Raw genomic sequence first — 288,358 nt, forward strand, 5'->3', positions numbered from 1 at the left:
GTAAGTTGCTAGAAGGTATTCTGAGAGACAGGATCTACAAGCATTTAGAGAGGCAAGGACTGATTCGGGGCAGTCAGCATGGCTTTGTGCGTGGAAAATCATGTCTCACAAATTTGATTGAGTTTTTTGAGGGCGTGACCAAGAAGGTAGATGAGGGCAGTGCAGTAGACGTTGTCTACATGGACTTTAGCAAAGCCTTTGACAAGGTACCGCATGGTAGGTTGTTGCAGAAGGTTAAAGCTCACGGGATCCAGGGTGAGGTTGCCAATTGGATTCAAAATTGGCTGGACGACAGAAGGGTGGTTGTAGAGGGTTGTTTTTCAAACTGGAGGCCTGTGACCAGTGGTGTGCCTCAGGGATCGGTGCTGGGTCCACTGTTATTTGTGATTTATATTAATGATTTGGATGAGAATTTAGGAGGCATGGTTAGTAAGTTTGCAGATGACACCAAGATTGGTGGCACAGTGGATAGTGAAGAAGGTTATCTAGGATTGCAACGGGATCTTGATCAATTAGGCCAGTGGGCCGACGAATGGCAGATGGAGTTTAATTTAGATAAATGTGAGGTGATGCATTTTGGCAGATCGAATCAGGCCAGGACCTACTCAGTTAATGGTATGGCGTTGGGGAGAGTTATAGAACAAAGAGATCTAGGAGTACAGGTTCATAGCTCCTTGAAGGTGGAGTTGCAGGTGGACAGGGTGGTGAAGAAGGCATTCGGCATGCTTGGTTTCATTGGTCAGAACATTGAATACAGGAGTTGGGACGTCTTGTTGAAGTTGTACAAGACATTGGTACGGCCACACTTGGAATACTGTGTGCAGTTCTGGTCACCCTATTATAGAAAGGATATTATTAAACTGGAAAGAGTGCAGAAAAGATTTACTAGGATGTTGCCGGGACTTGATGGTTTGAGTTATAAGGAGAGGCTGGATAGACTGGGACTTTTTTCCTTGGAGCGTAGGAGGCTTAGGGGTGAACTTATAGAGGTCTATAAAATAATGAGGGGCATTGATAAGGTAGATAGTCAACATCTTTTCCCAAAGGTAGGGGAGTCTAAAACTAGAGGGCATAGGTTTAAGGTGAGAGGGGAGAGATTCAGAAGGGCCCAGAGGAGCAATTTCTTCACTTAGAGGGTAGTGAGTGTCTGGAATGGGCTGCCAGAGGTAGTAGTAGAGGCGGGTACAATTGTGTCTTTTAAAAAACATTTAGATAGTTACATGGGTAAGATGGGTATAGAGGGTTATGGGCCAAGTGCGGGCAACTGGGACTTGCTTAATGGTAAAAACTGGGCGGCATGGACTGGTTGGGCCGAAGGACCTGTTTCCATGCTGTAAACTTCTATGAACAACGATCCCATCCGCCCACCAACCCCCAAACCTCAGCCCACATGTTTACATAAACAAATGACAAAAAGGAATCAGGGATTACCCATTGTCACCCTTAATCTACACAGCCCCCCCCCCCCTCCAACTAATGTTCGATGTTATCCAGTTCTTGAAAGTGCATAATAAATAGTGCCCATGACTTGTAGAACCTCTCCGAGCTTCCCCTCAGTTCGAACTTAACCTTCTCAAGGGTCAAGTATTCCAACAGGTCCCCCCGCCACGGCAGGGCACTGGGTGGAGAGGCTGCTCTCCATCCCAGCAGGATCCGCCTTCGGGCGATCAACGAGGCGAAGGCTATGATATCTGCCTCCACTCCTGTTTCCAACCCTGGCTGGTCCGACACCCCGAATATGGCCACCTGGGGACCTGGGTCCAGTTTCACACGCACCACCTTGGAAATTACCCTAAACACCTCCTTCCAGTACTCCCCTAGCTTTGGACAGGACTAAAACATATGAACGTGATTCGCGGGCACCCCCCCCCCCCCCCCGCAACGCTCACACACATCCTCTACTCCTTCACAAAATCGGCTCATCCTCGCCCTCGTGAGGTGCGCTCTATATACCACCTTCAGTTGTATCAGCCCCAACCTCGCACATGAGGTGGAGGCATTCACTCTCCGGAGCACCTCACACCAGACCCCCTCCTCTATAACCTCTCCCAGCTCTTCCTCACACTTTGCTTTGATCCCTTCCAGTGGTGCCTTATCCTCTTCCAGAATAGCTCCGTACACTGCTGACACTGCCCCCTTCTCCAATACCCTTGTCAGCAACACCTCCTCCAGCAATGTGGAGGCCGGTTCCTCTGGGAAGGTCTGTCTCTCCTTCCTGGCAAAATCCCGAACCTGCATGTACCTAAACCCTTCTCCCTGCTCCAGCCCATACTTCGCTTCCAGCTCCCTCAAGCCTGCAAACCGACCCCGAAGAAACAAATCTTTTAGCGTCTTAATCCCCTTCTCTTCCCATTTCCGAAAACTTCCATCCCACCTCCCTGGCTCAAATCTGTGGCTCCCCCGAATCGGCATTTCCCTTGACCCTAAACCCAACCCGAAGTGTTGGCGAAACTGCCTCCAGATTTTCAATGAAGCTATTATTACCGGACTCCCTGAATATTTCCCCGGAGCTATCGGGAGCGGCGCTGTTGCAAGTGCCTTCAGCCCCGACCCCCTGCACAAACTCTCCTCCATTCTGACCCACTGAGAATCCACCCCTCTGACCCAGCTCCGCATTTTCTCCACATTCGCCGCCCAGTAGTAGTACAACAGGTTCGGGAGACCCAAACCCCCTGCCTGCCTTCCCCTCTGTAGCAGCACCTTTCTCACTCTGGCCACCTTCCCTCCCCATATGAATGAGGTCATCCTTCCCTCAATCTCCCTGAAAAAAGACTTTGGCAGGAAAATCGGTAGGCATTGAAAAATAAACAGGAAATGCGGCAACACATTAATTTTAACCGCCTGTACCTGACCTGCCAGTGACAGAGGAAGGCCGTCCCACCTTGCCAGATCGGCTTTCACTCTCCCCACCAAACTAGTGATGTTGTACCTGCGAAGCCTCCCCCACTCCCGGGCAACCTGCACCTCTAGATACCTAAAATGAGACCCTGCTCTACGGAATGGCAGCCCCCCCACCCCTGCCCCCACGCCCGGCCGAGACAACACAAAGTACTCACTCTTGTCCAGGTTCAACTTGTACCCCGAGAAAGACCCAAATACCCGCAGTAGCTCCAATATTCCTCCTATCGACGCACTCGGCTCCGACACATACAGCAGCAAGTCGTCGGCATATAAGGACACCCTATGCTCTATATCCCCCGCACTATTCCTTCCATGCTCCCGAACTTCTCAATACGATGGCCAACGGCTCACTCGCAAGTGCAAACAGCAGGGGCGACATACGACATCCCTGTCTCGTCCCACGGTGGAGAGAGAAATATCTCGAACTGATATTATTTGTGCGGACACTCGCCTTCGGTTCCTTATATAATAGCTTTACCGAGTTCACAAACCTTAGTCCAATCCCAAACCGCTCCAGCACTGCCATCAGGTACCCCCATTCTACCCGATCAAACGCCTTCTCGGCGTCGAATGCCACAACTACCTCTGTTTCCTTTCTTTCCGCCGGTGCCATAACAACGTTTAAAACCCTCCTAATGTTCGAAAACAGTTGCCTCCCTTTCACGAACCCCGCCTGATCCTCCCCTATCACCTTCGGGAGGCACTCCTCCAGCCTTCCCGCCAGTACCATCGCCAACACTTTTACGTTGTACACTTTTATGTTGTTCCTCTGTTTAAGAAGGGTAGCAAGGATAATCCCGGGAATTACAGGCCGGTGAGCCTTACTTCAGTGGTAGGGAAATTACTGGAGAGAATTCTTCGAGACACGATCTACTCCCATTTGGAAGCAAATGGACGTATTAGTGAGAGGCAGCACGGTTTTGTGAAGGGGAGGTCGTGTCTCACTAACTTGATAGAGTTTTTCGAGGAGGTCACTAAGATGATTGATGCAGGTAGGGCAGTGGATGTTGTCTATATGGACTTCAGTAAGGCCTTTGACAAGGTCCCTCATGGTAGACTAGTACAAAAGGTGAAGTCACACGGGATCAGGGGTGAGCTGGCAAGGTGGATACAGAACTGGCTAGGCCATAGAAGGCAGAGAGTAGCAATGGAAGGATGCTTTTCTAATTGGAGGGCTGTGACCAGTGGTGTTCCACAGGGATCAGTGCTGGGACCTTTGCTCTTTGTAGTACATATAAATGATTTGGAGGAAAATGTAACTGGTCTGATTAGTAAGTTTGCAGACGACACAAAGGTTGGTGGAATTGCGGATAGCGATGAGGACTGTCGGAGGATACAGCAGGATTTAGATTGTTTGGAGACTTGGGCGGAGAGATGGCAGATGGAGTTTAATCCGGACAAATGTGAGGTAATGCATTTTGGAAGGTCTAATGCAGGTAGGGAATATACAGTGAATGGTAGAACCCTCAAGTGTATTGAAAGTCAAAGAGATCTAGGAGTACAGGTCCACAGGTCCACAGGGCAACACAGGTGGAGAAGGTAGTCAAGAAGGCATACGGCATGCTTGCCTTCATTGGCCGGGGCATTGAGTATAAGAATTGGCAAGTCATGTTGCAGCTGTATAGAACCTTAGTTAGGCCACACTTGGAGTATAGTGTTCAATTCTGGTCGCCACACTACCAGAAGGATGTGGAGGCTTTAGAGAGGGTGCAGACGAGATTTACCAGAATGTTGCCTGGTATGGACGGCATTAGCTATGAGGAGCGGTTGAATAAACTCGGTTTGTTCTCACTGGAACGAAGGAGGTTGAGGGGAGACCTGATAGAGGTCTACAAAATTATGAGGGGCATAGACAGAGTGGATAGTCAGAGGCTTTTCCCCAGGGTAGAGGGGTCAATTACTAGGGGGCATAGGTTTAAGGTGAGAGGGGCAAGGTTTCGAGTAGATGTACGAGGCAAGTTTTTTACGCAGAGGGTAGTGGGTGCCTGGAACTCGCTACCGGAGGAGGTGGTGGAAGCAGGGACGATAGTGACATTTAAGGGGCATCTTGACAAATACATGAATAGGATGGGAATAGAGGGATACGGACCCAGGAAGTGTAGAAGATTGTAGTTTAGTTAGGCAGCATGGTCGGCACTGGCTTGGAGGGCCGAAGGGCATGTTCCTGTGCTGTACATTTCTTTGTTCTTTGTACGTCCACATTCAGAAGTGATATGGGCCGATACGACCCACACTCCGTCGGATCCTTAACTTTTTTTAGTAACAGGGAAATCGATGCCTACCCCAAGGTTTGCGGCAACACCCCCTTCCCTATCGCCTCCTCAAACATCCTCACCATCAGGGGTGCCAACCTATCCTTAAATTTTTCATAATATTCCACCGGAAACCCATCCGGCCCTGCCACCTTCCCCGACTGCATCCTCCCAATCGCATCCTTTATCTCCTGCTCCACTATTGCTTCTTCTAATGTAGCCCTGTCCCCCTCCCCTAGCCTCGGGTACTCCAACGCATCTAGAAATTCCTGCATCTCACGGTCTCCTCCGAGTGGCTCTGACTTGTACAACCTCTCATAAAACTCCTCAAAAACTTTGTTAATCAGCACTGGGGCCACCACCAACTTCCCTGCCCTATCCTTCACCTGAAGAATTTCCCTTGCCGCTGCCTCCCTCCGGAGCTGACCTGCTAACATACGCCCCTTATCTCCATGTTCATAAACTGCACCCCTTGCTCGTCTGAGTTGGCGCACCGCCTTCCTGGTGGACAGTCGGTCGAAGCTCGCCTGTAGTCCCTTCCTTTTTTCCAGCTTCGCCGGGTCCCCATCCTATCTACCTCCAACATCTCATCTATTACCCTCTGCCGCTCCAACCTCTCCTCCTTATCCACCCTGGCCTTAAACAAAATTACCTCACCTCTCACTACCGCCTTTAGAGCCTCCCAGATGATTGCCTTCGACACCTCACCCGTACAATTGAAACCTACATATTCCTTAATTACCTTTTCAATTTTCTCACAGAATACTTGGTTCCCCAAAAGCCCCACATCCAGTTTCCACCCCGGTCTCTGCACTACCCCCTTCTCCAGCACCATATCCATCCAATGTGGAGCGTGATCTGACACTGCAATTGCAGAGTATTCCGACCCCTTGACTCCAGCCAGCAAAGCCTTCCCCACAACAAAAAAGTCGATCCGCGAGTATACCTCATGGACCGCTGAGAAAAACGAATACTCCCGTTTCCTTGGGTGCAGGAACCTCCAAGGGTCCACCCCTCCCATTTCCACCATTAGCCCAGCCAGCGCCTTCGCCCCCCCTGATGGGACCAGCGAGCGCGGCAGTGATCTGTCCAACCTTGGCTCCTGCACCAGGTTCCAGTCCCCCCAACAATCAGCTCCTGCGTGTCTAAGTCGGGAATAGCCCCAAACACCTTCCTCGCGAATCCCACATCGTCCCAATTGGGACCGTATACACTTAACAGCGTCACTAATCTCCACTGCAATGCCCCTGTCACAATCACATATCTACCCCCCTGATCTGCCACCACCTTCTCCATCTGAAAGTGTACCCTTTTGCTGACCAGCACCGCTACCCCTCGAGCCCTTCCATCAAATCCAGAGTGAAACACTTGGCTAACCCAGCCCTTTTTAAGTCTCACCTGGTCCTTCACCCTCAAGTGAGTCTCCTGCAGCATTGCTACATCGGCTTTCAAACTTTTAAGATGTGCAAGCACTCTTGACCTCTTGACCGGACCTCCTAGTCCTCTCACGTTCCACGTGATTATCCTTACTGGGGGTCTCTCACCCCCCCCACCTTTCTTATCCACCATCACCATACCACCGGGCCCTGCCCCATAAGCCTGACCCGCCCCTGTCCATTGTTAACATCGAACCCCTTTCCCCCCTCCCAAGAACCCCCCCTACAAAAACATCGCCCAACATCCCTCCCCCCACCCCCTCTTGCTCGCCTCGTAGGCCCATTGAAGCCTGCTATCTCGGCTCCAACGTCCGCAGTCCTCCTCTCACCTCACCCACGTTCACTAACTGACTCTAGTTAGCTAGCGCGGGAGGCTCCCCCCCGCCAATACCTCTCGGCCCCTTCCGCCCAGTCCCAGAGAAAGAAACACCAAAACAAACCCAATAATCCAACCCCTACAATTCACTAACATAACATTTAACCGTCGCAACACAGAACGCCATTAACTTGAACTCTGTAACAATGCAAAGAGAAGTAAATTTCAATACAAATCAGTAAAAAGAAAGTTGTAACATTTGTACATTTTCCAGCCACTCAAACACAGTCCACAGTCTCGCTTCCAGTTCCGCTCTTCACGTCTGTCCCAAGCCTTCTGCCCTCACGAACGCCTCAGCCGCCTCCGCTGTCTCAAAATAAAAGTCTTTGGCTTTATATGTTACTCTCAACTTCGCCGGGTACACCACACCAAATCGCACCCTCTTCTTGTACAAAGCCGCCTTCACTTGCCCAAACGCCTCTCGTCTTTTTGCCAACTCCACCGTCCAGTCCTGGTAGATCCGAACCGCAGTACCATCCCACAGCACCTCACGCTTCTGCTTCGCCCAGCTTAATACTTTCTCCTTCATGCAAAACTTATGGAAGCAGATAATTACTGCCCTTGGCAGCTCGTTCACTTTGGGCTTCGGCCTTAATGACCGATGAGCTCGGTCTAGCTCGTACAGGGTGGGGTTCTCACCCCCCCCCATCAGCTCCGCCAACTTCCTAGCGAAGTATTGCGTTGGCCTTGGGCCCTCTGTCCCTTCGGGCAAGCCCACAATTCTCAAATTGTGCCGCCTTGAGCAGTTTTCCAAGTCTTCCAGCTTTGCTCGGAGCCCTCTGTTAACCTCCACCACCCTCCGCAGCTCATCCCCCATCCAGGTGACCTGGTCGCTGTGTCGTGTCACGGCCTCCTCCACCTCCTTCATCTTCTTGCCCTGCTCTTTCACCTCGGCCAATGCCTTTGCCACCTCCACCCTGATCAGGCCGATTGCCTCCTCCAACAATGACCTCACCACGACCACCATCTCTTTCCTCAGGATCTCCATGTGCCTCACCAAACGTTTTTCCAGCTCCACCACCATCACCTCGGTCATCTTCTCCACCGTAAGTAGTGCGGCCCGCCTTGCAGTTCGACTTCCGCCATCCTGTCAACACTTTTGCTTTTGCTCGTCTTCTCCTTCGGCGGCGAACCCGCGTTTCCTCCTTTCTTTGACGCTGCTTTTCGCATCTTTTAGCGGCTTATTGTTTTTTTATCTTTTTCCTTTCTCCTCTCTCCCCCTTCACCCTCCTGTCCTCATCAATCTGACATTCTTCTTTTTTGAAAAAAAAAACTTTTACCAAACTTCCATAAATCTTCTTTCTTTCTCCTCTACATTCACCTGGGACCAGGCTTCAACCTTCTTCTTCCTAGGTGGGAGCCATCCGATGTGGAGCACCCTCCCTACATGGCGCTCGGGCCTGCCGCCTCGACCTCTTCGAAGCTCCGCCCCCGCTGCCCTGACCTGCCGGGCCCGTCACCTCAGCCCCCGCTACCCGACACCCGCGCGGGGTTCTTCGCCGGCTTTTAAACCGGCCCCGCTGGCTGCTCGTGGCGGCCCCAAAGGCCAACAATAGTCGGGGGGTGCGTGAAGGCTCAGGGATTTCCCCGAAATCGGCGCGAATCGCGGCCACCGGCGGGAGCTCTTTTTTTTGCGGCTGCCCTGCTCGCCCACCCCACCAGAAGCCCCAGGTAGCATTTTAACCAGGCAATTCCACACACAGTAGATGTACAGCCACTGTCCAATGAAGCACAATTGAAGGATTCTGCAACCAACACCCTCATTACCGGCATAAAACTGCTTGTTAATAGGACAATGTCTTCTCTCTGAACACTATCTTTTTCCTCTTCTGACTCTTCAATGTCATGTGTCGCTTCAAATACTCTATCATAACGTTTTGGACAGTTGAAGACATAATGGTATTGAGAGTCACATCGAAAACATCGATTTATCATGCCCCGTGCATTTCAGGGGTTCATCTTCCTATTGTAAGTTCTAACTGGGTTTCTGTCTTGATAATTTCCTTGTCTCGATCTCCTGCTATAGACTTGGGCCCTGTTTGTAGCCGTACAATTTGGCCATCCTGTTAGTACCACCATTACACGTGAGAACACCACCCACCAGGTATGTGATACATACTTGTGTGATTTGGCCAATGTTGTCTATCTCGTACGCTGCAGGAAAGGATGTCCCGAAGCGTGGTACATTGGCGAGACCATGCAGACCCTGCGACAACGGATGAACCGACATTGCGCGACAAACGCCAGGCAGGAATGTTCCCTTCCAGTCGGGGAACACTTCAGCAGTCAAGAGCATTCAGCCTCTGATCTTTGGGTAAGCGTTCTCCAAGGCCTACAGGACGCGTGACAATGCAGAATCGCCGAGCAGAAACTTATAGCCAAGTTCCGCACACAGGAGTACGGCCTCAACAGGGACCTTGAATTCATGTCGCATTACATTCACCCCCCACCATCTGGCCTGGGCTTGCAAAATCCTACCAACTGTCCTGGCTTGAGACAATTCATACCTCTTTAACTTGTGATTATCCCTCTCTCCAGTTGCTCCGTTTGGACCTGTGAAGACTTAATTACCTGCAAAGACTCGCATTCAAAGTATCGTCTTGCATCTTTGACTTTGTCTATATATATGTTTCTGGAACCTACCTCTTCATTCACCTGAGCTCCGAAAGCTAGTGATTCGAAACAAACCTGTTGGACTTTAACCTGGTGTTGCAAGACTTCTTACCACTTACAATGGGGGAAATCACGAGAATTTAAAAAATCTCCTTTCTGTTTATAGAAGGGTGGAGAGTGGGGAAATCAGGGCAGTTTAAATTAACAAACCCTCCTGTCCGTGACACATCAACTTTCTAAATTGCAGGGAATACACCACCCTTTGTGCAATCTTGTAATTTACCAGCTATCCAGGTATCTGACTTCAATGTCCAGCACCAAGAGCGGCTGGGTATCATCATTACTGACCAAGCTGGCCAAGTCCGAAAGGACTTGTCTGTCAGACTGGGCCTGTGTCAGGTGGTGAGAGAACTAATACAATGGGAAAATCTATGTGACCTTGTCTTCTACTTGTAGCAGATACATTTGTCCATGATAACATTATTCAAAGCGACTACTGCACAACAATGTGGAGACAAAGTCCCATCTTTACAAGCTAAAACCCTTCATCATATTGTGTGTTAAATGCAATCAATTCAGAACAAATCTAGCAGCTTAAAACATGAGATGTTGCAGCCATCAGCAGCAGCATTGTATTCCACCATAATGTACCATGACCCGTCCATCTCTCATTCTAACATTCCCATCAACACATAAGACCAAGCGTTGGCCCTTTTAGGGTTGATCCGTTGCGGACCACATGGTCCGTCCATAGCCTATGGGGACAGAGGGCTCGAACCTGAGCTTATCGGATGTCAGGAAGCAGACCCAGGTAGTGAGGTATCATCAGAGTAAGCCTGGGAACAGAGGGAACAGTTCTGTGTTGGAGTTGTGTTAATCTGTAATATAAAGTTCTTCCTTTGTCAATAAATCACTGCTGTGATTTAATACTGCCTCATCATATTACCCCGCGCTACAACACCAGTGCTGGAGGGCATAACAGGAGCAGCAGCAGGTGTACCTTAAAATGAGGTGTCAACCTGGTGAAACTACATAAAGGACCTACCTCAGTACAAAAGACACGGTCAATGCATTTACAAACATATTCCTGGGATTTCCACTATCACTGGTGTTAGTCTTCAGCCAGTTCAATTCACTTCTTTTGGTACTGCATCAAGAAATGGCTGAAGGCATTTCAGGCTATGATAATATGCAATATTATCAATATTCCAGCAATAATACTGAAGAAGGGGCGAAATAGTGGCTCCGTAGTTATCACTGCTGTCTCACAGCACCAGGGACCCGAGAACAATTTTGGCCTTGGTTGACTGTCAGTGGAGTTTGCACTTTCTCCCCGTGTCTGCGAGGGTTTCCTCCCGGTGCTCTGATTTCCATCCAAAGATGTGCAGGTTAGGTGGATTGGCCATGATAAATGACCCCTTAGTGTCGAGAAATGTGTAGGTTAGGTTGTGCGGACAGGCAGGGTGCTCTTTCAGTGGGTCGGGGCAGCCTTAATGGGTCGAATGGCCTCCTTCAGCACTAGAGGGATTCTGTGGATTCCTGCTCCAGAATTTCCCGTGCCCCTAGCTAAGCTGTTCCAGTACAGTTACAACACTGTAACTGTAACAGGCACGTCCTGTACACAACAAGCAGGACAAATCCAACCTGGCTCATCAGTCTACTCTTGATCATGAGTAAAGTGATGGAAGGGGGGGGTGGGTAGCTTTGTCAGTACAAGATGGAATAAGCAAAAAATGATCTTCTATCAGAAGATGTAGAATCAATGAGTGGAGGTAAGAAATAACAAGGGAAAGAAATCATTGGTGGAAGTGATCCTTAGGCTGCCTAATAGTAGCTGTACTGTAGGATGGAGAATAAAGCAGGAAATAATAAGGGCACGTAAAAAAAGCAGTATTTTAATCATGGGTGACTAATCGTCATGTAGATTGGGAAAATCGGGTAGCCATGAGGAAGAATTCATAGAGTGTATTCAGGACAGTTTCCTAGAACAATATGTTGTGCTTCCAAACAGGAATTAGGATATTTTGATAATGTTTAATAATAATAATAATCCTTATTGTCACAACTGTGCTTACATTAACACTGCAATAAAGTGTAGCCACCTGGGTTGGCCAATTCCCGATGTAAAATGGAGAACAGCAAAGGCTGAAGGGAAATTCAGCCAACACAGGCAGAAACTAGCAGGTGCAAGTTTACTGTGTATTAGACTCTGCAAAAGCCCAGACAGCATCGATACCAGCAACCATCTGCACAATAATGTAGCGGCCAACTACATACTAATAAGCGATCCCCGGGAACAATCGAAACATTTAAGTTAAACAAAGCCAAGCCAGACTCCTCGGCGCCAGCAGGAGCCAACACAAACGAGGTTAACGGACACCTAAAGACCGCCCATCGATCAGGGAACCGCTCCAGTATTGGAGAAATCAAACCAAGCGATTGGAACAAAGTCCAATCACTTGAAACCAGGTACGGGGTCTGCCCCGAAAGGCAGAAAGCCCCTGGGGACTATAAAACAAGCCCCCAAGTTCAAATCGTCCTTCTTGACAGTGTCACTCAGCAATGCGAACCAACCCTTGACAGTGACCTGTTCAGCTGCCGCCAAAAGTCTCAAGTCAATGCTCGCTACGAGATAGGCGCTCCTAGCTACCAGTCCATACCAGCTTTTGAATCCCTCAGACTCAGAACCCGAACGAAAGGCCATTTGTTCCCCTGACCTGGTGGGCCAGCCCAAAGCTAAGTATAGGCCTGTTAGTTATAGAAGTAGTGTTTATGCATGAGTAGATTTGACTGTGTGTAAATAAATGTGCTTTGATTTGAATCTTACTAATTGGTGTATTGAGTTATTGATCATTACTTGAACTTGAACCTCATGGCGGTATCGTAAAGATACCTGGCGACCCTAGAGCAAAGGTTATAAAACAGAGGCAATTGAAACAACCAAAAGTTAGCAACAGAAGTTACTGTGAAAAGCCCCTAGTCGCCACATTCCAGCGCCTGTTCGGGTACACTGAGGGAGAATTCAGAATCTCCAAATTACCTGATAGCACGTCTTTCGGGACTTGTGGGAGGAAACCGCACGCTGAGGAAACCCACACAGATACGGGGAGAATGTGCAGACTCCGCAGACAGTGACCCAAGCCGGGAATCGAAGCTGGGACCCTGGCACTGTGAAGCCATTGTGCTAACCACTATGCTACCGCGCTGCCTAATGAGGCAGATTTAACAAACAACCTCAGAGTAAAAGATCCCTTGGGGAGCACTGACCATAACATGGGAGAATTTAGCATTCAGTTTGAGCGTGAGAAGCTTGGGTCAGAAACAACTGTGCTGAACTTAAATGTGGGTAATTACAAAAGAATGAGGAAGAATGTGTTAAGTAATGGGTTAACAGACATGTAATTAGTTGTCTCATTTATGTTAAGTATCCATTAATTGACACAGATATGTAAAGGGGCTTCGGGTGGCCTCTGCCAGGTAATGCAGAGTTAAGAGTTTTGTGCAAAAGCTGTTGGAATGAAATAAATGTGTGTTTGTGAAAAGGAACAGAACTTTAGACTCTTCATATCACAGCAACTAAAACGTCTAGCAATTGGTAACAGAGGATGGTTGATGTGTAAATGTGAAGGGTTGAAAGATACAACTTTTCCAGATCAAACCAAGGAGTGAGTGAAAAATAAAAAAGGGATATATGGCTAAACCGAGGATAAAGATGGCTGGATATGACTATCCTCCCTTATTTTCTGAAAGGGAATCATACGACCAATGGAGAAGTGCAGTACAAAGAACAAAGAAATGTACAGCACAGGAACAGGCCCTTCGGCCCTCCAAGCCCGTGCCAACCATGCTGCCCGACTAAACTACAATCTTCTACACTTCCTGGGTCCGTATCCCTCTATTCCCATCCTATTCATGTATTTGTCAAGATGCCCCTGAAATGTCTCTATCGTCCCTGCTTCCACCACCTCCTCCGGTAGCGAGTTCCAGGCACACACTACCCTCTGCGTAAAAAACTTGCCTCGTACATCTACTCTAAACCTTGCCCCTCTCACCTTAAACCTATGCCCCCTAGTAATTGACCCCTCTACTCCGGGGAAAAGTCTCTGACTATCCACTCTGTCTATGCCCCTCATAATTTTGTAGACCTCTATCAGGTCGCCCCTCAACCTCCTTCGTTCCAGTGAGAACAAACCGAGTTTATTCAACCGCTCCTCATAGCTAATGCCCTCCATACCAGGCAACATTCTGGTAAATCTCTTCTGCACCCTCTCTAAAGCCTCCACATCCTTCTGGTAGTGTGGCGACCAGAATTGAACACTATACTCCAAGTGTGGCCTAACTAAGGTTCTATACAGCTGCAACATGACTTGCCAATTCTTATACTCAATGCTCCGGCCAATGAAGGCAAGCATGCCGTATGCCTTCTTGACTACCTTCTCCACCTGTGTTGCCCCTTTCAGTGACCTGTGGACCTGTACTCCTAGATCTCTTTGACTTTCAATACTCTTGAGGGTTCTACCATTCACTGTATATTCCCTACCTGCATTAGACCGTCCAAAATGCATTACCTCACATTTGTCCGGATTAAACTCCAGCTGCCATCTCTCCGCCCAAGTCTCCAAACAATCTAAATCCTGCTGTATCCTCTGACACACCTCATCGCTATCCGCAATTCCACCAACCTTTGTGTCATCTGCAAACTTACTAATCAGACCAGTTACATTTTCCTCCAAATCATTTATATGTACTACAAAGAGCAAAGGTCCCAGCACTGATCCCTGTGGAACACCACTGGTCGCAGCCCTCCAATTAGAAAAGCATCCTTCCATTGCTATTCTCTGCCTTCTATGACCTAGCCAGTTCTGTATCCACCTTGCCAGCTCACCCCTGATCCCATGTGACTTCACCTTTTGTACTAGTCTACCATGAGGGACCTTGTCAAAGGCCTTACTGAAGTCCATATCGACAACATCCATGCCCTACCTGCATCAATCATCTTAGTGACCTCCTCGAAAAACTCTATCAAGTTAGTGAGACACGACCTCCCCTTCACAAAACCATGCTGCCTCTCACTAATACGTCCATTTGCTTCCAAATGGGAGTAGATCCTGTCTCGAAGAATTCTCTCCAGTAATTTCCCTACCACTGAAGTAAGGCTCACCGGCCTGTAGTTCCCTGGATTATCCTTGCTACCCTTCTTAAACAGAGGAACAACATTGGCTATTCTCCAGTCCTCCGTGACATCCCCTGAAGACAGTGAGGATCCAAAGATTTCTGTCAAGGCCTCAGCAATTTCCTTAGTTATGTGGACTAAGGTAACTGCTTTGGGAAAGAGAAAACAAGGTATGGCATTGGCTCTTTCTCTACCATATGGCAGTAAAATCTGAAACAAAGTGCTTTCTGAGCTGGAATTGGAAGAGTTAGACTCAGAAGAAGGTCTGGAGACTTTATTACATTATATGGATAAGATTTATAAGAAAGATGACTTGTTAAGTGCGTATGAAACATGGTCGGATTTTGATAAGTTCCGGAAAATGGAGGATATCTCATGGAAGACTATATAATGGAATTTGGCAGACTATATAAAAGGCTGCAGAAACACAATCTGGAATTTCCACAGTCTGTGTTGGCCTTTAAATTACTTGACTGTGCTAGAGTGAGCACCATGGATAGGCTCCTGATTTTGACAGGAGTTTACTGATAAGGATAGCTTATTCGAACAGATGACAAAAGCTTTAAAGAAGTTTCTGGGGAAACATTCGATTCCGATGGCTCTCATGACCCAAATAGGTCAGCCTGCAATAAAGCAGAATATGGAAGATACACTACTAACAGGATGACGAAATCGGATGGCCACGAACAGGGTTCAAGACTATAGAAGGAGACCGAGACAAGGAAATTATGAAGACAGAAACCCAGTTAGAGCCTACAATAGGAAGATGAACCCCAGAAATGCACGGGGCATGATAAATCGATGTTTTCGATGTGACTCTCAATCCCATTATGCTTTCAACTGTCCAACTCGTTATGATAGAGTGTTTGAAGTGACACATGACACAGCAGAGTCAGAAGAGGAAAAAGATAGTGACCAGAAAGAAGGCATTGTTCTATTGACAAGCAGTTTTACGCTGGGAATGAGGGTGTTGGTTGCAGAATCCTTCAACTGTGCTGTACTGGACAGTGGCTGCACATCTACTGTGTGTGGAATTGACTGGTTAAAATGTTACCTGGACTCTTTGAATGCTGAAAATCGTAACAAGGTTAAGGAATTTGAAAGTTCCACAAGTTTCAAGTTTGGGGATGATAATACTCTGAAGTCACTGAAAAGAGTGGTGATCCCTTGCAATAATGCCGGAGTGAATCATTTCATTAGCACGGATGTTATATCAAGTGAGATACCTTTGCTTCCGAGCAGACCGTTGATGAAGAAAGCACACATGAAACTGGATATGGAACAGGATAAAGCAACAGTTTTAGGAAAGACGGTGGACTTACAATTTACTTAGTCGGGACACTATTGTATTCCATTACTGACAAATAATATTTCAAGTAGAGTGGTTAAGGATGTGTTAATGGCAGTTGAAAATGGGACTTTAACTGATAAAAAGCTTGTGGTATTAAAACTGCCTAGGTAATTTGCACATCCGTCTCCTCGGAGGCTGAAAAATTTGTTAAAGGATGCAGGGGTAAGGGATGGCGACTATACTAAACTGATAGAACAGGTTAGTGACTGCTGTGAAGTTTGTAGGAAGTACAGAAGGACACCAGCACGACTGATAGTAACCCTACCTTTGGCCAGGGATTTTAACAACATTGTGGCCATGGACCTTAAGATCTGGGATAAAGCAAATAATATATTTATTTTGCATTTTGTAGATTTAGCAACCAGATTTAGTCAATCAACGATTGTACGAAGTAAAGAAAAGAGAGCAATTCTGGATCAAATCGTGGAAAAATGGATAGGGACAGGAATGGATCCACCGGCAAAATTCCTTACGGACAATGGGGGAGAATTTGCTAATGATGAGTTTAGGAATATGTGTGAAAACATGTATATCAGAGTTATGAATACGGCTGCAGAAAGCCCATTTAGTAATGGTGTCTGTGAAAGAAATCATGCTGTCATCGATGACATGCCTCAGAAAATTTTGGCAGATCGACCAAATTGCAGGCTAAATTCAGCTTTAGCAGGGGCAGTACATGCAAAGAATTCATTGCAGATGGTTGGGGGCTATAGTCCTTATCAATTCGTGTTTGGCAGAAATCCTAAAATTCCGTCCATTTTGGATGACCAGCCTCCAGCTTGGGAGGGGACTACAATTAGCTCTGGTTTTGCTGAACATTTAAATGCATTACATAGCAGTAGAAAAGCTTTTTTGGAAGATGAAGTCTCTGAAAGAATTCGCAGAGCTTTAAGACATAATGTACGGTCATCAGATGCCATTTTTCAGCAAGGAGGCATGATATACTATAAGAGAGACAATTCTAATGAATGGAAAGGCCCAGGGAAGATCATAGGCATAGATGGCAAAACGATTATTTTGCAACATGGCAATCCAACTGTTCGGGTACATTCATCAAGGATAATGGATACAGATTACAAATTTTCAAATTTAGACAGAGCAGACAGACATGACGAGGAACCAGAGTCATCTGGTACGCATGCGTTACAGAACTATGAGGACCAATTACCTGATATAGACAGGGTTTCTGTGGAGGAACACAACACTTCTGATGAATTAGAACAGGCCATTTTTCCGAAAGGGCAACTGCCAAACGTTGGTACAAAAGTGACATACTTGCCTGAAGGGTCTAGTCAATGGAAGGATGCAACTGTTATTAGTAGAGCAGGGAAACATTGGTTGAATGTACAGCATACAGGGAAAGGAGTCAAGACAATGGATTGGGAAAACGAAGTTCAAAAATGGAGGGCACAGACACGCAGCGCCAGTTCAGATAGTACATCGGATAATGAACAGGTCCGCAGGAAAAGGTCGAGAACTATTGAAAGGACATCCCACAGCAGAAGGGAAAGATCAAGCAGTAGCAGTACAGAATGAGATACCAGGCGGGAGAGGGGACGTAGTTTATCAAGATCTCAGAACATGAGTAAGACTACAAATACGAATAGGAGTAGAAGCCCACATGAACGTGAGATTTTGGTGGCTTCAAATAAATTAGATGAAAAAGTTATCAAAGAAGCTAAACTGCAAGAATTGCATAGTTGGAGTGAATTTGGGGTATACACAGAAGTACCGGATAGGGGACAAAGAGCTCTATCCCACAGATGGATTTGCACGGAAAAGGTTCTTCCGGATGGAACTTATAAGGCAAAGGCCAGGCTTGTGGCAAGGGGATTTAAAGAAAGCTTAGAAGATCAGGATTTAAGGGTAGATTCACCTACAGCAGGAAAGGTTAATTTTAAAGATCTTCTTGGCTCTATTAGCCACAAAGGCATGGGAATGCAAATCTATAGTTATAAAAGCTGCCTTTTTGCAGGGGCATCAGCTCCAGAGAGACATTTTTCTCCATCCTCCTAAAGAAGCAGCTAACACAGAAGGGGTATTCTGGAAGTTGAACAAATGTGAATATGGATTAAATGATTAGAGTCTGGTATTTTTCGGTAAGGTCAGTTTTGTTAAAGTTAGGCTGTTGCCAGTTGAAAGCAGATCCTGCAATGTTTTACTGGCACTATAGAGGAAATCTTTCTGGCATTTTTATGATGCATGTCGATGATTTTTTGTGGGGTGGGACTAGTGATTTTGAAGCTGTTGTAATCTCTGGTTTGAGGAAAGAATTCAGAGTTGGAAGTCAGGCTTCCAGTGCATTTAAATATATTGGACTGGAAATTGGACAGACTAAGTTAGGGGCAACTTTACGTCAGCAATCTTATTTAGAAAGCATCAGCCCAATAGCAATTAGTTGTGGCCGAGTTTCACAAAAAGATGCAATGGTTTCAAAGATAGAAAAAGAGCAACTGCGAAGTTTAATTGGGCAACTGAACTGGTTAGGTAGACACTAGACCGGACGTGAGTTTTGATGTCTTAGAATTGAGTACAAAAATGAATGATCCCAAAGTGGAAGACATAATAAGAGCAAATAAAGCATTGGCCAAACTAAAAATGCAAGAGTGTGTTTTGAAGTTCCCGGTTTTAGGTGACCTTAGGCACTTGAAACTCATAGTTTATAGTGATGCGTCCTACCCAAATGTATGTGATTGGGTTTCAAGTGCAGGAAGTTTTATAATTTTCCTTTGGGGGAACAATGGTAAATGTTGCCCGCTTGTGTGGAAAACAAAGAAAATAAGGAGAGTGGTAAAAAGCACTTTGACTGCTGAGATGTTAAGCCTTGTAGAGGCGGGGGATATGGCTTTTTATGTAAGTCAGATATTGACAAGAAATTTGGGGATTTGGGTAATATACCTATTGCCTATCACATTGACAATAAATCCCTGTGGGAAAATGTGCTCTCTACAAAAAGTGTCAATGAAAAGAGGTTACGGATAGACATCGCAAGTTTGAAGCAGATGTTGGACAGAGGGGAAATAACAAAAATTAAATGGGTCGACAGGAGCTATCAACTATCAGAGAGGGGCTAGTTCACAGAAACTTTTGGATATTGTTAATGAAGGGCGCTTGTTTCAGTGACTGTTTTTTTCTTTTCTTTCTCGTCCAAAAAAAAGGGGGGGAAATCATCTGTGTGTTTTTGAGTTTCTTGAAATGTTGTTTTCACCTAATTATTATTTTTTTCTCCAAGGAAGGGGAGAATGTTAAGTAATGGGATAAGAGAAATGCAATTAGTTGTCTCATTTATGTTAAGTATCCATTAATTGACACTGATATGCAAAGGGGCAAAGCTAGTGTTTGAAACAAACCTGTTGGACTTTAACCTGGTGTTGTAAGACCTCTTACTGTGCTCACCCCAGTCCAACGCCGGCATCTCCACATCATTCAGGTGGCCTCTGCCAGGTGATGTACAGTTAAGAGTTTTGTGCAAAGGCTGTTGAATGAAATAAATGTGTGTTTGTGAAAAAGGAACAGAACTTTAGACTCTTCATATCACAGCAACTAAAACTTCCAACAGAATTGGCTGGAGTGGACTGGGAAAGGGGTTTAGCAGGAAAGATGGTTGAAAATAGTTCATGACTCACAACAAAAATATATCCCAGTGAGGAAGAAGGATTTGAGGAAGGGGATAAATCAACCATAGTTACCAAGTCAGATGTCTTACAACACCAGGTTAAAGTCCAACAGGTTTGTTTCAAACAGTGCTCCGAAAGCTAGTGTTTGAAACAAACCTGTTGGACTTTAACCTGGTGTGTTGTAAGACTTCTTACTGTGCTCACCCCAGTCCAATGCCGGCATCTCCACATCACAGTTAACCAAGGAAGTGAAGGTCAGTATTAAACTGAAAGAAAACACAAAGAATGTGGCAAAGATTAGCTATAAATCAGAATATTGAGAAAGTTTCAAAAACCAACAAAAGATGACCAAAATAATAATAAAACAGAGACGATAAACTACCAAGAATTATAAAAATGAACAGCAAGAGTTTCTTTAAATATATAAAAAGGAAGAGAGAGGCCAATGTAACAAAGGCCCCTGAGAGATGAGACTGGGGAAATAATAATGAGAAACCAGGAAATGGCAAATGAGTAAAACAAATACTTTGCGTCAGTCTTCACAGTGGAAGACACTAATAACATTGCAAAAATAAATAATCATGAGGCAGAAGAGTGGGGGGGGGGGGGAGGAAATAAAAAACACTCATTAGGGAAAAAAGTACTAAGGAAGCTAATGGGGCTAAAGGCTGATATGTCGCCTGGATCTGATGGGTTGCATCCCAGGATATTAAATCATAGATTATCATAGAATTTACAGTGCAACCTACTGCTGAGGAGGGCGGAGGGGAGCTTTCGGTATCTGGGGATCCAGATAGCCAGGAGTTGGGGGACCCTACATAAACTGAATCTGACGAGGTTGGTGGTGCAAATGGAGGATTTCAAAAGATGGGACATATTACCGCTCTCGCTGGCGGGTAGAGTGCAGTCGGTCAAAATGGTGGTCCTTCCGAGCTTTCTGTTTGTGTTTCAGTGCCTTCCCATCGTGATCACTAAGGCCTTTTTTAAGAGAGTAGGCAAGAGTATTATGGGGTTTGTGTGGGCGAATAAGACCCCGAGAGTAAGGAGAGGGTTCCTGGAACGCAGTAGGGACCGAGGAGGGTTGGCGCTGCCAAACCTGGGGAGCTACTACTGGGCAGCAAATGTGGCGATGATCCGCAAGTGGGTTATGGAGGGAGAAGGGGCGGCATGGAAGAGGATGGAGATGGCGTCCTGTAAAGGAACGAGCCTGGGGGCGTTGGTGACGGCACCGCTGCCGCTCTCGCTGACAAAGTATACCACGAGCCCGGTGGTGGCGGCAACGCGAAGGATCTGGGGCCAGTGGAGACGGCACCGGGGTGCAATGGGAGCATCGGTGTGGTCCCCGATCAGGGGTAACCACCGGTTTGTCCCGGGGAAGATGGACGGGGGGTTCCAGAGCTGGCATCGGGCGGGGATTGGAAGAATGGGGGACCTGTTCATCGACGGGATGTTTGCGAGCCTAGGGGCACTGGAGGAGAAGTTCGAGATACCCCCGGGAAATGCCTTTAGATATATGCAGGTGAGGGCTTTTGTGAGGCGACAGGTGAGGGAATTCCCGTTGCTCCCGGCACAAGAAGTTCAAGATAGGGTGATCTCAGGTGTATGGGTCGGGGAGGGCAAGGTGTCGGAAATACACCAGGAGTTGAAAGAGGGGGAAGCGCTGGTAGAAGAGTTGAAGGGTAAATAGGAGGAGGTGCTGGGGGAGGAGATCAAGGAAGGTCTGTGGGCTGATGCCCTAGGTACGGTTAATTCCTCCTCCTCGTGTGCCAGGCTCAGCCTGATACAATTTAAGGTGGTCCACAGAGCGCACTTGACGGGGGCGAGGTTGAGTCGGTTCTTTGGGGTAGAGGACAGATGTGGAAGGTGCTCAGGGAGCCCGGCGAACCATGTCCATATGTTTTGGTCATGCCCAGCACTGGAGGGGTTCTGGAGAGGAGTGGCGGGAGCAATATCTCAGGTGGTGAAAGTCCGGGTCAAGCCAAGCTGGGGGCTAGCAATATTTGGAGTAGTGGACGAACCGGGAGTGCAGGAGGCGAAAGAGGCTGGCATTCTGGCCTTTGCGTCCCTAGTAGCCCGGCGAAGGATCTTGCTAATGTGGAAGGAGGCGAAGCCCCCCCAGCCAGGAGGCCTGGATAAATGATATGGCTGGGTTCATAAAGTTGGAGAGGATTAAGTTCGCCTTGAGAGGGTCTGCGCAGGGGTTCTACAGGCGGTGGCAACCGTTCCTAGACTATCTCGCGGAGTGTTAGAGGAAGGTCGGTCAGCAGCAGCAGAAACCTTGGGGGGGGGGGTGGAGGGGACGTCCTGGGAGGTGGGGAGTGGAGAAAGGGGGGACTGCCTGGGAGGGTGGATGAGCAAGAGATAACATGAAGGTTTGGGGAAACTGGCACGTGCGGGAGAGAGCCAGTGTATAAAGCTGTGTAAATATATCATTTTGCCATGTATATATCTTGCTCTGCGCGATTTCTCGTTTTTTTTGTTACGAGGCGGGGGGGGGGTTATTGTTTGTAAGGGAGAAAAATTGTGTTAAAAAACTTTAATAAATATATTTAAAAAAAAAAAAGAATTTACAGTGCAGAAGGAGGCCATTCGGCCCGTCGAGTCTGCACCGGCTCTTGGAAAGAGCACCCTACCCAAGGTCAACACCTCCACCCTATCCCCATAACCCAGCAACCCCACCCAACACTAAGGGCAATTTTGGACACTAAGGGCAATTTATCATGGCCAATCCACCTAACCTGCACATCTTTAGACTGTGGGAGGAAACCGGAGCACCCGGAGGTAACCCACGCACACACAGGGAGGATGTGCAGACTCCGCACAGACAGTGACCCAACCGGAATCGAACCTGGGACCCTGGAGCTGTGAAGCAATTGTGCTATCCACAATGCTACCGTAGCTGCAGAGATAGTGGATGTCCTGGTCGTAATCTTCCAAGAATTCTTAAATTCTGGAAAAGTCCCAGAGGATTGGAAAACTGCCAAAAACTCCCTTTATTCAAAATAGAATGGAGACAAAAGACATGTAAGGATAGGCCAGTCAGCTTAACGTCTGTCATTGGGAAAGTGTTAGAAACAATTATAAAGGATGAAATAGCAGAGCATTTTGAAATACACAATAGAAATGTAGCACCATCGATCACACACGAGGCAAGACGTAAAGAACTTCAATCGAGGCTTTATTGAGCAGACTTGTTCAGACTTGTTCCCCAGCAGCTCAGTCACAGAATGCAGCTGCGGGGTTTAACCCAGGTTCTTACACCCCGCCTATCTGGGTGGAGCCCAGTAGGCGGCAGATCCAATCGGGACCCAGCATCTGTCCCCCAATAGCTCCTCGGAATTATTACCCCTAATACATACCACCACAATAAACAAACAGAGTCAGCATGGCTTCATGAAGGGGAATTCATGCCTGACAAATTATTAGAATTCTTTGAGGTGGTAATGGGCAGGATAACGAGGAACCAGTAGATGTAATATACTTGGATTTCCAAAAAGTAGTACCACACAAAAGGCTACTTAATACGGTAAGAGCGCATGGTGTTGGGGGTAGTACATTAGCATGGGTGGAGATTTAGCTAATTGATAGAAGACAGAGAGTTGGGAAAAGAGGGCATTTTCAGAATGGAAACCTGTAACTAGTGGAGTGCCACAGGGATCCGAGATGGAGCCACCATAATTTACAATAGAAATGAGTTGTACAAGGGAAGTGAATGCACTATTGCCAAGTACGCAGATGACACAAGAGTAGGTGGGAAGGCAATTGGTGAGGATGACACACAGAGTCTACAGAAAAATATAGACAGGTTAGGTGACTGGGAAAAAATGTGGCTGATGTAATATAATGTAGGAAAATGTGAAGTTATGCACTTTGGTAGGAAGAATAAAGGAGCTGAAATGGAGAAAGACTGCAGATAGCTGCAGAACAGAGGATTTGAGGGTTCTTGTGCATAAGCCACAGAAAGCAAGCATTCAAGCTCAATAGGCAATTGACAAGGCAAATGGAATGTCGGCCTTTATTTCAAAGGGAATGGAGTATAAAAATAAGGAAGTCTTGCTAAAACTATACTAATAATCTTTATTGCCACAAGTAGGCTCACATTAACACTGCAATGAAATTACTGTGAAAAGCCCCTAGTCGCCACATTCCGGCGCCTGTTCGGGTACACAGAGGGAGAATTCAGAATGTCCAATTCACCTAACAGCACCTCTTTCGGGACTTGTGGGAGGAAACCGGAGCACCCAGAGAAAGCCCGCGCAGACACGGGGAGAATGTGCAGACTCCGCACAGACAGTGACCCAAACCGGGAATCGAACCCTGGACCCTGGAGCTGTGAAGTAACAGTGCTACCCACTGTGCTACCGTGCTGCCCTATACAAGGCATGAGTTAGACCACACCTGGAATATTGTGAACAGTTTTGATCCTCTAATCTACGGAAAGATATACTAGCATTACAGGTAGTCCAGACAAGGTTCACCAGATTGATCCCAGGTATGGAGAGATTTTCTTATGAGGAAAGGTTGAGTGGATTGGGCCTGTCCTTTCATTGGAGTTTAAAAGAGTGAGCGGCAACCTTATTGAGACATATTTCAGCCACTTAAAATGGCCAACTCCCGATTCAAAATGGCGAACGGCAAAGGCTGATGGGAAAGTCAGCCAACAAGACAAAAACCAGCAGCTGCAGGTTGGCTGTGTATTTACCTCTGGAAAGGCCAGACAATATCGATACCAGCAACCATCAGCATAACAAAACAACAGCCATATGCATACTAATGAGCAATCCCCGGGAAAAATAAGCAACACTTAGACACACAAAGCAAAACCAGACTCTTCGCCGCCAGCAGGAACCTACACAAAAGGAGGTGAACGAGCACCTCAAGACCGACCATCGATCAGGGAACCGCTCCAGCATTGGAGAAAATCGAACCAAGCGATTGGGACAAAGTCCAATCACTAGGGACCAGGTAAAGGGTCCGCCCCGAAAGGCGGGAAGACCCTGGGGACTATAAGAATTGAGCCCCAAGTTCAAATCGCTCTCTTCTTCTCCACCTCTTCGCTCTCTTCACGCTCTTCTTCCTGCCCGGGTCACCCAGCAACAACGAACCAACATTGACCATGACCGGAGCAGTGAAGATCAAAATCGTAAGTCTTAATTCAACGCTCGCTACGAGATAAGCGCTCCTAGCTACCAATCCGTACCAACTTCGAATCCCGCAGGCTCAGAACCCGAACGAAAGGCCATTTGTTTCCCTGACCTGGTGGGCCAGTCCAAAGTTAAGTTTAGGCCTGTTAGTTGTAGAAGTAGCTTAGACGTAGAATTTGTGCATGAGTAGCGATTACTGTGTATAATAAATGTGCTTTGATTTAAATCTTACTAATCGGTGTATTGGATTATTGATCATTACTCAGACTTGAACCTCGTGGCGGTATCATAAAGATACCTGGCGACGCGAGAGCAAAGGTAATAAAACAGAGCAATTGAACTAAGGCAAAATCAGCAACAATATAGACTTCTCAGGAGGCTTGACAAGGTTAAATGCTGAGAGGTTGTTTCCCCTTGTGGGAGAGTCTAGGGCCAGAAGACATAACTTCAGAGTAAGTAATTGCATGAAAAAATAGGACTTTGGTATTTTAAAACAAAACTTTATTCTGAATACAATATTAAACTCTTCAACTTCACAGCTGAAAAGAACAGCTTACAATTATCCCTTAATACTACCACTCAATTCCCCATTAAACAACTAGAAAAGAAACATGCAGCTCTCAATCCAGTTTAGAACATAGAACATAGAACAGTACAGCACAGAACAGGCCCTTCGGCCATCAATGTTTTGCCGAGCTTTGTCTGAAACCAAGATCAAGCTATCTCACTCCCTGTCATTGTGGTGTGCTCCATGTGCCTATCCAATAACCGCTTGAAAGTTCCTAAAGTGTCCGACTCCACTATCACAGCAGGCAGTCCATTCCATGCCCTAACCACTCTCTGAGTAAAGAACCTACCTCGGACATCCCTCCTATATCTCCCACCCTGAACCTTATAGTTATGCCCCCTTGTAACAGCTACATCCACCCGAGGAAATAGTCTCTGAACGTCCACTCTATCTATCCCTCTCATCATCTTATAAACCTCTATTAAGTCGCCTCTCACCCTCCTCCGCTCAAAGAGAAAAGCCCTAGCTCCCTCAATTGATTGAGCTCCCTCTTGATTTCTCGAGGAATTAAGGGCTATGGAGAGAGAGCGGGTAAATGGAGTTGAAATCAGCCATGATTGAATGGTGGAGTGGACTCAATGGGCTGAATGGCCTTACTTCCGCTCCTATGTCTTATGGTCTCAATCTTTCCTCATAAGACCTACCCTCCAAACCAGGCAACATCCTGGTAAATTTCCTTTGCACCCTTTCCAATGCTTCCACATCCTTCCTGTAGTGAGGAACTGCACATAATATTCCAAGTGTGGTCTCACCAGGGTCATGTACAGTTGCAGCATAACCCCATGGCTCTTAAACTCAAGCCCCCTGTTAATAAACGCTAACACACTATTGGCCTTCTTCACGGCTTTATCCACTTGAGTGGCAACCTTCAGAGATCTGTGGACATGAACCCCAAGATCTCTCTGTTCCTCCACATTCCTCAGAACCCTGCCATTGACCCTGTAATCCACATTCAAATTTTTCCTACCAAAATGAATCACCTCGCACTTATCAGGGTTAAACTCCATCTGCCATTTTCCGGCCCAGCTCTGCATCCCATCAATGTCTCTTTGCAGCCTACAACAGCCCTCCACCTCATCCACTACTCCACCTCATCCACTACTCCACCAATCTTGGTGTCATCAGCAAATTTACTGACCCACCCTTCAGCCCCCTCCTCCAAGTCATTGATAAAAATCACAAATAGCAGAGGACCCAGCACTGATCCCTGTGGTATTCCGCTGGTAACTGGTCTCCAGTCTGAAAATTTTCCATCCACCACCACCCTCTGTCTTCTATGTGATAGACAGTTACTTATCCAATTGGCCAAATTCCCTTTTATCCTACACCTCCTTACTTTCTTCATGAGCCGACCATGGGGAACCTTATCAAACGCCTTACTAAAATCCATGTATACGACATCAACTGCTCTACCTTCATCTACACTTAGTTACCTCCTCAAAGAATTCAATCAAATTTGTGAGGCAAGATTTACCCTTCACGAATCCATGTTGACTATCCCGGATTAAGCTGCATCTTTCCAAATGGTCAAAACCAGCTTAAAACCATCAGAGCGTAAAGGAATACTTGCTTTGCAGATTTGGGCCCCGGTTAGCACCCATGGTGGCTCTGGCTGAATATCTTCAAATAGGTGCTTCAAGTGGGTTGTTTCAGCCTCTTCGTTGTCTTCAGGCAAGACTGCTCTGCTGTAAAATATTATTATTCTTTTTTAAACTATCCTACTGGGAAAGAAAACTTCCTTTACTTGTGGTCTAAAAAGAACAAGGGCTGCCAAATCAGATTTTGACTCTTCTCTCCAAAAGCTTTTTCAAAATTTCTCTCTCTCTGAGCTCCACCCAGCACTGATATTATCTCCCCAAGGTGAAAACAAATGAACTTTCCAGGGCATGAAAGCATGCTAACTCCCAGGGACTGTCCCCAGTCAAACCACAGTGTATTAGCCCAGACTGAAAGTGCATTCCTCTATCAATCTCACCTTCTGACTGCGAAAAGCTCCTACCACCTGCAAAACAGAATCCTTAAAAAAAAATGACCACTGCAGTCAATCACACGCTAACCCCAGGTTTGTAACCCTTAAATTGGCAACACATTTATAATCCAATTTTCCTAAAATCCTCCATTTGTCACTTCTGTCAGAGGGTAGTGAATCTGTGCAATCCTTTACCGCAGAGAGCTGTAGAGGCTGGGTCGTTGACTATGTTCAAGGTTGAGATAAGACAGATTTTTAATCAGTAAGGGAATTAAGGGTTATGGGGATAGGGTGGGAAAATAGAGTTGAGAATGATTATATCAAATCAGCCATGGTCTCATTGAACAGCGGAGCAGTCTCAATGGACCGAATAGTCTACTTCTGCTGCTATGTTTCATGGTCTGATCAACAATGCTGTCCAGGACATGCAGGTTCAAGACTTTGCCAGAAAGGAGATACAGAGCTTCCCAGTAGAGCCGGCTTCCACATTGCTGGCAGAGGTGCTGATGACAGGGGGACGAGAGAAGGGGGTAGTATCGGCGGTTTACGGGGCTATTCTGTTGTGAGGTGCTCTGGAGGGTGTACGCCTCCACCTCGTGTGCGAGGTTGGGGCTAAGACAGCTGAAGGTGGTATATGGAGCACACCTTATGAGGGCGAGGATGAGCCGGCTCTTTGAGGGGGTACACGTTGCGGGGGGGGGGGGGGGGGGGGCCCACAAACTATGTTTTGGTCCTGTCCAAAGCTGGAGGATCACTGGAAGGAGGTTTTTAGGGTAATCTCTAAAGTGGTGCACGTGAAACTGCACCTGGGCCCCCAGGATGCCATATTCGGGGTGTGGAACCAGCAGGGATTGGAAACAGGTGCGGAGGCAGATGTTGTAGCCTTCGCCTCGTTGGTCGCCTGAATGCGGATCCTGTTAGGGTGGAGATTAATCTCTCCACCCTGTACCCTGGCATGGCGGGGGGGGACTTGCTGGAATTCCTGACTGTTTAGAAGGTCAAATTTGAATTGAGGGGAAGGATGGATCCGTTCTACAATTCATGGGGGTTATTCATTATGCACTTTCGAGAATTGGATGACATTGAAGTGGAGGAGTGGGACAGTATGTGTTAATGGTGACTCTGGGTGATTCCTGATTCCTCTTTGTCATTTGTTTATGTTAACATGCAAGCTAATGTCTGGGGTTTGGTGGGAGGATGGGATTGTTGTTATTGATGTGGGGATTGACATTACATTCGTTACTGATTATTGTTTATTGTTGGGTGTAAATTTGGGAGAAAAAGTGAAAAAGGAGAATAAAAATATTTTTTAAAACAATGCTGTCTAGGAACACTGGCTCAGTAATAACTTGCTCACGGATGCTCAGTTTGGGTGCGGCCAGAATCACTCAGCTCGTGACCTCATTACAGCCTTGGTTCAAAGACGGACAGAGAGCGGTATTCTAGAGGTGAGAGTAACTGACCTGGACAGCATGGCAGCAATTGATAGAATGTGGATCCAGGAGCCAGCAGAAATTGGAGTGTGTGAGGGTTGTCCATGTTGTCTGTCCTGATGATAACATCTCCATTGCAGCCAAGGTCACAGGGCTGTGCTCCCACTCAACCTTCCCCATCACTGCTCCTTTACAACTTTGATGTGGAGATGCCGGCGTTGGACTGGGGTGAGCACAGTACGCAGTCTTACAACACCAGGTTAAAGTCCAACAGGTTTGTTTCGATGTCACTAGTTTTTGGAGCGCTGCTCCTTCCTCAGGAGAATCCCCTAGCATCACCTGAGGAAGGAGCAGCGCTCCGAAATCTAGTGACATCGAAACAAACCTGTTGGACTTTAACCTGGTGTTGTAAGACTACCTTTACAGCTTGCACAGGCAGGATGGGCCGAATGGCCGCCTTCCAGACTCTGGAGGAAACCACACATCGTAACGTGACAGGAGTGCGGTTCGCTGTCTCCACCATCCCTGTTGCTGGGGGCGGGCCCGCGGTTACTAGGGGCGGGCCCGCGGTTACTAGGGGCGAGCCCAGCATCCCTGTTGCTCGAGGCGGGCCCACCGTCCCTGTTGCTAGGGGCCGGCCGGCTGTCACTAGGGGTGGGCGCACTATCCCTGTTGCTAGGGGCCGGCTCGCTGTTGCTAGGGGCGAGCCCGCAGTTATTGGGGTGGGTCCACCAACCCAGTTACTCGGAGTGGGTCCGGGTTTACCAGGGGCGGGTCCGGGTTTACCAGGAGTGGGTCCGGGGTTACTAGGGGCGGGTCCGCGGTTGCTAGGGGCAGGTCCGGAGTTACCAGGAGCGGGTCGGGGTTACTCGGGGCGGGTCCGCGGTTGCTAGGGGCAGGTCCGGAGTTACCAGGAGTGGGTCCGGGGTTACTAGGGGCGGGTCCGCGGTTGCTAGGGGCGGGTCCGCGGTTGCTAGGGGCAGGTCCGGAGTTACCAGGAGCGGGTCGGGGTTACTCGGGGCGGGCCCGCGGTTGCTAGGGGCGGGTCCGGAGTTACCAGGAGCGGGTCCGGAGTTACCAGGAGCGGGTCCGGGGTGACTCGGGGCGGGCCCGCGGTTGCTAGGGGCGGGTCCGGGGTGACTCGGGGCGGGCCCCCGGTTGCTAGGGGTGGGCCCCCGGTTGCTAGGGCCCACCATCTCTGTCACTCGGGGCCAGTCCGCTAACCCTGTGGGCAGGTCCGGGGTTACACGGGGCGAACGCACCATCCCCCCCCCCCCCCAGGGGCTCAGGCTCGGCGCTCCGACAGGATGGTCGCGGCTCTGGTTCGGGCCTCCCGGGCTGTGCTCGGCGCCGCGCTGCTGATCGGGATCCTCAGAGCGGCGGAGGGAAGAGAACTGAAATTCGTCAACCTGGTGAGAGAGAGAGAGAGAGAGAGAGAGAGTGTGTGTGTGAGAGAGAGAGAGAGAGAGAGTGTGTGTGAGAGAGAGAGAGAGAGAGAGAGTGTGTGTGAGAGAGAGTGAGAGTGTGTGTGTGTGAGAGAGAGAGAGAGAGAGAGAGAGTGTGTGTGAGAGAGAGAGAGAGAGTGTGTGAGAGAGAGAGAGAGAGAGTGTGTGAGAGAGAGAGAGAGAGAGTGTGTGTGAGAGAGAGAGAGAGAGAGAGTGTGTGTGTGAGAGAGAGAGAGAGAGAGAGTGTGTGTGAGAGAGAGAGAGAGAGAGAGAGTGTGTGTGAGAGAGAGTGAGAGTGTGTGTGTGTGAGAGAGAGAGAGAGAGAGAGAGTGTGTGAGAGAGAGAGAGAGAGAGAGTGTGTGTGAGAGAGAGAGAGAGAGTGTGTGAGAGAGAGAGAGAGAGAGTGTGTGTGAGAGAGAGAGAGAGAGAGAGAGTGTGTGTGAGAGAGAGAGAGAGTGTGTGTGTGTGTGTGTGTGTGAGAGAGAATACTTCTGTAAAGCCTTTGACAAGGTGCCTCATGGCACTGGTACAAAAGGTGAAGTTACACAGGATCAGGTGACGTGATAAGATGGATACAGCACTGGTTCGGTCACAAGGCAAAGGCTAGCAGTCGAAAGGTGTTTTTCTGAATGGAAGATTGTGACTAATGGTGTTGTTGCATTGTTTTCTGGATAAAGAGAAGATTCTTAGGTGGGCAAAGGAGATGAGAGAATGTACCTGGGAAGGAAAAATGGTGCATATAGGGGTGGCTATCTGGAATTACGTGGAGCAGAATAAGACTTGGGAGGTTACTGCCTACACGTTGAAGGCGGTGGTAAAGACAGAGTTGATTTCGATCCGGGCACACAAGCGGAGAGTGGAGCGTGCTGAGAGGTTGAGGTTGGCGGAGGCCGTTCTGAGGGTTGACCGCAGGGACTTGTGGATGCTTGAGAAGGTGCTGTTGAAGGGAGAAACAGTAGCTCCAGATGGAGTTTGGACTGTTACCACGGGAAAAGCGGTGGGGAGGCTGCGCAAGGTCAGGGGGGCAGGATACTCCTGGGGCGAAAGCCAGTAGGATACTTGCGCATCAGTTGAGGAGGCAGGCAGTGGCGAGGGAAATTGGGAGGATGAGAGATATGGCCGATGTATGAGAGATGGTAGCGGAGCCGGAGGAAGTGAATGCCCCCCCACCCGCCCCTCTGTTGTCTCAGGCTTCGATATCACTCATTTGAAGGACCCGGAGCGTAGTCGGTTGTTCCGCCCGATCTCGCTGTTGGATGTAGATGCAATGGTGTTTGCGAAGGTACTGACGACGTGGATAGAGGAACTTGTGCCAGTGGTGATAGGTGAGGATCACACGGGGTTTGTGAAAGGGCAGCAACTGTCGACGAATGTCCGGAGGTTACTGAATGTCAATATGATGCCCTCAGAGGGGCAAGAAATGGAACTGGTTGTGGCGATGGATGCAGAGAATACTTTTGGGTATAATTATTTGAGGTTCTGGGCCGGTTGGGTTTGGGCAGGGATTCGTGGACAGTGTTCGTCTGTTGTATAAGGTGCCGAAGGCAACTGTTTGGACTAACGAGGCCAGTTCCGAGTATTTTGGATTACATCAGGGGACAAGGCAGGGGTGTCCACTCTCCCTGCTGTCCTTTGTCCTGGCGATTAAGCAGGGGAGGCCAGCAAACCATGTTCATATGTTTTTGGTGTATCCGAGGTCGGGGGGGGGGGGGGGGGTTTATGGACAGGGTTTGCAGATATAATGTCGCAGACTTTGGGGGTAACAGTACCTCCGAGTTGGTGGTGGTGATATTTGGAGTGTTGGAGGATCCGGGAATGCAAGTGGGAAGAGAGGCCGATGTATTGGCCTTTGCCTCCCTGATAACCCAGAGCCGGATTGTGTTGTGCTGGCCGGACGTGGAGCTGCCGGGCGCAGGGTTATGGGTGTGCGATTTGGCAGAGTTCCAGCAAAGTCAAGTTTGCCATCAGAAGTGCAGGGGAGGGGTTCACCTCGATGTGTACGCTGTTCATCGGCTTCTTTTAGGAGTTTGAGTCATCCGGGGAGGGGGGAGTGGAATTAATTTTCAATTTGGGCTGGGGGTGGTCTTGGTTAAAAATTAAAAAAGGGGGAGGAGGCATGTGCTGGGGTGGTAGTGGGGAGGGGCAGATTGTTCGGGGTGGGGGGGGTGTAAGGATGTTTTGGCTGTTTGCTATTGCCCCGGTTGGATTTTGTGTTGTTTCTTTTTTGTTATGCATATATTTGAAAATGTCTCAAATAAAAGGTTTTTCAAAGAAAAGAAAAATCAGATTTATAATCTGTAATGGAATTCAGGGTTATGCGGGAAAGTGGAGTTGAGGATTATATCTGATCAGCCATGAACTTGTTGAATGGTGGATTGATTGATTGATTTATTTATTGTCACATGTACCGAAGTACAGTGAAAAGTATTTTTCTGCGGCCAAGGAAACGTCTCTTGTATGTACACAGTAGACACAAAAAAAGTAGATAGTTACAGTGAATGTGAAAAAGTACACAGTACATCAATAAATAAGTAATTAGTTACAGTTTGGAACAAGGGCAAAATAACAAAGCAAATACAACATTAGCAAGAGCAGCATAGGGTGTCGTGAATAATGTCTTGCAGGGAACAGATCAGTCCGAGGGAGAGTCGTTGAGGCGTCTCGTAACTGGGAAAGAAGCTATTCCTAAGTCTGGATCTTCAGACTTCTGTATCTTCTGCCTAATGGCAGGTTCTGGAAGAGGCAAAGCCTGGGTGGGAAGGGTCTCCCTATGCTGTCTGCCTCCCTGAGGCAGTGGGAAGTGTAGACAGAATAAATGGGAGGGTGGCAAGCTTGTGTGATGCATTGGGCTGAGTTCACCACACTGCAGTTTCTTGCGATCATGGGCCGAGCAGTTGCCATATCAAGCTGTGATGCAGCCGATAGGATGCTCTCTATGGCACATCTGTAAAAGTTTGTGAGAGTCGATGCAGACATGCCGAATTTCTTTAGCTCTGTAGGAAGTAGAGGCGTTGTTGGGCTTTCTGAACTATTGCATCAACATAAAACTGCTGGCCTTTCCGCTGCTGCCGCCACGGGGGGTACAGGATAGAGTAGTTTCCGGCACCTTGGTGGGAGAGGGGAAAGTATCGAATATTTACCAGGAGCTTTTGGAGGCAGAGGAAACTTTGGTGGAGGAGCTTAAGGGCAAGTGGGAGGACGAGCTAGGAGAAGAAATAGAGGTGTGGCTATGGGCGGATGCCCTAAGCAGAGTTAATACCACCACATCAAGCGCCAGGCTTAGCCTGATACAATTTAAGGTAATCCACCGGGCACACATGACAGCAGCTAGGATGAGTAAGTTCTTCGGGGTTGAGGAGAGGTGTGCGGGAAGCTCAGCAAATCATGTCCACATGTTTTGGGCATGCCCGAAGCTTAAGAGGGTTTTGGCAGGGTTTTGCTAAGGTAATGTCCACGGTGCTAAAAACACGGGTGGTGCCGAGTCCGGAGGTAGTGATCTTTGGAGCGTCGGAAGACCTGGGAGTTCGGGGGGTGAAAGAGGCCGATGTCTTGGCTTTTACCTCCCTGGTAGCCTGGAGACGGATCTTGTTAATGTGGAGGGACTCGAAACCCCCGGGTGTGGAGACCTGGGTGAGTGACATGGCTGGGTTTCTCAGTCTCTAGAAAATAAAGTTTGCTTTAAGAAGGTCAATGTTAGGGTTCACCCGGAGGTGACAACCGTTCGTCGACTCTTTCGGGGGAATATAAAATGTCAGCAGATGCAGTATTGCGGGGGGGGGGGGCGATTGTTGTTGTATGGTTGAGGTGTGTGAAGATTGGGCTGTGGGGGGGAAATGTTTATTTTACCATGTTGATGTCATTGTTTATGTTACTGTTATAAAATTTTTCAAATACCTCAATAAAATATTATTTTAAAAAACTGTTGTATCAACGTGAGTGGACCAGGACAGTCTATTGGTGAAGTGATTCCCCCAGGATCTTAAAGCTATCGACCATCTCCACTTCGGAGCCATTGATGTAGACAGGGGCGTGTGTCATACTATGCTTCCTGAAGTCGATGATCAGTTCCTTGATTTTGTTGACATTGTGAGAGGTTGTTTTCAGTACACCATACAACAAAGCATTGAGCAGAGTTGATGGGCTGAACGGCAAGTTCAGGAGCTTGAGTGATCTGGTGACCAGAGCGTCAGAATAAGGACAAATCATAAGCCTTTGAGAAGCAGTCTTTGAGGGGATGCAATGCTACTGAGAGGGAAGGATGGGGACGGGAAAGACCAATACGTAAGGTGATATGTGGAGGCTTTCTTATCGCAGAAACAAGTCCAGAATCGAGCAATCAAATGACCCGAACGTCGGAGAATAGAACATAAGAACTAGGAGCAGGAGTAGGCCATTTGGTCCCTTGAGCCTGCTCTACCATTCAATATGATCATGGCTGATCTCCTCTAACCCTCAACCCCACTTGCCTGCCCACTACCCATAACGCTTCAACCCATTACTAATAAAAATCTGTCTGTCTCCTCAAACTTGTTGGGTTCCGGTGTCCACAGCACACTAGGGTAGAAAATCCAACAGACTCACGACCCTTTGAGTGAAGTAATTCTTCCTCATTTTTGTTTAAAACCTGCCACCCTTTAGCCTAAAACGATGGTGTGGGATTCTCCCATAGTGCGGAGTGTCAACACCGTCGCGTTTTACGACGGCGTGAACGGGCCGCTGCCAGGAGTAATTCTGGCCCCTACAGGGGCCCAGCACGGCGCTGGGGTGGTTCACTCCGCTCCAGCTGCCGATCCCGGCGTGAACTGTGCGCCGCGGGATCCGCGCATGCGCGGTGGCGCCTCCTTCAACGCGCCGGCCCCGATGCAACATGGCACAGGAGTACAAGGGCCGTAGTGAAAGAGGCCGGGGGACAGAGAGGCCGGCCCACCACCCGACCCTTGCACGCAGAGTTCCCGCCGACTGCCAGCAGCTGTGGACGGCGGCAGTGGGACTCCGCGTTTAACTGCAGTCACGTGGCCCATCCTGGGCCGACAATCGGCGGACCAGCCGCGTAGAGCGACCAGCGCTGCGCCAAACACGCTGGCGCTAATGGCGCCGATTCTCCGCTCTGCGGAGAATCGCGTGCCGGTGTCGGGGTGGAGTGGCCCGGTCGCGGAGATTCTCTGGTCTGGCCGCCCGGGCTGAGAGAATCCCACCCATGGCCTCTCGTTCTAGAATGTCCAACAAAGGGAAAAATCCGCTCTACATCTACCCTTTAGCATCTTCTATGCCTCAATTACATCTCCTCTCATTCTTCTAAACCTCAGTGAGTATTGGTCTGAACAGCTCATTCGTTCTTCATAAAGCAAGCGGAGAATGTGCAAACTCCACACAGACAGTGACCCGGGGCAGGGATCGAACCAGGGTCCTCAGTGCCGTAGGCAACAGTGTTAACCACTGTGCCACCATGCCTTCCTTCCCTGGAATCGATCTAGTGAACTGTAGCCCCTTTTTCTTCTTGGAAATATGGCCAAGTAACTGTAGCCTGATGGGAAGTGTGGCCAAGTAACAGCCTCCTCTGCCCCTATTGCATTTACGTCCTTCCTCAAGTCAGGGGACAAAAACTGCACAGTACTCCAGAACCAAGGACATTCCTATTACTGAACAAAAGGGATCATTCCTGAACAAAGATAGGATTACTGTCGACCAGACTGGAGAAAGACCAGGAAAGTGATGAGAATTATAAAGGGGCAGAAAATATTCAGTTCGTCAGCAATAGGCGTGATCAAGACGAGGGAGAAATTGGGGAAGTGGTGTCTCGAGACTGCAAAGTGTTGAAATTGTGATCTTGTGATTGTTTGTGGTTTACCATTTTGAAACGGGAGGGAAAGATGCTTGGCTCAGGGTGACTGAGAGAAGCAACTGTGTGAGGAAAGTTTTTGGGCTTAAAGTAATCCAAGGCTCCAGTATACATGGTTTGCATTGAAGGTATTGCTGCTGGAAATGTGAGGAAATTGCAGCGTTCGAAGATTAATCCTGGAGAGAAAGAAACACAACATGGCATACAGCAGACTCCCAAGGGAGTTCAGCATCAACATCACAAGTGAACTACCACAGAGGGACAAAAAACAGAAAATACTGGACAATCTCAGCAGGTCTGACAGCATCTGTGGAGAGTAAAGAAAGCTAACATTTTGAGTCTGGATGATTTTGTCAAAGCTAGAAAGAACTGGTAATGGGGTCAGATTTTCATAAATGCTGTCAGACCTGCTGACATTGTCCAATATTTTCTCTTTCAGATTCCAGCAACTGCAGTAATTTGCTTTTACCATACAGAGACTTTGGGTTTGCTTGCCGCAATGACAATGACCTCGCAGATGCAGATCTCAGTACTTTGTGGTCGTGCCCAAGTGGAGTACTTTCTGACTGATTGCGACACCCAGCAACTGAAATGAGCCCCAGGGATTAAATACATGCTGTCCCTGTTGGTGCTTTGCAGTGAACCAACGGAGATTGATGTGGTGTTCGCAGAGAGCAGGAAGAATTGGAGGTCTGAATAGATCCCGCGTGGTATTCATTCCAGCTGCCATTTAAAGAAAGAGATTGAATCCGTGTGGGGGGTGTTTAAAAAAAGATTTTCAAGAATTATTGCAAAACAAATGGGGGTACAGAGGAAAGAATTAGCAGTTTTGGGGGTCTCCACTCTTTAAAAAAAATAAATTTAGAGAACCCAATTAATTTTTTCCAAATAAGGGGCAATTTAGTGTGGCCAATCCACCTACCCTGCACATTTTTGGGTTGAGGGGGCGAAACCCACGCAAACACTGGGAGAATGTGCAAACTCCACACGGTCAGTGACCCAGAGCCGGGATCGAACCTGGGACCTTGGCGCCTTGAGGCAGCAATGCTAACCACTGCACCACAGTGCTGCCCGGGTCTCTCCACTCATAAAAGAGAAGACTTCTGGCAGACTTGTAGAGGTGTTGAACGGTTTTGATGAAGTGGTTCTGATGGATTGGATATGGAGAGAATGTTTCCTCTTGTGAGGAAGAGCAGGAGTGGAGGCTGCCAATCTAAGATACTGACTCAGAAATCTGACAGGGAGTTCAGAAAAGACAAGTTAATCCAGAGAGTGGTGACACGACACTTATGACATGGAGTTTTTCAACCTCCAGATCAGGATCAGTTGTTTGAGAGGATTCTGTGCTCATTGAGAAATTCCAATGCTGTGAATTATTCTTCAGTTTGAAGTTTACTGACTTTCCAGCAAGTGCCCCCCGCCCCCATGCTAACCCTTCGATAATGCGGCGTGACCACTCCACCAGTGCCAGGCTCGCTTAGTATGACCTCCCCACCAGTGCCACACTCGCTGAGTACTCGCCCTCCCCACCAGTGCCACACTCGCTGAGTACTCGCCCTCCCCACCAGTGCCACACTCGCGGAGTACTCGGCCTCCCCACCAGTGCCGTACTCGCTGAGTACTCGCCCTCCCCACCAGTGCCAAACTCGCTGAGTACTCGGCCTCCCCACCAGTGCCACACTCGCTGAGTACTCGCCCTCCCCACCAGTGCCGTACTCGCGGAGTACTCGCCCTCCCCACCAGTGCCACACTCGCGGAGTACTCGCCCTCCCCACCAGTGCCACACTCGCTGAGTACTCGCCCTCCCCACCAGTGCCACACTCGCTGAGTACTCGCCCTCCCCACCAGTGCCACACTCGCGGAGTACTCGCCCTCCCCACCAGTGCCGTACTCGCGGAGTACTCGCCCTCCCCACCAGTGCCGTACTCGCGGAGTACTCGCCCTCCCCACCAGTGCCGTACTCGCGGAGTACTCGCCCTCCCCACCAGTGCCACACTCGCTGAGTACTCGCCCTCCCCACCAGTGCCGTACTCGCGGAGTACTCGCCCTCCCCACCAGTGCCGTACTCGCGGAGTACTCGCCCTCCCCACCAGTGCCGTACTCGCTGAGTACTCGCCCTCCCCACCAGTGCCGTACTCGCGGAGTACTCGCCCTCCCCACCAGTGCCGTACTCGCGGAGTACTCGCCCTCCCACCGCTGCCACACACGCGGAGTACTCGCCCTCCCCACCAGTGCCGTACTCGCGGAGTACTCGCCCTCCCCACCAGTGCCACACTCGCTGAGTACTCGCCCTCCCCACCAGTGCCACACTCGCTGAGTACTCGCCCTCCCCACCAGTGCCGTACTCGCGGAGTACTCGCGCACCCCACCAGTGCCGTACTCGCGGAGTACTCGCCCTCCCCACCAGTGCCACACTCGCTGAGTACTCGCCCTCCCCACCAGTGCCGTACTCGCGGAGTACTCGCCCTCCCCACCAGTGCCGTACTCGCGGAGTACTCGCCCTCCCCACCAGTGCCGTACTCGCTGAGTACTCGCCCTCCCCACCACTGCCACACTCGCGGAGTACTCGCCCTCCCCACCAGTGCCGTACTCGCGGAGTACTCGCCCTCCCACCGCTGCCACACACGCGGAGTACTCGCCCTCCCCACCAGTGCCGTACTCGCGGAGTACTCGCCCTCCCCACCAGTGCCGTACTCGCGGAGTACTCGCCCTCCCACCGCTGCCACACACGCGGAGTACTCGCCCTCCCCACCAGTGCCGTACTCGCGGAGTACTCGCCCTCCCCACCAGTGCCGTACTCGCGGAGTACTCGCCCTCCCCACCAGTGCCGTACTCGCTGAGTACTCGCCCTCCCCACCACTGCCACACTCGCGGAGTACTCGCCCTCCCCACCAGTGCCGTACTCGCGGAGTACTCGCCCTCCCACCGCTGCCACACACGCGGAGTACTCGCCCTCCCCACCAGTGCCGTACTCGCGGAGTACTCGCCCTCCCCACCAGTGCCACACTCGCTGAGTACTCGCCCTCCCCACCAGTGCCACACTCGCTGAGTACTCGCCCTCCCCACCAGTGCCGTACTCGCGGAGTACTCGCCCTCCCCACCAGTGCCGTACTCGCGGAGTACTCGCCCTCCCCACCAGTGCCACACTCGCTGAGTACTCGCCCTCCCCACCAGTGCCGTACTCGCGGAGTACTCGCCCTCCCCACCAGTGCCGTACTCGCGGAGTACTCGCCCTCCCCACCAGTGCCGTACTCGCTGAGTACTCGCCCTCCCCACCACTGCCACACTCGCGGAGTACTCGCCCTCCCCACCAGTGCCGTACTCGCGGAGTACTCGCCCTCCCACCGCTGCCACACACGCGGAGTACTCGCCCTCCCCACCAGTGCCGTACTCGCGGAGTACTCGCCCTCCCCACCAGTGCCACACTCGCTGAGTACTCGCCCTCCCCACCAGTGCCACACTCGCTGAGTACTCGCCCTCCCCACCAGTGCCATACTCGCGGAGTACTCGCGCACCCCACCAGTGCCGTACTCGCCCTCCCCACCAGTGCCGTACTCGCGGAGTACTCGCCCTCCCCACCAGTGCCGTACTCGCGGAGTACTCGCCCTCCCCACCAGTGCCACACTCGCGGAGTACTCGCCCTCCCCACCAGTGCCGTACTCGCCCTCCCCACCAGTGCCAAACTCGCTGAGTACTCTCCCTCCCCACCAGTGCCGTACTCGCGGAGCACTCGCCCTCCCCACCAGTGCCGTATTCGCCCTCCCCACCAGCGCCACAGTCGCTGAGTACTCTCCCTCCCCACCAGTGCCACACTCGCTGAGTACTCGCCCTCCCCACCAGTGCCGTACTCGCGGAGTACTCGCCCTCCCCACCAGTGCCGTACCCGCCCTCCCCAACTGTGCCACACTCGCTGAGTACTCGCCCTCCCCACCAGTGCCACACTCGCTGAGTACTCGCCCTCCCCACCAGTGCCACACTCGCTGAGTACTCTCCCTCCCCACCAGTGCCACACTCGCTGAGTACTCGCCCTCCCCACCAGTGCCGTACTCGCGGAGTACTCGCCCTCCCCACCAGTGCCGTACTCGCCCTCCCCACCAGTGCCAAACTCGCTGAGTACTCGCCCTCCCCACCAGTGCCACACTCGCTGAGTACTCGCCCTCCCCACCAGTGCCGTACTCGCGGAGTACTCGCCTTCCCCACCAGTGCCGTACTCGCGGAGTACTCACCCTCCCCACCAGTGCCACACTCGCGGAGTACTCGCCCTCCCCACCAGTGCCACACTCGCTGAGTACTCGCCCACCCCACCAGTGCCGTACACGCGGAGTACTCGTCCTCCCACCAGCGACACACTCGCTGAGTACTCGCCCTCCCCACCAGTGCCGTACCCGCGGAGTACTCGCCCTCCCCACCAGTGCCGTACTCGCGGAGTACTCGCCCTCCCCACCAGTGCCACACTCGCTGAGTACTCGCCCACCCCACCAGTGCCGTACTCGCGGAGTACTCGTCCTCCCACCAGTGCCGTACTCGCGGAGTACTCGCCCTCCCCACCAGTGCCACACTCGCGGAGTACTCGCCCTCCCACCGCTGCCACACACGCGGAGTACTCGCCCTCCCCACCAGTGCCGTACTCGCGGAGTACTCGTCCTCCCCACCAGTGCCACACTCGCGGAGTACTCGTCCTCCCCACCAGTACCCTACTCTTGAAGTACTCGCCCTCCCCACCAGTGCCGTACTCGCGGAGTACTCGCCCTCCCCACCAGTGCCGTACTCGCGGAGTACTCGCCCTCCCCACCAGTGCCACACTCGCGGAGTACTCGCCCTCCCCACCAGTGCCACACTCGCTGAGTACTCGCCCACCCCACCAGTGCCGTACTCGCGGAGTACTCGTCCTCCCACCAGTGCCGTACTCGCGGAGTACTCGCCCTCCCCACCAGTGCCACCCTCGCGGAGTACTCGCCCTCCCACCGCTGCCACACACGCGGAGTACTCGCACTCCCCACCAGTGCCGTACTCGCGGAGTACTCGTCCTCCCCACCAGTGCCACACTCGCGGAGTACTCGTCCTCCCCACCAGTACCCTACTCTTGAAGTACTCGCACTCCCCACCAGTGCCGTACTCGCGGAGTACTCGCCCTCCCCACCAGTGCCACACTCGCTGAGTACTCGCCCTCCCCACCAGTGCCCTACTCTTGAAGTACTCGCCCTCCCCACCAGTGCCGTACTCACTGAGTACTCGCCCTCCCCACCAGTGCCGTACTCGCTGAGTACTCGCCCTCCCCACCAGTGCCGTATTCGCTGAGTACTCGCCCTCCCCACCAGTGCCACACTCGCTGAGTACTCGCCCTCCCCACCAGTGCCGTACTCGCGGAGCACTCGCCCTCCCCACCAGTGCCGTACTCGCGGAGTACTCGCCCTCCCCACCAGTGCCGTACTCGCGGATTACTCGCCCTCCCCACCAGTGCCACACTCGCGGAGTACTCGCCCTCCCCACCAGTGCCACACTCGCGGAGTACTCGCCCTCCCCACCAGTGCCGTTCTCGCCCTACCCACCAGTGCCGCACTCGCGGAGTACTCGCCCTCCCCACCAGTGCCACACTCGCTGAGTACTCGCCCTCCCCACCAGTGCCGTATTCGCGGAGTACTCGCCCTCCCCACCAGTGCCGTACTCGCTGAGTACTCGCCCTCCCCACCAGTGCCGTACTCGCGGAGTACTCGCCCTCCCCACCAGTGCCGTACTCGCGGAGTACTCGCCCTCCCCACCAGTGCCGTACTCGCGGAGTACTCGCCCTCCCCACCAGTGCCGTACTCGCCCTCCCCACCAGTGCCGTACTCGTGGAGTACTCGCCCTCCCCACCAGTGCCGTACTCGCGGAGTACTCGCCCTCCCCACCAGTGCCGTACTCGCGGAGTACTCGCCCTCCCCACCAGTGCCGTACTCGCGGAGTACTCGCCCTCCCTACCAGTGCCCTACTCTTGAAGTACTCGCCCTCCCCACCAGTGCCGTACTCGCGGAGTACTCGCCCTCCCCACCAGTGCCGTACTCGCGGAGTACTCGCCCTCCCCACCAGTGCCACACTCGCTGAGTACTCGCCCTCCCCACCAGTGCCACACTCGTGGAGTACTCGCCCTCCCCACCAGTGCCACACTCGCTGAGTACTCGCCCTCCCCACCAGTGCCACACTCGCGGAGTACTCGCCCTCCCCACCAGTGCCGTACTCGCGGAGTACTCGCCCTCCCCACCAGTGCCGTACTCGCCCTCCCCACCAGTGCCGTACTCGTGGAGTACTCGCCCTCCCCACCAGTGCCGTACTCGCGGAGTACTCGCCCTCCCCACCAGTGCCGTTCTCGCCCTCCCCACCAGTGCCGTACTCGCGGAGTACTCTCCCTCCCCACCAGTGCCGTACTCGCGGAGTACTCGCCCTCCCCACCAATGCTGCGATCTTGACCAATTGGGCCAGTGGGCCGATGAATGGCAGATGGAGATTAGGTACATAGGTACATGGAACATTCAGTGCAGAAGGAGGGCATTCAGCCCATCGAGTCTGCACCGACCCACTTAAGTCCTCACTTCCACCCCATTCCCGTAACCCCTGCTAACATTTTTAGTCACTAAGGGCAATTTATCATGGCCAGTCCACCTAATCTGCACGTCTTTGGACTGTGGGAGGAAACCGGAGCACATGGAGGAAACCACGTACGGCCACACCATGCATGCGCGGTGGCGCAGCGAACGTACTGACGCTACAACGTGCGGCAACTGTGCCTCCGCCCACTTAAAACGGCAATGCCCTGCCAAATCCCGACACTGCCTGAGATGTGGCAAATTTGGACACTATGCTGCTTTATGCAGATCAGCTCGGCCTACCAATTTGTATCGCTCCAGCCAGACTCGCAGGAATGTCCAGGCCATTCAACCCACGGTCACCGAGTCCGATGCGGACCTACTACCCGATATTGACACCGAAGCAAAGAATCCAGCCTCTATTGGTATACAGCATCGATCCAGACGATGAGTGATCATAGATTATCATAGAATTTACAGTGCTGAAGGAGGCCATTCGGCCCATCGAGTCTGCACCGGCTCTTGGAAAGAGCACCCTACCCAAGGTCAACACCTCCACCCTATCCCCATAACCCAGTGACCCCAGCCAACATGAAGGGCAATTGTGGTTACTAAGGGCAATTTATCATGGCCAATCCACCTAACCTGCACATCTTTGGACTGTGGGAGGAAACCGGAGCACCCGGAGGAAACCCACGCACACACGGGGAGGATGTGCAGACTCCGCACAGACAGTGACCCAAGCTGGAATCGAACCTGGGACCCTGGAGCTGTAAAGCAATTGTGCTATCCACTATGCTACCGTGCTGCCCGGTCCCAAATATTAGTGTAGAAGATTGTAGTTTAGTCGGGCAGCATGGTCGGCACGGGCTTGGAGGGCCGAAGGGCCTGTTCCTGTGCTGTACATTTCTTTGTTTGTTTGATTCCGCCTGGACACTGGTGTCTCCGCCAATCTCATTCTGACCTCCAAAGCCTTTGTGTCAAACGAGCCATCCTCCCATCAGCCTGCCTGCTATTAGATTATAACGCCAGCGGCTCGTGTCAGCTCGAAGTGACGCACAAGTCACGCAAAACCATTCCTCCCTTTGAAATCGTGGGCTCCTCAAAAGCCTCACTGCTTGGCGCAAGCTGTTGAACCTAGTTCAGAGAGTTCACTCTCTCTCTCTTCTGCTGACGTGTCTGCCTTTCAGGACACCGACTTCAGGGCGCAGCTCAACGCCATTATCAACCAGTACCACGAAGTCTTCGAGGGCATGGGCACGCTCCCGTACACCTTCAAGATTTTATTAAAACCGAATGCCACACCTGTGGTGCTCGCACCTCGCAGGGTCCCAGCACCCCTTAAGGACCGCCTCAAGCAGCAGCTGCAGGACCTCCAGAACCAAGTAGTGATTTCCAAAGTCACGGAACCGACCGACTGTGTCAGTTCCATGGTATGTGTAAAAAAAGCCTTCCGGCGAATTGAGAATTTGCATTGATCCCAAGGATCTAAATCGCAATATCATGAGGGAGCATTATCCAATTCCCAAGCGCGAAGAGCTCACATGTGAGATGGCTCACGCCAAGCTCTTCACCAAACTCGACGCCTCAAAAGGATTCTGGCAAATCCAGCTCGATAAATCCAACAGGAAACTTTGCACATTTAATACCCCCTTTGGCAGATATTGTTACAACAGGATGCCGTTCGGGATCATATCTGCATCAGAAGTGTTCCATAGGATTATGGAACAAATGATGGAAGGCATTGAAGGTGTTCGCGTCTATGTCGATGACATAATCAATTGGTCCACCACCCCGCTTGTTAGTCACCTCCAGCGCGTATTCAGACGCATACATGAGCATGGCCTCCGCCTCAACAGGGCCAAATGCTCTTTTGGTCAGACGGAACTCAAGTTCCTCGGGGACCACATCTCCCAATTGGGTGTGCAGCCGGATGCGGACAAGGTAGCTGCCATCACAGCTACGAAAACACCAGAGGCCAAGAAGGTGGTCCTCCGATTTCTGGGCATGGTCAAATTTTTAGGGAAATTTATCCCTCATACCATGGCTCTCAGGAACCTGGTCAGGAAGACAACAGACTTCCAATGGCTCCCTGCGCACGAGCGCAAATGGAGAGAACTCCAAGCAAAACTGACCACGGCCCCGGTCTTGGCTTTCTTTGATTCAGCAAAGGAGACCAAAATTTCGACCGATGCCAGTCAATCCGGCGTTGGGCAGTGCTCCTTCAACGTAACGAGGCCTCATCATGGTCCCCCGTTGCATATGTGTCACGTGCGATGACCCCCACGGAGCAGCGCTACACACAGATAGAAAAGGAGTGCCTGGGCCTTCTGACCGGTATGGTTAAGTTTCACGATTATGTCTACGGACTTCCTCAATTCACCGTCGAGACCGACCATCGCCCGCTGGTCAAGATAATACAGAGAGACTTGAACGATATGACGCCTCGTCTCCAGCATATTCTTCTCAAGCTCCGGCGATATGACTTCCAGCTGGTATACACCCCAGGCAAAGACCTCATCATTGCTGACGCTCTCTCCAGGGCAGTCAACACTCCATGTGACCCAGCGGGATTTGTCTGCCAGGTTGATGCCCATGTGGCATTCGCGGCCTCCAATCTACTTGCCACGGATGAACGCCTCGTCCAAATTTGCCGCGAGACGGCGGCTGACCCCTTGCTACAGCGTGTCATGCGCCACCTAACGGACGGATGGCTCAAGGGCCAATGCCCTCAGTTCTATAATATCAGAGATGATCTGGCGGTAATAGACGGGGTTCTTCGAAAACTGGACTGCATTGTCATCCCGCATAGCATGCGGCAACTTGTCCTGGAACAACTACACGAGGGCCACATTGGCGTGGAAAAGTGCCGCCGACGGGCACGAGAGGCAGTGTACTTGCCCGGCATTAATGTGGACATAGCCAACACAATGCTCAACTGCCCCACTTGTCAGCGCTTCCAGCTGGCCCAACCACGTGAGACCCTGCAGCCCCATGAGTTGGTCACGTCACCATGGACCAAGGTGGGCATCGACCTGTTCCACGCGCTGGGTAGAGACCATGTCCTGATCGTGGACTACTTTTTGAATTACCCGGAGGTGATACGGTTGTACAACATCACCTCGTCTGCCGTCATTCGTGTATGTAAAGAAACATTTGCTCGACACGGTATCCCGCTCACAGTTATGTCGGACAATGGCCCCTGCTTCGCCAGCCAGGAATGGTCCAACTTTGCCAGGCGTTACAATTTTGCCCATGTGACATCCAGTCCCCTGTACCTCCAATCCAACGGCAAAGCGGAGAAGGGAGTACATATAGTCAAACGGCTGCTATGCAAGGCTGCCGATGCTGGGTCCGATTTCCACCTTGCCTTGCTGGCCTCTCGCTCCGCCCCGCTGTCCACTGGCCTGTCGCCAGCCCAGTTACTCATGGGTCGTGCCCTGAGGTCGACGGTGCCGTCCATCCATGTCCCAGACCTCGACCACGTTCCGATCCTTCGCCGGATGCAGCTGTCTCGTGCACAGCACAAGGCGGCTCATGACTTCAGTGCAGCTGATCTCCCTGCTCTGGCTCCAGATGACAACGTCCGCGTCCATATTCCGGAAGGGGGCGAGTCTGCGACCGCTGTTGTCCTTCGGCAGGTGGCCCCCCGCTCGTTCCTGGTTCGTCTGCCGGATGGCTCTATTCTGTGCCCCAATCGACGCGTCCTTCGTCTCGTTCCACGCTCGCCACATGATCCTCCACTGTCGCCTCGCCCACCTGCTCACCCTGCCACGGACTATGCAGAGCTCCCTGTCACTCTGCCTCCCCCTGACTCTGACGCAGTCCAGCCCGCTCCTGAACCGGCGGCCCTCGACCCACCCTTGAGGTGGCCAACCAGAATTCGTCGCCCACCTCAGAGACTTAATTTATGAACTTTGTGGACTTATAGACTCTCTGAATTGTTTTGTTGCTTTGATCGTTTCCCTAGTTTGTATATAGTGTTGATCTCGTTATTCTGCTTACTGCTTCTCTGCACCAGGCACCTTCCCATGTAAATAGCTGAGTTCTCATGTAATTAGTCCTGTAAATATGTCTTCTCAGCCCACACGTAGTTAGGAACATTCTCACTATACATTATTTATTACCACACACATACATTCTTTTATAAAATGTCATGATATACACAGTATATCATGGTGCAGATACACACTCGCTGATGGACACACAGCAAGACCAATCAACACCATAGCCAATCACCAGTTAGAGCACACGCACTATAAAGACAGGGAGATCAGAGTTCCCGCTCATTCGGGATGCAGCCTCCTTCAAGGACAGAGCTTACAGCACAGGTCCTCACCATGTGCTGAGTGCATAGACCGGTTCGGACAGGCATAGGTCTTTAGTTTAATCTAACATCGTGTTGACCCACAGTGAAAGTATGTTCAACAGTTTCTAACTTAATAAAATAGTGTTGCTCTATTTTAAGTGTTAGTGGCCTGTATGTGTTCCACGGATCCAGAGCACCCAACACATCACTATCCACTTGCGCTACTGTGCTGCCCCCGAATTTAATTTGTATAAATGTGAGGTGATGCATTTTGGTGGATCAAATCAGGGCAGGACCTATTCAGTTAATGGTAGGGTGTTGGGGAGAATTATAGAACAAAGAGATCCAGGAGTACGGGTGAAGAAAGCTTTTGGCATGCTTGTTTTCATTGATCAGACCATTGAATACAGGAGTTGGGACATCTTGCTGAAGTTGTACAAGACATTAGTAAGGCCACACATGGAATTCTGTGTTCAGTTCTGGTCACCCTATTATAGAAAGGATATTGTTAAACTAGAAAGAGTGCAGAAAAGATTTACTAGGATGCTACCAGGACTTGATGGTCTGAGCTAAAAAGAGAGACAGGGACATTTTTCCCAGGAGCATAGGAGGCATGGGGTGATCTTCTAGAGGTCTATAAAATAATGAGGAACATCGATAAAGTAGATAATCAATGGCCCCTCACCGAGGCCGAGCAGAGGGTCGTGGAGGATGGCCGGCCGCCCAGAGGGAAAGAGAGGTCGCCGAGGCGGAGTGCGGCCACGAGCATGGAAATGAGATCCCGCTGAGTTGCGGTTCCCCGTGACACGTCTGTCGGTTCCCCCCCCCCCCCCCCCCCCCCCCCAAACCACCTTCACCCACCCACCACCCTCACTCCCACATCACACCACCCTCAGTGAGCTGAGCAGTGACGCTGAGAGCAGCTCGGACACCAGCCCGTCGTCCGAGACCCGGGACACCCCGGAGCTCGAGTCCGGGGATGACACTGATTTCCCATCACAGCTTCTCCAACACCCACCACCATCTCGGAGACACTCACCTCGGTTGGGCACTTTAGTGAAGAGGCTCCTGGGACACTCTGGTGCGCACCACACAGTTCATCTGGTGCAGCAGGTTGAGAGAGGTACACCCGAGGGGGTGGACGGTCGGAGGATGGGCCGAACCCAGGGACTGGCTGCTTTCCAGACGGGTCCTGGGCTATTAGAACATACAGCCCCAACAAGAATGGAGATGCAGTCGCAGAGCCAGGGACTACATGAGGGGATAACGGTGAGCATCCAGCACCTGCAGGTGGAAGAGTCCAACCAGCAGCAGGAGGTGGTGCCGGCCATGCGTGCCACCCAGGCTAACACTGCATGGGTGGCGTCCGCGGTGGAGGAATTGGGGCGAGGGTTTCAGACATGGATCAGCATGTCCAAGGCCTGGGCATCTGTGCAGGCACTGGCCGGGCCCAGGACAGGGTTGCCGCCTCACAGGCAGCCACGTGCCAGAGCCACCTGGACACTGCTGCGGCGCTCCTCAGCATGGCCCAGTCACAGCGGGCCATGGCTGGGAACGTAGGCGGCATTGCCCAGGCGCTGGCCGACGTGGCTCATACACAGCGGATGGTGGCCCAGTCCCAGAGGGAGATGGCGCAGTCACTGACTGATATGACAGCACAGTTGCAGCGTGATGTGGCGCAGTCCCAGACGGTGATGGTCCACTCCCCCAGCCGACCGTCCCCACCGCTGTCACCCCAGGGATTCGATGGGACTGTGTGATGGAATGGGCAGCTCGCATGTAGGGATCACCCAGGAGGATTATCGAAAGTGCTACCGTGGGCAGGAGTTAGATGATGTTATACGGTGCAGAGCACCAGAACTAATCGCAGAGAGGGTTGCCATCATCCTCCATGCCATGGACCAGACGTGCTGTTCCTCCCAACCCAGGACCCCACCCCGTAGTGGGGAAGGGAAGGGTTGGGATCTTTATCCCACTCTGATCCTCTGACCTACTTTCCTAAATCTAAACAGTGTCTCAAATTATCTGCTCTCGAGGGAATCTCCAGCAATCATTTAAAAAAAAGTCTCCTTTTTCACATTTTCTCCTGTATTTACACCCATCAACAATAAACAATAATCAGCAACAGATATGTCAATCCCCATAACACTCTCATCCTCCCACCAACCCCCAAATATCAGCCCGCATGTTCACATAAACAAATGACAAAAAGGAATCCGGAATTACCCATAGTCACCCTTAATCTACACAACCCCCCTCTTTCCCCCCCCCCCCCCCGCCCAACTGATGTTCGATGTTATCCAGTTCTTGAAAGTGCATAATAAATAGTGCCCATGACTTGGCACTAACCCCTCCGAGCTTCCCCTCAGTTCGAACTTGACCTTCTCAAGGGTCACGTAATCCAACAGGTCCCCCCGCCAAGCCAGGGCACTGGGTGGAGAGGCTGCTCTCCATCCCAGCAGGATCCGCCTTCGGGCGATCAACGAGGCGAAGGCTATGATATCTGTGACCGCACCCGTTTCCAACCCTGGCTGGTCCGACACCCTGAATATGGCCTCCCGGGGACCCGGGTCCAATTTCACACGCACCACCTTGGAAATTACCCTAAACACCTCCTTCCAGTACTCCCCTAGCTTTGGACAGGACCAAAACATATGAACGTGATTAGCGGGGCCCCCCTGCAACGCTCACACACATCCTCTACTCCTTAAAAAAATCGGCTCATCCTCGCCCTCGTGAGGTGCGCTCTATATACCACCTTCAGCTGTATCAGCCCCAACCTCGCACATGAGGTGGAGGCATTCGTCCTCACACCAGACCCCCCCCCCCTCTATAACCTCTCCCAGCTCTTCCTCCCACTTTGCTTTGATCCCTTCCAGTGGTGCCTTATCCTCTTCCAAAATAGCTCTGTACACCGCTGACTCTGCCCCCTTCTCCAGTCCCCTTGTCGTTAGCACCTCCTCCAGCAAGGTGGAGGCCGGTTCCTCTGGGAAGCTTCTGTATCTCCTTCCTGGCAAAATCCCGAACCTGCATGTACCTAAACACTTCTCCCTGCTCCAACCCATACTTCGCTTCCAGCTCCCTCAATTCTGCAAACCGACCCCGAAGAAACAAATCTTTTAGTGTCTTAATCCCCTTATCTTCCCATTTCCGAAAACTTCCATCCCACCTCCCTGGCTCAAATCTGTGGTTCCCCCGAATCGGCATTTCCCTTGACCCTGCCCCCAACCCGAAGTGTTGGCGAAACTGCCTCCAGATTTTCAATTATTATTACAGGACTCCCTGAGTATTTCCCCGGAGCTATCGGGAGCAGCGTTGTTGCTAGTGCTTTCAGCCCCGACCCCCTGCACAAACTCTCCTCCATTCTGACCCACTGGAAATCAGCCCCTCTGACCTTCTCCACATAGTAGTAGTTCAACAGGTTCGGGAGACCCAAACCCCCTGCCTGCCTTCCCCTCTGTAGCAGCACCTGGCCACCTTCCCTCCCCATATGAACGGGTATTCCTTCCCTCAATCTCCCTGAAAAAAGACTTTGGCAGGAAAATCGGTAGGTATTGAAAAATAAACAGAAATCGCGGCAACACATTCATTTTAACCGCCTGTACCCGACCTGCCAGTGACAGAGGAAGGCCGTCCCACCTTGCCAGATCGGCTTTCACTCTCCCCACCAAACTAGTGATGTTGTACCTGCGAAGCCTCCCCCACTCCCGGGTAACCTGCACCCCCAGATACCTAAAATGAGACCTTGCTCTACGGAATGGCAGCCCCCCCACCCCTGCCTCCACACCCGGCCGAGACAACACAAAGCACTCACTCTTGTCCAGGTTCAGCTTGTACCCCGAGAAAGACCCAAATACCCGCAGTAGCTCCAATATTCCTCCTATCGATGCACTCGGTTCCGACACATACAGCAGCAAGTCGTCGGCATATAAGGACACCCTATTCTCTATCCCCCTGCCCCCCCCCGCGATATTCCTTTCCATGCTCCCGAACTTCTCAATACGATGGCCAACGGCTCACTCGCAAGTGCAAACAGCAGGGGCGACATAGGACATCCCTGTCTCGTCCCAGGGTGGGGAGAAAAGTATCTCGAACAGATATTGTTTGTGCGGACACTCGCCTTCGGCTCCTCATATAATAGCTTTACCCAGTTCACAAACCTTGGTCCAATCCCAAACTGCTCCAGCACTGCCATCAGGTACCCCCATTCTACCCGATCAAACACCTTCTCTGTTTCCTTCCCTTCCGCTGGTGCCATAACGACGTTCAAAACCCTCCTAATGTTCGAAAACAGCTGCCTCCCTTTCACGAACCCCGTCTGATCCTCCCCTATCACCTTCGGGAGGCACTCCTCCAGCCTTCCCGCCAGTACCATCGCCAACACTTTTGCGTCCACATTCAGAAGTGATATGGGCCGATACGACCCACACTCCGTCGGATCCTTATCTTTTTTTCGCAACAGTGAAATCGATGCCTGCCCCAAGGTTTGCGGCAATACCCCCTTCCCTATTGCCTCTTCAAACATCCCCACCATCAGGGGTGCCAGCCTATCCTTGAATTTTTTATAGTATTCCACCTTAAAACCCATCCGGCCCTGCCACCTTCCCCGACTGCATCCTCCCAATCGCATGCGTTATCTCCTGCTCCACAATTGCTCCTTCTAATGTAGCCCTGTCCCCCTCCCCTAGCCTCGGGTACTCCAACCCATCTAGAAATTCCTGCATCTCACGGTCTCCCCCGGGTGGCTCTGACTTGTAAAACTCTCATAAAACTCCTCAAAAACCTTGCTAATCAGCACTGGAGCCACCACCAACTTCCTTGCCCTATCCCTCACCTGAAGAATTTCCCTTGCCGCTGCCTCCCTCCGGAGCTGACCGCCTTATCTCCATGTTCATAAACTGAACCCCTTGCTCATCTCAGTTGGCGCACCACTTTCCTGGTGGACAGGAAGCTCGCCTGTAGTTCCTTCCTCTTTTCCAGCTTCGCTGGGTCCCCATCTTCTGCATACCTCCTATCTACCGCCAACATCTCATCTATTACCCTCTGCCGCTCCAACCTCTCCTCCTTATCCACCCTGGCGTTAAACGAAATTACCTCACCCCTCACCACCGCCTTTAAAGCCTTCCAGGCAACTGCCTTCGACACCTCACCCGTACAATTGAAACCTACATATTCCTTAATTACCTTTTCAATTTTCTCACAGAACACTTGGTTCCCCAAAAGCCCCACATCCAGGGCAGCACGGTAGCCTTGTGGATAGCACAATTGCTTCACAGCTCCAGGGTCCCAGGTTCGATTCTGGCTTGGGTCACTGTCTGTGCGGAGTCTGCACATCCTCCCCGTGTGTGCGTGGGTTTCCTCCGGGTGCTCCGGTTTCCTCCCACAGTCCAAAGATGTGCGGGTTAGGTGGATTGGCCATGATAAATTGCCCTTAGTGTCCAAAATTGCCCTTAGTGTTGGGTGGGGTTACTGGGTTATGGGGATAGGGTGGCGATGTTGACCTTGGGTAGGGTGCTCTTTCCAAGAGCCGGTGCAGACTCGATGGGCTGAATGGCCTCCTTCTGCTCTGTAAATTCTATGATTTAAAAAATCCAGTTTCCACCCCGGTCTCTGCACTACCCCCTTCTCCAGCACCATATCCACCCAATGTGGAGCGTGATCTGACCCTGCAATTGCAGAGTATTCCGACCCCTTGACTCCAGCCAGCAAAGCCTTTTCCACCACAAAAAAGTCGATCCGCGAGCTTATGGACCGCTGAGAAAAACTCAGTACTCCCGTTCCCTTGGGTGCAGGAACCTCCAAAGGTTCACCCCTCCCATTTCCACCATTAGCCCAGCCAGCGCCTTCGCCCCCCCCGATGGGACCAGCGAGCGCGGCCGTGATCTGTCCAACCTTGGCTCCTGCACCAAGTTCCAGTCCCCCCCCCCACAATCAGCTCATGCGTGTCCAAGTCAGGAATGGCCCCAAGCACCTTCCTCGCGAATCCCACATCGTCCCAATTGTGACCGTATACACTTAACATTGCCTCTAACCTTCCCGCCCCTGCCACAATCACATATCTACCCCCCTGAAATGCCACCACCTTCTCCATCTGGAAGCGTACCCTTTTGCTGACCAACACTGCTACCCCTCGAGCCCATCCATCAAATCCGGAGTGAAACACTTGGCTAACCCAGCCCTTTTTAAGTCTCACCTGGTCCTTCACCCTCAAGTGAGTCTCCTGCAGCATTGCTACATCGGCTTTTAAACTTTTAAGATGCGCAAGCACCCTTGACCTCTTGACCGGACCTCCTAACCCTCTCACGTTCTACGTGACCATCCTTACTGGGGGTCTCTCAACCCCACCACCTTTCTTATCCACCATCACCATACCACCGGGCCCTGCCCCATAAGCCTGACCCGCCCCTGTCCATTGTTAACATCGAACCCCCCCTACAAAAACATCCCCCAACCACCTTCCCCCCCCCCCTTGCTCGCCTCGTAGGCCCATTGAAGCCTGCTATCCAGGCTCCAACGTCCGCAGCTCTCCTCTCACCTCACCCCCGTTCACTAGCTGACTTTAGTTAGCTAGCGTGGGTGGCTCCCCCCGCCAAGACATCTCGCCCCCTTCCACCCAGTCCCAGGGAAAGAAACACCAAAACAAACCCAACAATCCAACCCCTACAATTCACTAACATAACATTTACCCGTCGCAACACAGAACGCCAATCAACCCACCATTAACTTGAACTCTGTAACAATGCAAAGAGAAGTAAATTGCAATACAAATCAGTAAAAAGAAAGTTGTAAGATTTATGCATATTCCAGCTGCTCAAACACAGTCCACAATCTCGCTTCCAGTTCCGCTCTTCACGTCTATCCCAAGCCTTATGCCCTCACGAACGTCTCAGCCGCCTCCGCTGTCTCAAAATAAAAGTCTTTGGCGTTATATGTTACTCAGCTTCGCCGGGTACACCATACCAAATCGCACCCCCTTCTTGTACAAAGCCGCCTTCACTCGCCCAAACGCCGCTCGTTTTTTTTGCGAACTCCACCGTCAAGTCCTGGTAGATCCCACAGCACCTCACGCTTCTGCTTCACCCAGCTTAATACCGTCTCCTTCATGCAAAACTTATGGAAGCAGACAATTACTGCCCTTGGCGGCTCGTTCACTTTGGGCTTCGGCCTTAATGACCGATGAGCTTGGTCTAGCTCGTACAGGTTGGGGCTCTCACCCTCCCCCATCAGCTCCGCCAACTCCTTCGCAAAGTTTTGCATTGGCCTTGGGCCCTCTGTCCCTTCGGGCAAGCCCACAATTCTCAAATAGTGCCGCCTTGAGCGGTTTTCCAAGTCTTTGAGCTTTGCCCAGAGTCCTCTGTTAACCTCCACCACCCTCCGCAGCTCGTCCCCCATCGAGGTGACCCGGTCGCTGTGTCATGACACGGCCTCCTCCACTTCCTTCATCTTCTCGCCCTGCTCTCTCACCTCGGCCAATGCCTTTGCCACCGCCACCCTCACCGGGCCGATTGCCTCCTCCACCAATGACTTCAACGCGACCGCTGTCTCCTTCCTCAAGGCCTCAGTGTGCCTCGCAAACTGTTTTTCCAGTTTGAAGATCACCTCAGTCATCTTCTCCACCGTAAGTAGTGCGGCCCTGCCTTGCAGTTCGACTTCCGCCATCCTGTCAACACTTTTGCTCGTCTTCTCCTTCAGCGGCGAACCCGCGTTTCCTCCTTTCTTCGATGCTGCTCTTCGCATCCTTTAGCGGCTTATTGTTTTTTATCTTCTTTCTTTTCTCCTCTCTTCCCCCTTCACCCTCCTGTCCTTTATCAATCTGACTTATTCTTTTTTTGAAAAAAAAATACGGGGAGAGAAAAAAACTTTTACCAAACTTCCGTAAACCTTCTTTCTTTCTCCTCTGCATTCACCCAGAGCTCCCCTGGGACCAGGCTTCAGCCTTCTTTCTTCCTCCTAGGTGGGAGCCATCCGACGTGGAGCACCCTCCCTACATAGTGCCCTGGCCTCGGGCCTGCCGCCTCGGCCTCCTCCTAGCTCCGCCCCCGCTGCTCTGACCTCGACATCGCGCTGGGCCCAGCGCCTCAGCCCCCGCCGCTCGACACCCGCGTGGGGTTCTTCGCCGGTTTTTAAACCGGCCCCGCTGGCTGCTCGTGACGGCCCCAAAGGCCGACGATAATCGGGTGGTGTGTGAAGACTCGGGGATTTCCCCGAAATCGCCGCGAATCGCGGCCACCGACGGGAGCTCTTGTTGCTGCGGCCGCCCTGCTCGCCCACGCCACTGGAAGCCGGAATCTCCAGCAATCATGACAAAATACCATTAGTCCTCTCTTTGTACGCACATACATGGTTGGAATGAATGGTGATCTCATTCATGACATCTTTTTTTTAATTAAATATTTTATTGAAAATTTTTGGTCAACCAACACAGTACATTGTGCATCCTTTACACAATATTATAACAACACAAATAACAATGACCTATTTTATAAACAAGAAATGAATAAATAATAAATAACAAAAATGAAAACTAGCCCTAATTGGCAACTGCCTTGTCACAAGTAACACTCTCCAAAAATATAATTTAACAGTCCAATATATAATTATCTGTAGCAATGACCTATACATACTATACAGTATATATTAACAACCCTGAGAGTCCTTCTGGTTCCTCCTCCCTCCCCGATCCTGGGCTGCTGCTGCTGCCTTCTTTTTTCCATTCCGTCTATCTTTCTGCGAGGTATTCGACGAACGGTTGCCACCGCCTGGTGAACCCTTGAGCCGACCCCCTTAGGACGAACTTAATCCGCTCTAGCTTTATAAACCCCGCCATGTAATTTATCCAGGTCTCCACCCCCGGGGGCTTGGCTTCTTTCCACATTAGCAATATCCTGCGCCGGGCTACTAGGGACGCAAAGGCCAAAACATCGGCCTCTCTCGCCTCCTGCACTCCCGGCTCTTGTGCAACCCCAAATATAGCCAACCCCCAGCTTGGTTCGACCCGGACCCCCACTACTTTTGAAAGCACCTTTGTCACCCCCATCTAAAACCCCTGTAGTGCCGGGCATGACCAAAACATATGGGTATGATTCGCTGGGCTTCTCGAGCACCTCGCACACCTATCCTCCACCCCAAAAAATTTACTGAGCCGTGCTCCAGTCATATGCGCCCTGTGTAATACCTTAAACTGAATCAGGCTTAGCCTGGCACACGAGGACGACGAGTTTACCCTGCTTAGGGCATCTGCCCACAGCCCCTCCTCGATCTCCTCCCCCAGCTCTTCTTCCCATTTCCCTTTTAGTTCATCTACCATAGTCTCCCCTTCGTCCCTCATTTCCCTATATATATCTGACACCTTACCATCCCCCACCCATGTCTTTGAGATCACTCTGTCCTGCACCTCTTGTGTCGGGAGCTGCGGGAATTCCCTCACCTGTTGCCTCGCAAAAGCCCTCAGTTGCATATACCTGAATGCATTCCCTTGGGGCAACCCATATTTCTCGGTCAGCGCTCCCAGACTCGCGAACTTCCCATCCACAAACAGATCTTTCAGTTGCGTTATTCCTGCTCTTTGCCACATTCCATATCCCCCATCCATTCCCCCCGGGGCAAACCTATGATTGTTTCTTATCGGGGACCCCCCCAAGGCTCCAGTCTTTCCCCTATGCCGTCTCCACTGTCCCCAAATCTTCAGTGTAGCCACCACCACCGGGCTTGTGGTGTAGTTCCTCGGTGAGAACGGCAATGGGGCTGTCACCATAGCCTGTAGGCTAGTCCCCCTACAGGACGCCCTCTCTAATCTCTTCCACGCCGCTCCCTCCTCCTCTCCCATCCACTTACTCACCATTGAAATATTAGCGGCCCAATAATACTCACTTAGGCTCGGTAGTGCCAGCTCCCCCCTATCCCTGCTACGCTGTAAGAATCCCTTCCTCACTCTCGGGGTCTTCCCGGCCCACACAAAACCCATGATGCTCTTTTCAATCCTTTTAAAAAAAGCCTTCGTGATCACCACCGGGAGGCACTGAAACACAAAGAGGAATCTCGGGAGGACCACCATCTTAACCGCCTGCACCCTCCCTGCCAGTGACAGGGATACCATATCCCATCTCTTGAAATCCTCCTCCATCTGTTCCACCAACCGCGTTAAATTTAACCTATGCAATGTGCCCCAATTCTTAGCTATCTGGATCCCCAGGTAACGAAAGTCCCTTGTTACCTTCCTCAACGGTAGGTCCTCTATTTCTCTACTCTGCTCCCCTGGGTGCACCACAAACAACTCACTTTTCCCCATGTTCAATTTATACCCTGGAAAATCCCCAAACTCCCCAAGTATCCGCATTATTTCTGGCATCCCCTCCGCCGGGTCTGCCACGTATAGTAGCAAATCGTCCGCATACAAAGATACCTGGTGTTCTTCTCCTCCCCTAAGTACTCCCCTCCACTTCTTGGAACCCCTCAACACTATCGCCAGGGGCTCAATCGCCAGTGCAAACAATAATGGGGACAGAGGGCATCCCTGCCTTGTCCCTCTATGGAGCCGAAAATATGCAGATCCCCGTCCATTCGTGACCACGCTCGCCACTGGGGCCCTATACAACAGCTGCACCCATCTAACATACCCCTCTCCAAAACCAAATCTCCTCAACACCTCCCACAAATAATCCCACTCCACTCTATCAAATGCTTTCTCGGCATCCATCGCCACTACTATCTCCGTTTCTCCCTCTGGTGGGGCCATCATCATTACCCCTCACAACCTCCGTATATTCGTGTTCAGCTGTCTCCCCTTCACAAACCTAGTTTGGTCCTCGTGGACCACCCCCGGGACACATTCCTCTATTCTCATTGCCATTACCTTGGCCAGGATCTTGGCATCTACATTTAGGAGGGAAATAGGTCTATAGGACCCGCATTGTAGCGGGTCCTTTTCCTTCTTTAAGAGAAGCGATATCGTTGCTTCAGACATAGTCGGGGGCAGTTGTCCCCTTTCCTTTGCCTCATTAAAGGTCCTCGTCAGTACCGGGGCGAGCAAGTCCACATATTTTCTATAGAGTTCGACTGGGAATCCATCCGGTCCCGGGGCCTTTCCCGCCTGCATGCTCCTAATTCCTTTCACCACTTCTTCTACCTCGATCTGTGCTCCCAGTCCCACCCTTTCCTGCTCTTCCACCTTGGGAAATTCCAGCCGATCCAAGAAGCCCATCATTCTCTCCCTCCCATCCGGGGGTTGAGCTTCATATAATTTATAAAATGTCTTGAACACTCCATTCACTCTCTCCGCTCCCCGCTCCATCTCTCCTTCCTCATCCCTCACTCCCCCTATTTCCCTCGCTGCTCCCCTTTTCCTCAATTGGTGTGACAGCAACCTGCTCGCCTTCTCCCCATATTCGTACTGTACACCCTGTGCCTTCCTCCATTGTGCCTCTGCAGTGCCCGTAGTCAGCAAGTCAAATTCTACATGTAGCCTTTGCCTTTCCCTGTACAGTCCCTCCTCCGGTGCTTCCGCATATTGTCTGTCCACCCTCAAAAGTTCTTGCAGCAACCGCTCCCGTTCCTTACTCTCCTGCTTCCCTTTATGTGCCCTTATTGATATCAGCTCCCCTCTAACCACCGCCTTCAACGCCTCCCAGACCACTCCCACCTGGACCTCCCCATTATCATTGAGTTCCAAGTACTTTTCAATGCACCCCCTCACCCTTAGACACACCCCCTCATCTGCCATTAGTCCCATGTCCATTCTCCAGGGTGGGCGCCCTCCTGTTTCCTCCCCTATCTCCAAGTCCACCCAGTGTGGAGCGTGATCCGAAATGGCTATAGCCGTATACTCCGTTCCCCTCACCTTCGGGATCAATGCCCTACCCAGCACAAAAAAGTCTATTCGCGAGTAGACTTTATGGACATAGGAGAAAAACGAGAACTCCTTACTCCTAGGTCTGCTAAATCTCCACGGGTCTACACCTCCCATCTGCTCCATAAAATCTTTAAGTACCTTGGCTGCTGCCGGCCTCCTTCCAGTCCTGGACTTCGACCTATCCAGCCCTGGTTCCAACACCGTATTAAAATCTCCCCCCATTATCAGCTTTCCCATCTCTAGGTCCGGAATGCGTCCTAGCATCCGCCTCATAAAATTGGCATCATCCCAGTTCGGGGCATATACGTTTACCAAAACCACCGTCTCCCCCTGTCGTTTGCCACTCACCATCACGTATCTGCCCCCGTTATCCGCCACTATAGTCTTTGCCTCGAACATTACCCGCTTCCCCACTAATATAGCCACCCCCCTGTTTTTCGCATCTAGCCCCGAATGGAACACCTGCCCCACCCATCCTTTGCGTAGCCTAACCTGGTCTATCAGTTTCAGGTGCGTTTCCTGTAACATAACCACATCTGCCTTAAGTTTCTTAAGGTGTGCGAGTACCCGTGCCCTCTTTATCGGCCCGTTCAGCCCTCTCACGTTCCACGTGATCAGCCGAGTTGGGGGCTTCCTACCCCCCCCCCCTTGTCGATTAGCCATCACCTTTTTCCAGCTCCTCACCCGGTTCCCACGCAGCTGTATCTCCCCCAGGCGGTGCCCCCCCGCCCATCCTCCCCCATACCAGCTCCCCCCTCTCCCCAGCAGCAGCAACCCAGTAATTCCCCCCTCCCACCCCCCCCCCCCCCCCCGCTAGATCCCCCGCTAGCGTAATTACTCCCCCCATGTTGCTCCCAGAAGTCAGCAAACTCTGGCCGACCTCGGCTTCCCCCCGTGACCTCGGCTCGCACCGTGCGACGCCCCCTCCTTCCTGCTTCTCTATTCCCGCCATGATTATCATAGCGCGGGAACCAAGCCCGCGCTTCTCCCTTGGCCCCGCCCCCAATGGCCAACGCCCCATCTCCTCCACCTCCCCTCCTCCCCCATCACCACCTGTGGGAGAGAGAAAAGTTACCACATCGCAGGATTAGTACGTAAAACTCCTCTTTCCCCCCTTTTTAACCCCCCTCTTTGCCCCCCACATTCGCCCTACCACTTTGTTCAAACGTTCTTTTTAATAGCCCACTCATTCCAGTTTTTCTTCCGCAATAAAAGTCCACGCTTCATCCGCCGTCTCAAAGTAGTGGTGCCTCCCTCGATCTGTGACCCACAGTCTTGCCGGTTGCAGCATTCCTAATTTTATCTTCTTTTTATGAAGCACCGCCTTGGCCCGATTAAAGCTCGCCCTCCTTCTCGCCACCTCCGCACTCCAGTCTTGATAAACGCGGATCACCGCGTTCTCCCATTTACTACTCCGAGTTTTCTTCGCCCATCTAAGGACCATTTCTCTATCCTTAAAACGGAGGAATCTCACCACTATGGCTCTGGGAATTTCTCCTGCTCTCGGTCCTCGCGCCATCACTCGGTATGCTCCCTCCACCTCCAACGGACCCGCCGGGGCCTCCGCTCCCATTAACGAGTGCAGCATCGTGCTCACATATGCCCCGACGTCCGCTCCCTCCACACCTTCAGGAAGACCAAGAATCCTCAGGTTGTTCCTCCTTGCGTTGTTTTCCAGTGCCTCCAACCTTTCCACACATCGTTTCTGATGTGCCTCCTGCGTCTCCGTCTTCACCACCAGGCCCTGTATGTCGTCCTCATTCTCGGCTGCCTTTGCCTTCACGACCCGAAGCTCCCGCTCCTGGGTCTTTTGTTCCTCCTTTAGCCCTTCGATCGCCTGTAGTATCGGGGCCAACAGCTCTTTCTTCATTTCCTTTTTGATCTCTTCCACACAGCATTTCAAGAACTTTTGTTGTTCAGGGCCCCATGTTAAACTGCCACCTTCCGACGCCATCTTGGTTTTTGCTTGCCTTCCTTGCTGCTGTTCTAAAGGATCCACTGCAATCCGGCCACTTTCTCCTCCTTTTTCCATCCGTATCCAGGGGGGATTCCCTTCTGGTTTACCACACATTGTTTTTAGCCGTCAAAATTGCCGTTGGGGCTCCTATCAAGAGCTCAAAAGTCCGTTTCACCGGGAGCTGCCGAAACGTGCGACTCAGCTGGTCATCGCCGCACCCGGAAGTCCCCATTCATGACATCTTAATTGCACCTTTTGCAGACCGAGTCTGTATGTATAATAAACCAGGATTTAAAAAGTATTTCTGCAACAGATATATAAAATGCAATCTATTTTAAAAATGTCGACATTCGTCACAAGGGGACATGGTAACCAGCAGGAGGTTTCCATGTCCATGTTTGAGCTGGTACCATGTGACATATTGGAGTCTGGAGTCAATGTTGAGGATTTCCAGGGCAGTCTTTCCTGACTGTATACAACTGTGCTGCCACTCTGCTGCATTCAATACAGTGCCACACAACAGACTTGTGAGAAAAGTTATAGCTCAAATAAATGGGACAGTCGCAATGTAGATACAAGATTGGCTGAATAATAGAAAGCAAAGGTCAATGTATATTTTTCAGGCTGGAGGAATGTTTGGGAGTGGCGCTCCACAGCGGTCGGGATTGGGACCCTTGCTTTTCCTGACATATAAAAATAATCTTTATTCTTACAAGTAGGCTTACATTAACACTGCAATGAGGTTACTGTGAAAAGCCCCAAGTCACCACATTCCGGCGCTTGTTCAGGTACACAGAGGGAGAATTCAGAATGTCCAAATTACCTAACAGCTTGTCTTTCGGGACTTCTGGGAGGAAACCGGAGCACCCGGAGGAAACCCACATAGACACGGGGAGAATGTGCAGACTTCGCACAGATAGTGTCCCAAGCCGGGAATCAAACTTGGGACCCTGGCGCTGTGAAGCCACAGTGCTAACCACTGTGCTACTGTGCTGCCCATACCTGTATAGATCATATTAATGATCTACATCTTGGTGTGCAGGACATAATTTCAAAGTTTCCGGATGACACAAAACCTGAAAGTATTGTAACCTGTGAGGACAGTGTAGAACTTCAAAAGGACATAGATTAGCTTGTGAAGTGGGCAGATAGATGAGTTCAATCAAGTGTGAGGTGATGCATTGATAGACCAAATAAAATAAGGAGTAAAATTCTAAAGGAAATGCAGGAATAGAGGGACCTGGGTGTAGATGTGCAGAGATTATTGAAGGTGGCAGGACAGGTGGGGAGAGCAGTTAACTGGGCTTTATTAATAGGGGCATAGAGTACAAGAGCAAGGAGGTTATACTGAACTTATACAAGATACTAGTTGGACCTCAGCTGGAATATTGTGCACAGTTCTGGGCTCCACACTGCAGGAAGGATGTGAATACATTGGAGAGAGTGGGGAAGAGGTTTACACGAAAGGTTCCAGGGATGAGAAACCTAGTTATGAGGATAGATTGGAGAGATTGGGACTGTTCTCCTTGGAGAGAAGAAGGCTAAGAGGAGATTTGATAGAGATGTTCAAAATCATGAGGGGGCTGGACAGAGTAAATGGGGAGAAACTGTTCCTGCTTGTGAAAAGGATCGAGAACGAGAGGACACCGATTTAAAGTGATTTACAAAAGAAGCAAATGTGATGTGAGAAAAAACTTTTTCACACAGCGAGTGGTTTGGGTCTGGAATGTGCTGCCTGGAAGTGTGGTGGAGGCAGATTCAATCGAGGTATTTAAGAGGGAATTAGATGTTTATTTGAATAGAAACAATATGCAGGGGCACGGGGAAAAAGCAGGAGAATGACAAAGTCATGATGGTTGTTTGGAGAGCTGGTAAAGACATAATGGGCTGAATGGCCTTCTTCTGCACCGTAACAATCGTGTGATTCTGTGACCATCCTGCTGGTTGGACCGTACATACCCAGGGATGGTGATGGTGGTGTCTGGGACATTGTCTGTGCGGTATGATTCAGTGTGTATGACCAGTCTGTGAGACAGCTCTCCCAATTTTGACACAAGCCACAAGATGTCAGTAAGGAGGCCTGCGCAGGCCTAAAAGACTTTAGGGAAACAGATGGGTTTTACGACAATTGGCAATAGTTTCATGGTTCCTATTTCCAGATTAGCTTTATATTCCAGACTTGCAAATGGAACTTAAATTCCACAAGCTGCCCCAGTGGGCCTTGAACCTTGTACCCAGAGCATTTGCCTGAATCTGATCGTTATTAGTTCATTGAATTTGCTACTATGCCACCACCTGCCCTCTGTGTCTTTCCCTCTCTGTGCCCATCTTTGAATGGAATGGGGCAGGCTCGGGGCCTATCCAGGTTATCTGCACTGTTCCTACTCCTGTTTCCTGGGTTTTACTTCCTCCAATCAGGTTTCTGGTTCTGCCACTGCACTGAAACAGTCCTGATCAAAGTCACAAAAGACGTTCAATGTGACTGTGATCATGGCAAATTATCTTGTTCCCCCATGATATTTCTGTGACCTTTTGACATGGTTAATCACGGCCCCCTCCTCCATTAGGACGATCCCTCATCCGGTTCCAACTGATTTCGGATGTAGCTAGGAAATATCTACAATGATTTTGATATTTGTATTCCCAGGTTTATCGCCATGGAGACCGATCACCTATCACTGGATACCCAACGGATCCGTATACAGAAAAGGATTGGCCCCAAGGTTACGGGCAGCTTACCCAGGTCAGTGGTTTTGAGCATTCTCTTGCAGCCAGTCCGGATGAAATGATCAGTCGAACACCTTGTTACTTTAGCATGTTTATTTCTTGGCGCCGGAGCTAGGACCACTGTGTCGCTCAAGAGTCACAATAGCAAGCCAAAGTCAATACATCTAACAGCAGTTCTTATACAGTTTTTGGCTCATTTCTGAGGGCAGCTCCCTCGCATTCCTATTTGTGCTCTCAGCTCAATTATAATTCAGCCCCCCTCAATTATAATTATCTTTAAGCCTAGTGCACCCATTCCCAAGGCCGTTACTGCAATTTGTCTGGTTCAAAAACAACCTTGTTATCAGAAGCCTTTGACAGCCTATCTTGACATTCCTCAGCTTGCTATCAGAAGCCTGTAAAGGCCTGTCTTGACATTTCTTCACACAAAGCTTTACCTAACATTTTGTTTTTCCCATAAAGTTCCAATCCATCTTGAGCCAAACTCTCATTTATCGATCATCAGCCAAACTCTCATTTATCGATCATCAGCCAAACTCTCATTCCCCCCTTTTATCATTTCATAACCTCGAATCCATAGTCCATCGTCTCAATCTCTCCCATTCTATTTGCATTTCGATCATTTCCTCATATTCCTCTGCACTTTCTTTCACATCCATTAACTCTTCAAGGCGCACTTCATGTTGCTGCATTAACTGTTGAGAAATTACTGCTGCACTGACACTTTTACACAAGCATTTCATCAGGAAGCTAAGCATCATTATTACAAGTATTACAACGATCAGGATTATCAATCCATGCACTAGGGAAGACCCCCATGATCTGGCAAACAACCAATCTAACCATCCATCTCTTGATATTTCATGCAGCTTCTTAACCTCTGTGCGGATATGATCCACGAGGTGGGTGATGTTCTCCGAACTATCGGGGATGTAGGTGCAACATTCCGAACCTATCATGGCACAAGTCCCACCTTTGTTTGCAAGGAGGTAATCGAGGGCCATTCGGTTTTGTAGGGCTACGGTTCTTATTTCCACCATTTCATTATTTATCTCAGTCAATGCTTCAGTGGTGTCGTTTGCTACCTCTTCCAGGATTTTTGCTATCTTCCTTATTTCCTTTATTGCAAGAGCTACCCCGATAGGGGGAAGCAGGATCCCAAAGAATCGCTGCGTTTCGGTTATTGCTCTCTTTTGCCGCTTCAGGTGAGGGTGATTCCTTAAACTAGTGAGATGGTGCACGTAGGGAACAACGTATCCCAAATAACAGGATCCCGTCCAATTCTCTGGTAACCAGGGGTAAGCCTTGTGGCCACGAATAAAATACATCCCATTGTATGAAGTGCGTTTGTCCACATCAAACCCTTGGGCCATCAGGGAGTACTTGAAGGTACCTGTCCCATTTGCGTATGGGACGTCCAGTGTACACCCATAAAACTGAGGAGACGTATATATGGGATAGACCTCGGATACCACAAATCTGTGCTCGCATTGACTAGCACCTACAAATATCCCTTTAACTACATTCCTTACCAAACATTTTGTTCCCAGTGGTCTTCCCATGTTGGTGGTATTAGTGAGGGTAAGAAACGGAGGCTGGTGGGATTTGTTATAACTTGGTTGGTACCACATCTCAAAGGTGTTCATTGGATAGCCCCCCTCTTTCCAAGGTCTTGGGGATATGGGGAGAAACAATAAACTAGAAGCTGCCGATTTCCGTGGCGTGAGAGCAGCTGGTTAGTCAGTTTCAGCGGGAGCATTGCGGAAGGAGGGTGCTGGGAGGTAAGTCAACCTTTAAAAGCACTTCTCTTTGCAGGGGCAGGCCAGTCGATTTTGGTGGCGTGAGAGCAGCTGGTTAGTCAGTTTCAGCGGGAGCATTGCGGAAGGAGGGTGCTGGGAGGTAAGTCAACCTTTAAAAGCACTTCTCTTTGCAGGGGCAGGCCAGTCGATTTCGGTGGCGTGAGAGCAGCTGGTTAGTCAGTTTCAGCGGGAGCATTGCTGAAGGAGGGTGCTGGGAGGTAAGTCAACCTTTAAAAGCACTGCTCTTTGCAGGGGCAGGCCAGTCGATTTCGGTGGCGTGAGAGCAGCTGGTTAGTCAGTTTCAGCGGGAGCATTGCGGAAGGAGGGTGCTGGGAGGTAAGTCAACCTTTAAAAGCACTTCTCTTTGCAGGGGCAGGCCAGTCGATTTCAGTGGCGTGAGAGCAGCTGGTTAGTCAGTTTCAGCGGGAGCATTGCTGAAGGAGGGTGCTGGGAGGTAAGTCAACCTTTAAAAGCACTTCTCTTTGCAGGGGCAGGCCAGTCGATTTCGGTGGCGTGAGAGCAGCTGGTTAGTCAGTTTCAGCGGGAGCATTGCGGAAGGAGGGTGCTGGGAGGTAAGTCAACCTTTAAAAGCACTTCTCTTTGCAGGGGCAGGCCAGTCGATTTCAGTGGCGTGAGAGCAGCTGGTTAGTCAGTTTCAGCGGGAGCATTGCGGAAGGAGGGTGCTGGGAGGTAAGTCAACCTTTAAAAGCACTTCTCTTTGCAGGGGTAGGCCAGTCGATTTCGGTGGCGTGAGAGCAGCTGGTTAGTCAGTTTCAGCGGGAGCATTGCGGAAGGAGGGTGCTGGGAGGTAAGTCAACCTTTAAAAGCACTTCTCTTTGCAGGGGCAGGCCAGTCGATTTCGGTGGCGTGAGAGCAGCTGGTTAGTCAGTTTCAGCGGGAGCATTGCTGAAGGAGGGTGCTGGGAGGTAAGTCAACCTTTAAAAGCACTTCTCTTTGCAGGGGCAGGCCAGTCGATTTTGGTGGCGTGAGAGCAGCTGGTTAGTCAGTTTCAGCGGGAGCATTGCGGAAGGAGGGTGCTGGGAGGTAAGTCAACCTTTAAAAGCACTTCTCTTTGCAGGGGCAGGCCAGTCGATTTCGGTGGCGTGAGAGCAGCTGGTTAGTCAGTTTCAGCGGGAGCATTGCGGAAGGAGGGTGCTGGGAGGTAAGTCAACCTTTAAAAGCACTTCTCTTTGCAGGGGCAGGCCAGTCGATTTTGGTGGCGTGAGAGCAGCTGGTTAGTCAGTTTCAGCGGGAGCATTGCGGAAGGAGGGTGCTGGGAGGTAAGTCAACCTTTAAAAGCACTTCTCTTTGCAGGGGCAGGCCAGTCGATTTCGGTGGCGTGAGAGCAGCTGGTTAGTCAGTTTCAGCGGGAGCATTGCTGAAGGAGGGTGCTGGGAGGTAAGTCAACCTTTAAAAGCACTTCTCTTTGCAGGGGCAGGCCAGTCGATTTCGGTGGCGTGAGAGCAGCTGGTTAGTCAGTTTCAGCGGGAGCATTGCGGAAGGAGGGTGCTGGGAGGTAAGTCAACCTTTAAAAGCACTTCTCTTTGCAGGGGCAGGCCAGTCGATTTCGGTGGCGTGAGAGCAGCTGGTTAGTCAGTTTCAGCGGGAGCATTGCGGAAGGAGGGTGCTGGGAGGTAAGTCAACCTTTAAAAGCACTTCTCTTTGCAGGGGCAGGCCAGTCGATTTCGGTGGCGTGAGAGCAGCTGGTTAGTCAGTTTCAGCGGGAGCATTGCGGAAGGAGGGTGCTGGGAGGTAAGTCAACCTTTAAAAGCACTTCTCTTTGCAGGGGCAGGCCAGTCGATTTCGGTGGCGTGAGAGCAGCTGGTTAGTCAGTTTCAGCGGGAGCATTGCGGAAGGAGGGTGCTGGGAGGTAAGTCAACCTTTAAAAGCACTTCTCTTTGCAGGGGCAGGCCAGTCGATTTCGGTGGCATGAGAGCAGCTGGTTAGTCAGTTTCAGCGGGAGCATTGCGGAAGGAGGGTGCTGGGAGGTAAGTCAACCTTTAAAAGCACTTCTCTTTGCAGGGGCAGGCCAGTCGATTTCGGTGGCGTGAGAGCAGCTGGTTAGTCAGTTTCAGCGGGAGCATTGCGGAAGGAGGGTGCTGGGAGGTAAGTCAACCTTTAAAAGCACTTCTCTTTGCAGGGGCAGGCCAGTCGATTTCGGTGGCGTGAGAGCAGCTGGTTAGTCAGTTTCAGCGGTAGCATTGCTGAAGGAGGGTGCTGGGAGGTAAGTCAACCTTTAAAAGCACTTCTCTTTGCAGGGGCAGGCCAGTCGATTTCGGTGGCGTGAGAGCAGCTGGTTAGTCAGTTTCAGCGGGAGCATTGCGGAAGGAAGGTGCTGGGAGGTAAGTCAACCTTTAAAAGCACTTCTCTTTGCAGGGGCAGGCCAGTCGATTTCGGTGGCGTGAGAGCAGCTGGTTAGTCAGTTTCAGCGGGAGCATTGCGGAAGGAGGGTGCTGGGAGGTAAGTCAACCTTTAAAAGCACTTCTCTTTGCAGGGGCAGGCCAGTCGATTTCGGCGGCGTGAGAGCAGCTGGTTAGTCAGTTTCAGCGGGAGCATTGCGGAAGGAGGGTGCTGGGAGGTAAGTCAACCTTTAAAAGCACTTCTCTTTGCAGGGGCAGGCCAGTCGATTTCGGTGGCGTGAGAGCAGCTGGTTAGTCAGTTTCAGCGGGAGCATTGCGGAAGGAGGGTGCTGGGAGGTAAGTCAACCTTTAAAAGCACTTCTCTTTGCAGGGGCAGGCCAGTCGATTTCGGTGGCGTGAGAGCAGCTGGTTAGTCAGTTTCAGCGGGAGCATTGCGGAAGGAGGGTGCTGGGAGGTAAGTCAACCTTTAAAAGCACTTCTCTTTGCAGGGGCAGGCCAGTCGATTTCGGCGGCGTGAGAGCAGCTGGTTAGTCAGTTTCAGCGGGAGCATTGCGGAAGGAGGGTGCTGGGAGGTAAGTCAACCTTTAAAAGCACTTCTCTTTGCAGGGGCAGGCCAGTCGATTTCGGTGGCGTGAGAGCAGCTGGTTAGTCAGTTTCAGCGGGAGCATTGCTGAAGGAGGGTGCTGGGAGGTAAGTCAACCTTTAAAAGCACTTCTCTTTGCAGGGGCAGGCCAGTCGATTTCGGTGGCGTGAGAGCAGCTGGTTAGTCAGTTTCAGCGGGAGCATTGCGGAAGGAGGGTGCTGGGAGGTAAGTCAACCTTTAAAAGCACTTCTCTTTGCAGGGGCAGGCCAGTCGATTTCGGTGGCGTGAGAGCAGCTGGTTAGTCAGTTTCAGCGGGAGCATTGCGGAAGGAGGGTGCTGGGAGGTAAGTCAACCTTTAAAAGCACTTCTCTTTGCAGGGGCAGGCCAGTCAATTTCGGCGGCGTGAGAGCAGCTGGTGAGAGGTGAGTCAGTTTCAGCAGGAGCTGAGACTTTTTCTCTTTTCTTTAAATTAGTTTTTTAGGCGGGATCAGGAAGTCGACCCGCGGACGTCTGGGAAGACCCTCCCCAATAAATTCTGGTGGAGAGGAAACCCGAGACACTACACGTGTAGTGTCTCCCACCCGCCCTCCTCCTCTAACCTAATAATAAAACCCATTGGTCTGAGGTAAGTACCATATTTTTATTATATTATTATTATTTTTTATAAAAATTTAATTTTGTTGTTAGCTAGATCTTGGTAGAAAGTTAGAGGAATGGCAGGGAAGGGAGTACAATGTTCCTCCTGCAGGATGTTTGAGGTGAGGGATGCAGTTAGTGTCCCTGCTGATTTTACCTGCAGGAAGTGCTGCCATCTCCAGCTCCTCCAAGACCGAGTTAGGGAACTGGAGCTGGAGTTGGAAGAACTTCGGATCATTCGGGAGGCAGAAGGGGTCATAGATAGCAGCTTCAGGGAATTAGTTACACCAAAGATTGGAGATAGGTGGGTAACTGTAAGAGGGACTGGGAAAAAACAGTCAGTGCAGGGATCCCCTGCGGTCGTTCCCCTGAGAAACAAGTATACCGCTTTGGATACTTGTGGGGGGGACGGACTTACCAGGGGTAAGCCATGGGGTACGGGCCTCTGGCACGGAGTCTGTCCCTGTTGCTCAGAAGGGAAGGGGGGAGAGGAGCAGAGCATTAGTAATTGGGGACTCTATAGTCAGGGGCACAGATAGGAGATTTTGTGGGAGCGTGAGAGACTCGCGTTTGGTATGTTGCCTCCCAGGTGCAAGGGTACGTGATGTCTCGGATCGTGTTTTCCGGGTCCTTAGGGGGGAGGGGGAGCAGCCCCAAGTCGTGGTCCACATTGGCACCAACGACATAGGTAGGAAAGGGGACAAGGATGTCAGGCAGGCTTTCAGGGAGCTAGGATGGAAGCTCAGAACTAGAACAAACAGAGTTGTTATCTCTGGGTTGTTGCCCGTGCCACGTGATAGTGAGATGAGGAATAGGGAGAGAGAGCATTTAAACACGTGGCTACAGGGATGGTGCAGGCGGGAGGGTTTCAGATTTTTGGATAACTGGGGCTCTTTCTGGGGAAGGTGGGACCTCTACAGACAGGATGGTCTACATCTGAACCTGAGGGGCACAAATATCCTGGGGGGGAGATTTGTTGGTGCTCTTTGGGGGGGTTTAAACTAATGCAGCAGGGGCATGGGAACCTGGATTGTAGTTTTAGGGTAAGGGAGAATGAGAGTATAGAGGTCAGGAGCACAGATTTGACGTCGCAGGAGGGGGCCAGCGTTCAGGTAGGTGGTTTGAAGTGTGTCTACTTCAATGCCAGGAGTATACGAAACAAGGTAGGGGAACTGGCAGCGTGGGTTGGTACCTGGGACTTCGATGTTGTGGCCATTTCGGAGACATGGATAGAGCAGGGACAGGAATGGATGTTGCAGGTTCCGGGGTTTAGGTGTTTTAGTAAGCTCAGAGAAGGAGGCAAAAGAGGGGGAGGTGTGGCGCTGCTAGTCAAGAGCAGTATTACGGTGGCGGAGAGGATGCTAGATGGGGACTCTTCTTCCGAGGTAGTATTGGCTGAAGTTAGAAACAGGAAAGGAGAGGTCACCCTGTTGGGAGTTTTTTATAGGCCTCCTAATAGTTCTAGGGATGTAGAGGAAAGGATGGCGAAGATGATTCTGGATATGAGCGAAAGTAACAGGGTAGTTATTATGGGAGACTTTAACTTTCCAAATATTGACTGGAAAAGATATAGTTCGAGTACAATAGATGGGTCGTTTTTTGTACAGTGTGTGCAGGAGGGTTTCCTGAAACAATATGTTGACAGGCCAACAAGAGGCGAGGCCACGTTGGATTTGGTTTTGGGTAATGAACCAGGCCAGGTGTTGGATTTGGAGGTAGGAGAGCACTTTGGGGACAGTGACCACAATTCGGTGACGTTTACGTTAATGATGGAAAGGGATAAGTATACACCGCAGGGCAAGAGTTATAGCTGGGGGAAGGGCAATTATGATGCCATTAGACGTGACTTGGGGGGGATAAGGTGGAGAAGTAGGCTGCAAGTGTTGGGCACACTGGATAAGTGGGGCTTGTTCAAGGATCAGCTACTGCGTGTTCTTGATAAGTATGTACCGGTCAGACAGGGAGGAAGGCGTCGAGTGAGGGAACCGTGGTTTACCAGGGAAGTGGAATCTCTTGTTAAGAGGAAGAAGGAGGCCTATGTGAAGATGAAGTGTGAAGTTTCGGTTGGGGCGATGGATAGTTACAAGGTAGCGAGGAAGGATCTAAAGAGAGAGCTAAGACGAGCAAGGAGGGGACATGTGAAGTATTTGGCAGGAAGGATCAAGGAAAACCCAAAAGCTTTCTATCGGTATGTCAGGAATAAGCGAATGACTAGGGAAAGAGTAGGACCAGTCAAGGACAGGGATGGGAAATTGTGTGTGGAGTCTGAAGAGATAGGCGAGATACTAAATGAATATTTTTCGTCAGTATTCACTCAGGAAAAAGATAATGTTGTGGAGGAGAATGCTGAGCCCCAGGCTAATAGAATAGATGGCATTGAGGTACGTAGGGAAGAGGTGTTGGCAATTCTGGACAGGCTGAAAATAGATAAGTCCCCGGGACCTGATGGGATTTATCCTAGGATTCTATGGGAGGCCAGGGAAGAGATTGCTGGACCTTTGGCTTTGATTTTTATGTCATCATTGGCTACAGGAATAGTGCCAGAGGACTGGAGGACAGCAAATGTGGTCCCTTTGTTCAAAAAGGGGAGCAGAGACAACCCCGGCAACTATAGACCGGTGAGCCTCACGTCTGTAGTGGGTAAAGTCTTGGAGGGGATTATAAGGGACAAGATTTATAATCATCTAGATAGGAATGATATGATCAGGGATAGTCAGCATGGCTTTGTGAAGGGTAGGTCATGCCTCACAAACCTTATTGAGTTCTTTGAGAAGGTGACTGAACAGGTAGACGAGGGTAGAGCAGTTGATGTGGTGTATATGGATTTCAGCAAAGCGTTTGATAAGGTTCCCCACGGTAGGCTATTGCAAAAAATACGGAGGCTGGGGATTAAGGGTGATTTAGAGATGTGGATCAGAAATTGGCTAGCTGAAAGAAGACAGAGGGTGGTGGTTGATGGGAAATGTTCAGAATGGAGTACAGTCACAAGTGGAGTACCACAAGGATCTGTTCTGGGGCCGTTGCTGTTTGTCATTTTTATCAATGACCTAGAGGAAGGCACAGAAGGGTGGGTGAGTAAATTTGCAGATGATACTAAAGTCGGTGGTGTTGTCGATAGTGTGGAAGGATGTAGCAGGTTACAGAGGGATATAGATAAGCTGCAGAGCTGGGCTGAGAGGTGGCAAATGGAGTTTAATGTAGAGAAGTGTGAGGTGATTCACTTTGGAAGGAATAACAGGAATGCGGAATATTTGGCTAATGGTAAAGTTCTTGAAAGTGTGGCTGAGCAGAGGGATCTAGGTGTCCATGTACATAGATCCCTGAAAGTTGCCACCCAGGTTGATAGGGTTGTGAAGAAGGCCTATGGAGTGTTGGCCTTTATTGGTAGAGGGATTGAGTTCCGGAGTCGGGAGGTCATGTTGCAGCTGTACAGAACTCTGGTCCGGCCGCATTTGGAGTATTGCGTACAGTTCTGGTCACCGCATTATAGGAAGGACGTGGAGGCTTTGGAGCGGGTGCAGAGGAGATTTACCAGGATGTTGCCTGGTATGGAGGGAAAATCTTATGAGGAAAGGCTGACGGACTTGAGGTTGTTTTCGTTGGAGAGAAGAAGGTTAAGAGGAGACTTAATAGAGGCATACAAAATGATCAGGGGGTTGGATAGGGTGGACAGTGAGAGCCTTCTCCCGCGGATGGATATGGCTGGCACGAGGGGACATAACTTTAAACTGAGGGGTAATAGATATAGGACAGAGGTCAGAGGTAGGTTCTTTACGCAAAGAGTAGTGAGGCCGTGGAATGCCCTACCTGCTACAGTAGTGAACTCGCCAACATTGAGGGCATTTAAAAGTTTATTGGATAAACATATGGATGATAATGGCATAGTGTAGGTTAGATGGCTTTTGTTTCGGTGCAACATCGTGGGCCGAAGGGCCTGTACTGCGCTGTATTGTTCTATGTTCTATGTTCTGCCCCGCCATCTGGGTGTCTTACCATAGATGCAATTCTTATAGTCCTGTGGGATTGACAAGTACCATCCTGGTAAATATACCATTCTACTGTTTCTGACAGGTTACGGAAAACAGGTCTGAGGGGGATCCCTCCCTTAGCATGGGTCGGGATATGTGTACATACCCAGCAACCAGAAACATTCATATCCTTTGCGTACACATATGACATATACAAATGAGTGTTCACATGCAGTTCTCATTTAGCCCGGGATAGTTGCTTCTGCAAGTCACATTGTAACAGCATTGTCCTGTCTTTGTGCCTGCATCCATAATGCCATTTGCAGGCATGCTGGTCGCAGGAGAGGCGATGCCGGTGTGTCGTATCCAAGGGCCGGTTTTGGCCCTTCCGCAGGAACTGAGCTGCACATCGGTCAACGGGCATCATGGTCCATGATATCCTTTGCAGGTTTCGGTTAGCGCAATGCAGGGTGTCCCCTTGGCAAAGGTGTCTCCTTCGCTGGGGCTGACCGACCTTTCGTATAGTTTCTCCTTCCAGGATTATGAGACCGACCAAGGTCAGAGCGACAAGAACGATATTCATGACCACAATTCAACTTTATCGTCCCCCTAGAACTTAAGAAAAAGAGTTAGTCTCTATTGCATTGCTACACTCTTACAATGGTGAATGTGAATCCAAGCATTTCGGCCTTCCACTTTCACGGCTGTGGGGTAGTTAGGAGAACCTGAAACGGTCCTTCCCATCGCGGCTCCAGCCCTTTCCGAACCCAGTTCCGGATCATAACGTACTCGCCTGGGTGAATGGTGACAGTACTGGATAAAGGGGGTACTTCCCCACGGGCTGCTCGGACCCGCGAGTGGAGATCCTTTAAAGCCTTTGTTAGAGCTATAACGTAATTGGCCATTTCCGTGGTCATGTGGTGAAAGTTGACATCTTTTGGTTTGTCCTGATCCCATGGAGTGTGAAAAGGCCTTCCGTACAATACCTCAGCAGGGCTTGATCGAGTTTTTCCTGCGGGTGTAGCGCGAATTTTAAAAAGGGCAATGGGTAATAGTTTGAGCCAGGTAGCGCCTGTCTCAGCCTGTAATTTGGCTAGTTTGGTTTTCAATGTCTGGTTGGCGCGCTCCACCATTCCTGCTACTTGTGGCCTATATGCACAGTGCAACTGTTGTTTTATGCCCAGCTGAGCACAGAATTCTTTGTTAATCTGTCCCACAAAATGAGGTCCATTATCAGATCTTAATCGATATGGAATCCCAAATCTAGGAACAATTTCTCGCATCAAAACTTTTACTACTGCGGAAGCTTTGTTATCTACAGTGGGGTAAGCTTCTATCCATTTGCTAAATACATCAACAATAACCAATACATGTTTATAACATTGGCATCTTTCCAACTCAATGTAATCCATCTGGAGTGTCTCAAAAGGACCTTCCGGTAGCGGGGTTTTACCCATTTCACAGGGTATTGCTTTACCAGGATTATACTGCTGACATACTAGGCAATGACTGCTAATGTTTTGTGCTATATCTTGCAGTCTTGGGTGCCACCATGTTTTAAGCAATACATCACCCGTAGCTCGCGCACCACAATGAGTTGCAAAGTGAACACATTCAGTAACCCAGGCTGCCAATGCATCGGGCATACAAGTCTGCCCTGCCGGGGTGACCCACAATTTGTTTGCAGAATCATAACAACATCCCAATTCTTCCCATAGTCTGTTTACACAGCCAGGAGCATCCTCCTATAATTTAATGACGTCAGTGATGGTCGGCATTGGCTTTTCAGAGGGAGACTGACCCTTAGAGCATTTAGTCTGGCTCATCATTTTGGGGACCACCATGCCTTTTCAGCGAGAAGCCTCTTTTGCCTGATGGTCTGCCTGCCTATTGCCCACATCCACTAAAGTTTTTCCATTTGTATGTGCTGCACATTTTATAACCGCAGTCTGTTTTGGAAGCATTAGAGCTTGTAATACTTGTGTAACTAATTGTTTAGGAGATATCTGAGTCCCTGCTGACATCAGAAATCCCCTGTTTTTCCATAATTGGCCAAAATCGTGTGTGACCCCAAAGGCATACCGGGAATCAGTGTAGATATTTACAATTTTATCTTTCCCTAATACACAGGCTTGAATAAGTGCAAAAAGTTCAGCCTGTTGGGTGGAAAAGGGAATTTCGAATGCTGCTGCTTCAAGCGTTTCTCCTTGTTGGTTAACAATTGCATACCCTGATAATCTATCCCCCCTTTCACCGATGGATGAACTACCATCGGTGAATAGGTCTAGATCAGCATTTGGTATTGGTGAATCAGCTTGTTGCCGAATAAGATTCTGTATAAGTGCCTCTAGTGAATTCTACAGGGATAGTCAAGAACTGTCAACTTAAGAGAACTGTCATTATTCTGAATATTGCTTTATTAATTTTAAGAAACCAACATATCTTGCTAGTAGTGCCTTCTTTAATAGAATCGACGAATTCATCTACAGAAAACCTATATGTTTAATAAGTTATTGTGTTTGATATTTTAAAATAAATGTTTAGAATTAGCCTGGAAATTAAAACTTCAAACAATGGAAGCTGGTTTTACAAAAACCAAAACAACTCAGATTAAAAAGAACAGATCATTCAAGGACACCTGATAACGTGAATTTGGAAGCAATCCAACTTTTACTCCCAGTCCATTTGAGTGGCAAATATTTAAAAAAAAAAAGTTTGGAGATGCGAATGGCATCATTCCAAGCTATACGCCTCTTTTTGTCTCTGCAAGAAAATTAACCCTTTCAACAAGCTTTTGTGTATAATCCAGAAGATGTCAAATTGCAGAATGTTGTACTTTCATTCCCAATAACTCTAAAGAAGTGAAAGATTTGGCATTACATATCCAAAAAGAAATCAAAAACTTGATCCACCCCAATTTATCTTCCAACTGTACCCCCAATCGATGAATTTGAGCTGAAATACTATTATTAAAATGTTACTGATCAATCAACTGTTTGACTGTATTATATTGTATAATTTATTAATACTGAATCAGTAGTATCAAATTTGATTAATTTATTAATTATAATAATTATTTTGAAATGCCTGGTTGTTGGGCCCCGGGGGTTGGCAGGGTTGTTTGCTATATTGGAAACTTGCCGGACGGGAAACTGACACTGCGGCTGATAATCGTCTGGGTAATCGGAAATCCACCTCTAGTGCCCCCTCTTTTCCCGGGACTAACTCTTGCTTCATCTGTGGGAATTGATTAGCATGGGTTTTAGAACGAGTGCGAGTCGCCGGACCTCCTTGCGACAGTGGAGGTGGTGATAGTGGCGGGGGGAGCGGTGGATAAAGGGCTTGAATGTACACATCTTTAATGTAATTTCTAACATGGTCACACCAGAGGAATAAAGAGTTTTTTTTGTCTGAAACATCATTTGTTTTAGAACAGTTTAAACTACAATCAGAACCCTGGGAATGTAAGGTGGAGGCGGTCGTAGTGCGGTGTAACGGTCAGTCATCCCCTATCGTGCCAATTTTCAGGGTCATCCTCATCATCTCCCTCGGTCAAGGCAAGGCCGGCCATTTGTCCGTACGGACTAGGTTGCGATTGCGGCGGCTTGGACCCAGGAGATCGTGCCCGTTTTTTATGGGCGCACTCCTTTTTTTGGACTTCCGCAGTTTTAACAATTCCGCCCTCGGTTAATTCTATCCCCAATTTTAAAGCATTTGCCTGCCAACTGGCTAATAGAGATGCATCTTTTAGTTTTTGGCAATATTCACGCCATAGGACAATCAGCTTTTTTGCCGTCGAACTTCGATTATGTTGCCAAATAAGTTGCTGTGCCCCTCGAACAGTAGGCAGATCTATCGGTCCTCCTAGAGGCCACTGTTCTTTCCCTAGGTTTTTATGCAATTCTCCCGACAGCTGTCGCAATTGTTTAGAATGTTCCGGATACTGTTCACAAAGAGTTTGAAGCGCGCTTCCACTATCAGCTGTGCTATCTAAAGTATTACCCATTGTCTCCTATCCTCGGATGATCCTTGTGGTTTCCTATTTAATTTTGGTAGCGATCCTAAATCGCCTATTCAATCAAGAATTTAAACGGGGTTATCCTGCCCCATTGCCCAATCAAAAGGCTAAATCAAACTGTCTGAAAGTGATTTTTAGAAGGTCAAAGTCTGGAAATGAAACATGAAAGGAGAGAGAGAGAGAGGGGACTGATTTAAACAGTCTGACAGGGAATCAAAGACAGAACTAACAGACAGACAGACTCAGAGAATTAAAGGCAGAACTAACAGATTTAAGAAATTGTTTGAGTGTTCCGACAGGACACGCAACGGTCAAGCCCTGTTTATTATGTTTCCTTTAGGTGATATCCGCACCCTCATTTAAATTTTATCATATATAATTTGGACAGAGTTATCCGTTCTCCGTAATATTCAATCTGATCAACCCGAAGTGTCGAACAAGTCTAGACGCCGGTTGATATACTTATTTATCGAAAACCACCTTTTATCACGAAGGTATTAGGCAACCCTAAGGATCATCATCACTCATTTACCTACCCAGAGATTTAAGGAGCCCTGGTATTCCAACTCGGACTATTTTGGGGAAGGACTCTAACCCCCCAAGGTTTCCAACCCGGTTCTTTAGGAAGGATTTTAACCTCCCAGGGACTCCAACCCGGACTGTTTAGGAAGATTCTCGAATTCTCTTATTCTCTTCCTTGATTCCTTTCCAAGGAACTTTATTCTCTTATTCTCTTCTCTTTTTCTCTTTTTCTCTTTTTCTCTTCCCTGATTCCTTTCCAGGGAACTCTAACACCAACCCGTCTTCGTAACGGGTTCGCCGGACTGCTTTGATTTCGTCAGAGTCTCCACCGAAACCGAACAGCAGGGCGTGGCCACACTCGGGACAGCAGAGGGGGAAACCAAAGTGGTAACAAGGGTACTCACGTTTGGTGCGCAATTCCCTCCTCAGCATCCGAATGCGATCAGTCTGTTACGCTGTCAGGTTCCAGGAAGGCTCCTGTGAAATCCCACTTCTGACACCAAATGAGGATTCTCTTGCAGCCAGTCCGGATGAAATGATCAGTCGAACACCTTGTTACTTTAGCATGTTTATTTCTTGGCGCCGGAGCTAGGACCACTGTGTCTCTCAAGAGTCACAATAGCAAGCCAAAGTCAATACATCTAACAGCAGTTCTTATACAGTTTTTGGCTCATTTCTGAGGGCAGCTCCCTCACATTCCTATCTGTGCTCTCAGCTCAATTATAATTCAGCCCCCCTCAATTATAATTATCTTTAAGCCTAGTGCACCCATTCCCAAGGCCGTTACTGCAATTTGTCTGGTTCAAAAACAACCTTGTTATCAGAAGCCTTTGACAGCCTATCTTGACATTCCTCAGCTTGCTATCAGAAGCCTGTGACGACCTGTCTTGACATTTCTTCACACAAAGCTTTACCTAACATTTTGTTTTTCCCATAAAGTTCCAATCCATCTTGAGCCAAACTCTCATTTATCGATCATCAGCCAAACTCTCAGTTTCTGCCTCTCGGCCTTGCCTCTGCCACTCACCCACCTCTCTCTCTCACACACATACGCACACACACACACAAATACTGTGGGGGGTGGGATAGGTGGAGCACTGCAGAGTATCTTGGCTGGGAGTCGAGTGGTTCTGTATAGATTCTGTTTTGTTCCTGTTTTTCGTGTTTGTAATGTTAAATGAGCTGTAAGATCGCCACCTCAGCTGTCTGCATTTCAAAGGATCGTGGAAACATAAAATCATACAGTACAGAAGAGGCCATCCGGCCTTTCAAGCTAACACATTTGTTCCAGTGAAATGCCTTTACTTGATATTTGAGGTCATGCTGGACAGCTACTTGCTACACTCTTTTCTGAACTCAAATTGCTGATCGCTAAACCCTCTATTTTCTGTCCTGAAGTTGGGGGATTTCCCCAAGTGCCATTCCCCCAACCGCTTTGCTCAACAAGTGACAATGCTGGTTTTGTGAGGCTGAGGGGTTTAAATCTACATCCCTTTCGACTTGAGTAATTCAGCCCAGTGTATTACTACATCCCCTCCGACTGAATATTACAACCCAGTGTAATACTACATCCCCTGCGACTGAGTGTTACAGCCCAGTGTAATACTACACCCCTCTGACTGAATGTTACAGCCCAGTGTAATACTACACCCCCTCTGACTGAATATTACAGTCCAGTGTGTCATGTGAGAGTACTTTTAAGACATGGATGTTTAAGCAATGTACCTTTAAGAAAACCGTGATGTCAGAGAGTGGGTGGGGCTGAGGTCAGGTCAGCCATTTTGCAGTTTAATTTTGCAGGTTTTTAGTTTCAGTTTAAAAAGCAGTGTGGTGTGTTTCCAGAGAGCTGCAAGTTTTGAAAAGAGCTGGAGTTGCTGTGATGTCTGCCATAAAAGACCATCTCTGGATCATTTGGGTGATTTAAAGTCACCTGATGTGATTTTGTTTAAAGGTGTTAAGTCTTTTGGAAGTTTGAAGGAACATTTTAAGGAATTATTTACTGTTGCAATATTTTCTGCGTTATCTTTGAAGTAAGGGGTGTTAAGAGATCCAATGTTTATTTCAGATAAATTGAGTTCATGGAATAAACAGTGTTTTGTATTTAAAAACCCACGTGTCCATAATTATAATCTCACACCGAGGGAAAAGCCGTGTGCTCGGAAAAGCAACAAATACATTAAAGGGAAAGGTTGGTTGAACTTCATGATACATTTTGGGGTTCCGAAAACGCCTCGCCCGTAACAATTGGGGGCTCGAGGGGGATAAAAGTCTTATCTATTAGATTGGCTTTTGTGAACTTAAAGACAGTGAAGGATTGTTGCTTTTCCGGTGTGATATTTTAGTTTAAGTGGGGAGTGTGTTGTGAACAATGGCTCTTTCAGAGGCTCAGAGGTTTTTGGGGGTGGAGAATGTCACACGTAGTACTTTACGGACAGAAACAAAAAGCAGACAGTTAGATTTGACAAGAACATTGCAGTTACCATTACCTGACAAAATGCGAAAAGATGAGGTAATTATGCCGGTGGTTAAGCATTTAAAGTTGCCTGAGATAGAGTTTGACTCATTGAAAAATGGCAAAAATTCAGTTGCAAATTAAACAAATGGAAAATGAGAAAGAATTAAAGCGGCTGGAATACGAGAGTGAGAGAGAGGAAAAAGAAAGAGAAAGAGAGAGAGAGGAAAGCGAGAGAGAGGAAAAAGAAAAGGAGAGCGAAGAAAGGAGAAAGAAAGAATAGCAGGGAAAGGGGCAGCACGGTAGCATAGTGGATAGCACAATTGCTTCATAGCTCCAGGGTCCCAGGTTCGATTCCCGGCTTGGGTCACTGTCTGTGCGGAGTTTGCACGTCCTCCCCGTGTGTGCGTGGGTTTCCTCCGGGTGCTCCGGTTTCCTCCCACAGTCCAAAGATGTGCAGGTTAGGTGGATTGGCCATGTTAAATTGTCCTTAGTGTCCAAAATTGCCCTTCGTGTTGGGTGGGGTTACTGGGTTATGGGGACAGGGTGGAGGTGTGGGCTTGGGTAGGGTAGTCTTTCCAAGAGCCGGTGCAGACTCGATGGGCCGAATGGCCTCCTTCTGCACTGTAAATTCTATGAAATAAGAAGACTATGAAATAGCTCAAGCAGAACAAAAAGAAAAAGAAAGGGAGATACAGATCAGGGAGAAAGATAAAGAGAGGGAGTTTGAACTTCAGAAAATGGCCACGAAATATGACAATCAGTTAAAATTGGCAGACATAAAGGGAAACATACAGTTGGGTGATAATGATGGGGATAGTGAGAAAGAGCGTCATAGTCGAAGGCTTGGTGGGAATCTATTTAAATATGTCCAAGCATTGCCAAGGTTTGACGAAAAGGAAGTGGAAGCCTTTTTAATTTCATTTGAGAAGGTAGCTAAACAAATGAAATGGCCACAGGACGTGTGGGTGTTACTGATTCAAACAAAGCTGGTAGGTAGAGCTAGTGAAGTCTTTGCATCACTACCGGAGGAGGTATCTGGAACATATGAGGAGGTGAAGAAATCCATCTTCAGTGCATATGAGTTAGTGCCTGAAGCATACAGACAAAGGTTTAGAAATTTAAGGAAATGATTTGGTCAAACATACATGGAGTTTGAAAGGCTCAAACAGAGTAATTTTGATAGGTGGATAAGGGCTTTGAAAATAGACCAAACGTATGAAGCTCTCAGAGAAATTATACTTTTGGAGGAGTTTAAAAATTCAATTCCTGATGCCGTGAGAACTCATGTCGAAGAACAGAGGGTTAAAACTGCGAGATTAGCAGCGGAAATGGCAGATGATTATGAATTAGTTCATAAATCAAAGATTGGTTCCGACATCCGTTTCAGCCGGTGAGGGATAAAAACTGGGGACATGAGAAATACTCAAGTGGTAAAGGTAAAGGTGATCTGATGGGAGACAATAAAGAGAGTGTACCTCCAGATTAAAAAATAAATCCAGGAGGGTGGAAAAGAAATGAAAAGTTTCAAATGTTTTCACTGCAATAAACTAGGCCATGTAAAGTCAGTGTTGGTGGTTGAAGAAAAGCACTGGGAAGGCTGATGTGGTAAAACAGGATAAGACAGTGGGGTTTGTTAAAGTGGTAAAGGAAAGCCCAAGGGAAGCGAAGGAGGTGCAAACGATTGTACAGCCTGTTCAAGAAGTAATTGTTAAGAAGGTGCCAGATGTCTTTAAATAATTTACTTGTGTGGGTAAAGTTTACTCGTGTATCAGGAGGAGCAGGTAACAAAGTCACAATTTTAAGAGATACAGGGGCTAGTCAATCTTTAATGGTAAGAGATGAGGAATTATGTAGTTTGGGAAGGATGTTGCCAGAAAAGGTGGTGATATGTGGAATTCAGGGTGAGAGGAGTAGCGTTCCATTATATAAGGTAAGGTTGGAAAGTTCAATGAAGAGTGGTGAAGTGGTAGTAGGAGTAATAGAGAAACTATCTTGTCCAGGAATACAGTTTATCTTGGGTCATGATATAGCTGGATTGCAGGTGGGAGTGATGCCTACTGTGGTTGATAAGCAGTGGAAAATCAGTCAACTGAAGTGTTGAAGGACGAATATCCTGGAATTTTTCCGGATTGTGTAGTAACAAGGTCACAAAGTCACAGGTTAAGACAAGAGGAGAAATCAAATAGTGAAGATGAAGTTGAAGTGCAATTATCAGAAACGATTTTTGATCAGATGGTTGAAAAAGAACAAGAACAGGTGGAGGATGAGGCGGATATTTTTAGTTCAGGAAAATTGGCGGAGTTACAACAGAAAGATGTAGAAATAAAACGGATATATCAGAAGGCATATACGGAAGAGGAATCTGAGAGTGTATCAGAGTGTTATTACCGTAAAAGTGATGTGTTGATGAGAAAATGGAGACCTGTACATATGCAGGCGGATGAAAAGTGGGCAGAAATTCATTGCCGGTAGGGTATAGAAAGGAGGTGTTGCGAGTTGCACATGAGGTACCAGTGGGAGGTCATTTGGGAATAAGGAAAACTCAAGCTAAAATCCAGAAACACTTTTATTGGCCTTGACTACATAAAGATGTAGTTACATTTTGTCAATCATGTCACACGTCAAGTGATAAGGAAACCTCAAGCAGTGATAAAACCAGCGCCCTTAATACCCATTCCAGCTTTTGAGGAACCTTTTACAAGGGTCCTAATCGATTGTGTAGGACCGCTTCCTAAAACAAAAAGTAGGAATCAATATCTTTTGACTGTAATGGATGTGTCTACTAGGTTTCCAGAGGCCATTCCAGTACGTAATATTACAGCTGAAAGGATTGTGGAGGAGTTACTTAAATTCTTTACTGGATATGGACTACCCACAGAAATTCAATTGGATCAAGGAATGAATTTTACTTCAAAGTGATTCAAAGAAGTTATGGATAGCTTAGGAATAAAACAATTTAAATCAACTGCGTACCATCCAGAACCGCAGGGAGCGTTGGAAAGGTGGCATCAGACATTAAAGACAATGTTGAGGGCGTATTGTCAAGATTATCCAGAGGATTTGGATAAAGGAATCCCATTCGTATTGTTTGCAATTAGGGATGCACCTAATGAGTCTACCAAATTTAGTCCATTTGAACTAATTTTTGGTCACGAGGTAAGAGGACCACTTAAATTGATTAAGGAAAAATTGGTGGGTGAGAAATCGGAAATTACACTATTGGATTACCTGTCAAATTTTAGGGAACGATTAAATAGAGCAGGTGAATTGGCTAAACAACATTTGAAAGTTCCACAAAATGTGATGAAATGGGTAGCGGACAAGAAATCCAAAGTTCGTAGTTTTGCCAGTGGGGATAAAGTTTTAGTGTTGTTACCAATGGTAGGGGAGCCTTTAAAAGCTCGGTTTTGTGGACCGTATCAGATTGAAAGGAAATTAAGTGAGGTGAATTTTGTGGTTAAAAACACTAGATAGAAGGAAGACTCACCGAGTGTGTCATGTGAATATGCTTAAAAGATACTTTGAAAGGGAAGGAGAGAAAAAGGAGGTTTTAATGATTCTAACTCAAAGTGACGAACCAAATCCAGATGACTGTGAATTTGACATACCTCAAATTAAATTGGAAAATGAGGATGTTCTTAAAAATTGGGATGAATTGTTAAGTTACCTTCCAGAGGAAAAACGGACTGACCTGAAAGAGTTATTGATATCACATGGGCAAGTTTGTCGAGATAAATTGGGAAGTACTAAAATGGCTATACATGATGTAGATGTGGGAAATGCTGTCCCTATCAAATAACATCCATATAGACTTAATCCTTTAAAATTGGCACAGGTTAACAGAGAGAGATTGAGAGTATGCTGAAGAATGGCATAATTGAAGTGGGTTACATCCAATGGAGCTCACCCATAGTGATGGTACCTAAACCAGACGGTACCCAACGGTTGTGTGTGGACTATCGAAAGGTTAATGCAGTTACAAGAATGGACTCTTATCCTATCCCACGTTTGGAGGATTGCATTGAGAAAGTGGGACAATCTGCTTTTATTTCCAACTTCCAGACATGGAAAGAACATTTAAACCATCGTATGGAGTTCTTTGATCGACTTCAGGAGGCGGGTTTGGTGATGAGCGTAGCCGAAAGTGAATTTGGAGAAGCCCGAATCACTTTCCTTACGGAATTTCCGATACCCTCAAGACAAAGGGAAATCATGCGATTTCTTAGCATGAGTGGATTTGATCGAACAGCTGTGCAAAAGTTTTGTGGCATGATTACTCCACTGATGGACTTGCTAAAGAAACATAAAACATTTCTATGGACAGCGGACTTTCGTCAGGCGTTTGACTGCCTGAAAGCTGTGATCACCAATGCTCCTGTATTGGAGAATTGCAAGGGGCTTTATGGTCAGATTGAACTAAATTATCTGATTCTGAAGAGAAATGCCGAGGAGTAGAGGAATGGATGGATCGTGCAGAGACTTTGTTCAAAGAAGCTGTCAATTGAGAAGGATTTCGGTTGGAGGAGGAAGAGCAAATAAAAATGGATGATATTATTATACCTGTTTGCATGTGTTGTTTATTTATAAAACAAAAATGTATATTTACGGTGTACATTTCTTAGTGGATGGTGCAAAAGTGAAAAATGAAACCATCTTGAAGTTGATGGTTTATTGTTTTTTCTTGGGGGGAGGTGTCATGTGAGAGTACCTTTAAGACATGGATGTTTAAGCAATGTGCCTTTAAGAAAACCGTGATGTCAGAGAGTGGGTGGGGCTGAGGTCAGGTCAGCCATTTTGCAGTTTAATTTTGCAGGTTTTTAGTTTCAGTTTAAAAAGCAGTGTGGTGTGTTTCCAGAGAGCTGCAAGTTTTGAAAAGAGCTGGTGTTGCTGTGATGTCTGCCATAAAAAACCATCTCTGGATCATTTGGGTGATTTAAAGTAAATGATGTGATTTTGTTTAAAGGTGTTAAGTCTTTTGGAAGTTTGAAGGAACATTTTAAGGAATTATTTACTGTTGCAATATTTTCTGCGTTATCTTTGAAGTAAGGGGTGTTAAGAGATCCAATGTTTATTGAAGATGTTAAGTTGAGTTCATGAGATAAACAGTGTTTTGTGTTTAAAAACCCATGTGTCCATAATTGTAATCGCACACCTAGGGAAAAGCCGTGTGCTCGGAAAAGCAACAAATACATTAAAGGGAAAGGTTGGTTGAACTCCATGATACATTTTGGGGTTCTGAAAACGCCTCGCCCATAACAAGTGTAATACTACACCCCCTCTGAATGTTACAGCCTGAATTCTCCCTCTGTGTACCCAAACAGGCACCGGAGTGTGGCGACGAAAGGATTTTCACAGTAACTTCATTGCTGTGTTAATGTAAGCCTACTTGTGACAATAAAGATTATTAAGTGTATAATACTGCACTCCCTCCGACTGAGCATAGCAGCCCAGTGTAATATTACGCTTCTCTGAGCATTATTCTCCCCCTGCGTGAACATTACAGCCCAGTAAAGTACTACACCCACTCCACCCCCGACTGGGCAGTACAGCCCAATTTAATAGTAATCTTCCCTCCTTCCTTGACTGATATCCTGAGCAGCATTAACTGAACGGCTGAAACCCTGACTGTCCTCCCTTCCCTGGTCTAAAAATCTCTGGCCTCTCAATTGCTCTATTTGCTCTGGAGAGTTAACGCACTCCTATCTAAGACCTACTGCCTATCTCCACTTTGGGTGTCATGTGTGCACGCTGGGTGCCGTTTGTGCGTGTGTACTAGCCACCTATTCGCATTCTGTGTGATGTGTGTACTCACTGGCTGATGTGTGTACTCACTGTCAATTCCCACTGCTGAGGCGCTGGGTGACATACTTGCACCCTTGGGCGATGTGTGTACTCACTGGGAAATGTTTTTTAAAATTCATTTACAGGATGTGGTCGTTGGCCAGCATTTATTGCCCATCCCTAGTTGCCCTTCAGAAGATGGTGGTGAACCTTCTGGTACCGTTGTAGTACCAGAGCTGCAGGTACACCCACAGTGCTGTTAGAGAGGGAGTTCCAGGATTTTGCCCCAGCGACAGTGAAGGAAAGGCAATATATTTCCAAGTCAGGATGGTGAGTGACTTAGGGTGCAACCTTCAGGTGGTGGGGTTCCCAGGTATCTGCTGCTCTTGTCCTTCTAGATGGTAGTGGCTGTGGGTTTGGAAGGTGTTGTCTAAGAAACCTTGGTGAGTTACTGCAGTGCATCTTGTCGATGGTACACACGGCTACTATTCGTCGGTGGTGGAGGGTTTGAATGTTTGTGGAAGGCAGAGCTGGATGGTGACTAGCTTCTTGAGTGTTATTGGAGCTACACTCAACCAGGTAAGAAGAGAGTATTCCATTACACTCCTGACTTGGACCTTGTAGATGGTGCTCAGGTTTTGAGGGATCAGGAGGTGAGTTACTCGCCGTAGGATTCCATAGTATTTATATGGCTAGTCCAGTTTAAGTTTCGGATCAATGGTAACCCCCAGGATGATGATAGTGGGGGATTCAGTTATGATTCGATCCTCTCTTGTAGGAGATGGTCATTGCCTGGCACGTGTGTGGCATGAATGCAACTTGCCACTTGTCAGTCCAAGCCTGGATACTGTCCAGGTCTTGCCTGCATTTGGACATTATCTGAGGAGTCGCGAATGGAGCTCAACATTGTGCAGTCATCCACTTCTAACCTTATGATGGAAGGCAGGTCATTGATGAAGCATCTGTAAACGGTTGGGCCTGGGACACTACCCTGAGGAACTCCTGCAGTGATGTCCTGGAACTGAGATGATTGATCTTCAACCACCGTAACCATCTTCCTTTGTGCCAGGCATGACTCCAACCAGCGGAGAGTTTTCCCTTTGATTCCCGTTGACTCCAGTTTAGCTAGGGCTCATTGAGGCCATACTCGGTCAAATACTGCCCTGATGTCAAGGGCAGTCATTCTCACCTCACCTCTCGTGAGCATTCAGCTCATCCACGTTTGAACCAAGGCTGTAATGAGGCCAGGAGCTGAGTAAACCCAACTGAGCGTTTGTGAGCAGGTTATTGCTAAGTAAGTGCCGCTTGATAGCACTGTTGATGGCTCCTTCCATCACTTTGCTGATGATGGTGAGTAGACTGACAGGGCGGTAATTGGCTGGGTTGGATTTGTCCAACCCAGCACTGGGTCGATGCCAGTGTTGTAATTGTACTGGAACAGCTTAGCTAGGGACGTGGCAAGTTCTGGAGCACATGTCTTTAGTACTATTGCAGGAATATTGCCAGGGCCCATAGCCTTTGCAGTATCCAGTGCTTTCACCCGTTTCTTTTTTTAAAAATTTAGAGTACCCAATTCATTTTTTCCAATTAAGGGCAGTTTAGCGTGGCCAATCCATCTAACCCGCACATCTTTGGCATGTGGGGGCGAAACCCACGCAAACACTGGGAGAATGTGCAAACTCCACAAGGACAGTGCCCCAGAGCCGGGATCGAACCTGGGACCTCGGCGCCATGAGGCAGCAATGCTAACCACTGCGCTACCATGCTGTCCCCTTTCAGCCGTTTCTTGATATCACGTGAAGTGAATAGCATTGGCTAAAGACTGACATCTGTGATGCTGGGGACTGCCGGAGGAGACCGAGATGAATCAGAGGTACTTCTAGCTGAAGATGCCTCAGCCTTGTCTTTGTGCTGGGCTCCTCCATCAGTGAGGGTGGGATATTTGTAGAGCCTCCTCCTCCAGTGAGTTTAATTGTCCACCACCATACATGGCTGGATGTGGAGGACTGCAGAGCTTAGATCTAATGTGTTCGTTGTGGAATCGCTTAGCTCTGTCTATTACTGGCTGCTTATGCTGTTTGGCACACAAGTAGCCCTGCGTTGAGGCTTCACCATGTTGACACCTCATTTTTCAGTATGCCTGATGTTGCTCCTGGCATGCTCTCCTGCTCTCTTCATTGAACCATGGTTGATCCTTGGATTGGTGCTAATGGTAGCGTGGGGGATATGCCGGGCCATGAGATGCAGATTGTGGTTGAGTACAATTCTGCTGCTGCTGATGGCCCACAGCGCCTCATGGATGCCCAGTCATGAGTTGCTAGATCTGTTTGAAGTCTAGCCCATTTAGCACAGTGGTAGTGGCGCACAACACAATAGAGGGTATGGAATCCTAGAATTTACAGTGCAGAAGGAGGCCATTCGGCCCATAAAGTGTGCATCGGCCCTTGGAAAGAGCACCCTACTCAAGCCCACGTCTCCACCCTATCCCTGTAACCCAGTAATCCCACTTAACCCCACGTATCTTCAATGTGAAGACGGGACTTTGTCTCCACAAGAACTGTGTCGTGGCCACTTCAGTTCAAAGGTGTATGGGTTGGGTGAATTGGTCATGCTAAGTTGCCCGTAGTGTCCAAAGGTTAGGTGGGGTTACAGGGATAGGGTGAGGAGTGGGCCGAGTTAGGGTGCTCTTTCAGATGGTCGGTGTAGACCCAATGGGCTGAATGGCCTCCTTCTATACTGTAGGGATTCTATGTTTATGCCGATAATTTCATGGACCGACGCCTCTGCAGCAGGAAGATTGATGAAGATGAGGTCAAGTATGTTTTTCCCTTTTGGTTCCCGCAGCACCTGCTTCAGTCCCAATCCAGCAGCTATGTCCTTTAGGACCTGGCCAGCTGGGTCTGTGGTGGTATTGAGAGTTTTGCTGAAGGTAGCTTGATGGGAAATAGAATGTCAAATCAAGATAGAATAGAGCTTGATGGGAAATGGAATGTCAAATAGAGCTTTGTGTAAACTGGAATGTCAAAGCTTTGTAACTGTGTACGTGACTTTCGAGATTAATCTCTTCTGCTTTTGCACTAGACAGTCTGCAATAACAGGACGCAGTTTTGGGAATGAGTTCCTCATTTAAAGATAATTATAACTTGGCCGGTACGTGGTAATCAGCAAGAAGGTTCCTTGCCTGTGATTGAGCTGGTGTCATGAGACATTATAGGGTCCAGAGTCGATATTGAGAACTCCCAGGACAACTCCCTCCCGACTGTATACAGTCCAGTAGAGGTCCTTCGGTCCATAGAGTCTGTACCAACACGTGAAAATCGCATGACCTATCTACCTAATCCCATTTGCCAGCACGTGGCCCATAGCCTTTAATGTTATGGCGTGCCAAGTGAAATGAAATGAAATGAAAATCATTTATTGTCACAAGTAGGCTTCAAATGAAGTTACTGTGAAAAGCCCCTAGTCGCCACATTCCGGCGCCTGTTCGGGGAGGCTGGTACGGGAATTGAGCCGTGCTGCTGGCCTGCCTTGGTCTGTTTTAAAAGCCAGCGATTTAGCCCAGTGTGCTAAACCTGCTCATCCAGGTACTTTTTAAAGGATGTGAGGCATCCCGCCTTTACCACCCACCCAGGCAGTGCATTCCACACCGTCACCACCCTCTGGGTAAAGATTTTCTTCAAATCTTCCATTACCGTCCTGCCCCTGACCTTGTGTTCCCTTGTGACTGACCCTTTGCGCAAGTCAAGGAGACACAGCTGGAGTGAGACACATCCAGAGTGGTAATTTGGAACTTGTAATTTGGTGCAGTGAGGCAATTTGGTGCAGAGTGAGAGAAGGTGCTTTTTCCCTACTGTTTTGTTCTCTCTCTTTCTTCTGGCCTGTAACTTTTAATCTTCAGGGAGAGAACCAGAGAGCATCTGAGACCCCGGAAGGAAAGTAAGTGATTTTTTATTCATTTTTAATTTTATTACCTTTTCAAATTGTGTGTGTGGGGTGGGTGGGTGGGTGGGGGGGGGGGGGACCGAAGTGACATCACAGTAAAGCTGTGACCTGATTGGCTGGTTGGGAATCTACTACACTAAATTAAAAAAATTAAGCATTGTTAAACTAATTAAACATAATTACTTATTACTTAATTATAATTTAGAGGGGTATCTAAGCCAGAGATCGGATAGTACTGAATTTAGCTTTCACATTTATAGTAGAAATCTAGTGCTAGGAAACATATAGTTAACAGTAACTTAAAAAAAAAACTTTTAAATTGAATTTACTAATTAATTGACGTAATGTCAATTAGAGGGGTGCAGTGCTCTGATTGTGAGATGTGGCAGGTCCCGCGGGAGGCTTCCAGCGTCCCGGATGGCTTCATCTGCAGAAAGTGCACCCAACTGGAGCTCCTCACAGACCGCATGGTTTGGTTGGAGCAGCAGTTGGATGCATTTAGGAGCATGTAGGTGGCGGAAAGCGTCATAGATAGCAGTTATATAAATGTGGTCACGCCCAAGATGCAGGCAGAGAAATGGGTGACCACCAGAAAGGTCAGGCAGTCAGTGCAGGAATCCCCTGTGGGTGTCCCCCTCTCGAACAGATATACCCCTTTGGATACTGTCGGGGGGGATAGCCTATCCAAGGAAAACAGCAGCAGCCAGAGCAGTGGCATCACGGCTGGCTCTGATGTTCAGAAGGGAGGGTCAAAGCGCAGAAGAGCAATACTCTATAGTCAGGGGCACAGACAGGCGCTTCTGTGGACGTGAAAGAGACTCCAGGATGGTATGTTGCCTCCCTGGTGCCAGGGTCCATGATGTCTCTGAATGGGTCGTGGGCATCCTGAAGGGGGAGGGCAAACAGGCAGAGGTCGTTGTACATATTGGTACTAATGACATAGGCAGGAAGGGGCATGAGGTCCTGCAGCAGGAGTTCAAGGAGCTAGGCAGAAAGTTAAAAGACAGGACCTCTAGGGTTGTAATCTCGGGATTACTCCCTGTGCCACGTGCCAGTGAGGCTAGAAATAGGAAAATAGAACATCTAAACACGTGGCTAAACAGCTGGTGTAGGAGGGAGGGTTTCTGTTATCTGGACCACTGGGAGCTCTTCCGGGGCAGGTGTGACCTGTATAAGAAGGACGGGTTGCATCTAAACTGGAGAGGCATAAATATCCTGGCCGCGAGGTTTGCTCGTGTCACACGGGAGGGTTTAAACTAGTATGGCAGGGGGGTGGGTACCGGAGCAATAGGTCAGAAGGTGAAAGCATTGAGGGAGAACTAGGGAATAGGGCCAGTATGGCTCTGAGGCAGAGCAGACCGTGAGAGGTTGCTGAACACAGCGGGACTGGTGGCCTGAAGTGCATAGAGTATTGAAAGTCAGAGAGATCTATTTAATTTTTTGAAAATTTTTATTAAACTTTTCACAAAATATCAACAACAAAATGTAAAAGGAACCCAGTAGAATTAAGTGCAAAACCAAACAAAACAATCCTCCCCCTCCCCCCTATACATAAATAATAAATTAAAATAGAACCCCCCCCCCCCCCCCCCCAATTCACCCTGCCAAGGGTATCTGCCCACGTCCCCTCCTTGAACTCCTCCCTCAACTCCTCCTCCCACTTACCTTTCAGCTCCTCCACCGAGGCCTCCTCCTCCTCCTGCATCACCTGGTATGTTGCCGAGATCTTCCCCTCTCCAACCCACCCCCCCGAGATGACCCTGTCCTGTACCGTGCATGGCAGCAGCAGCGGGAATTCCACCACTTGCCCCCCGGCAAACGCCCTTACCTGCCGATACCTAAAGGTGTTCCCCGGGGCCGTACTTCTCCTCCAGCTCACCCAGGCTCGCAAACTTCCCAAACACAAACAGGTCCCCCAACCTTCTTATCCCTGCCCTGTGCCACCCCGAAAACCTTCCATCTATTTTCCCTAGGACAAACCGGTGGTTCCCCCGTATCAGGGTCCACACCAAGGCCCCCACTTCTGCCCCTCTGCCGCCTCCATTGCCCTCAGATTTTGAGGGTAGCCGCCACCACTGGGCTCGTGGTATACCTCATTGGAGGGAGCGGCAGCGCGTCGTTGCCAGCGCCTCCAGACTCGTACCCTCACAGGACGCCGCCTCCAGCCTCTTCCATGCAGCCCCTTCCCCCTCCATCACCCATTTGTGCACCATCGCCGCATTGGCGGCCCAGTAGTACCCACCGAGGTTGGGAAGCGCCAGCCCCCCCCCCATCCCTACTCCGCTCCAGGAACACCCTTCTCATCCTCGCAGTACCTCGCGCCCACATAAACCCCATTATGCTCCTGTTGACCCGCCTAAAGAAGGCCTTCGGGATAAGAATGGGGAGGCACTGGAACAGGAACAAAAACCTTGGGAGCACCGTCATCTTGACAGACTGCACCCTACCCGCCAGGGACAGCGGCAACGCGTCCCAGCTCTTAAACCCCTCCTCCATTTGTTCCACCAGCCTCGTGAAATTAAGGGCCCCCCAGCTCCTGGCCACCTGGACCCCCAAATACCTGAAGCTCCTCTCCTCCCTTATTGGGAGCTCGCCAATCCCCCTCTCCTGGTCCCCTGGGTGAACCACAAACAACTCGCTCTTCCCCATGTTGAGCTTGCACCCTGAGAAATCCCCGAACTCCTTGAGGATTCTCATTACCTCCGGCATTCCCCCCACCGGGTCCACCACATATAGCAGCAGGTTGTCTGCATAGAGCGACACCCTGTGCTCCACCCCACCCCGCTCCAGCCCCCTCCAGTTCCTCGACTCCCTCAGTGCCATAGCCAGGGGTTCAATTGCCAGTGCGAAGAGCAGGGGGGACAGGGGACACCCCTGCCTCGTCCCTCGATGCAACCGAAAGTACTCAGACCTCCTCTTGTCCGTGGCCACACTTGCCATAGGGACCTCGTACAACAGCCTAACCCACGTGACGAACCCCTCCCAAACCCGAACCTCTTCAGCACCTCCAACAAGTACCCCCACTCTACCCTATCGAAGGCCTTCTCAGCGTCCATCGGCACCACTATCTCTGCCTCCCTCGCCGGCATCCTAATAACGTTCAGGAGCCTCCGCACATTCGCGTTCAACTTCACGAACCCCATCTGGTCTTCGTGGACAACCTGCTCCCTATCCCTTTGGCCAGCTCCTCCAGCCCAATTGAGGCCCTAATCCCGCCACCAGTCCCTCCTCCACCTTCGGTAACCTCAATTGGTCCAGAAAGCGGCCCATCCCTCCCTCATCCAGTGGGGGCTCAGACCGATACAGTTCCTCATAAAAGTCCCTGATGACCCCATTGATGCCAACCCCACTCCGCACCACTCTCCCGCCCCTATCCTTAACTCCCCCGATCTCCCTAGCTGCGTCCCGCTTCCGAAGCTGATGCGGCAGCATCTGGCTTGCCTTTTCCCCATATTCATAAACCGCCCCCTGGGCCTTTCTCCACTGCGCCTCCGCCTTCCTGGCGGTCAACAGGTCGAATTCGGCCTGGAGGCTGCGCCTCTCCCTCAATAGTCCCTCCTCCGGCACCTCCGCGTACCTCCTGTCTACCCTCACCATCTCCCCCACCAGCCTCTCCCTCTCCCTTTGCTCTCTCCTCTCCTTGTGGGCCTTAATGGAGATCGTCTCTCCCCTAACCACCGCCTTCAGCGCCTCCCAGACCATCCCCACTCGGACCTCCCCGTTATCATTGGCCTCCAGGTATCTCTCTATGCTTCCTCAGACCCACTCGCTCACCTCCTCGTCCGCCAACAGCCCCACCTCCAAGCGCCACAACGGGCGCTGGTCCCTCTCCTGCCCCAGCTCTAGGTCTACCCAATGCGGGGCATGATCCGAAATGGCTATTGCCGAGTACTCGGTATCCTCTACTCTCGCTATCAGCACCCTGCTCATAACAAAAAAGTCGATCCTGGAATAGGCCTTATGAACGTGCAAGAAGAATGAAATTCCCAAGCCCCCGGCCTTGCAAATCTCCAAGGGTCCACCCCTCCCATCTGGTCCATAAAACCCCTCAGCACTTTAGCCGCCGCCGGCCTCCTACCCGTCCTAGACCTGGAGCGGTCCAGTGCTGGATCCAACACCGTGTTAAAGTTTCCACCCCCCGTCCCCCCACCCCCCCATTATCAGGTCCCCCACTTCCAAGTCCGGGATCCAACCCAACATGTGCCGCATAAAACCCGCATTGTCCCAGCTCGGGGCGTACCACCCTCTTTCCTTTCAGCTTACCACTTACCATTACGTACCTGCCGCCATTGTCTGTCACAATGCTTGACGTCTCGAACGACACCCTCTTTCCCACCAAGATCGCCACCACCCCCGATTTATGGCATCCAGCCCCGAATGAAACACCTGACCTACCCACCCCTTCCTCAATCTTACCTAGTCTGCCACCTTCAGGTGTGTCTCCTGGAGCATGACCACATCCGCCTTCAGCCCCTTCAAGTGTGCGAACATCCGGGCCCGCTTAACCGGCCCGTTCAGTCCCCTTACGTTCCAGGTTATCAGCCGGATCAGGGGGCAACCCGCCCCCCCCTCCCCTGCCGACTAGCCATAACCCCTCCTCGGCCAGCCACGCGCCCGCACCCCATGCCCGGCCCGTTCCCCACGGCGGCAGACCCCCGTCCCAACCCCCTCTACTCGCTCCAGCTCCCCCTTGACCATACCAGCAGCAACCAGGTTGCCCCCCCGCGCCCGCCACCGCTTACCCTCCCTCCAGCTAGGACCTCTCCTAGCTGCTTTGCTCCCCCCATTGCACTCCCGCAAGTCAGCTGACTCCTGTTGACCCCGGCCACTCCCGCCTCTCCTTCGACTCCTCCCATTGTGAGACATCCCCTCCCCCTCCATTACCCACCAGCAGGATCTCCGCCTCCCCCTTCCATCCCAAGCGCGTGGAAAAAACCCGCGCTTCCCCGCCCCGGGCCCGCCCCCTCCAGTCTTCAGCGTGGGAAAAAGCCCGTGCTTTCCACCTGCCCGGCCTCGCCTCCTCTGGAACAGCTCCTTTTACAGGCCCAGTGCCCTCACCCCCGACTCTGGCCTCCGCCTCCCCCTGCGGGGCCCCATCCCCCCTACCGGCCATCCACCCCCTACTCCGTTTACTTGCCCCCCTCCAAGAGCCCACCCGACAGACCCAACCAAAACCGTGCCCAACCCACCCTAACCACCCACACCGGACCAAAAAGAAACAAGAACAAAGAACCCCCCCTCAAAATGTAACACAGCAACCACAATCCCCAACCATCCCCACGCCCGACCCCCCCATCCTGACCCTCGGTTTGTGTCCAGCATCTTGGCCTGAACAAAGGCCCACACCTCCTCCTGGGGATCAAAATAATGGTGCCGGTCCTTGTAGGTGACCCACAGTCGTGCCGGCTGCAGCATGCCAAACTTCACCCCCTTCCTGTGCAGCACCGCTTTCGCCCGGTTGTACCCGGCCCTCTTCTTCGCCACCTCCGCGCTCCAGTCCTGATATATTCGAACCTCCGCGTTCTCCCACCTGCTGCTCCTCTCTTTCTTGGCCCAGCTGAGTACGCACTCCCGATCAGCGAACCGATGAAACCGCACCAGCACCGCCCACGGCGGCTAGTTAGCCTTGGGCCGCCTCGCCAGCACTCTATGGGCCCCTTCCAGCTCCAGGGGCCCCTGGAAGGACCCCGCTCCCATCAGCGAGTTTAACATGGTGACCACATAGACCCCCACGTCCGACCCCTCCAGCCCCTCCGGGAGGCCCAGGATCCACAGATTCTTCCGCCTCGACCGGTTCTCCATCTCCTAGAACCGTTCCTGCCATTTCTTGTGGAGCGCCTTGTACGCCTCCACCATTACCGCTCGGCCCAAGATCTCGTCCTCGTTGTCGGAGATCTTTTGTCGGACCTCGCAGATTGCCACCCCCTGGGCCGCCTGGGTCTCCAGCAGCTTATCAATGGAAGCCTTCATCAGCTCCAGCAGGTCCGCTTTGAGCTCCCTGAAGCAGCGCTGGATAACCTCCTGCTGCTCCTGCGCCCAATGCATCCACGCTGCCTGGTCCCCGCCCACCACCATCTTGCTCTTCTTCCCTCGCACTTTCTTTGGGTTCACCACCACTTTCTTAGTCGCCCCGCTCCTGGTCCAAGCCATACACTCTCGGGGAAATGTTGCAGTTTTCTTCCCACACCGGGAAATGTTGAAAAAATGCCGTTGGGGGCCCAGAAAAGAGCCCAAAAGTCCGTTCCAAGTGGGAGCTGCCGAACGTGTGACTTAGCTCTGCATAGCCGCAACCGGAAGTCGAAAGTCAGAGAGGTCTAGGTGTACAGATCCACAGGTCACTGAATGGGGCAACACAGGTGGAGATGGTAGTCAAGAAGGCATACGGCATGCTTGCCTTCATTGGCCGGGGCATTGAGTATAAGAATTGGCAAGTCATGTTGCAGCTGTATAGAACCTTAGTTAGGCCACACTTGGAGTATAGTGTTCAATTCTGGTCGCCACACTACCAGAAGGATGTGGAGGCTTTAGAGAGGGTGCAGAAGAGATTTATCAGGATGTTGCCTGGTATGGAGGGCATTAGCTATGAGGAGCAGTTGAATAAACTCGGTTTGTTCTCACTGGAACGATGGAGGTTGAGGGGCCACCTGATAGAGGTCTACAAAATTATGAGGGGCATAGACAGAGTGGATAGTCAGAGGCTTTTTCCCAGGGTAGAGGGGTCAATTACTAGGGGGCATAGGTTTAAGGTGAGAGGGGCAAGGTTTAGAGGAGATGTACGAGGCAAGCTTTTTTTACACAGAGGGTAGTGGGTGCCTGGAACTCGCTGCCAGAGGAGGTGGTGGAAGCAGGGACGATAGTGACATTTAAGGGGCATCTTGACAAATACATGAATAGGATGGGAATAGAGGGATGCGGACCCAGGAAGTGTAGAAGATTGTAGTTTAGTTGAGCAGCATGGTTGGCACGGGCTTGGAGGGCCAAAGGGCCTGTTCCTGTGCTGTACTTTTCTTTGTTCTTTGTTCTTCGTTTGTTAGAAAGAGTGCAGAAAAGATTTACTGGGATGCTACCGGGACTTGATGGTTTGAATTATCAGCAGAGGCTGGATAAACTGGGAATTTTTCCCCTGGAGCGTAGGAGGCTTGGGGTGAACTTATAGAGGTCTATAAAATAACAAGGGGCACAGATAAGGTAGATAGTCAACATCCTTTCCCAACGGTAGAGGAGTCTAAAACAAGAGGGTATAGGTTTGAGGGGAAAGATACAAAAGGGTCCAGAGGGGCACTTTTTTCATACAGAGGGTGGTGAGTGTCTGGAATGAGCTAGAGGCTGGTACAATTTTGTCTTTTAATTCTCAAAAGTGCATAATGAATAACGCCCATGAATTGTAGAACCCCTCCATCCTTCCTCTCAGTTCAAATTTGACCTTTCAAGCATCAAGAATTCCAGCAGGTCCCCCCGCCACGCCAGGGCACAGGGTGGAGAGGCTGCTCGCCATCCTAACAGGATCTGTCTTTGGGCGATCAACGAGGCGAAGATAACAACATCTACCTCCGCGCCCGTTTCAAACCCCGGCTAATCCGCCACTCCCAATATGGCCTCCCGAGGGCCCGGGTCCAGTTTCACGTGCACCACTTTATGGATTACCCAAAACACCTCCTTCCAGTAATCCTCCAGCTTTGGACAGGACCAAAATATATGAACGTGGTTTGCGGAGCCCCCCTACCCCCGCAACGTTCACACACATCTTCTACCCCCTCAAAGAGCCGGCTCATCCTCGCCCTTGTAAGGTGCGCTCTATTTCCCACCTCCAGCTGTATCAGTTCCAACCTCGCACACGAGCTGGGGGCGTTCACCCTCCGGAGCACCTCACACCAGAACCCCTCCTCCTTACCCTCTCTCAACTCTTCCTCCCACTTTGTCTTAATCCCTTCCAGCGGTGCCTTCTCCTTCTCCAGTCCCCATGGTGTCAGCACCTCCTCCAGCAATATGGAAGCCGGCTCTACTGGGAAGCTCTATGTCTCCTTTCTGACAAAGTCTCAAACCTGCATGTATCTAAATATTTCCCCCTGCTCCAGCCCATACTTCACTCCAGCTCCTTCAATCCCGCAAAACAACCCCAAGAAACAAATCTTTTAGTGTCCTAATTGCTTTCTCCTCCCATCTCTGAAAATGTTCATCCCACTTCCCTGGCTCAAATCTATGGTTCCCTCGAATCAGCATTTCCCTTGACCCTGCCCCCATTCCGAAGTGCTGTCGAAACTACCTCCAAATTCTCAACGAAGCTATTACCACCGGACTCCCTGAGTATCTCCCCGGGGCCATCGGGAGCGGCGCTGTTGCGAGCGCCTTCAATCCCGACCCCCTACCCGAACTCTCCTCCATTCTGACCCATTGTGAGTCAATCCCTCTGACGCAGCTCCGTAGCTTCGCCACATTCGCCGCCCAATAATAATAAATCAGGTTTGGAAGACCCAAACCCCCCTGCCTTCCTCTCTGTAGTAGCTCCTTTTTAATTCTGGCCACCTTCCCTCCCCAAATGAACGAGGTAATCATTCCTTCAATCTCTCTAAAAAATGCCTTTGGCAGGAAAATCGGCAGGCATTGAAAAATACACGGGAATCGCGGCAGCACATTCATTTTAACCGCCTGTACCCGACCCACTAGTGACAGAGGGAGACTATCCCACCTTGCCAGATCAGCTCTCACCCTCCCACTAAACGAGAAATGTTGTACGTACGGAGCCGCCCCCCCCCCCCCCCAAATCTCGAGCAACCTGCACCCCAGGTATCTAAGTGAGTCCCTGTCCTATGGAATGGCAGCACCCCCCCCCCCCCCTCCCCACACCACCACCACACCTGCCCCCACCCCTGGCGGAGACACCACAAAATATTCACTCTTGTCTAGATTTAATTTGTACCCCGAGAAAGACCCAAACACCCGATGCAGCACCAGTATTTCCCCCTATTGACACACTTGGTTCTGACACGCGTAATAACAAGTCATCGGCATATAAGGATACCCTACGCTCTATGCTCCCCGCACTATCCCTTTCCATACTCCCGAACTTCTTAATGCGATGGCCAATGGCTCAATCATGAGTGCAAACAGCAGGGAGGATATAGGACATCTCTGCCTAGTCCCACGGTGGAGAGGAAGGTATTCTGAGCCGATGTTATTTGTACGGACAATGGCCCTCTGCCCCTTATACAGTAGCTCTACCCAGTCCACAAATCTCGGCCCAATTCCAAACCGCTCTAGAACTGCCATCAAGTACCCCCATTCTACCCGGTCAAATGCTTTCTCGCCGTCCAATGCCACAACCGCCTCTGTTTCCTTCCCCTCCGCCAGTACCATAACCACGTTCAATACCCTCGTAATGTTCGAAAAGAGCTGCCTCCCTCTCACAAACCCAGTCTGATCTTCATCTATCACCTTCGGAAGGCACTCCTCTGGCCTACCTGCCAGTACCTTGGCCAATATCTTTGCGTCCACGTTTAAAAGTGATGTGGGCCTATACAACCCACACTCCGTTGGATCCTTATCTTTCTTAAGTAACAGGGAAATCAATGCCTGCCCTGAGGTTTGTGGCAACACCCCCTTCCCTATCGCCTCTTCAAATATCCCCATCATCAGGGGTGCCAGCTTATCCTTGAATTTTTTATAATATTCCACCTGAAACCCATCCGGCCCTGCCACCTTCCCTGACTGCATCCTCCCAATCGCATCCTTTATCTCCTGCTCCACTATCGCCCCCTCTAATGTAGCCCTGCCCCCCCTCCCCTAACCTCGGGTACTCCAGCCCATCTAGAAATTCCTGCATCTCCCCGCTTCCCCCAGGTGGCTCTGACCTGTACAACCTCTCATAGAATTCATTAAGGACCTTGTTAATCTGATCTGGAGCTACCACCAACTTCCCTGCCCTATCCCGCACCTGGACAATTTCCCTTGCCGCAGCCTCCCTATGGAGCTGACCCGCCAACATACCGTCTTCTCTCCATGCTCGTAAACTGCCCCCCTTGTTCGCCTCAATTGGCGTGCCGCCTTCCTATCAGATAGTCGGTCAAAGCGCGCCTGAAGTTCCTTCCTCTTTTCCAACTGCGCTGGGTCCCTATCTTCTGCATACCTCCTGTCTACCTCCAGCATCTCTTCTATTACCCTCTGACGTTCCAACCTCTCCTAGCCTAGCCTTGAACGAGATCACCTCACCCCTCACCACCGCCTCCCAGACAACCGCCTTCGACACCTCACCTGTGCAGTTAAAACCTACATATTCCTCGATTACTTTTTCAATTTTGTCACAGAACCCTCGGTCCCCCAACAGTCCCACATCTAACTTCCACCCTGGTCTCTGTACGATCCCCTTCCCCAGTACCAAATCAACCCAAAGCGGAGCAGGATCTGATATTGCAATTGCCGAATACTCCGACCCTTTAACCCCAGCCAGCAGCGCCTACCCCACCATGAAAAAGTCAATCCGCGAGTACACCTTATGGCCCACTGAAAAAATGAGTATTCCCAAGCCCTTTAGCTCAGCCAGCACCTTCGTTCCCCCCCCCCCCCCCCCCCCCCCCCCCCCTGATGGGGCCAGCGAGCGCGGCCGTGACCTGTCCAATTTTGGGTCCTGCACCAAGTTCCAGCCCCCTCCCACTATCAATTTGTGTGTGCCTAAGTCGGGGGTGGCCCCACACACCTTCATGAATCCCACATCGTCCCAATTGGGACCATATACACTTACTAGCGCCACTAGCCTCCCCTCCAGCCATACCGTCGCAACCATACCAGCCTCCCCCGAACAGGCGGCGGAATGTGGTGACTAGAGGCTTCCATCAAATCCAGAATGAAACACCTGACTAACCCAGGCCTTTTTAAGTCTCATCTGGTCCTTCACCCTCAAGTGAGTCTCCTGCAGCATTGCTACATCGGCTTTCAAACTTTTAAGATGCACAAGCACCCTTGACCTCTTGACTGGGCCCCCCAACCCCCTCAATTTCTACATGACTATCCTAACTGGGGTACTCTCACCCTCCCCTTCTTATTCACCATCATCACACCACCAGGCCCTGCCCCATGAGCCTGACCCGTCCCTACCCATTATTAACATCGAAACCCCCCTCCCAGAATCCCCCCTGCACTTCCCCTTGAAAAAATCTCACCCAGTATCGATCCCCCCCCACCCACCCCCCCCTCATTTGCTCGCCTCATGCCCATCGAAACCTGCTAACCAGGCTCCAATGTCCGCAACCCTCCTCTCACCTCACCTCCGCCCCCCCGCCAAGGCATACCGTTCCCTCCCACCTAGTCCCAGAAGAAAATGAAAAACAATCTAACCCAAACAATTCAATAAAATAACAATTAACTGTTGCAACAAAAAGAAAGGAGCAAAAATGCCAAACTTAAACTCTACAACAATATGAAGTCAAGTCAGTTACAATACAGGTCAGTGAAAAGAAAGTTATAACATTTATACATTTTCCAGCTCCCCAATCACAGTCCATGATCTCTCTTCCAGCTCCACTCCTCACTTCTGTCCCAAGCCTTCTGCCTTCATGAACGCCTCAAGCCGCCTCCACCTTTTCGAAATCAAAATCTTTGCCGTTGTACGTCACCCTCAGCTTTGCCGGGTATACCATACCAAATCTCAGTCCCTTGTTGGACAGTGCCGCCTTCACTTGGCTGAACACTGCTCGTCTCTTCACCAACTCTATCGTCAAGCCCTGGTAAATTTGAACTCTAGCACCATCCCACTGCACCTCCCGCTTCTGCTTCGCCCAGTTTAACACCTCCTCCTTCATGTGGTATTTATGGAAGCAGATCATTACTGGACTCGGAGGCTCATTTACTTTGGGTTTCGACCTTAACAACCGATGAGCTTGGTCCAGTTCATACCGGGAGGGATCTTCACCCTCCCCCATCTCCGCCAGCCTCTTAGCAAAGTATTCAGTTGGCCTTGGGCCCTCTGCCCCTTCAGGCAAGCCCACAATTCTCCGATTTTGCCACCTCGAGAGGTTCTCCAAGTCCTCTGAGACCTCTGTTGACCTCCACCACCCTCTGCTGTTCGTCCCCCATCGAGGTGAGCTGGTCGCTGTGCTGCGACATGACCTCCTCCACTTCCTTCATCTTTTCACCTTGTTCTCTCACCTCGGCCGATGTGTTTGCCACAGCTACCCTCACCGGGGCGATTGCCTCCTCCACCAGTGATCTCAGTGCGACCGCCATCTCCTTCCTCAACGCCTCCATTTGCCTCACAAACTGCTTCTCCAGCTCCACAGCCATCACCTCAGTTATCGTTTCCTCAGTAAGCCGTGCGGCCCCAACATGTGGTCCGGCATCCGCCATCTTGCCAGCGCTTTTACTGGTCCTCTCCTTTGGCGGCGAACCCGTGTTTCCTCCCTTCTTTCCAGCTGTTTTTGGCACCCCTTAACCACTTAGTATTTTTCTCCTTCTTTCTTCAATCTCAAGATAAATAAATAATAAAATAAATTAAAAAAATTAAAAATTAAATAATTTTTAAAAAAATAAAAAATTAAAAAATCGTTTTCTTTAAAATACAAAAAAAATTCAAAAATCAAAGTTCAAAACATCTCCTCCTGGGACCGGACACCAAACATGCCAAACATTCATTTTCAGCGGGGGGGGGGCCACCCGGTGTGCGCTGCTCACCCTTTACATCTGTGCCGGATTCAGGCCTCGCCTCAGGCCACGCTCCTCCCCCACCGCTTGCTTCGGGCTCGATGCCCCTGCTCCTCTGGTCATGGGGTTCCTCACCGGCTCCAAACCGGCCCAACCCGGCGCCTATCCCTCAGGCCCCAATGGCCGATGAAATCGCGATCGGCAAAACCATGGAGAAACTCTCAGAAAACGCCGAAATGCCGCCGAGCGGCGGGAGCCTCTCTGCAGCGTGACCGCTCCGCTCGCACGCGCCACCAGAAGCTCGGGGTGCCCCTGTTTAAAAGCTCAACAGAACATAAAGGAATTACGCAAGGTTTAACCATGGGGCTCATTCCAGGAGAGGGATCTGGGCGAACCGGTCCACAGATCACTGAAAATGGCAACGCAGATGGAGAAGGTGGTCAAGAGGCATATCGCGTGCTTGCCTTTATTATTTGAGGCATTAAGTATAAAAATTGGCAAGTGATGCTGCAGTTGTACAGAACCTTAGTCAGGTCACACTTGGAATATTGTGTACAATTCTGGTTGCCACACTACCAGAGGGATGTGGAGGCTTTGGAGAGGGTGCGGAAGAGGCTTACCAGGATGTTGCCTGGTCTGGACGGTATTAGCTATGTGGAGAGGTTGGATGAACTCACATTGTTTGCTCTGGAACGATGGAGGTTGAGGGGTGACTTTTAGAAGGATTTAAACTAATGTGGCAGGAGGGGGGGAATCTGAGCAATAGGTCAGAAGGTGAAATAACTGAGGGGAGACTAGAGAATAGGGCCAGTAAGACTCAGACGAAGAGCAGGCAGGGAGATGTTGTTGAACACAGCAGGACTGGTGGTCTGAAGTGCATTTGTTTCAATGCGAGGAGTATAGCAGGTAAGGCAGATGAACTTACAGTTTAGATTATTATCGCTTCACAGCTTTTTGGCTAAGGTGAGTGTGAGGTCAGGTGTAATGCCTGGGTTTGGTATGTTTCTCTTGTGGGGACCATGAATTGGATTCAATTTGAATTGTTTTTTGGAGCAGGCAAGGAGTTGGATTAGGGGTTTGCCCCTGTCCACACTCTGAGCTTTGGCTTTGTAACTCTGATAAAGGAATGAAAAAAAAAGAGCTTAGTAATCTGCTTGGAACAATGATGTTGTTGCCATTTCAGAAACTTGGTGGAGGGAGGAACAAAATTGGCAACTAAATGTTCCAGGATTTAGATGTTTCAGGTGGGATAGAGGGAGATGGAAATAGTGTGAAGAGTTGCATACTGGTTAAGGAGAATACCACAGCTGTACTGGGGGAGGACATATCAAAGGGCTCATGCAGTGAGGCAATATGGGTAGAGCTCAGGGATAGGAAGGGTGCAGTCACATTGTTGGGGTTTATTACAGGCCTCCCAACAGCCAGCGGGAGATAGAGGAACAGATATGTAGGCAGATTTTGGAAAGGCGTAAAAGCAACAAGGTGGTTGTGGTGGGTGATTTTAACTTCCCCTGTATTGACTGGGACTCACTTAGTGCTAGGGGCTTGCGTGGGGCAGGGTTTGTAAGGAGCATCTAGGAGGACTTCTTTGAAACAATATGTAAATAGTCCAACTACGGAAGGGGTCGTACTGGATCTGGTATTGGGGAATGAGCGCGGACAAGCGGTCGAAGTTTCAGTACGAGAGCATTTTGGGAACAGTGACCATAATTCAGTAAGTTTTAAGGTACTGATGGATAAAGATAAGAGTAATCCTCAGGTGAAGTTGCTAAATTGGGGGAATGCTAATTATAACAACATTAGGTAGAAACTGAAGAATCTAGATTGGGGGCGGATGTTTGAGGGTAAATCAACATCTGATATGTGGGAGGCTTTCAAATGTCAGTTGATAGGAATTCAGGACCGGCATGTTCCTGTGAGGAAGAAGAATAAGTATGGCAACTTTCGGGAACCTTGCGTAATGAGGGATCTTGTGAGTCAAGTCAAAAAGAAAAAGGAAGCATTTGTAAAGGCTAGAAGGTGGGAACAAACAGAGCCTGTGAGGAATATAAGGAAAGTATGAAGGAACTGCCTCGGGGCTGGTTTAGCACAGTGGGCTAAACAGCTGGCTTGCAATGCAGAACAATGCCAGCAGCGCGGGTTCAATTCCCGCACTGGTCTCCCCGAACAGGCATCGGAATGTGGCGACTAGGGCTTTTCACAGTAACTTCATTGAAGCTTACTTGTGACAATAAACGATTATTGTTATGAACTTAAACAAGGAGTTAGGAGAGCTAAAAGGGGTCACAAAAAATCATTGGCAAACAGGATTAAGAAAATCCCAAAACTTTTTATACATATATAAAGAGCAAGAGGGTAGCCAGGCAATGGGTTGGCCTATTCAAGGACAGAGCAGGGAATCTGTACGTGGAGCCAGAGAAAATGGGTGAGGTACTAAAAAAGTACTTTGTATCAGTATTCACCAAAGAGAAGGACTTGGTGGATGATGAGTCTGGGTCTGGTTCACATTGAGATCAAAAAGGAGGTGTTGTTGGGCATCTTGAATGGGTGGAAATCCTGGGTAGGGCAGTGATCAGTGCCATTGCTCCACTACCTGAGCTTAACTGACCGGATGCATTTGGATTACAGTGTTTGTTGAGTTGGGTGAATTCCAAAGAAGGGGGCTCGGAGTGTATATATCGGGGAGCGGGAGGCTCTTTTTCGCCATTTGCGGAGTCTAAGTGTCTGGATGACACTGCAGATTATTGCAATTACCAGAAGGGCCCCTACTGTGTATGAAAGGGGGTACCATTTGGCAATGTTTTCGCACCAAGTGGGGGTTTCAGTGTCTTATCTCTATGTGTGGTGTCTCAGGCAGGGAGAGGATCAGTGCTGTTACTCCCTACCTGGGTGACCGAAACAAGCGGAAAGAATTTGAAGCACATGTGAGATCCAACAATTGTTCCTCTAACGGCCATTGATCAGTAAATGGCGTCGGAAGAGTACCTATGACTGTATCAAGAAATTGGGTGTCAGGCCGGCATTAATTAAAACCATGTAGCAATAAGAAAGCAAGAAGGAAAGAAGGCGGGCAGGCTCCATCAGGAAGTAGGACACCGTAATTCTTATGCGGCCCCTTTTTCTTATCATCTGGACACCTCAGGGTTCTGTAACGAAGAGCGTTGTAAAAGGATTACCGTAACGGGAGTCAGAATCTGAATCATCACCGCCTCCCGGTTGCCAGACCCGTGTCTGTCGTTTTTGTGCCGTGGCCGCGTGGGCCGTCGTGGGATCCGAATCGTCGTGTGTTACCAATCTACAAGAGTTGTCACGGGGTTGTTCGTTTGTCATGAGGCGTAGGGGTGGTGGCAGTGAAGGGCAAGTTATTGTTGTCGGGCAGCAGCGGTGGCTCTGGCTGTGGAAGGGGGTATAGGGGGCCAAATATATCTTTGTTGTGGTACTGGGGGCTGTCACTGTCGCTGGAGTCAAGCTCAATGTGGAAAGGCGTACCTGTGGGCGGAGACAAGCTAGGGTCTGTGGGTGTGGACGTGCTGTCATAGCTGGGGGAGGGTTGGACTAGATTATCGATGGACGGGCGGAATCGTCTGCGATTGCGAGGGAGATGTGGTGGGAGTGGCTACATTGGGTTCCATAGACTTTGAGCTGGTTAATGTGGAAACAACCCGTTTTACCATTGGGGTACGTTATCTTGTACACAGAGGGGCTTACTTTGTCCGAAATGGAGTAGGGTCCTGCAAATTTGGGGGAGAGGAAGGAACTGGGATTGTAAAGGGAAACCATTACTTGCTGACCGACTGTATTTTCTACGGGGTGGACAGTTTTAGCAAAGCAGATCTTTCTAGCGCCTAGTCGGACAGCTGCAGCGAGATGTGCTGCTTTAATATTGTCTGTGACTTGTTGGACCGCTTTTTCATGGGTGAGGATGTGACTGTGGGGCTTGCCAAATCGAGACTTAATAAATATTCAATTCCTTTCATCGGCTGTCCGGTCATGAGAGTATGGGGGGGGGGTGAAACTTGTGGAACTGGATACTGTGTTCCGAATAATCATAAGGGCGAATGGGAGAACTATGTCCCATGTGGTGTTATTTTGTTACACTATTTTTCTGATGGTTGCTTTCAAAGTGCGGTTCATTCGTTCAACAATGCCGCTGGAGTGGGAGTGATACGCTATGTGGAACTTTTGTTTGATTCTGAAAACCGTTAGAACGTTTTGCATTACTCTGCCGGTGAAATGGGAACCTTTGTCTGACTCAATGCTGTGGGGGGGGGAGGTGGGGGGGGAGGGGGAGGGGGGGGAGGTGAGGGGGGGAGGGGGGGGGGCTTCCCCAGCGTGTAAATATCTGTTGGGTCAAAATATTAGCTGTGGCCTTTGCTGTGTTTGTCCGTGAGGGAAATGCTTCTACCCATTTTGTAAAGGTGTCGATTACCACAAATACGTATTTGAAACCATTCCTGCAAGGGGCAAGGGGGCCAATGTAGTCTAGTTGCAAGTTTGTCCAAGGGCCATTAACAGGTCGGGTGTGTCTCAATTTTCCTGTCTTGGAGTACCTTTCAGGATTGTTCTGTGCACAGATTAAACAATTCTCAACATAATGCGTGACATCTGCTTTTAAATCGGGCTATAAGCACAAAGATCTTAAATGGGCAATGGTATTGTCTATCCCCTGATGTCCGTGTCCGTCATGAAACTGGCAAATTATCTGGTTTCTGTCCTGAGTGGGGACCACAAATTCCATTTTTTAGAACTATACCGTCCTGTACCGTCAGTGAGTCCTTGCATTTGTCGTAGGGGGCTGGGAAGTTACCGTCTAAAACTTGTTTGAGAGTGCCGCCTGCCTTTTGGGCCTGGGATCGATCCTCGATATTGGTCTGTGAAACCTAGACTGCGTGTATCGGTTCACTTTTGCGGGGTTGCTAAAAGTGGCTGTGGTGTGATCCTGCCTTTGCTTTGTCTGCCTTTCGTTACCGGGTGGGGAGGAACAATGATGGCTTCTCACTTTGATTATACCATACGTGCGGTCTTTTGCTGTCTCAAGGATATGCTTCAACAATGGGGCTGAGGGTAGGGGTTAATCAGCGGATACGAATCCTCGAGATTCCCCACAGGAGCAGGAATTCTGTCAAGCTATTGCGCACATATAAACTGTCCGAATGTATGTTTGCGGGGGTTGGGAAAGAATCTGGGTGTTGCACTACATATGCTCTAGCTGCTAGTTCGGCTGCTTGTGATCCTATGTGGCCTGGCAATTTTTAGAGAGATTGCTTCCAATGCACGTCCCTGTGCGTCTTCTACATAAATGCCACAACCTGTTATTCTCTTTCCATTTTCAATGGTGGAGGAACCGTCTTCATAAATCTTTAAGGCGTTGTGTGTGGTTTGTGGATTCTGTGTTTTACTACCTGCTTGTGTGTGCAGTGACTTCGGAATAAAGGGTCCTGTGTGGTGTTGGGCTGCTATGATCTGGCACTCATGTGGGGGTCCCTGCATACTAAAGGTTGTCTGCTAGAAATGTGTGGGTCTTTGTATGTTTGACTGTAATGTCCCTTGTAACAAGTGTCCAGCGAGCTGCTCGGATCTGGCTGACTGAACCGTCCTTTTACCTACCATCTAACAGTAGCTGCGTTGGGGTGTTCTCGGTTAAAATTGTGACCGGGTTAAGACCTGAGATGTATGCAAAATACTGCACTTCCCAAAAGACTGCAAGCAAGTGCCGTTCACAGGCTGTAAATCCTTGCTTTACAGGATCCAAAATTTGTGAGGCATAGGCTACGTGTCCTAAGCGATCATGCCTTTCTTGCAGTAGTACTGCAGAGGGGATTCGGTCGGTGGTTGCTACTTCTATGGCATAGGGAGAGTGTGGGTCAGGAACTTGCAAAGTGGGGCTGTGCCTAGGGCGTGTTTTAATTCGTCGATAGCGTCTGTGTGCTGAGGAAGCCATTCCCATGGGGCATTCTTTTTAAGGAGCTCTGAGAGCGGGGCTGCTTTTGTGGCAAAACCATCTATATGGTTCCTACAACATCCAACTAATCCTAAGAATGACCGGAATGCAGTGATATTGTGGGGCATGGGCAATTTAACTATTGACTCAATTCGCTTCTGTTCGATCTCTCCCTTCCCGTGGGTGATAATGATGCCTAAATAGAGGGCCTTTTCTTTTAAGATCTGGGCTTTTTTGGGGTTGACCTTGCATCCAATCGTTTGTAAGAGACCTAGCAATTCTGAAAGAAGCTTAACATGCTCTTCCTTTGTGTCCGTCTGTAGGAGTAAGTCATCCACATACTGTATAAGGCATTCAGGGCGGGAAAATTTGGAAAGTCCGTTGGCCAATTTTCGGTGGAAAATGGAGGGGGGAGTTGTGGAAACCTTGCGGGAGGCATGTCCACGTATACTGCTGCCCTTGAAATGTGAACGCAAACTTAAATTGACAGGCCTTATCTAAGGGAATGGACCAGAAGCCATTGCTAATGTCCAGCACTGTGTAGTACTTTGCTTGTACTCCCTGCTTGAGCATGGTTTCAGGACTCGTGGCAATGGTGGGGGCTGCTAATGGGGTGACCTTGTTGAGCTCTCGATAGTCAATGGCTAATCTCCATGAACCGTTGGGTTTCTTTACGGGCCAAATTGGGGCATTATTTGTTGAGGCTACGGGCCGAATTACTCCTTGATCTAGTAAGCTATTGATGACTTTTGAGATCTCACCCTTGGCTTGCTGTGGGAAACCGTATTGCTTCTGGGGTTTGGGATCGGGACCTGAAATTGTGACCATGCCTGGGATCTTCCCACAATCGTGTTTGTGTTGGGCGAACGATGCTTTATGTTTTCTGAGGACCTCTCTAATTGTCTGGTCTGTACTAATTGTTTGCGGATCAAACCAATAGTCTCCTACTGAGCAAATCCGATGTTCGTAGTCCCCTACTGTGAGCGTAGCGGGGGTTCTTGCTGCTTTGGCCATTTTCCATACACATCTATTCACGGGATCAAAGGACAGGTTGTGGGAGCTCATAAAATCGATTCCTAGAATGTGCTCGGCTGTTTGGGGCAAGTCGACTAAAACAACGGGGTGTCTAGTGTTTATGGTTCCTCTCGGAATATCTACGAAGGCTGTGATATATCCCTGCTGTACGTGTCCGGTAAATCCACTGAGGGTGATTGTGTCTATGGTGGGCCATTTGTCGCGCTGAAACATTGTGGAGGAGTTTAAAGTGGTGTGGGAGCCTCCTGTGTCCCAAAGAAATTCTACTGGATGCCCCCGGACTGTGCCTGTGACTACTGGTCTGCCTGATTTGTCCCAGAGTGTCGCAGACCCAAGTTGGGGAGTCCGAACACTGTCAATCTGTGGTGTTGATCGCTGAACTATCTGAATGGGCGTAATGTCCCATGTGTGCTCAAATATGGCAACCTCGTGGTGCCTGTGCTCTGGGATGCTGTCCTTCATGTCTGCCCTCATTTACCCATGCTGGGTCCTGATTAGCCCTGACTGGGTGCATGTCCGCCTCTGCCTTCTCCTGGTCTGCCTTCCTATGCAGGGATTCCAAGCATGTGGATGAAGGTAAAGCAGTGGATGTAGTGTACATGGATTTTAGTAAGACATTTGATAAGGTACCCCATGGTAGGCTTCTGCAGAAAGTAAGGAGGAATGGGATAGTGGGAAATTTGGCCAGTTGGATAACAAACTGGCTAACCGATAGAAGTCAGAGAGTGGTGGTGGATGGTAAATATTCAGCCTGGATCCCAGTTACCAGTGGCGTACCGCAGGGATCAGTTCTGGGTCCTCTGCTGTTTGTGATTTTCATTAATGACTTGGATGAGGGAGTTGAAGGGTGGGTCAGTAAATTTGCAGACGATACGAAGATTGGTGGAGTTGTGGATAGTGAGGAGGGCTGTTGTCGGCTGCAAAGAGACATAGATAGGATGCAGAGCTGGGCTGAGAAGTGGCAGATGGAGTTTAACCCTGAAAATTGTGAGGTTGTCCATTTTGGAAGGACAAATATGAATGCGGAATACAGGGTTAACGGTAGAGTTCTTGGCAATGTGGAGGAGCAGAGAGATCATGGGGTCTATGTTCATACATCTTTGAAAGTTGCCACTCAAGTGGATAGAGCTGTGAAGAAGGCCTATGGTGTGCTAGCGTTCATTAACAGAGGGATTGAATTTAAGAGCCGTGAAGTGATGATGCAGCTGTACAAAACTTTGGTAAGGCCACATTTGGAGTACTGTGTACAGTTCTGGTCGCCTCATTTTAGGAAGGATGTGGAAGCTTTGGAAAAGGTGCAAAGGAGATTTACCAGGATGTTGCCTGGAATGGAGAGTAGGTCTTACGAGGAAAGGTTGAGGGTGCTAGGCCTTTTATCATTAGAACGGAGAAGGATGAGGGGCGACTTGATAGAGGTTTATAAGATGATCAGGGGAATAGATAGAGTAGACAGAGACCTTTTCCCTGGTTGGAACAAACCATTACAAGGGGACATAAATTTAAGGTGAATGGTGGAAGATATAGGGGGGATGTCACAGGTAGGTTCTTTACCAGAGAGTAGTGGGGGCATGGAATGCACTGCCTGTGGAAGTAGTTGAGTCGGAAACATTAGGGACCTTCAAGCAGCTATTGGATAGGTACATTGATTACGGTAGAATGATATACTGTAGATTTATTTGTTCTTAAGGGCAGCACGGTAGCATTGTGGACAGAACAATTGCTTCACAGCTCCAGGGTCCCAGGCTCAATTCCGGCTTGGGTCACTGTCTGTGCGGAGTCTGCACATCCTCCCCGTGTCTGCGTGGGTTTCCTCCAGGAGCTCCGGTTTCCTCCCACTGTCCAAAGATATGCAGGTTAGGTGGATTGGCCATGATAAATTGCCCTTAGTGTCCAAAATTGCCCTTAGTGTTGGGTGGAGGTGTTGACTTTGGGTAGGGTGCTCTTTCCAAGAGCCGGTGCAGACTTAATGGGCCGAATGGCCTCCTTCTGCACTGTAAATTCAATGATAATCTGTGATTAATCTAGGACAAAGGTTCGGCACAACATCGTGGGCCGAAGGGCCTGCTCTGTGCTGTATTTTTCTATGTTCTATGATTGTACCCAGGCTCTGGAGAGTCACTTTAAAACCCAAACTTCATTGTGTGTGGCATCTGCGGGGTCGTAATTCACACAAGCCTTTTGACCTTCTGTGACGTGGGAGACTAAAGTGCGGGCCCATTTAGTTGTGTCATCCTCATCTAGGTGTGCGCGGTTCAAATCCCCAAATACTGCTTTAAAATGGATCCAAAGGCAACCTGCAAATTCAGCCGGATGCACTCCATTCTTTTGCCTACAGCGGTTCAAACCTTCTACGGGGTCTCCCTTGTTGTACCCGATCGCATCTAAAATGGCCGTTTTCATCGCCTGTAGGGTTCCTCCTCCTACATTCTGGCGTTCTGGGAAAGCTGAGCTGACGGACTGGTCAAGGCTCATTACTATAAGTTTAACTTCCTCCCTTTCGTCTAGCGTACTCTCTCAAAGAAATTTTGCGGGTCTGCGGTGGGTTTGAATGGATCAATTTTAACGCAGGCATCTCTTAATTGGGTGATGGATAATGGGGTGGTGTAAACGCAATCGGGCTCCTCCCGATCCGATGACTTGCGCTGTGTGGTGACCGGATTCATGGGGGTGTATGCTGCCTGTGCAGTAGGTGGTGCGGGTGCTTTCCATTTCAGGGCCTGGGGGGCCCTATAGTGATTTTCGGTATCCTCCACATATCTGTGGGCGGTTTCACTTAGTTCTTGCTAATTGGGGCCATTCTCCTCATCTAAATTTTGTCCAAAGGTATCTCTGAATCCGTTTTGCACTGACAGCATTGACTGTAACTTCACTGTTTGTTGTCTATATTTTGCGTGGTCTACTGTGCTCTGTCTTTGTTCTGTAGTGGAGCTATGGAGCGCTCGTAAAGCTGCCTTTAAATCTGCGCATTGTCTTGTAACTGTGCTACCTGCTGTTCTTTCTCTTCTCGTACCAAAATTGCGCGCTGTGTATCTTGGTAGGCTTGATCGTACTGTGCCTGAAAGCTGCGAAGGTGAACTAAACCAGATTGGTGTGCCCGTTTGACATCAGCCATCTCTTTAACTTTAGCTGCCAACTGTTCCCGGAGTAGCTCATTAATCTTTGCACTTTCACTATAGATTCCCTCATTCTTCTCCTCTTTCTCAACTAGCTGTCTGCGGAGCGCCCTCACGACCTCCTCTGTGCCTCGCAACTGTGCCAAACAGGACACTATTGCCTTCGGCTTTGGAACTTCTTCGCTGCGTTTTTCTTATGTACCTCGGTTAGGTTGTCCCACCAGGTTTGTCCTATGCTTCCTGGACCTGACTCATCATTTGAACAAAACCCGGACCAAAGGGGCCATCCTTTCCCCTTCAAATACTTCCTCAATTCCTCTTCCCATATGGGGCACTGCTCTGCTCTGTTGGTCGCTGTGACCTCGGGTTCCTGCGGATTCATTAAACGTTCCATCGCTTTTGTGGCCATTCTACTATTATCTCGTTTTTCCGACCGTTAATCTCTGTTTTCCTACCGTTAATCTCTGTTTTCCTACTGTTGATCTCTGTTTTCCTGCCGTTAATTTGGGACGGGGGAATAAGGCGGTGATTCGAACAGCGTGTATGGCTATTTTCCGGTTCACAATACTCCCGATAGTTTTACGCAAAATCTAACGCGTTTACCTTAAATCTCTGTTAGTATGCATGCAAGTTAATACACACTTCCGAATCTTGATGATTTGATCGATACGGGCCTTATTGTGGTTCTTTCACTTTTTTCTCGCAGTTGGATTTCAAAGTTTTGTGGGTTCTCTCGGAGTGACAAAATCACTTCTAAATCGAGTCCCGTCAGAGTTCACCAATAATGTTGCTCTTTTTAATGAGTGGAATACTATCCCACCAGCGTCACCAATAATGTTGCCAATTAATAATGATGCTCTTTAGAGTCGCCAGGTAGCAAATGATACCACCACAAGGCTTTGCTGGATATCGATCAAAGGACCACACAACCAGTTAGTCAGTTCAAGTTCAAAGATGGTTTATTTACACAGAAGGATTACTTCGACATGCAACACAAAACACTACAGGTTAAACTACATCTAACAACTACAATAACCTATACTTAACTTCAGGACAACCGGCGCTATGCAGGTGGGCAAGGCCTTTGTCCGGATCTTGCGTGGCTGGGTGAAAGAAGTGGCTCTGTTTCTGCTGCGCTCATCCGTCTGGTAGCGATCGTTGGTCTTGAACTTGTCTGTCTGGTTGTTATGCTGCACTTGGTTGGCATAGGCCGGATCCAAGAGAGACCGAACACATGGCTGTGTCTCTTCTTAGCCCTCTGGGATTTTGCGCTCTTTGGGGCGGTCCTTAACTTGGACCCAATAATTCGACAGGCTTCGATCAGTGCCTTCGATTTTGCCCAATAAAGGGGCGGGTGCCTTGATGGCTGGGCATGTCCTTAGCGGTCATTGACCATGGCTGTTTGGGCTCCCTGAGTAAAGGGAGTGGCGCCGATTAGTCTGTATCTGCATCGGTTACCTGAGTACAGTTCTTTTGTTCTGGGGAAATGGGCCATTAGAATGCAAGCGATCAGGAGTTTCGATCGCGTCTGTCTGAGTCCTGGGTTGGCCATAATTCTCATGGTCCTTTGCAGGTGGCCATCTGAGATGGCTACATTACCTTCATTGGCCTGGGCATTGAGTGTAAAAATTGGCAAGTTATGCTGCAGTTGTAGAGAACCATAGCTGTACAGAACCTTAGTTAGCCCACACTTGGAATATAGTGTTCAATTCTGGTCTCCATACTATCGGAATAATGTGGAGGCTTTGGAGAGAGAGTACAGAAAAGGTTTACCAGGATGTCGCCTGATATAAATGGCATTAGCTATGAGGAGCGGTTTGATCTCACTGGAACGATGGAGGTTGAGGGGCATGGACAGAATGGATAGTCAGAAGCTTTATCCCAGGGTGGTGTTTACATATCAGTGTCAATCATTGGATACTTAACATAAATGAGATAACTAATTGCAATGTCTCTTAACGCATTACTTAACTCTTAACCCATTACTTAACAGGTGGAAATCAATTACATGGACATGGGTGCAAGGGGCAAAGTGTAGAGGAGATGTGCGAGGAAGGTTTTTTACATAGAGGGTAGTGGGTGCCTGGAACTCACTGCCAGAGGAGGTGGTGGAAGCAGGTATGATGGTGATATTTAAGGGGTGTCGCGACAAATACATGAATAGGATGAGAATTGAGGGAAACTGGCCCCGGCAGTGTCAAAGGTTTTGGGTTAGACGGGCTGCATAGTCGGCGCAGGCTTGGAGGACTGAAGGGCCTGTTCTTGTTCTGTACTGTTCTTTGTTTATTGTTCTTTATCACCTCGCACGTTTCAAGGTTAAATTCCATCTGCCACTCTTCTGCCCATTTGACCATCCTGTCTATATCTTCCTGTAACCAATGACACTCAACCTCACTGTTAACCACCTGACCAATCTTGTGTCACCCACAAACCTACTGATCCTATCCCCCACATAATCATCCATGTTGTTTTTTAAATGACGAATAATTGGGAGCCCAGCACAGATCCCTGTGGTACGCCACTGGACACTGGCTTCCAGTCACGAAAGCACCCTCTTACAGCGAAGCAAATTTTGAATCCATCTTTTCAAATTACCTTGTATCCCATGTGCATTTGGCTTCTTTATCAGTCTCCCATGTGAGACCTTGTCAAAGGCTTTGCTGAAATCCATGTAGACTACATCAACAAAACTGAAGCGGGAGAATCCGTCAAAGAAAGTCGTGCATTGTTTGTCTGAGGAATTGGATGATCTCCTACGGGACTGCTTGGAGTCAATGGACTGGTCAGTATTTAAAAACTCTGTGACCAGGCTGAACGATAACGCCACTACAGTAATTCCCCCTCCAATTTGATTTTCAAATTTGCTGATGACACCACCGTAGTGGGTCGGATTTCAAACAATGACGAGACAGAGTACAGGAATGAGATATAGAATCTGGTGAACTGGTGCGACGACAATAATCTCTCCCTCAATGTCAACAAAACGAAGGAGATTGTTATTGACTTCAGGAAGCGTAGTGGAGAACATGCCATAAGACATACGACCGGAAGTAAGGCCATTTGTCCCATCGAGTCCACTCCACCATTCAATCATGGCTGATTTCAACTCCATTTACCCGCTCTCCATAGCCCTTAATTCCTCGAGAAATCAAGAATTTATCAACTTCTGTCTTAAAGACACTCAACGTCCCGGCCTCCACCGCCCTCTGTGGCAATGAATTCCACAGACCCACCACTCTCTGGCTGAAGAAATTTCTCCTCATCTCTGTTCTAAAGTGACTCCCTTTTATTCTAAGGCTGTGCCCCCGGGTCCTAGTCTCCCCTGCTAATGGAAACAACTTCCCTACGTCCACCCTATCTAAGCCATTCATTATCTTGTAAGTTTCTATTAGATCTCCCCATAACCTCCTAAACTCCAATGACAGCGAAAACAGCGCGGGAGCAGAGCGAGCCGGGACAGCGAAAACAGCGCCGGAGGAGAGAGCCGGGAGATTTAAAAAGCGCGGGAGGAGAGAGCCGGGACAGCGAAAACATCGCGGGAGCAGAGCGAGCCGGGACAGCGAAAACAGCGCCGGAGGAGAGAGACGGGAAATTTAAAAAGCGCGGGAGGTGAGAGCCGGGACAGCGAAAACAGCATGGGAGCAGAGAGAGCCGGGACAGCGAAAACAGCGCCGGAGGAGAGAGCAGGGAGATTTAAAAAGCGCGGGAGGAGAGAGCCGGGACAGTGCTGGGAGAGGTGAGTGCACAAAAGGTGTGGCAGGAGTGCCTTTAGACACGGAGTGCTATTTGGAACAGAGTGCATCTGAGTTTAGGTGAGTGACTGAGTTCGGGTGAGTGGCTGTGTTTTTGTTGGTGTTCGGGTTTATCCTTGAGGTTCTATAAAGAAATTTTTTAAAAAAAAATATTTAAATTAATTATCTAGTTGAATATGGCTGGACAGGTGATGTGCTGTTGCTGTATGATGATGGAACTGGTGGATCCCATTGACACCGTCAGTGACCACATCTGCAGCAAGTGTTGGCTGCTCGAGGAACTTCGGCTCAGAATTGATGAGCTGGAGACCGAGCGGCACACACTGCGGCACATCAGGGAGGGGGAACATTACCTGGACGCTTTGTTTCAGGAGGCAGTCACACCCGGTAGAGTAAGTTCTGTTAATTCGGACAGTGGTCAGGGACAGAGTGGTGTGACGGCAAGGGAGGCAGGTAGGGGGATCCTGAGTTTAGGAGTTGAGGAGCCTCAGCCCTTGACCTTGTCCAACAGGTATGAGGTACTTGCTCCCTGTGTGGATGAGGAAGAGGGCTGTAGGGAGGATGCGTTGACTGACCACTGCACCGTGGTACAGGAAGCCATTCAAGAGGGGGGAGCAAAAAGACAAGTGGTAGTTGTAGGGGATTCTATAATTCGGGGGATTGATGGCATCCTTTGTAAGCCAGATCGAGAGTCCCGCATGGTATGATGCCTGCCCGGTGCCAGGGTGAGGGACATCTCTGATCGGCTTGAAAGGATTTTGGAGAGGGAGGGGGAGGATCCAGTTGTTGTGGTCCACTTTGGGACTAACAACAAATGTAAGACTAGGAAAGAGGACCTATTTGGGGATTATCAAATACTAGGGACTAAATTAAAGAGCAGGTCCTCCAGGGTTATAATCTCTGGATTACTACCCGAGCCACGTGCCAATTGGCATAGGGTTGAGAAAATTAGAGAAGTTAACACGTGGCTAAAGAAGTGGTGCGGGAAAGAGGGATTCCATTTCACGGGGCACTGTCATCAGTACTGGGGCAGGAGGGACCTGTACCGTTGGGACGGTCTTCACCTGAACCATTCTGGGACCAGTGTTCTAGCGAATAGGATAAATAGGTTGGTCACAAGGACTTTAAACTAGCAAGTTGGGGGGAAGGGAAGTGTAAAGCTATGGACAGTATAATGGTTAATGGAGATCAAGGCAGCAGGTTACGTGACAGGTTATTATGTAGAGATATGGGTTCAAAGACCAGGAAAATTAGGAGAAAGGGTAAGAGGAAAAATAAATTGCGAAAAGTTACTGATCAAGGTGTTAGGATTCATAACAAAGACATAAAAAACAGCATAAGTGTACTTTACCTGAATGCTCGTAGTATACGAAATAAGGTAAATGTGTTGATGGCGCAAATCATCGTGAATGACTATGATGTAGTGGCCATTACTGAAACATGGTTAAAAGATGGTCACGACTGGGAGTTAAATATCCAAGGGTATCGGACTATACGAAAGGATAGAATGGACGGTAAGGGCGGTGGTGTAGCTTTGTTGTTTAAGGATGGCATCCGGGCAATAGTAGGGATGATATTGGTGCTATGGAGTACAAGGTTGAATCAATTTGGGTGGAAATCCAGAATAGTAAGGCGAAAAGGTCACTGATAGGAGTAGTCTATCGGCCACCAAATAGTAACAGGATGGTAGGGCAGGCAATAAGCAAAGAAATAACGGATGCATGTAGAAATGGTACAGCGGTTATCATGGGAGATTTTAATCTGCATATCGATTGGTTTAACCAGGTTGGTAAAGGCAGCCTTGAGGAGGAGTTTATAGAATGTGCCCGGGATAATTTTCTGGAACAGTATGTAATGGAACCTACAAGGGAACAAGCGGTCCTAGATCTGGTCCTGTGTAATGAAGCAGGATTGATTAATGATCTCATAGTTCGGGATCCTCTTGGAAGGAGCGACCACAATATGGTGGAATTTAAAATACAGTTGGAGAATGACAAGGTAAAATCAAACACTAGTGTTTTGTGCTTAAACAAAGGCGATTACAATGGGATGAGAGAAGAACTAGCTAAGGTAGACTGGGAGCAAAGACTTCATGGTGAAGCAGTTGAGGAACAGTGGAGAACCTTCCGAGCGATCTTTCACAGTGTTCAGAAAAGGTTCATACCGACAAAAAAGAAAGACGGTAGAAAGGGGAAAAATCGACCGTGGATATCTAAGGAGGTGAGGGAGAGTTATCAAATTGAAGGAAAAAACATACAAAGCGGCAAAAATTAGTGGGAGACTAGAGGACTGGGAAGTCTTTAGGGGACAACAGAAAGCTACTAAAAAAGCCATAAAGAAGAGTAAGGTAGACTATGAAAGTAAACCGGCTCAGAACATAAAAGCAGATAGTAAAAGCTTCTACAAATATATAAGACAAAAAAGGGTGGCTAAGGTAAATATTGGTCCTTTGGAAGATGAGAAGGGAGATTTAATAATAGGAGACGGGGAAATGGCTGAGGAACTGAACAGGTTTTTTGGGCCAGTCTTCACAGTGGAGGACACAAATAACATGCCAGTGACTGAAGGAAATAAGGATTTGATAGGTGAGGACCTTGAGATGATTGTAATCACTAAGGAGGCAGTATTGGGCAAGCTAATGGGGCTAAAGGTAGACAAGTCTCCTGGCCCTGATGGGATGCATCCCAGAGTGTTAAAAGAGATGGCTAGGGAAATTGTAAACGCACTAGTGATAATTTATCAAAATTCACTAGACTCTGGGGTGGTCCCAGAGGATTGGAAAGTAGCAAACGTGACACTACTGTTTAAAAAAGGAGGTCGGCAGAAAGCGGGTAATTATAGGCCGGTAAGCTTAACTTCGGTTGTAGGGAAAATGCTGGAATCTATCATTTAAGGAGGAAATAGCGGGGCACCTGGAGGGAAATTGTCCCATTGGGCAGACGCAGCCTGGGTTCACAAAGGGTAGGTCGTGTCTGACTAATTTGGTAGAATTTTTTGAGGCCGTTACCAGTGCAGTAGATAATGGGGAGCCAATGGATGTGGTATATCTGGATTTCCAGAAAGCTTTTGACAAGGTGCCACACAAAAGGTTGCTGCATAAACTAAAGATGCATGGCATTGTGGGTAAAGTGGTAGCATGGGTAGAGGATTGGTTAACTAACAGAAAGCAGAGAGTGTGGATAAATGGGTGTTTCTCTGGTTGGCAACCTGTAACTAGTGGGGTCCCTCAAGGATCAGTGTTGGGCCCGCAGTTGTTCACAATTTACGTAGACGATTTGGAGTTGGGGACCAAGTGCAATGTGTCAAAGTTTGCAGACGACACTAAGATGAGTGGTGAAGCAAAAAGTGCAGAGGATACCGGAAGTCTGCAGAAGGATTTGGATAGGTTAGGCGAATGGGCTATGGTCTGGTAGATGGAATTCAATGTTGCCAAGTGTGAGGCTATCCATTTTGGGAGGAATAACAGCAGAATGGATTATTATTTAAACGGTAAGATGTTAAAACATGCTGCTGTGCAGAGGGACCTGGGTGTGCTAGTGCACGAGTCGCAAAAAGTTGGTGTGCAGGTGCAACAGGTGATTAAGAAGGCTAATCGAGTTTTGTCTTTCATTGCTAGAGGGATGAAGTTCAAGACCGCCCGTCGCTACTACCGATTGGATGGTTTAGTGAGGTCCTCGGATCGGCCCCGCCGGAGTCGGCGACGGCCCTGGCGGAGCGCCGAGAAGACGATCAAACTTGACTATCTAGAGGAAGTAAAAGTCGTAACAAGGTTTCCGTAGGTGAACCTGCGGAAGGATCATTATTGGGGCAGCACGGTAGCCTTGTGGATAGCAAAATTGCTTCACAGCTCCAGGGTCCCAGGTTCGATTCTGGTCACTGTCTGTGTGGAGTCTGCACATCCTCCCCGTGTGTGCGTGGGTTTCCTCCGGGTGCTCCGGTTTCCTCCCACAGTCCAAAGATGTGCGGGTTAGGTGGATTGGCCATGATAAATTGCCCTTAGTGTCCAAAATTGCCCTTGGTGTTGGGTGGGGTTACTGGGTTATGGGGATAGGGTGGCGGTGTTGACCTTGGATAGGGTGCTCTTTCCAAGAACCGGTGCAGACTCGATAGACTGAATGGCCTCCTTCTGCTATGTAAATTCTATGAAAGACTAGTGAGGTTATGCTGCAATTGTATAGGGTGTTGGTGAGGCCGCATCTGGAGTATTGTGTTCAGTTTTGGTCTCCTTACCTGAGAAAGGACATATTGGCACTGGAGGGAGTGCAGAGGAGATTCACTAGGTTGATCCCAGAGTTGAGGGGATTAGATTATGACGAGAGGTTGAGTAGACTGGGACTGTACTCATTGGAGTTTAGAAGGATGCGGGGGGATCTTATTGAGACATATGAAATTATGAAGGGAATAGATAGGATAGATGTGGGCAGGTTGTTTCCACTGGTCGGGGAAAGCAGAACGAGGGGGCATAGCCTCAAAATAAGGGGAGGTAGAGTGTAGGAAGAACTTCTTCACCCAAAGAGTTGTGAATCTCTGGAATTCCTTGCCCAGTGAAGCAGTTGAGGCTCCTTCTTTAAACGTTTTTAAGAAAAAGATAGATGCCTTTCTAAAGAATAAAGGGATTCGGGGATATGGTGTACGGGCTGGAGAGTGGAGCTGAGTCCACAAAGATCAGCCATGATCTCATTAAATGGCGGAGCAGGCTCGAGGGGTCAGATGGCCTACTCCTGTTCCTAATTCTTATGTTCTTATATAATCCCAGGATCCTCAGACGTTCATCGTATGTTAGGCCTACCATTCCTTTGATCATCCGTGTGAATCTCCGCTGGACACTCTCCAGTGCCAGTATGTCCTTCCTGAGGTGTGGGGCCCAAAATTGCTCACAGTATTCTAAATTGGGCCTAACTAATGCTTTATAAAGCTTCAGAAGTACATCCCTGCTTTTATATTCCAAGCATCTTGAGATGAATGACAACATTGCATTTGCTTTCTTAATTACGGACTCAACCTGCAAGTTTACCGTTAGAGAATCCTGGACTAGGACTCCCAAGTCCCTTTGCACTTCAGCATTATGAATTTTGTCACCGTTTAGAAAATAGTCCATGCCTCTATTCTTTTTTCCAAAGTGCAAGACCTCGCACTTGCCCACTTTGAATTTCATCAGCCATTTCTTGGACCACTCTCCTAAACTGTCTAAATCTTTCTGCAGCCTCCCCACCTCAATACTCACCTATCTTTGTATCATCGGCAAACTTAGCCAGAATGCCCCCAGTCCCGTCATCTAGATCGTTAATAGATAAAGAGAACAGCTGTGGCCCCAACACTGAACCCTGTGGGACACCACTCATCACCGGTTGCCATTCCAACAAAGAATCTTTTATGCCAACTCTCTGCCTGACGGCCAATCGTCAATCCATGTTAGTACCTTGCCTCGAATACCATGGGCAGCAGTTTCCCGTGAGGCACCTTATCAAAGGCCTTTTGGAAGTCAAGATAGATAACATCCATTGGCTCTCCTTCGTCTAACCTATTTGTTATCTCTTCAAAGAACTCTTAACAGGTTTGTCAGGCACGACCTCCCCTTACTAAATCCATGCTGACTTGTCCTAATCCGACCCTGCACTTCCAAGAATTTAGAAATCTCATCCTTAACGATGGATTCTAGAATCTTGCCAACAACCGAGGTTAGGCTAATTGGCCTATCATTTTCCATCTTTTTCCTTGTTCCCTTCTTGAACAGGGGAGTTACAACAGCGATTTTCCAATCCTCTGGGACTTTCCCTGACTCCAGTGACATTTGAAAGATCATAACTAACGCCTCCACTATTTCTTCAGCTATCTCCTTTAGAACTCTGGGATGTAGCCCATCTGGGCCTGGAGATTTATCAATTTTTAGACCTCTTAGTTTCTCCTTTGTGATGGCTACCATATTCAACTCTGCCCCCTGACTCTCCTGAATTGTTGGGATATTACTCATGTCTTCTACTGTGAAGACTGACGCAAAGTACTTATTTAGTTCCTCAGCTTTTTTCTTGTCTCCCATCACTAGATTACCAGCGTCATTTTGGAGCGGCCCAATGTCAACTTTTGCCTCCCGTTTGTTTTTAATGTATTTAAAGAAGCTTTTACTATCATTCCTAATGTTACTGGCTAACCTACCTTCATAATTGATCTTCTCTTTCCTTATTTCTCTCTTTGTTATCCTCTGTTTGTTTTTGTAGCCTTCCCAATCTTCTGACTTCCCACTACTCTTTGCCACATTATAGGCTTTCTCTTTTGCTTTGATGCATTCCCTAACTTCCTTTGTCAGCCATGGCTGCCCAATCCCCTCTGATAACCTTTCTTTTCTTTGGGATGAACCTCTGTACTGTGTCCTCAATTACTCCCAGATACTCCTGCCATTGCTGTTCTACTGTCTTTCCCACTAGGCTCTGCTCCCAGTCAGTTTTCGTCAGTTCCTCCCTCATGCCCCTGTAGTTACCTTTATTTAACTGTAACACCTTTACATCTGATTCTACCTTCTTTCTTTCAAATTGGAGATTGAATTCTACCATATTATGATCACTGCATCCTAAGTGTTCCCTTACTTTAAGATCTTTAATCAAGTCTGGCTCATTACATAACACTAAGTCCAGAATGGCCTGTTCCCTCGTGGGCTCCATCACAAGCTGTTCCAAAAAGCCCTCCTGTAAACATTCAATAAATTCCCTTTCCTTGGGTCCACTGGCAGCTTTATTTGCCCAGTCCACCTGCATATTGAAGTCCCCCATGATCACTGTGACCTTGCCTTTCTGACATGCACTTTCTATTTTGTGGTGCATTTTGTGCCCCTGGTCCTGACCACTTAGGAGGCCTGTACATAACTCCCATTATGTTTTTTTTGCCTTTGTGGTTCCTCAACTCTACCCAGTCAGACTCCACATCATCTGACCCTATGTCGTTTAGTCCTCTGCCCACATCTCTGTCTTTTCGATAGGTTGTGAATCCCTGGATGTTTAAATGCCAGTCCTGAACCCCCTGCAACCACGTCTCTGTGATGCCTACCACATCATACCTGCCAGTCACAATCTGGGCCACAAGCTCATCTACCTTTTTCCGTACACTGCGCGCATTTAAATATAGCACCTTTAATTCTCTATTGACAGTCCCTTTTTGTTTTCTTAGTGTGGTGGACCTTGGTTTACTGAGCCTTTCCATACACTGTGTCATATTTTGTGGGATGGGGACTATCGTAACCTCTCCTTTTTTGTATTCCTAAGCAGCTACGCTTCCCACTGATTACTTCATGTCTTGGTTCCCTGACTTCTCTTTCCCCCCCCCCCCCCCCCCCCCCCCAATCTCTAGTTCTCCCTGTCCCAAAACTGATGCCAGTGTCCCATGAAAAGGAACCCCTCTTTCCCACCCCACTCTTTCAGCCACGTGTTAACTTCCCTTATTCTTGCCTCCCTATGCCAATTTGCACGTGGCTCGGGCAGTAATCCGGAGATTATGACCCTTGAGGACCTGTTTTTTAATTTGAATCCTAGCTCTTTATAATCTCTAAACAGGTCCTTTTTCCTAGACTTGCTTATGTTGTTGGTACCGACATGGACCACAACAACTGGATCCTCCCCCTCCCTGTCTACCTCAATAGGAACGAAGTTGAAAGAGTTGAGAGCTTCAGGTTTTTGGGTGTACAGATCACCAACAACCTGTCTTCGTCCCCCCATGCCGACACTATAGTTAAGAAAGCCCACCAATGACTCTACTTTCTCAGAAGACTGTGGAAATTTTGCGTGTCAGCTACGACTCTCACCAACTTCCACAGATGCACCATAGAAAGCATTCTTTCTGGTTTGGTGTGGTTCCTGCTCTGCAGGAAACTACAAAAGGTTGTGAATGTAGCCCAGTCCAGCACACAATCCAGCCTCCCATCCATTGTCTCTATCTGTAATTCCCTCTGCCTCAGAAAGGCAGCCAGCATAATTAAGGGCCCCACGCACCCCGGACATACTCTCTTCCACCTTCTTCTGTCAGGAAAAAGATACCAAAGTTTGAGGTCATGTACCAACCAACTCTAGAACAGCTTCTTCACTACTGCCATCAGGCTTTTGAATGGACCTGCCTCGTATTAAGTTGATCTTTTCTCTACACCTTGCTATAACTAACATTATATTCTGCAGTCTCTTCTTCCTTCCCTATGTATGGTATGCATTGTTTGTACAGCAAGCAACAATACTTTTCACTGTATACTAATACATGTGACAATAATAAATCAAATCAAAAAACTGCACGACCCTCATCTACACACTTGGTCACTTGCTCGGCGTGACTCACTGGGTGATATGTGTACTTACTGTCTATTCCCACTCTGGGTGATGTGCGCATTCGCTGAATGACGTGTACACTCACTGTCTATTCCCACGGTGGGTGATGTGCGCATTCGCTGAATGACGTGTACACGCACTGTCTATTCTCACTCTGGGTGATGTGCGCGTTCGCAGAATGACGTGTACACTCACTGTCTATTCCCACTCTGCGAGATGTGCGCATTCGCTGAATGACGTGTACACTCACTGTCTGTTCCCACTCTGGGTGATGTGCACGTTCGCTGAATGACGTGTACACTTACTGTCTATTCCCACTCTGGGTGATGCGTGTACTCATTGTCAATACGCTTGCTGGGTGGTGTGTGTGCTTACTGGGTGGCGTGTGCGCTCGCTGGGTAATGTGTGTACACGTTGTGCTGGATCAGCCTGTTGTTGAGGTGGATTATTGGAAGTTGAAGTCTGCTACTGATCTGTATTCTCCTTTGATGATCAGGATTTCTGCGGCTTTTTTACAGGTTGGAATGAGGCAACACTACGAGCTGGGCCAGTACCTGCGACGTCGTTACAAAGACTTCCTCAACTCCTTGTACGAGCGGGAAGAGGTGAGCAGCTGAATGAAGGGGTCATGTCATTCTTTGTAAACTGATGTCTCAAACTCAGATGGAGGAGGGTTTTTTCTGAGATGTTCTGTGGTGATGGTAATTTGAAGTCAAAACTCAGTGTAAACAAACAGGCATATGAATAAGGGAACCACAAATGGAGCTGGTGTAAAAAAGAATAGTGGATACACTCGCCCAGAGAATGTGGTCAGTGATAAATCAAGATCGCTTGCTGCTGACCTCACAGAACAAGATCTGGCAAGAAATTCATAGAACCATGGAATCCCTACAGTGCAGAACAAGACCATTCAACCCACCGACTCTGCACCGACCCTCTGAAGCAGCACTCTGCGAGGTACACTCTCCCACCCTATCCCCGTAACCATACCTAACTTGCACATCTTTGGACACTAGGGGGCAATTTAACTTGGCCATTCCACCCAACCTGCACATTTTGGACTGCGGGAGGAAACCGGAGCACGTGGAGGAAACCCATGGAGACACTGGGAGAATGGTCAAACTCCACACAGTCACCCAAGGCCGGAATTGAACCCGGGACCCTGGAACTGTGAGGCAGCTGTGCTAACCACTGAGCTGCCCTAAGATGTTACATTTTGTTTTAAAATTATTCATTGTTTAACAGCATGCCATAATTATCAATTATTTGTTCAGGGTCGGGCCTGTCCTTCATCAAATTTGACCAAGTCACATTGCCATTAAAAAAAACAATTCTGTCTGATGAAGGTGTATCTTTTTAAAAGGTTTCTAACAGCAATTCGGCAAAGATGAAGTTCTTCCTGATGTCAGTGATGGCTGTCTGGAGGTCTTAGACTTTTCAACCGGTGGTAAAGCACTCAGTGACAGAATGTTCGCACCAATCTGCCTGTGTGCGACAGCCAGAAGGTGTGATCTGTTTCAGAGAGTGATCCTATGAGAGGGTTGTGGCAGCAAGCACCGGCAGCTTGCAGTCAACCTCATTTCCCTCCCCACCATCGTCAGTACAGAAGCAATCTTCAGCGAAGGATAACAGATAACTCCACTAAACCGTCTACGCCATTGCTATGTAGGGTAACTTCAAAGGAATAGCTCAACAAGCAAGAGGCCCCCCCCCCCCTTCTGCTGACAATTAATTCTCTGCAAGGAAGTCGACGAATGGTTGCCAACTCTGGGCGAACCCTAACAGAGACCCTCTCATGTCGAACTTAATTTTCTCCAGGCAGAGGAAGCCAGGTCTCCGATTTCGGGGGCTTTTGAGTCCCTCCATGCTAGTAATATGCGCCTCCGCGCTACCAGGGAAGCAAAGGCCAGAACGTCTGCCTCTTCCTCCTCCTGGATTCCCGGATCCTGCGATACCCCTATAATCGCCGTCTCTGGACTCATTGCCACCCTCGTATTTAAGACCGTGGACATGGCGTCGACAAACCCCTGCCAAAATCCCCTAGATTTTGGACATGCCCAGAACATATGGACATGATTCGCTGGCCCCCCCCCGCGCACTTCGCACACCTGTCCTCCACCCCAAAGAATCTGCTCATCCGGGCCACGGTCATGTGAGCCCGGTGAACAACCTTAAATTGGATCAGGCTGAGCCTGGCACACGTTGCGGTCGCGTTGACCCTTCCCAACGCGTCCGCCCAGAGGCCCTCCTCTATCTCTCCCCCCCAGCTCCTCCTCCCACTTTCGCATCAGCTCCTTGGTCTGCGTCTCCTCCAAACCCATAAGCTCTCTATATATGTCTGAGACGCTCCCCACCCCTATCCATCCTCTAGATACCACCCTGTCCTGAATCCCCCTTAGCGGCAGGAGTGGGAAGGTTGATACCTGCTTCCGCAGGAAGTCCCGTATCTGTAAATATCGGAATTCATTTCCCCCCCGCCAATGCAAACTTCTCCTCCAGCGCCCTCATATTCGGGAAGATTCCTTCTATGAACAAGTCCCCTATCCTCTCAATCCCCGCTCTCTGCCAAATTCGGAACCCCCCTTCCATCCTCCCCGGGGCATACCGATGGTTATCTCAGATTGGGGACCACACCGATGTCCCCTCTGCTCCCACATGTCTCCTCCACTGCCCCCAGACACTCAGGGCTGCCACCACCACTGGAGTGGAGTACCACGCCGGCGGGAACGGCAGGGGCGCCGCTACCAGCGCCCCCAGACTTGTACACTTAAAAGAAGCCACCTCCATGCGAACCCTCGCCGGCTCACCCACCACCAGCCACCTCCTCACCATGACTATGTTCGCCGCCCAGTAGTAATTGCTGAAATTCTGCAGCGCCAGCCCTCCATCCCCCCCCGACTCCGCTCGAGCATTGCCCACTTCAGACGGGGGACTTGCCCCCCCACACAAAGCCCACGATAATCTTATTGATCCGCTTAAAAAAGGACCGCGGGATAAAGCTGGGGAGGCATTGGAAGACGAATAAGAATCTCGGGAGGACTGTCATTTTTACCGACTGCACTCTGCCCGCCAGAGACAACGGAAGCGCATCCCATCTCTGGAAATCCTCCTTCATCTGATCCACCAGCCGGGCCAAGTTCAATTTATGTAGCCTGTCCCAATCCCTCGCCACTTGGATACCCAGGTACCTGAAACTGTCCCCTACCACTCTGAATGGCAGTTCCCCCAGTCGCATCTCCTGGACCACAAACATCTCGCTCTTCCCCATATTGAGCTTATACCCCGAAAACCGGCCAAATTCCCCTAAAATTCCCTTAATTTCTTCCATCCCCTCTATTGGGCCTGAGACATACAGCAGTTGGTCATCCATATACAGCAAGACTCTGTGCTCCACCCTACCCCGGACCAACCCCTTCCAGCCTTTTGAAGCCCTCAGAGCAATTGCCAGCGGCTTTGCTCTATCGCCAGCGCAAACAGCATTGGGGAGAGGGGCCATCCCTGCCTCGTCCCCCGGTGCAGTCTAAAATAATCCAAAGTCGTCCTGTTTGTCCGTACAGTTGCAACCAGAGCCCGGTACAGCAACCTAACCCAGTCAACAAACCCCTTCCAAACCCGATCTGCTCCAGCACCTCCCATAAGTAATCCCACTCAACCACCGGTCAAAGGCTTTTTCTGCGTCCATCGTGACCACCACCTCAACTTCCCTACCTTCTGGGGGCATCATGACCACGTTTAGCAGCCTTCTTACATTGGACACCAGCTGCCTGCCCTTAACGAACCCAGTCTGATCCTCCACTATAACGTCCGGTACACAGTCCTCAATCCTGGAGGACAAAATTTTGGCCAAACGTTTGGCATCTACGTTCAGCAAGGAAATCAGCCTGTGAGACCCACATCGCTCCGGGTCCTTGTCCTTTTTCAGAATACGCGAGATCATGGCCTGTGACATCGTCTGGGGCAGAACCCCTCTTTCCTTGGCCTCGTTAAGACCTTTATCAGCACCGGCCCCAATATTCCAGAGAACTTTTTATAGAACTCGGCTGGGTAACCGTCCGGTCCCGGGTCTTTGCCCGACTGCATGGCCTTCAGACCCTCCACTATCTCCTCCAGCCCAATCGGGGCCCCCAGCCCTTCTACCAGCTCCCCATCCACCTTCGGGAAAGTTAGCCCGTGCAAAAGGTGCCTCAGCCCCTCCAGCCCCGCAGGGGGTTCCGACCTGGACAACCTGCTATAAAAATCCCGAAAGATCTTGCTCAGCCCCGCCGAGTCCCCAACTCAGTTCCCATCCCCGTCAATAACTTTCCCTATTTCTCTAGCTGCCTCCCTCTTTCTGAGCTGCTGTGCAAGCATCCTGCTGGCCATCTCCCCGTGCTCATAAATCGCCCCCTTCACCTTTCTGAGCTGTTCCACTGCCCTCCCGGTGGAATTCCGCCTGTAGCCTCCGGCGTTCCCTTAGAAGCCCTGCCTCTGGAGCCTCTGCATATCTCCTATCCACTCGTAGAATCTCTTTTACTAGTCGGTCCATTTCTGCCCTATCCGTCCTGTCCCTGTGAGCCCGGATCGAGATCAGCTCTCCTCTCACCACTGCCTTTAGTGCACCCCAGACCACCGCTACTGAGACTTCCCCCGTATCGTTTACCTGCAGGTAGTTCAGCATGCACTTCCTCAACCTCTCGCACACCGCTTCGTCCGCCAATAGCCCTACATCCAACCTCCATTGTGGGTGCTGCTTGCTATCCATACTAACCTGCAGATCAACCCAGTGTGGAGCATGGTCTGAGATTGTGATCGCCGAGTACCCCGTGTCCACCACCCCTGCCAGCAAGGCCCTGCCCACGACAAATCTATCCGGGAATACACCTTGTGTATGTGGGAGTAAAAAGAAAATTCCTTGGCCCTCGGCTGCCTAAATCTCCATGGATCCCCCCCAATCTGCTCCATGAACCCTTTCAGCTCCTTTGCCATTGCTGGCACCTTACCCGCTCTCGAGCATGACCGGTCCAGGCCTGGATCAATAACCGTATTAAAATCCCCTCCCATAATCAGCCTGTGCGAATCCAGGTCCGGAATCTTCCCTAGCACCCTCTTTATAAAATCCCCATCATCTCAATTTGGGTGTCGAGCTTCTTGAGTGGTGTTGGAGCTGCACTCATCCAGGCAAATGGAGAGTATTCCATTACACTCCTGACTTGTGCCTTGCAGATGGTGGACAGGCTTTGGGGATTCAGGAGGTGAGTTACTCATTGCCGGATTCCAAGCCTGTGACCTGCTCTGGCAGCAACAGTATTAATGTGACTAGTCCAGTTCAGTTTCTGGTCAATGGTAAATCCCAGGATGTTGATAGTGGGGGATTCAGTGATGATAATGCCATTAAATATCAATGGGCAATGGTTTGATTCTCTCTTATTGGAGATGGTCATTGTCTTGCACTTCTGTGGTGCCCATGTAACTTGCCACTTGTCAGTCCCAGCCTGGATACGAATGGTGCTCGACATTGTGCAGTCATCAGCGAACATCCCCACATCTGACTTTATGTTGGAAAGAAGGTCATTAATGAAGCAGCTGAAGATGGTTGGGTCTAGGACACCACCCTGAGGAACTCCTGCAGTGATGTCCTGGAACTGAGATGATTTACTTCCATTCAGCACAACCATCTTCATTTGTGCTAAGCATGACACCGACTAGTGAAGGGGTTCCCCCATGATTCCCAGTTTTGCTGAGGCTTCTTGATGCCATGCCATACTTGATCAAATGAGGTCGAGGGCAACCACTCGCCCCTCACCTCTGGCATTCCGCTCTTTTGTCCACGTTTGAACGAAGGCTGTAATGAAGTCAGGAGCTGAGTAACTCTTGACGGTGCCTAAATTGAGGGTGGTTAATGTTCCATGCCCAAATAACTATAATGCTGGGTGTTCGGAGTGTCACCCTCAATGGGTGATACATGCCCACCCGCCACCAGAGAATCCTCAAATTTGCCCAGTAGCCCATTCGGTCTGAAGCCCCATAACACCGGTTTTGATTTTGAAGTCTGCATATGAGGGGAAGGCAGGCACAGTCATTGGCACTCAAGAATTAGTATTGCTTGGGTAGGCCTAATTTCTTCTGAACTCCGACTGTAAGTGTGGCAGTTGAGCTGATATTAAACTGTGTCAGATACAGAAGAATGCTCAATCATGAAATGCTTTTCCAATCCCCCCCCCCCCCCCCCCCCCCCCCCCCCCCACACACACACACTGGATCCCTTGCCCCAAGGTTCCTTTCTCTCTGGCACTGCTACACTTGCCCCTTTACCATAAGTCATTCATGACGAAGCCACTGTGGAGTCTTGCCTCTGACTATTCCCTTCCCCTCCCGCAGCCTGAATCTACGGAGCCACTTCCTTCTGAGATCCTAGCAAGCACCGCACTAGGTTGCATGCATTCAATTCCATGTTACCCTCTCAGCTCAGGTCACCAGGTGCACACCTTTCAAAGGCAGTTGTAAATCAGGCTGTTCTGAAATCATGCTAGTGGGAAGTTTAAATTTGACATGGGTGAGTGATTCTGGTATATGACCACAATAATGAGATGCAAATGTATTTGTTCATGATGTTCGACAGTAGGAAATGTGGATATTTTCCATCACTTCACTGATGATGGAGAGTAGACTGATGGTGGTAATTGGCTGGGTTGGATTTGTCCTGTTACTTGTGTACAGGACACAACTTCCCACATTGCCGGGTAGATGCCAGTGTTGCAGCTGTACGGGAACAGCCTGGTGAATGGTGTGGCAAGTTCTGGAGCACAAGTCTTAGGTACTTTGCTAGGGCAGCACGATAGCATGGTGGTTAGCACAATTGCTTCACAGCTCCAGGGTCCCAGGTACGATTCCCGGCTTGGTTCACTGTCTGTGCGGAGTCTGCACATTCTCCCCGTGTCTGCGTGGGTTTCCTCCGGGTGCTCCGGTTTCCTCCCACAGTCCAAAGAACATAAGAACTAGGAGCAGGAGTAGGCCATCTGGCCCCTCGAGCCTGCTCCACCATTCAATGAAATCATGAAGAAGTTTCTCCTAAACTCAGTCCTAAATCTACTTCCCCTTATTTTGAGGCTATGCCCCCTCGTTCTGCTTTCACCCGCCAGTGGAAACAACCTGCCCGCATCTATCCTGTCTATTCCCTTCATAATTTTATATGTTTCGAGAAGATCCCCCCTCATCCTTCTAAATTCCAACGAGTACAGTCCCAGTCTACTCAACCTCTCCTCGTAATCCAACCCCTTCAGCTCTGGGATTAACCTAGTGAATCTCCTCTGCACACCCTCCAGTGGCAGTACGTCCTTTCTCAAGTAAGGAGACCAAAACTGAACACAATACTCCAGGTGTGGTCTCACTAACACCTTATACAATTGCAGCAGAAACTCCCTAGTTTTAAACTCCATCCCTCTAGCAATGAAGGGCAAAATTCCATTTGCCGCCTTAATCACCTTTTGCACCTGTAAACCAACTTTTTGCGACTCATGCACTAGCACACCCAGGTCTCTCTGCACAGCAGCATGTTTTAATATTTTATCATTTAAATAATAATCCCTTTTGCTGTTATTCCTACCAAAATGGATAACCTCACATTTGTCAACATTGTATTCCATCTGCCAGACCCTAGCCCATTCACTTAGCCTATCCAAATCCCTCTGCAGACTTCCAGTATCCTCTGCACTTTTTGCTTTACCACTTATCTTAGTGTCGTCTGCAAACTTGGACACATTGCCCTTGGTCCCCAACTCCAAATCATCTATGTATATAGTGAACAGTTGTGGGCCCAACACTGATCCCTGAGGGACACCACTAGCTACTGATTACCAACCAGAGAAACGCCCATTAATCCCCATTCTTTGCTTTCTATTAATTAACCAATCCTCTATCCATGCTACTACTTTACCCTTAATGCCTTGCATCTTTATCTTATGCAGCAATCTTTTGTGTGGCACCTTGTCAAAGCTTTCTGGAGATCCAGATATACCACATCCATTGGCTCCCCGTTATCTACTGCACTGGTAATGCCCTCAAAAAATTCCACTAAATTAGTTATGCACAACCTGCCCTTTTATGAACCCATGCTGCGTCTGCCCAATGGGACAATTTCCATCCAGATGCCTCGCTATTTCTTCCTTGACGGTAGATTCCAGCATCTTCCCTACTACCGAAGTTAAGCTCACTGGCCTATAATTACCCGCTTTCTGCCTACCTCCTTTTTTAAACAGTGGTGTCACGTTTGCTAATTTCCAATCCGCCGGGACCACCCCAGAGTCTAGTGAATTTTGGTGAATTATCACTAGTGCATTTGCAATTTCCCTAGCCATCTCTTTTAGCACTCTGGGATGCATTCCATCAGGCCCAGGAGACTTGTCTACCTTTAGCCCCATTAGCTTGCCCATCACTACCTTCCATCAGTCACTGGCATGTTATTTGTGTCTTCCACTGTGAAGACCGACCCAAAAAACTGTGCAGTTCCTCAGCCATTTCCTCATCTCCCATTATTAAATCTCCCCTCTCATCCTCTAAAGGACCAATATTTACCTTAGCCACTCTTTTTTGTTTTATGCATTTGTCGAAACTTTTACTATCTGTTTTTATATTCTGAGCAAGTTTACTCTCATAACCTATCTTACTCTTCTTTATAGCTTTTTTTAGTAGCTTTCTGTTGCCCCCTAAAGATTTCCCAGTCCTCTAGTCTCCCACTGATCTTTGCTACTTTGTATGTTTTTTCCTTCAATTTGATACTCTCCCTTATTTCCTTAGATATCCACGGTCGATTTTCCCTTGTTTACCGTCCTTCCTTTTTGTTGATATAAACCTTTGCTGAGCACTGTGAAAAATCACTTGGAAGGTTCTCCACTGTTCCTCAACTGTTTCACCAGAAAGTCTTTGCTCCCAGTGTACCTTAGCTAGTTCTTCTCTCATCCCATTGTAATCTCCTTTGTTTAAGCACAAAACACTAGTGCTTGATTTAACCTTCTCACCCTCCATCTGTATTTTAAATTCCACCATATTGTGATCGCTCCTTCCGAGAGGATCCCTAACTATGAGATCCTGAATCAATCCTGTCTCATTACACAGGACCAGATCTAGGACCGCTTGTTCCCTTGTAGGCTCCATTACATACTGTTCTAGGAAACTATCGCGGATGCATTCTATAAACTGCTCCTTAAGGCTGCCTTGACCGACCTGGTTCAACCAATCGACATGTAGATTAAAATCCCCCATGATAACTGCTGTACCATTTCTACATGCATCAGTTATTTCTTTGTTTATTGCCTGCCCCACCATAATGTTACTATTTGGTGGCCTATAGATTACTCCTATCAGTGACTTTTTCGCCTTACTATTCCTGATTTCCACCCAAATGGATTCAACCTTATCCTCCATAGCACCAATGTCATCACTTACTGTTGCCCGGATGTCATCCTTAAATCACAGAGCTACACCACCTCCCTTACCATCCACTCTGTCCTTCCAAAAAGTTTGATACCCTCGGATATTTAACTCCCAGTCGTGACCATCCTTTAACCATGTTTCAGTAATGGCCACTAAATCATAGTCATTCACGATGATTTGCGCCATCAACTCATTTACCTTATTCCGAATACTACGAGCATTCAGGTAAAGTACACTTATGTTGGCTTTTTTTACCACTGTTCTGAATCTTAACACCTCGATCAGTAACCTCTCCTAAGTTATATTTCCTCTTAACCTATCTCCTAATTTTCCTTGTCGTTGAACCCATATCTCCATGTAACAACCTGCTGCGTCGCTTACCATTAATGTTTTCACTTCCCGTTTTATTTCTTTTAGTATTCCTGGTCCTATTCACTGAGCTCCCCATAGTCACTGTACCTTGTACTGTCGCCCTTTTTGATTTTTGACTGTGGCTTCTCTGCCTTACACATTCCCCCTTACTGCCTTTTATTTCTGTCCCTGTTTTACTGCCTTCCAACTTCCTGCATCGGTTCCCACCCCCCTGCCACAGTAGTTTAAACTCTCCCCAACAGCTCTAGCAAACACCCCCCCCTAGGACATTGGTTCCAGTCCTGCCCAGGTGCAGACCGTCCGGTTTGTACTGGTCCCACCTCCCCCAGAACCGGTTCCAATGTCCCAAGAATTTGAATCCCTCCCTCTTGCACCATCTCTCGAGCCACGCATTTATCCTCTCTATCCTGACATTCCTACTCTGACTAGCTCGTGGCACTGGTAGCAATCCTGAGATTACTACCTTTGAGGTCTTACTTTTTAGTTTAACTCCTAGCTCCCTAAATTCAGCTTGTAGGCCCGTTTTTTACCTATATCGTTGGTGCCTATGTGCACCACGACAGGTGGCTGTTCACCCTCTCTCTCTCTCTCTCTCTCTCTCTCTCTCTCTCTCTTCCCCCCCCCCCCCCCCCAGAATGTCCTGCAGCCGCTCTGAGACATCCTTGACCCTTGCACCAGGGAGGCAACATACCATCCTGGAGTCTCGATTGCGTCCGCAGAACCGCCTGTCTATTCCCCTTACAATTGAGTCCCCTATCACTATAGCCTTGCCATTCTTCTTCCTGCCCAGCTGCGCAGCAGAGCCAGCCATGGTGCCATGAATCTGGCTGCTGCTGCCTTCCCCCTGGTGAGCCATCTCCCTCAACAGTATCCAAAGCGGTATATCTGTTTTGCAGGGAGATGACCGCAGAGGACACCTGCCCTGCCTTCCTACTCTTGCTCTGTCTTTTGGTCACCCATTTTCTATCTTCCTCAGTACCTTTCACCAGCGGTGTGACCAACTCGCTAAACGTGCTATCCACGACGTCCTCAGCGGACGCTCAAAAGTGAGTCCATCCGCAGCTCCAAAGCCGTCAAGCGGTCTAACAGGAGCTGCAACTGGACACACTTCTTGCACGTGAAGGAGCCAGGACAGTGGACGTGTCCTGAGCTCCCACATTGCACACGAGGAGCATGACATGGGTCTGAGATCTCCTGCCATGTCTTAAACCTTCGGTTAACTTCAACAATCTTAGCTGTGTCTCACTCCTGGCTCTGTCTTCTCTGGCTCACTGGGAGAACTCACGGAGTGAGTTTACAAGTTGCTCTTTTTAAACTGTCCTGAATTGATGTGCAGGTTAGGTGGATTGGCCATGCTAAATTGCCCTTTGTGCCCAAAATTGCCCTTAGTGTTGGGTAGGGTAACTGGGTTATGGGGATAGCGTGGAGGTGTGGGCTTGGGTAGGGTGCTCTTTCCAAGAGCCGATGCAGACTCGATGGGCCGAATAGCCTCCTTCTGTACTGTAAATTCTATGGAATATTGTCAGGGCCCATAGCCTTTGTAGTATCCAGTGCCTTCAGCTGTTTCTTGATATCACGTAGAGTAAATCGAATTGGGTGAACATTGCCATCTGTGAAGCTGGGGACTTCTGGAAATCGTCCACTCGGCACTTCTGACAGAGTGGACCAGTTCCAGAGGTCCCCAGCTTCGCAGAGGGATTGTTGTGAACGCCTCAGCCTTATCTTTTGCATTGATTTGCTGGGCTCCTCTATCATTGAGGATCGGGATATTTGTGGAGCTTCCTCCTCGAATGAGTTGTTTAATTGTCCACCACCATTCATGACTGGATGTGATAGGACTGGAGAGCTTAGATCTGATCCGTTGGTTGTGAAATTGCTTATCTCTGTCTGTTACTTGCTGCTTATACTGTTTGGCACACAAATAATCCTGTGTTGTAGCTTCACCAGGTTGACACCTCATTTTTAGGTAATAGTGTTGCTGCTGGTGTTGCTCCTGGCATTCCCTCCTGCACTCTTCATTGAACCAGGGTTGGTCCCCTGGCTTGGTGGTAATGTTAGAGTGGGGGAAATGCTGGGCCATGAGGTTGTAGATTGTGGTTGAATCCAATTCTGCTGCTGCTGATGACCCACAGCGCCTCATGGATGCCCAGCCTTTAGATTCTAGATCTGTTCAAAGTCAATCCAATTTAGTACGGAGGTAGTGCCACTGCACGATGGAGGGTATCCTTAATGTGAAGACGGAACTTTGTCTCCACAAGGACTGTGCAGTGGTCGCTTCTACCGATACTGTCATGGACAGATGCATCTGTGGCAGGCAGGTTGGTGAGGCAGTGGTCAAGTATGTTTTTCCCTCTTGTTGGTTCCTTCACCACCTGCTCAAGTCTATCAGCTATGTCCTTTAAGGCTCGGTCGTGCTACCAAGCCACTCTTGATAATGGACATTGAAATAGTCACCCAGAATACATTCTGCGGCCTTGCCAACCTCAGTGCTTCTTCCGAGCGATGTTCAACATTAAGGAGTATTTATCCATGAGCTGAGTGTGGATGATATGTGGTAATCAGCAGGAGATTGATCAACAGCCTGTGATTGAGCTGGTGTCATGAGACTTTATGGGGTCCAGAGTCGATGTTGAGGACTCCCAGGACAACTCCCTCGCGACTGTATACAACCGTGCTGCCACCTCTGCTGGGTCTGTCCTGCCGGTGAGACAGGACATACCCAGTGTTGTGGAATAAGTTTCCAGGAAAGGCATGAAATGGCAGAAATAAATTGGGCATGGGGCATGGAAACAATTGAATGTGATTTTGTTGTGAAGACTGACGGACTTGGTAAGAAGGTGGGTCGGCATGGTTAATCTCTCAACAAGGACCAGCCTTGTTGGGCCGGCTGTCACTTTTGTGTTTCAAACACTTGCAATTGTTTTCTCTCTCCTGTAGATCTATGTTCGGAGTACGGATATCGACCGGACTCTAATGAGTGCTGAGTCAGATCTCGCTGGTCTCTACCCACCACACGGAGGTCAAATCTTCAACCCTGACCTGAAGTGGCAGCCAATTCCCGTGCATACTGTGCCTGTGAAAGATGAAAAGGCAAGTACCTAGAACGTTGAGAGTGCATGGAGAACAGTGTACCATACACATACACAGGGAGAGTGGGGCCCATATACCAGTTGTTACGGATACCTGGTCAGATCCCAACAGTGTCGAAGATACTGGACCAGAACTTTTTTTAATTCTGAAGACTGTGAGGAAAGATCGACTCATTGATCATAGAATTTACAGTGGGAAAGGAGGCCATTCGGCCCATTGAGTCTGACCAGCCCTTATAAAGAGCACCCTACTTAAGCCCACACCTCCATCCTCTCCCAGTTACCCCACCTAACCTTTTTTCCTTTGGACACTAAGGGCTATTTAGCATGGCCAATCCACCTAACCCATATTTGGACTGTGGGAGGAAACTGGATGCACCCGGAGGAAACCCACGCAGCCACAGGGAGAATGTGCAGACTCCGCAAATACAGTGACCTCATCAATGCTATCTGGGCTTTTGATTGCCCACCCCTGTTTACACATGTGGATCTGGAGTCACATGTAGGCCAGATCAGGGAAGGATGGCAGATTTCCTTCCCTAAAGGGCATTAGTGAACCAGATGTTTTTTTACGACAATCATGGTCATCATTAATCCCAGATTTTTAATGAATTCAAATTTCACCATCTGCAGTGGCAGGATTTGAACTTGGATCCCCAGAGCATTACTCTGGACCTCTGGTTTACTAGTCCAGTGACAATGCCAATGGGGCTTTTGTGGCATGACCCTCCCCTCCTCACCTTGTCCCGTGCTTTGTTTTGTGCTTCCCTTGGGTTACGAACAAGTCTTGGAACAGGCTGATGAACGGCCTCCATGCTTTGTGGAAGCCCTCGTCCGACCCTCGGATGGTGAACTTGATCTTCTCCAGGTGGAGAAATTCTGCCAGCCTACAGCTGTGGGTGGTGCTGCTGATCATTCGCCGAGCAGGATTCTCCAGCGGGTGATTCGGGATGTAAAAGCCAGGGCATCCGTCCTCTTTCCCATCTGAAGATCTGGCTGATCCGATACCCTGAAGACTGTCACTCACGGGCACAGCTCCGCCCTCACCCCCATAACCTTGGCCATCACCTCGAAGAAGGCTGTCGAGAACCGACAAGTCTGGGGCAGGCCCAGAACATGTGGGTGTGGTTGGCCGGGGCTCCCTGGCACCGTTCACATTTGTCCTCCACCTCCAGGAAGAACCTGCTCATTCGGGTTCTGGTCAGGTGAGCTCTGTGCACCACTTTATTATTTTTTTTAAATGCATCTTTTACAAACTTGTATCAAAGCAGGTTATAGCAAGTAGACACCCCTGGAAACATACTTCCCAACAGTCAACTATAAAGTCTGTACAGATTTTTACTCTTTTTCAACCCCCCACCACCTGAACAGCTCCTCAAACACAAACATCCCTCACCTTTTCTCAAACTCCCCCGCTGAGCCCCTGGAGTGGTGTTCCACAGGGATCCGTGCTTGGACCACTGTTGTTTGTGATATAAATAAATGATCTGGAGGAAGGTATAGGTGGTCTGATTAGCAAGTTTGCAGATGACACTAAGATTAGTGGAGTAGCAGATAGTGAAGGGGACTGTTAGAGAATACAGCAGGACTTCCGGTTGCGGCTATGCGGAGCTAAGCCGCACATTCGGCGGCTCCCGCTAAAACGGACTTTTGGGCTCGCCAGAGGAGCCCCAACGGCAATTTTTTCGACGACTTCCAGTGTGGGAAGGTGAGCAAGGTCCCCCCTCCATAGTATATGGAATGGACCAGGAGTGGATTGGTCAAAAAAGCGTTTTTGGAGCAGCGAAAAGTGCGAGGGAGAAAAAACAAGATGGCGGCGGGCGGAGATCAAGCGGCATGGGTGCAGGAGCAGCAGGAGTTTCTCAGGCGCTGCTTGTGAGGAGCTGAAGAAAGAGGTGCTGGCGCCAATGCTGACAGCGATCGAGGGGTTAATGGAGACCCAGAAGGCCCAAGGGGCAGCGATCCAGGAGGTGCGGGAAAAAGCCTCGGAGAACGAGGACGAGATCTTGGGCCTGGCGGTGAAGGTGGAGGCGCACGAGGCACTGCATAAGAGGTGGGCGGAAAGATTCGAGGACCTGGAGAACAGGTCGAGAAGGAAGAATCTTCGGATTCTGGGTCTCCTTGAAGGAGTGGAGGGGGCCGATGCCGGGGCATATGTGAGCACGATGCTCAATTCGCTGATGGGAGCGGAGGCTTCTCCGAGTCCCCTGGAGCTAGAAGGGGTTCACCGGGTCCTGGCGAGGAGTCCCAAGGCCAATGAGCCGCCAAGGGCGGTAGTGGTGAGGTTTCACCGTTTCGTGGATAGAGAGTGTGTCTTGAGATGGGCCAAGAAAGAGCGGAGCAGCAGATGGGAGAATACGGAGATCCGAATCTATCAGGACTGGAGTGCGGAGGTGGCAAAGAAGAGAGCTGGTTTTAATCGGGCCAAGGCGGTGCTCCATCTGAAGGGGGTGAGGTTCGGAATGCTGCAGCCAGCGCAATTGTGGGTCACATTTGAGGATCGACACCACTACTTCGAAACGCCTGAGGAGGCTTGGACCTTTATACAAACTGAAAAGTTGGGACTCAAACTGAGGGTTTGGGGTTGTGGGGGGGATGTCTGTTGTATACAGGGTTTTAACTATGCGTAGGGAATGTTCCACGGGTTGGGTGATGGATGGAGATGGGGGAAGAGATCTGATGGGGAGACTGTGAGAGTGTGTGGGCGCCGGTGCTGGAGGGAGGGGAGGCCCGGGGATGGGGGAATTGAGATAAGGCCGCAACAGGAGCGGCGCCTGAGGGGACGGGGCCGGCTCAGGAAAGCGTGGACTTTTTCCCGCGCTAGAGAAGGACAGGGGGGTGGCGGTGGAGGAGCACACACTGATTGCTGGGGAGGGGGGATTCCCACACGTGGGGGGTCAATGGGATGGCGGGGGAGGCCGGGGTCAGCAGGAGTCAGCTGACTTACGGGAGTGTTATGGGGGGAGCAAAAGAGCTAGATACGGATCTAGCGGGGGGAGGGGGGGGGGGAAATAGGGTTGCTGCTGCATTGGCCGATGGGGAACTGGAAACAGTCGAGGTGGTCGGGGCGGGGGTCCCACGTCTGGGGGACTGGAGAGTGCGGGAGGCGCGGGCACGGGACTGGCCTAGAAAAGGAGATGGCTAGTCAGCAGAAGGGGAGGGGGGGTGGGGTGGGAAGCCCCCCAATCCGGCTGATAACTTGGAATGTGAGGGGCCTGAATGGGCCAGTTAAGAGGGCCCGAGTGTTCGCGCACTTAAAGGGATTGAAGGCAGACGTGGTCATGCTTCAGGAGACACATTTGAAGGTGGCAGACCAGGTCAGGTTAAGAAAGGGATGGGTAGGATAGGTATTCCATTCGGGAATACCTATCTCATTGGATGCAAAGAACAGAGGGGTGGCAATACTGGTGGGGAAGCTGGTGTCGTTCGTGGCCAAGAATATTGTAGTGGACAATGGAGGTTGATACGTGATGGTGAGCGGTAGGTTGCAGGGGGCGTGGGTGGTATTGGTAAACGTATACGCCCCGAACTGGGATGATGCTGGACTTATGAAGCGCATGTTGGGGCGGATTCCGAATCTGGAGGCAGGAAGCTTGATAATGGGGGGGGGGGATTTCAACACGGTGTTGGACCCAGCATTAGATCGCTCCAAGACGGGGACGAGGCCGGCTGCGGCCAAGGTGCTTAGGGGGTTTATGGACCAGATGGGGGGAGTTGATCCGTGGAGATTTGCTAGGCCCTTGGCCAGGGAATTTTCTTTTTTTTCTCACGTACACACAGCCTATTCCCGGATAGATTTTTTTGTTTTGAGTAGGGCGCTGATCCCAAAAGTGGAGGGAACGGAGTACTCGGCCATAGCCATCTCAGACCACGCCCCGCACTGGGTGGAGCTGGAGTTAGGAGAGGAGAGGGACCAACGCCCGCTGTGGCGTCTGGATGTGGGATTACTGGCGGATGAGGTGGTTGGCGGGAGGGTGCGGGGGTGCATTGAAAGGTATTTGGAGGCCAACAACAATGGGGAGGTGCAGGTAGGGGTAGTATGGGAGGCGCTGAAGGCGGTGGTCAGGGGAAAGTTAATCTCCATCAGGGCTCACCGGGAGAAGAGAGAGGGCAGGGAAAGGGAGAGGTTAGTGGGGGAGATCCTAAGGGTGGACAGGAGATATGCAGAGGCCCCCGAGGAGGGACTACTTAGGGAGCGCCAAAGTCTCCAGACGGAATTCAACCTGTTGACCACAGGGAAGGCAGAGGCACAGTGGAGGAAAGCACAGGGGGCGACGCACGAGTATGGGGAGAAGGCGAGCCGGATGCTGGCACATCAGCTCCGTAAGAGGATGGTAGAGAGGGAGATAGGTGGAGTCAAGGATAGCAGGGGAACTACGGTGCGGAGTGCGATGAAAGTAAATGAGGCATTTAAGGACTTTTATGAGGAGCTGTACAGATCTCAGCCCCATGGGGGGGGAAGAGGGGATGCGACGATTTCTAGATCAACTGAGATTCCCGAGGGTGGAGGAGCAGGAGGTGGCTGGTTTGGGGGCGCCAATTGGGTTGGAGGAGCTGGTTAAAGGACTGGGGAGCATGCAGGCGGGGAAGGCCCCGGGGCCAGATGGGTTCCCGGTTGAGTTTTCCAGGAAGTTTGTGGACCTGTTAGCCCCGTTGCTAGTGAGGACTTTCAATGAGGCAAGGGAGGGGGGGACCCTGCCCCCGACAATGTCCGGGGCGCTGATCTCTCTGATCCTGAAGCGGGACAAGGACCCACTGCAATGTGGGTCGTATAGGCCGATTTCGCTCCTCAATGAGGATGCTAAGTTGCTGGCAAAAGTACTGGCTACGAGAATTGAGGACTATGTCCCGGGGGTGATTCATGAGGACCAGACGGGATTTGTAAAGGGCAGGCAGCTAGACACCAATGTGCGGAGGCTCCTAAACGTGATTATGATGCCATCGATGGAGGGAGAGGCGGAGATAGTGGCAGCTATGGACGCGGAGAAGGCCTTTGACCGGGTGGAGTGGGAGTATCTCTGGGAAGTGTTGCGGAGGTTTGGGTTTGGGGAGGGGTTTATCAGTTGGGTTAAGCTCCTACGTAGAGCCCCGGTGGCGAGTGTGGTTACGAATCGGCGGAGGTCGGAGTATTTTCGGCTGTATTGAGGGACGAGGCAGGGGTGCCCCCTGTCCCCCCTGTTGTTTGCATTAGCAATTGAGCCTTTGGCCATGGCATTAAGAGAGTCCAGGAAATGGAGGGGGGTGGTCTGAGGGGGAGAGGAGAGTCGGGTGTCGTTATATGTGGACGACCTGTTGCTGTATGTGGCAGATCCAGTGGAGAGGATGGTGGAGGTCATGCAGATCCTAAGGGAGTTTGGGGACCTCTCGGGCTATAAGCTCAATGTAGGGAAAAGTGAGCTCTTTGTTGTGCATCCAGGGGACCAGGGAAGAGGGATAGACGACCTACCGTTGACGAGGGCGGAAAGGAGCTTTCGGTACTTGGAGATCCAGGTAGCTAGGAGCTGGGGGGGCCCTGCACAAACTTAATTTGACGCGGCTGGTGGAGCAGATGGAGGAGGACCTCAAAAGATGGGATGTGTTGCCACTCTCGCTAGCGGGCAGGGTACAGTCGATTAAAATGATGGTCCTCCCGAGGTTTCTTTTTGTGTTCCAGTGCCTTCCTATTATGATTGACAAGGCCTTTTTTATGCGGGTAGGTAGGAGCATCATGGGTTTTGTGTGGGATAATAAGACCCCAAGGGTAAGGAGGGGGTTTCTGGAGCGTAGTAGGGACAGGGAGGGCTGACGTTGCCGAATCTGGGTGGCTATTATTGGGCAGCCAACGTGGCGATGATCCATAAGTGGGTAATAGAGGGAGAGGGGGCGGCATGGAAGAGATTGGAGATGGCGTCCTGCAAAGGAACGAGCCTGAGGGCGCTGGTGACGGCACCGCTGCCGCTCTCGCCGACGAGGTACACCACGGGTCCGGTGGTGGCGGCAACGCTAAAGATCTGGGGGCAGTGGAGACGGCATAGGGGTGAGATGGGAGCCTCGTTGTGGTCCCCGATCTGGGAGAACCATCAGTTCATCCCAGGAAGGATGGACGGGGGGTTTCGGAGCTGGCATCGGGCAGGGATCAGAAGTATGGGGGACCTGTTTATAGACTGGACGTTTGCGAGCCTAGGGGCACTGGAGGAGAAGTTTGGGTTACCCCCAGGAAATGCGTTCAGGTATATGCAAGTGAGGGCGTTTGTGAGGCGGCAGGTGAGGGGATTCCCGTTGCTCCCGGCACAGTGGATTCAGGACAGGGTGATTTCGGTGTATGGGTCGGAGAAGGCAAGGTTTCGACGATATATCAGGAGATGAAAGAAGAGGAGGAGGCTTCGGTAGAGGAGCTGAAGGGCAAGTGGGAGGAGGAGTTGGGGGAGGAGATTGAAGAGGGTATGTGGGCTGATGCCCTGAGTTGGGTTAATTCCTCTTCCTCATGTGCCAGGCTCAGCCTGATACAGTTTAAGGTTATTCACAGAGCGCATATGTCAAGGGCGAGGCTGAGTAGGTTCTTTGGGGTGGAGGACAGATGCGGAAGGTGCTCGGGAAGACCGGCGAATCACGCCCACATGTTCCGGTCGTGCCCGTCACTGGATGGGTTCTGGAGGTGTTTCGCGAAGACTATGTCCAAGGTGGTGAAAGTCAAGGTCAAGCCAAGTTGGGGGCTGGCATTATTTGGGGTGGCGGACGAGCCGGGAGTGCAGGAGGCGAAAGAGGCCGGTATTCTGGCCTTTGCGTCCCTGGTAGCCTGGCAGAGGATCTTGCTCATGTGGAAGGACGTGAAGCCCCCCAATGTGGAAGCCTGGATAAATGACATGGCAGGGTTCATTAAGCTGGAGAGGATAAAGTTTGCCTTGAGAGGGTCTGCGCAGGGGTTCTGCAGGCGGTGGCAACCGTTCCTAGACTATCTCGCGGAGCGTTAGAATTAGGTCGGTCAGCAGCAGCAGCAACCCAGGGAGGGCGGGGGAGGGGGGTGTTTCCTAGGGGTACTTGTAAAAAAGCATATGGGAGGGTTAATATGTGCAGGAGAAACCCATTGTATAAGTTCTGTATTATGTTTGATTGATATGTTTATGTTCTGTTCTGTTCTTTTCTCTTTCTCTTTTCTGTTACGAGTGGGGGGGAGGGGTTTAATTGGTTGAAAAAAAATTTGTTGGAAAACCTTGGAAGAAACATATTTAAAAAAAAAAAAAAGAGAATGCAGCAGAATATAGATAGATTGGCGAGTGCAGGACTGCATGCACTAGTACAGGGGACGAGTGTGGGACCCATGCACTATTGCAGGGGAGAGCGGGGCTCATATACCGGTAAGAGAGAGTGTGCGGGGCTCCATGCACTATTACAGGGGAGAGCGGGCCCATATAGCAGTACAGGAGGCAAATGCCGGGCTCCATATACTATTACGGGAGAGCGGGGCTCACATACCGGTACAGGGCAGAGTGCGGGCCTCTACGCACTATTACAGGGGAGAGCGGGGTTCATATACCCATAGGGGGAGAGTGCGGTGCTCCATGCACTAGTACAGGGAAGAGTGGGACTCATATACCTGTACAGGAGCCCTGGCACGGGAAGCAATGGCCCTCAAACTCAAACTGGTGCGGTGAGTGAGAGCTCTCCATTTGGGATTCAGTGGGGTGCAGAGAGTCTGAATCTTATGCTGGCACTGAAACTATTTGCCTTTCTTTAGTTGTTGCTGTACCCATTGAGAAACTGCCCTCGGTTTGATGAGTTAACTGTGGAGACTGAGAATTGTTCGGAATATAAGGAAATATTGAAGGCAAACGAGGTATGTGCCAAGGACAGTTCACCAACACATATGCATTGAATCTCTGCTAATCCCACCTACTTGCATTTTACCTCTGTTGCCCTCTCTCGCCTGCTCCATCTCAGCACGGACACAATGTTTCCGGCTCCACCTCTGCACCTGCGCTCTCAGTCTCGTTCTTGGCCCCTGCAGGTCCACAGTCCTGCGCACTCTGCCTCTCTCAGTCTGCCTCTGCCTCAATTGCAAGTGCTTCACCTCTCTTTCACTTGACTGCGCTCACAGACTCGCTCTCCCTCGCGCATGCACGTCCCACCCTGCACCTCCCGCTCTCTCTCTTGCCTGTGTGCTGCGCCTCCCACTCTTGTAACTCTCGCTCGGGCGTGCCCCAGATCTCCACCACCCTCTCTGAGGGAGTGCAACTCTCTTAGGGTCCCCCTCTCATGAGATTCTGTAGCGCTGTTCATCATCTTGCAAGTCAACAACATTGTTTTAGCAATTAACTTTTTCTGATGTTATTTGTTCTTTTTACTGCTCACTTGTTTAGGACTTTCTGAAGAGGTTATCGACAAACACAGGGATTCCCTCTAAGTATTTGTTGCTACGTAATGTGTGGTCGATTTATGACACGCTGTACTGTGAGGTGAGTAGCAGAGTTGTGACAAGCTGCTTTTCAGTGAGATACCAAACTGTAAGCTGCATGGTGAGAGTGCACAGCAGTGTACATGTAGTTTTGTACATGCCCCCCCCTCCCTTTCAGAGCTGCTGCTATATCACCCTCCCCCTGCTCTTCTTGACTCTACTCTGCAGGCTCAGTTTGATTGCAAACCAGCGCCTTAATCATTTGAATTTAGCAGGGTGGAGGGGACGGTGTTTGAGAATAAACCCTGACTGTGACTCAATAGTTGCAGAAAATAATCAAAACGAGGATGTCCATTTCTATAGCGCCTTTCTCAACTCCAAGATGTCCTAAAGTGCTTTACAGTCAATTAAATGTGTTTGAAGAGCACGCACTGTTGTAAGTTGTAACGTAGGAAATACTGGAGCCAATTTTCAGACAACCATCACAGATGTAGAATTGTGACAGTGGCTGTGGTGAATGTAAGTTCGCAAAAGAGTCTTTTGTCATCTGCTAAGACGGGTGCGAGTTTAGGATGGTTCTTCTTTTTCTCCACCTACCAACTAACCACAACAGGATGTGTTCTGAAGAAAAATGTTTTAAGCCCTTGAGTGCTGTGACTATCAAGAAAGAGTAAATGTTTATTTCTCTATATTGAAATATAATCACAAAGGAAAATTTAGGTTCGCAGTCTGGGGATTAATTCAGTGGCTTACAGCTTGCTACAACCGTTTTCTGGCTTTGCTCTAGTTAGAGATGCAGTTGAGCCCCTGTCGTGAAGATCTGCCTTGGTTCTTCCAATCTGCGGTAAAAATGATAGCTGCATTCCTTTACCTGTTATTGGAGTTTGGTGGATCTCTCTCCTTTCTGGTCTCTTTCTCCCATGCTGATTGACGTCGGAGGCTGCTTTCAAGATGTGTGTTCAAATGTTTCTTATCACAAGCTGGTTTTTGTCAGGTGACCACAGTATTCCCATTGTCCACTTAAACAATCCTTGGTGTCGTTAGCATTGACACAGAAGTTTGAATCTTGGCCATTTGCATTTCCTTCTGATGGAGTATTTTTTCCTCATACCCATTCTGTGGGATTGCATTCTGCAGTCACTATATGGGTTCATTATATGTCAGTTTCTGCACATTTTGGAAATAGTTACTGTTACATTTACAGGAGAAATCTGTTTGATTTTAATAACTTTTATTAGTGTCACAAGTAGGCTTACATTAACACTGTAATGAAGTTAGTGTGAAAAGTCCCTAGTCGTCACACTCTGGCGCCTGTTCGGGTACACACAGGTGTTGCTCTCTTTGGTTGGCTCTGAATATGGCGGTGAATATGATCGCCTTCCTTAATCCTAATTACGTTTGCTCTAGAGTCGCCAGGTATCTTTCGATACCGCCACAAGGTTCAAACCCGAATACTGATCAAAGAGCCAATATACCAGTTAGTTAGTTCAAAGTCAATACTATTTATTTACACACACCATAATATCTACTCATGCATGAAATACTACAGACTAAACTATCACTACTGTTAAAGCCTATACTTGGCTTCGGGCGCCCACTCAGTCAGAGGAACAATGGCCGTTGTTCGGTTCTGAGGCTGCTGGGGTCGAAGTGGTAGAGGGGAAACAGCTAAGATCGGCCGTCTGGTAGCGAGCGTTGACCTTGGACTTACTTGCTTCTGGTGCAGCTGGTGGAAGGGTCTCTCCGCTGTGAGAGCCGATTCCAAGAGAGCGATTCTCTCTTGGGGCCTTCTTCTTATACCCGAAGGCGGCTTCGCGTGCTTTTGGACGGGCCTTGAACTTGGCCCCAATTAATTGCACCGTATCTTGATCACTGGTATTGATCTTGACCAATAAAGGGGTGGGTGCCCTGATGGCTGGACATGTCCTAGGTGGCCGTTGGCCTGCTTTGTTTTCTGATTTCAGTTTGGGGAACTGGCGCCGCGAGGTCTGGGGCCAGATCGGTTACTTAAGTATCTTCCGTTGTTCCCGGAGATGGGCCATCCATATGCTAATAGGCCTACAGTTTCAGTCTTGTCTGGGAGCTGCGGCTCCAATGTGCAGACAGGCTCTGTGCCTGCTTGCTTTCTTAACATTGTCCATTTTTCCCTGTGATCTTTGCAAATGTCCATTTTGTATTCTGGAAGTGGCCACCCCAGATGGCTACACAGGGAGAATTCAGAATGTCCTACTCATCAAACAAGCATGTCTTTCGAGGTTTGTGGGAGGAAATCGGAGGTCCTGGAGGAGGCCCATGCAGACACGGGGAGAACGCGCAGACTCTGCACAGACAGTGACCCAAGACCCACTGTGCTACCGTGCCGCCCATTTTAATGCCTTCTCAAGGGAATGCTCGTAAAGGTTATTTATATTTTAATGTCCTGACCAATCAAGCATTTTTGACAGTTTCATGTATATTTGGACACAAGAAGGTAATAGATTTCTTTGTTGGGATAGCTTTCAACTTTTGGAAAGTAACCTGACCACACTATCTTGACATTTTTATATAGCTAGTTAGTCAATGATACAACTAAGGTAGTGAAATTTGGGACAGATTTTCTATAAAACCCAAACATCCCAAAGAGTCTCATTATTTCACTGGGTAATGTATCATACTGGCACTTTGCCCCCCCCCCGGTCTATGACATGCCCTTGATCGGTTTCTTTAGTGGAGATTCACATATGTTTCTCACATTCAAGTGTTTTATTTATACATGTGCAGCAGATCAGTTGTCTCTTCACATAGTCACCGAGGTCTACAGCACAGAAAAGTGCTTCGATCCATTCCTACTGCGCCAGTCAAAAACAAACACCCAAGTATTCTAATCCCGTTTTCCAGTCTTGTATGTCTTGGCATCACAAGTGCACATCTAAATACGTCAATGTTATTTGGGTCTCTATCCCAACAACCCTTTTCAGGAAGTGAGTTCAGATTCCCACCACCCTTTGGGTGAAAATGTTTTCATAAAATGAATCATATAATCATAGAATTTACAGTGCAGTAGGAGACTATTCAGCCCATTGAGTTTACACCGGCCTTTGAAAGAGTGCCCTACTTAAGCCCATTCCTCCACCCTATCCCTGTAACCCAGTGACCCCACCTAACTTGGGTCACTGTCTGTGCGGAGTCTGCACGTTCTCCCAGTGTCTGCGTGGGTTTCCTCTGGGTGCTCCGGTTTCCTCCCACAGCCCAAATATGTGCAGGTCCAAAAAAGGTTAGCTTGGGTTATGGGGGTGGGGTGGAGGTGTGGGCTTCGGTGAGGTGCTCGTTTGGACACTAAGGGTCAATTTATTATGGCCAATCCAGCTAACCTGCACACCTTTGGACTGTGGGAGGAAACCGGAGGAAATCCACGCAGACACAGGGAGAAAGTGCAAACTCAAGATAGTCAGCCGAGGCCGGAATTGAACCAGTGACCCTGGGGCTTTGAGGCAGCAGTCTAACCACTGTGCCACCCAGCCACCCTTCTTCACATGCCCTCTAAACCTCCTGCCCCTTACCTTAAATTTATGCCTCCTGGTCATTGATCCCTCCACCAATGGGAAAGGTTTATTCCTGTCTACTCTGTCTACTCTAGCTGAGCCTGTCATAATTTTATACACCTCAATCATGTTAAACTCTATGCCTCGGCTAATAAAGGCAAGGAGATCATATGCCTTCTTAACCATTGTATGCCCTGCTATATTAAGGGACCAGTGTACATGCACACCAAGATCCCTCTGATCCTCAGTGCTTCCCAGGGTCCTCCCGCTCATCAAGCATTCCTTTGCTTTGTTTGTCCTGCTCAAGTGCATCACCTCACATTTATCCAGATTGAATTCCATTTGCCAGTGATCAATCTGTCTATATCCTCCTATAATCTATGGCTATTCTCCTCACTATTTGTCACACCACCAATTTTTGTAATCCTCCTACATTCATGTCTAAATCATGTCAGAGCCAAAGGTCTAGTTTCACAGTTGTTTTATACATTTGGATGCATGCTGTTTGGTAACATATACATTCCTCCATTAAAACCACATAAACCACACTGTATAGTTTCACTCTGCACCTGGCTGTCTGTGGAAACTAGAACTACATAAACATGCTTGACCCAGTTTTAAATAGTAGTTGCTGCTAACCACAGCTCTTGCTGCAAGCTAATTTTGCTGTGGCATTTGTTGTGATACCCTGGCATATGCACGGTCAATTCCAGCCCCACTTGTCCCAGAGTCACAACAGAAGTGAATTGAACAATAATTCTTTTAAAAATACCCCAAACCCTTGGTCCTTGGCTGCCCAATAATTACAGTCGCCAGATTTGTAAGTTTAAACACAATTGCTGTTTATTTGTAACAAGAATTATCATGGAAAATGCAGTAAATGTAACTGGTTAATGACCACCTGACTCCCACTCCTCTACCCACAAACACCATGCAGACCAACACAGTGGGGGGGAAAGGGGTGAAAGAAATAATAGCGATGAAAGTCAAAAGATAAGAGTAGGAGTCTTTGCTTCAGATGGTGTGGCTTTAGCACACTTTCTTCATAGCAAACTTTGTGATTAAAGTTTTACAGCTGTAATGGTCATCGTCGTAGAATCATTCATTCAGGGTCCCTATAGCTTAGAAAATGCAGTACTCGGAGGCAGCAGGCTTTCTGGAGAGACACCTTATTTCTCATCAAACTGGGCTTTCAGCTCGAGGTTCGCATTCAGGTCTGTATCTTTCTGCCGAGAGCGTTGGTTGGTTCTGGACTCTGCCTGTACATCGATTCACCCAGGTTCTCTGTCAGTTCAGAAACACAGCCTTTCTGGAGAAAAACAGAGAGGAGAGGATGGCAGGTCCTCCCCTGGGGCTGCCAAGACGAAAACTGAAACCAAACTCATCTCTTGAAGCTCTGAAAAACGTTTCAGTGGGATCAGATTCAATCACCACCTGTTAACGAGCAGAGAAGAGTCTTTTTTCGACCAATTCATTGGCCACCAGCGGAATCAATCCAACCAAGTCCCAGCCAATCTGTCATTGGTGTCGGTCAGTCTACAACTCCAGTATGGATCAGCACAGTAATGTCTCCTGCTGTTGAAACCCTCTGCTTGAATTAAAGACACAGGCCACTTGCCTTAAAGACACGTATCCACTAATCATTCAGGAATCAAAAATGTAACAGCAAAAATAAAAGAAAGGGGAAATAAGAGGATAAATAGGATGGACCCTTGCACATTATCTAACCAATATATGTCGGATATAAAACATGTTTTTATTTTTTATTTAAAATATCCCAGTAGTCTCTGATCTGTAAGCTCATTGACTATTGCAGAGATGCATATACATAGATACATAGAAGATAGGAGCAGGAGGAGGCCTTTTGGCCCTTCAAGCCTGCTCCGCCATTTATCATGATCATGGCTGATCATCCAACTCAAATAGCCTAATCCTGCTTTCTCCTATAACCTTTGATTCCATTTTCCCCAAGTGCTATATCCAGCCGCCTCTTGAATATATTCAATGTTTTCGCATCAACTACTTATAGAATAGAATCATAGAAGTTTACAGCATGGAAACAGGCCCTTCGGCCCAACCAGTCCATGCCGCCCAGTTTTTACCATTAAGCTAGTCCCAGTTGCCCGCACTTGGCCCATAACCCTCCATACCCATCTTACCCATGTAACTATCTAAATGCTTTTTAAAAGACACAATTGTACCCGCCTCTACTACTACCTCTGGCAGCACATTCCAGACACTCACTACCCTCTGAGTGAAGAAATTGCCCCTCTGGGCCCTTCTGAAACTCTTCCCCCCTCACCTTGAACCTATGCCCTCTAGTTTTAGACTCCCCTAACTTTGGTAATGAATTCCACAGGCTCATCACTCTTTGGGTGAAGAAATGTCTCCTCATTCTCTGTCCATAATGGTTTACCCTGAATCCTCGGGCTGTGACCCCTGGGTCTGGACACACCCACCATTGGGAACATGTTCCCTGCATCTACCCTGTCTAGTCCTGTTAGAATTTTATTGTGAGATCCACATAATTGTGGATTGAGATTTGGGCAGCACGGTAGCATAGTGGATAGCACAATTGCTTCACAGCTCCAGGGTCCCAGGTTCGATTCCGGCTTGGGCCACTGTCTGTGCGGAGTCTGCACGTCCTCCCCGTGTGTGCGTGGGTTTCCTCCGGGTGCTCCGGTTTCCTCCCACAGTCCAAAGATGTGCAGGTTAGGTGGATTGGCCATGATAAATTGCCCTTAATGTCCAAAATTGCCCTTAGTGTTGGGTGGGGTTGCTGGGTTATGGGGATAGGGTGTGGAAGTGTTGACCTTGGGTAGGGTGCTCTTCTCCAAGAGCCGGTGCAGACTCGATGGGCCGAATGGCCTCCTTCTGCACTGTAAATTCTATGAATCTATGAATCCCCCCTCATTCTTCTGAACTCCAGCAAGAACAATCCTAACCTAGTCAATCTCTCCTCATATGACACTCTCACCATCCCTGGAATCAGTCTGGTAAACCTTCGCTGCACCCCCTCGAGAGCAAGAACATCCTTCCTGAGAGAAGGAGACCAAAACTGCACACAATATTCAAGGTGGAACCTCACCAAGGCCCTGTATAATTGCAACAACACATCCCTGCTTCTGTACTCGAAATCTCTCACAATGAAATCTCTCACAACATACCATTAGCTTTTACCGCTATTTAATTTTTCCCGAACAGTTTCCCTGACCTTAGTGCATTGGCTAAATTCACTACCAGATGAGCAGTGTGAAAACTTAAAAATAATGCCCTCGAATAGATTGGTATTTCCATATGTCGCTATAACTGGTAAGTCATCAATATGCAGAACACAGTTATGTAAGCTCGTCATTTTTGGTTCATTTACCTTTGAAAGGTGGCTGAGGTGTTCTTGAACCCAAGCAGCATCACTTTGTGCTGGAATGAGCCAGCTAGGTGATGAAAGCTGAGACTCCCTTAGCACGGGTGGTTTGATGACCAAGGAAGCTGGCGGTAGGAAGGAAAAGATTTATTTCATTTTTAAAATTAAAAAAAAAAAAGAAATTTAGAGTACCCAATTCATTTTTTCCAATTAAGGGCAATTTAGCGTGGTCAATCTACCTAGCTTGCACAACTTTGGGTTGTGGGGGCGAAACCCACGCAAACACGGGGAGAATGTGCAAACTTCACACGGACAGTGACCCAGAGCCGAGATCGAACTTGGAACCTCGGTGCCGTGGGGTCGCAGTACTAACCCACTGCGCCACCGTGCTGCGCTGATTTACTTTTAACAATAGTCTGCTCACAGCAGTAACTATCTGCATTCACATTCCCCGTTGGGAGAACTAACATGCCAGTCCCTGTTTGGGCCAGCTTTTATGCTTGGTTTAACGAGCCCCAGCTGAGTGGGCCTCCGCTCCCTCCCTGGGGAAACCCGTACTCCACGAGCCCCATGGAGAGGTCAATAATGGTTTCCCCTGCACCTGGTGGGGTTATGACATAGAACATAAAACATTACAGCGCAGTACAGGCCCTTCGGCCCTCGATGTTGTGCCGACCTGTGAAACCACTCTAAAGCCCATCTACACTATTCCCTTATTTCCCATATGTTTATCCAATGACCATTTGAATGCCCTTGGTGTTGGCGAGTCCACTACTGTTGCAGGCAGGGCATTCCACGCCCTTACTACTGTCTGTGTAAAAAAAACTACCTCTGACATCTGTCTTATATCTATCTCCCCTCAATTTAAAGCTATGTCCCCTCGTGCTAGACATCACCATCCGAGGAAAAAGGCTCTCGCTGTCCACCCTATCCAATCCTCTGATCATCTTGTATGCCTCAATTGAGTCACCTCTTAACCTTCTTCGCACTAACAAAAACAGCCTCAAGTCCCTCAGCCTTTCCTCATAAGATCTTCCCTCCATACCAGGCAACATTCTGGTAAATCTCCTCTGCACCCTTTCCAATGCTTCCACATCCTTCCTATAATGCGGCGACCAGAATTGCACGCAATACTCTAAATGCGGCCGCACCAGAGTTTTGTACAGCGACAACATGACCTCATGGCTCTGAAACTGAATCCCTCTACCAATAAAAGCTAACACACCGTACGCCTTCTTAACCATCCTCTCAACCGGAGTGGCAACTTTCAGGGATCTATGTACATGGACACCGAGATCTCTCTGCTCATCCACACTGCCAAGAATCTTACAATTAGTCCAGTATTCTGTCTTCCTGTTCATTCCACAATGAATCTCTTCACACTTTTCTGCATTAAACTCCATTTGCCACCTCTCAGCCCAGCGCTGCAGCGTATCTATGTCCCTCTGTAACTTGTAACATCCTTCCGCACTGTCCACAACTCCACCGACTTTAGTGTCATCTGCAAATTTACTCACCCATCCTTCTACGCCCTCCTCCAGGTCATTTATAAAAATGACAAACAGCAGTGGCCCCAAAACAGATCCTTGTGATGCACCACTAGTAACTGGACTCCAGTCTGAACATTTCCCATCAACCACCACCCTTTGTCTTCTTCCAGCTAACCAATTTCTGATCCAAACTGCTAAATCACCCTGAATCCCATGCCTCCGTATTTTCTGCAGAAGCGTACCGTGGGGAACCTTATCAAACGCTTTACTGAAATCCGTATACACCACATCAACTGCTTTACCCTCATCCACCTGTTTGGTCACCTCAAAGAACTCAATAAGGTTTGTGAGGCATGACCAACCCTTCACAAAACCGTGTTGACTATCTCTAATCAAATTATTCCTTTCCAGATGATTATACATCCTATCTCTGCTAAACCTTTCCAAGATTTTGCCCACAACAGAAGTAAGGCTCACTGTTCCATAGTTACCGGGGTTGTCTCTACTCCCCTTCTTGAACAAGGGGACAACATTTGCTATCCTCCAGTCTTCTGGCACTATTCCTGCAGACAAAGATGACTTAAAGATCAAAGCCAAAGGCTCAGCAATCTCCTCCCTAGCTTCCCAGAGAATCCTAGGATGAATCCCATCCGGCCCAGGGGACTTATCTATTTTCACACTTTCCAGAAATGCTCACACCTCCTTATGAACCTCAAGCCCTTCTCGTCTAGTAGTCTGAATCTCAGTATTCTCCTCGACAACATTGTCTTTTTCCTGTGTGAATACTGACGAAAAATATTCATTTAGCACCTCTCCTATCTCCTCGGACTCCACGCACAACTTCCCACTACTGTCCTTGACTGGCCCTACTCTTACCCTAGTCATTCGTTTATTCCTGACATATCTATAGAAATCCTTAGGGTTATCCTTGATCCTACCTGCCAAAGACTTCTCATGTCCCCTCCTGGCTCTTCTTAGCTCTCTCTTTAGGTCCTTCCTAGCTAACTTGTAACTCTCGAGCGCCCTAACTGAAGCTTCATGTCTCATCTTTACATAAGCCTCCTTCTTCCTCTTGACAAGTGTTTCGACTGCTTTAGTAAACCACGGTTCCCTTGCTCGACCACTTCCTCCCTGCTGGACAGGTACATACTTATCAAGGACACGCAGTAGCTGTTCCTTGAACAAGCTCCACATTTCCATTGTGCCCATCCCCTGCAGTTTTCCTCTCCATCCGATGCATCTGAAGTCATGCCTCATCGCATCATAATTGCCTTTCTCCCAGATATAACTCTTGCCCTGCGGTATATACCTGTCCTTTTCCATCACTAAAGAAACCTGTATTATGGTCACTATCACCAAAGTGCTCACCTACCTCCAAATCTAACACCTGTCCTGGTTCATTACCAAGTACCAAATCCAATATGGCCTCGCCTTTCGTTGGCCTATCTACATACTGTGTCAGGAAACCCTCCTGCACACATTGGACAAAAACGGACCCATCTAAAGTACTCAAACTATAGTGTTTCCAGTCAATATTTGGAAAGTTAAAGTCCCCCATAACAACTACCCTGTTGCTTTCGCTCCTATCCAGAATCATCTTTGCAATCCTTTCCTCTTCATCTCTGGAACTTTTCGGAGGCCTATTGTAAACCCCTTACAGGGTGACCTCACCTTTCCTGTTTCTAACCTCAGCCCATACTACCTCAGTAGATGAGTCCTCATCAAACGTCATTTCTGCCACCGTAATACTGTCCTTGACTAACAATGCCACCCCTTCCTCTCTTTTACCACCTTCCCTGAGCTTCCTGAAATATCTGAAACCCCGGCACCAGCAACAACCATTCCTGTCCCTGCTCTATCCATGTCCCCGAAATGGCCACAACATCGAAGTCCCAGGTACCAGCCCATGCCGCACGTTCACCCACCTTATTCCGAATGCTCCTGGCAGTGAAGAAGACACACTTTAAACCACCTTCCAGCCTGCCGGTACACTCCTGCAACTTTGAAACCTTACTCATGACCTCACTACTCTCAACCTCCTGTGTACTGGAGCTACAGTTCAGATTCCCAAGCCCCTGCTGAACTAGTTTAAACTCTCCCGAAGAGCAATAGCAAATTTCTCCCCCAGAATATTGGTACCCCTTTGGTCCAGGTGTTGACCATCCTGTTTGTAGAGGTCCCACCGACCCCAGAATGAGCCCCCATTATCCAGAAATCGGAAACCCTCCCTCCTGCACCATCCCTGCAGCCACGTGTTCAACTCCTCTCTCTCCCTATTCCTCGTCTCGCTATCACGTGGCACAGGTAACAACCCAGAGAGAATAACTCTGTTTGTCCTAGATCTAAGTTTCCACCCAAGCTCCCTGTATTTCTGCCTTACATCCCTATCCCTTTTCCTACCTATGTCGTTGGTACCTATGTGGACCACGACTTGGGGCTGCTCCCCCTCCCCCTTAAGGATCCCGAAAACACGATCCGAGACATCACGCACCCTGGCACCTGGGAGGCAACACTCTCGTTCCCACAGAATCTCCTATCTATCCCCCTAACTATGGAGTCTCCAATGACTAATGCTCTACTCCTCTTCCCCCCTTCCCTTCTGAGCAACTGGGACAGATTTTGTGCCAGAGACCTGTACCCCATGGCTTACCCCAGGTGGTCATGCCAGAACCCTCTTAATAAATTGATGTTACTGTTTAGCACAGGGCTAAATCACTGGCTTTGAAAGCAGACCAAGGCAAGCCAGCAGCATGGTTCAATTCCCGTAACAGCCTCTCCGAACAGGTGCCGGAATGTGGCGACTAGGGGCTTTTCACAGTAACTTCATTGAAGTCTACTTGTGACAAGCGATTTTCATTTTCATTCATTCTAATGTAAGTGGAGTTGCCCACCCAGTCAATACAGTCTTTAATGCGAGGAATTGGGTATGCATCAGTAGGAATCACTGCGTTAACTTTTCAAAAGTCAATACCGAGCCTTTTAGGATCAATTAGCTTGGGGACTAATACGAAGGAAGCACTCCAGTAGCTTTAACTGAGTTAGCGTTTTTCAACATATATCAAATCTCTCAAACTGAGACCAGTTTGTTGGGACCCGGCCAGCATGAGTTCTATTTGTAGTTGAGGTCTCTCCTGAATGACCCTCTTATGGACTGATCTGATCTCTTCGTACATCTTCTCATCTGAGTAGTACTACACTCCTGTGTGCTTCACCCGATGTCTGTGTCTATGTATTTACATTGTGTATTCATGTCTGTCCAAGTTTTTTTTTCACGTATGGAATGATCTGTCTGGACTGTATGCAGAACAATACTTTTCACTATACCTCAGTACACGTGATAATACACAAATCCAATCCAACCAATACATTATGAAGGGCCAAGGAAGTGCAACTTGGCTTGCCCTACAGACGTTACCTCTCTGAGCAATTTGGTCTTGTCTTTCCTCTGTTCAGCATTTATATAATTAAGTACTGTGTCTAATTTCTCTGATACCTCTGTATACTGTGTCTAATCTCCATAATACCTCTATGTACTGCGTCTAATTTCCCTAATACCACTGTGCAGGCTAGCTTCACATAGCAAGTTAAATCTTGGAATTTTCTAGGTCTTCACCTTCCTTTTGCTCTTCCTCACTACCATTTTATTCCCCATTTTTTATGTTAAGGCACTCGGGGGACCCCCTTCTGTTTTGACTGCAGAATAGGAGGTTGTTTTAAAAATGCTTTCATAGGATGTGGGTGTCACTGGTATGGCCAGCATTTGTTGACAATTCCTTTTAAACCTACAGCTGTTTATTGGGCCTCAGACAAGGAGGGTCTGCTGAATGCTTCCCCCTGTTCATTTATGTCTCCAAAGGAAGTTTCAGGCAGGCAGTGTTGGGGCATCCATCTGAAGTGCTGCTTCAGTTCCCTCTGAGCAAGAGACCGGGTACACCTTTACAAACGAAACCTGGTAGCCTTCAGGGATTTTGTCAAACTCTACTGCACCTGTGACGGTACTTCTGCAGTGGTCAATCACTCCAGTTAGGACCACAGACTTAACTGTCATACACCCTGACAAGATACCCATTCTCATACTGGCCTTGAGAACTCCAGTAAAACCCACTGGTTTCCCCTTCAGCTTGTGGTTTTGACATGCACTGAAAGCAGACAGGCTTTTGGGATTTTCCCTCCCATCTGCCCCTGACTTGAAGAGGGCTCATTGTATTCTCATTCTTTCTTTTATATTGCCGCCATCTCTTATCATTGTCTCACTTTCTGTCTTTCCTGGCCTCCTGGACTTTATTCGGGAATAGTCTTATTTCTCTTTCAACATCTTGCTCATTCACCTCTTCTGCTCACAGCTTTGATTACAGGGTTTTTGTGTAAGCTTATAGCCACCTGCCAATTAGAGGAACATTTTTCACCCTTGTGAACACTGTGTTCCTCAATATGGGACCTAATGTTAATTGAGATACTGTTTTAAAATTCTTCTGATACAATGATCTCCTGAGAGTTTTCATGAGAGAGATCTAATTTTAGACGTTTTATCCAGCGATCAAAAGTCATGCGTTTTTCTCTGGTGTCCCCAAGTGCAGGGGTTGAGGGCGGGGGAGTGGTATTTTAGTAAATGGGTCATGGTGCACAGTGAAATAAAAACAGAAAATGCTGGAAAGACTTGGAGAGGAATGAGTCCAATATGACTCTTCTTCGGAAATACAGGATTTGAATCTTTGACTGTTTCTCTCTCCACAGATGCTGCCAGATTGCTGGATTTTTCATGCTTTTCTGTTTTAATTTCAAATTTCTAGCATCTGCAGTATTTTTCTTTTTATTAAGGAGTGTACAATGTTTGGGTTGGGTAGGTACAGTGTCGGGGGCAGGATGCAGAGTTGGGTGGGTTGCATAGTGTTGTTGGGGGATGGTGTCAATTGCGGAAGTTTAACTGGTAGTTATTCAACTATAGCGTACTTCACTCCCCAACTGCCAGACGACACTTAGATTTGAGTTTCAATTTAAACCTTTATTGCAAGCTATAGCAGGGGAGCTAAGCTACAACTAGATAACTTGCCAGCTCTCCGATTACAGCAAGGATTGAGCACTTATACTTTGCGTGTTATCTCAGGAAATTAACATACACCAATCAAAATGGTACATTTGTTCAAAGATTATCTATGTCCATTCACGAGACAAACGGGTGTTCGCGAGCGGAGCGGCCGCACTAAAGAGGGTCCGTGAAATCGCGGTCTTTTTCGGGGCGTTCCTGGTTTTTTTTTAAATTAACACGTCCCCGAAGTCGGCACTGCCTCCCTCACCCGGCCCAAAGGCCAAAGCTCCGTTCCACGGAGCCAAATAGTAAAAAAACAGCGAGAGAGGAGAGACTGGTCCGGTGGGCTCAGCGGAGCAGCTGCACGTGGAGGAGGAGTGGGGATCGTGACTGTTCCCCAAGAAATAGCCTGAAGGTCGGAGGACTCAAAAGACCAGGGAGAGGATAAAACTTTTTTTTTCTCCCCTTCTGAAAATTTGGGACACAATTTTTTTTTAAAACAATCTTTCCGCCAAAACCCAGCAAAAGGAGAAAGGCACACGGTAGCATGGTGGTTAGCACAATTGCTTCACAGCTCCAGGTTCCCGGGTTCGGTTCCCGGCTTGGGTCACTGTCTGTGCAGAGTCTGCATGTTCTCCCCGTGTGTGCGTGGGTTTCCTCCGGGTGCTCAGGTTTCCACCCACAGTCCAAAGATGTGCAGGTTAGGTGGACTGGCCATGATAAATTGCCCTAGTGTCCAAAATTGCCCTTAGTATTGGGTTGGGTTGGGTGGGGTTACTGGGTTATGGGGATAGGGTGGAGGTGTGGGCTTGGGTAGAGTGCTCTTTCAAAGAGCCGGTGCAGACTCGATGGGCCGAATGGCCTCCTTCTGCACTGTAAATTCTATGATTCTCACATAACAAATAATAATAAATCGGGCAACGGTGAGATGAAAGAAGGAGCAGCAGCAAAGGCAAAGGAAAAAGGCAGGAACTGGACCCCCACCATGTGGAGGCTGGACACAGACCTCCTGGCCGACAAGGCCTTCTGCCAAAAAATATCGCGGGCCATGGGCAACTTTGTTAGTAACAACCGAAACGGGGAGGTCTCACCTTCGACGTTTTTGGAGGCAATGAAGGCAGTGATTAGAGGGGAGTGATGCACGATCAATGACCACTAAAGCGAGGTTGTAGTCCAACTGAAGGCTTTAATAAGCTAGATGTTTCCCCAGCAGCTCGGGTACAGAATGAGGCTGCTGGGGCGGCACGGGTTCTCATACCCGCTTATCAGGGCGGAACTATCATACACTCAAACCAATAGAAAGCATACAGTTTCCACTAATGGGTGCTTTAGCCTATCAGGTACCGTAATACCTATAATACCACATTCACCCCCTGTTAAAAGAAAGAGTCCGGCAGGGATGGTGGCCAGAAACTACAAAACATAGCAACATGGTATAATTCGTTATGGAGGTACCGTAATACCTCCCTACAGTGTTTAGTAACTATTTACAAGTCTGGTAGCTACGTACATTTGATGGTTTATATTTACCGATTACAGTTAAAATGAAGCAATCAGTCGATCGGGGGCCCTGGTCGTCCTCTGTGATCGTTGGAGCTTCGGTGGTGACTCCGGTGGAGGCTCGGGCATCTGTGACTCCGGGGGCGTGGCCTCGATCTCTGTGGCAGCTTCGTCACCCCAAGACGGCGCTGGTGGAAAAAACGGCTGACCTGGGAAGGGAGCGCCTGCGGGGGGGGGGGGGGGGGGGGGGGCGTCTGTGGGTGGGGGGGGGTCTAGACGGGGGCGGCGGAAGGACCGATCCTCCTGTAAGGTGCTGCGGTGGAGGGAAGGGTGGGACTGGTGGCTGGAATGTGCATGGGGTTCCGGCGGGTGCCAGGTCCCGTAGGGAGACCGTATCTTGTCGGCCGTCGGGCTACGCCACGTAGGCGTACTGGGGGTTAGCATGGAGCAGATGGACCCTCTCGACCAACGGGTCCGACTTGTGCGCCCGCACGTGTTTTCGGAGCAGGATGGGTCCGGGTGCTGCCAGCCAGGTCGTGAGCGAAGTCCCTGAGGAGGACTTTCGAGGGAAGACAAGGAGGCGTTCGTGAGGTGTCTGATTGGTGGCAGAGCAGTGACCGGATGGCGTGGAGGGCATCCGGGAGGACTTCTTACCAGCGGGATACTGGGATGTTCCTGGACCGTAGGGCCAGTAGGACGGTCTTCCAGACCGTTCCGTTCTACCTGCCCGTTACCCCGGGGGTTGTAACTGGTCGTCCTGCTTGAGGCGATGCCCTTGCTGAGCAGGAATTGACGCAGTTCGTCGCTCATAAAGGAGGACCCCCTATCACTGTGTATGTAAGCGGGGAACCTGAACAGTGCAAAGATGCTATGGAGGGCCTTGATGACGGTGGTTGCGGTCATGTCGGGGCAGGGGATGGCGAATGGGAACCGGGAATATTCGTCAATCACATTCAGGAAGTACGTGTTGCGGTCGGTGGAGGGGAGGGGGCCTTTGAAGTCCATGCTGAGGCGTTCAAAGGGACAGGAAGCCTTTATCAGGTGCGCTTTCTCAGGCTGGTCGCAGTGCGGTTTGCACTCCACGCAGATTTGGCAGTCCCTGGTGGCTGTCCTGACCTCCTCGATGGAGTAGGGCAGGTTGCGGGTCATGATGAAGTGGAAAAAGCGTGTGACCCCCGGGTGGCAGAGGTCCTCGTGGAGGGCTCGGAGGGGGTCCACTTGTGCGGTGGCACATGTGCCGCGGGGCAGGGCGTCAGGAGGCTCGTTTAGCTTCCCGGGACGATACAAGATCTCGTAGTTGTAGGTGGAGAGTTCGATCCTCCACCGCAAGATCTTGTCGTTTTTTATCTTGCCCCGCTGTACATTATCAAACATGAATGCCACCGACCGTTGGTCATTGAGGAGAGTGAATCTCCTGCCGGCCAGGTAATGCCTCCAATGTCGCACAGCTTCTACTATGGCCTGGGCCTCCTTTTCGACTGAGGAGTGGCGGATTTCGGAAGCATGGAGGGTACCGGAGAAGAAGGCCAATGGTTTGCCCGCTTGGTTGAGGGTAGCGGCCAGAGCTACGTCGGACGTATCGCTCTCTACCTGGAAGGGGAGGGACTCGTCGATGGCGTGCATCGTGGCCTTTGCAATGTCTGCTTTGATGCGGCTGAAGGCCTGGCGGGCCTCTATCGACGGGGAAAAACAGTGGATTGGATCAGGGGACGGGCCTTGTCCACGTAGTTGGGGACCCACTGAGCGTAGTAGCTAAAAAACCCTCGGCAGCGTTTCAGGGCCTTGGAGCAGTGAGGGAGGGGGAACTCCTTAAGCGGGCGCATGCGTTCAGGGTCGGGGCCTATAACTCCATTTCGCACTACGTAGCCGAGAATGGCTAGACGGTCGGTGCTAAACACGCATTTATCCTTGTATGTAAGGTTAAGGATTTTAGCGGTCTGGAGAAATTTTCGGAGGTTGGTGTCGTGGTCCTGCTGGTCGTGGCCGCAGATGGTGACATTATCGGGATACGTGAATGTTGCCCATAAACCGTACCGGTCAACCATTCGGTCCATCTCGCGCTGGAAGACCGAGACCCCGTTGGTGACACCGAAGGGGACCCTTAAGAAGTGATAGAGCCGCCCATCTGCCTCGAAGGCAGTGTATTTGTGGTCGCTAGTACGGATGGGGAGCTGGTGGTAGGCGGACTTGAGGTCCACCGTGGAGAAGACCTTCTAACGCGCGATTCTGTTCACCAGGTCGGATATGCGGGAGAGAGAGTACGCATCCAGCTGTGTAAACCTGTTGATGGTCTGACTGTAGTCGATGACCATCCTATGCTTTTCCCCGGTCTTTACCACCACTACTTGAGCTCTCCAGGAACTGTTACTGGCTTCACTGACCCCCTTCCCTCAGTAGCCTTTGGACCTCTGACCTAATAAAGATCCGGTCCTGGGCACTGTAACGTTTGCTCCTGGTGGCGACGGGTTTGCAATCCAGGGTGAGGTTCGCAAACAGGGAAGGCGGGTCGACCTTAAGGGTCTCGAGGCCGCAGACAGTAAGGGGGTGTATAGGGCCGCCGAATTGGAAGGTCAGACTTTGAAGGTTACACTGGAAGTCTGAACCCAGGAGTGTAGCCGTGCAGAGGTGGGGAAGGATGTAGACACGGAAGTTTTTGAACTCCCTTCCCTGGACTGTGAGGTTTGCTACACAAAACCCCTTTATCTCCACTGAGTGTGAACCGGTGGCCAGGGAGATTTTTTGATTAACTGGGTGGATGAGGAGAGAACAGCGCCTTACCGTGTCGGGGTGTATGAAGCTCTCCGTGCTCCTAGAGTCAATTAGGCAGGACATCTCGTGACCGTTGATGAATACGGTCGACGTAGCGGTTGAGAGCGTTCGAGGCCGAGACTGATCCAGAGTCACCGAGGCTAGTCGCAGTTCAACTGTTCGGGCAGTGTGTGGTCATCCAAGATGGCGTCTCTCATTGGTCGCACATGGCTGTGGGTGCACAAAATGGCGGCGGTCATCCCTCCAACCTGGCGTCCACGGAACAAGATGGCGGCGCCCGGGGTCCGCACGTGGCCCTGGATATGGAGGTGGTGGCGACCACTGGCCGCACAGGGCCCATAGAGAAGTTTGTGGTTGCGGTCCGCATTCGCCGCTGGAGACCGCGGCAACCTCCCGGGCCTGGAATACCCACGAAATGGCCGTTTTTGCCGCATCTCTTGCAGGTGGATGCGCGGGCCGGGCAGCGCTGGCGGGGGTGCTTGGCCTGCCCGCAAAAGTAGCAGCGGGCCCCTCGCGGTTGCCAGGCCGCCTTGCAGCGCAGGCCTATGGGGGAATCGGGGTCGGCCGCGGAGGGGTTCCACGCTGCCCAGGGGGCTGCCGTGCGGTCGGGAACGTAAGCGCGGGCGTTCCTGGAGGCCACGTCCAGGGAGCCTGCAAGGGTCCGTGCCTCCCTGAGACCCAGGGTGTCCTTTTCTAACAGGCGCTGGCGGATTTGTGACGATAGCATACCTGCCACGAAAGTGTCCCGGACTAAGAGTTCCGTGTGCTCGCTTGCCGAAACGTGCGGGCAGCCGCAGCTTCTGCCCAACACCAGGAGTGCATGGTAGAATTCCTCCAGCAATTTCCCAGGGGTTTGGTGCCCTGTTGCAAGCAGGTGCCGGGCGTAGACCTGGTTTACCGGGCAAATATAGTGTCCTTTTAGCAGCTCTATTGCTGCATCGAAGTCTTCCACTTCCTCGATGAGGGTGTAAATCTCCGGGCTCACCCTTGAGTGCAGGACGTGCAGTTTCTGCTCTCTCGTGGGTGCGTTTTCGGCCGTCTCGAGATACCCTTTACAGCATGCCAGCCAGTGCTTAAAGGTTGCCGCTGAGTTCGCCGCGTGGGGGCTGAGTTGCAGACACTCTGGCTTGATTCAGAGCTCCATCCTTCCTTCTTAAAAAAAACTAGCTTATTAAATTGATGCACAATCAATGACCACTAAAGCGGGGTTGTAGTCCAACTGAAGGCTTTAATAAGCTAGATGTTTCCCCCAGCAGCTCAGGTACAGAATGAGGGCTGCTGGGGCGGCACGGGTTCTTATACCCCGCTTATCAGGACGGAGCTATCATACACTCAAACCAATAGAAAGCATACAGTTTCCACCAATGGTGCTTTAGCCTACCAGGTACCGTAATACCTATAATACCACAGGGAGATCATAGCCTACAAGGCAAGCAGAAATAGGGAAGAGAGGGTTGTTAGGCAACAGCTAGTGGACTCCATTCTGGAAGTCGACAGAAAATACTCCGAGGCCCCGACCGTAGGGCTGTTGGCGGAGAGGAAAAAACTGCAAATGGACTTTAACCTGCTATCCACTAGGAAAGCAGTGTACCAACTCCGCCTGACACGGGGGACCTTCTATGAACATGGAGACAAGACTGGCCACCTATTGGCTCACCAGCTGAGAAAGCAGGCAGCCACGAAGGAAATAGTGCAGGTTAAGGATGGCAGACGCAGACTGGTAACAGAGCCAAAGGAGGTCAATCGGGTATTTGAGACCTTCTACTGGGGACTGTGAACCTCCGAGCCCTCCAACGGGGACACGGGAATGAAACAGTTCCTAAACAGACTGGAACAACCAGTTGTGGGGGAAGACAGACAGGGGAGCTGGAAGCACCAATAGATCTGGGAAAAATCATGGAGAGCATCAGATCCATGCAGGTGAGGAAGGCACCGGCACCCGAAGGGTTCCCGGCGGACCTCTACAAAAAGATCGCACCAGTCCTGGCCCCACACCTAAGGGACATGTTCGCAGACTCACTAGCAAGGAGCTCCCTGCCTCCCACGCAGGCCACAATCTCACTGATACCCAAAAAAGATAAAGACCTGACGGAATGTGGATCATATAGACACCGCCCCCCCCCCCCCCCCCCCCCCCCCTCGGGGAGAGAACACCAGAGGTGATTGTCTCCCTGGACGCAGAAAAGGCCCTCGACAGCGTCGAATGGAACTACCTCCTCGAGGTACTGGAACGGTTTGGGCCAGCAGCGAGATTTACCGCCTGGATGCAGCTCCTGTACAACGCTCTCAAAGCGAGTGTCCGAACTAACACCACCAGCTCTGAATACTTCCAGCTACAAAGAGGAACAAGACAGGCCTGCCCCCTGTCCTTGTTCGTGCTAGCGATCGATCCCCTGGCGATAGCCCTCCAGGTTGCATAAAGCTGGAAGGGAATCTGGAGAGGAGACAGAGAGCACAGAGTTTCACTCTATGCAGATGACCTGCTCCTCTATGTCTCAAAGCCACAGGAGGGACTGAAGGCAATACTGCAAATACTGAAAGAGTTTGGAACCTTCTCGGGCTACGAACTTAACCTGGGCAAAAGCGAGGCATTCCCAGTGAACCCAAAAGGGAGAGGGACAGAGCTGGAGGGGCTCCCGTTTAAAACGGCCGAGAACAGATTCCGTTATCTGGGGATCCAGATAGCCAGAGACTGGACACAGATCCACAAGTGAGCCTGACCAGCCTGGTGGAGGAAGTAAGAAAAGGCCTTCAACAATGGGGCTCACTCCCACTCCCTGGCGGGAGAGTGCAGACGAACAAGATGAACGTACTGCCAAGGTTCCTCTTCCTGTTTGGATCCATTCCGATCTTCATCCCCAAGGCTTTTTCCAACAGGTAGACAGTCTAATCTTGGCGTTTGTGTGGGGGGTAAGAACCCGCAAATTCCCAAACCGACACTGCAAAGAAGAAAAATCAAAGGGGGTTTGGCCTTACCTCACCTACAATACCACCACTGGGCAGCAATGGAAGAAAGAGTGAGGGGATGGGTACAAGAACCCGACACAGATTGGGTACAAATGGCGGAGGCATCCTGTAAAGGAACAACCCTCCGGGCCCTGGCTACAGCAGCACTCCAATCCTCCTCAGCAAGATACACAACGAGCCCAGTGGGAGCAGCCACACTGAGAACGTGGACCCAGCTGAGGCATGTTGCTAACTTTCTCCTTGGTTCAATTGCTCTGTTTTATTACCTTTGCTCTCGAGTCGCCAGGTATCTTTATGATACCGCCACGAGGTTCAAGTCCGAGTAATGATCAATAACCCAGTACACCGATTAGTAAGATTCAAATCAAAGCACATTTATTATACACAATAATCGCTACTCATGCACAAATTCTATGTCTAAGCTACTTCTATAACTAACAGGTCTATACTTAACTTCGGACTGGCCCACCAGGTCAGGAGAACAAATGGCCTTTCGTTCGGGTTCTGAGTCTGCGGGATTAGAAGTTGGTACAGATTGGTAGCTAGTAGCGCCTATCTCGTAGCGAGCGTTGAATTAAGACTTACTTTGTTGGGGATCACTGCACCGGTCACGGTCAATGTTGGTTCGTGTTGCTGGGTAACCCGGGCAGGACGCAGAGGTGAAGAGAGCTGAAGAAAGAGCGATTTGAACTTAGGGCTTAACTCTTACAGTCCCCAGGGGCTTCCCACCTTTCGGGGCGGACCCTGTACCTGGTCTCAAGTGATTGGGCTTTGTCCCAATCGCTTGGTTCGATTTCTCCAATACTGGAGCGGTTCCCTGATCGATGGGCGGTCTTCAGGTGCTCATTCACCTCCTTTGTGTTGGCTCCTGCTGGCGCCGAGGAGTCTGGCTTTGCTTTGTGTGTCCAAAATGTTACTTATTGTTCCCGGGGAACAATCCGTATGCAGATGGCTGCTATATTGTTATGCTGATGGTCGCTGGTATTGATGTTGTCTGGCCTTTGTAGAGGTAAATACACAGCAAACCTGCAGCTGCTGGTTTCTGTCTATGTTGGCTGACTTTCCCATCAGCCTTTGCCCGTTCGCCATTTTAAATCAGGAGTTGGCCAATTTAGGTGGCTTCGGGAGAACCAAAACGTCACCCATGGCCCCTATCTGCGGCAATCACAGATTCCCCCCAGCCGTACTAGATATCATCTTCAAAAGATGGAGGAGGGACGGGGGCACACTGACGGTCGGGAATTTTACGTAGGGCACAGACTGGCTACACTGAACAAACTGACGAGGAACTGGAAACTTGCAAAAGGACAGGAATTGAAACACCTCCAAATAAAACACTTCCTCTGCAACGAGACAGTAGGGTACCCCGGGGCCCCAGAAACACGCCATTAGAGGACCTGATAGGCACAAGCAGCGAGAAGGGGCTATGTTGGAAAATATACGGACAGCTACTGGACAGCCCGAACACCACTGGACGAGACCAGATAAAAATGGGAGGACGAACTGGGGACAGAGGTAGGGTGGGGACTCTGGAGCGCGAAGTACTGAGCAGGGTGAACTCCACCTCCTCTTGCGCAAGGCCTAATGCAGCTCAAAGTGGTGCACAGAGCGCACCTGACCAGAACCCAAATGAGCAGGTTCTTCCCCGAGGTGGAGGATAAATGTGAACGGTGCCAGAGGGGCCTGGCCAACCACACCCACATGTTTTGGGCTTGTCCCAAACTTGCTGAGTTCTGGACAGCCTTCTCCGAGGCAATGTCCAAGGTTGTGGGCATGAGGGTGAAGCCATGCCCAATAGTGGCAATTTTCGGGGTATCGGAGCAGCCAGGGTTTCACATGGGGAAGGGGGCCAACCCCCTTGCTTTCGCTTCCCTAATCGCACGCCGGAAAATCCTGCTCGGCTGGCGATCAGCTTAACCACTCACAGCTGCAGACTGGCTCGCTGACCTCTCGGAATTTCTCCACCTAGAGAAGATTAAATATGCCATCTGAGGGTCAGAGGAAGACCTCCTAGATACATGGGGGCAGTTCGTCGGCCTGTTCCAAAACCTGTTCGAGGCCAGCAGCGAGGAGTAAGCTAAGAATAAAAACAAACACGATAGCTGAGGAGCCAAAGGACTGCGCAACCTGGGGGAACCACACGAGAAGCGGAAGGGTGCTGAATCCAAAGTGGGGGAGGCGGAGGAGTGAGGGGGGCAGGGAAGGTGGGGGGGAATTATAGACCGATCCAGAGGGCAACGAAAGGTACACAGAGTTAGTTAAATGAAGGACAAAATAAACCTCTGTACAATAAATAAATTAGCACGGGCAAGAAAATGTAATGTATACACACAACTGTTGATAAATGAGAGAAAAGCCAATAAAAAGATTTTTAAAAAGAAAATCTAGGTCCATTCACAACTAATAATTAGGATTATATAATGCATTCCAAATGAGTATAGTTACCAATCATAATCAAAGCACCTATATAGTATAGTATCACCTGGCAGGTAGGTGTCTCTACTTATCTGCAAGCTTTCAGACAGTTATTAGATTAACTATACCCCTGAGCTGTAGCCCCCTGACTCCCTTCCATTGGGTTGGGTAGATACGGCCTATGTGTTCTATGATGATCAGCTGCCTGGTATCAATTAACTTTGTGGGTGCAGACATCCTTGCCGAAGCCACATGCCCTTGGGAGTTTTATCTTTTGCCTTAAGCAGCGGCTTGTCTATGGAAAGCTGCTAGCTTCTGCAAGCAGGAACTCATGTTAACCCTTAAGTTTTATTTAAACCTGGTATATAGGTCTTATACCTAAATCTACCTCTTCACAATGTATCAACGATAGCATGCTTTGGCAATTACATTGTTAAGCTAACTGCCTGATTAAAGACAGGGGATGGTTCTTCGCTCAATGCCCAAAAGAATATAAATGGACACAGTTGGAACTGTTGGTGTTGGGGGAACCATAAAGAGTTTGTATCTCTACTGAGTTGTCAGTGGAATAAACTTACTGAAGGCCAAAGACAAGCTGCTGTATTACTCCTCCATCAAATACAAACTGGTATCAACAGGGTTGGATGTAAAGTGGGTAGGTGTGTTTAAGGTGAGGCATGGGGTCTTTTGTTTTGGTGGATATTCTGAGACAGTTTGACTGCAGGTTATCCTTAAAGCTCAGCAGGGCGGCACAGTGGTTAGCACTGCTGCCCCACGGCGCCCAGGACCCGGGTTCGATCCTGACCCCGGGTCACTATCTTTGTGGAGTTTGCACATTCTCCCCATGTCTGAGTGGATCTCACCCCCACAATCCAAAAAGATTAGCAGAGTAGGTGGATTGAGCACGCTAAATTGCCCCTTAATTGGAAAAAAGAATTGAGTACTCTCAATGTATTTTAAAAATCATTAAAACTCAGCTCGAGTCCATGCTCAGCAGCCAGCCCTCGAGGGTAACTGCACAGCTGTGAGACTCCAAAGACCTGCCGGGTACTGAGACCAACTGGGTGTAGCTGGATGAGCCCTTGTGTCCCTGGGAAGATCCTGATCAATTACTAACTTGTTCTTCCATCTTATTTGAACAGCAAGTTCACAACTTCTCTCTGCCATCGTGGGTGACACCAGATGAGATGGAACATATGAGACAACTGAAGGAATTTGTCATCAAGTCTGACTATGGACTCTACAAGCCAAAGGAGAAATCACGGCTCCAAGGGGGTGAGTGTAGGCTGATGGTTTGGGCTGGGCCTGAGGAGATGAAGGGGCGGGGTGCTGAAAGATGAAAGAAGACTATTCCCACAGTGTTTGTAACATGTGTTTGGTCCAACCTCGCTCAGCAGCACCCAGTTCTCATCTCCTGGTGCTAATGCTGACACTCCAGATCTGAAGTATCTGGTTTTTCAGCTTCACAACTGTCGCCACATGGCAACAATGGCATTGTTCATGAAAATGGAGTTTGCACATTCTCCCCATGTCTGCATGGGTCTCACCTTCACAACCCATAGATGTGCAGGGTAGGTGTATTGGCCACGCTAGTTGCCCCTTAATTGGAAAAAAAAATTGGGTACTGTAAATTTATTTTTTAAAATGTAGTAGCTAGCTCCTTTAATTGGGGGAGGGGGGGGGGGCATCCCTCAGAAGGATCACGTGACCCAATCGTCCACAAGTGTGGGGATCTAATATGGGCAATACGGTAGCACAAGTGGTTAGCACTGTATCTTCACAGCGCCAGGGTCCCAGGTTAGATTGCCCGCTTGGTCACTGTTTGTGCGGAGTCTGCACGTTCTCCCCGTGTCTGCGTGAGTTTCCTCTGGGTGCTCCGGTTTCCTCCCACAATCCAAAGATGTGCAGGTTAGGTGGATTGGCCATGCTAAATTGCCCTTAGTGAACCCCCAAAAAAAGGTTAGGAGGGGTTATTGGGTTACGGGGATCGGGTGGAAGTGAGGGCTTAAGTGGGTCAGTGCAGACTCGATGGGCCGAATGGCCTCCTGCATTGTATGTTCTATCGCAGTGCAAAGTATGAGCTTTTGCAGCCTTTTCTTTGGGGTGATCTGATTGCTGAGAATGAAGACATTGATTTATAGTGCTCTTTATATAGTTGGTATTGACAATAAACCTTCATTGTTAGTTAGCTAATTGGCGGTCACCAATTATTGCATTTACTACCTTGGTGACTAGGAAAACAACAGCAACTGATTGCAACAAAGAATTTTGAAGGAAAGTTTGGTTGCAAGAGTTGCATAACCAGTCCAATCGAGTCGAGACTGCAAAAGGGCAAAAAGTAGCCGTGTCTCTCTTCGGAAAATTAGAAGCTTTCGATGTTGCTCCAGAAGACAAAGTACAGTATGTAGAGCACCTGTAATATTTTTTTCTGTGCTAATGAAATGGAGAGGGGAGGATAAGAAGAAAATTATATTGCTGACTGCATGTGGGGCCCAGATGTAGAACTTGATCCAAAGTTTAACATCTCCAGATGCTCCTGACACTGAAACATGTGCAAAGCTCATTGAGTTAGCAAAGGTGTATTACCACCCAAAGCCCTTAATAATCTTACAAAGATACAAATTTAACTCCTTGGGGAGAAGCCCAGGGGCGACTATTGCAGCCTTTGTAGCAAGGCTAAGACAAATCGTGGAGCAATGAGATTTTGGGGCGGCATAGAATGACATGTTAAGGGACCGATTGGTCTGCGATGTAAACAATGCAGAGAAAAATGTTAGCTAAATCAGAGTTAACTTTTTAAAAGGTGCTGGAAATGGCACCAGTAGTAGAAAGCGTCGAGAAGGACGGCCAGGAGTTGCAAAGTGCATAGAGTGATGAAGTCCGCCAGTTAGATCAGGAAGCTGAAAGCAGAAGTGGTGCGCCAGTGCAGGGTGGCATGTGGCACAGTGGTTAACACTGGGACTGCGGCGCTGAGGACCTGGGTTCAAATCAAAGCCTGGGTCACTATCCGTGTGAAGTTTGCACATTCTCCCCATGTCTGCGTGGGTTTCACCCCCACAACCCAAAGATATGCAGGTTAGGTGGATTGGTAATGCTAAATTGCCCCTTAATTGGAAAAAAAATAATTGGGTACTCTAAATTTAAAAAAAAACATTAAAAAACAAAGGAGTGGTGCCAGAAGTGAAGGTGCTGGTTTAAGTAGAGAGAATAACATAGAAGTTGGAAGAACAATAAAGCATGGGGGATTTAAACAACAGACGAGGAATAATACCGAGTGCTATCGGTGCGGGGGAGGTTGCTCCCCAGAAATTTGTAGATTTAGAGCAGCAGAGTGCTTCATGTGTGGGGGGGTGGAAAAACACTTGAGGCACAGGTGTAAAAACAAGCAGGGCCTACCCAGTACCTGCAGAGTAAATAATCCAGTCCCAGTGTGTAGTATGGAGGATGGCCCAGCGTGTGAATGTAATGTTTTGTCCCTGAATAATGTGAAATTGGGAAAGATAGCCCACATCACATCGATATTGTTAGTGAAAGGCCAGCTACTTAAAATGGAAGTAGATGTGGAGCATCAGCTACTGTTGTGAGCGAACAGATCTACCAAATCTCCAAGAAAAGGTTCTCCGAGGATGAAGAGCACTGCAGCTGGACTGGCTACACATACCAGAGAGGACATAAAAATAGACAGGACAACCATAACTCCAGTGAGCTATAGACAGCAGTCTGCACAGCTACCATCGATAGTGGTGCTGAACCAAGGATCAAGTTTAATAGAACAAAGAACAATACAGCACATGAACAGGCCCTTTGGCCCTCCAAGCCTGTACCGGTCATGATACCGCCCTTTGCCAAAACCCTCAGCACTTCCTTGTGCCGTATCCCTCTATACCCATCCTGTCTATGTATTTGTCGAGATGCCTTTTGAACGCCGTTAATGTATCTGCTTTAACAACCTCCCCTAGCAACAGGTACCAGGCACTAACCACCATCTGTGTAAAAAACCTGCCTCGCACATCTCCTCTAAACTTTGCCCCACGGACCGTAAATCTATGACCCCCTGGTGACTGAGCCCTCCACTTTGTGAAAGAGTGCCTGCCCATCCACTCTATCCATGTTCCTTATAATCTTGTAGACTTATATCAGGTCACCCCATAACCACCGTCTTTCTAATGAAAACAGTCCGAGTCTATTCAGCCTCTACACATAGCCTAACACCCTCAGACCAGGCAACAACCTGGTGAACCTCCTCTGCACCCTCTCTAAAGCCTCCACATCCTTCTGGTAGTATGGTGACCAGAATTGTGCACAATATTCCAAGTGCAGCCTTACTAATGTTCTATACAACTGTAGCATGACTTGCCAGTTTTTATAGTCAGTGCCCCGTCCAATGAAGGCAAGCATTCCGTATGCTTCCTTGACTACCTTGTCCACTTGTGTTGCCATTTTCAAAGATCTGTGGACCTGCATGCCCAGATCTCTCTGACTTTCTATATTCCTAAGTGTTTTGCCATTTACGGTATATTTCTCCTCTGTTAGACCTACCAAAATGCATTACCTCACATTTGTCCGGATTAAACTCCATTTGCCATTTCTTTTCCCAAGTCTCCAACCTGTGTATGTCCTGCTGTATCCTCTGACAGTCCTCAACACTATCTGCCACTCCACCAACCTTGGTGTCATCCGTGAACTTACTAATTAGACCAGCTACATTTTCCTCCAAATCGTTTTTGTATACTACAAACAACAGAGGGCCCAGCACAGATCCCGGTGGAACTCCACTAGTCACAACCTTCCATTCAGAAAAGCACCCTTCCATTGCTACTCTCTGCCTTCTGTGACCTAGCCAGTCCTGTATCCATCTTACCACCTCACCTCTGATCCCGTGTGACTTCACCTTTTGTACCAGTCTGCCAAGAGGCAACTTGTCAAAGGCTTTACTGAAGTCCATGTAAAGAACATCCACTGCCCTGTGGGGGGAGTGATTGGCCCCAAGAGATAAAGGTGAACTGGCTGGACATGTTTGAAGTAAAGGAAGGGGGCCTGCATGAAGTCATAAAAAAACCAAGGTGTGATCCAGGCGGAAATGGGGAAAGATCGAAGGATTGCAAGCAAAATCCCGCGTGGATCCATAAACAGTTCCGAGATTGAAAATTGCGGATCGCAAGGAAAAGATAAACTTTAAGTTTTTAACAAGAAAAAACGGCGAAGTTAAAATGGCGCCTGAAGTTAAAACTGCGCATGCGCAGTTGAAAACAGACGTTTTGGACTCCGATCGTTCTGCGCATGCGCAAGCCGCGCAAGCGCAATTGGAAAAAATAAGACGTTTTAGGCGCGGATCGTTCTGCTCATGCGCAAGTAGCGCATGCGCAGTTAGAAGAAGATCGAACACCGTTCGACGATGGATCTACGCATGCGCAAGCCGTGCATGCACAGTTTACGAAAAAGCGCACAGTAAAGGAAAATCTATATGCGCATGCGCAATCGATTCCTACGCTTTACGTCACAAGCGTCATGGCGTCAGAAGACTCAGACCACGCCCACTTAAAGGGGAAATGCCCGAAAATGAAAAATAAGAATTTTAAAGCTACAAAACCCAATTTTCTCACCTCGAAAGACAGAACAATGCCTGAACTTCTCCCAGCAGTTGAAAATAACTTTCGCCACCCAAATTGAAGAGCACAATGACAAATCCGAAACCAAAGAAGATGATTTGTTCATTGAACATGAAGAGAAGAATAACAAATCTGAAACAAGAAAAGATGATTTGTTTATCGAAAAATACTACTCTGACATGGCTGAGTTATTCGGATATGCTAATCATAGCATTAGCAACACAGTTGCAAAGCTCAACACGACTCTATTGATGGTAGATGAATCCAATACCATGATGCAATGGCAGATCGTCGATACATTGGATGACAGCAACCTGTCAAATACCCAATAAGAACACAACGCCACATAGAGTGCTGACTGATTCTATTGAGAGAGCACAGATCGACTCCACAGAGAGAACACTGCACGACTCCACACAGAGAACGATGAAAGACTCCACAGAGAGAGCGACGCAAGCCTCCACAGAGTGCTTGTTGACAGACTCCAAAATGGAAGCAATTAAAGACTCCACAGCGAACGTCATGCATGATCAAGATCATGAAGATCTATCCACCTCACGTGAACAAGAAAAAGAAGACTATGAAAGTCTACCCAGCACACACAACCAACAAGAAGACAAAAGCAAATTACTGTGGATGCTGGAATCTGAAGCGAAAGAGTAAATGCTGGAAAATCTCAGCAGGTCTGGCAGCATCTGTAGGGAGAGAAAAGAGCTAACGTTTTGAGTCCGATGACTTTGACAAAGAGTCATCGGACTCTAAACGTTAATTCTTTTCTCTCCCTCCAGATGCTGCTAGACCTGCTGAGATTTTCCAGCATTTTCTCTTTTGCAACATGAAGATAATGTAAGTCTACTCACTGTATGTGAGACAAGTGACAATGTGATCACAGTTGACATACAAGATGTGCAAGATCACAGCGAGACTGACAGATCTCAGCTTGTCTGTGCAGAAGCACTCAACAATCAAAGTAAAATTACTCATGAGTCCAGTGAGACCACGTCAATTGAAACCTCATCTACTCTAAATTAACCACAAGAAAATGAAATGTTGAAGATTTTGACTCCAGAAGAGGGGCACCAGGAAACCAAAGATGATTCAGATCAACCAGAAATGACTCCGGAAGAGGAACACCAAGGAACCAAAGAAGAAGAATCAAATCCATCACAAATGACTGATGTCATCAAGATCAATGAAACATCAGATACCACAAAGGACACTGACACCAGTAACTTGGAGAATGACTCAAATTATCCACATGGAACAGTCATTGAGCGCAGCAAGAACAACAAAAACCACAAGAAGCACAACAGAAACAAGAACAACAACAGTAGCAACAAGAAGCACAACAAAAACTACCAGCACATCAACAAAAACTACAAGAACAACAACAACAAGCATAACAAAGACAACAACAGCAACAACAAGCATGACAAAATCAACCAGTACAACAACAAAAACAGAAACCACAAGCATCACAAAAACGCCAAGAAGAACAACAACGAAAACAACAAAGCCAGAAACAACTGAAACACCAACAATGAAACAACAACCTGTACAACTCTGCACATGAAGGACAATGCAACAGCACACTCCAAAACAATGACAAGAGTACAAACATACCATGACAATGACAACGAATCTCACAAATTCACATTTGCTCCAGAACAAACAAGCACACCAGCTTTCAAGGCAGATGACACACTAAATTGATACCACAAGCACAGAAAAAAGTCCACGTCAGTTAACATCAGTGGTTTGACCATTCAAACACCTAGTGATGGCTTGTTGGTTACTTAAACACAAGAACACTGACAACATTCACAAAGAAATTACAATATCCACATCACCACCTCAACCAAAGAAGAAGAAAAAAAATTCAACCGAATAAATTCATTAAGTTGGACTCAGAATTGTTTTTATTAAGATTGGACTCATAAGTATTAATTGGCTTTGTATAATCATCAGTATCATTACAACCTGTACACATCATCACTTATCTGCTTGTTTTGCACAATTTTCTTTAACAAAGTACAGAAAATATATAAAAAGAAAAAGGGGGATGTAGTGGTATGCGTCACTGTATATACACAAGTGGTTAATGTAAATACACTACAACTAAGTAACCACGAGAGGGAGCACCAGAAATGTATATAATGGACAGACAGGAAGTCAGAGGCACTCTTCACAGGAACGGCAGCTGGTGAGCAGGACACAGACAGGCAGCTCAGATGTAACATAGTATAAGCGCTGGAGAGAGAACAAACTCACAAAATAAAGCATCTACTTCAACTAAGACCACAAGCTTTATTCAGACACAAGGAATAATACAGATTTAGTGAAAGAAAACTGAGGTATATGATCTGGATTAGCCCTTAATGTGTCCCCAGCTATTGTCGCACTCAAATAATGCTTAATATGCCTTTTACCTTTATCATCTATTGCTCACTCGAAAACCAATTTCTATCAGGGTGGTCAACTATTATGGATGGTTCCTCCAGTCCTCATACTGACCAGTCTCTGGGAGATTCTGGTTTCACAGTAACTGTCCCCACACTGACCAGTCTCTGGGAGACTCTGGTTTCACAGTAACTGTTCCCACACTGACCAATCTCTGGGAGGATCGGGTTTCATAGTAACGGTCCCCACACTGACCAGTTTGTGGGCGGGTTGGGTTTCAACATAACTGTTAAGAGGTTAAGAGGTGACTTAATTGAGGCATACAAGATGATCAGAGGATTGGATAGGGTGTACAGTGAGAGCCTTTTTCCTCGGATGGTGATGTCCTGCACGAGGGGACATACCTTTAAATTGAGGGGAGATAGATATAAGACAGATGTCAGAGGTAGGTTCTTTACTCAGAGAGTAGTAAGGGCGTGGAATGCCCTGCCTGCAACAGTAGTGGACTCACCAACACTAAGGGCATTCAAATGGTCATTGGATAGACATATGGACAATAAGGGAATAGTGTAGATGGGCTTTAGAGTGGTTTCACAGGTCGGCGCAACATCGAGGGCCGAAGGGCCTGTACTTCGCTGTAATGTTATATGTCCCCACACTGACCAGTCTCTGGGAGGGTCGGGTTTCAAAGTAACTGTCCGCACACTGACCAGTCTCTGGGAGGGTCAGGTTTCACAGTAACTGTCCTCACACTGACCAGTGTCTGGGAGAGTCAGTTTCACAGTAACTGTCCCGACACTGACTAGTCTCTGGGAGATTCTGGTTTCACAGTAACTGTCCCCACACTGACCAGTCTCTGGGACACCATAAGATCACTCGGCCCAACGACTTTGCTCCGCCATTCAATGGCTAGTATTTTCCTTATCCCCATAACCCCTGATCCCCTTAATAATCAGGAACCTATCTATATCTGACTTAAAGGCACTCAGTGACTTGGCCTCCACAGCCTTCTGCGGCAAAGAGATTCACCATCCTCTGGCTGAAGAAATTCCTCCTCATCTCTGTTTTAAAGAATCGTCCCTTTAGTCTGAGATGGTGTCCTCCGCTTCTAGTTTCTCCTACGAGTGGAAACATTCTCTCCACATCCATTCTCTCCGGGCCTCATGGTATCCTGTAAGTTTCAATAAGATTCCCCCTCATCCATCTAAACTCCAACAAGTACAGACCCAGAGTCCTCAAGTGTTCCTCATACGAGAAGCTCTTCATTCCAGGGATCATTCTTGTGAATCTCCTTTGGACCTTTCCAAGGCCAGCACATCCTTCCTTAGATACGGGGCCCAAAACTGCTCACAATACTCCAAATGGGGTCTGACCAGATCCTTAAACAGCCTCAGAAGTACATCCCTGGTCTTGTATTCTAGCCCTCTCGACATAAATGCTAACATTGCATTTGCCTTCCTAACTGCCGACTGAACCTGCACGTTAATCTGAAGAGAATCTTGAACAAGGACTCGTAAGTCCTTTTGTGTTCTGATTTCCTAAGCATCTTCCCATTTAGAAAATAGTCTATGCCTCCATTTCTCCTTCCAAAGTGCATAACCTCACACTATTCCACATTGTATTCCATCTGCCACTTCTTTGGCCACTCTCCTAGCCTGTCCAAGTCCTTCTACAGCCCCCCTGCTTCCTCAATACTACTGTCCCTCTCAGATCTTTGTATTATCTGCAAACTTAGCAACAGTGCCTTCAGTTCTTTCTTCCAGATCACTAACGTATATTGTGAAAAGTTGTGATCCCACCATAGACCCCTGAGGCACACCATTAGTCACTGGCTGCCATCCTGAAAAAGACCCCTTTATCCCCACTCTGCCTTCTGCCAGTCAGCCAATCCTCTATCCATGCCAGGATGTTGCCCTGAACACCATGGGCTCTTAACTTATTTAACAATCTCCTATGCAGCACCTTGTCAAAGGCCTTCTGGAAATCTAAATGAATCACATCCACTGGTTCTCCTTTGTTACTTCCTCAAAGAACTCGAGTAACAGATTTGTCAGACATGACCTCCCCTTAACGAAGCCGTGCTGACTCAGTCCTATTTTACCATGCACTTCCAAGGGAGGGTCGAGTTTCGCTGTAACTGTCCCCACACTGACTAGTCTCTGGGAGGGCCGGATTTCACAGGAACTGTCCCCACACTGACCAGTCTCTGGGAGACCCGGGTTTCACAGTAACCGTCCCCACACTGACCAGTCTCTGGGAGACTCGGGTTTCACAGTAACTGTCCCCACACTGACCAGTCTCTGGGAGACTCGGGTTTCACAGTAACTGTCCCCACACTGACCAGTCTCTGGGAGACTCGGGTTTCACAGTAACTGTCCCCACACTGACCAGTCTCTGGGGGGTTGGGTTTCACAGTAACTGTCCCCACACTGACCAGTCTCTGGGAGACTCGGGTTTCACAGTAACTGTCCCCACACTGACCAGTCTCTGGGAGGGCCGGATTTCACAGTAACTGTCCCCACACTGACCAGTCTCTGGGAGACTCGGGTTTCACAGTAACTGTCCCCACACTGACCAGTCTCTGGGAGACCCGGGTTTCACAGTTACTGTCCCCACACTGACCAGTCTCTGGGAGACTCGGGTTTCACAGTAACTGTCCCCACACTGACCAGTCTCTGGGAGGGCCGGATTTCACAGTAACTGTCCCCACACTGACCAGTCTCTGGGAGACTCGGGTTTCACAGTAACTGTCCCCACACTGACCAGTGTCTGGGAGGGTCCGGTTTCACAGTAACTGTCCCCACACTGACCAGTGTCTGGGAGGGCCGGATTTCACAGTAACTGTCCCCACACTGACCAGTCTCTGGGGGTTGGGTTTCACAGTAACTGTCCCCACACTGACCAGTCTCTGGGGGTTGGGTTTCACAGTAACTGTCCCCACACTGACCAGTCTCTGGGGGGTTGGGTTTCACAGTAACTGTCCCCACACTGACCAGTCTCTGGGAGACCCGGGTTTTACAGTAACTGTCCCCACACTGACCAGTCTCTGGGAGACTCGGGTTTCACAGTAACTGTCCCCACACTGACCAGTCTCTGGGAGACTCGGGTTTCACAGCAACTGTCCCCACACTGACCAGTCTCTGGGGGGTCGGGTTTCACAGTAACTGTCCCCACACTGACCAGTCTCTGGGAGACTCTGGTTTCACAGTAACTGTCCCCACACTGACCAATCTCTGGGAGGGTCGGGTTTCACAGGAACTGTCCCCACACTGACCAGTCTCTGGGGGGTTGGGTTTCACAGTAACTGTCCCCACACTGACCAGTCTCTGGGAGACTCTGGTTTCACAGTAACTGTCCCCACACTGACCAGTCTCTGGGAGGGTCGGGTTTCACAGGAACTGTCCCCACACTGACCAGTCTCTGGGGGGTTGGGTTTCACAGTAACTGTCCCCACACTGACCAGTCTCTGGGAGACCCGGGTTTCACAGTAACTGTCCCCACACTGACCAGTCTCTGGGGGGTCGGGTTTCACAGTAACTGTCCCCACACTGACCAGTCTCTGGGAGGGTCGGGTTTCACAGTAACTGTCCCACACTGACCAGTCTCTGGGAGGCTCTGGTTTCACAGTAACTGTCCCCACACTGACCAATCTCTGGGAGGGTCGGGTTTCACAGGAACTGTCCCACACTGACCAGTCTCTGGGGGGTCGGGTTTCACAGTAACTGTCCCCACACTGACCAATCTCTGGGAGGGTCGGGTTTCACAGTAACTGTCCCACACTGACCAGTCTCTGGGAGGCTCTGGTTTCACAGTAACTGTCCCCACACTGACCAATCTCTGGGAGGGTCGGGTTTCACAGGAACTGTCCCCACACTGACCAGTGTCTGGGAGGGTCGGGTTTCACAGGAACTGTCCCCACACTGACCAGTCTCTGGGAGACCCGGGTTTCACAGTAACTGTCCCCATACTGACCAGTCTCTGGGAGGCTCTGGTTTCACAGTAACTGTCCCCACACTGACCAGTGTCTGGGAGGGTCGGGTTTCACAGTAACTGTCCCCACACTGACCAATCTCTGGGAGGGTCGGGTTTCACAGTAACTGTCCCACACTGACCAGTCTCTGGGAGGGTCCGGTTTCACAGTAACTGTCCCCACACTGACCAGTGTCTGGGAGGGTCGGGTTTCACAGGAACTGTCCCCACACTGACCAAACTCTGGGAGGGTCGGGTTTCACAGGAACTGTCCCCACACTGACCAGTCTCTGGGAGGGTCGGGTTTCACAGTAACTGTCCCCACACTGACCAAACTCTGGGAGGGTCGGGTTTCACAGGAACTGTCCCCACACTGACCAGTCTCTGGGAGACTCTGGTTTCACAGTAACTGTCCCACACTGACCAGTGTCTGGGAGGGCCGGATTTCACAGTAACTGTCCCCACACTGACCAGTGTCTGGGAGGGCCGGATTTCACAGTAACTGTCCCCACACTGACCAGTCTCTGGGAGACTCTGGTTTCACAGTAACTGTCCCACACTGACCAGTGTCTGGGAGGGCCGGATTTCACAGTAACTGTCCCCACACTGACCAGTATCTGGGAGGGTCGGGTTTCACAGTAACTGTCCCCACACTGACCAGTCTCTGGGAGACCCGGGTTTCACAGTTACTGTCCCCACACTGACCCGTCTCTGGGGGGTTGGGTTTCACAGTAACTGTCCCCACAGTGACCAGTCTCTGGGAGACTCGGGTTTCACAGTAACTGTCCCCATACTGACCAGTCTCTGGGGGTTGGGTTTCACAGTAACTGTCCCCACACTGACCAGTCTCTGGGGGGTTGGGTTTCACAGTAACTGTCCCCACAGTGACCAGTCTCTGGGAGACTCGGGTTTCACAGTAACTGTCCCCACACTGACCAGTCTCTGGGAGACTCGGGTTTCACAGTAACTGTCCCCACACTGACCAGTCTCTGGGAGACCCGGGTTTCACAGTAACTGTCCCCACACTGACCAGTCTCTGGGAGACCCGGGTTTCACAGTAACTGTCCCCACACTGACCAGTCTCTGGGAGACTCGGGTTTCACAGTAACTGTCCCCACAGTGACCAGTCTCTGGGAGACTCGGGTTTCACAGTAACTGTCCCCACACTGACCAGTCTCTGGGAGGGTCGGGTTTCACAGTAACTGTCCCACACTGACCAGTGTCTGGGAGAGTCAGTTTCACAGTAACTGTCCCCACAGTGACCAGTCTCTGGGAGACTCGGGTTTCACAGTAACTGTCCCCACACTGACCAGTCTCTGGGAGACCCGGGTTTCACAGTTACTGTCCCCACAGTGACCAGTCTCTGGGAGACTCGGGTTTCACAGTAACTGTCCCCACAGTGACCAGTCTCTGGGAGGGTCGGGTTTCACAGTAACTGTCCCACACTGACCAGTGTCTGGGAGAGTCAGTTTCACAGTAACTGTCCCACACTGACCAGTGTCTGGGAGAGTCAGTTTCACAGTAACTGTCCCACACTGACCAGTGTCTGGGAGAGTCAGTTTCACAGTAACTGTCCCCACACTGACCAGTCTCTGGGAGGGTCCGGTTTCACAGTAACTGTCCCCACACTGACCAGTCTCTGGGAGGGTTGGGTTTCACAGTAACTGTCCCCACACTGACCAGTCTCTGGGAGGGTCGGGTTTCACAATTTCTGCCTCTGATTTGAATGATAAAATACAATTGTAATCTGACCGTTGTAACTCCATACCTGCATGTGTGTCAGTCTCCATTGTTATTGTATAAGTGTGAACTCTTGTCTTTACCTCAGTTCCTTTATTCTGTGTCTAAAGATTTGTTCTTGTTGCAGGTGTGCTCCTCAAACAAATCCTCCAGAACATTGCCCAAGTAGTAAACCAAACCAATTCCACTCACAAATTCATCATGTACTCAGCGGTGAGTCATCAGTCGGAAATATTGAAGATAGATGATCTATAGTACTCAATGCAAACAATCAATATAACAAAATACAACATAGGCAGTGTTAAATACAAAAGATTATCAGCATTATGTAGGGTCCTAGAGCCATAGGTGTTTACAGCATGGAAACAGGCCCTTCGGCCCAGCTTGTCCATGCTGCCTAGTTTCTATCACTAAGCTGGTCCCACTCGTCCGCATTTGGCCCATATCCCTCAATACCCACCCTGCCCATGTAACTGTCTCACTGTTTTTTAAAGGAAAAAATTGTACCCGCCTCTACCACTGCCTCTGGCAGCTCGTTCCAGATGCTCACCATCCTCTGTGAAAATATTTCCCCTCTGATCTCTTTTGTATCTCTCTCCTCTCACCTTAATCCTGTGCCCTTCAGTTCCAGACTCCTCCACCGTTGGGAAAAGGTGTTGACTATCTACCTTATCTATGCTCATTATTTTATCCATGATGTGGAGATGCCTGCGTTGGACTGGGATGAGCACAGTACGAAGTCTTACAACACCAGGTTAAAGTCCAACAGGTTTGTTTCGATGTCACTAGCTTTCGGAGCGCTGCTCCTTCCTCAGGTGAATCTGAGGAAGGAGCAGCGCTCCGAAAGCTAGTGGCATCGGAACAAACCTGTTGGACTTTAACCTGGTGTTGTAAGACTTTGTACTGTATTATTTTATCGACCTCTATAAGCCTCCTACGCTTCAAGGAAAATAGTCCCAGCTCGCCTTACAACTCAGACCATCAAGTCCTGGTAGCATCCTCGTAAATCTCTTCTGCACTCCTAGTTTAATAATATCCTTTCTATAATAGGGTGACCAGAACAGAATTTAGACAGGCAAGGACTAATTAGGGACAGTCAGCATGGCTTTGTAAGGGGAAAGTCATGTCTCACAAATTTGACTTGAGTTTTTTGTAGAGGTAACTAAAAAAGTAAATGTGGGCGTGTGTATTCCATGTGTGGTCTTACTAATGTATTGTACAACATCAATAAGACATCCCAACTCCTGCGTTGAATATTCTGACCAATAAAACCTAGCATGCTGAATGCCTTCTTCACCACCCTGTCCAGCTGCAACTCCACCTTCAAGGAGCTATGAACCACTATTCTTAGATCTCTTTGTCCTGTAACTGTCCCCAACTCCCTACCATTAACTGAGTAGGTCCTGCCCTGATTTGATCTATCAAAATGCATCACCTCACATTTATCCAAATTAAACTCCATCTGCCATTCATCGGCCCACTGGCCCAATTGGTCAAGATTGGTTGTAATCTTATATAACCTTCTTCACTATCCACTATGCCACCAATCTTGGTGTCATCTGCAAGCTTACTAACCATGCCTCCTACATTCTCATCCAAATTATTGATATATATAACAAACAACAGCACCGATCCCTGAGGCACACCACTGGTCACAGGCCTCCAGTTTGAAAAACAACCCTCCACAACCACCCTTTGGCTTCGGTCGCCAAGCCAATTTTGTATCCAATTGGCTACCTCACCCTGGATTCCGTGAGATTTACCCTTTTGCAACAACCTAACATGCGGTACCTTGTCAAAGGCCTGGCTAAAGTCCATGTAGACAACGTCGACTGCACTGCCCTCATCTACCTTTTTGGTTACCTCTACAAAAAACTCAATCAAATTGGTGAGACATGACTTTCCCCTTACAAAGCCATGCTGATTGTCCCTAATTAGCCCATGCCTGTCTAAATGCCTGAAGATCCTGTCCCTCAGAATACCTTCTAACAACTTACCTACCAAAGAAGTAAGGCTAACCGGTCTGTCGTTCCCAGGCTTATCCCTACAGCCCTTCTTAAACAAGGACACAACATTTGCTACCCTCCAATCTTCAGGCAGCACTCCTGTGGCTGTCGATGATTCAAATATCTCAGCTAGGGGTCTGGCAATTTCCTCCCTAGCCTCCCACAACGTCCTGTGATACATTTAATCAGGTCCCGGAGATTTATCTATTTTGATGCTCTTTAATACCTCCAGCATCTTCTCTGTAATATGTGCACTCCTCACTTTTAATTCCCCAGCCCACGTTTTTGCACCACCATAACAAGCAATATTTAAACCAGAGTTGACAATCTGAAATATGCTGAGATTGACGGCGGTATCTATCTGTTTTTCTGCTTCAAGTCAAATTGCTTTAATAATTTGATCCTTTGTGAATTTACTCATTTTTCACAGCATGATACAACTATCGTTGCCCTTCAAATGGCTCTAGATGTTTACAGCATTGCTCCAACTTATGCTGCCTGCTACATGGTTGAGCTTTACCAAGAGAAAAACGGGTAAGTTAAAGTTTTATTCTGAAAGCAACTGCCCTGCACCGAGCTTTTGGAGCTCCATTTCCTCAGTTCTCTGTGTTGTTGGTCTATTCTCTCCACTGTACAAATTGAGGGTATAATCTCAAGACGCAGATCTACATCCAATTACATTGAGCCCAACATGTCTTTTGGTTTCAGATTTCAGCATCCGAAATAATTTGCTTTTCTCCACATGTCTTGGGTTGTATTAATGTCACAAATCTACATCATCACTATGCTGGTATCTCCTTGATCCATCACATTGTATTCGTCAGTGTGGGGACAGTTACTGTGGAAATCAACCCTCCCAGAGACTGGTCAGTGTGGGGACAGTTACTGTGAAAATCGACCCTCCCAGAGACTGGTCAGTGTGGGGACAGTTACTGTGAAACCCGAGTCTCCCAGAGACTGGTCGGTGTGGGGACAGTTACTGTGAAACCCGAGTCTCCCAGAGACTGGTCAGTGTGCGGACAGTTACTGTGAAACCCGACCCTCCCAGAGACTGATCAGTGTGGGACAGTTACTGTGAAACCCGAGTCTCCCAGAGACTGGTCGGTGTGGGGACAGTTACTGTGAAACCCGAGTCTCCCAGAGACTGGTCAGTGTGGGGACAGTTCCTGTGAAACCCGAGTCTCCCAGAGACTGGTCAGTGTGCGGACAGTTACTGTGAAACCCAACCCCCCAGAGACTGGTTAGTGTGGGGACGATTACTGTGAAGCCCGACCCTCCCAGAGACTGATCAGTGTGGGACAGTTACTGTGAAACTCGACCCTCCCAGAGACTGGTCGGTGTGGGGACAGTTACTGTGAAACTCGACCCTCCCAGAGACTGGTCAGTGTAGGGACAGTTACTGTGAAACCCGACCCTCCCAGAGACTGGTCGGTGTGGGGACAGTTACTGTGAAACCCGAGTCTCCCAGAGACTGGTCAGTGTGGGGACAGTTCCTGTGAAACCCGACCCTCCCAGAGACTGGTCAGTGTGGGGACAGTTCCTGTGAAACCCGACCCTCCCAGAGACTGGTCAGTGTGGGGACAGTTCCTGTGAAACCCGACCCTCCCAGAGACTGGTCAGTGTGGGGACAGTTCCTGTGAAACCCGACCCTCCCAGAGACTGGTCAGTGTGGGGACAGTTCCTGTGAAACCCGACCCTCCCAGAGACTGGTCAGTGTGGGGACAGTTACTGTGAAACCCGAGTCTCCCAGAGACTGGTCAGTGTGGGGACAGTTCCTGTGAAGCCCGACACTCCCAGAGACTGGTCAGTGTGGGGACGGTTACTGTGAAGCCCGACCCTCCCAGAGACTGATCAGTGTGGGACAGTTACTGTGAAACTCGACCCTCCCAGAGACTGGTCGGTGTGGGGACAGTTACTGTGAAACCCGACCCTCCCAGAGACTGGTCGGTGTGGGGACAGTTACTGTGAAACCCGACCCTCCCATGGACTGGCCGGTGTGGGGACAGTTACTGTGAAACCAGATCCTCCAAGTGTTTTAATTGGACCAAACAAAATTTAGATTTGCTTAACAGAAAGGAAACCGCGTAACGATAAAGGGGATGTTTTCAAGTTGCCAGGCTGTTACTTGTCATGTGCCATAAGGATGTATCTTCATTTGCCGATGATACAAAGCTCAGGGGATACAAATGAGGCTGCAAAGAGATATAAACAGGTGAGTGAGTGGGGCACAAGATGGCAAATGGAGCGTAGAGTGAAATGTGAGGTTATTCACTTTGGTCTTAAGAATAGAAGAGCCATTTTTTTACTTTTACGGCGGCCTGAAATTTTTAACTCTTTGTATTTACTTGGTATATTTTGTATAGGAGACATAAAGTTAGCATGTAGGAACAGCAAGCATTTTAGGGCAAATAGTAATAATCTTTTATTGTCACAAGTATGAAGTTACTGTGAAAAGCCCCTAGTTGCCACATTCTGGCGCCTGTTCGGATGAGCTGGTAATGGAATTGAACCCGTGCTGCTAGCCTTGATCTGCATCACAAACCAACTGTCTAGCCCACTGAGCTAAACCAGCCCTTGTTTGGCCTGTTGGCCTTTATTACATGGGGATGTATATGCAAGAATAAATAACTTTTGCTACAGTTGTACAGGGTTTTGGTGAGTCCACATCTGGAGAGAATGTTTTTGTCTCCATATTTGAGAAAGGATATACTTTCATTGGAGGCATTTTAGTAAAGGTTCACAAGACTAGTCCACGGGATGAGGTCTTGTCCTCTGATAAGTGGCTGAGTTAATTGATTTTGTGTGCTCTGAATTACAGGTGATCTCATTGAAACATTCAAGATTCTCATGGGGATGGATGGGGTAGATACTGAGAGTGTCAGGGGGTAATTGCTGGGCTGCCCAATTCTGAAAGGGAAACTCGGACAAGCTATCAAAATTTTATAAGAGAAATGTCGGCACTGAAGTCAGGAGCAGAAATTTCAAAGCACTTCTGAATATTTAAAATATAAAATTTTAACTTTTATTTAAAAAAAGGAAAACGGAAATACAAGATCACATTTGCACAGTTAACAGTAGGTCTACAAACATTTTCCAAAGGAATTTTGCTTAGTTAACTCTGAGCTAAACACCACTTTGAGGCAACAGTCCCATAAATTTCTTCAATTAAACTTCCAGTAAAAGTACTGCAAACATCCACTTTTGCTACAGGTCATTGAGGGTGGCTATAAGCTGCTTTTCTTCCTCGGTCTGTCGCACATGTTCTTCAAGATCTCACCACTGCACCACTCATGCAGCCTTTCAATCTCTCTTTAAACATGTTATTCCCCTTTCATCTTTAAATCTAGGGTGGGAATCTCCATTGGCCGACGGCGAAATCGAGGCGTGCGATCGGGTGGAGAATAGCTCCCAACGCCAAAATCGCAGCAGGCGCCGGTTTGATGCTGAATCGTCATGCTCTGCCTCCTCAAATGGCATCAATGCGACGCATCTCATTAGTGGGCCCAACCACGATGCTCCGCCTCCGATGGGCCGAGTTCCCCACGGTGCGGTCCACTTGTGCTCTCAACAATGTGAACCTGGCATGGTGGCTGCTGAGAGAGAGGGCGTACGGACAGTCTCCAGCACTGCCATACTTTGGCGACAGTCGTGCCACTGGCTGGGAGACCTCTGCCAAGGCTGGGGGAGAAGTGGGGGTGGCCAGGGGGTGGGCTGTGGGGTGTGGCTGGATGGGGACGCAACATCATTACTGGAGCCGGCAGGGCAGCCATGCAGCTGCACATGCCACTGACAGCCCACTATAAACCTGGTGCCCTAGGTGACTCCCCGGGTGCCCTCTGACCTCAGCCGACCCATCAGCTGTATGGGTGCTCTAGCACAACCTGTCCCATCTTTTCGGTCCCGATCAGTGTGTGTGGGGGGTATATTATATAAGCGCGGCTGCAGCTTGTCAGCCCTTCGAGTGTCCATCACCGACCCAGCAATTCCCGCACTGTTTTTTGTGCGTTTTGCTGGTGTTCCGCGCAGTGCCGCTGCTAGCCCCTCACCGCCGAATCGGTGCCGGAGAGGCGCCGATTTTTCTGACGTGGTTCTCTGCGGATTCTCCGTTGACGTCAGCACTTAGTCTCAGAAACGGAGAATCCGGCCCCTGTTGGTTTTTTTTACATCTGTAACAGCTGTGAGGATCAACAACTACTCAGCAGGTGGAAGTTGCTGACCTTTTCTTATTGAAGTTTAACTATATGCAAAGGAGGACCGAGAATGCCACCCTACTCCTGGACTCCCTGGGAGTCGACTGGCCTGCGCTCAACAGCCGCTCTGCGAGTTTGAAAACTGCAGACTGAACCACTAACTCGCACACCGACACTCCCTGGGTTCTGCTGCGCTATCATATCTCCTTTCCCCTGAAAAGTTCTTTACTACCCTATTTATGAACCAACAACTCTTTACAATAATAATTAATTTTTAAAAATGATAGGGTAGCAGGCACTCAAAAGTTCAGTCTATCACACTTCTGAATTCTCTAAAAATGGCTTAGCTCCCTGGCCAGCTCTGCCTCAGTTGAGTTAGTGATGTCTTGAGCAACAGTCGGGTGGTTGGTAGCTTCATTAGTGCAAACATCTGCTTCAGTTCCTGTGGGAACAACACTGGATCCTTCTCTAAAGTAACCGTTTCCACTGAACAAGGAATTATTGGAGGAACGCGGGTAGATGATGCAGGATCAGCCTGCTCTGCTTGTATTGTGTTAGTTTCTCTCTTCCTTATGTGGCCTATATGTTTCCTTCATTTTTTTTCCTTGGAGGTCAACCAGGTAGGACACGGTGCCTGTTATTGATCTTCCGAAGACCCAGGCTGGACCAACCTTAAAGTTCCGGACAAATACTAAGTCATTCACCTCGAAGGACATAGAACATAGAACATGAAAGCGCAGTACAGGCCCTTTGGCCCTCGATGTTGCATCGACCTGTGAAACCACTCTAAAGCCCATCTACATTATTTCCTTATCATCCATATGTTTATCCAATGACCATTTAAATGCCCTTAATGTTGGCGAGTCCACTACTGTTGCAGGCAGGGCATTCCACGCCATTACTACTCTCTGAGTAAAGAACCTACATCTGACATCTGTCTTGTATCTATCTCCCCTCAAATTAAAGCTATGTCCCCTTGTGCTAGACATCACGATCAGAGGAAAAAGGCTCTCACCGTCCACCCTATCTAATCCTCTGATCATCTTGTATGCCTCAATTAAGTCACCTCTGAACCTTCTCTCTAACGAAAACAGCCTCAAGTCCCTCAGCCTTCCCTCATAAGATCTTCCCTCCATACCAGGCAACATTCTGGTAAATCTCCTCTGCACCCTTTCCAATGCTTCCACATCCTTCCTATAATGCGGCGACCAGAATTGCACGCAATACTCCAAATGCGGCCGCACCAGAGTTTTGTACAGCTACAACATGACCTCATGGCTCCGAAACTCAATCCCTCTACCAATAAAAGCTAACACACTGTGCGCCTTGCCTTCTTAACAACCCTCTCAAGCTGGGTGGCAACTTTCAGGGATCTATGTACATGCACACCGAGATCTCTCTTCTCATTCACACTACAAAGAATCTTACCATTAGCCCAGTGCTCTGTCTTCCTGTTATTCCTTCCAAAATGAATCACCTCACACTTTTCTGCATTAAACTTCATTTGCCACCTCTCAGCCCAGCTCTGCAGCTTATCTATGTCCCTCTGTAACTTGTAACATCCTTCCGCACTGTCCACAACTCCACCGACTTTAGTGTCATCTGCAAATTTACTCACCCATCATTCTCCGCCCTCCAGGTCATTTATAAAAATGACAGCAGTGGCCCCAAAACAGATCCTTGTGGTACACCACTACTAACTGGACTCCAGTCTGAACATTTCTCATCAACCACCACCCTTTGTCTTCTTCCAGCTAGCCAATTTCTGATCCAAACTGCTAAATCACCCTGAATCCCATGCCTCCGTATTTTCTGCAATAGCCTACCGTGGGGAACCTTATCAAACGCTTTACTGAAATCCATATACACCACATCAACTGCTTTACCCTCGTCCACCTGTTTGGTCACGTTCTCAAAGAACTCAATAAGGTTTGTGAGGCACAACCTACCCTTCACAAAACCATGCTGACTATCTCTAATCAAATTATTCCTTTCCAGATGATTATACATCCTATCTCTTAGAAACCTTTCCAAGACTTTGCCCATAACAGAAGTAAGGCTCACTGGTCTATAGTTACCGTGGTTGTCTCTACTCCCCTTCTTGAACAAGGGGACAACATTTGCAATCCTCCAGTCTTCTGGCACTATTCCTGTAGACAATGATGACATAAAGATCAAAGCCATAGGCTCAGCAATCTCCTCCCTAGCTTCCCAGAGAATCCTAGGATAAATCCCATCCGGCCCAGGGGACTTATCTATTTTCACACTTTCCAGAATTGCTAACACCTCCTCCTTATGAACCTCAATCCCATCTAGTCTAGTAGCCTGTATCTCAGTCTTCTCCTCGACAACATTGTCTTGTTCCTGTGTGAATACTGACGAAAAATATTCATTTAGCATCTCTCCTATCTCCTCGGACTCCACGCAGAACCTCCCACTGCTGTCCTTGACTGGCCCTACTCTTACCCTAGTCATTCTTTTATTCCTGACATATCTATAGAAAGCTTTAGGGTTACCCTTGATCCTACCTGCCAAAGACTTCTCATGTCCCCTCCTGGCTCTTCTTAACTCTCTCTTTAGGTCCTTCCTGGCTAACTTGTAACTCTCGAGCGCCCTAACTGAACCTTCACGTCTCATCTTTACATAAGCCTCCTTCCTCTTGACAAGTGATTCAACTACTTTAGTAAACCACGGTTTCCTCGCTCGACCACTTCCTCCCTGCCTGACAGGTACATACTTATCAAGGACACGCAGTAGCTGTTCCTTGAACAAGCTCCACATTTCAATTGTGCCTATCCCCTGCAGTTTCCCTCCCATCCGATGCATCCTAAGGCTTGCCTCATCGCATCATAATTGCCTTTCCCCCAGATATAACTCTTGCCCTGCAGTATATACCTATCCCTTTCCATCGCTAAAGTAAACGTAATCGAATTGTGGTCACTATCACCAAAGTGCTCACCTACCTCCAAATCTAACACCTGTTCTGTTTCATTACCCAGAACCAAATCCAGTATGGCCTCGCCTCTCGTTGGCCTATCTACATACTGTGGAGATGCCGGCGATGGACTGGGGTGAGCACAGTATGAAGTCTTGCAACACCAGGTTAAAGTCCAACAGGTTTGTTTCGATGTCACTAGCTTTCGGAGCACTGCTCCTTCCTCAGGTGAATGAAGACATACCTCTTCATTCACCTGAGGAAGGAGCAGTGCTCCAAAAGCTAGTGACATCGAAACAAACCTGTTGGACTTTAACCTGGTGTTGTAAGACTTCTTACTGTATCTACATACTGTGTCAGGAAACCCTCCTGCACACATTGGACAAAAACGGACCCATCTAAAGTACCCAAACTATAGCGTTTCCAGTCAATATTTGGAAAGTTAAAGTCCCCCATAACAACTACCCTGTTACTTTCGCTCCTATCCAGAATCATCTTTGCAATCTTTTCCTTATACATCTCTGGAACTTTTCGGAGGCCTATAGAAAACTCCTAACGGGGTGACCTCTCCTTTCCTGTTTCTAACCTCAGCCCATACTACCTCAGTAGACGAGTCCTCATCAAACATCCTTTGTGGCACTGTAATACTGTCCTTGACTAACAATGCCTCCCCTCCCCCTCTTTTACCACCTTCCCTGAGCTTACTGAAATATCTAAACCCCAGCACCTGCAACAACCATTCCTGTCCCTGCTCTATCCATGTCTCCGAAATGGCCACAACATCGAAGTCCCAGGTACCAATCCATGCCACAAGTTCACCCGCCTTATTCCGGATGCTCCTGGCATTGAAGTAGACACACTTTGAACCACCTTCCTGCCTGTCGGTACACTCCTGCAACTTTGAAACCTTACTCATGACCTCCCTACTCTCAAGCGCCTGTATACTTGAGCTACAATTCAGGTTCCCAACCCCCTGCTGAACTAGTTTAAACCCTCCCGAAGAGCATTTGCAAATTTCCCCCCCCCAGGATATTGGTACCCCTCTGGTCCAGGTGTAGACCATCCTGTTTGTAGAGGTCCCACCTACCCCAGAATGAGCCCCAATTATCCAGGTATCTGAACCCCCTCCCTCCTGCACCATCCCTGTAGCCACGTGTTCAACTGCTCTCGGTCCCTATTCCTCATCTCGCTAGCACGTGGCACGGGTAACAACCCAGAGATAATAACTCTGTTTGTTCTAGATCTAAGTTTCCACCCTTGCTCCCTGAATTCCTGTCTTGCATCCCTATCCCTTTTCCTACCTATGTCGTTGGTGTCTATGTGGACCACAACTTGGGGCTGCTCCCCCTCCCCCTTAAGGATCCCGAAAACACGATCCGAGACATCGCGGACCCTGGCACCTGGGAGGCAACACACAAACCGCGAGTCTCTCTCGTTCTCACAGAATCTCCTATCTATCCCCCTAACTATGGAGTCTCCAATGACTAATGCTCTATTCCTCTCCCCCCTTTCCCGTCTGAGCAACAGGGACAGACTCTGTGCCAGAGACCTGAAACCCATGGCTTACCCCTGGTAAGTCTCTCTTCCCCTCCCACCCCTCCCAAACCGTATCAAAAGCGGCATACTTGTTACTAAGGGGAACGACCACAGGGGATCCCTGTACTGACTGCTTCCCCCAGCCCCTCTCACCGTCACCCATCTATCGTTATTCTTCGGAGTAACTACATCCCTGAAGCTTCTATGTACGACCACCTCTGCCTCCCGAATGATCCGAAGTTCATCCAGCTCCAGCTCCAGTTCCCTAACATGGTTTCTGAGGAGTTGGAGATGGGTGCACTTCCCACAGGTGAAATCAGCAGGGACACTGATTGCATCCCTCACCTCATTCTGCAGGAGGAACATTGCACTGCCTTCCCTGCCATCCCCTCTAGATAAAACAGGAAAAAGAAAGGAAGAGCTTACTCAACCCCTTAGGTTAGAGGAAGTGGAAGGGTGGGGGACACTACAAGTGTAGTGTCTTGGGTTTAGCAACCGCCCAACTTATATACAGGTACTAACAAATCTTCCCAGAAATCCCCACAGCCGACTTCCTGCAGCTCTGAAGGTAAGTTTTTAAAGAGGTAAACTTACCTTCCCGACAGACCTTTAACAGAATTGTGATATCTCTTTTGTTCACTTTCCAGCTAAATTTGGGAACAGTGGATCAAATGTGACCTGGAGGCACCTCCCCCATTAATATCACTATGGGGGATGCTCCCGTAGTAACGTGCGGGGTCGTTCTGTAAGTTAGGAGCAATCTAGCCAGCTTCATTTGTAGGGTGTGGCAGACTGTTTTCGAGACTATAACTTCTGGCAGGCCAGGCATAGCGAATGTATGTCGTACTTTTTTGACTACGTTATTGTTCTCATTTCATGAATATCAAACCACCTGGAACGGGCATCAACAATAATTAAGAACATAGTGCCCATAAAAGGACCTGCGAAATCCACATATAACCATGCCCCAGGTCAGCCAGGCTACTCATGGGTGAAATGTACAGCACAGAGAACAAAGAAATGTACAGCACAGGAACAGGCCCTTCGGCCCTCCAAGCCCGTGCCGACCATGCTGCCCGACTAAACTACAATCTTCTACACTTACTGGGTCCGTATCCCTCTATTCCCATCCTATTCATGTATTTGTCAAGATGCCCCTTAAATGTCACTATCGTCCCTGCTTCCATCAGCTCCTCCGGTAGCGAGTTCCAGGCACCCACTACCCTCTGCGTAAAAAACTTGCCTCGTACATCTACTCTAAACCTTGCCCCTCTCACCTTAAACCTATGCCCCCGAGTAATTGACCCCTCTACCCCGGGGAAAAGCCTCTGACTATCCACTCTGTCTATGCCCCTCATAAATATGTAGACCTCTATCAGGTCGCCCCTCAACCTCCTTCGTTCCAGTGAGAACAAACCGAGTTTATTCAACTGCTCCTCATAGCTAATGCCCTCCATACCAGGCAACATTCTGGTAAATCTCTTCTGCACCCTCTCTAAAGCCTCCACATCTTTCTGGTAGTGTGGCGACCAGAATTGAACACTATACTCCAAGTGTGGCCTAACTAAAGTTCTATACAGCTGCAACATGACTTGCCAATTCTTATACTCAATGCCCCGGCCAATGAAGGCAAGCATGCCGTATGCCTTCTTGACTACCTTCTCCACCTTCTAAAGGGATATGATATAGTTGGAATTATGGAGACATGGCTCCAAGGTGACCAAGGATGGGAACTAAACATTGAGAGCTATTCAGTTTTTAGGAAGGACAGACAGAAAGGAAAAGGTGGTGGAGTTGCATTGTTGATTAAAAAAGATATTGATCTCCCGGAGGGGTCCAAAGGAGTGGACGCTGGGGCGTACATTGCAGATATGTTTGAGAAGCTGCTGGGGGATGGGGCATTCTCCCGACCCTTGGAGGTGGACAGGGCTCACAGAGCACTCGCGAGGAAGCCGCGAATGGGAGACCCCAGAGGACAATGGTAGTGAGATTCCACAGGTACTTGGATAAGGAGCGCATTCTACAGTGGGCCAAGCACACACACGGAGCTGTAAGTGGGACAATAGTATCCTGCGGGTCTACCGAGACCTGAGTGTGGAAGTGGCCAGGAGAAGAGCAGGCTTCAACCAGATAAGGTCAATCCTTTTTAAGAAAAAGGTGAAGTTCGGACTGTTGTATCCGGCCCGTCTCTGGGTCACGTACGAGGAACAGCACTTTTATTTCGAGTCGCCTGAGGACACGCTGGACTTCGTGAAAAGGAAAGGACTGGTGGTGGACTGAGAACTCTTGAACTTTGCTGCAGCGTTCATTTTCTTTTTAAAAAAAAAAAAAAAAAAAAGTTTTTAATTTTGTGGAAGCTGTTTGTAATGCCTTCTGTATTGATTTGGGACCAGTGGCAGGGCTGAGTGAGTTAAGGTTTTCATTTTCACTGTTGGGGGATGGAGGTGTGCTTGTTTAAAGTTTGGTGTTTTTCTGTCAGGCAATTGTGTGGGGATTGTTTGATGTTGGAGTATGTTTGTATGAGCGGGTGGGGAGGGAACAATAGGTGGGAGACCATCCGGTGCCATGGATGGGGGCCACTAAGCTAGCTGGGCGGGCTAGCTCACGGAAGCGCAGTGGTGTGTGTGCATATGTTCAGTTTATCAAAGGGGTTGGGTTACAGAGTGTTGTTACTGGGTGGGGGGGGGAGGTGGGAGGGGAGGGGAGGTGGGAGGGGAGGGGCGGGGGGAGGGGAGGGGAGGGGGGAGGGGAGGGGAGAGGGGAGGGGTGGGGGGGGGAGGTGGGAGGGGAGGGGAGGGGAGAGGGGAGGGGTGGGGGGGGAGGTGGGAGGGGAGGGGAGGGGAGGTGGGAGGGGAGGGGCGGGGGGAGGGGAGAGGGGAGGGGCGGGGCGGGGGGGATGTTTTGCTGACGAGGGAGGGACGTGGGCCAAGGGACAGAGAGGAGGTTGGGGGCGGAGGTTGCCTGGGGGCGGGCTGGTGGAGGTGCGGAGCATGGACTGGAGGCGGGCCCAAAAAAGGGGATGGCTGATCGGCGAAGGGGGGGGGGCGGGGCAATGAGCCCCCCAACTATGCTGATCACCTGGAATGTTCGAGGGTTAAATGGGCCGGTCAAGAGGGCACGTGTGTTCGAGCATCTTGGGGGACTGAAGTCAGACGTGGTAATGTTGCAGGAGACGCACCTTAGGGTAACTGACCAGATTAGATTGAGGAAAGGCTGGGTCAGTCAGGTGTTTCACTCTGGACTAGATTCAAAGACTAGAGGAGAAGCGATCCTGATCAATAAGCGGGTGGTGTTTGAGGCGGGTAGAATTGTTTTGGATGTGGGAGGTCGGTACATTATGGTCAGTGGGAAACTGGAGGGGGTGCAGGTGGTATTAGTAAATGTGTATGTGCCAAGTTGGGACGATGTGGAGTTTATAAAGAGGATGCTGGGGAAGATACTGGACCTGGACTCGCACAGGTTGGTCATGGGAGGGGACTTCAACACAGTAATTGACCCTGGCTTGGACCGGTCAAGCTCGAAAACAGGGAGGGTGCCAGCAATGGCAAGGGAACTAGGGGGGTTCATGGAGCTGATAGCGGCGGTGGATCCATGGAGATTTGGGCAGCCGAGGGTGAAGGAGTTCTCCTTCTACTCACGTGCATAAAGTGTACTCCCGGATCGATTTCTTCATTCAAGGCAGGGCCTTACTGGCTGGGGTGGTGGACACGGGGTACTCGGCAATCACAATCTCAGACATGCTCCGCATTGGTTGACCTGCAGGTTAGTAAAGACAGTAACCAGCGCCCGCACTGGAGGTTAGATGTGGGACTTTTGGCTGACGAAGGGGTATGCGAGCAGCTGAGGAAATGTATTCAGAGCTACCTGCAGGTCAACGACACGGGGGAAATTTCAGCAGCGATGGTCTGGGAAGCACTGAAGGTGGTGGTCAGAGGGGACCATATCTCAATACAGACCCATAGGGAGAAGCTGGACAGGGCAGAGATGGACCGACTAGTTAAGGAGATACTACAGATCGATAGGAGGTATGCAGAGACCCCAGAGGCAGGGCTTTTAAGGGAACGGCGGAGGCTGCAGGCGGAGTTCGGCTTGTTAACCACAGGGAGGGTGGTGGAGCAGCTGGGAAAGCGAGGGGGGGCTATCTATGAGTATGGAGAGAAACCCATCAGAATGCTTGCACAGCAGCTTAGAAAGAGGGAGGCAACCAGGCAGATTGGGAAAGTAAATGACGGAGATGGGAACCTGGTTGGCGATTCAGCAGGGGTGAATAAGGCGTTTAGGGATTTCTACAGTAGGCTGTATAGGTCGGAACCCCCCACCGGGGCCGGAGGGGATGAGGCACTTCTTGGGGGTGCTGAATTTCCCAAAGGTGGACGGGGAGCTGGTAGAAGGGCTGGGGGCCCTGGTCGGGTTGGAAGAGATAGTGGAGGGTCTAAAGGCCAAGCAGGCGGGTAAAGCCCCAGGGCCGGACGGGTACCCAGTGGAGTTTTATAAAACGTTCTTGGGGATATTGGGGCCGGTGTTGATGAGGATGTTCAATGAGGCAAGGGAAAGAGGGGTGCTGCCCCCGACGATGTCACAGGCCACAATTTTGCTGATTCTTAAGCGGGACAAGAACCCAAAGCTGTGTGGGTCCTACAGGCCGTTCTCCCTGTTGAATGTGGACGGCAAACTGCTGGCCAAAATTTTGTCCTCCAGGATTGAGGATTGTGTTCCGGACGTTATTGGGGAGGACCAGACGAGGTTCGTTAAGGGCAGGCAGTTGGCCAATGTAAGAAGGCTGTTAAATGTGATCATGATGCCCCCGGATGGCAGGGAGGTGGAGGTAGTGATCGCAATGGATGCAGAAAAGGCTTTTGATCGGGGAGAATTGGATTATCTGTGGGAGGTACTGGGACGGTCCGGATTTGGGCGGGGCTTTATTGACTGGGTCAGGTTGCTGTATCAGACTCCTGTGGCAAGTGTACGGACGAATAGGACAACATCAGACTATTTTAGACTGCACCGGGGGACGAGACAGGGATGCCCCCTCTCCCCACTGTTGTTCGCGCTAGCTATAGAGCCGTTGGCAATTGCTCTGAGAGCCTCCAGGGACTGGTCGGGGGGGGGGGGGGGGGGGGGGGGGGGCGGGGTGAAGCACAGAGTCTTACTTTGTGCACACGACCTTCTTTATGTATCGGACCCATTAGAGGGGATGGAAGAAATTATGAGGATTCTAGGCGAATTTGGCTGGTTTTCGGGGTATAATCTAAATATGGGGAAAAGTGAGATGTTTGCGATCCAGGCAAGGGGACAGGTGAGGCGATTGGGGGAGCTGCCGTTTAGATTAGCAGGACGAAGCTTTAGGTACCTAGGCATTCAAGTGGCGTGGGAATGGGACCAGCTGCATAAATTAAATCTGGCCCGACTAGTAGACCAAATGAAGGACGATTTTCGGAGATGGGACGCGCTCCCGTTGTCATTAGCTGGGAGAGTGCAGACGGTGACGATGACGGTTCTCCCGAGATTCCCGTTCGTGTTTCAATGTCTCCCCATCTTTATTCCGCGGTCCTTTTTTAAACAAGTCAACAAAGTGATCTCTGGCTTTGTTTGGGCAGGCAAGACCCCGTGGGTAAGGAAGGTAATGCTTGAGCGGAGTCGGGGAGAGGGCGGCTGGCGCTGCCAAATTTTAGTAACTATTACTGGGCAGCAAATATAGCCATGATCAGGAAGTGGGTGGTGGGGGAGAGGTCGGCATAGGAGCGTATGGAGGCAGCTTCATGCAAGGGCACCAGTTTGGGGGCGTTGGTAACTGCGTGTCTGCTGTTCCCACCGGCACGGTACTCCACCAACCCCATGGTGGCGGCGGCCCTGAGAGTCTGGGGGCAATGGAGGAGACATGTGGGAGCAGAGGGAACATCGGTCTGGTCTCCAATCTGTAATAATCACCGATTTGCCCCGGGAAGTATGGATGGGGGGTTCCAGATATCGCGGGGAGCAGGGATTGAGACGATGGGGGATATGTTTATAGAGGGGAGCTTTCCGAGTATGAGGCCGCTGGAGGAGAAGTTTGGGTTGGCGAGGGGAAACAAATTCCGGTATCTGCAGGTGCGGGATTTCCTACGTAAAGAGGTGTCAACCTTCCCGCTCCTACCGCTAAGGGGGATTCAGGACAGGGTAGTTTCCAGAGGGTGGGTAGGAGAAGGGAGCGTCTTGGACATTTACAAGGAACTTCTGGGGTCAGAGGAGACGCAGACCGAGGAGCTGAAGCGCAAGTGGGAGGAGAGATAGAGGATGGTCTATGGGTGGACGCATTGAGTAGAGTCAATTTATCCGCAACATGTGCCAGGCTCAGCCTGATACAATTTAAGGTCGTTCACCAGGCTCACATGACAGTGGCCCGGACGAGCAGATTCTTTGGGGTGGAAGACTGGTGTGCAAAATGTGTGGGAGGACCGGCGAACCATGTCCACATGTTCTGGGCATGTCTGAAGCTTAGGGGATTTGGGCAGGGGTTTGCAGATGTCATGTCCACGGTGTTAAAAACAAGGGTGGCGCTGAGTCCAGAGGTGGCGATTTTTGTGGTGTCGGAAGACCTAGGAATCCAGGAGGAGAAAGAGGCAGACGTTCTGGCCTTTGCTTCCCTGGTAGCCCGGAGACGGGTACTATTAGCTTGGAGGGACTCAAAGCCCCCGAAGTCGGAGACCTGGCTATCAGACATAGCTAGCTTTCTCTGTTTGGAGAAAATCAAGTTCGCCTTGAGGGGGTCGCTGTTGGGGTTCACCCGGAGATGGTAGCCGTTCGTCGACTTCTTTGTGGGAAATTAATCGTCAGCAGAAGGGGGGGGGGGTTAGTTTAGCTCAGAGAAGGGGGTTAATAAAGGTGGGACCTGTAAGGGAGGGAGACGGCTTTTGCACTATGTTTATAATTTCATGTACATTGTTTATTGTGTTGCTATAATACCAAAATATACCTCAATAAAATGTTTATTAAGAAAAAAGATATTGATACTGAGGCAAGAGGGTGTGGAATCTGTATGGGTCGAGTTAAGAAACATCAACCGTCAAAAAACATTCGTAGTGGTGGTACACAGACCACGAAATTGCAGTGGTGTTGGGAATAGCATTAGACAGGAAATCAGAGATGCATGTGATAAAGGAAGATCTGCAATTATGGGTGACTTTAATCTGCATATAGATTGGGTGACTCAAATTAGTCACAGTACAATAGAGGAGGAATTTCTGGAGTGTATATGGGATGGTTTTCTGGACCAGTATGTTGAGGAACCAATAAGGGAACAGGCCATCTTGGACTATGTGTTGAGCAGTGGTAAAGGATTAGTGGCAATCTAGTTGAGAGAACCCTTGGGGATGAGTGACCATAATATCGAGGTGGATAGTGATGTAGTTGAGCCTTACAATATGAAAGTAAGCTAGCAGGGAGCATAAAAACTGACTGTCAAAGTTTCTATAGGTATGTAAAGACAAAACGATTGATAAATGATCTCATAGTTCGGGATCCTCTTGGAAGGAGCGACCACAATATGGTGGAATTTAAAATACAGTTGGAGGATGACAAGGTAAAATCAAACACTACGTGTTTTATGCTTAAACAAAGGCGATTACAATGGGATGAGAGAAGAACTAGCTAAGGTAGACTGGGAGCAAAGACTTCATGGTGAAGCAGTTGAGGAACAGTGGAAAACCTTCCGAGCGATCTTTCAGAGTGTTCAGAAAAGGTTCATACCGACAAAAAAGAAAGACGGTAGAAAGGGGAAAAATCGACTGTAGATATCTAAGGAGGTGAGGGAGAGTATCAAATTGAAGGAAAAAACATACAAAGTGGCAAAAATTAGTGGGAGACTAGAGGACTGGGAAGTCTTTAGGGGACAACAGAAAGCTACTAAAAAAGCTATAAAGAAGAGTAAGGTAGACTATGAAAGTAAACTTGCTCAGAACATTAAAGCAGATAGTAAAAGCTTCTACAAATATATAAGACAAAAAAGAGTGGCTAAGGTAAATATTGATCCTTTGGAAAATGAGAAGGGAGATTTAATAATAGGAGACGGGGAAATGGCTGAGGAGCTGAACAGGTCTTTTGGGTCAGTCTTCACAGTGGAAGACACAAATAACATGCCAGTGACTGGTGGAAATAAAGATATGATAGGTGAGGACCTTGAGATGATTGTAATCACTAAGGAGGCAGTTGACTCCAGAAGAGGAGTACCAAGAGATCAACGATGAAGCAAATCAAGCAGAAATGACTCCAGAAGAGGAGCACCTCATTTCAGGTTGATTTGCTTCCTCGTTCATCTCTTGGTAATCCCCTACTGGAGTCAACATCGTCAAGATTTGAGTTTCTTGTAGGTTGTTAAGAGTGGATGACGTTTTAATTGATGGGGTCTCACTGGACTCGGGAGTAGTTTTACTTTGATTGTTGAGTGCTTCAGTACAGACGAGCTGAGATCCATCAGTCTCGCTGTGATCTTGCACATCGTGTATGCTGATTGTGATCACATTGTCACTATTCTCACATACAGTGGGTAGACATTCATTGTCTTTTTGTCATTCAAATGAGCTGGGTAGACTTTCATAGTCTGCTTCTGGTTTCTCAAATAAGTTGGATAGATCTTCATAGTCTTCTTCATGCATGGTTATCGCTCTGGAGTCTTTAGTTGCTTCCATTTTGGAGTCTGTCAACGAACTCTCTGGAGGCTTGCGTCGCTCCCTCAGTGGAGTCTTTCATCGCTCTCTGGAGTCGTGCAGTGTTCTCTCTGCGGAGTCGATCTGTGCTCTCAACGAGTCGGTCAGCATTCTCTGTGTGGCGTTGTTTTCTTCTTGGCGAATGTATCAATGATCTGCCATTGCATCATGGTATTGGATTCATCTGCCACGAGTAGAGTCGTGTTGAGCTGTTCAAGAACAAAGAAAAATGACAGCACAGGAACAGGCCCTTCGGCCCTCCAAGCCTGCGCCGATCCAGATCCTCTATCTAAAACTGATGCATTTTTTCTAAGGATCTGTATCCCTCTGCTCCCCGCCCATTCATGTATCTGTCCAGATACCTCTTAAATTACGCTATCATGTCCGCCTTCGCCTTCGCCGGCAATGCGTTCCAGGCACCCACCACCCTCTGCGTAAAGAACTTTCCATGTATATCTCCCTGAAACTTTTCCCCTTTCGCCTTGATCCCTAGTAATTGAGTCCCCCGCTCTGGGGAAAAGCTTCTTGCTATCCACCCCGTCTATACCTCTCATGATTTTGTAGACCTCAATGAGGTCCCCCCTCAACCTCCGCCTTTCTAATGAAAATAATCCTAATCTACTCAACCTCTCTTTCTTCATAGCTAGCGCCCTCCATACCAGGCAACATCCTGGTGAACCTCCTCTGCACCTTCTCCAAAGCATCCACATCCTATTGGTAATGTGGCGACCAGAACTGTACGAAGTATTCCAAATGTGGCCGAACCAAAGTCTTATACAACTGTAACATGACCTGCCAACTCTTGTACTCAATATCCCTTCCGATGAAGGAAAGCATGCCGTATGCCTTCTTGACCACTCTATCGACCTGCGCAGCCACCTTCAGGGTACAATGGACCTGAACACCCAGATCTCTCTGTACATCAATTTTCCCCAGGACTTTTTCATTTACCGTATAGTTCACTCTTGAATTGGATCTTCCAAAATGCATCACCTCGCATTTGCCCGGATTGAACTCCATCTGCCATTTCTCCGCCCAACTCTCCAATCTATCTATATTCTGCTGTATTCTCTGACAGTCCCCTTCACTATCTGCTACTCCACCAATCTTAATGTCATCTGCACACTTGCTAATCAGACCACCTATACCTTCGTCCAGATCATTTATGTATATCACAAACAACAGTGGTACCAGCACGGATCCCTGTGGAACACCACTGGTCACAGTTCTCCATTTTGAGAAACTCCCTTCCACTACTACCCTCTGTCTCCTGTTGCCCAACCAGTTCTTTATCCATCTAGCTAGTACACCCTGGACCCCATGAGACTTCACTTTCTCCATCAGCCTACCATGGGGAACCTTCTTTGGTTTGCATTTGCCTTACTGAAGTCCATGTTTATGACATCTACAGCCCTTCCCTCATCAATCAACTTTGTTACTTCCTCAAAGAATTCTATTAAGTTGGTAAGACATGACCTTCTCTGCACAAAACCATGTTGCCTATCACTGATAGGCCCATTTTCTTCCAAATGGGAATAGATCCTATCCCTCAGTATCTTCTCCAGCAGCTTCCCTACCATTGACGTCAAGCTCAGCGGTCTATAATTACCTGCTACTCTTCTTAAACAAGGGGACAACATTAGCAATTCTCCAGTCCTCCGGTCCCTCACCCGTGTTCACTTTTCTCTGACTCCACACACAACTTTCCTCCTTTGTCCTTGAGTGGGCCAACCCTTTCTCTAGTTACCCTCTTGCTCCTTATATGTGAATAAAAGGCTTTGGGATTTTCCTTAACCCTGTTTGCTAAAGATATTTCATGACCCCTTTTAGCCCTCTTGATTCCTCGTTTCAGATTGGTCCTACATTCCCGATATTCTTCCAAAGCTTCGCCTGTCTTCAGTCGCCTAGACCTTATGTATGCTTCCTTTTTCCTCTAAGCTAGCCTCACAATTTCACCTGTCATCCATGGTTCCTTAATCTTGCCATTTCTATCCCTCATTTTCACAGGGATATGTCTGTCCTGCACTCTAATCAACCTCTCTTTAAAAGCCTCCCACATATCAAATGTGGATTTACCTTTAAACAGCTGCTCCCCATCCACATTCCCCAGCTCCTGCCGAATTTTGTTATACTTTGCCTTCCCCCAATTTAGCACTCTTCCTTTAGGACCACTCTCGTCTTTGTCCACGAGTATTCTAAAACTTGCGGAATTGTGATCACTATTCCCAAAGTAATCCCCTACTGAAACTTTAACCACCTGGCCGGGCTCATTCCCCAACACCAGGTCCAGTATGGCCCCTTCCTGAGTTGGACTATTTACATATTGATCTCGAAAACCCTCCTGGATGCTCCTTACAAATTCTGCTCCATCTAGACCTCGGACACTAAATGTTGGGAAAATTAAAATCTCCTATCACCACCACCCTGTTGCTCCTACATCTTTCCATAATCTGTTTACATATTTATACCTCTATCTCACGCTCGCTGTTGGGAGGTCTGTAGTACAGCCCCAACATTGTTACCGCACCCTTCCTATTTCTGAGCTCTGCCCATATCGCCTCACTGCTCGAGTCCTCCATAGTGCCCTCCTTCAGCACAGCTGTGATATCCTCTCTGACCAGTAATGCAACTCTTCCACCCCTTTTACCTCCCTCTCTATCCTGCCTGAAGCATCGATATCCTGGGATATTTAGTTGCCAATCATGCCCTTCCCTCAACCAAGTCTCAGTAATAGCAATAACATCATACTCCAAGGTACTGATCCAAGCCCTAAGTTCATCTGCCTTACCTAATACACTTCTTGCATTAAAACAAATACACTTCAGACCACCAGTCCCTTTGCGTTCATCATCTGCTCCCTGCCTACTCTTCCCCTTAGTCACGCTGACTTCATGATCTAGTTCCTTACAGGCTTTAGTTATTACCTCCTTACTGTCCACTAACCTCCTCATTTGGTTCCCATCCTCCTGCCACATTAGTTTAAACCCTCCCCAATAGCGTTAGCAAAAGCACCCCCAAGGACATTGGTTCCAGTCTGGCTCAGGTGTAGACCATCCAATTTGTAGTAGTCCCACCTCCCCCAGAACCGGTCCCAATGTCCCAAAAATCTGAACCCCTCCTTCCTGCACCATCTCTCAAGCCACGCATTCATTCTGCCTATTCTTTCATTTCTACTCTGACTATCACGTGGCACTGGTAGCAATCCTGAGATTACTACCTCCTGAGGTCCGACTTTTTAATTTGGCTCCTAACTCCCTAAATTCTGCTTGTAGGACTTTATCCTGTTTTTTACCTACATCATTGGTGCCTATATGCACCACGACAACTGGCTGTTCACCCTCCCCTTCAGAATGTTCTGCAGCCTATCTGAGATATCCCTGACCCGTGCACCTGGGAGGCAACATTTCCATTCTGGAGTCTCGCTTTTGACCACCGAACCGCCTATCTACTCCCCTGACAATTGAATCCCCTATGACTATAGCCCTTCCACTCTTTTTCCCGCCCTTCTGTACAGCAGAGCCAGCTACGGTGACATGAACCTGGCTACTGCTGCCTTCCCCTGGTGAGCCATCTCCCCCAACAGTATCCAAAACGGTATACCTGTTTTGGAGGGAGATGACCTCAGGGGACACCTGCACTGCTTTCCTGCTTTTTCTCTGCCTGTGGTCACCCATTCCCTTTCTCCCCAAGCAACCCTAATTTGCGGTGTGACCAATTCACTAAACATGCTATCCACGACCTCCTCAGCATCGTGGATGCTCCAAAGTGAGTCCATCCGCAACTCCAGAGCCGTCAAGCGGTCTAACAGGAGCTGCAACTGGACACACTTCCCGCACGTGAAGGAGTCAGGGACATCAGCCACATCACTTGAGCTCCCACATTGAGCAAGAGGAACATAACACTATGTTGCTGATGCTATTGTGATATCCGAACAACTCAGCCATGTCTGAGTAGTATTCTTTGATAAACAAATCATCTTCTGTTGTTTCGGATTTGTTATTGTTCTCTTCATTATTAATTAACACAGATCTTCCTTGACTTCGGATTTGTTAATTTGCTCTTCACTTTTTATGCTGCAAATTGTTAGTTCCGTGGTGCTGCGAGTAAGTTATTTTCAACTTTTTGTTGAAAGTCAGGCATTGTTGTGCTTTTTGAGGTAAGAATTTTGGATTTCGTAGCTTTAAACTTCTTAGTTTTTATTTTCGAGCAGTTTGCCTTTAAGTGGGCGTGGTCTGAGTATTCTGACGTCATGACGCTCGTGACGTCATGCACACTAATCTGCGCATGCGCAGATCCTACTTCGAACGGTATGCGTTTTTTGTTCAACTGCGCGCAAATGCATCTTCGAACTTTGTTCGATCTTTTTCTAACTGCGCATGCGCAGAACGATCTGCGCACAAAACGGCTGTTTTCAACTGCGTCTGCGCAGAACCAGATTTGCGTCTTTTGTTCCCCAGGCAGTTTAAAATGTGTTCAGACGCCATTTTGACTTCCCTAGACTCGTGGAAAATATCTTTTCTGGCACCCTGTCTCTGTGAAAACTTAAGGTACTGACTATTATTTTCAATCGCGATCTATATCGTTCAATCTTTCTGTTTTAATGGTGATTCCGTGAGTCATTGAATCTCTTAAAGCAGCATTGTTACTGGTGTTGCATTGATCTTCAAATTTCTCGAGTATTACTTTTAATTTGGTGTTGTCGTCACCTTCTAAGTAATTAAAGGAGTTATAGATTTCTCTTCTCTTCTCCGATCCTGGAGCTTCTGGAGTTCTGTGAAATCAAGCATAGTGTCTGTAACTATCTTGGTTTAACATCTCGTACGATAGTCTGCCTGTCCTTTAGTGCCAATTACTCCCTTTATAATTGGTCACTATGTGTAACTCCCTCATTTTGTTTTTTGAAAAACCGAATTTTAGGACAAGACACACTTACAAATAATGAACTAGTGCGAGCCGTCTCGCAGACTGTGCGGCTTACCATCCAAATGTTTCAGGATGTAAATAGCATGTGGTTGGCAACCTAAGGGTTACCTGAAACAAGACAAAACTTTTTTGAACTAAAATTTCCAAAATGAGGTGCGTATGGGCCACGACGGGTAAGAGTTGGATGGAGTCCCCGGTTAGGACGGCTACCAATGCCGTGTCTCCCCTACCCGAGCGTAGTTGACCAGAGAGGAGGTTCCCAGGCAGGGCGGGTCCCAAGCCATTTCTCCACTGCCTGATCAACCGACAAGAACGTGCAAGAAATGTAGTCATCGTGGGGGGGCTGCCGTAGTGGTTCTTCCCTCGAACCATAAGGGCAGTCATGAACGGATGTCTGGTATCTGTTGACAGACGAGTTCCGCTGAACTGGCGTCTGGGACAGTAGCAAGTCTCTGTGGGCAAGTCCTCAGAGGTTTCGGCTGAAAAGGCGTGGGGCCGTGGAAAAAAAAAAATCCTGTCTGACATACAGCATTTAACAAAACACTACAAACAACATAAAACATGCTACAGGTTCCATCAGAAAGGACACAGTTTCTCCCAAGCGGTTCCTTTTACAACATCATCTGGACACCTCAGTTATCGGTTGCAAACAGGGTCGCAAAGGGGTTCTCGTTCAGGGAGTCAGACGCAAGGTCGTCATCTTCTCCCGGATGCCAAACTCTTGAATGTGTTAAGGTTGATGGGGCTGTATGGTGTGATTTGGGGTCGTTCTCGTCGTTTCGGACGAGTCTGTATAAGTTGTCTCTGTGCCAATAGGTGGTGTCTAGTTGTGTGGGGACGGAATCGGGGTCGTCATTGTGGGTTGGCGGTCGGTGGTGGGGTTTGTTTAGGAAAGTGATCATGAAGGGATCACTCGGATCGTAGTCGGATTCGCTGGGTGTGGGTCCTGTTACATGCGGATAATAGGGAGGCGTGCTGTGGCTATCGTCCGAGTCACAGTCGCTGTCTCTGCTGCTGCAGTCTGTGGGCGTTCAGGGGCGGAGTGTATATTTCGGGGGTGGAGTCGAGGTCGAGTCCGTGGCTGGGCTGGACGTGTTGGGGGATGGTAGGGTTACGTTGGCTGTGGGCGGGGTGTGGTGTGCTGCGTCGAGCATGACGTGGTGTGAGTGGTTAGACTGTGTTCCATATGCCTTCAGCTGGTTGATATGGAACCACGCAGTCTTTCCGTTGGGATACGTTACCTTGTAAACGGAAGGGCTTACTTTGTCCGCAATGGAGTACGGACCCGAGTACTTTGGTGACAGGAATGTGCTGGGGTTGTATACGGAGAGCATGACTTGCTGTCCTACACTGTACTCCGTCGCATGCACTGTCTTGTCGAAACAAGCCTTGCTCTGTTTCTTTCTTGTGCCCAATTTCACTGCGGCTGCTAGCTGAGCCGTTTTAACATCATTCACTAATTGCTCTACTGCTTTCTCGTGTATGAGGGCCGTCACCTCGGGGCTGGTCAAGTCTAAACCTAATAAAAATTCTGTGCCTTTCATGGGGCGTCCGGTCATGAGGGTGTGTGGGGTGTAACCCGTGGAAGTAGAAATTGTATTACGCAAAAACATCAGCGCAAAAGGGAGGACCGAGTCCCAAATGGTGTTGTTTTGCTGGACCATTTTTCTGAGGGGGGGTTTTAGGGTCCGATTCATGTGCTCCACGATACCACTCGACTGTGGGTGGTATGCTATGTGGAATTTTTGGGTGATGCCAAATATCGTGAGGACGTTCTGCATGACACGTCCCGTAAAATGGGAACTTTGGTCGGATTCAATGCTGCGGGGGAGTCCCCATCTTGTAAAGATGTGGTGGGTCAAAATCTTGGCTGTGGTTTTTGCAGTGTTTGTTCTGGCTGGGAATGCTTCCACCCATTTTGTAAACGTGTCTATCACCACGAGTACATACTTATAACCATTCCTGCAAGGGGGCAATGGTCCTATAAAATCAATCTGGAGGTTAGTCCAGGGGCCATTAACGGGTCGGGTGTGGCTAAGCTCGGCCTTTTTGGCATATCTGTCCGGATTATTCTGGGCGCAGATGAGACAATTCTCGATGTAGTGATTTACATCCTCCTTTAAATTCGGCCACCAACAAAGCTGCTTGAGGTGGGCTGTAGTGGGATCGATTCCCTGATGTCCATGACTGTCATGGAACAAACAAATCGGTTGATTCCTGTCCTGTTCAGGAACCACATAAAGGGTGTCTTTTAACACCACACCATCATGTGTGGTCAGTGCATTTTTGAACCTCTCATAGGGAGCTAGATGTTTTCCCTTTACAATCTCCCTGAGATTGCTGTCCTGCTTCTGGGCCTCCACTAGATTCTCGCTCTTTGTCTGCGAGACCTGAACTGCACTCACTGGTGCGCTTTCGGGGGGTGTCCAACAGTATCCACGCCTGGAACCTGCTTTAGCCAGTGCGTCGGCTTTCACATTTCCAGGGGGGGGGGGGAGGAACGATGGTGACTGCGGACTTTGATTATCCCAGAAGTCCTGTTCTGTGCTCTCTCTAAAATGTGACGGAGCAATGGGGCTGAGGGGAGGGGTTTCCGGTTTGCCCCTCTTTAACCTGGGGTTACCCCTATCTCTGGATCTGTAAAGACTTAATTACCTGCAAATGCTCGCATTCTAAACATTGTCTTGCATCTTTGAATTTGTCTATATATATGTTTCTGGAACATACCTCTTCATTCACCTGAGGAAGGAGCAGCGCTCCGAAAGCTAGTGTTTGAAACAAACCTGTTGGACTTTAACCTGGTGTTGTAAGACTTCTTACTGTGCTCACCCCAGTCCAACGACGGCATCTCCACATCAGTGTTAATGTCAGCCTACTTGTGACAATAAAAGGTTATTTATTTATTTATTTAATTAATTTGAGCACCAGGATAAGTAAAATGGTCTTCCTCATGGTGTAAATGTTACACTTGGCTTTTACAGGTCCTTCACTGTGGAGATGTACTACAGAAATGGGACTAATTTCGAGGCACACCTTCTCACTCTACCATCCTGTACTGAAAGCTGCCCATTACAAAAATTCATCCAAATTACCGCAGGCGTGATCCCAGAGAACTGGAGAGATGAATGCCGAGCTCACCAAGGCAGCATCCAAATAGGTATTGTATTAATAAACAACTCAATAAAACTCATTGACAGTGAACGTTGATGTGTGACAGTCTGTCATCAATTGCTCCATCCAGTCTGACGGGATGATTTGTTCCATTTTTAGCAGCGCTGGTCCCTGGATGCACCCTCTTGGCCGAACATCTAATTGTGCAACAGCATAATTAGTGGGTGGGCGAGTGAGAAGGCATCAGGAGCACCCTATCTGCTTGGGGTATATACTGTGTATTCCCCATATGTGCTTTTCTGATATTACATAGGCAGACTTAAACAATTAAATGCAACAGGGTCAGAAGCAATTGATCAAGTTTACACAGGCCGGCAGTTATGGACCAGGCCTTTTCTTTTCTTTGCCTCTGTCTCAGCCAACCACCTCACCTAATGGGTTTGTACCTATGTTCTCGGACTGCTTCCCCATTTGCCATTAAAACTGCCAAAAGCTTTGGAAAATTCCCCCTGTAGCCGAGCGCTCAGGCAGATCAAGAGAATGAGTGATCCCAATAATAATGGAGCTAGGTGTTTCCTTGGAGTCTAAGATTCACTAACAAATTCACTGTTGCCTCTTCATTATTGAATCATAAGATCTCAGAACAGGAGGAGGCCATTTGGCGCATCATAGCTGTGCTGGCATATCAAAAGATCTCATTCCCTGCGCTTATCTGAGATGACATCTCTGGGGGAGGCATTGGCATAGTGGTATTGTCACTGGATTAGTAATCCAGAGACCCAGGGCGATGCCAAAAATTGAAATTAAATATAAGTTTATGGCAACATGGTGGCACAGTGTCAGCACTGCTGCCTCACAGCGCCAGGGACCCGGGTTCAATCTGGTCTTGGGTGACTGTGTGATGTTTGCATGTTCTTCCCGTGTCTGCGTGGGTTCCTCTGGGTGTTCCGGTTTCCTCCCACAATCCAAAGATGTGCAGGTTAGGTGGATTGGCCATGATTGTCCCTTTGTATCCAGCAAACTGCAGGTTAGGTTATGGGGATAGGTCGGGGTGGACCTGGGTAGAGTTCTCTTTTGGTGGGTCAGTGCAGACTCGAGAGGCTGACTGGCCTCCTGTACTGTAGGGATTCTCTGATCCTATGATCCCCTGGGCACAGGCTGGGCTGAGCTCTTGTTTGTGCTGTTTCTCCGTTCAGTCACTGATGGATTATGGGTTTGTTATAACCACCCTCACCCAAGGGGGTGATTGGTTTTAAATTGAGATACTTAGCTTTGTTCAACTTGTCTGAAGGGCTGAGTAAAGCTGGGTGTGGGTGGTACTGAATATTATGTTAGGATGAAGCTGTGCTAAAATCCGGAATTAGTCACTATTTAAAAAGTTGCTCAATGCTGATACTGAGAACACCTTCAGCGGCGAGCGGGCAGACTCGCTCAAGCCTGTAAGAGTTTTGTTTGGCCATCAGCATCAGGAGGACAGATTTTGGTGCAGGATTTTGCCATACAGACGATTATCAGCACTGACTATGTGAAAGTGGAGATTGTTGATAACTTGACAATCACCAGTAATCTGTCACTTGATGTTGAAGTAAGTGGTTGAAGCTCGTGATGTGTTGAAATTCAAACCCACTTCACAATAACTGCAGCATTATATCAAAGTTGAGTAAGAGAGTGTGGAAAAACAGCAACCTGATGGATGATGGTTGTGTACCCAAGAAGCGTTCAGTGAACTGACCGACTGGTCACAATCTCCTGGCATCCATACCTCTGCTACAAAGACAGAGCAGTGAAGATGGTAGATGTTGACAATGCTGGCTGGGCGAGTCACTGACGGCTGTGACGTCTGGAGGCTGACTGTTTCGAAGGGGGATATTGGAAGAGGTGAGCAGAAACAAAAACATGTGGCTGATTGAAAAGAGGGGCCAAAGAATTGGGTACCTTCTCAGCCCATTGTCTTCCTGTGGGGGAGATGTGGCAGAGGCTGACAGGCACAGATTCCTGAACTACCACGGGTGATGTTTAATATAAGAGCTGATCATCATGGCAAAAGTTGAAAAGCTGCCACAGTAAACATAAGCCAGGAGCTACAGTGACCATAAACATTCAAGCTGATTTGCTTCCTCCTCCCCACATTTCCCCCCCCTCCCTTTGTACTTCCTCCACTATTTACCCTTCCTCCCCTTGTACCTCCTCCACTATTTACCCCATCCTCCCCTTTTACCTCCTCCACTATTTACCCCTGCTCCCCGTTCGCCCCCTGCTCCCCGTTCGCCCCCTGCTCCCCGTTCGCCCCCTGCTCCCCGTTCGCCCCCTGCTCCCCGTTCGCCCCCTGCTCCCCGTTCGCCCCCTGCTCCCCGTTCGCCCCCTGCTCCCCGTTCGCCCCCTGCTCCCCGTTCGCCCCCTGCTCCCCGTTCGCCCCCTGCTCCCCGTTCGCCCCCTGCTCCCCGTTCGCCCCCTGCTCCCCGTTCGCCCCCTGCTCCCCGTTCGCCCCCTGCTCCCCGTTCGCCCCCTGCTCCCCGTTCGCCCCCTGCTCCCCGTTCGCCCCCTGCTCCCCGTTCGCCCCCTGCTCCCCGTTCGCCCCCTGCTCCCCGTTCGCCCCCTGCTCCCCGTTCGCCCCCTGCTCCCCGTTCGCCCCCTGCTCCCCGTTCGCCCCCTGCTCCCCGTTCGCCCCCTGCTCCCCGTTCGCCCCCTGCTCCCCGTTCGCCCCCTGCTCCCCGTTCGCCCCCTGCTCCCCGTTCGCCCCCTGCTCCCCGTTCGCCCCCTGCTCCCCGTTCGCCCCCTGCTCCCCGTTCGCCCCCTGCTCCCCGTTCGCCCCCCCCTGCTCCCCGTTCCCCCCCCCTGCTCCCCGTTTCCCCCCCCCCTGCTCCCCGTTCCCCCCCCTGCTCCCCGTTCCCCCCACCCCTGCTCCCCGTTCTCCCCCCCCCCCCTGCTCCCCGTTCTCCCCCCCTTCTCCCCGTTCTCCCCCTCCTGCTCCCCGGTCCCCCCCTGCTCCCCATTCCCCCCTGCTCCCCCCCTCTCCGATCGCGCCCTCTCTTCCCCCATTCGCCCTCTCTTTCCCCAATCGCCCTCTCTTTCCCCAATCGCCCTCTCTTTCCCCAATCGCCCTCTCTTTCCCCAATCGCCCTCTCTTTCCCCAATCGCCCTCTCTTTCCCCAATCGCCCTCTCTTTCCCCAATCGCCCTCTCTTTCCCCAATCGCCCTCTCTTTCCCCAATCGCCCTCTCTTTCCCCAATCGCCCTCTCTTTCCCCAATCGCCCTCTCTTTCCCCAATCGCCCTCTCTTTCCCCAATCGCCCTCTCTTTCCCCAATCGCCCTCTCTTTCCCCAATCGCCCTCTCTTTCCCCAATCGCCCTCTCTTTCCCCAATCGCCCTCTCTTTCCCCAATCGCCCTCTCTTTCCCCAATCGCCCTCTCTTTCCCCAATCGCCCTCTCTTTCCCCAATCGCCCTCTCTTTCCCCAATCGCCCTCTCTTTCCCCAATCGCCCTCTCTTTCCCCAATCGCCCTCTCTTTCCCCAATCGCCCTCTCTTTCCCCAATCGCCCTCTCTTTCCCCAATCGCCCTCTCTTTCCCCAATCGCCCTCTCTTTCCCCAATCGCCCTCTCTTTCCCCAATCGCCCTCTCTTTCCCCAATCGCCCTCTCTTTCCCCAATCGCCCTCTCTTTCCCCAATCGCCCTCTCTTTCCCCAATCGCCCTCTCTTTCCCCAATCGCCCTCTCTTTCCCCAATCGCCCTCTCTTTCCCCAATCGCCCTCTCTTTCCCCAATCGCCCTCTCTTTCCCCAATCGCCCTCTCTTTCCCCAATCGCCCTCTCTTTCCCCAATCGCCCTCTCTTTCCCCATTCGCCCTCTCTTTCCCCATTCGCCCTCTCTTTCCCCATTCGCCCTCTCTTTCCCCATTCGCCCTCTCTTTCCCCATTCGCCCTCTCTTTCCCCATTCGCCCTCTCCTCTTCCAGTCTGTCCCTCTCCTTCCCAACGTGTTGACTCTGCTTCCAGGGATGTTGCCCTCCCAGTTACCTGTCCCCTAACGTTATCCAAGTATGACCCATGGTGACAATTGTTTGTTGGAGTGTAGGGGAGTTTTGTGGTTAATTGTACAATACCATGGACGGGATTATCCAGTCCGCCAGTCACATGTTGCTTGGTCGCATGCCGTTTGCTGATGGCGGGATTCTATCTTCCCGGTGATTGTCAACAGCATTTCCCATTGGAACCACCCCACGCCGCTGCAAAACCCGCTGGTGTGGCTGAGCTGCCGGCGGGAAAATTGAATCGCAACAACTGGAGAATTTCGGCCTATGTCTCCAAGCAGTGTATGTAATTCCCTGTCATTGGTTCCTGTCTGAAATGTGTATCTCTCTCTCTCTCTCTCTCTCTCTCACCTTGCAGACTTGATTCTGGGATTAGCCACTGGCTCCTGCTTTCTGTTGATGTTCATTATCCTGTGCGTGAAGCTCCAGTGTCGAGACAGAGACCAATCGATGGGCTACCAGAAACTCGCCTCCCACAACGAAGAGAGAGAAAAAATGCTCTTGTTCTGATCAGGACAAGACGGATTATGAAGCTGAAGTCCGAGGGGAGGCGCGAAGTTGCTTGCTTTAAATGAGCTTTTATTTGTTTGATTAGCAGGAGTTTGAATTCTGCTCTTTTGGTCATCAAGTGGTTAAAGAAAGAGTTTTGGCTTCAGAAAATGAGCATTGATTAGAAAATGGGAGCTTAAACCAAGAGAGGAAAGGGGAGGAAATTGTTGATATGTTCTGTTTGAATGTGTAGTAGTGAAGTGAGTGCTTAAAGCTTGAGGTGTGTGGGGTGGCTTAGTTCAATTGTCACACAGGCCTTTTAAATCATTCCAGTGGACACATTAGTTGGTCAACATCTGTCCCTAAAAGAACCTGGGTCTGGATTTTGTGCTCCCATGTATCCAGGATTACAGCCAGTCTGAGCACTTCAGGCAACCACTGGTTAAATTCAAGTCCCAGGTATAGAACGACCTGCATTTAGATAGTGCCTTTCACAGCTCCAGGGCATTCAAAGCTAATTTCAGTCTATGTACTGCAAGATTCCACAAACACCACTGAGGTAAACAACCAGCTTGTGTTTTTTTTAAAAAGTGACATATGTATGATGAATATTGGCCAGAGCATTGGGAGAATTCATCTCCCACCCCTCCAACTGAGAGGGGCTGTCGATCAGGGGGTTTGTGGATGGGTCTGTGAGTGGTCAGTGGGATAGTCTGTAGACCGTTCAAGGGGTGGGTTGGCAGGGTCAGTGAATCGGTGGGTCTTTGAGGTGGTTTGCAGATGTGATAATTGTTGGGGGAGTTGGTGGGTTTGTTGATGGGTCAATGAGTCACATTGTTGGGAAATGGGTCAGTTTGTGGAGCAATGGTGGTCAGTGGTAGGTCAGTTGGTGGGGCAGTTGGTCAGTGGGTTATTGGGTAAGTCAGGTAATGGGTCAGTTGGTACATCTCAGAGTCAGAGACTCCAGTTCGCTGACTCTCCTCTGAGCATTTTCTTTTTGTATTGTGTAATTTTGAATGTGTGCTTGCTGATCTCAGTCGGTCAGGTATGTGTGTTTTGTGAGGAGCAGCACTGCAATAATACACAATGTGTTCACCCTCTAGCAGTGTAGGACTATGAAACACACTTCCTTTGTTAAGCAGTTGAACTGCTGCCTTGATTGGGCACGATTAGAAATCATCAGGAAATAATTAGCTTTTTCTTTAAAATCCATAGAATCCCTACCAGTGCAGAAGGAGGCCATTCAGCCCATCGGGTTGCACCACCACTATCCCAATAATCCCACCTAACCTTTGGACACTAAGGAGCAATTTTGCATGGCCAATTCACCTGATCTGCACATCCTTGGACTGTGGGAGGAAACCGGAGCACCCGGAGGAAATCCACACAGTCACCCAAGGCCTGAATTAAACCCTCGTTCCTGATGTTGTGAGGCAGCAGTGCCATCACGCTGTCTTTCGAAGCTGTGGCAGAGAAATGTGAAACTATGGCAAACTCCTTTTATGTTAATGAACCTCCACTGGCATTGCTCATCGAAGCAAATGGAATGTGTGAGTCAGCTGAGTGAGGTAACACTGCAGAAGATAATGAAGACTGTTTCTTTTTATGGTATTATCCATCACATTCAGTGTTAGATTAATATAATTTCACAGGTGGCGTTTTCGTTGCTCACAAACCATATTCAATTTGTCTCCTCTTGGCTATCCCTACACGAGGCGAGCTGGGCTCGGATAGTGGGGGCAGTTTGACAGCTGTTTTATTATATGGTGGTTTTCGGGGAAATGTGGAGAGCTCGCCTTAACATACTTGGCCATGGTGAAGATCTCCACCTTCCTCCTATTTCTGATATCAATCCTTCCCACTCAAGTTCGCTTGTCTCTCCTCTGAGCATTTTCTATTTGTAAACACCAATGCATTTATGTGGTGGCTGCGTCAGTGGATAAGTCATCAAAATGCCTGGGAGTTGAAATCCAACAATGGAAATGTTTAAAGTTGAAAGTAAATAGCTGAGATCAGTAAAAGTGACGATGAAATTATCCGATGGTTTTTAAAAACTCAAATCATTCCCAATTGTCCTCGAGGGAGCAAAATTTGGTGTATTGACCCTGTCTGACCATCTGTGCCTCCAGGTCCACAGCAATGTGGTTGACTTTTAATTGTCCTCGCATGTGGTCGAGCAAGATGCCACGAGGTGATTCACATATTAACTTAGACGATTTTAAAACTCAGTAAAGCCCTTTTAACTTTACATCCTACTTCAGGTACACATCGGGTATGAAATGGCAATCATTCTGGCACCTGCTCTCAGTTTCCTGGCCGAGCTCAATCCTCTTTGCCATGCCAAATTGAATCTCTGTGCCCACCAATCCATTCTCAACAAATCTCCCGGATATGATTATCACCATAATAAGAATCTTTATTGTCACAAGTAGGCTTATATTAACACTGCAATGAAGTTACTGTGAAAATCCCCGAGTCGCCACATTCGGAGGAAGAATTCAAAATGTCCAATTCACCTCGCAGCACGTCTTTCGGAACTTGTGGGAGGAAACTGCAGCATCCGGAGGAAACTCACGCAGACAGAGGGAGAATGTGCAGACTCCACACAGACAGCGGCCCAATCCGGGAATCGAACCTGGGACCCTGGTGCTGTGAAGCAACAGTGCTAACCACTGTGCTACCGTGCCGCCCATACCTTCCTGAATCTCCCTCTTTCTCAGCTCACGACTGTCCTGACAACCTGGAATCCCAGAGATTCCTGCGTCTGACCCTTTTGAATAGTTTTGCTGGCTCTGGTAAAACTGTTCTTCCTCCCTCTGCTGCCTATTGTTTCCTAAGGAACAGAGATTGCCTGTCCGGGTGGAGCTCCAATTTTCTACAGTTGCGTCTCAGCAGCCTGTGAGCTTTAGTGGAGGCTACTCGACACTACAATGCGACACCTCACTGGGCAGCTGAGTTTCTCTCTCAACTCCCACCCCCATGGTGGCCCAAAGTCACATGGCCACTTCTCGAAACTGAGGTGTTTGTGAGAAATCCGCACCCTTTCCGAACTATTACTTTTATTTGTGCTAAAGCGACATTTCAAAACATAATTGTCAGCGTTCACCATGATACATTAAAAGGTGTTTCTGGACATCTTCTCTCAAAGGGTCTTATGAACGGGAGGATTTTAAAATTCTTTCATGGGATTTGGGTGAACTGTGGCAGCTCGCATTTGTTGCCATCCCTAATTGCCCTTGGTCTGAGTGGCTTACCAGGCCCTTACCATTTATGAGTCAGCCACATTACCATTGGCCTAGATGTAGGCCACACCGGGTAAAGATGGCAAATTTCCTTTCCTAAAGGACATTAATGAACCAGATGGGTTTTTACATCAATCGATGATAGTCTAAGTAATGGTGACCATGACAACTAACTTTTAATTCCAAATTTTACTAATTGAATTTAAATTCCACCAGCTGTCTTGCTGGGATTTGAACCCATGTCCTCAGAACATTAGCCTGGATCCCTTGAATTGCTAGTCCAGTGACATTAATATCACACCATCATCTGGAAACATAAAACAAGATCTTTTAACATTTAGATTATTGTGACCTTTCAGACAAACTGCATCCCGCCGCAGTCCGCCAAGAAATGTCATTCTCTGGTCTTGTGTAAACTCAGCCTTCCTTAGAACAAATCTTGTTAATCTGTGTTGCCAAGTTACAGCTGGTGATCTGAATCAAAACTGAAAAAGTCAGCATCTGTGGAGAGAGAGAGAGAGAGACAACTCAGGTTTCAAGGCTTCTTCTTCCAAGACTGGAATGGAAAGAGGTTATTGATAACATTATCGAGAGATATGGAGCAAAGGTGGATAATGGAACTGAGACACATCATCTGTGATCTGAATGAACAGCAGAACAAGCTGGAGGGGCTGAATAACCACCTATTTCTGCTTCACTGATCTCGGTACTGAATCTTCTACAATTTCAGCAATTGCCATGTTGAGTGCAATAAAGTTTAACATTTTCTCCCCTGTACATCAGACTAAGTCTCATTTATTTACAGCAGTGATGAAGGTGTTTACACCCCAATACAGGAGTAGTTTCAGCCACTCGACACATACTCCAGTTAAAAACCCAACATCTACTGCCCCTCCTCTCCCCTCCCCTCTCTGACTTTCTCTTCCACTTGCCTCTCCCCTCCTTCATTCTTTTTTCTTTATTCATTCAAGGCATTTGGACCTCGCTGGCGAGGCCAGCATTGAGAAGATGGTGGTGAGCTGCCTCCTTGAACCCTTGCAGTCCATGTGGTGTAGGTATACTCATCGTCTGATAGCAAGCGAGTTCCAGGATTTTGACCTTCTGACAGGAATGGCCGATATATTTCCAAGTCAGGGTGGTGAGTGTCTTGGATGGGAACTTCCAGATGGGGGTGTTCCCAGCTGTCTGCTGCCCTTGTCCTAGATGGTAGTAATCCTGGGTTTGGAAAGTGCTGTCAAAGTGGGGGGGGGGGGGGGGGGGTGCAGTTAAGCAGGGCTGCTTTGTCCTGGATGGTGTTCAGCTTCTTGAGAGTTGTTGGAACTGCACTCATCCTGCCAAGTGGAGAGTATTCCATTAAATTCCTAACTTCTGCCTTGTAGGTGATGGACAGGCTTTGGGGAGTCAGGGGGGCGAGTTAATTGCCACAGTATTCCTAGCCTCTGATCAACTCTAATAGGCACAGTATTAATGTGGCTAGTCCAGTTAAGATTCTTAAGAATTTTAACTGGTGCATGTATCGAATGTTATGGGGAAATGGTTAAATCCTCGCTAGTTGGAGACGATCATTGCCTAACATTTGTGTGATATGAATGGGTCGGATCAAGGAAAACCCCAAGGCTTTTTGCTCTTGTGTGAGAAATAAAAGAATGACCAGGGTGAGGTTAGGGCTGGTCAAGGACAGTAGTGGGAACTTGCGCATGGAGTCAGAAGAGCTAGGAGAGGTGTTGAATGAATACTTTTCTTCAGTGTTCACCAAGGAGAGGGGCCATCTTTTTGAGGATGAGAGTGTGATACAGGCGGGTAGGCTGGAGGAGGTAGATGTTCTGAGGAAGGATGTATTAGCAACTTTGAAAAACCTTAGGGTCGACAAGTCCCCTGGGCCAGATGGGATATATCCTAGGATTCCTGGGGCTTTGGAACAGGATCTGGGGGAAGTGGAACCAGTACAAACTGGACGGTCTGCACCTGGGCAGGACTGGAACCGATGTCTTGGGGGGGGGGTTTGCTGGAGCTGTTGGGGAGGGTTTAAACTAATGTGGCAGGGGGATGGGAATCGATGCACTAAGTCGGAAGGTAGTAAAACAAGGACAGAAACAAAAGGCAGCAAGGGGGAAAGTGTAAGGCAGAGAAGCCATAGTCAAAAATCAAAAAGGGTGACAGTACAGGGTACAGTGACTGAGGGGAGCTCAGTGAATAGAACCAGGAATACTAAAAGGAATAAAATGGGAAGTAAAAACATAAATGGTAAGCTAATCGGCAGGTTGTTACATGAAGATATGGGTTCAACGGCAATAAAAATTAGGAGAAAAGGTAAGAGGAAATATAACTTGGGAGAGGTTACTGATCGAGGTGTTAAGATTCAAAACGGGTATAAAAGCCAACGTAAGTGTACTTTACCTGAATGCTCATAGTATTTGGAATAAGGTAAATGAGTTGATGGCGCAAATCATCGTGAATGACGATTTAATGGCCATTACTGAAACCTGTTTAAAGGATGGTCACGACTGGGAGTTAAATATCCGAGGGTATCAAGCTATTCGGAAGGACAGAGTGGATGGTAAGGGAGGTGGTGTAGCTCTTATTTAAGGATGACATCCGGGCATTAGTAAGGGATGACGTTGGTGCTATGGAGGATAAAGTTGAATCAATTTGGGTGGAAATCAGGAATAGTAAGGCTAAAAAATCACTGATAGGAATCGTCTATAGGCCACCAAATAGTAATATTATGGTGGGGCAGACAATAAACAAAGAAATCATTGATGCATGTAGAAATGGTACAGCAGTTATGGGGGATTTGAATCTACATGTCGATTGGTTTAACCAGGTCGGTCAAGGCAGCCTTGAGTTTATAGAATGTATTTGTGATAGTTTCCTAGAACAGTATGTAATGGAACCTACGAGGTAACAAGCGGTCCTAAATCTGGTCCTGTGTAATGAGATAGGATTGATTAATGATCTCATAGTTAGGAATCCTCTCGGAAGGAGCGATCACTATATGGTGGAATTAAAAATACAGATGGAGGGTGAGAAGGTAAAATCAAGCACTAGTGTTTTGTGCTTAAACAAAGGAGATTACAATGGGATGAGAAGAACTAGCTAAGGTAGACTGGGAACAAAGATTTTATGGTGGAACAGTGGAGAACCTTCCAAGCAATTTTTCACAGTGCTCAGCAAAGATTTATACCAACAAAAAGGAAGGATGGTAGAAAGAGGGAAATTCGACCGTGGATATCTAAGGAAATAAGGGAGAGTATCAAATTGAAGGAAAAGGCATACAAAGAGGCAAAGATTAGTGGGGGACTAGAGGACAGGGAAATCTTTAGGGGGCAACAGAAAGCTACTAAAAAAGCTATAAAGAGTAAGATAGATTATGAGAGTAAACTTGCTCAGAATATAAAAACATAGTAAAAGTTTCTACAAATATAAAAAACAATTAAGAGTGGCTAAGGTAAATATTGATCCTTTAGAGGATGAGAAGGGGGATTTAATAATGGGAGATGAGGAAATGGCTGAGGAACTGAACAGGTTTTTTGGGTCGGTCTTCACAGTGGAAGACGCAAATAACATCCCAGTGACTGATGGAAATGAGGCTATGACAGGAGAGGACCTTGAGATGATTGTTATCACTGAGGAGGTAGTGATGGGCTGGAATCTATCATCAAGGGAGAAATAGCGAGGCATCTGAATGGAAATTGTCCCATTGGGCAGACGCAGCATGGGTTCATAAAGGGCAGGTCGTGCCTAACTAATTTAGTGGAATTTTTTGAGGACATTACCAGTGTGGTAGATAACGGGGAGCCAATGGATGTGGTATATCTGGATTTCCAGAAAGCCTTTGACAAGGTGCCACACAAAAGGTTGCTGCATAAGATAAAGATGCATGACATTAAGGGTAAAGTAGTAGCATGGATAGAGGATTGGTTAATTAATAGAAACCAAAGAGTGGGGATTAATGGGTGTTTCTCTGGTTGGCAATCAGTAGCTAGTGGTGTCCCTCAGGGATCAGTGTTGGGCCCACAATTGTTCACAATGTACATAGATGATTTGGAGTTGGGGACCAAGGGCAATGTGTCCAAGTTTGCAGACGACACGAAGATGAGTGGTAAAGCAAAAGGTGCAGACGATACCGGACGTCTGCAGAGGGATTTGGATAGGTTAAGTGAATGGGCCAGGATCTGGCAGATGGAATACAATGTTGACAAATGTGAGGTTATCCATTTTAGTAGGAATAACAGCAAAAGGGATTATTATTTAAATGATAAAACATTAAAACATGCTGCTGTGCAGAGAGACCTGGGTGTGCTCATGCATGAGGCGCAAAAAGTTGGTTTACTGGTGCAACAGGTGATTAAGAAGGCAAATGGAATTTTGTCCTTCATTGCTAGAGGGATGGAGTTTAAGACTAGGGAGGTTATGCTGCAATTGTATAAGGTGTTAGTGAGGCCACACCTGGAGTATTGTGTTCAGTTTTGGTCTCCTTACCTGAGAGAGGACGTACTGGCGCTGGAGGGTGTGCCGAGGAGATTCACTAGGTTAATCCCAGAGCTGAAGGGGTTGGATTATGAGGAGAGGTTGAGTAGACTGGGACTGTACTCGTTGGAATTGAGAAGGATGAGGGGGGATCTTGTAGAAACATATAAAATTATGAAGGGAATAGATAGGATAGATGCGGGCAGGTTGTTTCCACTGGTGGGTGAAAGCAGAACTAGAGGGCGTAGCCTCAAATTAAGGGGAAGTAGATTTAGGACTGAGTTTAGGAGGAACTTCTTCACCCAAAGGGTTGTGAATCTATGGGATTCCTTGCCCAGTGAAGCAGTTGAGGCTCCTTCATTAAATGTTTTTAAGATAAAGATAGTTTTTTGAAGAATAAAGGGATTAAGGGTTATGGTGTTTGGGCCGGAAAGTGGAGCTGAGTCCACAAAAGATCAGCCATGATCTCATTGAATGGCGGAGCAGGCTCGAGGGGCCAGATGGCCTACTCCTGCTCCTAGTTCTTATGTTCCCCCCTTATTGCTTTTTTAATTGTCCTCTGCTCGCTTTTAAAGGCTTCCCAATCCTCTGGTTTCCCACTATGCTCGCCACTTTGTATGCTTTTTCTTTAGTCTTTATGCTGTCCTTGACATCCCTCGTCAGCCAAGGATGCCTTGTCCTTAGCATGTTTCCTCCTCCTTGGGATGCATTTCTGTTGTGCCTCCCTAATAACCCCCAAAATCTCCTGCCATTGCTGATCCACTGTTTTCCCTGCTAGGCTCCTTTTCCAATCAACTCTGGCCAGCTCCTCCTTCATGTCTGTAGTTACCCTTATTTAATTGTAATACTGTTGCATCTGATTGCAGCTTCTCCATCTCATACTGCAGGGTAAATTCTATCATATTGTGGTCATTGCTCTCTAAGGGTTCCTTCACCTTAAGTTCCCTAATCAAGTCTGCCTCATTACACATCACCAAATCCAGAATTGCCTGTCCCCTAGTAGGGTCTGTCACAAGCTGCTCCAAAAACCATCTCTTGGACATTCCACAAATTCCTTTTCTTGGGATCCACTACCAACTTGATTTTCCCAGTCCACCTGCATATTGAAGTCCCCCACAATTATTGTAATATTGCCTTTTTTACGCGCCTTTCCTATCTCCTGATTTATTTTCTGCCCCAAATCCTGACTCCTCCTAGGGGGCCTGTACATAATTCCTATCAGGGTCTTTTTACCTTTGCGATTCCTCAACTCTACCCACAGAGATTATATGCCTTCTGATCCTATATCGTTACTTGCTATCGATTAAACTTCATTCCTTACTAACAATGCAACTCCGCCCCCTTTGCCCACCTGCCTGTCCTTTCGATAGGACACATATCCCAGCCCTGATCCCCTTGCAGCCACATCTCTGTGATGCCCACAACATCGAACCGGCCAATTTCAATGTGTGCAACAAGCCCATTTACCTTGTTCCGTATACTGCACGCATTTAGGTACAACACCCTCAATCCTGTATTGACCACCTCCCTTTTCACACTTTCCTCAGTCACTGCACCCTGTACTGTGGCCCTTTTTGATTTTTGACTATGGCTTCTCTGCCTTACACTTTCCCCCTTACTGCTTTTTGTTTCTGGCCCCGTTTTACTTCCCTCCGACTTCCTGCATTGGTTCTCATCCCCCTGCCACATTAGTTTAAACAATTACTAGTAACGTGCAACAAACTCGTGTTATGATTAACTCAAAGTTAGTTTGTTTCACATTCAAAACCTGGGAGGTTTTGTTTTCAGGGAGGGACGGGGAATTGTCCCACTGCATTATATACAAACACACACACACTAGGATAATAAAGGGGAGGATAGAAAAGGGAGATTTGCAACTATCGATAGTAACAGTGCAAGAATCACAGAACTGAATATTAGTTCACATCATTTCCTGGGTCCAATGAGGAATTCTTTCATGTTGGAGTTCAAGTTAATTCTGCGATATCAGCACTAGCGATATCAGCACTAACTATAAAGTAAATTTACCAGAATGTTGCCTGGTCTGGAAGGAAGATCTTATGAGGAAAGGCTGAGGGACTTGAGGCTGTTTTTGTTAGAGAGAAGAAGGTTAAGAGATGACTTAATTGAGGCATACAAGATGATCAGAGGATTGGATAGGGTGGACAGTGAGAGCCTTTTTCCTCGGATGGTGATGTCTGGCATGAGGGGACATAGCTTTAAATTGAGGAGAGATAGATATAAGACAGATGTCAGAGGTAGGTTCTTTACTCAGAGTAGTAAGGGTGTGGAATGCCCTGCCTGCAACAGTAGTGGACTCGCCAACGCTAAGGGAATTCAAATGGTCATTGAATAGACATATAGACGATAAGGGAATAGTGTAGATGGGCTTTCGAGTGGTTTCACAGGTCGACGCAACATCGAGGGCCGAAGGGCCTGTACTGCGCTGTAGTGTTCTATTTTATCTATAACAACTCTGGTCTTCAGATTGCTGAAGTAGGTACAGAAAGATTGGGTTGGTGCTGCAGACAATGGTAGGCAATCTTCCAGCAGAGACAGGGCTTGAGGAGCAAGCTGTTGTTCTTCCTGGAGGGCTGCTGCTTGGTGGTTCACTAGTTGGATGTTCAACAGCTGACTGCTTGTGAGGCTAAAGATGTAATGTTAAAACTATCAAAAAAAATTGGTCATGTGATGTGTCAGGGCGGCACGGTAGCACAGTGGTTAGCATTGCTGCTTCACAGCGCCAGGATCCCTGGTTCAATTCCCCGCTTGGGTCACTGTCTGTGCGGAGTCTGCACGTTCTCCCCGTGTCTGCATGAGTTTCCTCCGGGTGCTCTGGTTTCCTCCCTCAGTCCAAAGATGTGCAGGTTAGGTGGATTGGCGATGCTCAATTGTCCTTGGTGTCCAAAAAGGTTAGGTGAGGTTACCAGGTTCCGGGGATATGGTGGTGGTGTGGTCTTAAGTAGGGTGCTCTTTCCAAAGACCAGTACAGACTCAGTGGGCTGAATGGCCACCTTCTGCACTGTAAATTCTATGATTCAATACCGTTAATGGCAATGTATCCATATAACACAGTGTAGAATGTGGCTATTAAGCCCATTCAGTTTGCATTGACTCTTTGAAAGAGCACTCTACCTAAGACCACTTCCCCACCCTTTCCCCGTAACCCTGTGCATTGATCACGGCCAACCCATCTAACTGTAACAATCTAAGCTTAACAATCAGTTTCTGTGCTTATGGGCAGAATTCCATTATTGTTCAGGTGACCTACGGTGGTTATTAGAATCTCTTCCAGTATAACGAGTTTTGATATCTTACGATGGTTCTGGTTGGAGAAGCCAGTCCGCCTGCACTTCCTCAGCTTTCATTGATTACTGAGGGATCTGAAGAATGAGGTGTAAAATTCCACAGGCAGTGTTTCTTTTGTTCTTGTACCTTCTGGTGGTTGCTCCCAGATCATGGTCATGTGAGTTTTGGCAGCTGTTCTTTTTGTTTCCACAGAAAATCTGTTTTAAAAAAAATAGCAATAGGATTAAAGTTTTGAACAAAGTGTTGAATTTCTTTTCAAGTCATAGGAGCCCAAGAGATCATAGAGACATTGCTACATATATTAAAAAATTCATTGGAGAACTGTAGTACCAGGGAACTAGCCGAGAACTAATATGTTTAAGAACATATGTTTAAGGACAAGCACATTTCCAGGGAATTCCAGGCCAGTCAGCTTAATGTCAGTGTGAGGCAATGGATTCATAGAATAGATAGAAGTTATAGAATCCCTACAGCGCAAGGAGACCATTAGACCTATTGAGTCTGCACTGACCCTTCAAAATAGCACTCGACCCATGTCCACTCACCATCCATCCCGCCTTCACCCCGTAACCCCACAGCCTAATCTACACATCACTATAATAATAATACTCTTTATTGTTACAAGTAGGTTTACATTAACACTGCAATGAAGTTACTGTGAAAATCCCCTAGTCGCCACATTCCGGCGCCTGTTCAGGTTCAGGAAGGGAGAATTCAGAATGTCAGTTCACCTAACCTGTACGTCTTTCGGGACTTGTGGAAGGAAACCAAAGCACCTGGAGGAAACCCACACAGACACGAGGAGAACGTGCAGACTCCACATAGACAGTGACCCAAGCTGGGAATCGAACCCAGATCCCTCGAGCTGTGAAGCAACAGTGCTACCCACTGTGCTACCATGCTGCCCTGCAAAAAAGGGCAATTTAGCATAGCCAATCCACCGAACTTGCACATCTTTGGACTGTCGGAGGAAACTGGAGCACCCGGAGGAAACCCACACAGACACGGAGAGACCATGCAAGTAAGAGTAGGGCCAGTCAAGGACAGGGATGGGAAGTTGTGTGTGGAGTCTGAAGAGATAGGCGAGATACTAAATGAATATTATGTCATCATTGGCTACAGGAATAGTGCCAGAGGACTGGAGGATAGCAAATGTGGTCCCTTTGTTCAAGAAGGGGAGTAGAGACAACCCCGGCAACTATAGACCGGTGAGCCTCACGTCTGTTGTGGGTAAAGTCTTGGAGGGGATTATAAGAGACGAGATTTATAATCATCTAGATAGTAATAATATGATTAGGGATAGTCAGCATAGCTTTGTGAAGGGTAGGTCATGCCTCACAAACCTTATCGAGTTCTTTGAGAAGGTGACTGAACAGGTAGACGAGGGTAGAGCAGTTGATGTGGTGTATATGGATTTCAGTAAAGCGTTTGATAAGGTTCCCCACGGTAGGCTATTGCAGAAAATACGGAGGCTGGGGATTGAGGGTGATTTAGAGATGTGGATCAGAAATTGGCTAGCTGAAAGAAGACCGAGGGTGGTGGTGGATGGAAAATGTTCAGAATGGAGTTCAGTGGCGTACCACAAGGATCTGTTCTGGGGCCGTTGCTGTTTGTCATTTTTATCAATGACCTAGAGGAGGGCGCAGAAGGGTGGGTGAGTAAATTTGCAGACGACACTAAAGTCGGTGGTGTTGTCGACAGTGCGGAAGGATGTAGCAGGTTACAGAGGGACATAGATAAGCTGCAGAGCTGGGCTGAGAGGTGGCAAATGGAGTTTAATGTAGAGAAGTGTGAGGTGATTCACTTTGGAAGGAATAACATTTTTTTGACTTCCCATGTCGGTGCAACATCGTGGGCCGAAGGGTCTGTACTGCGCTGTATGTTCTATGTTCTCCACAGTCCTCCAAGTCCATAATCGAACCCGGGTCCCTGGCGTTATGAGGCAGCAGTGCTGATCACTGTGCCACTATTTCAAAAGGGAAAATCTTGCTTTCACCAACCTGATTGATATTTTTGAGGAAGTAACCGAATTGACAATGGGAATGTAGTAGATGAATTTATTTAGATTTTTTAAAGGCCTTTTGTGATGAATGAGGGAAATTCTTATATATATTGTATTATGTGTCTGTCATTCTGTTCCTTTCATGGGGCGTCCGGTCATGAGGGTGTGGGGGGTGTATCCTGTGGATGGCATCCTGTGTTTCGAATGAACATTAATGCAAATGGGAGAACTGTGTCCCAGGTGCTGTTGTGCTGTTGCACCATTTTTCTGAGGGTCGCTTTTAACATTCTGTTCATCCTTTCTACTATGCCGCTTGATTGGGGGCGGTATGCAATATGGAACTTTTGTTTGATTCCGAAAATTGTAAGGGCGTTTTTCATAACTCGTCCCGAAAATGGGAGCTTTGATCGGACTCTATGCTGCGTGGGAGTCCCCATTTTGTAAAGATGTGCTGAGGGAGGATTTTAGCTGTCATTTTGGCAGTGTTTGTTCTGGATGGAAAGGCTTCCACCCATTTTGTGGATCGATGACCCATCGATGACCACCAACACATACTTAAAACAATTTCTGCAGGGGGTTAGGGGTCCTATATAGTTGATTTGCAAATTCGTCCAGGGGCCATTAACGGGGCGGATGTGGCCTAGCTGAGCCTTTCTTGCATATCTGTCCGGACTGTTATGGGCACAGATTAAGCAATTCTCGATGTAATGTGTAACATTGGCTTTTACATCAGGCCAATCGCAGAGAGGTCTGAGGTGGGCGAGGGTAGGTTCAATACCCTGGTGTCCATGGTTGTCATGGAACTGACAAATAATTTGATTCCTGTCCTGGCTGGGGACTACATAAATTCCGTCTTCTAATATCACACCGTCATGTGTGGTTAACGTGTTTTTAAACTTATCATAAGGGGCAGGGAAGTTGCCTTTTAAAACTTCCCTGAGCTTCTCATCTTCTTTTTGAGCCTTTGCTAAATCTTGAAGGTTGGTCTGTGAGACCTGAACCGCGTGTACTGGGGCGCTTTCGGGGGGGTTTCAAAAGTGACCGTGTCTGGAACCATCTTTTCCTAGGGCATCTGCTTTAACGTTACCGGGGGGGAAGAACGATTATGACTACGAACTTTGATGATTCCATATTTTCTATCCTTGGCCGATTTCAGAATGTGCTGGAGCAATGGGGCTGAGGGTAGGAGCTTTCCACCTGCAGAAACGAATCCTCTAGTTTCCCACAGGGGTAGGAATTCGGTTAAACTGTTGCAGACATAAAAACTGTCCGAATATATGTCGGCTGGGGTTGGAAACGAGTCGGGGTGTTCAACAACGTACGCGATGGCTGCCAGTTCTGCTGCCTGCGAGCCTAAGTGTCCTGGCAATTTTAACGAAATCTCTTCAAGGGCGTGTCCCTGCGCATCCTCTACATAAATACCGCAACCGGTAATCCTTTTCCCGTTTAAAACTGTGGAGGAGCCATCCACATAGATTCTAAGGGGTGTGCATGTGTCTGTGGGCTGGGGTCTTTGGGGTGTAGTACCTGCTTTCGGAGGAGCTGACTTCGGTACAAAGGGTCCTGAATTGTGCTTGGCTGATTTCACACTCGTGGGGTGCCTGCATATTGTAAATTATCGGCTAGGAAAGTGTGGGTCTTGCTTCTCTTAACTGTTATGTCCCATCCCTGTAAAAGAAGGGTCCAACGGGCTGCGCAGATCTGGCTGACTGTGCCATCCTTAAGTCTACCATCAAGTAGGAGCTGTGTTGGGGTGTGTTCAGTGAGAATGGTGATGGGGTTGGGTCCTGTAATGTAGGCGAAGTATTGTACTGCCCAAAAAACTGCGAGCAGGTGCCTTTCGCAGGCAGAAAATCCTTGCTCGACTGGATCTAATACGCGTGAGGCGGATGCCACGGGGCCTAAGCGATCATGTCGTTCTTGAAGGAGCACGGCCAAAAGGGTTCGGTCGGTAGTTGCAACCTCAATTGCGTACGGGGAAAGTGGATCTGGGACCTATAATGCGGGGGCTGTGCTGAGGGCTCTTTTTAAGGCATCCATGGCATCCGTGTTCTGTGGAAGCCATTCCCAAGGTGCTTGTTTCTGGAGAAGATCGGATAGGGGTGCTGCTTTTGTGGCGAAACCGTCGATATGATTTCTGCAGTAGCCAACCAGTCCTAGAAATGACCAGAGGGCTGAGACATTATGGGGCACGGGTAATTTGACGGTCGAGTCTATCCTTTTCTGCTCGATCTCGCATTAGCCATGCGTGATTACTGTACCTAAGTAAATCACTTTTCCTGTAAAATCTGGGCCTTCTTGGGGTTAATTTTACAGCCAATTTGTTGTGCGAGTCCTAGACGCTCGGCGAGAAGCGAAATGTGCTCTCCCTTTGTGTCCGTCTGTAGTTGCAGATCATCTACATATTGGACCAGACAATCGGGTCAGGAACATTTTGCTAATCCATTTGCCAGCTGTCGGTGGAAAATGGAGAGGGAATTGTGGAAGGCACGTCCATGTATATTGCTGTCCCGGGTATGTGAAAGCAAATTTATATTGGCACGCTTTTTCCAATGGAATGGACCAAAAGCCGTTCTTAATGTCCAAAACCAAAAATCTTTTTGACTGTAGTCCCTGTTTGAGCATGGTCTCGGGACTCATGGCTACGGTGGGGGTTGCTACTAGGGTTGCTTTGTTCAGTTCCCGGTAATCAATGGTCAGTTTCTATGATCCATCGGGTTTCCTGACGGGCCAAATTATTTGTGGAGGCTACTGATCGGGGAGTACGCCTTGATCAAGCAAACCCTGTATCACTTTTGAGATTTCTCCCTCTGCTTCTTGGGGGAAAAGCGTACTGCTTTTGGGGTCTGGGGTCGGGACCTGTAATATTCACCAAGCCAGCGATCTTGCCACAGTTGTGCTTGTGCTGCTTTGTGTTGCTGCAGGACTGCCCTAACTTGTTTGTCCTGACTAATGGCTCGGGGGTTGAACCAGAAGTCTCCTACTGCGCTGATTATATTTTCATACTCTCCAACAGTGAGTGTGGCGGGGGCTCGTGCTGCCTTTGCCATTCTCCACACACATTTATTTACCGGATCGAATGAGAGGTTGTGGAAGCTCATAAAATCAATGCCTAAAATGTGTTCGCCTGTCTGGGGTAGATCGACCAGAATTACGGGGTGTTCAGTTTTAATGTTCCCTATATGGATTGCTACAGGGGCTGTGATGTGTCCCTGCTGTAAATGACCTATAAAACCGCTGAGTGTAATGTTGTCTGTCGTGGGCCACGTGTCTCGCTGAAACATCGTGGAGGAGTTGAGCGTGGTGCGGGCCCCTCCTGTGTCCCAAAGGAATTCTACGGGCTGTTCCCGGACTGTGCCTGCCACTACCGGTCTACCGGACTTGTCCCAAAGGGTGTCGCAGACCCAAGTTGGGGAGTCTGAACACCGTCAGTCAGTGCCGTTCATCTCTGCGTTCTCAGAACGGGCGCTAACGCTGTGGATTGGCTTTGCCCTATTCTTATTTAGGGTGCCTGTCTGATGGTTTCTCTGCTGCCTCTGGGGCGCATTGCATTCTCGTGCATAGTGTCCTAATTGGCCGCAATTATAACACCCCTGGGATTTGGTTTGCTGTGGGCTGTTCCTGCCCTCATTTACCCATGCGGGGTTCTGGTGCGTCCTAACTGGATGCATGTCTGCCTGTTCTTCCTCTGTTTTACCATAAGCTGTTTTGCCTTGGATAGACTCTTCCCAAGTGCGGGACAATCTCTTTAACACCCATTTTTTGTTGTGGGCCTCGTCTGAGGGGTTGTAATTTGCGCAAGCTCTCTGTCCTGCCTCTGTCGCATGAGAGACTAGGATGCGGGTCCATTTGGCCATATTATCTGGGGACAAATGGGCGCGGGCTAACTCTCCAAACACTGCAGTGAAATGTATCCACAAGCATTCAGCAAACGCTGTAGGGTGCTCTGTTTACTTTTGCCTGCACTTGTTTAGGCCTTCTACGGGATCTCCTTTGTTATAGCCGATCGCATCTAGGATCGCTGTGTGCATTTCTTGGAGTGTGCCTCCTCCTACATTTTGTGGTTCGGGAAGGGCTGCCACGACTGAGAGGTCGAGGCTTAAAACTGTGAGCTTCACTTGCTCCTTTTCATCCAGGCCGTACATGGTCGCCTGGTGTTTTACCCTTGCAAAGAACTGGTGGGGGTCTGATGTGGGTAGTAACGTTGTTATTTTATCACACGCGTCCTGTAATTGGGTGACGGTTAACGGGGTGGTGTATAGGAAATCTGGGTCTCTTCTGTTGTGACCCTGCGCTGCGTGGTTACAGGGTTCATAGGGGTGTGTTCTGCCTGTGCAGTCGGGGGTTGGGGTGCTTTTCGTTTCTGGGGTCTTTCCTGTGTACATGTCCCATGTACATATCTGTGGGCAGTCTCATTTAACTCCTGCCAATCGGGGGCAATTTTCTTGGTCTAACTGGGGTCCAAACGTGCTCTGAAACCCATTCTGAACAGAAAGCAGAGATTGCAATTCTGCAACTTGCTTCCGGCACTTTGCGTGATCTACCGAGCTCTGCCTTTGTTCCGTTGTGGAAGTGTGGAGTGCTCGTAGGGCTGCTTTTAAGTCATTGCACTGTTTCTGCAACTGCTCAACCTGTTGTTCTGTTTCCTGTCTTACCAAGACCGCGCGTTGCGTGTCTTGGTAGGCTTTGTCATATTGGGACTGAAAGCTGCTCAAATGGGCGAGACAAGATTGGTGTGCCCGCTTGGCATCAGCCATCTCCTTGTCCCTCGCCACTAACTGCTCTCTCAGTTCCCTGTTCTCTCTCTCATATCCACTCACATCTCCTTCACTACTCTTGTCTCTCTCCTCAATCTCTCTATGGAGCATCCTCACAACCTCCTCTGTGCCTCGCAATCATGCCAAGCAGGACACGATTGCCATCGGCTTGCGAGCTTTCCCTAAGCTCTTCCTATGGATCTCTGTCAGGTTCTCCCACCAAGTATGCCCTATACTTCCGGGACCTGTTTCATCGTTCGCGCAGAATTCACTCCAAAGGGGCCATCCTTTCCCTTTGAGATATTGTCTGATCTCCTCTTCCCATATGGGACACTGTCCTACTCTACTGGTCGCTGCGACCTCAAATTCCTGGGGGTTCATAAGGCGTTCTAGTGCCTTCATTGCCATTTTTCTCGCTATCTCTGTGGTCTTGAACGTATTTGGAACAGGGGGTGATAAAGTGGTGATGTAAACACAGGTACGGCTTACGCTAATTTCCGGCCTACAAAACTCCCAACAGTTTTACGCAACAAAATCTCTCAGGTTTACCTTATATTCCTGTTAGTACACATGCAAATAACACACTTCTGAATCTTGGAGGTTTGATCAGAATTGGTCTTACACTTGTGGTTTTTCTGTTTCCAATTGGATTCCAATTCAAATTTGGGTTCTCTTGGAATGACTAGGCCACTTCTAGGTCGAATCCCATCAGAGTCGCCAGTACATGGTGCTCTTTTTATTTGGTTCTCAATATGGCGGTCAATATGGTCGCCTTCCTTAATCCTAATTATGTTTGCTTTAGAGTCGCCAGGTATCTTTCGATACGGCCACAAGGTTCAAACCCGAATACTGATCAAAGAGCCGATACACCAGTTAGTTAGTTCAAAGTCAATACTATTTATTTACACACACAGTAATATCTACTCATGCACAAAATACTACAAACTAAACTATCTCTAACACTAACGCCTATGCTTGGGTTCGGGTGCCCACTCAGTCTGAGAAACAATGGCCGTTGTTCGGACCTGAGGTTGTTGGGTTCGAAGTGGTACAGGAGAACAGCTAAGGTCGTCCGTCTGGTAGCGAGCGTTGACCTTGGACTTACTTGCTTCTGGTGTAGCTGGTGGAAGGATCTCTCCGCTTTGAGAGCCGATTCCAAGAGAGGGATTCTCTCTCGGGGCCTTATACCCGGAGGGGCTTCGCGTGCTTTTGGACGGGCCTTAAACTTGGCCCCAATCAATTGGGCCATATCTTGATCATTCGCATTGACCCTGACCAATAAAGGGGTGGGTGCCCTGATGGCTGGGCGGGTCCTAGGTGGCCGTTGGCCTTGCTTTGTTTACGCTTTCGGTTTGGGGAACTGGCGCTTCGAGGTCTGGAGCTAGATCGGTTGCTTGAGTGTCTTTCCTTTGTACCCGTAGATGGGCCATCCATATGCTAATAGACCTACAGTTTCAGTCTCGTCTGGGAGCTCCGGTTCCAATATGCATACAGGCTCTGTGCCTGCTTGCTTTCTTAGCATTGTCCATAGTTCCCTCCAGTCTTTGCAAACATCCATTTTGTCTTCTGGAAGTGGCCATCCCAGGTGGCTACACTAGCACCGGCACCATATTGAACACAATCGATTCTAATGAGAAATGGTGCCAGATTCACCGGTTTTGTGATTCACAAAGGCTGACAAGCTGCAGCCGCATATACACACTGCACTCCCCACACACACCTTCCCAGCCAACAAGATGGCAGCGAGGAGAGCAGCCCTAAGGTTTACCGATGCCGAGTTGGAGACCCTCTTGGATGCAGTGGAGGAGCGGCAGATGACTTGTAACCCAGCCAGGGAAAGAGGCTGCCAGCCACCGCCATTTGCAGGTGGCAAAGGCCGTTAGCGCCATGGGCAACACCATCTGGATGGGCCAGCAGTGCCAGAAATAACTGTACGATCTCCTCAGGGAAGCCAGAGTGAGTAGGCAGCACTCCCTGGCAACCCGCATCCCACACATCCGTAACCCGACCCCCTCCCCCACCAGGAGGACTGCCGAATGACCAGTCTGCCCCACAAGTCGGTACCCATGCCGGCCGCCATGGCCGGGTGCCCTGGCCACTGAGGCCACCAGCTACCCACACCCTGGGCTGCATGAGTCGGACTATCTAACACTGTTGTTTTCTGTTCCCCTCACCCCCCCAGGAGAAGGCTGCGCACAACTGCCAGGAGCAGGAGAAGACAGGAGGTGGACCTCTGGACCTGTGGCCCCTCACCGTGACTGAGCAGAGGGCCCTGGACGTGGTCGGTGGCCTAGAGGAATGGGAGGTCACTGAGATGGAGCTCGGCTGCGATCAAGGAAATGAGACCCCGCTTAGTTACGGTTCTCCGTGGCACGTGTGCCAACCCCCTCACCCCCACATGACCCTTACCTCCACAGCACCCTCATGCCAACACCACCACCCCCAACCACATGCCCACTCCCACTCCCATGCGTCTCGTCTTGTGTCTTGCAGGACCTACTTGAGTGATTCTCACTTCTCAGTATAAATATTTCCCACTTTCTCTCTCTTTTAGCTTTGACAAAGGGTCACCTGGTCTCGAAACGTTAGCTCGTTTCTCTCCCTACAGATACTGCCAGACCTGCTGAGTATTTCCAGCATTTGGTTTCAGATTCCAGCATCCGCAGTAATTTGCTTTTATCCTGATAGATTTGGACAGTATAGCCATCCAAGCTACATTCCCAGGTTTCTTTTGTCCACCTCAGGAACTTTTCCTTGTCCAATATCAATGGAGGCGTATGAACGCCCGTGGCGGTTCCCCAGCTCTCAGCTTCTTCCTCAACAACCGATGGGCCTGATCCATTACAGGAGGACAATCAAAGACTCCCTCCCCCACTAACTGCTCGAACATTTAAAAAAAAAAAATTTAGAGTACCCAATTAATTTTTTCCAATTAAGGGGCAATTTAGCGCGTTCAATCCGCCTACCTTGCACATCTTTGGGTTGTGGGGGCGAAATCCACGCAAACACGGGGAGAATGTGCAAACTCCACACGGACAGTGACCCAGAGCTGGGATCGAACCTGGGATCTCGGCGCCGTGAGACTGCAGTGCTAACCACTAAGCCACCGTGCTGCCCGTGCTGCTCGAACATTTTGACGATATATTTTGTAGTTCTCGTCCCCTCTTCGGGTAGCCCCCCGATCCTCGAGTTCTGCCTCCTTAAACGTTTTCCATGTCATCGATCTTGGCCTTCCACTTATTTTTCCCCTCCGACATCATCAAGGTGTCTCCCTCCAAAGAGGCAATCCGATCTTCATGGTCAGCAATTGTCCCCTTCACCTTCTGGATCGACACATTCTGTGTCTCCAGTCGCATTTCCACCCTCTATGGGGCAGCGCAAATTGGCTCTGCCACTCTCACTAAGTCCTCAGTGACTGCCAGTCTTTGCTTTTTGAATTCAGCCTATAGGAGCTTGACCAAATCCTCTGTCGACCACTGTGCAAGCAACAACGCCACAGATCATTCTGCCATCTTTTCCCATACTGCGCCACCCGTGTCCTCCAGGTCTGAAGAATGTCCCTTGCGCAATACACTCACCTGGCAACATCACCCACAGGAGGAGAAATCCTAGTTCTTCAATATTATCACTTTTCCACCTGCACCACCCCCACAAAATGGGCAAAAAGGACCAAAGAACCAGTCCTCAGGCAGGTGCCACCTTATGTGTGGCCACTCACTCCATGGCCGCAATCGTAAGTCTCTACAGAAGGGATAATTAAAGCATTGTAAAAGTAAGATCATAATTAATTCCGACCATGTATACTGTTTACCGTAATAGGACTAGTGGAATTTTGTTTGTCGGAAGAAGGTCCCCTGGGGAGTAGATTATTAGAGAGGTTGGATGAGATTCTCTGTTTCCCAACGGCAAGTTCGTAATCAGTGCCACTCCCGGTTTCATAATTGCCGATCGGGCGGAGAATCCCTTTTTTTGACGAAATCGGGGCAGCGCCTGTTTGACACAGGTTTTGCATGCTCCGCCCCCTCTAAATTGGCTTCATCGCGGCGCACGCTTCGCATCTTTAGGACAGCCTCAGGACATCATCTGAAGGCCCTCCACTGATGCTCCGCCCCCAATGGGCTGGGTTCACGACTCAGAGCTGTGCAGGAACCCGGAGTGGCAGCTGCGGACTGTGTCCAGCGCCGCCACAATCAGGCGGGAGCCGTGCTTCTGGCCGCGGGGGCTTCCGCGAGGACTGTGGGACTGTCTGTGCGGAGTCTGTACGTTCTCCCCGTGTCTGCGTGGGTTTCTTCCGGGTGCTCCGGTTTCCTCCACAGTTAGGTGGATTGACTATGCTAAACTGCCCTTAGTGTCCAAAAGGTTAGGTGGGGTTACTGGGATAAGGGTGGAGGTGTGGGCTTGGGTAGGGTGCTCTTTCCAAGGGCCGGTGCAGACTCGATGGGCCAAATCGCCTCCTGCACTGTAAATTCTATGATTCTATGATTCTAAAGCAAACTCTCAGGATCAATTTGCTAAAGATATTCATGTGGGCAGCACATGGTTGATGGACATTAGTGGTTGTGGAATGACCATCACAATCTAAGAAATCATTCATTGTGTGAGAGAGCTTTTGAGGTTATCTTTATAACCTGTTGTAGTAATTGAAAAATCTCAGGCAATGCTTTCTCCCAGTCTGTGAGCTCCGTGGCTAAACAACCTATACTGCTTGTGCGATCTTCCCACCCCACTCAAGATGCTGATAAGTGGAACACTGCTCCGAAATATGCGTTTTGGCCTTCATATTGTGAAGGAAAAACAAAGAACCAGTAAACATGCTTGGCTCAGCATCCCCAAACTCCACTACAAAAGCCTTCTCCATCTGGAGGAAGGGGGTAGTCAAGGTGGAGTGGGAAGGAACGTGTGCAGAATGGTGGTTTGGTAAGCAACAGATGCCTCAAATTAATCTGGACAGAAAAGGCTTTGAGTGGGTTAAAAGACCCTGAATAAACACCAAGGGCTTATGAGACATCCCACTTCACGTTAAGCCATGCGGTGGTTAATGCTGGTGGTACGAACGGCTGGGATTGCCTGAGGATGTCAGAATCTGGTTACTCCCACTGTACTGTGCACAAACCAATAGGAAGCCCAGACAGTGATCACAGACAATCTGCATCTTCAAGGAGTGAAAAACTTTGTGCCTCATTGAAGACCCTGGCTGGCTCATGGATGCTCTTTGCTTTTTTGGGGAAACTTGTGATGCCGTGCATGGCCCTGCTGCTCCAGGTGGTACTCGCAGTTTCTCTACAAGATTCACTCTTGGCTCAACCTCGTTTTTGGTGTTCCAGAGGTGTTGGCAGTCGGTCAATGTGCAGTCAAGGGTGCTGTCATTTGGCATTGGCTTGTGAGTAGTGGTTGGCCCTAGCCCTTCAAGTTGTTCAGCTGGAATGCTGAAATGACAGCCCTGGTAGCCTTTATTTCCTGAACTATACTTCCAGACAATATCAATCTTCACCGAGTGTTTTCACAGTTCCTGAAGTTGTTTATCCTGGAAAGCCAGCGTCAAGGCATCAGCATATGTAAGAGTTGTGACTTTATGGGTGGGAGGTCACCATTATATATGTTGAAGGACTGTGAGGACTGATCCTTGTGGAAGCCTGTTGTTGGCTGATTTGATCTCCACTGGAAATTTGAATTATACAGCATCAGTTTTCAACCTGCACAAAGGAAAACCGCATTGGACTTTGATTCTGGACTCTGGAGTCCATATGAAATTATGTTTATTTTCTCTGTGGTCTTTGCGCTGTCAATCTTTCTTTTCTCTATCTCTCTTTTACTGTATCTGTGCAAAAGGGGTAACATTGCAATCCCCTTCCTGTGTTTTGAGTGTGTGCAAATAAACAAACCCATCCTATTTCAAGTTTGCTGCGGATTTTTCATAGAAATTGGATGCCATCCAAACCACAGAGTTGGGAAATATGCCACCGCTTAAAAAGGGGTAAGCGGCTTCCGGGTGCGGCGATGACCAGCTGAGTCGCACGTTTCGGCAGCTCCCGGTGAAACGGACTTTTGGACTCTTGATAGGAGCCCCAACGGCAATTTTGACGGCTAAAAACACTGTGCGGTAAACCAGAAGGGAATCCCCCCTGGATACGGATGAAAAAAGGAGAAAGTGGCCGGATTGCAGTGGATCCTTTAGAACAGCGGCAAGGAAGGCAAGCAAAAACCAAGATGGCGTCGGAAGGTGGCAGTTTAACATGGGGCCCTGAACAACAAGAGTTCTTGAAATGCTGTGTGGAAGAGCTCAAAAAGGAAATGAAGAAAGAGCTGTTGGCCCCGATACTACAGGCGATCGAAGGGCTAAAGGAGGAACAAAAGACCTAGGAGCGGGAGCTTCGGGTCGTGAAGGCAAAGGCAGCTGAGAATGAGGACGACATACAGGGCCTGGTGGTGAAGACGGAGATGCATGAGGCACATCAGAAACGATGTGTGGAAAGGTTGGAGGCATTGGAGAACAACGCAAGGAGGAACAACCTGAGGATTCTTGGTCTTCCTGAAGGTGTGGAGGGAGCGGACGTCGGGGCATATGTGAGCACGATGCTGCACTCGTTAATGGGAGCGGAGGCCCCGGCGGGTCCGTTGGAGGTGGAGGGAGCATACCGAGTGATGGCGCGAGGACCGAGAGCAGGAGAAATTCCCAGAGCCATAGTGGTGAGATTCCTCCGTTTTAAGGATAAAGAAATGGTCCTTAGATGGGCAAAGAAAACTCGGAGCAGTAAATGGGAGAACGCGGTGATCCGCGTTTTTCAAGACTGGAGTGCGGAGGTGGCGAGAAGGAGGGCGAGCTTTAATCGGGCCAAGGCGGTGCTTCATAAAAAGAAGATAAAATTTGGAATGCTGCAACCGGCAAGACTGTGGGTCACATATCGAGGAAGGCACCACTACTTTGAGACGGCGGATGAAGCGTGGACTTTTATTGTGGAAGAAAAACTGGAATGAGCGGGTTATTAAAAAGAACGTTTGAACAAAGTGGTGGGGCGAATGTGGGGGGCGAAGAGGGGGGTTAAAAAGGGGGGAAAGAGGAGTTTTATGTACTAATCCTGCGATGTGGTAACTTTTCTCTCTTCCACAGGTGGTGATGGGGGAGGAGGGGAGGTGGAGGAGATGGGGCGTTGGCCATTGGGGCCGGGGCCAAGGGAGAAGCGCGGGAATAGAGAAGCAGGAAGGAGGGGGCGTCGCACGGTGCGAGCCGAGGTCACGGGGGGAAGCCGAGGTCGGCCAGAGTTTGCTGACTTCTGGGAGCAACATGGGGGGAGTAATTACGCTAGCGGGGGATCTAGCGGGGGGGTGGGAGGGGGGAATTACTGGGTTGCTGCTGCTGGGGAGAGGGGGGAGCTGGTATGGGAGGGGATGGGCGGGGGGGCACCGCCTGGGGGAGATACAGCTGCGTGGGAACCGGGTGAGGAGCTGGAAAAAGGGGATGGCTAATCGACAAGGGGGGTGGGGGGGGTAGGAAGCCCCCCAACCCGGCTGATCACGTGGAACGTGAGAGGGCTGAACAGGCCGATAAAGAGGGCACGGGTACTCGCACACCTTAAGAAACTTAAGGCAGATGTGGTTATGTTACAGGAAACGCACCTGAAACTGATAGACCAGGTTAGGCAAAGGATGGGTGGGGCAGGTGTTCCATTCGGGGCTAGATGCGAAAAACAGGGGGGTGGCTATATTAGTGGGGAAGCGGGTAACGTTCGAGGCAAAGACTATCGTGGTGGATAACGGGGACAGATACGTGATGGTGAGTGGCAAACTACAGGGGGAGACGGTGGTTTTGGTAAACGTATATGCCCCGAACTGGGATGATGCCAATTTTATGAGGCGGATGCTAGGACGCATTCCGGACCTAGAGATGGGAAAGCTGATAATGGGGGGAGATTTTAATACGGTGTTGGAACCAGGGCTGGATAGGTCGAAGTCCAGGACTGGAAGGAGGCCGGCAGCAGCCAAGGTACTTAAAGATTTTATGGAGCAGATGGGAGGTGTAGACCCGTGGAGATTTAGCAGACCTAGGAGTAAGGAGTTCTCGTTTTTCTCCTATGTCCATAAAGTCTACTCGCGAATAGACTTTTTTGTGCTGGGAAGGGCGTTGATCCCGAAGGTGAGGGGAACGGAGTATACGGCTATAGCCATTTCGGATCACGCTCCACACTGGGTAGACTTGGAGATAGGGGAGGAAACAGGAGGGCGCCCACCCTGGAGAATGGACATGGGACTAATGGCAGATGAGGGGGTGTGTCTAAGGGTGAGGGGGTGCATTGAAAAGTACTTGGAACTCAATGATAATGGGGAGGTCCAGGTGGGAGTGGTCTGGGAGGCGCTGAAGGCGGTGGTTAGAAGGGAGCTGGTATCAATAAGGGTACATAAAGGGAAGCAGGAGAATAAGGAACGGGAGCGGTTGCTGCAAGAACTTTTGAGGGTGGACAGACAATATGCGGAAGCACCGGAGGAGGGACTGTACAGGGAAAGGCAAAGGCTACATGTAGAATTTGACTTGCTGACTACGGGCACTGCAGAGGCACAATGGAGGAAGGCACAGGGTGTACAGTACGAATATGGGGAGAAGGCGAGCAGGTTGCTGGCACACCAATTGAGGAAAAGGGGAGCAGCGAGGGAAATAGGGGGAGTGAGGGATGAGGAAGGAGAGATGGAGCGGGGAGCGGAGAGAGTGAATGGAGTGTTCAAGACATTTTATCAAAAATTATATGAAGCTCAACCCCCGGATGGGAGGGAGAGAATGATGGGCTTCTTGGATCGGCTGGAATTTCCCAAGGTGGACGAGCAGGAAAGGGTGGGACTGGGAGCACAGATCGAGGTAGAAGAAGTGGTGAAAGGAATTAGGAGCATGCAGGCGGGAAAGGCCCCGGGACCGGATGGATTCCCAGTCGAAGTCTATAGAAAATATGTGGACTTGCTCGCCCCGGTACTGACGAGGACCTTTAATGAGGCAAAGGAAAGGGGACAACTGCCCCCGACTATGTCTGAAGCAACGATATCGCTTCTCTTAAAGAAGGAAAAGGACCCGCTACAATGCGGGTCCTATAGACCTATTTCCCTCCTAAATGTAGATGCCAAGGTCCTGGCCAAGGTAATGGCAATGAGAATAGAGGAATGTGTCCCGGGGGTGGTCCACGAGGACCAAACTGGGTTTGTGAAGGGGAGACAGCTGAACACGAATATACGGAGGTTGTTAGGGGTAATGATGATGGCCCCACCAGAGGGAGAAACGGAGATAGTAGTGGCGATGGATGACGAGAAAGCATTTGATAGAGTGGAGTGGGATTATTTGTGGGAGGTGTTGAGGAGATTTGGTTTTGGAGAGGTGTATGTTAGATGGGTGCAGCTGTTGTATAGGGCCCCAGTGGCGAGCGTGGTCACGAATGGACGGGGCTCTGCATATTTTCGGCTCCATAGAGGGACAAGGCAGGGATGCCCTCTGTCCCCATTATTATTTGCACTGGCGATTGAGCCCCTGGCGATAGCGTTGAGGGGTTCCAAGAAGTGGAGGGGAGTACTTAGGGGAGGAGAAGAGCACCGGGTATCTTTGTATGCGGACGATTTGCTACTATACGTGGCGGACCCGGCGGAGGGGATGCCAGAAATAATGCGGATACTTGGGGAGTTTGGGGATTTTTCAGGGTATAAATTGAACATGGGGAAAAGTGAGTTGTTTGTGGTGCATCCAGGGGAGCAGAGTAGAGAAATAGAGGACCTACCGTTGAGGAAGGTAACAAGGGACTTTCGTTACCTGGGGATCCAGATAGCTAAGAATTGGGGCACATTGCATAGGTTAAATTTAACGCGGTTGGTGGAACAGATGGAGGAGGATTTCAAGAGATGGGATATGGTATCCCTGTCACTGGCAGGGAGGGTGCAGGCGGTTAAGATGGTGGTCCTCCCGAGATTCCTCTTTGTGTTTCAGTGCCTCCCGGTGGTGATCACGAAGGCTTTTTTTAAAAGGATTGAAAAGAGCATCATGGGTTTTGTGTGGGCCGGGAAGACCCCGAGAGTGAGGAAGGGATTCTTACAGCGTAGCAGGGATAGGGGGGGGCTGGCACTACCGAGCCCAAGTGAGTATTATTGGGCCGCTAATATTTCAATGGTGAGTAAGTGGATGGGAGAGGAGGAGGGAGCGGCGTGGAAGAGATTAGAGAGGGCGTCCTGTAGGGGGACTAGCCTACAGGCTATGGTGACAGCCCCATTGCCGTTCTCACCGAGGAACTACACCACAAGCCCGGTGGTGGTGGCTACACTGAAGATTTGGGGACAGTGGAGACGGCATAGGGGAAAGACTGGAGCCTTGGGGGGGTCCCCGATAAGAAACAACCATAGGTTTGCCCCGGGGGTATGGATGGGGGATATGGAATGTGGCAAAGAGCAGGAATAACGCAACTGAAAGATCTGTTTGTGGATGGGAAGTTCGCGAGTCTGGGAGCGCTGACCGAGAAATATGGGTTGCCCCAAGGGAAAAAATTCAGGTATATGCAACTGAGGGCTTTTGCGAGGCAACAGGTGAGGGAATTCCCGCAGCTCCCGACACAAGAGGTGCAGGACAGAGTGATCTCAAAGACATGGGTGGGGGATGGTAAGGTGTCAGATATATATAGGGAAATGAGGGACGAAGGGGAGACTATGGTAGATGAACTAAAAGGGAAATGGGAAGAAGAGCTGGGGGAGGAGATCGAGGAGGGGCTGTGGGCAGATGCCCTAAGCAGGGTAAACTCGTCGTCCTCGTGTGCCAGGCTAAGCCTGATTCAGTTTAAGGTATTACACAGGGCACATATGACTGGAGCACGGCTCAGTAAATTTTTGGGGGTGGAGGATAGGTGTGCGAGGTGCTCAAGAAGCCCAGCGAATCATACCCATATGTTTTGGTCATGCCCGGCACTACAGGGGTTTTGGATGGGGGTGACAAAGGTGCTTTCAAAAGTAGTAGGAGTCCGGGTCGAACCAAGCTGGGGGTTGGCTATATTTGGGGTTGCACAAGAGCCGGGAGTGCAGGAGGCGAGAGAGGCCGATGTTTTGGCCTTTGCGTCCCTAGTAGCCCGGCGCAGGATATTGGTAATGTGGAAAGAAGCCAAGCCCCCGGGGGTGGAGACCTGGATAAATGACATGGCGGGGTTTATAAAGCTAGAGCGGATTAAGTTCGTCCTAAGGGGGTCGGCTCAAGGGTTCACCAGGCGGTGGCAACCGTTCGTCGAATACCTCGCAGAAAGATAGACGGAATGGGAAAAAGAAGGCAGCAGCAGCAGCCCAGGATCGGGGGGGGGGGGGGGGGGGGGGAGGAGGAACCAGAAGGACTCTCAGGGTTGTTAATATATACTGTATAGTATGTATAGGCCGTTGCTACAGATAATTATATATTGGACTGTTAAATTATATTTTTGGAGAGTGTTACTTGTGACAAGGCAGTTGCCAATTAGGGCTAGTTTTCATTTTTGTTATTTATTATTTATTCATTTTTTGTTTATAAAATAGGTCATTGTTATTTGTGTTGTTATAATATTGTGTAAAGGATGCACAATGTACTGTGTTGGTTGACCAAAAATTTTCAATAAAATATTTAATTAAAAAAAACGTTTGCTAATTTCCAATCTGCCGGGACCACCCCAGAGTCTAGTGAATTTTGGTAAATTATCACTAGTGTATTTGCAATTTTCCTAGCCATCTCTTTTAGCACTCTGGGATGCATTCCATCAGGGCCAGGAGATTTGTCTACCGTTAGCCCCATTAGCTTGCCCATCACTACTTCCTTAGTGATAACAATCATCTCAAGGTCCTCAGCTGTCTTAGGCTCATTTCCATCAGTCACTGGCATGTTATTTGTGTCTTCCACTGTGAAGACCGACCCAAAAAACCTGTTCAGTTCCTCAGCCATTTCCTCATCTCCCATTATTAAATCTCCCTTCTCATCTTCTAAAGGACCAATATTTACCTTAGCCACTCTTTTTTGTTTTATATATTTGTAGAAACTTTTACTATCTGTTTTTATATTCTGAGCAAGTTTACTCTCATAATCTATCTTACTCTTCGTTATAGCTTTTTTAGTAACTTTCTGTTGCCCCCTAAAGATTTCCCAGTCCTCTAGTCTCCCACTAATCTTTGCCACTTTGTATGCTTTTTCCTTCAATTTGATACTCTCCCTTATTTCCTTAGATATCCACGGTTGATTTTTCCTCTTTCTACCGTCTTTCCTCTTTGTTGGTATAAACCTTTGCTGAGCACTGTGAAAAATCGCTTAGAAGGTTCTCCACTGTTCCTCAACTGTTTCACCATAAAGTCTTTGCTCCCAGTCTACCTTAGCTAGTTCTTCTCTCATCCCATTGTAATCTCCTTTGTTTCAGCACAAAACACTGGTGTTTGATTTTACCTTCTCACCCTCCATCTGTATTTTAAATTCCACCATATTGTGATCGCTCCTTCCGAGAGGATCCCTAACTATGAGATCATTAATCAATCCTGTCTCATTACACAGGACCAGATCTAGGACCGCTTGTTCCCTCGTAGACAATGGCAAACATTCAAGGAACGCACGGGAGAACTACAGCAACTGTTCATTCATGTCTGGCACAAAAGTGAAGGGGGTAAGAGGGACAATCCATGGCTTATAAAGGAAATTAGAAAGAGTATCCGATCCAAGGAAGAAGCACACAGAGATTGGTAAAGAGAAATGTAGGCCTCCTACAGACAGAAACAGGAGAATGCATAACAAGGGACAAAGAAATGGCTGAGCAATTGAATACATACTTTGGTTCTGTCTTCACAAATGAGGACACAAATCAGATCCCAGAAATGTTGGAGAATGAAAGGTTTAGTGAGAGGGAAGAACTGAGGGAGATCAACATTAGTAGAGAAATGGTGCTCAGAAAATTGATGGGATTGAAGGCGGATAAATCCCCAGGGTCTGAGAATCTGCATCCCAGAGTGCTTAAGGAGGTGGCTCTGGAAACAGTGGATGCATTGGTGGTCATCTTCCGGGATTCTATAGACTCTGGAACTGTCCCTGCAGATTGGAGCTAGCTCACGTCACTCCGATATTCAAAAAGGGAGGTAGAGAGAAAGCAGGGAATTATAGACCAGTAAGCCTAACATCGGAAGTGGGGAAAGTGCTTGAATCCATTATCAAGGACTTTATAGCAGAATATTTGGAAAGCAGTGGCAGGATCAGTCAGAGTCAGCATGGATTTATAAAGGGAAAATCATGCTTGACAAATCTATTGGAATTCTTTGAAGAGGTAACCAGTACAGTCGACAAGGGGGAGCCAGTCGATGTGGTATATTTGGACTTTCAGAAGGCGTTTGACAAAGTTCCGCATAAGAGATTATTGTGCAAAATTAAAGAGCATGGGATTGAGGGAAATGTATTGTGATGGTTAGAAAACTGGTTGGCAGAGAGGAAACAAAGAATAGGGATTAATGGGTCCTTTTTAAATTGGCAGGCAGTAACAAGTGGGGCACCACAGGGATCGGTGCTGGGACCCCAGCTATTCACAATATATATTAATGATTTGGATGAGGGAACAAAATGTAACATCTCAAAGTTTGCAGATGATACCAAATTAGGTGGGAGGGTGAATTGTGACGAGGATGCAGGGATCCTACAGCAAGATTTGGACAGGTTGGTCGAGTGGGCAAATCAATGGCAGATGCAGTATAATTTGGATAAGTGTGAGGTTATTCATTTTGGAAGCAAAAACAGAAAGGCAGATTACTACCTGAATGGTTGGAAATTGGGAGAGGAGTGTGCAGCGGGACCTGGGTATCCTTGTGCACCATTCCTTGAAGGTAAGCATGTAGGTGCAGCAGGCGGTAAAGAAGGCTAATGGTATGTTGGCCTTCATTGCGAGAGGTTTCGAGTATAGAAGCAGGGATGTGTTGCTGCAATTGTACAGGGGCTTGGTGAGGCCACACTTGGAGTATTGTGTACAGTTTTGGTCTCCTTCTCTCGAGGGAGTGCAGTGAAGGTTTACCAGACTGATTCCAGGGATGGCGGGACTGTCATATGAGGATTGACGAGGTTGGATTGTTCTCGCTGGAGTTCAGAAGAATGAGCGGGGATCTCATAGAGACTTATAAAATTCTAACAGGACTAGACAGGGTAGATGCAGGAAAGATATTCCCAATGATGGGTGTGTCCAGAACCAGGGGTCACAGTCTGAGGATTCAGGGTAAACCATTTCGGACAGAGCTAAGGAGACATTTCTTCACACAAAGAGTGGGGAGCCTGTGGAATTCATTACCACAGGAAGTAATTGATGCTACAACTTTGAATATATTCAAGAGGCGGCTGGATATAGCACTTGAGGAGAACAAGATCAAAGGCTATGGGGAAAAAACAGGATTAGGCTATCGAGTTGGATGATCGCGATGAATGGTGGAGCAGGCTCGAAGGGCCAATAGGCCTCCTCCTGCTCCTATCTTCTACGTATTTATGTATCGTTTATATAAATGACAAACAATAGGGGACCCAGCACGGGTCCCTGTGGTACGTCACTGGTTACTGGCTTCCAGTCACTTAAGCAGCCGTCTATTATTACCCTCAGTCTTCTCCAGCTAAGCCAATTACGAATCCACCTTGTCAAATAACCTATATGCATTTACCTTCTTTATAAGTCTCCCATGTGGGACCTTGTCAAAGGCTTTTCTGAAATTCATGCATCAACTTCACTACCCTTATCTACACAGCTGGTCAAATTCTCAAAAAATTCAATCAAATTTGTTAGGCTTGACCTCCTTCTGACAAAGCCACGCTGACTATTCCTGATCAAACCTTGCTTCTCCAAGTTTAGATAGATTCTCTCCTTCAGAATTTTCTCCAATAGTTCCCTGCCACTGAACAAAGAAGAACAAAGAACAGTAAAGCACAGGAACAGGCCCTTCGGCCCTCCAAGCCTCTGCCAGCTGCCTGTCTAACCTAAAACCTTCTCACTTCCGGGATCCGTATCCCTCTATTCCCTCCCTATTCATGTATTTGTCAAGATGCCCCTAGAACATCACTATCGTATCTGCTTCCACCACCTCCTCCGGCAACGAGTTCCAGGCACAAACTGCGTAAAAACCTTCGCTCGCATATCTCCTCTAAACTTTTCCCCTCGTACCTTAAACCTATGCCCCTTAGTAATTGACTCTTCCACCCTGGGAAAAAGCTTGACTATCCTCTCTGTCTATGTCCCTCACAATTTTGTAGACTTCTATCAGGTCACCTCCATCGTTCCAGTGAGAACAAGCCAAGTTTATCCAACCTCTCCTCATAGCTAATGCCCTCCATACCAGGCAACATCCTGGTAAACTTCTTCTGTACCCTCTCCAAAGCCTCCACATCCTTCTGTTAGTGTGGCGACCAGAATTGAAGAGAGTGAACTGAATTGAACTGATGTAAGACGCACTAGTCTGTACTTCCCCTGGCTTACCTCTACAACCTTTATTAAATAGTGAGACCACATTTGCTGTTCTCCAGTCCTCTGGCACCACCCCATGGCCAGAGAGGAATTCAAAATTTGGGTCAGAGCCCCTGCAATATCCTTCTCGCCTCCCATTGCATTCTGGGGCATAATTCATCCAGACCTGGAGATTTGTCCACTTTTAAGTCTACCTATACCTCCAATACCACTTCACTCCCTATGACAATTTGCTCAAGAACCTCACAGTCTCTCTTCCTGAGTTCCATATCTATTTCCTCATTCTCTTGGATGAAAACAGATATGGAGTATTCATTCAATAGCCTACCAATGTCCCCTGGCTCCACCCACAGATTTCCCCATTGGTCCCTAATGGGCCCTACTCTTTCCATGGTTATCCTCTTCCCATTGATATACTTATAGAATATCTTGGGATTTTCCAGCCAGAGCTTTCCCATATCCCCTCTTTACTCTCCTAATTGATTTCTTAAGCTCCATCCTGCACTTTCTGAACTCCACTAATGCCTGCATTGATTTGCTCCCCTTGTACTTGCAAAAGGCCTCTCTTTCCTTCTCATCGTATCCTGAACGTCTTTGGTTATCCATGGTTCTCTGGGCTTGTTACTCTTTCCTATTATCCTAGCGGGAACATATTGGGCCTGTACCCTCCCCATTTCCTTTTTGAACGTCCCCACTGCTCTTCTGTAGATTTCCCCACAATTAACTATTTCCAGTCACCCTTGGCCAGATCCTGCCTTATTTTACTAAAATCCACTCACCCCCAATCGAAAACCTTTTTTTGCAACATGTCTATTTGTTTGTCCATAACAAACTTAAATTGCACCATGTAGTGGTCGCTATCACCAAAATGCTCCTCCACCAACACATCAACCACCTGTCCGGCTTCATTCCCCAGAATTAGGTCCAGCACTGCACCATCCCTTGTTCAACCCTCTACATATTATGTTAAAAAGTTCTCCTGTATATATTTTAAGAACTCTACTCCATCTAAGCCCTTAACACGATGACTATGCCAATTAATGTTGGGAAAGTTGAAATCACCTAATATTACTATTATCACCCTCTTATTTTTACACACCTCTGCAAATTGAGGAAATTGTTTTCCTCAATTTCCCACTGACTATCTGGGGGTCCATAATAAACACCTAGTAACGTGGCTGTCTCTTTTTTATTGCTAAGCTCTACCCACAAAACTTCATTTGATGCCCCCTCCATGATATCATCTCTCCTTCCCGCAGTAACTGACTCCTTAACTAATAATGCAATGCCTCTTTTATCCTCTCCTCTGCCTTGATTGAAGATTTTATATCCCGGGATGTTAAGCTGCCAATCCTGCCCCCCCCCACCCCACTTTCCCCCCCCACCCCCACTTTCCCCCTCCCCCCCACTTTCCCCCCCCCACCCACTTTCCCCCCCCACCCCCACTCCTCAACCATATCTCTGTGATGGCTACTATATCTCAATTCACATGGCAATCCTCGACCTTAACTCATCCGTTTTACCTGTAATATCCCTGGCATAAAGTAGAGGCCATCCAACCTTGTCTGACTCTCTTGAAACCTACTACCGCTGTATTCCCTCAGACTTGATGGCTTTTCTGTGTTATAATGTGACCTTATTCTGCTAATAGTCTGTGTCTTCTCCCACATCTGAATTAGTTTAAACTCCTCCCAAAAGCACTAGCAAACCTGCCAGCAAGGATGTTAATCCCGTTCCATCTGACTTCCACATTCTATTGACTGAGATGAATGTAGGACATTTTTATATAGATTGTGGTATATATTCCTGTTACAATAATGTTACTACATGCCTGGGTAAAAGTACATATATATATCTATTGCAGTAATATTATAAAGAAATCCTAGTTTAACCTACAGTCAGGTGGTGTGTCTGCAAAAGGTACAAAAGGACAATTTTTTCACACAGAGTGGTGAGTGTCTGGAACGAGCTGCCAGATGCAGTAATAGAGGCAGGTACAATTTTGTCTTTCAAAAAGCATTCAGACAGTTGTATGGGTAAGATGAGTATAGAGGAATATGGGCCAAATTGGGACTAACGTAGTGGTAAAAACTGGGTGGCATGGGCAAGTTGGGCCGAAGGACCTGTTTCCATGCTGTAAAGCTCTATGCCATGAAGTAAGATCTCATAAAAGTGAGATCATCATTCATTCCAATGAGGTATTTGTTTACCTCATGGTAAACATCACCAATGATGCCTAATGGAACTTTGTTATGATTGCTGGAGATTCCCTGGAAAGTAGATAATTTGAGACATTGTGTTTAGATTTAGATAAGCAGGTCATGGGATCTGAGTGGGATAAAGATAATGTAATTAATGGGAGGAGCCAGGTATATGTGTAGTTTTGCAGTTTGATATAGGTTTGGCAGTCTGCTAGGAGTTTTAAGTTGAGCAGCAGTTTTGTCAAATGCGGTCAGGTTGAGCAGTCTTTCCAATAAATCTCTATACAAGTGTACAGCAAGTATCCCTGTGTTTGCTAACTTTATTTCTGTAGCTTTTTGACCTGTGATGGGTTTTGCTTAATTGGAGATAGAGAATGTAATGTATGAATTGTTTAACTGTTAATTGAGAAGCTATTTTCTGTGATGTTAATATGCTTAATCCTGTGTTAACAATAAAGTTTGTTTTAATATCACAGATGCCTATTGGTCAATTAAATCACTCCTGTTTTTCTCAGTTCTGCCAATTAAAAATGTTTTGGGGTTCTTTTCTGGTATCCTGACAAATGTTGGGGTCTGGTCCGGGATCACAACATGCCTGAGGTGACCTTGGTGGGCGTCCCCTGGGGGCCCTGAGGGTCCCAGCCTTATTTCAGGCAGAACAGGTGTTGCAGTGCTGCCCTCCTTGGTGTTCAGGGCTGCAGGTGTGTCACTCACAGGGAGCGGTGTCAGATGGGCTGGACACCCCCACGGTTTCCTGGGTGGAGGGCCCCAGGCTGCTCTCCTGCTGATCCTTTTCCCTTCAGGGGTCCGAAGGCCCCTGGGCTCCTCCATGGGATAGAGGGGAACCTGGAGTGAGATCCAGAAGGCCCGTCGTCCTCTGGCTCTGACACTTATGGATTCCCACTAGTGCCTGTACCATGCAGTTGAAGCCATGCACCAGAGAAGTCATGCCCTCAGGCATAGAAGTAATGTCCTATGCCATGGAGGTCTTGAGCTGAACCATGGAGCGAACATCCCCTGTCCTGGAGTGCACATCCTGCACCAAGTTCTCCACTGCGGACGCCACTCTCGCAGTGTTGGCCTTGTTGTGTAGAGTGGCAGCACCGTCTCCTTGGTCAGAAGGAGAGGAGGGATGCTGTCATCCCTTCCTGATGCTCGTGACTTTGCCTTTGCAGTTCCAGCAGCTCAGGGACAACCACACCCAGGGGCACTGCACCAGTCAGGGGCTCAGCAGGGTCCTGGCCTCCAGAACCCCTCTGAGTGCCGAATGTCTGGGACGTCCCTGCATCTGTCTGCTGTGGATCATCAGCTGTGAGATACTCAGCCGTGAGCGACCAAAATGCCTGCCAAGACTTCCGGTTGTGGCTATGCCGAGGTAGGTCGCACGTTCGGCAGCTCCCGCCGGGAATGGACTTTTGGGCTCTTCAGAGGGGCTCCAATGGCAATTGTTCGACGGCTTCCAGTGTGGGAAGGTGACAGCAAGGACCCCCAACAGTATATAGATTGGACCAGGAGTGGAGCGGTTAAAAAAGTGATCCTGGTACAGCAGAAAGTGCGAGGGAGGAAAAGCAAGATGGCGGCGGGTGGAGACCAAGCAGCGTGGGCGCAGTAGTCGCAGGAGTTTCTTAAACGCTGCTTCGAGGAGCTGAGGACAGAAATGCTTGCGCCAATGAAGGCGCCGATTGAGAAGCTTGTGGAGACCCATAAGGCCCAAGGGGCGGCGATCCGGGAGGTGCCTCGGAGAACGAGGATGAGATCTTGGGCCTGGCGGTGAAGGTGGAGGCACACGAGGCGCTGCACAAGAGGTGGGCAGAAAAATTTGAGGACCTGGAGAATAGGTCGAGGAGGAAGAATCTTCGGATTCTGGGTCTCCCTGAAGGAGTGGAGGGGCCGATGCCGGGGCATATATGAGCATGATGCTCAATTCGCTGATGGGCGCGGGAGCTTTCCCAAGGCCCCTGGAGCTGGGTGGGGCTCATCGGGTCCTGGCAAGGAGACCCAAGGCCAACGAGCCGCCAAGGGCTGTAGTGGTGAGGTTTCACAGCTTTATGGACAGAGAGTGTGTCCTGAGATGGGCCAAAAAAGAGCGGAGCAGCAGGTGGGAGATCCGAATTTACCAGGACTGGAGTGCGAAGGTGGCTAAGAAGAGGGCTGGTTTTAACCGGGAGAAGGCCCGGTTAAACCATCGGAAGGAGGTGAAGTTCGGGATGCTGCAGCCAGCGTGATTGTGGGTCACGTTTCAAGATCGGCACCACTATTTTGTAACGCCTGATGAGGCATGGAACTTTATCCAGACTGAAAAGTTGGACTCAAACTGAGGGTTTGTCGTGGGGGGATGTTTACTGTGTTTACAGCGTTTGGGGAATGTGCTTTTTGTTTGGGTGCTGGGTGGGGATGGGTGAATGGATTTGATGTGGGGGCTGTGGGAGAGTGTGGGCGTCAGTGTTGGAGGGGCAGGGCCCGCGGAGGAAGAGGGGGGCGTGGAGGCCCGGGGATGGGGAGTTGGGGTAAGGCCGCAAAAAAGGAGCTGCGCCAGAGAGGGCGGGGCTGGCTCAGGAAAGCGCGGGCTTTTTTCCCGCGTTAGGGAAGGATGGGAGGGCTGGGGGGGTGCTGGAGAGGAGCGCACACTGACTGCCAAAGGGTGGAGGATTCTCACACTGGGGGGTTGATGGAATGGCGGGAGAGGCCGGGGTCAGCAGGAGTCAGCTGACTTACGTGAGTGTCATGGGGGGAGCAAAATGGCTAGATGAGGATCTAGCGGGGGGGGGGGGGGGGGGGGGGGGGAGAGAATGGGTTGCTGCTGCTGCATTGGCCAAAGGGGAGCTGGAAGTAGGAGTGGTAGTCGGGGCGGGAGTCCGCCACCTGGGGGACTGGAGGGTGCGGGAGGCGCGGGCACGTGGCTGGCCTAGAAAAGGAGATGGCTAGTCGGCAGGGGGGGTGCGAGTAGCCCCCCGATCTGGCTGATAACTTGGAATGTGAGGGGCCTGAACGGGCCGGTCAAGAGGGCCCGGGTGTTCGCGCACTTAAAGGGACTGAAGGCAGACGTGGTAATACTCCAGGAGACACATCTGAAGGTGGCAGATCAGGTTAGGCTGAGAAAGGGGTGGGTAGGGCAGGTCTTTCATTCACGGCTGGATGCGAAGAACAGAGGGGTTGCAATACTGGTGGGGAAGCGGGTGTCGTTCGAGGCACTGAATATTGTAGCGGATAATGGAGGTCAATACGTGATGGTGAGTGTTATGTTGCAGGGGGTGCGGGTGGTACTGGTAAACGTATATGCCCCGAATTGGGATGATGCCGGATTTATGAAACGCATGCTGGGTCGGATTCCGGATCTGGAGGCAGGAAGCTTGATAATGGGGGGACGACTTCAACACGGTGCTGGACCCAGCACTGGACCGTTCTAGGTCCAGGACGGGTAAGAGGCCGGCTGCGGCCAAGGTGCTTAGGGGGTTTATGGACCAGTTGGGGGAGTAGATCCATGGAGGTTTGCCAGACCGCAGGCCAGGGCATTTTCCTTCTTTTCCCACGTCCATAGAGGCTATTCCCAGATAGACTTTTTCATTTTGAGTAGGGCGCTAATCCCGAAAGTGGAGGGAACAGAATATTCGGCCATAGCCATCTCGGACCACGCCCCGCATTGGGTGGAGCTGGAGTTGGGGGAGGAGAGGGACCAGCGCCTGCTGTGGCGCCTCAATGTGGGACTGTTGGCGGATGAGGGATTGTGCGGGCGGGTGCGGGGGTGCATTGAAAGATACTTGGAGGCCAACGACAACGGGGAGGTGCAGGTGGGGGTAGTTTGGGAGGTGTTGAAGGCGGTCGCAGGGGAGAGCTAATCTCCATTAGGGTCCACAGGGAGAAGAGAGAGGGGAGGGAGAGGGAGAGGTTGGTGGGGGAGATTTTAAGGGTGGACAGGAGGTATGCAGAGGCCCCCGAGGAGGGGCTACTTAAGGAGCGACGGAACCTCCAGACGGAATTCGACCTGTTGACCACGGGGAAAGCAGAGGCACAGTGGAGGAAAGCGCAGGGGCGACGTATGAGTATGGGGAGAAGGCGATTCGGATGCTGGCACCTCAGCTTCGTAAGAGGGAGGCAGCGAGGGAGAATGGTGGAGTCAAGGATAGAGGGGGGAATGCGGTGCGGAGTGCGGTGAGAATAAACAAGGTATTTAGGGACTTCTATGGGAATCTGTACAGGTCTGAGCCCCCAGCGGGGGAGGAGGGGTTGCGACAATTCCTGGATCAGCTGAGGTTCCCGAGGGTGGAGGAGGAGGAGGTGGCTGGTTTGGGGGCGCCGATTGGGCTGGAGGAGCTTGTTAAAGGATTGGGGAGCATGTAGGCAGGGAAGGCCCCGGGGCCGGATGGGTTCCCGGTTGAATTTTACAGGAAATACGTGGACCTGCTGGGCCCGTTGCTAATGAGGACTTTTAATAAGGCGAGGGAGGGGGGGACCTTGCCCCCGACAATGTCTAGGGCGCTGATTTCTTTGATCTTGAAGCGGGACAAGGATCTATTGCAATGTGGGTCGTATAGACCGATCTCGCTCCTCAATGTTGACGCTAAATTGCTGGCGAAGGTGCTGGCTACGAGAATTGAGGACTGTGTCCCGGGGTTGATTCATGAGGACCAGACGGGATTTGTGAAGGGTAGGCAGCTAAATACAAATGTGCGGAGGCTCCTCAATGTGATTATGATGCCCTCGGTGGAGGGGGAAGCGGAGGTAGTGGCAGCTATGGACGCGGAGAAGGCCTTTTGAACGGGTGGAGTGGGAGTACCTTTGGGAAGTGTTGCGGAGGTTTGGGTTCGGGGAGAGGTTCATCAGTGGGTCAGGCTGCTATATAAAGCCCCGGTGGCGAGTGTGGCTACGAACCGGCGGAGGTCGGAGTACTTTCGGCTGTACCGTGGGACGAGGCAGGGGTGCCCCCTATCCCCCTTGTTGTTTGCACTGGCAATTGAGCTGCTGGCCATGGCACTGAGGCAATCTAGGAAATGGAGGGGATTGGTCCGGGGGGGGGGGGGGGGGGGAGAGGAACACCTGGTGTCGTTGTATGCCGATGACCTGTTGTTGTATGTTGCGGATCCAGTGGAGGGGATGGCGGAGGTCATGCGGATCCTTCGGGAGTTTGGGGACTTTTCAGGGTATAAACTCAACGTAGGGAAGAGTGAGCTCTTTGTGGTGCATTCAGGGGACCAGGGAAGGGGGATAGACGAGCTACCACTGAAGAGGGCGGAAAGGATCTTTCAGTACCTAGGGATCCAAGTAGCTAGGAGCTGGGGGGCCCTGCACAAGCTCAATTTGACGCGGTTGGTGGAGCAGATGGAGGAGGATTTTAAAAGATGGGATATGTTGCCATTCTCACAAAGGATGCAGTCGGTCAAAATGACGGACCTTCCGATGTTCCTCTTTGTGTTCCAGTGCCTTCCCATTTTGATCCCCAAGGCCTTTTTCAAACGGGTAAGCAGGAGCATCATGGGATTTGTGTGGGCGAATAAGACCCCGAGGGCGGAGAGAGTGTTTCTGGAGCGTAGCAGGGACAGGGGGTGGGGGTGGGGGGCTGGCGCTGCCGAATGTGTGTGGCTATTATTGGGCTGCCAATGTGGCGATGATCCGTAAGTGGGTAATGGAGGGAGAGGGGGCGGCGTGGACGAGGCTAGAGATGGCGTCCTGTGTGGGCATGAGCCTGAGGGCGCTGGTGCCGGCACCGCTGCCGCTCTCGCCGACAAGGTACACCACGAGTCAGGTGGTGGCGGCGACGCTGAAGATCTGGGGGCAGTGGAGGCGACACAGGGGCGAGGTGGGAGCCTCGGTTTGGTCACCGATTCGGGAGAATCATTGGTTCGTCCCGGGAAGGATGGATGGGGGGGTTTCAGAGCTGGCTTAGAATTCGGGATTAGCAGAATGGGGGAATGCAGGGATTAGAAGAATGGGGGACCTGTTCATCGATGGGACGTTTGCGAGCCTAGGGGCGCTGGAGGAGAAGTTTGGGCTACCCCCGGGAAACATGCAAGTGAGGGCGTTTGTGAGGCGACAGGTGAGGGAATTCCCGCTGCTCCCGGCACAGGGGATTCAGGACAGGGTGATTTCGGGTGTATGGGTTGAAGAAGGCAAGGTTTCGGCGATTTACCAGGAGCTGAAGGAAGAGGAGGAGGCCTCGGTGGAGGAGTTAAAGGGCAAGTGGGAGGAGGAGCTTGGGGAGGAGATAGATGAGGGTCTGTGGGCTGATGCCCTGAGTAGGGTTAATTCTTCCTCCTATTGCGCCAGGCTCAGCCTAATACAGTTCAAAGTTACTCACAGAGTGCATATGACAAGGGCGAGGTTAAGTAGGTTCTTTGGAATGGAGGACAGATGTGGGAGGTGCTCGGAGAGCCCGGCAAATCACGTCCATATGTTCTGGTCGTGCCCGGCGCTGGATGGGGTTTGGAGGGGTTTTGCGAGGACTATGTCCAAGGTGGTGAAAGCCCGGGTCAAGCCGAGCTGGGAATTGGCATTATTTGGGGTATCGGACGAGCCGGGAGTGCAGGAGGCGAAAGAGGCCGGTTTTCTGGCCTTTGCGTCCCTGGTAGCCCGGCGGAGGATTTTGCTACTATGGAAAGATGCGAAGCCCCCTAGTGCGGAAGCTTGGATCAATGACATGGCAGGGTTCATCAAGCTGGAGAGGATAAAGTTTGCCTTGCGAGGGCCTGTGCAAGGGTTCCTCAGGCAGTGGCAACCGTTCCGAGATTATCTCGCGGAGCGTTAGGAGGAGGTCAGCAGCAGCAGCCCAGGCGCGGGGGGGGGGGTTCTTTTGGGGTGGTGTTTGGGTGAAGGTGGGTTTTGTCCCTATTTTGTGCTTTTAAATGTTATATGGGGGAGTTATTGTATATGGGGGAAACCCAATGTATAATTTCTGATTGTTGTGTTTTTGTTTATTTTTTCTTGTTGGGGGGGGAGGGGGGGTTTGTTGAAAATTTGTTGGAAAATTTGAATAAATATATTTAAAAAACAAAACAAAATGCCTGCCAAGGTGAGCGTCTCCACTGGCGGAGGAGGCAGGTGATGGATGTGACGCCTCTTCGATGGTGTGATGAATGTAGGAATTTCAGAGATGTTGTATATGTACATGTTGTATATGTACTTGGTGCAGTAAGAGTTAAAAGTCTAGGTGTGAGGGTGTGTGACTGCTGCAGTAGTGTTTTTAAAGAATCCTGGCTTGAAAGGTTTTCGGAGTCAGAGGTGCAACTGAGGCATCATAAAAGCTTGGGCTAATGGAGTTTTGTTTGGATTAAGAGGGTTCCCTGTGGAGTTAGTTTGTGTTTCAGCTTGGTAGGATGATGTAATTAATGGGAGGAACTAAGATACAAGACATTATTCAGACAAGCAGTTCAGTTGAGTTTTAGATTGGGATGTGAGCAGAAGTCAAGCATCTGCTCTCACTGCAGTTCAGTTAAAGATATGTCTATGGGAAGGTTTGCAGTGGTCTTTCCAAGCAGTTCAGAATTGTGTGATTGGAAGGTGAGCTGAAACAAGCTGAGAAGCAGTGTCTGAAGAAATACAGCCAGAGTTTCTGCATGGTTCTGACAGGGTTCAGGTCTTTTCTTTAAAGCAGTGTCACAAAGATCTCTGTAAAGCAAGTATGTCTGGGTCTGCTAATTGTGAACATAGAACATAGAACGTATAGTGCAGAAGGAGGCTATATGGCCCATCGAGTCTGCACCGACCCACTTAAGCACTCACTTCCACCCTATCCCCATAACACAATAACCCCTCCTAACCTTTTTGGTCACTAAGGGCATTTTATCATGGCCAATCCACCTAACCTGCACGTCTTTGGACTGTGGGAGGAAACCGGAGCACCCGGAGGAAACCAACGCAGACACGGGGAGAACGTGCAGACTCCGCACAGACAGTGACCCAGCGGGGAATCGGACCTGGGACCCTGGCGCTGTGAAGCCACAGTGTTATCCACTTGTGCTACCGTGTTTGTATTAGAAAGTGGATTGGGAGCAGAGATGGTTTTGTTGTTTGAGTGGGAATAAAGATAGTAGTTAAGGGTTATTATGTCATTGTATTGATTAGCATTGTTTCGGGGTAGTTGTAAGCTATTTTCTGTGTGATGTTAAAGATATTTTAATACTGTGCTAATAATAATGTTTGTTTTAATATATCATATTCCTATTTCTTTGTGAAATTACTCCTGGAGTGAGGTATCCTTTCCTCACAGTCTCACAAAATTAAAATTAAATATTGGGGTTTCTGTCCAGTATCCTGGTCACTGTTGGGGTCTGGTCTGGAATCATAACATAGTTGTGTCTGAGAAATCCCCCTCTGAGCTGCTCAAGTCAGTGATCTTCAGAGAGTGCAAGGATGGTCCGGGCTGGTCGACTGATTTCCCTGCAGGGGGAGATGGCATTAGTTCTTCACGGGGGATACGTGATGCAAGATGTTTACACATGTGAGATTTGAGGAACGACGGTGTGTCCTGAGAGTTCTCATTTTGCTCACTACCCCCACTTCACCTTCAGTGCAGCCACGGTCTTGCTCCTCCCTGGCCAGCTCAAGGGCTCTTTCCTCATGTTGGGTGATACATTGGAGCTCCCGTATCACTCTGGGTGGCTGTGCCCTCTCAGACTTATTGTGCTCGATTTTGTCCTGCAAAGAGACAGAGGGAAGATTGTAGACAGGAGTCTGGCCCGTTCAGATGGTTGAGGGACTGCGTGAGACTGGAATGGGAGTGGGGATGTGAGGAGCAGAGGAGAAACTGGGTGGCACCATGGGGATTGGGGAGCGGTTAGGGGCGGGGTTGAAGGCTAGATGACAGGTGGGCAACCCACGAGGTGGCTGGGTGAGAGATCACCGTGGGGATGTGAGGGGTGTGTGAGGGGCTTCTTTGAGGGACTGGAGGTGGCAGACCTACCCTGGCTGTGCGAAGATCATCATTCATCATTTTTCGGTGTTGCTGCCCCTTACTCTTCTGCAGGGAGCTGACACTGACCAAGGCAGCTGTAGCCTCCCGGCGGGGATGTTCACCTTGCTGTGGGGACGCCTGGGAGATGGCGGGTCTGGAGGTCCTGCCTATGCTGCAGTCCACCCAGGAGTCTGGTCAGAGCTCCCGCCGAAATCTTGGAGCAAGCTTCCCGGCTGCCATCTCCTCGGCTTGATCTGGAACAAGTGCTGGGGAAGCATTTCAATGGAGTACCCCACTGCTTCCAGTGATTAAGTCTCCCTGGGGTGAGCAAATCAGCGGGAGGCCGCCAGGAGCTCGCCGTGATTCACGTGAAGAAAATAACATCATACTCATGCCATCCATCACCTCCCTCAGCCCAGTCGGAGCCCCCAAGCCCTGAACCCGCTCCTCTTCCTCAACCTTGGGAGACTGCAACCCATCCAGGAACCGCCTCATCCCCTCTTCCCCTGTCAGGGGATCAAACCCTTAGAGGCCTCAAATACCCTATTCACACCCTCCGGGTCCATCACCACCTTACCCCCCTGGTCCCTCAATCTCCCTTGCCGCTGCCTACTTCCCCAACTGATAGGCCAGCATCCACTCGCCTTCTCCCCGTACTCATAAACTGCCCCCCTGGCCATCCGCAACTGCCCCACCGCCTTCCCTGTAGACACTAACCCAAACTCTATCTGGAACCTCTGTCTCTCCTTCAGCAACCCCTCCTCCAGCACCACCGAGTACCTCCTATCCATCCTCAAGATCTCATCAACCAGCCTTGCGCTCTCATCCCGCTCCACCCTCTCCCTATGTGCCTGAATGGGAATAACTTCACGCCTAAGTGCTTCCCACAGCCTGGCAGCAGTGACCTCCCCAGTATTATTTACCTCCACGTAGCCCCGAATGGCAGCTCTCACCCCACATCTAATCTCCACTGCGGCCAATGGACCTCCCCCTGAACCACACGCTAATCCACCCAATGTGGTGTGCGCTCAGAGGGATCGCCAAATACCCCAAATTGGCCACCCTGCCAACAGGGCCTTGCCTGTTACAAAAAAGTCAGTCCTGGAATACAGCTGGTGCACATGGGAGAAGTATGAAAATTCCTTTGCCCTCGGTCTCCCAAATCTCCATGGGTCTGCCCCCCCCCCCCCCCCATTGTTTGTCCCCCTCAGCTCCCTAACCACTGCCGACCCCCTCAACGACTTTGGGCTCAAGCATTCCAGGCTCGGGTCCAGAACCGTAATAAAATCCCCCCTCGGCCCATAATCAAACAGTATGTATCTAAATCCAGAATCCTCCCTAAACACCCGCCTCATCATCCCAATTCAGGGCAGTATTGTTTACCAGGAAAACCGGCACCATTCCAGCTTCCCACTAACCACCACATACCTACCCACCGGATTAGCCACAATGCTCCCCACTTCAAAAGCCACCCTCTTATTAACCAACATTGCCACCCCCCCTCGAACACCCTACCCATCCCCTCCTCCGCCTCATCTGATCACCCAACTTCAGGTATGTCTCCTGTAAAAATGTCCACCTTCAGACTCCTCAGATGCGCGACCGCACGTGACGATTTAACCGGCCCATTCAACCCTCGCAAGTTCCACGTGACCTGCCTGGTGGGGGACCCCCATGCCTCCCCTTCCCTGCCAATCAGCCATACCCCTCCTTGGGCCAGCCCCCACCCAAGGCCTCTAACATCTCCATCCCCCTCCAGTCCACCCCTCCCACCCACTAGCCAACAAAGAAGAACAAAAGGCACACTCGCCATCGCTGCTTCTCCGTCGAAACCCACCACAAACATTCTACCATAAACACAATGCTCCTCTCTGAAGTTCAGTCCCAGTCCATGGTCCCTCATCAAGTCCACCGTTTCCTCTGGTTCTGGCGCGTCACCCACAAGCGGGTACAAAACCTAAAACCTCCTCATCCACAAGCGGGCAGGATACAAAACCCCAAACTTTATTCCTTTCTTGAAGTGGGCAGCGTTTACTGGTTGAACCCGGCTCTCCTCTTCGCTAACTCCACACTCAGGTGCTGGTAAACCCGCAGCTCACTCCCTTCCCAGATGCACCTCGTGGTCTGCCTCGCCCATTTCAAAATCTTTTCCTTGTCCAAGAAAAGGTGCAGTTGTACCACTGCCGTCCTCGGCTGCTCTCCCACCTGTGGCCTCCTCCTCAGCACCCTGTGCACCCGATCCATCTCAAGGGGCCGGTGAAAGGTCCCCTCCCTCATCAACTGCTTCAGCATCCTCACCGCATACTTGGCGGCCTCCACTCCCTCAATACCCTCAGCCATCCCGACGATCCTCAAATTCTGTCATCTGGAACGATTCTCCAGTCTTCCAATTTCTCTCTCAGCCTCTTCTGGCTGTCCACAACCATCCCCAATTCTGCCTCCAGTCAGGCTATTCGCTCCTCGTGCTCCCCCACTGCTTCAACCTTCTGAATCCCCATTGGTCTGAGCCTTCAACCTCTGCCCCACTTTCTCAAGCATTGCTCGGAGCAGCTCCACTACCTTATCCAGGTCTTCTGAAGCCTCCTTCCTCTGCTGCTGGAATTTGTTATTGAAAAACTGCACCAGTTGCTCCGTTGACCACTGTGCTGGCAGCGCACCCCCTTGCTCTCCGCCATCATAACCTGTGGGCCACACAAAAACTGTCCAGATTCAGCTGCTCTCTCTTTCTCGTGGCACTCCTCGTCCTCTGATCCATACACTGATCTCACCAGAGGAGTATTACCTTCCCTGGGCACTCAACACGCCTTTTGCACTCAGTCCCCAATACGGGTGGGGAAGGACCGACAAAATCCACCTGGCGCGAGAGCCACCAAATGTGTGACCACTCACTCCATGGCCACCATCGGAAGTCCTGATGTTGAAGATTATTTAATACTGTGTTCGCAATAAAGTTTGTTTTAATATACCATGGGCGAAATACTCCGGAAACGGCGCGATGTCCGCCGACTGGCGCCCAAAACGGCGCAAATCAGACGGGCATCGCGCTGCCCCAAAGGTGCGGAATGCTCCGCATCTTTGGGGGCCCAGCCCCAACCTTAAGGGGCTAGGTTGGCGCCGGACGAATTTCCGCCCTGCCAGCTGGCGGAAAAGGCCTTTGGTGCCCCGCCAGCTGGCGCGGAAATGACATCTCAGGGCGGCGCATGCGCGGGAGCGTCAGCGGCCGCTGACGGCATTCCCGCGCATGCGCAGTCGAGGGAGTCTCTTCCGGCTCCGCCATGGTGGATACCGTGGCGGAGGCAGAAGGGAAAGAGTGCCCCCACGGCACAAGCCCGCCCGCGGATCGGTGGGCCCGATCACGGGCCAGGCCACCGTGGGGGCACCCCCCGGGGCCAGATCGCCCCGCGCCCCCCCCCCCCCCCCCCCCCAGGACCCCGGAGCCCGCCTTGTCCCGCCGGTAAGGTAGGTGGTTTAATTTACGCCAGCGGGACAGGCATTTTAGCGGCGGGACTTCGGCCCATCCGGGCCGGAGAATCGAGCGGGGGGGGCCTGCCAACCGGCGCGACGCGATTCCCGCCCCCATCGAATATCCGGTGCCGGAGACTTCGGCAACCGGCGGGGGCGAGATTCATGCCAGTCCCCGGCGGGGGGTCGGAGAATCTCGCCCCATATCCTTACTTTGTGTGAAATCACTCGTGGAGCAAAGTATTCTTTCCTCACAGTCTTTAAAAATTAAAATAAAATATTGGTGTTTCTGTTCAGTATCCTGGCCACTGTTGGGGTCTAGTCTGAGATCATAATAGTAAATAAGAACTGCAAAATCCCATTTTTAAAGAAAAGTCGAAGCCACTGTTTTAAACAAAATAATTTTACCATAAGAGTCAAACAAAGCAAACATTAAATAGTATCTTGGGTCATCACGTATACTTTACGAAAGTTAAACATGATTAACATTTTCTTGACCTGTGTACCTGAACCTCCAAATATCTTTGCACCTCCATTGTTTATGCTATCCCCATTTAGAAAGTCCCCTGTTCCCTCCTTTTCAGGTCCAAAGTGGACAACTTCACATTTGCCACAGTTTTGGCCATGTTTTGGATATGCATCACTTGTTAATGTCATAATTTTCCTCATGGCTGTTATTTTGCTTCTGTTTGTTTTGGTGTTTCTGTCCCCGATCCAATATTAGTTTTCTTGGAATACTGGACATTCTAGCCTTTGCCTCTACTGCAGATATTGACACAAAGTAATTCATGTCTGCCATCTCCTTATTTACATTGACAACATTACCATTGTTAGTTTTCAAGGTGCCCACATTGTTCCTGGCTTCCCTTTTCTAATAGAATTGGAAAAGATTTTTTGTGTTGATTTTGAGTTTCTTTTCACACTCCCATTTTGTAGCTTTTACTATCTGTTTTGTCAGCTTTTGCTACTGTCACTTTCTTGTTTTCCAAGAACTGTGCTAATGTTCGCATTTTTGCCTGCTTTTTCTTTTAATTTTAAACTGATTCTGCATCACTTTCCATTTTTTAAAAACACTTCCCACTGGTCTTCTGTCACTTTCTCCATTAACAATTATTCTCAGTTATCTGGGGATGGCCTCAATCTCAGCTCATTAGAATTGGTTTTCCCCAATCTAGAATCTAAGTAGCTGTTTCATCACTCTCCCTCTCAAACACGACATTGAACTCAATCATTTAATTGGTGCTTGCTAAATTGCTGAAAAAAAAGAGACATGCTGTTGAAGCCTTTTACCTTGCACTCATCAGGACAGATCACAAGAATTGCCAACACTAAAGGTAACAGCAATTCATAGTGCATAAGAGAGTGCTGATTGGTTGGAAAGTGGACTCTGATTGGGAGAGGCATTGCCTTGGAGACTATCAGTAAGCAATTAACTGCCAAGCTATTGTTTAAATTCAAACACTACCATGGGGAATGAACCAGAAAATGGCTGCTCTCCACGTTTTGTGGACGAAAAAGGACAATGCTTAGACAGGTTCCTTGTGTATGCAAAGGACAGCGCCCGGTGTGTGAATATATGTTGCTTCCAGGACACATGAGTGAGCCATACCGTGAGACCGACTGATAATCTGAAACCGGTTTTCAGGGTAATTCTCAGCACACTCAGGATTGCTTAGCAAATGTTGTTCAATCACAGAATCACCCCTAATGTTGGCCACTGTTTTGAGTTTTTGCAAGCATGCCTGGTTGGGGACAGTCAACCTGTTGCAAAGAGCCCAAAGGACTTGCTGTTTGATTCGATCCCCCGGTCTTTAGGATGTACGGCCAACATATCTGACATCACACAGGCACTGAAATTCATATAATCCTGTTAGTGGATGTCGTGTTGCTACTGCATGGTAATAATGTGTCTCTTTATTCACAATTCTCAAGTTCAGTACTGCCAAATTACTATTTGTTAAATAAATGTAATGTTCACGTCATTAGGCTATTTCCTACATCAGTTTCTCTCAGGCCTTACTATTAGCGTAATGCGAATGGAAGTGCTTTATCAATAATGAGCTTGAGGAAATTACAGTTGATCATCATTGACAGCAGCAAGCTCAATGCAGTAGAAGAGTTTGCCTCTTGAGGTAGCAGTATCTCAAATTATGCCACTGTCGACAAGAACATATAAAATCTACTGTGCAAGGCCAACATCTCCGTTGGCAGCACCTCCACGTATGCCTGGCAAAACCATTCATACATCTCTCCTCAAACTCAATCCATTCACACATCTCTTCCCAAACCCAAACCCTTCACAAATCTTTCCCCAAACTCAATCTGTCTACACATTTCCCCCCAAACTCAATCCATTTAGGGCTGGTTTAGTTCAGTGAAGATAGAACATACAGTGCAGAAGGAGGCCATTCAGCCCATTGAGTCTGCACCGACCCACTTAAACCCTCACTTCCACCCTATCCCCGTTTCTTCACCCCCCCCCCCCCCCCCGTTTGTCTTGTGTGTGTGGATAGAGGGTAGGACAGTTAAGGTGGGAGTCAGGTGTTAGGTGGGAGTTGATAGTTAACCAGTTATGGCATTTTTCCATGATATTTCTTGTTATAAATAAACAATAATTGTGTTTAAACTTACAAACGTGGTGACTGTAACTATTGGGCAGCCAAGGGCCAAAGACTTTGGATATTTTTAGAAGAATTGTTGGCTAATTCATTTGTGTTGTGACTCACGGACATGTGGGGCTGGAATTGACTGTGCACCTAGAACATAGAACATACAGTGCAGAAGGAGGCCATTCGGCCCATCGAGTCTGCACCGATCCACTTAAGCCCTCACTTCCACCCTATCCCTGTAACCCCATAACCCCATCTAACCTTTTTGGTCGCTAAGGGCAATTTATCATGGCCAATCCACCTAACCTGCAGGTCTTTGGACTGTGGGAGGAAACCGGAGCACCCGGAGGAAACCCACGCAGACACGGGGAAAACGTGCAGACTCCGCACAGACAGTGACCTAGCAGGGAATCGAACCTGGGACCCTGGCGCTGTGAAACCACAGTGCTAACCACTTGTGCTACTGTGCTGCCCTGAGCCAAACAACTGGTTTGTAATGCCGAATAAGGCTAGCAGCGCGGGTTCAATTCCTATACCAGCCTTCCCGAACAGGCGCCGGAATGTGGCGACTAGGGGCTTTTCACAGTAACTTCATTGAAGCCTACTTGTGACAATAAGCGGTTATTATTATTATTATAAACAGAATGATTGTCATCACCATCCTCTTTGTGTAGGTGAGAATCATGGGTTCTGTAAAGGAAACAGAAATACGACTCCTGGAACTTTCCATAAACACTGTTTAATCCATCATGAATAACAGATGGAAGGACACTGCATCACAAACAATCAGGTTCTCACCAGAGGCAATCAGCATTATTTTACAATACCAATTGTGCTGGGGAGGACATGGGTCCTACAAAGGGGTTTTAAGTTGAACTATGTTCTGGTAATAAGATTCTTCAAAGATAAGCTGGAAAGACAGTTGTCATTTGCTGACATTGACATTGAGCAATGGGAGCAGGAAGCTGCTGATAGAGACCGCTGGTGTACAATAACCAGGAAAACAACCTACAAGTTCAAAACAAACAGTTGCAATGTTTTTGAAGAAAGGCACAGACTGCTTCCAACTGCTTCAGAAGCTGCAAATGAGAAATTGGTTTCTTCAGGCACGAAGAGTCATTCCCACTAGCACGGAGACAAGCCTTCCCATTAACTTCACCTTCAAACAACCTGCCATAATCAAATCTGGCTCATTAGTTTTCACAATCAAATGTGGAATAGCCTCTTGTTGGTTCTTGAATAAAGAAAGAATCTAGAAGGGCAACTAGGGATGGGCAATAAATGCTTGCCAAGCAAGCAATGCCCACATCCCATAAAATTAATCTAAAAAAAGGATTGTCTGATAATGCGACAATGCAGACAAATTGAACTCAGTCTGAATTGCAATGTTAACCTGGGACCGAAATGAACTTAGTCTTACAGTAAATATATAGAAAATAGGTGGTCATTCGGCCCTTCGATCCTGCTCCGCCATTCAATACGATCATGGCTGATCCCCTATCTCAATGGCATACCCTATGCTCTCTCCACACCCCATGAAGCCTCGAGTCCAGAAACCTATTTCCTTATATATATTCAGTGACTTGACTCCGCAACCTTCTGTGGTAGAGAATTCCACAGGTTCACCACTCACTGAGTGAATACATTTCTCTTCATCCCAGTCCCAAATGGCCCACCTCATTTCCTGAAACTAACGCCTTGTTCTAGACAGAAAGTCCCACATGAGAGGTCAGAATTATAGAATTTACAGTGCAGAAGGAGGCCATTCGGCCCATCAAGTCTGCAACAGCCCTTGGAAAGAGCACCTTACCCAAACCCAAACCTCCACCCCATCCCGGTAACTCCACCCGACCGTTTGGACACTAAGGGCAATTTATCATGGCCAATCCACCTAACCTGCACATCTTTGGACAGTGGGAGGAAACTGGAGCATCTGGAGGAAACCCACGCAGGCACGGGGAGAACGTGCAGACTCCACACAGTGACCAAAGCCGGGAATTGAACCTGGGACCTTGGAGCTGTGAAGCAACTGTGCTAACCACTGTGCTACCGTGCTGCCCCTAGTGTGCAAAATAAAATAGATTGGGGGTAACATATTCGCATGGACTGAGGTTTGGTTAGCAGACAGGAAACAGAGAGTAGAGTTTTTCGAAGTGGCAGGCAGTGACTGGTGGGGTACCACAGGGATCAGTGCTTGGGCCCCAGCTATTCACAATATACATCAATGATTTGGATGAGTATCTGACACAAAGGTTGGTGGGAAGGTGAGTGGTGAAGAAGTTGAGGCTTCAGCCAGCAAGAGGAGACACTGTCCCTGCATCCAGTCTGTACAGCCTGTGATGATATGCATAAGCAATTCTGTACATAATGTTACGCACGACCTCCAACCACTAGGTGGCAGTGTAAACCCACCACATGACCCTGTGGCTGGGGAGTTGGGAGTAGGTTGTGTTGGAGGATGGATGTATTTTGCGGCAGCTTTACAATAGTTAATTAGTGTTAGTAGTTTATTATTTTATTTATCCTAGTTATCTTTATCATACAGTTGTTTCATAATAAATTATTTAGACTAGATGTTCTGTAGTTCATCACTCCGGCCAATCTACAGACCATGACACAGGCCGGTCAGAATTTTACACTTCAGTTAAATCCCCTCTCATTCTTCTAAATTTCAGTGAATACAGGTACAGTCAACTCATATGACAATTCTGTCATCCCATAATAATAACCTTTTATTGTCACAAGTATGAAGTTACTGTGAAAAGCCCCTAGTCGCCACATTCCAGCGCCTGTTCGGGTAAGCCGGTACAGGAATTGGACCCGCGCTGCTGGCCTGGTTCTGCATCACAAATCAGTTGTCTAGCCCACTGAGCTAAACTAGCCCTAAGAATCAGTCTGGTGAACCTCCACTGCACTTCCTCTATGGCAAGTATATCCTTTCTTAGATATGAAGACCAAAACTGCACACATACTGCAGGTGCGGTCTCACCAAGGCCCTGTACAGCTGCAGTAAGGCATCCTTGCTCCTGTAATCACATCCTCTTGCAATGAAAGCCAACATACCATTTTCCTTCCTAACTGCTTGCTATACCTGCATGCTTGCTTACAGTGACTGGTGCACCAGGACACCCAGGTCCCTTTGAACGTTAGTATTTCCCAATCTATCACCATTTAAATGAGACTCTGCCATTCTGGATGACTTCACATTTAACCAAGTGATACTGCATCTACCATGTATTTTCCCACTCATCCAACTTGTCTCAAATCACCTTGAAGCCTCTCAACTTCTTCACTACTCACCTTCACACCAACTTTTGAGTCAGAAACTTGGAAATATTACTTTTGGTTCCCTCATCCAAATCATTGATGTATATTGTGAATAGCTGGGGCCCAAGCACTGATCCCTGTGGTACCCCAACAGTCACTGCCTGCCACTTCGAAAAATACTCATTTATTCCTAAACTCTGTTTCCTGTCTGCTAACAAATCCTCAATCCATGCCAATATATTACCCCCAATCTGTTTCATTTTGCGCACTAACCTCTCATGTGGGAATTTATCAAAAGCTTTCTGAAAATCCAAATAAACCTTATTCATTGTTTCATCCTTATCTATTTCTGCTAGTTACAGCCTCAGAAAACCCCAGTAGGTTTGTGAATGATTTCCCTTTCATAAATCCATGTTGGCTTTGTCTAATCCCATTGATATTTTCTAATGTCCTGTTGTCACATCTTTTATAACAGACTCTCGCATTTTCCCTACTCCTGATGTTATGCTAACCGGTCTGGAATTCTGTTTTCTCTCTCCTTGCTTTTATTAAATAACGGGGTTACATTGTCTACCCTCCAACCTGCCGGGTCTGTTCCAGAATCTACAGAATTTTGGAAAATGATAGCCAACGCATCTACCATTTCCCTGGCCAACTCTGTTAGTAAATCTGGTGTTTCACTGAGAAAGTCTTCCCAAGACATTCTGAAAAATAATCAAGGTAAGGGACGTATAAATCAGGTTTTATTAAAGTAACCACTAACCAGCAGCATCATGCAATATACCACGTTTCACGGAATTACAAAATTATTTGCTTTTTGCCCTTGAATACAAAAATAACAAGCATCACTATCTCTCAATATCATATCGGATACTTGTTTCCGGTTTATGGAAGATTGACATGCATTACCTTTCAAGCTCCAGTGGAATTCAGCTCTCTCCCTCAGTAAACTACACCAGCCAAGGCATGTGACAAGCTCAAAAGGGTATTCAGACAGCCCTCAGGAAGTGCAATCAAAATCAATGGTTCTACAATTAAAAAGTATTGATGAAGGCAGACAATTAAGTGGAATTTGTTTGTGCAATGAATACTTTTAATATTTCTTTGCAGTTTTTTAAAAAAGCCTGTTCTGCAGAGAGGAATGAACAGGAGGCAACACAGAACCTGGAAATCCAACATTTGGTCCAAGAGGTAGGTCTAAAGAAGCATTGTAAAGGTGGATAGAGAATTGGCAGAGACATTTAAGACAGGAATTCCAGTTTAAGGCCAACACTGAGTTACAGTGAGTGTGGGGGGGGGGGATACACAGGAGCCCAGAACTGTAGAACACAAAGACCTCAGCAGGGTGCAGGCTAGAGTGAAATGGAGGGATCTGAACATGAGGATAAGATTTTAATGCTGGATAAGTCAGTGAGCAGGTGTGAGCTGGATTAAAGTTAGGATACGGGCAGCAGCTTCAGTTGCGGAGGTGAAGGTACGTTGGGAAGTAATGAAGTAAAAAGCTCAGCTTGGGGTCAAATAGGATGTTGAAGTTGTGATTGGTCTAATTCAACCTGAGACAGTGGTCAGCAAGCGGGATGGAATGGGTGGCAAGGGAATGGAGTTTGCACCGAAGACTGATAAAAATGGCTTCCATTTACCCAATATTTAATCGCAGCACATCCAGTATTGGATGTCAGACAGACAGTCTGACAAATAAAAGATAATGGGTGGAGGTGGTGGCGAGGCTGATGTGCAAATGTGGAACTGGATGTGTTTTTGGATGATGTTGCTGAGAGGCGGCATGTTGATAAGAAACAGGAGTGCAGGGGTGCGGGGGGGGGGGGGGGCGAATTCAGGATAAATCCTCAGGGGTAGGAAGAGAAGTAATTTCAGGTGATTCTTCAATAGTTCCCAATGGTATTGGGTGAGTGAAGTCCCCTGTTTTGTGGCAGTCCATATGGAGTTATGTATAATTGCAGATTGGAATATGGAGTTATAGGAAAAATTTGGGAGGTAACCACACATTCAAGGATTTTAATAAAGAACTGGAAATTCGAGATGGGGAATAAATATGTGAATATAATCAAGCTAGTGAGGACAACACGGTGGCACAGTGATTGGCACTTGGATGATTGTGTGGAGTTTGCACGTTCTCTGCCATAGATTTCCTCCGAGTGCTCCAGTTTCCTCCCACAGTCCAAAGATTAGGTGGATTGGCTATGCTAAATTGTCCCTTAGTGTCCAAAGATCTGCACGTTAGGCGGGGTTACAGGGTTAAGGACAAAGGGCGGGGAGTGAGTCTGGGTAAAGTGCACTTTCAGAGGGTCGGTGCAGACTTGATGGGCCTGCACTGTATGGATTCTAAGATGTTACTGTGGATTGGGTTTTTACCACAATGTAATCTCAGACAACACCTGCACTGAGCCACAGAAACACTAATTTAAGTTGTTGTGCCACCTCTCAGCCAGATAATGCTTTGTTCTAATTTGGAATAGTGACAGGGCTCGGAGCCACATAAACTGTAGAAAGCAGGCTAACCCACTGACTAACAGGACACAGCTGACTTCTCAACAAGAGACACACTTGAGGTGGGCCCTGTCTATGGACACAGTGCATCAGAACACAGGATGGCACAGTAGCACAGTGGTTAGCACTGTTGTTTCACAGCTCCAGGGTCCCAGGTTCGACTCCCAGTTTGGGTCGCTGTCTGTGTGGAGTCTGCCCGTTCTCCCTGTGTCTGCTTGGGTTTTCTCCGGGTGCTCCGGTTTCCTCCCACAAGTCGCGAAAGGTCATTTGGACGTTCTAAATTCTCCCTCTGTGTACCCAAACAGGAGCCGGAATGTGGCGATGAGGGGCTTTTCACAGTAACTTCATTGCAGTGTTAATGTAAGCCTACTTGTGACAATAAAGATTATTATTAAAAAGGAGCTAATGCCACAGTATTGCAATCCAATGTAGCATTATCATTCCAAAGCACACACTTCACAGGACTCCCTAAAGGGTCTATTCCCCAAAAAGGGTGTGCACAGTAAGAGCCAATGGTGGACTGGACTGGGCCAGATAGGTGTTGCATTGAACTCTGGCTTTTCTGTGCACTCCGAGGCAAGGGGAATGAAAGTGGGACTGAGTTAGCAGTTATTCGCTGGTCAAGGGTCAGGCTCTTGAGCACCGACTCCTCACTAATGGATAACACACTGAAATGGTTAAAGGGAAAACGATAGGAAGATGCACTGCCATGTGGTTTGCCAAACACAATTCCAAAGAGATTCTTTCAGCCAATTCTGGCTGTATCCAAACACATTGTCCCAATATATATTGTGATATTCCTCCTTTCGCTCAAATTAAAATCATGACATTTGCAAAATGGTCTCAATGAAGCTTCATGCAGCTTTTGATCTGTTTGATAGATTGATGCTGGAATGGGATGGTCATGTCATGTACAGAATATTGCTTTCACTTCACCGCTTTCAGAGGCGAGGAGGAGCAATACCTCTGCTGAGCATGTCACAGATTCACAGTGATGCTCACAACTCATTGCTAAAATTCTTTCAGCTAGGCTTGGACAATCTGCAATTATACAGACAGTCCACATTCACAAAGAAAATCCCAAGGCACTTTACAGAGGCTGGCTGGAAATCAGAGTGAAAGAAGGGGCAATTAGAAGGAATTAAACAAAGCGGTAGGCGAGAGAGGAAACTCCTGAACATTAAAGTCTCGGTGTTTGAAAGCAAAGATGGTAATGATGAAGCGAGGGTAGGGAGATTAGAGTCAGACAGTTTCCCTGGTGGTCTAGTGGTTAGGGTTCGGTGCTCTTAACATCGCGGCCAGGGTTCGATTCCCGGTTAGGGAACGTGCTTGTTAGATGAATTGGACATTCTGAATCTCCCTCTGTGTACCTGAACAGGTGCCGGAATGTGGCGGCGAGGGTCTTTTCACAGTAACTTCATTGCAGTGTTAATGTAGGCCAACTTGTGACAATAATAAAGATTATTATTGGGAATTAGGGAGAGGGAGCTAGGCGGTGGTTGTATGTTTAGAGGAGATTATAGATGTGGGGAGGGGGAACCAGACAATTTAAACAGGGATGTGAAGCCTAGATTTAAGGTGTTGATAGACTATGGGACTATACAGAAGTGGAATAGTCAAAATTGATGGTGTTAAAGGTATGGATGAGGGTTTTTGAGACAAGGACAGAGACAGACAAAGATATGGAGGTGAAAGTAAAAGAGTCTTTTATGATGGAAAAGTGCAGGGTTCACTAGCAACACCGTGCAACAGCCAGTGCTACACGGGTTTCTCCATTCCAGTGGAGAGTTGTCACATAGAAAGAAGGTGGGTGGGCAAATGGGGTTGGGATCCATGGCCGGAAACAAGGAAAGTAACCCACTCCCCTCACCCCATGTCATTACAGTAAAAACAGATTGATTCGCTAAGAATTCAATACATTCTTGTTTGAAAGCAAGCTGCCTTCTATTAGCAATTTCAAGTCTCCAGGCTTTTCCAGGGATATATCACTTCATAGCTTGATGTAACAGGGAATGATTGGGTCCATTCAGTCTTCACACTGGCTGTAGTGTGAGAGTAAGGTCATTGTCAGTCAGGGTAGCTCCTCGATATCTGAAGGAACTCTGTGATGCTGTGTCTTCCGGTTCCAGCAGCAGCACAAGGTGATCAGTAGCAAGATGACCAGGAGCAGGCAGACACAAAAAGCCGCAATCAGAATCGCCTCTGTAAAACAGACAGGACACAGACTCATTCAGTCTCGTCAAAAAGTCATAGAATCCCTACATTGCTGAAGGAGGCCATTTGGTCTATCAAGTCAGCACCGACTGTCTGAAAGAGCACACTACTCATTGCCCCTTAACCCCACCTAACCTCGACATCCCTGGACACTAAGGGGCAATTTAGCATGGTCAATCCACCTAACCTGTATTTATTAGGACTGTGGGAGGAAACCCACGCAGACATAGGGAGAACATGTAAACTCCACACAGACAGTGACCCAAGGTCAGAATTAAAAATCGGGATGGTGGCAAACATAGAGCTCCACTTTCACGATTCTGGATGCCTGACCTCTCTGGCACTATCGCAAGCCCAGCAGAGGAGTTCACTCCAGTAACTTGGCCAACATTTACCCTTCATCCAAATCACTAAAGCGGGATATTGTCGGGATCTTGCTGTGTGCAAATTGGCAACTGCATTTCTGATATCACAATAGTGACCTCACTTCAACAAGCATTTAATTGACTGTGAAGGCCCAATGGAATGTTGTGAGGTTGTGAAAGATTGGGTGCAAAAACTCTTTCTTTTAGATGTTACTGATTCTGATCGCTCAGGGTAAAGATCTTCAAGAGACTAGAACGATCAGTAACTTCTTAGAAGACGGGTACTCAGTAAAAATACCCTAAGCAAGAAAAGTAAATCCCTCTCACTGTATTCTGACTCCCCTTCCCAAAAATCTGGCTTTGCTTTTATTATTTTATTGCCTGATAGCACTGTTGATGACTCCTTCCATCACTTTACTGATAGTAGAATGATAGGGCGGTAATTGGCTGGGTTGGATTTGCCTGTTTCTCATGTACAGGACACACCTGGGCAATTTCCCAAATTGCCGGGTAGATGCCAGTGTTGTAGCTGTACTGGAACAGCTTGGCCAGGAGTGCGGCAAGTTCTGGAGCACAAGTCTTCAGTACTATTGCCGGAATATTGTCAGGGCCCATAGCCTTTGCAGTGCCCAGTGCTTTCAGCCGCTTTGTGAATCGTATTGGCTGAAGACTGACATCTGTGATGCTGGGGATCTCCGGAGGAGACAGAGATGGATCATCCACTCGGCACATCTGGCTGGAGATTGTTGCAAATGTATCAGCCTCGTCTTTTGCACAGATGTACTGGGCTTCTCCATCATTAACGATGGGAATATTTGTAGAACCTCAAAGAACAATACAGGACAGGAACAGGTCCTTCGGCCCTCCAAGCCTGCGCCGACCATGGTACCCGTCTAAACTAAAACCGTCTGCACTTACAGAGTCCGTATCCTTCCATTCCCACCCTATTCATCTATTTGTCTAGATGCCACTTAAATGCTGCTATCGTACCTGCTCCCACCACCTCCCCAGGCAGCGCGTTCCATATATTTACCACCCTCTGTGTAAAAACCTTGCCTCGCACATCTGTTCTAAACTTTTCTCCACGCACTTTAAACCTATGTCCCCTAGTACTTGACTCTCCTACCCTTGGAAAGAACATCTGACTATCCACTCTGTCCATGCCACTCATAATCTTGTAGACCTCTATCAGGTCACGTCTCCACCTCTGTCGTTCCAGTGAGAACAGACCGAGTTTATCTAACCTCTCCTCATAGCTAATGCCCTCCATACCAGGCAACATCCTAGTAAACCACTTCTGTACCCTCTCCAAAGCATCCACATCCTTATGGTAGTGTGGCGACCAGAATTGTACACAATATTCCAAATGAGGCCTAACTAAGGTCCTGTACAGCTGCAACATGACTTGCCAATTGTTATATTCAATGCCCCGACCGATGAAGGCCAGCATCCCGTATGCCTTCTTGACCATCTTATCCACATGCGTTGCCACTTTCAGTGATCGGTGGACATGCATGCTGTCATGGGAGTGTCCCTTTAAGAAAGGTTTTTGTCTGATCACTTTACTTCAGTGATATCATTATGTGGGTGGAGCTGGGCTGTGGCTCTGTGAGCTGTTTTTGGTTTCGATTTCACATTTGGCTGCTGTGGACTCAGATAGAGAACAGCAGTGTTTTGGCCTGTCTCTCTCTAGTTTCATTTTAAATATCTATTCCAGTAAAAATCACCTTGGTAGTGGCTTTTAAGATATAGTTTGCTTTCCAGAAGGGTTTAAACCTGCTGGCAAGGCGGGGTCAGAATCTCAGGGAAAGCCAGTCTTATTCAAGTGAGAATGCAGAGTGCTGGACCACGCCCTTAAAAAGTGTTTTTTTAGTTTATGGGATTTTGTTTTTGAATTCAGCGTTACTGTAGCTGTGGGGTATCGTTATGTTTGTAATTGATAAAAATCTTTGCTGTGTGTTTATATAAACGTTAACTAAATTCTTAGAATAAAACTGGTTTGATTAAATTGTCCGGGAAGATTGATAAATCACACCTCAAGTGAAGACTCTTGTGCTCATCCTCGCCAAATTCAACAAAAAGTTACAGGTCTGGTAAACTCCATAATATTCTTTAAACCCCGGCCCATAACAACACCCAGATCTCTCTGCCTGTCAGTACTCGCAAGAGTTCTCTCATTTATTGTGTAATTCCTACATGCATTAGACCTTCCAAAGTGCATTACCTCACTCTTGTCCGGATCAAACTCCATCTGCCATTTCTCCGCCTAAGACTCCAACCAGTTTATATCTTGCTGTATCCTCTGACAATCCTCTTCACTATCCGCAACTCCACCAATTTTTGTGTCGCCTGTGAACTTACTAATCAGACCAGCTACATTTTCTTCCAAATCATTTATATACACCACGAACAACAACGGTCCCAGAACTGATCCCTGTGGAATGCCGCTTGTTACAGCCTTCCATTCAGAAAAGCACCCTTCTACTGCTACCCTCTGTCTTCTGTGCCCAAGCCAGTTCTGTATCCAATTTGCCAGCTCTCCTCTGATCCCATGTACCTTTTGTACCAGTCTACCATGAGGGACCTTGTAAAAGTGCTTTACTGAAGTCCATGTACACAACATTTACTGCCTTTCCCTCATCTATCATCTTTGTCACTTCCTCGAAAAATTTGATCAAATTAGTGAGGCACGACCTCCCCTTCACAAAACCATGCTGTCTATCACTAATAAGTCCATTTGTTTCCAAATGTGAGTAACTCCTATCTCTAAGAATCTTTTCCAATAATTTCCCTACCACTGACGTAAGGCTCACCAGCCTATAATTTCCTGGATTATCCCTGCTGCCCTTCTTAAACAATGGAACAACATTGGCTAATCTCCAGTCCTCTGGAACTTCACCTGAAGCCAATGAGGATACAAATAGTACTGTCAAGGCCCCAGCAATTTCCTCCCTTGCCTCCCACAGTATTCTGGGGTAGAACCCATTGGGCCCTGGGGACTTATCTACTTTAATGCTCTTTAAGATGCCCAACATCTCTTTATTATTATCAACATGACTCAGAATATCTACACACTCTACCCTATGCTCCTCATCCACCAACCCCTTCTCTTTGGTGAATACTGAGGCAAAGTATTCATTTAGTACCTCTCCCATTTCCTCTGGTTTCATACAGAAATTCCTTCTTGTTCTTTACACATGTATAAAACACCTTAGGATTTTCCTTAATTCTATTTGCCATCGACCTTTCATGACCTCTTTTAGCCTTCCTAACTCCTACCTTCCTTCCTACTTGCTTTAATTTCTTCAAGGGCTTCATCTGCACTAAGCCTTTTAGACATTACGAATGCTTTCTTTTCTTTTTAACAAGGTTCATAATATCCCTCGTTGTCCAGGGTTCCCTATGCTTGCCACCCTTATCTTTCTTCCTCACAGGTACATGCCGGTCCTTAATTCTAATCAACTGACATTTAAAGCCTCTCACATGCCGGATGTTGAATTTCTCTCAAACATCCTCGCCCATCAACACACTCCAGATCCTGCCTAATGCTGTTGTAATTAGCCTTCCCCCAGCCTAACACCTTCATCTAAGGACCACTCTTGTCCTTTTCCATAAGCAGCTCAAAACCTACAAAATTATGATCACTGTTCCCGAAATGATCTACTGAAACTTCAATCACCTGGCCGGGCTCATTTCCCAGCACAAGGTCTAATATGGCCCCTTCCAGAGTTGGGCTATTTACATATTGTGTCATGAACCCCTCCTGGATGCTCCTTCCAAATTCTGCTCGATCCATGCCTCCAGCAGTAAGTGTGTCCCAGTCAATTTAGGGAAAGTTAAAATCACCCACCCGACAACCCTATTGTTTATGCATCTTTCCAAGATCTGTCTGCATATCTGCTCCTCTATCTCCCGCTGGCTGTTAGGAGGTCTGTAGTAAACCCCCAACATTGTGACAGCACCCTTCCTATTCCTGAGCTCTACCCATATTGCCTCGCTGCCTGAACCCTCCAAGGTGTCCTCCCTCAGCACAGCTGTGATATTCTCCTGAACCAATAATGCAACTTCCCCAGCCCTTTTGCATCCCTCACTATCCTGCCTGAAGCATCTAAATCCTGGAATGTTTAATTGCCAATCCTGTCCCTCTTTCAACCAAGTTTCTGTAATAGCAACAACATCATAATTCCATGTACTAATCAAAGGTCTAAGTCCATCTGTCTTATCTGAAATACTAATGAAACTAATGCACTTCAGCCCACCAGCCCCGTTGACCAACCACTCCCTGCCTACTCTTCTTCTTAATCTTACTGGCCTTAGTCTGTAGCAATTCATAAGAACATAAGAACTAGGAGCAGGAGTAGGCCACCTGGCCCCTCGAGCCTGCCCCGCCATTCAATGAGATCATACCTGATCTTTTGTGGACTCAGCTCCACTTTCCGGCCCGAACACCATAACCCTTAATCCCTTTATTCTTCAAAAAACTATCTATCTTTATCTTAAAAACATATAATGAAGGAGCCTCAATTGCTTCACTGGGCAAGGAATTCCATAGATTCACAATCCTTTGGGTGAAGAAGTTCCTCCTAAGCTCAGTCCTAAATCTACTTCCCCTTATTTTGAGGTTATGCCCCCTAGTTCTGCTTTCACCCGCCAGTGGAAACAACCTGCCCGCATCTATCCTATCTATTCCCTTCATAATTTTATATGTTTCTATAAGATCCCCTCTCATCCTTCTAAATTCTAATGAGTACAGTCCCAGTCTACTCAACCTCTCCTCGTAATCCAACCCCTTCAACTCTGGGATTAACCTAGTGAAACTCCTCTGCACACCCTCCAGCGCCAGTACGTCCTTTCTCAGGTAAGTAGACCAAAACTGAACACAACACAACAGTTATTTCTCCCGCTGACCTACTGCTCTGGTTCCCACCCCCTGCCATATTAGGCAGTTCAACCTGTTGCTCTGCCTTCCACTTTTCTCCTTACTAGCTTTTGTTTCTGTCCCCTCTTTACCACCCTCTGACTTCCTGCATTGGTTCCCATCCCCCTGCCACATTAGTTTAAACCCTCGCCAACAGCGCTAGCAAACAACCCCCCTAGGACATTGGTTCCAGTCCTGCCCAGGTGTAGACCATCCGATTTGTAATGGTCCCACCTCTCCCAGAACCGGTTCCAATGTCCCAAAAATCTGAATCCCTCCCTCCTGCACCATCTCTCAAGTCATGCATTCATCCTGTCTATCCTGTCCTTCCTACTCTGACTAGCACGTGGCACTGGTAGCAATCCCAAGATTACTTCCTTTGAGGTCCTACATTTTAGTTTATCTCCTAACTCCCTAAATTCAGCATGTAGGACGTCATCCCATTTTTTACCTATATTGTTGGTGCCCATATGCACCATGACAGCTGGCTGTTCACCCTCCCCCTTTAGAATGTCCTGCAGCCGTTCTGAGACATCCAGGACCCTTGCACCCGGGAGGCAACATACCTTCCTGGAGTCTCGTTTCCATCCGCAGAAATGCCTGTCTACTCCCCTTACAATCAAATCCACTATCACTATAGCTCTACCACTCTTTTTCCTGACCTCCTGCACAGCAGAGCCAGCCACTGATGCTTCCCCAGGTGACCATCTCCCTCAACAGTATCCAAAACGGTGTACCTGTTCTGGAGGGAGATGACCGCAGGGGACCCTGTACTGCCTTCCTACTCTTCCTCTGTCTGGTGGTCAACTAACTCCCTCAGTATTCTTTATCTGCAGTGTGACCAACTCGCTAAACATGCTATCCAGAATACCCCCTCAGCATCGTGGATGCTCCAAAGTGAGTGCATCCGCAGCTCCAGAGCCATCAAGCGGACTAACAAGAGCTGCAGCTGGACACACGTATTGATGTGAAGGAGCCAGGGACAGTGGACACGCCCCTGAACTCCCCCATCGCACGCGACACGCGTCTGGGATCTCCTGCCATGTCTAAACACTTAAGTTAACTTACAACAACTACAATGCCAAGAGAGCAATGAAAGGAAAAACTACTTACCAGTCACCAGTCAATCAATTACCTGCTGGTCGAGGAGACTGAGTCTGGCTTTCTACCTTCTCGTGTGAGTTGTTTAATTGTCCGCCACCATTATTAACTGGATGTGGCAGGACTGCAGAGCTTAGTTCTGATCCATTGGCTGTGGGATCATTTAGCTCTGTCTACTAAATGCTACGTATGCTGTTTGGCACGCAAGTAGTCCTGTGTTGTAGCTTCACCAGATTGACACCTCATTTTTAGGAATGTCAGGTTTTGCTCCTGGAATGCCCTCCTGCATTGAACCAGGGTTGATCCCCTGGAATGGTGGTAATGGTACGGTGGAAGATATACTGCGACATGAGGTTACAGATTGTGGCTGAGTACAATTCTGCTGCTGATGGCCTCATGGATGCTCAGTTTTAAATTGCTAAATCTGTTCAAAGTCTGTTCCATTTAGAGTGATGGCAGTGCCACATAATATGATGGAGGGTATTGTGGTAGTATGCATTAGGGGTCATGTGGGACTGTGAAGCCGTGATGTCATTGGCTGACAGATCCCGGGTCCTGGTTGGTTGTTGATCTCTAGCTCCGCCCTGAAGGCGGAGTATAAGAACCAGGAATTCTCCCCGCAGCTCCAGTCTGTTGCTGTACTGCGGGGAACGAGTCATGCTTAATAAAGCCTCATCGACTTCACCTCTATTCGTCTCTCGGGAGTCTTTGTGCGCTACAATTTATTAAGTGTGCTTAAAGGACTATGGAGCTCAGGATCGTCTCGGAATGCCTGAGGATCAGCCCCCACGCAGTGAACTCAGCAGCAGTTTTTAAACACTGGCAGACTTGTTTCGAAGCCTACCTCCAAACGGCCCCCGGCCGGGTCACAGAAGACCAGAAACTACAGGTCCTGCACTCGAGGGTAAGCCCGGAAATTTACCCTCTCATAGAAGACGCAGAGGATTTCCAGACGGCGTTCGCAGCACTAAAGAGCATCTATGTTCGCCCAGTGAACCAGATCTACGCACGCTACCAACTCGCAACGGGACGGCAAAGTCCCGGAGAATCGCTAGACGAATTCTACGCCGCGCTGCTAATTTTGGGACGGACCTGCAGCTGCCCGCCAGTAAACGCGATTGAACACACGGACATGTTAATTCGCGATGCGTTTGTGGCTGGTATGAACTTTCCCCAAATCCGCCAAAGACTTTTAGAAAAAGAGTCGCTAGGACTCTCAGAGGCACGGGCCCTTGCAGCCTCATTAGATGTGGCCGCGCGAAACGCCCGCGCCTACGGCCCCGACCGCGCGGCAGCCCCTTGGGCTCTGTGGACCCCCGTCGCGACAACACCCCTCCCCCCCACAGGCTTGCGCGGTTCAGACGCCAGGTCGTCCCGGGGGAGCCCGCTGCTATTTCTGCGGCCAGGCGAAACACCCCCGGCAGCGCTGCCCGGCCTGCGCAGCGATTTGCAAGAGCTGCGGGAAAAAGGGCCATTTCGCGGCTGTGTGCCGGTCCCGGGGGGGGGGGTCGCCGCTGTCCCCGGAGAAGGAGGAGTCCTGCGCGTTCCAAACGCTCCCCAACCCCCCCAGCACCCCATGTGCGTCCCGGCCACCACGAGGGGAGGGGCGCCGCCATCTTGGGACCCCCCAGCCCTGCGCGACGCATGGGGGCGGCCATTTTGTCCACCCCCGCCGCCATCTTGTGACCCCCCAGCCATGTGTGATGCATGGGGGTGGCCATTTTGTTCACCCCCGCCGCCATCTTGGACGGCAACAATGGACCCCAGCATCGACGGCTCCACGGGGTTCGAGGAAGACGCTGAAGCACTACGACCACGTCTGGCCTCAATGACGCTGGACCAAGCACGGCCCCGGACGCTCCAGACGACGACAACAACGGTGCTGGTCAACGGACACGAGACACCATGCCTGGTCGACTCCGGGAGCACAGAAAGCTTCATTCACCCCGACACGGTATGACGCTGTTTTTTGACCATCCGTCCCAGTGCGCAAAAGATTTCCCTAGCTGCAGGATCCCACTCTGTACAGATCAAAGGGTTCTGCATAGTGACCCTAACGGTGCAAGAGAGGGAGTTTAATAACTACAGGCTCTACGTCCTTCCCCAACTCTGCGCGCCCACATTACTGGGATTAGACTTCCAGTGCAATCTGCAGAGCCTAACTTTCCAATTCGGCGGCCCAATACCCCCACTCACTATCTGCGGCCTCGCAACCCTCAAGGTTGAGCCCCCATCCTGGTTTGCAAACCTCACCCCGGATTGCAAACCCGTTGCCACTAGGAGCAGACGGTACAGCGCCCAGGACCGGACATTTATTCGGTCCGAAGTCCAGCGGCTACTGAAGGAAGGCATAATCCAGGCCAGCAATAGTCCCTGGAGATGGTAGTAGTAAAGACAGGGGAGAAGCAAAGGATGGTCATAGACTATAGCCAGACCATCAACAGGTACACACAGCTAGATGCGTACCCTCTCACCCGCATATCCAACATGGTCAATCGGATTGCCCAATATAAGGTCTTCTCCACCGTGGACCTCAAGTCCGCCTACCATCAGCTCCCCATCCGCCCAAGTGACCGCAAGTACACAGCCTTCGAGGCAGACGGGCGATTATACCACTTCCTAAGGGTCCCATTTGGCGTCACAAACGGGGTCTCGGTCTTCCAACAGGAGATGGACCGAATGGTTGATCAACACGGGTTGCAGGCCACGTTCCCGTATCTCGACAACGTAACCATCTGCGGCCACGATCAGCAGGACCACGACGCCAATCTCCAAAAATTCCTCCAGACCGCTAAAGCCTTGAACCTCACATACAACGAGGACAAGTGCGTTTTTAGCACAAACCGGCTAGCCATCTTGGGATATATAGTGCGCAATGGGATAATAGGCCCCGACCCCGAACGTATGCGCCCCCTCATGGAATTTCCCCTCCCTCACTGCTCAAAAGCACTAAAACGCTGCCTGGGGTTCTTTTCATATTACGCCCAGTGGGTCCCCCAGTACGCAGACAAGGCCCGCCCCCTAATACAGACCACGACCTTCCCTCTGTCGACAGAGGCTTGCCAGGCCTTCAGCCGCATCAAAGCGGATATCGTAAAGGCCACGATGCGCGCCATCGACGAGTCCCTCCCCTTCCAGGTCGAGAGCGACGCCTCCGACGTAGCTCTAGCGGCCACCCTTAACCAAGCGGGCAGACCCGTGGCCTTTTTCTCCCGAACCCTCCACGCCTCAGAAATCCGCCACTCCTCAGTGGAAAAGGAAGCCCAAGCCATAGTGGAAGCTGTGCGACATTGGAGGCATTACCTGGCCGGCAGGAGATTCACTCTCCTCACTGACCAACGGTCGGTAGCTTTCATGTTCGATAATGCACAGCGGGGCAAAATTAAAAATGACAAGATCTTAAAGTGGAGGATCGAGCTCTCCACCTTCAACTATGAGATCTTGTACCGTCCCGGAAAGCTGAACGAGCCGTCCGATGCCCTATCCCGCGGCACATGTGCCAACGCACAAATTAACCGTCTCCAAACCCTCCACGAGGACCTCTGCCACCCGGGGGTCACTCGGTTCTACCATTTTATAAAGTCCCGCAACCTCCCCTACTCCGTGGAGGAGGTCCGTACAGTCACAAGGAACTGCCACATCTGCGCAGAGTGCAAACCGCATTTTTTCAGGCCGGATAGTGCGCACCTGATCAAGGCTTCCCGTCCCTTTGAACGCCTCAGTCTGGATTTCAAAGGGCCCCTCCCCTCCACCGACCGCAACACATACTTCCTGAACGTGGTGGACGAGTACTCCCGTTTCCCCTTCGCCATCCCCTGCCCTGACATGACAGCGGCCACAGTCATTAAAGCCCTTAGCACCATATTCACACTGTTCGGTTGCCCCGCATACGTCCATAGCGACAGGGGGTCCTCCTTCATGAGTGACGAGCTGCGCCAGTTCCTGCTCAGCAAGGGTATAGCCTCGAGCAGGACGACCAGCTACAACCCCCGGGGGAACGGGCAAGTAGAGAGGGAGAACGGCACGGTCTGGAAGACCGTCCTACTGGCCCTACGGTCCAGGGATCTCCCAGTTTCACGGTGGCAGGAGGTCCTCCCGGACGCCCTCCACTCCATCCGGTCGCTACTGTGTACCACCACTAACCAAACGCCTCATGAGCGCCTCCTTGTCTTCCCCAGGAAGTCCTCCTCTGGAACGTCGCTGCCGACCTGGCTGGCGGCCCCAGGACCCATCTTGCTCCGGAAACATGTGCGGGCGCACAAGTCGGACCCGTTGGTCGAGAGGGTTCACCTCCTCCACGCGAACCCGCAGTACGCCTACGTGGAGTACCCCGACGGCCAACAGGACACGGTCTCCCTGCGAGATCTGGCGCCCGCCGGCAACACACACACCCCCTCGACACCAATCACCCCCTCCCTGCCACCGGCCCACCCCGCGACAGCCCCCTTCCCGGGACGATCGGTCCTCCTCCCAGCTCCGACCAGAAGTGAAGCTGAAGCTGAAACCGTAAAGCTCCCGGAGGCGACAACACTGGAACAAGCACCACCACCACCGGGGCTGAGGCGATCGACAAGGACGTCCAGACCGCCCGCCCGACTCGTGGCATCGGTGTAACACTAGAATGTTGTGGACTTTAACGAGAATCTTTTTTTTTTTTCCTTTTCCCTCTTTGAACTGTAAATAGTTCAAAACAAAAAACCCTGTACATAGCCCAGTGTAGGGCACTGTAATGACATGCAAAAGTTTTTTTCCTCCCAGGACCAGCCTTGTAAACCCCTACCACCATGCGAAGCACCACCCCGCCGGGTTCATTTTTAACAAGGGGTGAATGTGGTAGTGTGCATTAGGGGTTATGTGGGACTGTGAAGCCGTGATGTCATTGGCTGACAGATCCCGGGTCCTGGTTGGCTGTTGATCTCTAGCTCCGCCCTGAAGGCGGAGTATAAGAACCAGGAATTCTCCCCGCAGCTCCAGTCTGTTGCTGAACTGCGGGGAACGAGTCACGCTTAATAAAGCCTCATCGACTTCACCTCTATTCGTCTCTCGGGAGTCTTTGTGCGCTACAGGTATCTCAATGTGAAGATGGGACTTTGTCTCCACAAGGACTGTGCATTGGACACGCCTTTCGATCCTGTCATGGGCAGATGCATCTACAGCAGGCAGGTTGGTGAGGATGAGGTCTTGTTGGTTGCCTCACCAACTGCCGCAGTCCCAGTCTAGCAGCTAATAATAATACTAATCTTTATTGTCACAAGTAGACCCACATCAACACTGCAATGAAGTCACTGTGAAAAGCCCCGAGTCACCACACTCCGGCGCCTGTTCGGGTACACAGAGTGAGAACTCAGAACGTCCAAACCACCCAACAGCGCGTCCCTCGGGACTTGTAGGAGGAAACCCACGCAAACAAGAGAACGTGCAGACTCCACACAGACAGTGACCCAAGCCGTAATCGAACCTGGGACTCTGGCGCTGTGAAGCAACAGTGCTACCCACTGTGCTACCGTGCCACCCTATATCATAGAACCCTCAATGCAGAGTGAGGCCATTCAGCCCATCGAACCCGCACCGAACCTCTGAAGGAGCACCTTATTTCGGTCCAATCCCACATCCTGGGCGTGATTCTTCCAAAGGTTAACAAAGTCCTGATGCCGGAGTGAAAACCGGAGTGTTTCACTCCGGTGTCGGAGCCCGCTCCCAGCACCCTATTCTCCCACCCCCGGGAGGCTAGGAGCGGGGTCGTGTATTTTACGCGCGCTGGGCCTTGTCACCGCGTAAAAAGCGACGCCGCTTAAATGAAGTCACCCGCGCATGCGTGGGTTGGCCGGCGCCAACCCGCATATGCGCGGTTGCTGTCCTCCCCGAGGCCACCCCGCAAGAAGATGGCGGATGGATCTTGCGGGGAGGCGGAGGAAAGGAGGTCCTCCTTTAGAGAGGTTGGCCCACCGATTGGTGGGCCCCGATAGCGGGTCAGACCCCATCAGAGGCCCCCCCCCGGTGAAGGAACCCCGTTCCCCCCCCACAGGCCCCCCCCAGCGTTCCTGCACAGTTCCTGACGGCAGCGACCAGGTGTGGACGGCGCCGGCAGGAACCTGTCATGTCGGAGCGGCCGCTCGGCCCATCCGGGCCGGAGAATAGCGGGGTACCGGCGAATCGCCGTTGTGAGTGTCTCGGGCGATTCTCCGGCTGGCGCGGCACAGAACTCAACGGGGCCGTTCTCGCTGGTTGGGAGAATGGCGCGGCCGGCAAGTCTCCCAACCGAAGCGGCCTCGGAGAATCGCGCCCCCGATCTCCATAAACTCACCCAACTTTTGGACACTTTACCAATCCACTTAATATGCACATCTTTGGACTGTGGGAGGAAACCGGAGCACCCGGAGGAAACACACACAGAAACAGGGAGAATGTACAAACTCCACACAGTCACCCAAGGTTGAAATCGAAGCTGGGTCCCTGGCGCTGTGAGGCAGCAGAGCTAACCACCGTGCCGCCCCTTTAGGATTTTATATCTTTTAGGACTCAGCCAGCCCGGACCGTGGTGGTGCTACCGAACCACTCTTGATGATGAGCATTGGAAGTTCTCCACCCAGAGTACATTCTCGCCACCTTCAGTGCTCCTACTGATTGGTTTTGACATGGCGGAGTACTGATTCATCAGCTTCATTAGCTGAGAAGCACGGTCGGGGTGGTGATGGTAAGCGGTAATCTGCAAGAGGTTTGCTTGCTCATGTTTGACCTGATGCCATTAAATTCCAAGGGTTCCAGAGTCAATGACTCCCGGGAAAATCCCTCCCGACTGCACACCATTGTCTTGGGACAAGACATACCCAGAAATGATGGTGGTGGTGGTGTCTGGTACGTTGCATCACACCAAATTCCACACCAGTGGCTCACTCAGGTTTTTTAGGCTTGCCTTAAGACTTTGAATTGGTTCAAAGGGTAGAAGGAAGACCTAGTTTTTTATGTAGTACAAGTGTGAAGAGCACTCAGTGGAGTGCATACCTGTGCCATACAAGGGTTAACTTCACGTTGTTACTATTACATAACTCTTCCTCGAGACTTGTCCCTGCCTGCCTGATGCTCTGTAATCACAAAGCTGAAAAAAATAATATTTTTATTGAGAGTTTCCATCCACCTGAGCTGGCTTTAAGGCAATCCACATCCAAAAACTTGCTTTGAAAACTCTGCTGTCATTTTTCCAGCAGGAACCAAGAAATTGGAGGAGTAGCCTGCTCCACCATTCAATAATATCACTGATTTTGGGCTTCTACTCCACTTTCTCCCTGTACCCCTCGATTCCCTGAGAGTCCGAAAATCTGTCATAGAATTTACAATGCAGAAGGAGGCCATTCGGCCCATCGAGGCTGCACCGGCTCTTTGAAAGACCACCCCACTTAAGCCCACACCTCCATCCTATCCCCGTAAAACAGGAACCCCACCTTAGCTAAGGGCAATTTAGCGTGGCCAATCCACCTAACCTGCACATCTTTGGTTGTGGGAGGAAACCAGAGCACCCGGAGGAAACCCACGCAGACACGGAAGAACGTGCAGACTCCACACAGACAGTCACCCGTGGCCGGAATTGAACCTGGGACCCTGGAGCTGTGATGCAGCAGTGATAACCACTGTGCTATCGTGCTGTCCATCCCAGCCTTAAATGTATTCACTGATGGAGCATCCATAATCCTCTGTGATGGAGAATTCCAAAGATTCACAACCCTTTTGAGTGAAGTAATTTATCCTCATCTCAGTCCTAAATGTTTGGCTCCTTATCTTGAGGTTATCCCGGTGTTTTAGATTCCCGACCAGTGGAAACAATCTCTCAGAATCCACCTATCAAGCCCCTTCAGAATCCTATAGCTTTTCAATGAGATCACCTGTCATTCTTCTAAACTCCAGACAGTATCAACCAAATTTAATCAGCCCATCAGCAAAGGACTACCCTCTCACCCCAGGGACCAGTCTAGTGAATCTTTTCTGTACCAACTCCAGTGCAAGAATAGCCTTTCTTAAAAGGGACCAACTCTGCACACTGTATTCCAGATGTGGCTTCAACAAAACCCTGTAAAACTGTAGCAAGACTTCTTTATTCCAGTACTCCAATCCCTTGTAATAAAACCAACATGCCATTTGTCTTCCTAATTGCTTGATGAGTTCCTTGTACGAGCACACCCAAGTCTCTGTGAATATTAACAAGTTTCACATCTTTAAAAAAAATCTTCTGCTTTTATATTCTTACGACCACAAAAATACTGGATAAACTCAGCGGGTCTGGCAGCGTCATATGGACCCAAAACGTTAACTCTGTTTCTCTCTCTACAGATGCTGCAGACCTGCTGAGTTTATCCAACATTTTCTGTTTTTATTTCAGATTTCCAGCATCTGCAGTATTTTGCTTTAATTGGAATGACTTCACACTGCCCTGTGTTACGCTGCATCTGCCACCTTGCTGCCCACTCACCTAACCTGTCTATATCTCTTTGCAGCCTCTATGTCCTGCTCACAGCTTACCTTTCCACCAAGCTTGGCATCATCAGCAAGCTTTGATCAACAAATTCTGTCTCTCCGTGCTTTTCTAAGGGCATGGTTAATACTTCCTTACTGCTAAGATTCCAGCATTTTCCCAACAACTGGTAAGTTATCAGTTTTTTTCTCATGAAAAGCAGTGGTGCATTTTCCACCATCTATTCTGATGAGACCATTCCTGAATCTAAGGACCATTGGAAAATCAATGCTAGTGCATTCACTATCTCTGTAGCTATCTCTTTCAGGACCCTAGTGGAAATGGCCATGAGGTCACTGGGGTCTGTCAGATTTAGTCCCATAGGTTGCTCCAATACTTTATCTCTGCTGCTATTAATGTCCTGATTTTCCTCTATTTTCCTCTAAAATAGTCTCCATTTCTGGTTTGTAATGTGTGTCTTCAAATGTGAAGTTAGAGACAAAACATTTGTCCAATATCTCTGCCATTTCCTCATTCCCCATAATATCTCTTGTCTCTGATTCTAATGGACCAACATTTATTTTAGTTACTCTCTTCATTTTTATACACTTGTAGAAACATAGAAGTTAGAAGCAAGTGTGGACCATTCCGTCCTTCGAGCTTGCTCTCCCATTCAATATGATCATGGCTGATCCTCTATGTCAATGCCATATTCCCACTCTCTCCCTTGATGACATTAAAATCTAAAAATATCATCTCTCTTCTTTGATTATATTCAGTGACTTGACCTCCACAGCTTTCTGTGGAAGAGAATTCACAGGTTCACTACCCTTCGTGAGAAGAAATCTTTCCTCATCTCAGTCCTAAATGGACTACCCTGAATCCGGAGACTGTGTCCCCTGGTTCTAGATTCGCCAA

The 288,358-nt window shown here is 49.1% G+C and overlaps 3 protein-coding genes and 1 long non-coding RNA gene across 4 annotated transcripts in view; 2 read left to right on the plus strand and 2 right to left on the minus strand.

The window, feature by feature from the left end:
• Window positions 1-19,979, minus strand: part of LOC140430251 (protein kinase C and casein kinase II substrate protein 3-like) — a 244,603-nt gene extending 224,624 nt beyond the window's left edge. Inside the window, exons 1-2 of the mRNA XM_072517678.1 lie at window positions 19,924-19,979; window positions 19,453-19,577 (exon numbers count right to left, since the gene is read on the minus strand). Coding sequence (XP_072373779.1) covers window positions 19,453-19,577; window positions 19,924-19,950 — 152 coding nt within the window. The 5' untranslated portion in view covers window positions 19,951-19,979. The remainder of the gene's footprint in view (window positions 1-19,452; window positions 19,578-19,923) is intronic.
• Window positions 19,980-30,000: 10,021 nt separating this feature from the next.
• Window positions 30,001-218,279, plus strand: LOC140430925 (prostatic acid phosphatase-like). Its single transcript, XM_072518735.1, has 11 exons — window positions 30,001-30,245; window positions 63,439-63,534; window positions 124,872-124,958; window positions 137,071-137,223; window positions 144,937-145,035; window positions 145,559-145,654; window positions 169,788-169,920; window positions 182,491-182,576; window positions 184,800-184,903; window positions 209,616-209,791; window positions 214,130-218,279. Exons 1-11 carry the CDS (start codon window positions 30,141-30,143, stop codon window positions 214,279-214,281), a joined length of 1,287 nt encoding a protein of 428 aa, XP_072374836.1. The 5' UTR covers window positions 30,001-30,140; the 3' UTR covers window positions 214,282-218,279.
• On the plus strand, window positions 64,388-84,415 carry LOC140430926 (uncharacterized). The gene is made up of 2 exons (XR_011949580.1): window positions 64,388-64,507; window positions 83,695-84,415. It is a non-coding gene; the product is annotated as an uncharacterized lncRNA (long non-coding RNA).
• Window positions 218,280-268,617: 50,338 nt separating the features above from the next.
• The window catches only part of LOC140430929 (lysosomal acid phosphatase-like), a 224,113-nt gene continuing 204,372 nt past the window's right edge, over window positions 268,618-288,358 (minus strand). The window contains exon 11 of the mRNA XM_072518745.1: window positions 268,618-272,601. Within this exon, the coding sequence (XP_072374846.1) occupies window positions 272,471-272,601 (131 nt within the window). The 3' untranslated portion in view covers window positions 268,618-272,470. The remainder of the gene's footprint in view (window positions 272,602-288,358) is intronic.

This window comes from Scyliorhinus torazame, chromosome 10, assembly GCF_047496885.1.
Source record: "Scyliorhinus torazame isolate Kashiwa2021f chromosome 10, sScyTor2.1, whole genome shotgun sequence".
NCBI classification, from domain to species: Eukaryota; Metazoa; Chordata; class Chondrichthyes; order Carcharhiniformes; family Scyliorhinidae; genus Scyliorhinus; species Scyliorhinus torazame.

Excerpts from the sequence above, each read along its gene's own strand:
- LOC140430925 (XM_072518735.1), top strand. The coding sequence starts at position 30,141 with ATGGTCGCGGCTCTGGTTCGGGCCTCCCGGGCTGTGCTCGGCGCCGCG. Across the intron at positions 63,535-124,871 it reads GTTACGGGCAGCTTACCCAG|GTTGGAATGAGGCAACACTA; the intron begins GTCAGTGGTTTT and ends GCTTTTTTACAG. Across the intron at positions 182,577-184,799 it reads AATTCATCATGTACTCAGCG|CATGATACAACTATCGTTGC; the intron begins GTGAGTCATCAG and ends CATTTTTCACAG.